Source organism: Pelobates fuscus, chromosome 13 (assembly GCF_036172605.1).
Source record: "Pelobates fuscus isolate aPelFus1 chromosome 13, aPelFus1.pri, whole genome shotgun sequence".
Taxonomy (NCBI): Eukaryota; Metazoa; Chordata; class Amphibia; order Anura; family Pelobatidae; genus Pelobates; species Pelobates fuscus.
Window position 1 is genome coordinate 104,772,357 of NC_086329.1, and position 288,358 is coordinate 105,060,714.

Genomic DNA, 288,358 nt, shown 5'->3' on the forward strand with positions numbered 1-288,358 from the left:
ACATTTTAAATGCCTGAATGCAGCGCTCACTTTTAGCGCTGCAAACAGAGCATCGGTTAGTTTGGGACAACTAATTCTGGTCCCCGCTGAAACTACCAATTCTGACCACCATCTAATAATATCTGGGTTCCCCTTTTACCAGCACCTTTAGATTTTTTTTGTCCAGAATTTAGACATCTTGTTTAAAAGCTGATGACATCACTTAGAGATCAGTCTTTTAAAATGTCAATTCTCATAATAACCATTAATTCATAGCATTTTGTCATAGTTTGGCCAATCAGCATGCAGATTGTACAGGTTATATGGTCAGGGGAGCAGAATAGTGGAACTATATTAACGGTACACAGAGCCTTCAAGCACTTTGACTTGTATATGTCCTCTTTTTCTTTTTTTACAAAAAGTGCAGATTTCAATAGAAATTTACACTTTTATAAATGTACCTTGTTATTCCCCCTGGCTGTGCTGTCACTCAGACAATTAGTCACACTACTTCCTCGTTTGTTTGGACAGTCACAGAAAGTATGGACGGGGTTTGAAAGGGAGAGCTTGCAAAAGCGGCAGGCAGGTGATCTGCAGCGATTACAATCTGTTTTTAGTTATACCAAGAATGAAAAATGCATAATTAAATGCATGCGTGTTTTCAGATGGGGTTCATATTTATTTGTGCAGTTGGCGTGTCCATTTAAGCCACATGTCTGTTCATTCATGACCTAGATATGCTCATTACTTCATTATTGTGAGCCCATTCTTACATAAGCACCCAAGTAAATAGATGAAGAAATACAATCTTTCTGATTTTCATAGCATTGGGTGTGTGCTGTTGTCTCTGGGTACTATGCGGTTAATGGGTTTCTGTTTATCAAGGAAGAAATCAAATTAACTAAGATCTGCTACCTCCTATCCAAAATAACTTAATAAGCGTTACATAAATAAAGGAAATAATATACAACTAAAAATATTTTAGATGAGAAAAATAATGTATGTTTCTTAAAAATGTCGCTGCCCTTAATACACTGTAGGAGGGGGACAGACCTTTAAACATGTCACTGTTCTTAGTACTATGTAACCCTTAAAGCGGCACTGTCATTAGATTGTCAAGGATAATAAAAAAAACTGTTAAACACTGCAGTCTTTATACCAGCTTCACACTATTAACGTGTCCCCCATGTGACACATTGCGACCATTGACGTCTATGGATACTTCCCTTATTTATTCTCTCCATAAGCACGATTTAAAAGAGAAGTTAGGAAATCGAGGAGTTCTAATGTCTTACGTTAATGCATGATATCATGGCCATGTGATTCCTTCCATACTTCTTCTTTTTATGAGTATATATGTTAAAGGGGCACTGTAGGCAGTACAACCATTTTATCACCTTGAATTAGTTAGAGTCCTCTTGCACTGTCGCTTTATTTATTGTTAAACCATTTTTGAGCAGCTTAACACTGAATGACTTTCCCAGGACACCAACAGCCGCCGTAATCCCTGCACCGCAATGTGATCACTGCCATGCGCAGTACTGGTAATGGTGCTTAAAGGCAATATATCTTTAAATGTCCGTTTGGGGCCAGGGCTTGACTGCGCCAGTTACTAGGTTTCTAATCAGGGCCCGCGCTATGGGCAGCCTACTGCTCATTATTCATTCTGCATTCTACACATATAGTCATCTCCAATGGAAAGAAATACTAAATGTGGTGCATTCGTCAGAACGTTTTATTGCTTTCTGTGGTAGCTGGGCCACTTTTTTTTTTTGTAAATAATTTTGTTGTGGAGTTAATCATACATCAGAAGGTTGATCAATAGGACTTATTTTTTTAAGTTTTAAGTAAGAACATCTTGCACAGGCAATAGCAAACCGTAAAGAATATGCATTTAGCAGAATTGTGCTAGCCGTGAGACATATGCCGAAAGTAAGCAAAACATAAATAGTGCTCATTGAGAACACGTTAGAGGAATAAACGCTCTAAGCTGTGCTTCAGGTTTAAGTGACCTGGCCCCAGTGCCAGCAATATGAAGAATCTTATATTTAGGTGGGGGGAGAAATAGCATAAACTGGACAGTAGGCTAATTTAAAGGCGACCAACAGATCAACTGGTGTGACAACCTACGAGGTGACAACTTCAGAAGCAGAGTGGGAGCCCATTTGTCACCTTAGATACGGATATCTCTGAAACCTGGGTGAGGGAAGGGTTTGTGTATTATTATTATTATTACATATAGACCAGTTCTTTGGCAGAGGTAAACGGGTATTATAGATACTTCTGCTTGCATCAGACGGTTTCACTATGAAACATGAAAATCTCAAGTCTTGCCTGAAGAGCAAGCAATCTTTTCTCTCCCTTCCCACTTTCCTTCTACTCATGCAAATACTGAGATCAAGGAGAAGCTCGGAGTCAGTGACATAATCCTGAAAAGTGGCGTTTGACACGTTTAATGTACGAAAAATCAACTTTTTCCAGTAAATGGAGCCTTGTAGATCAAAGGTCACGTTTGTTAGATATCATGTTAATCCCAGTGTGTACCTGAGCAGGCCATCCCAGCAGGTTTTTAAACTACACCAAAAAGCCTTTAATTCATGTTTAAACATGCCCTCTGTGCTGTCCTGACTCATACGTGCCGAGAGGCAGGAATTTATTGGTAATGGCTCAGCTGAGGGGGGCGAGCCTGGAATGCAGAGCTGGCTGAACAATTTGTTCTCAGTGATTCCTTCCTCTGGCTGATTCAATGTTATATAAACCGTCTCTCATTTGGCCCCAGTCCAGAATTATGTAACCAGTATATCCCTCCTCCCTATGGACACAATTGATTTCCGCCCCATTAAAACCTCTGTTGGAGAGTAGCTTCCTTTGAAGCCAGAGGGGAGGCCTAAACTCTGGCCACGCATCAGATTTGGACTACATTACCCATATTTCTATTGACACACCGCTTCCTTTAAAATGGCTGAAATATCTTTTCTCACAAGTTGTTCCTCTACTGTATTTCTCATAATTCTCTGCTAGCTGACCCATTCCAGAGGATTATATAAAATGTAAATTAAGATTCTCTGAAGTGCCACCAGTTCCTTAGAACTAGTGCAGCTCCTGAAGTTACAGTACCATCATCCCCAGTCTTTAAAGTTAGATCCGAGTTTTTCTAGCAGTAAGTACTAACAGCACTTAGTACCCAAATATTAACCTTCCAATCGAGTACCCCAATATCTTTCTACCAATGAGCATCCTGACATCCTGCCACCCATGGCACAGCTGTCCCCCTCCCGCATGGAGTCTTTTTCTTTTTTTTTTCATTTCTTTTTTTTTTGACGTGCAAGTTCAAACACAAAAGCAGGCAGTGTCACAACAACAGCTGCTTGCACCGTAAATGAAAATACAATATAACAGTGGTGTGACAAACTGTAGTAGGCGGTAGCACAATTTTTAAATTTATCTTAATGAATACAAGAGCTAGAAGGAAATATATAGCAGGTTATGGTATAATAGGTAGTGTAACTTTGCCTGTGCCGCTTTTGGTGGCCGGTAAACCTATAAGGTTTTGTTAACAACTGTCCCTGTCCACCTTTGCTTGGGAGTAGGGTTTGGGACAAGCTCTAGGGACGTGTGTGCTATAGCGGCTAGAAGCAATATTGGTTTGTGGCATGGTCTTATGGCTCCTGGACCCCGGAGTCAGTGGGGGGTGGGGGAGGGAGAGTATACATTCCGCAAGGTAGATGTGTGGAGTGTGTGACCTTAGCGTCACGGACTTAGTGACATCACAAGTATTGTGGCATGGTAACGTTACTACGTCTGATTATCACGATAAGACAGTAATTAGACAAACAGTAAATAAACCAAGGAAAACAAGGAAAAAAAAGAAACAATACGTAGATGCGGTAGCCATGCCCATCACTGCCCCACATGTATCAGCGTCAGGTTGGTGGATTCGGCTGCGGTATCTCACTATCCGACGGCTGCTCTGTCGATTCAAGTGTCCTGGGGCTGCGCTGGCCCCCTTCCCTTTGATATTGCCTGTCTTGCAGGGGTAAAAGCTGGGATGTTAGCTACATCCCACTTGTGTGGGGGTCTTGTCTCGGCTCCTGCTTTCTGTCGGATGCCCAGTTCCTGCAGAAACTGTGGAGCCTCCTCCGTTGATGTCAATCTGTGGTTGTGCCCATCACGCGTGGCGATGAGAAGCCGTGGGTAGCCCCATTTTTTTTTTTTATGTTTTTATTAATTTTCAAATAAGCGTATACAAATAGAATAAGCATAAACAGGTAAGATTCAGTGTACATCGAAGTAACATGTCTGCAGAAGTTATACAAAGGGGAAGCGACAAGCAGTACAATTACATTCATAGACTTTCACGGTTACATAGAAACTGATGGTAATTCCTTAATACAGATGGGCTACAAGTAATATACTAATTTAACTGTCAGAGGTTGTACGTTGCCTAAGTCCGAGTGGAGATCATCGGGCCGGTAGGGTATTTAATATAAGCGGTCGGGGAAAGGTTGGACATAGTCTGGAACGAATCTGGATGATGAATCTTAGATCTTTATAAAAACTCTGTATAGTTATAGTCACATTTGCCTTACTCTCTAATCTATCCTTGGGAATCACCTTTGTTCAGAAAGTCATTCCATGGGCGCCATATGAGTTGGAACGTCTGGTATTTCTTGGATATAGCATATGTGAGTTCTTCCATATGTTTTATCCCTTCCACTTCACCGAACCATTCCCTAAGTGTGGGAGGCTGCGGGTTTTTCCATTTAGCCGGAATCAACAGATTTGCCGCTGTGAGAAGGTGTGTTAGGAGGGGCAGTCCCTCCTTCTTAATGTCAGGGGGCGAAAGGAGGAGGATAAGAAATTCCGGTGAAAGCGGTATTAGAGTTCCTGTAATTATTTTGATTAGCTTTATTATACAAATCCAAAAGGTTCGTATGTAGGGGCAATCCCACCAGATATGTGAGGTAGTGGCATTCGGTCAAAGGCATCGCCAGCATGTATGTTGAGCCGAGTTGTATATTGTGTGTAGTTTAAAGGGTGTGTAGTGCCACCGAGCTAGTCTTTTATAGTTACTCTCCTGTATGAGCGTGCATGCGGAAGATTTGTGTGTTCTCATGTAAACCTGTTTCCACTGACTTGGTGTGAGTTTTATCTGGAGTTCCTGGTCCCATTTGCCAACATAGGAGGGAGGTGTGTGCGATTTAAGTTTGATGAGTAGTTTGTACATTGTTGAGAGAATTTTACCCTTGAGGGGGTGTTGCGAACATAAGGTTTCAAAATCAGTGGGGTCTCTTACCCCTGTTGGAAGAAATTTCATGGAGTGGATGAAGTGTGACATTTGTGAATAGTATAGTTTCTGTGGCCACGTAGGGTCGTTGGGTTCTGTGAATGTGCGAATAGGTGCGATGGATACATCCTGCACCACCTCTCTAAGTTGGACCCCTGGGATTGGGCGAGTTTTACCAAGTGTAATGCTCACTTATTAACAATATGGAACACAACTGCAGATAACTGATTATGTGAATTAAAAGGTAACAATTGAAATAAAGGTTTACTTAGTACTTGTACCGTATCTTTAATTCTTTGGCAGAAGATAAACAGCAGCAGAATTTGCAGTTAGTTTAGGTTAAGGCCATATTTAGTCCATAGCAGAGAGGAGCTTCCAAAGTAGAATTAGTCAATAGGCAGCAGAATAATTAGTTAGGTTGAAGCAATAGAGTGTAAGCAGAAATGCAGAGCAGTTATAATCCTGGTTAGGACGATGAGTACTACTTAGCTTTGTAGGGGTGGTAGTCCAGGTTCTGTGAAGGTTGTTCCCAGAGTGAATAAGGTAATTGCAGACAAGAGAGAATTCCAAAGGCAAGTCCGTGGTCGAGGAGAGGAGAAGGAGGGTCAACGTTAATACAGTCCGGGTCCGGTACACAGTGAAGGTAAATAGAATTGCTTGGAGATTGGAAGTTCGCGGGAGGCTTTCATTAATCCAGCGCTTTGGCGTTGGCGCGGTCTCCCTATGTATCTTGGGAACGACCGCGTCAGAGGAGGGGGTGTGGCCGCGCTCCGTCTACCCGGAAGTCTTAAGGTAGCGGATGCCGGCAGGTAGGGTCTGACACCAAGTAAGCTCCCCGCCAGTCCAGGTTCGAAGAGGGGGTTGTGTGTTATGGGATAATGTGGTGAAGGGTGCGGTGAAAGTAAGCTTTGTTCGCGTAGGGTGTGCCAAATCCTAAAAGTCGTCCATATCGTGGGGTGGTGTTTAGACGTGAGCCAGTGCACCCCTGTCTTAAGCCATGGCGCGGTGTGTAGTGGCACCCTGAGGAAGGATCCCTCTATCGTCTTCCCTTGGTAGGATGATGAAGTGTTGGTCCACTCGTATATTCTGGCCAGGTGTACGGCTTTGCGGTATGTGTCGAAGCCCACCCTCCCTCTTCGCGTGTTGTCGTTTGAAGGGAACATGCTATTCGGGGGCGAGTGTGGGCCCAGATGAATGTAGTGATGGTCTTGCGAACTGCGTTTAGGAAAGTGGTCGGGATAGCTATGGGCAAGGTTTGGAGGGGGTAGAGCAAGCGAGGGAGCACATTCATTTTAATGATATTTACCCTACAGAACCAGCTGAATCCCGGTTTATGCCATTTTAGCAAGTCGGAGGAGATAGCTTTTAGGAGTGGGGGAAAATAGAGCTCATAGAGGCGATTTAGCCTTTTTGGTAGGTGTACCCCCAGGTATGTAATGGAATTCGACGCCCAGCTGAAGGCAAAGGATCCCTTAATTTGCTTCTCTAAGTCGAGGGTGACATTAAGTGGTAGGATCTCACACTTAGTTAGGTTAGCTTTGAAGTTTGAGACTCTGCTATAGAGTTCCATTTCTTTAAGTAGCTGTGGGAGGAATGAACTCTGGTCAGTGACCGTGAATAAAAGGTTGTCCGCGAATGCAGATACCTTATATTCTCCTCTCTCCGTTTTGAATCCCTTTATCTGGGGATTGTCTCTGATCCCCTGTATGAAGGGTTCTAGGGTCAGAACAAAGATGAGGGGTGACAAGGGGCATCCCTGTCGAGTTCCATTTCGTATTTGGACCGGTTCGGAGAGTTGTCCGTTAATTCTGAGTTTAGCTGTATGGAATGAGTAAATAGCTTCCAGCCACTCCAACCACTTCTCCCCAAATCCCAGGTTACTCAGGGTTGCTAGCATAAGTGACCAATCCACCCTATCAAACGCCTTCTCCGCGTCTATTGCTAGAAGGACGTTTGGAGAGTGTTTGCCCTTGGTGGTCGCCCAATGTATTAGGTTTATAAGTTTGGTGGTATTGTGTTTGGCTTCCCTGCCTGGGATAAAGCCCGCTTGGTCATCATGTATTAATCCCGGGAGGAGGGGTTTCAATCTATTAGCTAGGATTTTAGTAAAGATTTTTAAATCGATGTTTATTAATGAGATGGGCCTGTAGCAACCACAGATGGATGGGTCCTTCCCCTCCTTCGGTATTAAGGCTATGTTCGCCAGTAACTTACCCCCTTTCCCCCCCTGTGTGTAGTAGGCATGTTTTTTGAATTTAAGTTTCTTTTTCGCGTGCAGGGTTAATGTAGTGGTGAGTTCAGTTCGCAAGGTGAGTAGTGTCTTGTAGGTGTCTAAGGCGCGATCCCTGGAGTGCTGTTCCTCCATCTTTTTAATTTGGTCTGTTAGAGACAAAATTCTGCCCTCTCTTTCACGTTTCAATTTAGAGGCTAATTTCATTAACTCCCCTCTAACTACACATTTGTGTGCCTCCCAGAGCATGGACGGCGTCGTGTCCGGTTGATCATTCTCTCTAAAGTAGTGCGTTAAATGTTCCTGTATAAGGGCAATATGCTCTGGATGGGTCATGAGGAGGTCGTTCATTCTCCATTGGGGCCGTGTACTGGGCAGGTCAGGGATCGTTAGGTCCACTGAGAGAGGTGCATGGTCAGACCATGAGATCCGACCCTAAGAGGCGCTCCGTAGGAGATCTAGTCTACTATGTTGGAGGAACAGCATGTCTATTCTGGAGTAGCTCCCTGAGCGCGACGAGTAAAAGGAGTAATCTTTTTTGGTGGGATGTAGTGACCACCAGCTATCGAATAGCCTGGCGTCATGTAAGATATTACGGAACCTGGTTCGGGGTAGCCCCATTTATGATATATCCGCTGCTCTCAGTTGCGCCGTGGTGTCCTTCAGGGATGCACGCCATTGTAACGTCTGGCGGCTGAGGTCTTGATAAAAGTTCAAGGTAATGTCCTCAAATGCAAACGGGGTCGGGCCCCTGACGGCTCAGAGAAAGCTGTCCTTGTCTGAGCGGGATTTGAAGTTTAGTATAACATCTCTTGCTAAATCAGGTGTGTTTCTTGGATGTCCCGGAATGCGAAAAAGGCCGTCTAGGGTTATGCTTTTGGCCTGTTTAGGTGGTAGGGCGGCCTGAAGCAGTCTCTTAATGAGGTGCGGTAGTTCCTCCGCTGTTACGGAGTTTGGGATCCCCTTGAGGTTTCTTTGCCGTGCTATATCCTCCAGCTGCCCCATTCGGGTATTCAGCTGTGTACACATGGCTGTTAGTTTCAGCGTTTGCGTGGCAGTAGCTTCTTGCTGGGCTTTCAGGTCTTGGACCCCGTCCTCCGCCGTTTGTATGCGGCCCGTGAGCGTATTCAGCTCAGATTTGAGGCCCGCTAGTTTTGTCACGAAAAAGGCCTTCAGGACTGTCACCATACCGGACAAGTCGACTTTAGTGGCTAGTTGGTGTTCTGGTTGCCGCGGAGGTGCATTCTGCTGCCTCCGTTGGGGTATCTGGGTTGGTATGTCTCCCAGGTATTCGTCGTCTGATGCTGAGAGTGACTCCAGGCCCATGTCGTGGTATGCGCCCGCCATTTTGGGCCTGCAAGCTTGGGACAAGAGCTGCCCGATATCGTGGGTGTGACCCGTGGTTTGCCCTCGGGGTCTTTGGGAGTGCTTCCCCATTGCTCTCTGTGTCCACCGTGAGTGTTTCCCCGGTCTGTGGAGGCTTTTTGGGTGAGCCTTTAGGCGTTATTAGAGCAGCTATGTCGGAGCTCGGGAGCCATGCGTCTTGTCCGCTCAGCCGTTAGCTCCGCCCCCCCTCGGAGTCTTTTTCAAGCATTAAGCTATACCTGTACATAAAACATGCCAAACTCAAAGGCTAACACGGGCCAAATAAACGTAGGTTTAAGTTTATGTGGGCTGCACAAAAACATCAGTTATCCTAGAAACTTAGGTTTATTTTGAAAAGTACAGTATAAAAAAAAGTCACCTGACGCTGGATGTCCTCACGCTGTGCATAAGGACGTCCAGTGTCTGCTAAATCCCCATAGAAAAGCATTGATACAATGCTTTCCCATTGGGAATCCTAATGCAAGCGCATTCGTTCTCAGAGCCTGACCCAGTGCCAAGGGGCATCGACGCTGGAATCAGGTAAGTGACTGAAAGCGGGGATGGCACTAGAGGGAACTATAGAGCCAGGAGAAAGGCTTTACTTTCCTGGTACTGTAGTATACCTTTAAAATTGAAAACTAAAAAATATCACTCTAACATGAAGTAAAGCACTCGTATGACTTCAAAGTAAACAAAAGAGCAAATTTATTTGAGACATGCATTTGCATATAACCAATGTTTCAGTACAACTACCGTGACATATTAAAAGCTTAGTATTGGGACTGAAATGGTGAATGTATGCTGTTGGACAGCTGTAAAAAAAACAAACAAATTAAGTTATCTTGTTGATTTTGAAGTCCTATGAGTGTGTTCTTCACTTTGGCTGAGATCATCAAACTTGATGATCTCAGCCAATCCAATACTTTCCCATAAGCCTTTGTGCATGTGAGGCAAAAAGCTGCGCGGCAAATCAGCATCTCCATTGGGAGGATTCAGCGCCTCCATGCAGACACAATCTAATACACTGCATCTCATCGAATACACTGTTCCATCTAATACACTCCCCCTGCCCCCCACATCTAATACACTGCCCTCCAAATCTAAAACACTGACCGCATATCCAATACACTAACCACAAATCTAATACACTGCCCCGTCCCCCACTCTTATACACTGCCCTCACATCTAATACACTGCCCCTCCAAACTAATACACTGCACCCCAAACTAATATATTGCCCCACAATATAATACACAGTCTCCCACATTCTAATCCACAGCCTCCCACTGCTCCCCTCCACTCTAATGTCTTTTCCCCCCAATCTAATACACCAACCCCCCTCCATTCTATTATACAGTCTCCACAATCAAAAACACTGCCCCCCAAATCTAATACACAGGCACCCGCGGGCCGGACCTCCCGTACTACACTAACTACCACCATCCTTCCCCTCTAATACACTGCCCCTTTCCCCCAATCTAATACACTGCCCTCACTCCCACCAATGTAATTTAAAACACTTCCCTCCCTCCCCCAATTTAATACACTGCCCCTCTCCCTCCCCCCAATTAAATATATTGCCCTCCCTCCACTCTTATGTACTGCCCCTTAATCTAATACATTGCCCCCACTCTTACCACTCTAATTGAATACACTGCCCTCCCCCCCAATTTAATACACTGCCCCCTCCCTCCCCAAATGAATAAACTTCCCCCATCCTCCCCCAGTTTAATACACTGCACACCCATCCCCAATTCCACACAGTACACAGGAAGGTCCCCCAAGTCTCTCTTCCCCTACCTTAAGAGGAGTCGCCCATTCTCCAGTTCATGCCCTGCTCTTCTCAAGCAGGCCAGATGCTCCCCATTGTACAGAACACTGGTGAGACCAAACTTGGAGTATTGTACGCAGTACTGGAGACCATATCTTCAGAAGGATATTGATACCTTAGAGAGAGTTCAGAGAAGGGCTACTAAACTGGCTCATGGATTGCAGGATAAAACTTACCAGGAAAGGTTAAAGGATCTTAACATGTATAGCTTGGAGGAAAGACGAGACAGGGGGGATATGATAGAAACATTTAAATACATAAAGGGAATCAACACAGTAAAGGAGGAGACTATATTTAAAAGAAGAAAAAAAACACCACAACAAGAGGACATAGTCTTAAATTAGAGGGGCAAAGGTTTAAAAATAATATCAGGAAGTATTACTTTACTGAGAGGGTAGTGGATGCATGGAATAGCCTTCCAGCTGAAGTGGTAGAGGTTAACACAGTAAAGGAGTTTAAGCATGCATGGGATAGGCATAAGGCTATCCTAACTATAAGATAAGGCCAGAGACTAATGAAAGTATTTAGAAAATTGCGCAGACTAGATGGGCCGAATGGCTCTTATCTGCCGTCACATTCTATGTTTCTATGTTTTATACCTCTAGTCTAAACCAATGGTAGAAAACTCAATATAGAATTCAAACACTCCCAATGTCAACTTTTAGTGAATGTCTCCATCAGTCTGTAATAGTCCTTCCTTTGTCTCCATTTAAATATTTACTGTTCTGTGTGCATTATCTGTGCTGTGACAAATACATTCCTCACATGTTTTGGGTCTATTTACAATGAAATCCATAAGACAAGCTATTACCATGGAAACCTTTGCAATGTTTCTGCTGATTGAGTCATGTTTCGATCTTTACCCCAGAATTATTCTTAACACATAGAGCTTGTGCACTGTTAGAATCCTTCCATGAGTCAGAGAACTATAACTATTTCTGTTAAAGTAATTCCTAAACTTATCTCACCTCTCCTCCTCCTCCCTTTCATTGTGATCTTCGATCAGACAACACCATCTTTAAATGTGGTCTCCACCAATAAAATCAACTAACCCTGACCTTTGTATGGCTGCAGAGAATAACAGCAATTCAAGGCTACCAAAACTAGTCCGGCACGTATTTTTACTATCCCCTTTACTTATCTCTTATGTTTAACTAATATGTGTCTGTGAGGTCAGAAAGATCAAATTAAATGTAGAAATCCACACTTCTGTACTTACCTCAATCCTGAAACTGAATGCATCTATCTTGGCTCCTTGGCAGCCATTGTTATAATCTTTGCCCTGACAGTCAGCATAGTCAGAGGATGAGAAACCGAAACAATGTTTCTACTTCTTATAATTTGCATTGAGTGCCCTGACTGTGCCAGGACTGAACTGGGTTGTGGTGTCAGTTGCTAAATATTCAATAAATATTTAAAATAAAATGCATTGAATTGAAGAAAAAGATTAACACAAATTATAGGAGATTTTATTCAATGGTGTATTTTTCAGAAAAGGGATGGTTCCCCTTTAACGCAATTAGAGTTCTGTTCGAGTACATAAAATTTCTTAGTAATACGAATAATGGATTGCAGCCACTGGTACATCATGTTCTGTAAAGCCTGACCACAGTCTTTATCTGGAATCCTAGATCATAGAAGATGATTCTCATTCTTTTACAGTCTTGGTTTGAACACAGTTTGAAGGGAATTGCAAATACAGCTTGTCAGCGAACAACTTAGACACTTTGCCAGTGAGCTTAAATTCTATAATGACAACTCCCATGATGCGTTTCCAGACATTGAGAAGCTGTGCATTATTTAGATTGAAGTTCCATATTAGATTGTCATGTGTAGAGACTATACCGGGTCTAGAAGAAATGGGGTGCTGGGTTAATTATTAAAGGGAATTGTGGGGAATCCAAAGTAAATCTCAAACTAAAGGCAAAAGTAGCCGCACTGGAAAGATTCTCCTAGTCAGCTATGCTTCTAGTTTAGCTTGGATTAACATTCACTTGAATTCCTGACAATTCTCCCTTTAGTGAATAACCCTGAAAGTATAGAGCGCCGTGCCACACGGTTACAATGTATAGTGAATGAGTTATAGGGGAACTCAAAGTATAGAGAGAGAGAGCCTGTCTCACAAGCTTGCAATCTAGGGTACAGGGGAACACAGGGTATAGAGAGAGAGCCCGTCTCACAAGCTTGCAATCTAGGGGGCAGGGGAACACAGGGTATAGAGAGAGAGCCCGGCTCACAAACTTGCAATCTAGGGGCAGGGAAACACAAAGTAGAGAGAGAGAGCCCGTCTCACAAGCTTGCAATCTAGGGTACAGGGAAACACAGGGTATAGAGAGAGAGCCTGTCTCACAAGCTTGCAATCTAGGGTACAGGGGAACACAAGGTATAGAGACAGAGCCCGGCTCACAAACTTGCAATCTAGGGGCAGGGAAACACAAAGTATAGAGAGAGAGCCCGTCTCACAAGCTTGCAATCTAGGGTACAGGGGAACACAGGGTATAGAGAAAGAGCCCGTCTCACAAAGTATATAGAGAGAGAGCCTGTCTCACAAGCTTGCAATCTAGGATACAGGGGGACACAGGGTATAGAGAGAGAGCCCGTCTCACAAGCTTGCAATCTAGGGGGCAGGGGAACACAGGGTATAGAGAGAGAGCCTGTCTCACAAGCTTGCAATCTAGGGTACAGGGGAACACAAGGTATAGAGACAGAGCCCGGCTCAGAAACTTGCAATCTAGGGGCAGGGAAACACAAAGTATAGAGAGAGAGCCCGTCTCACAAGCTTGCAATCTAGGGTACAGGGGAACACAGGGTATAGAGAAAGAGCCCGTCTCACAAAGTATAGAGAGAGAGAGCCTGTCTCACAAGCTTGCAATCTAGGATACAGGGGGACAAAGGGTATAGAGAGAGAGCCCGTCTCACAAGCTTGCAATCTAGGGTACAGGGGAACATAGGGTATAGTGAGAGCCCGCCTCACAAGCTTGCAATCTAGGGTACAGGGGAACACAGGGTATAGAGAGAGAGCCTGTCTCACAAGCTTGCAATCTAGGATACAGGGGAACACAGGGTATAGAGAGAGGGCCCGTCTCACAAGCTTGCAATCTAGGGGGCAGGGAAACACAGGGTATAGAGAGAGAGCCCGGCTCACAAACTTGCAATCTAGGGGCAGGGAAACACAAAGTAGAGAGAGAGAGCCCGTCTCACAAGCTTGCAATCTAGGGTACAGGGAAACACAGGGTATAGAGAGAGAGCCTGTCTCACAAGCTTGCAATCTAGGGTACAGGGGAACACAGGGTATATATAGAGAGCCCGGCTCACAAACTTGCAATCTAGGGGCAGGGAAACACAGGGTATAGAGAAAGAGCCCGTCTCACAAAGTATAGAGAATCTAGGGGGCAGGGGAACACAGGGTATAGAGAGAGAGCCCGTCTCACAAGCTTGCAATCTAGGGGCAGGGAAACACAAAGTATATAGAGAGCCCGTCTCACAAGCTTGCAATCTAGGGTACAGGGGAACACAGGGTATAGAGAGAGAGCCCGTCTCACAAACTTCCAATCTAAGGGGCAGGGGAACACAGGGTATAGAGAGAGAGCCCATCTCACAAACTTGCAATCTAAGGGGCAGGGGAACACAGGGTATAGAGAGAGAGCCCGTCTCACAAACTTGCAATCTAGGGGCAGGGAAACACAAAGTATAGAGAGAGAGCCTGTCTCACAAGCTTGCAATCTAGGGGGCAGGGGAACACAGGGTATAGAGAGAGAGCCCGTCTCACAAACTTCCAATCTAAGGGGCAGGGGAACACAGGGTATAGAGAGAGAGCCCATCTCACAAACTTGCAATCTAGGGGCAGGGAAACACAAAGTATAGAGAGAGAGTCCGTCTCACAAGCTTGCAATCTAGGTACAGGGGAACACAGGGTATAGAGAAAGAGCCTGTCTCACAAACTTGCAATCTAGGGGCAGGGAAACACAAAGTATAGAGAGAGAGCCCGTCTCACAAGCTTCCAATCTAGGGTACAGGGGAACACGGGGTATAGTGAGAGCCCGCCTCACAAGCTTGCAATCTAGGGTACAGGTGTACACAGGGTATAGAGAGAGAGCCTGTCTCACAAGCTTGCAATCTAGGATACAGGGGAACACAGGGTATAGAGAGAGGGCCGTCTCACAAGCTTGCAATCTAGGGTACAGGGGAACACAAGGTATAGTGAGAGCCCGCCTCACAAGCTTGCAATCTAGGGTACAGGGGAACACAGGGTATAAAGAGAGAGCCTGCCTCACAAGCTTGCAATCTAGGGGGCAGGCGAACACAGGGTATAGAGCGAGAGCCCGTCTCACAAACTTGCAATCTAAGGGGCAGGGGAACACAGGGTATAGAGAGAGAGCCCATCTCACAAACTTGCAATCTAGGGGCAGGGAAACACAAAGTATAGAGAGAGAGTCCGTCTCACAAGCTTGCAATCTAGGGTACAGGGGAACACAGGGTATAGAGAGAGAGCCCGTCTCACAAGCTTGCAATCTAGGGGCAGGGAGAAAGAGCCGTCTCACAAAGTATAGAGAAAGAGCCTGTCTCACAAGCTTGCAATCTAGGATACAGGGGAACACAGGGTTTTGAGAGAGAGGCCGTCTCACAAGCTTGCAATCTAGGGGGCTGGGGAACACAGGGTATAGAGAGAGAGCCCGTCTCACAAGCTTGCAATCTAGGGGGCAGGGAAACACAAAGTATAGAGAGAGAGCCCGTCTCACAAGCTTGCAATCTAGGGTACAGGGGAACACAGGGTATAGAGAGAGAGACCATCTCACAAGCTTACAATCTAGGGTACAGGGGAACCCTGTATCTAGGGTACACAGGGCCCGTCTCACAAACTTGCAATCTAGGGGCAGGGAAACACAAAGTATAGAGAGAGAGCCCGTCTCACAAGCTTGCAATCTAGGGTACAGGGGAACACAGGGTATGGAGAGAGACTATTTATATTCCAATTATGCCCATGATGCCCATTCTGCCACTGTTGGCTGAGGCTAATAGGGAGGTTAGTAGTCCAGTCCATGCTGATGAGTAAAGCAATCACAATGTAATTTACAGGTGTAAATTTTCTACGTCTATTAGATTATTCAAAAACTATTTACGATTTTTATTGTATAGTCTGTATTTGCTCTATATTGGTGTTATGTATATAATGTCTCCAAATTTAGAATAAAGAAGGAATTACATCAAATAAACGTCTTGTTGCAGGGGTAGAAGTTACATTGGATGCTGGTATTGTAATATTTATAATAACTTACAGAATGATGACTCCAAAATACTTAGAAAAAGTAGGGCATAGGTAAAGCAGTGACAGAATGAATGGGGCAATATTCGGCAAGACGATTCCCAGCTGATCTGTGCCCTTTGTTCCACAGGAAGTGACAGTCCCGTCTGAGTCATGTCGTAGACTCGCAGTTTAGGGTTACATGGGAACAAAATCTCTGCTATATCAAACAATGCAGATTGTCCAGCACGTCGTACAGTGTGTCCTGAGAGTCACGCTGCGTCACTGCATGCACTGCATGTCACATGAAACCGAACGACCTTTATACACAAACTCCACGAACTACCTCATGCTGGAGTCATCAGACTCCGTCACACTGGTGCAGATAGTTATACAGACATTACAAACCCCTCTGTCTCTATGTGTGTGTCTATATGTATATCATACACCATTCAAGAACCAGCGCACTCGCTCATTCACTAAACAGCAATTTCAAGGCTCACAGAATGTGACTTGGTCAAAAATAATGGGGGTTTAGTTACAGTATATGATCATACATTGTATAAGCCTGTCACAGCGTCAATGTACCCCATTCTTGGCAGCTCCTATCTGTTGAATGAGTGCGCTGGTTCTTGTTTGTTGTATGAATTGGCCCCAGCAGCACCCTTATAATGTATGCATGTTCAGGTGAGTCTTGGTTGTATGTGCGCATATATATTTGTGTGTGTGTGTATATATATATATATATTTCTATCTGTGTGTGTGTGTGTTTGTATATATGTGTGTGTGTGTGTTTATGTATATATTAATTTTCAAACTGTCCACTAGCCACCGGCAAGAAGACATTCACCCTTGTGAGAGCGGCATGGACCCCCAAGGCTTGCATTGGCGAGTTACATTGTAAGCCGTGTACTTGTACTTGTGTGTGTATCTATGTAAAGTGTGCTTGTTGCGGACTTTTTTCATTTAAATGTATTCCATTAAAAATACACAAAATATACAGCCACGTCCCATGAAGTCAATGTTTAATTTCCTCCTGGAAGTTTTATTGTGTATTTGTACTTTGTGTGTTTGACCGGAAACCATAAAGCCTTATAACTTGGGAGGGGAACCTGAATGAGACACATTAGCAAGGATAGGATATTAAATCCTCACACCCAGTGTCTGCATTGGGCCACAGCAACATCATAAGACATTGCTGTGTCCCAATATAGATTTATATTCATAGAAATGTCACCCTGCTGTCAGTTGCTTTCTGAAATGGCACAAACAGGGCATGGTATGTAAATGACTTGTACTCCCTCTATAATTCCTTGTAAAAGAATGTTAGAAGCCACAATCGTGTACATTGCCAAAACCAGGGAAACCTTCCAGAAAAATGCCCCTTCTGTCTGTTAAACTCCGACACAAAGCTCTATGCAACAAAGAGAGATTACGAAAACAGCTGCCCTATTTACTTGATACTGCTGCAGCTAAATGGGTTTCCTCTACCTTTACCTGTTGCAGTGCGCAGGCGTTCTAAGTGTTCCCTAGAATGTTTCTCTAACCCTTCACCACTGGCTCCGTAAGCTGCCGATTAGTTCCCATGTTAAGTTACTTGCCCCCCTTATTTTTGAGTGTGCAAAGCAGTTTTTCTGTTTAATATATGCTCTTTTAAAAAAACTCAGCAAGCGGCCTAGACCTTCCTACCTAGCAATGGCAAATTGCTAACACAGAGCCAAGCTGTTGAAGGTTTTATACCTGTTAATTACTTACCCATATGTGCTCTATGTCTATTTTTAAACGCAGCACATTGCCATTAAGCCTATGGGCACTAACCGCTTCACATATTCCCTCCAGCTACTGATTGATACCTCCCTAGACCAGACGAGAGTGGGCTGAATAGCTTTTTTTTTTTTTTTTTTATTAAAATTGGGAAGCTCCCATCAATGTGTTAAGATTGTTACTATGTTATTCTCATGTTTTTATGTTGAACACATGTGGCAATGTTATTATCACGCTGAACCCGAAAAAATAAAGAATACAAAAAACTACTTTATGCAAAAATACAATGTACTTGTCTAAATACTATATTATCAGATACCGCCTCCCAAAAACAAGCTGGCTTTGTCCCTCGCAGACAAGCATCCAACAACATTATTATGATTATTAAACATAATGGAAAAAATGCGTAGTAGAAATGTACATGTTCAATTTTGACATGTGTTGTGTGTGATGGAGCTCCTGTACTCTGAGTATCTCAGCCCAATCGCTTCGTAGCCGTAGGGGAGGACTGGGGTCTCTCCGGAACTTCACTAGGGTAGGAGGCCGACACTCTACGCTATAGGTAATCCGAGTTGTGGCTGGGGAAGGACGACGATATTCTCGGCTCTTAGTGAGCCAAACTGCCAGTAGGGAGGGAAACCATCACTCTCTGCTCCTGGTAACACCAACTGCCGCTGAGGGGGGGGGGGGGGCAACTGTGGGGATGCGCTCTGCCGCTGTGAAGGGAGACTTCACTCTCTGCTACGAATAATACGACCTGTCCCTGGGGAGGGCGACTGGCTATTTCTGCCCCAGTAATTCACTATGCAAATTAGCAAATTAGCAAACCTTGCTATTCAGGTAGTGCATATAGCTGTTGCTACCAATAGACTGCACTATACATGCTTCATAGCTAAATCCACTTAGTTGTTAACAAGCATCAGCAAGACAGGAGAGCACACAAAACTATTGACAAACAAATGCATTACACACAGCCTGCACCTTTAATGGGTACAGGGTGACTTAGACATAGGAGTAGTCCAGGGTCCTACAGAAAGTGTCCGTATGAAACCCCAGATGATGACTACTGTCACATTGTGTATTAATATTGTTTTTGTATTTTTAATATTTTATTGTACCCTATTGTAACGTTGCAATGTTTGTAGACCCAGGACAGACTGGAAAATGAGACATCTCAATGTATCCTTCCTGGTAAAATATTTTATAAATAAATTAAAAAGACTCTATCCTGGCACTGGATACTGAGAAGGCCTTCAGTAGGTTAAATTGGGATAATATGCGTACCGCTTTCTGCTAATATGACATCCCACCTTCAAGTTCTGTATTCAGCCCTCTATGCCAGGGTCTTAAACTCCATTTGGTTTTTTTCCATTGTAGTTTTCCTGCCTTAATCTAAAACCGTGATGTTGATGTTCAGAGATATTAAATCCCACGATCTCCGCTGGTATTAAAGGTAATCCACAGTCAGCGCTGAAAAGTAAGGCAATATCCCAAATCCCCCAGTAACCGGACGAAACACAGTTCTGGGAGTCAACTGAGTCAACTGAGGTCTTTATTCACAGCTTCCAGTATTTATGCAAGTCCCCATGCAAGGGGTTTCCTTACTGACATAGCAGGGGTAATACAGTAAGGGACTACATGGGGGACTTAACATTTGGAGCAATTCTCCCATCAGGCACTGCTGCACGAGAGGGACACTCCCACTGAAATACACCGTTAAGTGGATTATCCCTCTGTGCAGCAGAACCGGCATTTTACATTTAAATTCACCATTTGTACAATATCCACGTTATTCTGACGAACGGACGTTCGGTAAATAGCTGAGGTCTGAGTGCACCTTTCGTGAGAGTACCGCTCAGATCCCAGCTAAAACAACCGAACGCCGCACGAAATACACTTTATTATTAAGGTCGTCTGAAAGTACCGAACACCGATGGGGAACCACAATAGGAGAAGACCGGAGCTCCCGAACGGCCTGGAAGTACAGCGGTGTTCGTGCCATCGAGTAGCCATTTTTAGTTCCAGGCACTCAACGGCAAAACACCGCTGGGGAGACAAAGGATCCAAGATGGCCGACCACCGCATAGTGCCACACGACTCTCAGTGTGTGGGCTTGGGTTCGGTAATTAGTTTGTTTCACGAACAGCCGGTAAAGTTGCTGTTCGTGAAACAACCATGTAAATGCTAGCGGCTTTTGGCTGCTAGCATACGAATGCTATAAGGATACAGGCAAATATACATTTCCATACAGAATGCAAAATACATTCAAACATAATATGGCAGCAGTGTTTAGGACAACCTTTAGAGTCACAGTTCTATAGTCTGAAGTGGCTAGGTTTGCCACAATAGATTATGCTCATCATGGCGTAACGTACCCTATGACGGAATAGTTTCTTATTGTCTTGTGACTGTATTTCCTGCGTGATGACATCAGAAAATTAAAATAACCAGGTCTAAAACAATTTCAGAAGCACGAGCCGTCCAGGCAAGAGTAGATTAGCAACAAATGTCATGTCATAGTTTTTAGCAAAAAAAGGTTATTTTCAGATGCACTTCTGCTTTTTAACTTATTAATACCATCAGTATTATTTATTGGGCTTAAAATGAAATAACCCACTGTCACCATGTTTGCCAAACGTCCTATTTTTAGTAGGACAGTCCCATTTTAGGTCCATCTTCTCCGTTTCCCATTAAAGAACTAGGTACTCCACGATGACACCCCAGCTTTATGGCCGTAGAGGTCATCAGTATCCCACACTACATCACTAGTACGTTGGCTGTGCACCCACATTCTCTGCAACAGACTTGCCGCTTTTTGGAAGATAAACAAAAAACGTATACAATAATAATTGTTCTAAAATAGTCTGTATGTTCTAATAATAATAATGAGATTACCGTATGTTTTCCTGGCAATATAAACCCTATTCCATGCAATCGTCACTACACTAGCTGAGACTAGTAAACACAGGATTACACGTTACTAACCCTCCTGTACTGGTTACGGCTAGAGCCAGATGTTGGGAGGGGTGAAAGGGATGGAAACAGTTTCCATGGTAACAGACAACTCCAAAACAATGCATCATAGTTAACACATACTTCACTCCCAAACCCAGAAACTTCTCATAATAAACATGATAAATGTCTGGAAGTAATGACATTATGTAATGAATACTCCTCTCATATACATGTTAACGCAGGTATCAACAGATCAATGGTACGTTAAAAAATGACAGCCTCGATGTGCCGTTTTATTAATTTTATTATTATAGTTATAATGTAAATGTAGCGCTTTACAATGGGTGGATGAACAGACATGTAATTGTAATCAGACAAGTTGGACACACAGGAACAGAGGGGTTGGGGGCCCTGCTCAATGAGCTTACATGATAGAGAGAGTGGGGTATAGTGACACAAAAGGTAAGGGAAGTATTAGGGAAGTAGATTGGTAGAATAGTATTCAATGAAGACTTAGTGTGGGGTTTTGTAGCTAGTAATAGTTTAATTGATACGCTTTTGTAAAAAAATGATTTTTTTTGAAGGAGTGGAGACTAGGTGAGCGTCTAACAGAGAAGGGAAGGGAGTTCCACAGGAACGGTGCAGCATTAGAGATGTTTTGAAGGCGAGCATCAGAGGTGGGATTACGAACAGAGGATAGGCGCAGGTCTTCGGCAGAGCGTAGGGGCCTAGACGGGACATACTTGTGTATTAGGGAGGATAGTTAGGTGGGAGTAGCACTATATAGAGATTTGAAAGCAAGAACCAGAATTTTATACTGAGCCCTATATCTTACGGGAAGCCATTGCAGGGACTGACAGAAGGGTGAGGCGTGGGAGGTGTGGGCAGACAGGAGGATGAGCCTCACCGCCGCATTAATTATAGACTGTAACGGGGCAAGTTGGGAACACATAAGACCACTAAGTAGTGGATTGCAGTAGTCAAGGCGAGAGAGGACAGTGGCATGGACCGGCACCTTAGCTGCATCTGGCATTAAGAAGGGGCGGATGCGCTAAATGTTTTTAAGATGGAAGCGGCAGGATTTGGCGATTGACTGGACATGAGGGGTCAAGGAGAGGTCGGAGTCAAAGAGAACACCTAGGCAGCGAGACAGCATGGTGGAGCTGATGGTAGCACCATTAACGTAGAGGGAGATAGAAACACTTGAAGGAGGAAAGACCAGAAGTTCTGTTTTGGACAAGTTGAGCTTAAGGAAGTGGGCAGCCACAGTGAGCAATATCTCGCAGACCGAGAATAAGCTGTTTATGATCAACAGGATGAGAAGAAGCTGTTGATGATCAACAGTATCAAAAGCAGCGGAAAGGTCAAGGAGAATTCGGATAGAGCAGTGACCATGTGATTTGGCAGCGAGTAGATCGTTTGATACTTTGGTCAGAGCCGTTTTACAGTTGTTTGTTGCCATGGTGACGGGAGTACCAATGCGGTAATCATTAGTATAATGAACGTTCTAACGATATTAGCAGACTTCAGCTAACATTAAACATGGCCAATCACCTTCCACTTGTACTTTTTCTGACTGTCAAAGGTTTGTGAGAGTTGCAGTCCTAAAGGAAGACAGATTTGGTATTTCATTTGTGTTGGGGTTATGATGTCCACGAAAGTGAAAACATCCAAACTGAAACATACCTGACTTGGAGAATTTTTACAATTCCAATAATGTGAATTCACTTTGAATTCCTTACCATGTGCACTTGGTGATTAACCCTGTGTGTGTCTAATTATTAGGGTTAACCTCACTCATTGCTCATAACGTGCTTCCGTTCCGAATGCCCTGTTGTACAGCGCTACAGAACATTTCAGCACCATATACATAACAGAATAATAGTTAGAACTTCTGGCTCTTCAGCTCCTGCAGATAATGAATCCTATGAGCCTCAGCCATTTACCTTTTACATTTCCAAATATTAAAATGCCAAAAGGATTTCATGATGAAAACCGTAATCTCACTGTTCGCATTTATTATGCAAAGACTGTATATAATCGAAACATTTAACTGCTTTTTACATATAGACCGGTAAAATGAAACATGAACTGCAACTCTCATCATCCTCAGGTCTAACCCGGTCTACATACTATTGATACCAGAGTAATAGGGAAGGCGAGTCCTAATTCTATTTTTTACAGCAGGGTTAAAGATGACTTCACTGATGTTGCTCCAGAGAACTGTTTGCTTCTTTTAAACTTATATTTCATTGTACTGAGCAGCTCTCTGTACACAGAGGGTATAAAATATGCAGTTTTCGAACAAATTAATACTGTTTTGTTTTTGCATGTTGTTTTCAATCTGTGCGGAGGTGTCATCATTTAAAAATGGAGACCCAGAGCAGCATTGTGTGTTTTCCGAGGCCTTCCCTTGATCCCAGCCAGATCCCATATTTTTAACATGACATCATTGGTTTAACAGGGTCTGTGTTTTCCACACAGCCCACCCTATACAGGCAGAAGAGAGAAACTTCAAAAAGGCTCAGATATTACAGCTGCGCCATCTTCTGGTTATTTAATGTTACTACACGTTGACACCTTTTATAAGTTCACGTACACATCACCAACTACACAGTGAATCAGGCTTTCAGTGGCTGTCCAAACACAGACTGTATTGCGGCTCAGTGAGAAGAATTTGTAAGTCGGGTGCTTTATATGTTTGAAGTGTTCATAAAGTTTCACCCACATCAGTTGGCGTATGTAGTGCCTGTCACTCCAACTGAAACCCCACCTATTACAGGCCTCCCATCCATCCCAGTATTGTCAGGATAGTCCTGATGTAAGGGCCCTGTCCCGCTGTCCTGGGTTCCCAAAAGCGCGACACCAGGGAATTGTCCCCAAAAGCGTAGTGAAGGCACATCATATAAAAGCTGCAACGTGCACTGAAATAGTGCTCCCTGTATGGTCTGCCCTCGGTGCAATATGCATCACTGCGCTGCCCCTTTGATGCCCGAGATCTCAGTGTTGGGGGCTATTATAACAGACACCATTCTTTCTTATCCCATTTTTGTGTAGCTCCAATTATTTTTGGGAGAGAGAGACGATACCCCTTTTGCCAAGTAGTGTTCCTTAATTGTTTCTATAGGAGAGCTACTGGATCAGTGAGATCTGGAATGGCCCTTAATATATCTATCCTGCGACTTTAATACGGGTGACTTAATAAAGCACTCCTTTCATTTTAGACAAGTTTCTGTGAGAACCACATGGGGGCCTCAAATACAAGATGGACAGGTTCATCTATTGATGTGTGCCAGGGTTAGTGTATTTAGAAAGTTTCCAGATACATCTCTCTGCATTCTAGCAGAAATCTAGCATTGAATTGACCTTTTTATTTGTGTGTACTGTGAGCGCTGTGCCCAGTGCACAATAAACGCTTTGTTCTTGGTTATTGCTGCATTGTGTCTATTACTTTGCTCTTTGCATTCCAAGCGTTCCTTTAGAAGAAAAAAAACACAACCTCGCCTTGGACTCTGCAAGCAAAACACGTCTGTTATGCAGATTAACTACAAAAAAACAGACAGGAATTTCTGTATTGGCCTTGGGTATAAATGGCTTGTTTATTAGCTGCGTGTTCTGGCTGTGAGTTTACAGAATTCAGAGGATTTTCAAACGGCATGAAATACGTTAAAAGGGCTTTGAGCAACCAGTTTAAGTTGTATAAAGATAAGATGAACTTTAAACAAAGTGTCTCTCAAATCCATGATTTCTGCCAACATATCACCTCTCCGTGTTTTTTTTTTTTTTTTAAATTCTTTATTTTTGCGTGCAGTTCTTAACAGAGCATCTTGCGTGGCCACAACAGCCAGGGCAAGTACCTTGAATACAAAGGCATAAAGCATGATAAAATAAGCACCATTTTTTAAGGTTTAACAAGCTGTGTCAAGTGTACTATTGTACAATGTTGTGTGGAGGCAGTCTGTCTAGGTGCTAGGAGCGGGTTGTATTGGTGCGTTGATCTCTAGACAAGAGACTGATAATGAGTGCATTAATGCTTGGGTGTTTCATGAGGGTGGGATGGGCAGTTGGGGGTTGCGTGCCTGAGAGTTGCAAGTTATGATTTATTCCCCTGATCTGCCGGTACTCGTGTGCGTGGGTTTGATAAAATATAAATGGTTTCGAGATATCTCAAGTTATGTGAGCGTTTGCATAGTGTGCAAGATCTGGGCCTATGAGCCCGGTTCGTGTTTTGTGTGGTCTAGGGTATGCAAGCGGGTTTGAAGCCCCTGACCAGGGAGGCTACGGGGGGGGGGGGGGGAGTATTATTTTCCATTGCTTAGTGCGGTTCTGGTGTCTGCAGTCTTGCCGGCGTGTTCGTGTTCTAAGCCTGTGCCTAGTGGAGCTTAGGTAGGTGAGTATGTGATGGACATGCAGTGAAACAAACAAACGTGAAAACTTTTAGTGGTAGTGTGGTTTCAAATGTCCTATCTGAGCTCTTCATTCGGGGGTATCAGTCTCTCGTTGGTTCGCTGCTCTGGGGACGAACGGTTGTATGGAGGCCGGGTCCCATCTTGCCACTGTTGTTCCTTCAGTAGCGGGTGTATCCACGGGTGTTAGTCCCAGGGTTTCCAGGAGGGTTTCCGCCTCTAACATGGACGGTATCGTGTGTATCTTTCCGTCTTGTGACACCGATAGAGAGCCATTCCATCCCCAGCAGTAGGTCAGTCCTGCGGTTTGTAGCAGTGTCGTGACCGGTTTGAATGATTTGCGGAGCATGAGCGTGGATCTTGTCAGGTCTTGGAAGAAGGCAAGGTTTGAGTTTTCGAAGGTAAGTGGCGTTTTGCTCTTTAGCGCTGCCAGTATTTGGAGTTTGTCAGGTAGGGAGGTGCAGCGGAGGATAACGTCTCGCCCCGTGGTAGATCGTAGGTGGTGGGGATTCGGGAGGCGGTATACACTGTCAATGGCTATTTTCTTGGCCGTTGCGTGTGGCAGGATCGTGGCCAGCAATCTCCTAACGTAATGAGGCAGTTCCTCTGCCGTTATCGTTGCAGGAATGCCCCTTATCTTAATATGAGTGCGTCTTTGACGGTCCTCCAGGGTGGCAAGCTTAAGAGAGGTAGATTGTTGCTGATTTTGCAGTGTTTTTATGGAGTCTGCCATCTCCGTGAGCTGGGTCCGTACCTCTGTTAAGGTGGCTTCATTAGTTCGGACTCTTTCCGACACTGCTCTCACTTCTTTTTTGAGGATGGCCGAATCGGCCGCCAGCATTCTGTGGATTTCAGCCAGCATTAATTTTAGGTCCTTCTTGGTAGTCGGTGCGGAGTCGTCAGATGATTCCGGAGGTTCAGCCGGAGGTGTTGGTGAGTGTCGCGGCCTGTGTTGTGGCGCCGGGCTCCGGTCCTTGTCGGGGTTTTCATTTGCGACAGAGGGCCTAGGCTGCGACTGCTTCTGGAGCATAGCTCCAATGTCTCTGCCCTCCGCCGGAGTGTGTGACTTTTGGGAGCGCCGGCCCGTGCCCGACATGTTGGTCAGTGAGGCAGACCGGGTTGAGGTGTGGGGTGTTTAAGCGCTGATTGTTCCGATGCCGCCCAGGATGCTCTCGAGGCCTAACAGCGTGGGGTAGGCCGCGGTTCTGTGCTTCCGTCGTGCCGACTTTTGTGGCTGAAAAAAAGGCATCTATCGATGCTCCTCAGCTTCCTGATTCCAATGGTGGTATTGTGGGGTTATCCATTGATTGAAGGAATCACTTTTGAATTTATTTCTCCTCTGTCGGGATTTCGTTTCCCAAGTATCCATAATGCTATGAATTGCCATTTAATGGCACTGATGCAGTGTTCCAGAGGAATATATTATTTAGAAGCCATTATTTTGCGCACACTGACACTATTGTATCCTTCTTGTAATATAAGTTAATAAAGTTTCGGTGTATCATTGTTTATGTAAGGAGACATGGTTGTTCAGTGTCAAAAAAGCTAGTGTGCGTTTTCCTTGTACATTTTACCCCCTCTTTTTCTTCCCCAAATAAGCTCACAGGTATTTTTTGTAAGAACTGCGTTTTTTGTTACATTTATACCAGATTTTGGGAGCACCCCTTAGAGGGGAGTTATCAGATTTTTGTAATTCTTTATTTTTGATGTGCACAAAAAAATGACAAACAGCCTTGCTACACCACAACAGCGGTGACAGGGTATATATCACATCATTATTACAGCATTGCAGGTTGTGACGATTATTAGTCAGGCACATTTTAATTTTAGTAGATCTAACACGTAGAGGCCTCTATCTATCATATAAGGCTGCTGTGTTTTACTGTTAAATTCATGCTCTATTATCTGTCCTGTCATTTATGTGGCTACGCAGGTTCTAAATATGTCTGAGTTAAACGTACTGACATTGTGCAAGTATAGCTTGGTTAAAGACATGCTTAATAAGGACGTTTCTACAGCTATGTCAATGAGTCGTCTACGTTGAGGATATATTTGTGTGCGAGACAAGAGATCTAGCAATGTAGTGGCTTGTATCATTGTGTTGGTTGCTTGTGAGCTCTCCGTAAGTCCAGGAAGTCTTTTGTTTGTAGCATAGATGCTTTATGGATGCTGTGTAGCTGGGTGACATCTTAATGTGTCTATGTGTTGTGTGTCAACCCATTGTGTGAGCGCTATCGCGCTGGGTGCTCTGGTGAGTGGAAGAGTGCGGGCAGTAATTGTATATTTCCCTTTCCTTTCCTTTTGGGGGGTTATTTTACTGTTTAGATGAGTACTGCATATCAAGTTGCGGACGAGCTAAGCGTCCTATTGTTATGGCCTTCGGTTGTCAGGTCCCCTGGTTGTCGCTGAGAGGTGCGGTGTGTGAGATTGATGTTGTGTGCCATATAAAACAATGTAAACGATAGTAACAATTAAACTATTATAACAAAGCCCGTCGTAGCCCAATGCAAAAGTCCACATGTATAATATGACATTTCAGCCGGTAGAGTCTCCTTTAGATGGAACTAAGCCGGACCCTCGTATTAGCTTGTTTATTTGCTTGTTTATTTCTAGCCCAAGTAACCCCTTGGCCAGAGATACGAGGGAGGGGGGGGGGACAACGTTGTGGACGGTTATCCCGTCCGATGGTGAGTAGCGAGCATGGACATGGGAGTTATCAGATTATAGTTTTTTTCCGTGTTTTTGTATCTGAATTAGTTCTGCAGATATGTATCTTTACTCTATATAGGTTAATGGTGACTTATTGAATTATTTTGCATTGTGTATAAAACAAACATAGATGATAAACATATGAAGAACAAGGATCGACCTCAGTGCCTATCTTATATGAAAGAAATAGTTGTGTGTTATGGGTACCAATGTGCATTTAATCAATAATTGTAAATATCCCAGGCTCTGCAAAACATTAGTTTTTGGTACTTCGTAAAAGGACTTCCACGATTATAGTGATAAAAAAGTTATAAACAATACACTTAACGCGTTTCTCCTTGGATAGGCTTTATCAAAAATGTTTTACGAAAAACATTTTTGATAAAGCCTATCCAAGGAGAAACGCGTTAAGTGTATTGTTTATAACTTTTTTATCACTATTTTACTATATATTGTATTTCTTTTATTATATTTTTATAAAATTAAAGTACTTTTTTAATTGGACCATACTTTGCTGTTGTTGGATTGTTTGGAGCTATATCCCTGGTGGGGATCATACCACCCAAGCGCTTTGGATTGAGCAAACCGGAACTTGCTCATTAGCATGTGAGTAGGCTTAAACTATTTATTTATTTCTGCTTACACTCCTTTTTTACGGTGTACACTATTGTGGTTCTGTTTGTTTATCCCCACATATATACGGAGGGAAGAACTTGGTTTTACACCTGTATCCTTGAGTGGGGATCATACCACTTCAAGCGCTATCAGAGGAGCCAGGTTTTACGGCTCCATTACACGTGAGTGCACATTTTATAGTTTTTACCTACCCTTGCTTCATAGCTCTACATACTTCACCATATACGATTTTTATTTGTTTGTTTTTTATGAGGATACCCCCTACCACATCTACAACTTGAAGAATTGCCTCTGCACTTGATCCATAGGCGGGGATTATTCCGCCCAGGCGCATACACTGGAGCTGTATTGAAGCTCCAGGAAAGTGTGAGTGCACATCTTTTATTTTATCTATCACCACTACAGTTTTAAATACTACACTATTATTTCTTCTCTGGTTCTCTTCACATATACGTTGTCAAGGATTACTGAAGCGCTGCACCTACCCCCTTGTTTTTATTAGAATGGGAAGAGCTTGCAAAAGCTGCAGACAAGAGATTTGCAGCTTATAGAAGCTGGACTTTAGATAAGATGGACCCAATCAGTTAGCAGCATAATGGCACCATAACACAGAATTGTGCAGTTGGCTGGCAGAAAATATGCCACAAAAGGAGGCTGATCAAACCAGATTAACCCAATCCGTGATCTCACCAGATCTATTTCACTGACCGCAATGGGCGTAGTCAGCTGCCTAAACTGCAAAGTTGTATTAGACAGGACCTACGAATGTGACCCAACCAATCCTAGAACATTTTATATGGGGATCATTGCTGTACTCAGAGGACATAGCTTAATCCATAATTTATTTAGAATGAAAATACAATGTTGTGTGGTGTGTGTGCAAATGTAAAAAAACACAAGCAACTAACTATAATCAGAAATACTGGCAGGTGAGAGTAGAAAGTCTCTCCTTTCACTATTTCACTATTTGACCTGTGACTGCTAAGAAGTTCTTGGCATTGCACCCATACCTCCTTGTACGTTTCCATTTATCCTTACTCCTGGCATTTTATTCAGTGAGCACTATTGTTGTTTCTTATAATTTTTATGGTCCACCTACTACAAAGACTTCATTCTCCCGTATCCTTGCAAGTGGGGATTGTACCACTGTATGCCATTCATACTGGAGCAAGTTACAGCTCCATAGAACGTGAGTAGGACTGTATCATTTTCCTTTTTTTTTTCTTTTTTTCTGTGAGAACATATTACCCTATTATTCCTTTCTGTTGTTTCATACGGACTCCACAGCTGAACCCACCCTGCTAAGCCCATTAAAGAATTACCCAGACACTTGGTAGAGAAATACTTCTGATAAGTGCATATCTACATCTCTTGGACTTGTTTTACCATTTTGGACTTTTAACTATATATTTGCTTATCTATTATATAATACATGCTGTATATATTACTGTACATAAGAAAATGTTGGCGCTTCCCCTAGCTCGCTCTTTTTTTTTTTTTTCATTAGTAGAAAAAGAGGGATCCCTACTCTTGGGGCTAGCTGCCAGCCTCTCTTCACTCCCTCTAGTTAGATATCTACAGTGCTGATCCATCCCTCCCAAGTCATAGAAACTTGTCTACTTACTGCAAAAGGTTACTTGGGTATAATGAACTTTCCTCCTTGTAACAGAACGCTTCGTATCTATGGGATATAAATGGCTTTTAATATCACAGAGTAGATCTATATTGCTGATAAGTTCACATATTAAAATTTGAATTGAACAGCTGATAGTCTGAAGGCTGTGTTCCGGTGTAGTCACATAGATAAGGAAAGTGTGTGACAAAGTACAGTAATTTCCCCTGTCACAATACCTGTGGTCTGCGTCCCTTCCTGACCCTCACCATGCCCTCTACCATTTTAGATGTCAACTGATCATGTCTTGTACTGATATATTGAACCCTGTACCAGAGTCATTCTGTAAACACTTACTGCCTTGTCATAGCTCCCTGTGTGCTAGTACCTTCTTCTGATGGGAATTGCTTTATTATAAAAGCTGGTGTCTCCACTCTGGTGCTGTGTTTTGGTGTCCAGTGGCCTCAAAATCCCATTATCCTGTTTGACCCTAATTTGATTCTAGTGAATACTGATTTCTGTCTCCTTGATTGACCTAGTCCTGCGTTATTGAATACCAGACTTATCCTGACCTCAGCTTCCCTTGTAATTTAAGTTAGCCAGAGGTTCTGTTCCTATCTCCCTGTCAGGATTATAATTGATCCAGCACGCAGAATAGTATCACACCTAGGACTAAGGATAACGTTTAACCGGACCTTAGAATAGCTGGACTTAACGTACCGGAGAATAGTCGAAATACTTGCCGAGGTCAGGGACCCAGAACGTGACACAACGATGAGGAAAGCCAGAAGTCAAGAATACCAGAAATCAGGGAAGTCAAAACGAATCCAAAGTCAATTACCAGAAAAACGCAAATAGGAACACACTCTCAGATAACCAGCTATAAACCACGACAGGGCACTGACCAAAAGGTAATTTGGGTTTAAATAACCCTGTTGAGGCTGTAATTGGTTGTCTCCGGCCTCTGACCCCAAATTGTGCGTGCGCGTCTATGACGTGATGTTGCACGCATGTTGACGCCATCTTTGATGTGGGTGAAGGTGAGTTTCCTATTAAAACCGGAACCACAGCGGCCGGCGTCTCTAGGAACCTCATACTCACTGGGGAATGGAACGGAAGGAAGGCGGGCAGCGGTTTGCTGCGACCAAGGTAAGTATACAATATCCCTGTCGGCATGGCCGCTTTGTTTATGTGAGGCCACGGCAGAAGAACAGGGAGCCTTGACACTCCCCTGTCCTTCCTATCAAGCAAGGTAGCCTGCAGCACCATCAAATATCTCTGCGGAAGCTGCTTGTACTTGATGCTGATCACTTTTCACAAGCCATTTGTGGATGGCTAAGTCCGCTACAATCTGATGGTAGTACCTTGACCGTTTATGAAAACACTATCCATATCTGATATGAGCAAGTGCCTGGGCGAGGGCAGCCTTATGGTGTAGGTATTCTGTTCTATAACGTGAGTTAGAAACACTACCTGTTTATGTACATGTCCATGGCTTGGTGAGGCTCATTGAAGTGGTCTGGGTGCTTTGTCCCTTTTGCATTTAGTCCTGCAATGTAAAACATAGCATTTTCTCAGGAACATTGCAGCTGTAAGTCTACCTCCAGTGGCCGTCTCCCAGGCATCCACTAGAGAACTTCCTTAATTGAAACTGACCTTTGGTCCTGTTTCTGACACTGGATTTGCATGTCCTGTCTGGTCATTCTACTATTGGGAAAATAACCCATGATGGCAGGACATGGTGTCCAAATCGGGACTGGCTTGATGGGAGATGGGAAATATAGCCCCCATAGCATTAAGCCATGTTCATACAGCTCAGCCTTTGAGTGGAAAGTTTGTCTCTGAAATTCACTGTGTTGTACTTTCTAAACTTTTCTAGCAGATTTCATAGAATATAAAGGGAAGTCCTTGCCTTAAGACACAATTTAATGATTTGAGCCCAACTTCCTGGAATTGGCTAAAAATAATTTCACGGTCAGCTGAGACATTCTGATCATCTTCAGTTTTTACTTTTTATATTCTTTATTTTTGCTGTGCTCGGAATATACAGACAATCTTGCAGTGCCACAACAGCAGATGCAGGCATAGCCACATACATAGTAGGACAGTGGCATGACAAGCTGTAGAATATTGCATATTCTGTATATTCCTATTCAAATACATATTAAGGTGTGGCTGTATAATGGGTTAAACAGAACAGATGGTGTTTCCTATTCTGTACCATGAGGTCTCTGGAATTTGCTGTATAAGAGATTTGGGGTGGTCTTTATATGGGGAATTTCCTTATATGGCTATTCTAAACTACAGGTTATGACGTAATTTGGGCTATAAAGGGCAGAGGACAAAGGACCACGTTTTCTTGCCTTTCCTGCTACGATCCGATGTCCTGAATTGCTGATACAAAGACGACTCTGTAACCATTAAGACATACCATCTGTTAAGTATATTATGATTTGCTATTGAAGTAGAATAAATACTTATTTTTTATAAAGAACGTCAGATTGCGTATTAATACTTTTCAATAATATAGACATATATTATTGTGGCGAGCATTTGGCCCAAGACTATATATACATATATATATATAAAAGACTTATTCAACTAAATAAACACACAGGAAGATATTACACAAGCAATAATCCTGCAAATTTTTTAGTAATAATAATAAAGCCGGTCGTGAACCGGCCCAGATGCAAGAGGTAAATTCAATGAAATAAGCAATGCTATGGTTACTTGCTAACGGAGAATGGATTAAGTAGAAAGAAATATTGCAAAACGTGGTTAAACAAAAAGCCTGCAAGTCTTAACGTTTAGCAGTGTAATGACTGGCTAATCCTTTAACCTTTGAGGTTAACATGTTAAGTGAACATATCTAGACCTTGCTTGTAATAGCAGTTGTCATTGTAGTGATATCTAGACATAGAAATGATTATGAATTATCAAAGATCTAACACGATTTGAGGAACTGCTGCAGTGCTTAAAGCTAGTTGCAGAGATAACCTGTCTATTTGCATTTAGCCTGTGCTTCTCCTGGGCCAGTTTATGAAGGGCAGTGCCTCTTCTCCTCCAGCCATCAGCAACCTGTGCAAGAACGTGCTGGCCTGTGGTACCATGAGTAAAAACAGTCTCTTGTTCCAGACTTGCTCGCTCTGTTCGGTCCGGGTTGCGTTGGGAGACGGTGCCTGGTGTCCAGGGCTCCTTGTTCTCCTCTTGGGTGGCTTGCGAGCCTGTGGGGTCTTCTTACTCTGGAGTGCTCCTCAGGTGTGTGGGTTGGCAATGTGGACGTATTTCCACATGGCCCTTTCTTCCCGAGGAGTAGTGTGTCGGGGTGGCTGCAGGTGGTAGTGATGTGACATGTGAGGTATGCTTAAGCTGTCTGCTACTTAAGCGATGCTAAAACTCCTGGCATATTCTGTCAAATTTTGATTCAAAGGCTTCCTTCCAGCTCTGGGTGTGCAGGCTTGTGAAGCTCAGCATACACTTCGATACGTAGGCCATTTTGGGCTCGCCTCGTGATGGCCAGATACTCTGGTGTACAGGGTCTGCTGCTGCATGTAGGTGCTTGTCCCAGTGGGGCCCGGGATAAACCCCATTGGCCCGAGGGGGGGGGGGGGGGGGGAGGACGGGTGTAACGGGGCTGCTTAATATTCACATGGAACTGTGCAGCTTTAGCCAGAGGATCGGCCGCTTCCCCCAACAGCTCAGAAGTAATCTCAGGGTCCTGATTGCTTTACTAATGAATCCTATAGCTAGGAAGTGAAGACATGGCTTTGAGTTAAAATATTTGATAAATGGAGGAGAGAAGGCAAAGTGTTAGTGAAGATTTCATGTAATTAGTGTATATATAAAAAGTGTATATATAAAAATATAGTTTGTTTACCTTTTGAATTGTGTTTGGTTTACTATTGCGGTAAAATTATTTAGAGGGGAGGAATTGTGATGGTGACTATTCCAATGGGTAGGAGAGTATTCTGGAATACATTCCATAATATCAATGTAGGGGGCTTGTGGGGTGCCAGACAGGTCACGATTGTGAGATATTTGGGGGTATGTTAAGGCAGAGAGGGTACAGGAACAATCAGAAAGCTACCCCTATCTGACAGGGTTTAGTGAAACAGGATCTACTCTATTCTACCACAATCTAAGATCATTGAGGTGAGATGGGCCTGTATATTCCATACAGTTCAGGTTCCTTGCCAAACGTGATGCTCAAGGAGAGATGTAAGCCTCCAGTGTTCATACTGTAACTGTTAATACTGTTTTGAATTTGGGTTTTTGTGGTTGGCAGTTGTAGAGTATTCTCAGACTCTGAAGAAGGTGAGTGGGTCTAAAAGGTCAGAGATTTAACAGCATGGTTGATTCTGGTTATAGGCTGGAATGTGTCTTTACCAAGTAAGAACAAATGTCTGTGAGCATGACTGTCAAGTGTGAAAGAAAAATATATTAACCAGTGTGATTTGCCTGCAAACTCTTAGTAGGTGTTTGAGTCTTCGACTGGGTTTGGAACCACTACACGAAGGTGTGTTTACATTTTGGCTTCTTATTAGAATCCAAATTCTGTCAACTGCGTCTCATTACAGGCCCCAGCTATGTGTCTGTGATGCTCGGCCTGGAGCTCGCTATCTATGTGACGTCACACAGCGTTACCTCCACCCAGCTTTTTTATCGTTTGGGAAACTGGTGCCACATGTCCTAGCAAGCCGGTTGTTTTCTCTTGTATCTGAAGAGTCATTATTTAACTTTCATTTAAGGCTTATCGCTTATCGAGTAGATACCATCTCCTTGGTTTGTTTGCCATAGGAATGTGGATAATCTATTTGAAGCTCTGTCTCTCTCTCCCATTATTACTGAAAGGAATTTGTTGTAGATTGCAAAACAATAAAACGGTTCTGATTGCATTCAGATCTTTCACATTTGTTAAAGATGAAAATACATTTACTTGTTTGTGCTGTACGTCACAAGGAATTTTATCTCCATTTATGAGAAGTTTTGTTTATAGAGCAATGAATACTGCATGAATCACTGAAACCAGCAATGTATTATAAAACAAACGCAATATCTCGGAGCAGGCAGTGGGACCTGCCGCCATCTTTAGGGTTCTAGAGTGTCAATTTAAGCTAAAGTTGTATTGCGGTTTAGAGCATGCCTTTAATGGATTACCAGCCTGTACGGCCGGCACAGTGCATGCTGGGTCTATGGTGGAATCAGACGCTACCAGCTGGATGTTACAGGATACACATATACAGACTGTATTCTGCATATACCGGTGTTTTTTTTTTTTAATCAGTTCTGGTGACTGGAGATCATGTCCTTCATATCTTCATTTCCCCATTATTCGCTGAGAGGAACCTGGCACGGTCTGCTGCCATTTCTTGGTCCAGTGAGCTGTGAGTCCTGCTCAGCTCTGTTGGAAATGGTAGTTCTTTAAAGGGATACTGTAGTGCCAAGAAAACAAAGCTGTTATCCTAGCACTAGCAGCAGTGCAGAAGGGGTTAAAAACCCAGCATGTACAATGCTTTCCTATCTGGATTCTGGTGACGCTGGATTTCATTTATAGCGAGAGGACGTCCAGCATCGGTTAGACGACAGTCCTTAAGTCTCTCTAGTGACAGCCACTAGAGGTGGAGTTACCCCACAAAGCTAATTATTGCAGGTTATAATAAAATTTAAAAAAAAATGTAATAATTAGCTTTGCAGGGTTAAATGATTTGGAAATATGCACCCAGATCACATCAATGAGCTGAAATGGTTTGGGTGCCTACAGTGTCCCTTTAAACAAGCTGTATTGGTGTGTGTTTATTTTGGGCACCAGGCATCTGTGTTTTATGTGACTGGGCACTGGTATCTTATGTATATCCATTGGTACCTTCTGGTCACTAGACAGGCAAACGCAATGTGTTCTGATCCGCAGTGTCTTTTTTTTTTTTTCTTCATGTTTCTGTAGCGTTGTTCTGAACAGGAAACATTTATATATATATTTGAACTGCCTCTCTGTATGGTTTTATATAAACTCTTTTAATTTAATACCATTTGATGACTATTCCACTAACAAATATGTCTGGAGGTCAGTGGTTTTCCCGCTGTGTGTCACTGCCACACTGACTTCATCGCTAGAATAGCTTAACCCCTTAAGGGCCGGTGACGGTTCAGGACCGTCATCTTCATTTTTGCGTTGCTGACCGCTGACGGTCCTGAACCGGCGATCGGCGTTGCTCCCGGTGTGGGGAGACTGCCTGCAGCTCAGGCAGTCTACCCATGGCAGATTAAGACCCCTGGGACCATGTGATCGCTCAACAGATCAATCACATGGTCACAATAGGTGTCCAAGTATCTGCCTGCAGGGGGACTGCCTGTGCTGACAGGCAGTCTCCCTGCTAGTGTAAAATCAAAAGAATAAATAAAGGTTTATGTTGATAATAAAAAGTAAAGTGTTGTAATAAAGAGGGCCCACCAAGAAGTAATAAAAGTAAGATAGGATGAAAAAGAAAGTGTTGTAAAAGAGGAGAGGGTGGGAGGGTCATTCAGATGCTGACCTTGAACGGTGTGGAGTCAGGTAAGGGTTATAGTTTATATAGGGGAGTGAATTAAATTAAGCACCTCCCACAAATACAGGCCAAACGGCCTTAATACTTGTGTAAGGTGCAATTAGCCGTATATGGAGTGAAGTTCAAGTGAGAACGTTATATAGAATAAAAGAGCAAAGTCGGTTGTGGTGAGCCGATACCGACGATACGGTAGGCCTGTAATAAAGAGGGCAAAGATTTAATACAGTCAACAATTATATACAATTATCCAGACATTTCTTTAAAAGCATTTCTCAATTCTTGTGTAGGTTTTGGTATGTAGGTTGTGTAGGCGGATGACTTCCACCGCCCCAATGACTTAATGATATGCACCGGTATATTTGCGCTGGACGCTGTGGAGGCCGCCCCTATGCGGAAGGAGTGACCTGGGTAGAGTGAAGGGTTAAAACCTAGCATGGTTAACAGAGATCTGATGTATTGCATGAAAGTCGTAGTGGTGAGTACAGAGCCTTTTAGTGAAAATAGACGTAGTAATGGTGTTGCTGGGGTAAGTGAAAGGTAGGAATCCAGAGCTGTTACTGGACACCATTTGTTGTGTGTAGGGAAATAAGTGATCTCCACTGGAGGTGCGTGTTGGCTTGTTTTTGACTGAGGTAGGGACAGTATGTAGTGATCCATGTGTTTGCGTTGGTTTGTACGTAGAAGACATCTGTCTTTTTGCGTGGTGGTGATAGTGGTGAATTCCCTTGGCCTGAGGAACCCGTAGAATGCTATGTACATGGCAGCTTTGATGACTGTGTTGGTGGTACAGTGAAAAGGTTTGGAGTCTAATAGGTCGGATAATGACTGGAAGAGAGTGTTTTATCTATAGGTAATCTCTGTGGAGGACGTGGAGGAACAGATTTCTGAATACCTCTAAGAATATTCTTTACTTGATAAGATGACATAAAACTATGTGTATTGGGTTGTAGAGTTAGCATATGTTGTTGAATGCCTGGCAGATATAGTTTGATTGTGTTGTAAGATAAGTGTAATTTAAGGTGGCAAAAAGAAGCGAAGGCTATAATAGATGTCATGACAAAAGGTTGGGTTATGTTGTGGTCAGTTAGGAATCTTGAAAAAAGTGTAAAGGCTCTGTTGTATGTTTTGTGAGTGTTGGATGATAGCGCTAATTTGGACAGATCCCTGCTATGACGCATGATTAGTTCTAGTCCATGGTTAGCTGCTGGAACGGAGGGGTGGCTGTGGCTGCTAGTGCTGCTGACGGGAGTGCCTGGTGAAAAGCCTGAAAGTTGAAACGAGACAGACTATCAGCTGCTATGTTAGTAATGCCTGGTACATGAAAGCAGACCAAGTAAAAATTGTGACATGCTGCTAACCATGTGAGTTTCCTGAGAAATCTCATGATTGTAAAGGATGATGAACGGCCTTTGTTAATGATGTGACATGTTGCTTGGTTGTCTGTGTGGCAACGGACTGACAAGCCTGACCATAAATGTCCCCATGCCACGGCAGCTGCTACAATGGGATAAATCTCAAAAAGAGCTGAGGTTGTGAAAAAGCATTCTAAGTCATGGACTTCTTCAGGCCACTTACCCCAAAGCCATTTGTTCCCAAAGATTGCTGCGAAACCTGTGGTAGATGCCGCGTCTGACCATATGGTTGGAGACGTGTCAGTCAACTCTGGTAGGAACAGGCTTTTACCATTCCATGTGGTCAAGAATTCTTTCCACATATATAGGTCTGCCGTGGCGTGCGCATCCAAGGACAGTCTGTAGTTGTCGTGTTTGAAATGTGGAAAAAGACAGAGAAGTCTGGATATGAAAGCACGCCCTTGAGGAATGATGTGCATGGCAAAGTTCAAGGAACCTATGAGGGATTGAAGTTCCTTATGGTTGCAATTACCCAACAATATGTAATGGTTGATGCTGTTAAGTATGTTTGTGATTTTCTCTTGTGGTAAACTAGCTTGCATGGAGGCAGAATCTAGTTATATACCTAGAAATGTAATGATTGTATTTGGGCCTTCGGTTTTCTTGTTGGATACTGGGACCCTCAGGTGGTCAAACAGACTAATGGTTGCTTTGAGACTCCTGGGGGGGAAGGAGTTGTCTTCAATCAGTAAGAAATCATCCAGATAATGGATGACTATGGGGCATCTAGAAACGTTGAGTAACCACCAGCAAAGTGTTTCAGCAAAAGTGTCGAAGATTTTGGGGCTACTTTTTGAACCAAAGGTTAAGCGGGAGAAAAAGTAATAGTTATCTGCCTATTTGATGCCATGTAAGTGCCATAGCGTGGGGTGGATAGGTAATAGTTTAAAGGCATTGGTAATGTCTGTCTTACTTAGCCATGCTCCGATCCCTGCTTGCATAATGGCTGTAATGGCATGGTCTATAGTAGCATATTGTAGGGAAAACTCTTCGGAGGGAATAAGAGAGTTCAGACTGGGTGTAGATGAGGTATGAGGGGCTGACAGATCTATGATGAGTCTCTGCTTGAGGGAAGATTTCCCTGTGACTATACCTATGGGATTTGTTCCCCATGACGTAAAAGGTGGGGTTTTTAAAAGGCCCGAACAAGAACCCCTCTGCCAGCTCTTGGGCTAAGAGTGTATCTACAGCTGTTGGGTTTTGCTGTGCTGATTGTAAATTTGGGCATTCCAGTTGGCCTGTCGGCATATGTATAATGCCTGTATGGAACCCTTCTGAGAAACCATATATGAGAAAATTTACCATATGTCTGGACGGGTGATTGGTTAGTAGTGCAGAGAAGACATTAATGTTAACAGACGTTAGGTATGGTTTGGGGTACATTTTATTTGGACACATGGTTTTTGCATGTGCCCTGAAACAATGTGAACAAATATGCAATAACCTGCATGCACTAAAACTACGTGCACACATTGAAATTATTGCACACCTGTGATTTACCAAAGAAAATGATAGGACAACCCAGTGTGTCTCTGGTTCTCTCAGTTCTACCCGCGTAGCTGGTGCTAGGTGACTGATTACGGTCGTCTGCCGTGTGAGAACAAAAATTGGTAGTGTGAGTGGTAGAAGAGCAGGTGTTTTGAGACCTGCAAAGTGTCTACAGAATAGCTCTGTATCTAGTCTGCTCCAGTTGATACGGGTACCATACTGTGAGAGAGCTCCAGACACCTTAGTGGAAAAAGACCTATGGTAGTCGTAAAAAGCAGACCCACCATATTTGTTCCCCAGGTCCACCAGCTTGTGCATATAGCGGTCAAACTCTTCCCTTCTATTAGGGTACACTTCACAAATTACATCTCTAAATATACCAAAGGCCGACACAAATTCTGGAATGGTCAGTTTCTGGTTTAACCTTGCATCTTTGGATCTGACCACCACAGATACTTCATCATACATATAAGTCTTATTCTCTACCACATCCTGGGAGGCAAAAACTAGGGATGCTAGGTTGACATCTTTGCCTTCCAGGATATCCCTCTTAATGTGGGCTGGGATAGTGTGTGCAGGGTCAACGTCCTGATAATCTGCCGAGATGATAATACCCGTGGCTTGGTTGGTGCTTGTTGAGCAGAATCCGGAAGACCAGCCTTGCTGAGGGCTGTGGTGACCGCCTCGAGGTTAGCCAGTCTGTCATTGACCTTGCCCATAGTGTTCATGAGTGAGGCCAGCATAGCCTGGATATCACCTGAGTTGGTGTTGCTGGGGCCTTCCCCTGCTTCCATGTTGTCGATTGTAGTGCTCAGGAGTTTGAATAGCTCCGCTTTCCTTGCTGTGGCAGGGTAGGGGATTTGTCGCCTCCTTAACTCGGTGGTGATGCGTGGAATTGTCCAGGATCTAATTGATGCCAGACTGGCAATATCTCCCCTACGAGAGGGTGTCTCGACCCTAGTTGGGGTACCATGAAGAGATAGCTCTTCATCACCTTCATGGGACATACTTGAATAAAATAAATTTTATGAAATTATTATTTGAAACCCAGTAGTTTAGTACTGGCTTACTAGCTATTCCGTGAGGCGAAATCATTATGCTTAATGTTTTGGTGACAGGTGAGGCCCTGCTAGTTGCCAAGCGGCTTGAGAGGCTCTATCTATGGTTGGCGAGAGGGGATTTTTGTGGCCACTGAACGTTGTGGCAGGAAGTCGGCCTCTCGGTGACTGTAAGCAGAAAATAGGAAAGGGAGTGACAGGTGAGGCCCTGATACGTGCGAGGCGGTTAGCTCACGTGTGGCCCGAGGGGTGTTTGCCTCCGAGTTTGAAGCAGGGTGTTGGCCTCGCGGGACCACTAATCCTAAGCATAGATGCAGAGAAAGGAGGAGTTACCTATTTGGCCCCTATGACCCTGATTGCCAGTACTTGTCTGCTCTGTGGGAGATTTATATGGATATACTGTAAGCAGGTGTACGTACCTGGTAGTATAGGTTATTGAAAACCTGGTAATCCATATAGGTAACAGTAGTACCTGTAATTAAATAGATGAAACCATATGAAATAACTATACAATTGTCACAATTATATTAACTTTAATTATTTTGTATTGACCTGTATAGGTCAGGAGATGGTGTTTGTAAGATCTCCTTAATTCCGTATGTCACCTTGTAGTCGGTAGGTAGATGTAGTGTTGAATTTTAAAACACCTTGGGAAATATGAGGTATCTGTGAGAATAAGTATGGTGTTTCAGGCAAGTAATGTGATATTCCTATAATGGCAATATCCTTGCTGACCTGAAGGTGGCAGTGTGAAGTATTTAACCCTGTGTATACCCATATGTGTACCAGTAACATTTTTTAACCCCTTCATGTGTGGAGTTCTTAAATATAAAACTAAGCAAAACCCTTTTTTTTTTCTTCCCCAAGTATATGTACCCATGAATGAAAATTCCATGTTTAACCCTGTCTGTTCGTGCGTTTAACCGCACGAACTGGACGCCATATGTATAGCAAGGTTTGTCCTGCTTATGGCTGAAACGGCTGACAGGCAGATAGTTACATTAGGTGAATTTTTTGTTCGTGCAAATGTAAACCGCACGAACCGGAATGACCGGGAAACCAGTAGTATTAGGTGAATAGCGTGTTTGTGCGTTTGACCGCACAAACGTAGAAATGTGTGCGAAAATGCCCAATTGAAATAGCAGCACTGCATGTTAGTACCGAAACGTGTAATACATAAAGCAGAAGAAGCCGTGTACGCGAACGGCTGAAAAACAGCAGAACTAGCCGAACGAGGACAGTAAAGTGAGGACCTGAACCGTAATTGTTGCCTGGCGTAACGGTTAGGTCTACTTACTGTTTGACAGTCACTAGGACGCGATAGTAAAGGCAGAAGCTGATCCAACGGAAATCTGCAGCTGGATTCCTGAAACCAGCTCGGCTATGGAAACCTCGTGGGAAACAAAAGTACTCCAAAATGGCGTCTGGATGAACCGGAAGTACATTCAGACGCTGACCTTGAACGGTGTGGAGTCAGGTAAGGGTTGTAGTTTATATAGGGGAGTGAATTAAATTAAGCACCTCCCACAAATACAGGCCAAACGGCCTTAATACATATATATATATATTATTATAAAATACAAATAGTACATTAAATAAATGTAAAAATAATAATACAAATAAAAAAATATATATGAAATGTTATTCTAACTGTATTTTGATATTAATATATATTTATATCAAAATACACTTAGAATGAAATTGTATATACCGTATTTATCGGCGTATAACACGCACTTTTTCCCCCTGAAAATAGGGGAAAAATCGTGGGTGCGTGTTATACGCCGATATCCCATAATTACTTACCTGTCCTGAAGCGTGGGCCGGCTTCACAGCTTGCACCGCGGTACAGGAACTTTAATTTCATGTTCCGGTTTCCGGCGGGACTGAAAGGAAGTGTGCACAATAGTGTGCACACTTCCTTTCAGTCCCGCCGGAAACCGGAACATGAAATTAAAGTTCCTGTACCGCGGTGCAAGCTGTGAAGCCGGCCCACGCTTCAGGACAGGTAAGTAATTATGGGAGGGGAAGTACACTATGGGAGGGGAGGGGGGGGGGGGGAAGTACACTATGGGGGGGGGGGGTACACTATGGGGGGGGGGGGAAGTACACTATGGGGGGGGGAAGTACACTATGGGAGGGGAGGGGGGGGAAGTACACTATGGGAGGGGGGGGGAAGTACACTATGGGAGGGGGGGGAAAGTACACTATGGGAGGGGAGGGGGGGGAAGTACACTATGGGAGGGGAGGGGAGGGGGGGAAGTACACTATGGGAGGGGAGGGGGGAAGTACACTATGGGAGGGGAGGGGAGGGGGGGAAGTACACTATGGGAGGGGAGGGGAGAAGTACACTATGGGGGGGAGGGGAGAAGTACACTATGGGAGGGGAGGGGAGAAGTACACGAGGGGAGGGGAGGGGGGGAGAATACTATGGGAGGGGGGAGAATACTATGGGAGGGGGGAGAATACTATGGGAGGGGAGGGGGGAGAATACTATGGGAGGGGAGGGGGGAGAATACTATGGGAGGGGAGGGGGGGAGAATACTATGGGAGGGGAGGGGGGGAGAATACTATGGGAGGGGAGGGGGGGAGAATACTATGGGAGGGGAGGGGGGGAGAATACTATGGGAGGGGAGGGGGGGAGAATACTATGGGAGGGGGGGAAATTACCTGGAATTTCTTTCTAAAAATGAGGTGCGTGTTATACGCCGATAAATACGGTATATCTATGTATATATAAATAAATAAAAATACGAAATATACATATGTCCATATACAAAATTACATAATTATATAAATATACATGTAGACTTCAAATATATAAGTATATTTGAATTCTACGTTCGGATTTATGTAATATTATTACATAATTAAGTAATTTTATTGATTGCAATTTGAGGGACCTGCCTGACAACCGAGGCCGAAAAGTCCAGAGAATTTAATTTGCTAGCACTGTGTTTAACCCTGTAACTTTCTATGACACCCTAAAACCTGTACATGGGGGGTACTGTTTTACTCGGGAGACTTCGCTGAACACAAAAATTAGTCTTTCAAAACAGTAAAACATATCACAGCGATGATATGGTCAGTGAAAGTGAATTTTTTTGCATTTTTCACACACAAACAGCACTGTGACTGATATTATTGTTGTGATAGGAGACTTTACTGAACACAAATAATAGTGTTTCAGAACAGTAACACCTGAGTATAACAGTACCTCACATGTAGAGGTTTTATAGTGCTTTTGAAAGTTACAGGGTCAAATATAAGGCTTAATTTTTTTTATTGAAATTTGTCAGATTGGTTAGGTTGCCTTTGAGAGCGTATGTTATCCCAGGAATGAGAATTACCCCCATGATGACATATCATTTGCAAAAGAAGACAACCCAATGTATTGCAAATGGGGTATGTTCAGCCTTTTTAGTAGCCACAAACACTGGCCAAAGTTAGCGTTTTTTGCATTTTTAACACACAAACAAATATAAATGCTAACTTTGGCCAGTGTTTGTGACTAAGTGGCTACTAAAAAAGACTGGACATACCCCATATTAAATACCCTGGGTTGTCTACTTTAAAAAAATATGTACATGTGGGGTGTGATTTGGGGATTTATGACAGATAACGGTGTTACATTGTCAATATTGATAAATGTAAAAAATATATATATATTGAAAGAGCAATTTCCTACTTGTACTTATGGCCCTATAACTTGCAAAAATAAAAAAAAGCATGTAAACACTGGGTGTTTTTAAACTCAGGACAACATTTTGAATCTATTTAGCAGTTTTTTTCATTAGCTTTTGTAGATAATTAAAAGATTTTTCAAGTAAAAGTCCCCCCCCAAATTTTTTTTTTAATTTTTCACCATATTTTTTTTTTTTAAAGTAAATTATATGACATGATACAAATAATGGTATGTAAAGAAAGCCCTTCTTGTCCTGAATAAAACAATATATCATTTGTATGGGAACCGTAAATGAGAGCGCGGAAAATTACAGCTAAACACCACAAAAGTGTTAAAACTGCTCTGGTCCTTAACGTACAACATCGCAAAAACAGGCCGGTCCTTAAGGGGTTAAATACGGTCAGTGTTATCTTTCACCAACACCTAGGTCTGTTTTTGTTTACGTGAACTTTTTAGTTTACTGTGAGTCTATTGTGGGGATAAACAAGGGGCTTTATCAACATTCAGTTGTAATCACAGGTTTAATTCTTGAATTTTGACAAAACAATGCAATATAACATTGTGGGGTTAAAACCATCACTAGTGGCGGTCTTCCAGATAGCCACTAGAAACGTTCCTCCTCTCGAATGAAGTTTTACAAAGTGAAATGGCATTGGATATCTTCAAATTTCCCCCAATAAAGCATTGATTTTGTATTTTCCTATGGGGAAGCGTTAATGTGACATGGTATGTACCACGTATGACCATTAGGTCCCACAATCTCTGTGATATCACGGGAGGGAGCCTCAGCACTGTGTGAAATCAAAGGTCTTCAGTTTACACTAATCTCAATGCAGTTGTTATGGGGGCTTGATGCCCTATGCACTGTCTTACCCTAAAGTTGTGTCTCCTCTCTCCTTCTAGCGAATGTTAAACCGACACTGCCCGGCCTGTCACTAGTCGCCCATTGTGAGTAACAGTAATGTTTCCAGGCTGTACTCGCCACCCCATCCCAGCAATAGAACATATACAGTCAGAAAAATACATAAATAAAACATTAGCAAATACCAAGAACTGGGCAGCCAAAAACAACCAAACAAGTATTTCAAAAAAAAGTTTTAATAAGATTTTTTACAATCTCTTTTTAAAGAAAGAAGAAAAAAAAAAAAAAGAAATAAAATTTGCATTCTTAATAAATTAAAATTTACAACGAACCCAACAAGATATAACAGTGGAGATATATCGATTAAACAGTCCTGATGGTTTGATGGTTTTTTACTTTACATTTCTTTTCCTTTGGCTACTTTAAAATACTGTTGTTTTAGGCCAGAACAGAAGTGCATTCTGAGGGTTACTAAAAATAAATTCCTATGTTGCAAAACATCTGATTACATCCATTATCGGCTATTCAGCTAGTGTAAATTCTGCATTGCAAAGGATTATGGGTCCGAACATATTCACGCTAGATGACTCCAGGTCCTGTATCTGGACTGGCTTTAGGTAGTTCATTGAGGCAATACGGTGAATAGCTCTGATTTGGGCAGACAGATTAACTCACAGTAAAAAAGGTTCACTTTCTTGGAGTCGAAGATCTAATGTAATCGTAACGCCTCACTCAACAAGTTACATGCAGCATTTTAAATGTAGCTTAGCCGTATTACAATTATAGACCGCACAATTAGAAGACTGACGCCGGACACGTTGGCTTTTATCATACTTTGCACAATTTCTACCAGCTTTCTATAAGCCAAAGTGTGATGATATCTTAAAGGAACACTCCAAGCACCAGAACCACTACAGTTCGCCTTGAAAGTAGTCACACTGTTTAGAATGGTTTGACTTTTTACCTGAGGTCCATCCCCACTACTTACAACAGAGAGTCAGGAGCTCTGTGTCTGAGGTAAGCCCATTAAATCAGGAGAACAAACGGAAACTCCTACGCTGTAGTGGAGACGGGGATCAGCACCTGGCAGACCCAAGGTAGACAGTTAAACTGTTCGAAAACTACTGGCACCATAACAACTACAGAATGATGCTGTATGTAGTGGCTGTGGTGATTGGAGTGAATGGAATGGGTCACTTCAGGAATACATGTTTCCTGGAGACAGTTCCTTCAGGTTTCAATACAGAGCTGTCTTTGGAAGACATGGGCTTTGTGATTATAAACATGAACTTTAATTGATATTCCTGTTTTTGGGTAACAATACTTTTTGTGGACGTTGGATTGCACAGAGTATGATTGTGCCGTTCGTGTTGCCGACATGCACAGCGTGAAAAAAGCAAATTATATGTTGACATATAGCTAACAAGCAGTAAATGGAGCAATGTGCCCCAAGAAATCCACCAGCACCTCCAGGGTGTCAGTTACGAAAGCAATTAGAAAACAATAGAAAATGAACATTACTCACACGAGGGGGTATTCATGTAACTAAACAAGCAGTGCACCTACCCCCAAATAATTCCATATGTGAACGAGAGCCGTGGGCTCCAGGTAAAATTATTCATTTAATGCCTCATGTAAAACCTCTCAGGTATAGCGCGATCCCAAATAAAAATATATATATTTTCTTTAAAACTATATAGTTATATTATTTTTACATGAAATGTTGTAGTTTGCATTAGGCTTTACAGACAGTATAAATGTAATTTTATATTATAATTGCCCTATACCTATATCTCCCCTCCCCTAATGAATATTAAAGAAATTTGACTGTAAATTAAAAAATACATTTCAAAGTTGCGAATGTTCCAACTAGTCTATTTTATTGAGTTGGGTTTCAGTTCAGGGCGATTACCTGTTAGTGAATACACGGGATTATTGCCGTCATCATGATGTTAAACAGAGGATCCACTAGGGGGCACTGTTGGATATATATTGAAATAGCTGTATGCTGTTGTAAATACATAAATATATAACCCCTTCTATAGTAATAGACCAGAAAATGACCTTACTAGCGCACTCAGAGTAAAGTAAAACACAATTTAATATAATTTTATATTATATTATATTAAATTGTGTTTTACTTTACTCTGAGTGCGCTAGTAAGGTCATTTTCTGGTCTATTACTATAGAAGGGGTTATATATTTATGTATTTGTATTGTATTCTATAGGTAGTTAGGTACCCTATTTAGTTAACCCCTCGCACATTCATTTAATCAGCGCTCCACTTATTATATATTTTTCTGTATGCTGTTGTAGTTAGGCGAAGGGAGTGATGAATTAAAGTATCTGTATGTTGTGGATTCGAAATGAACATTTAATATATGTAGTATGTATATTTACATCTTGGCTGCCTCTATTCTCATGGGGATTGCAGGATGATGTAGATATCCCAAGTTCATATAGGACTCGTAATATTTAAGGGATTAAAAGGAATGAATATAGATATTTGGGAAAAATTGGTCAGACAGTATAGGAAAAACATCACAAATCTGATTTCTGCCCAAGACCTCAGTCTAAGCAGCAATTCTAGGGCAACATGCAAAATGGGCAGTAATCACCATGGAAACAGCAGGAGTGTTTGTCGAATTCCTTCACTTTTAGCGATTGCTCCAGAATCTCTCTGTATACATAATTTCCATTGTGATGGGAAGAAGTAAAACACTTCTAATGATCACAAATTGGGGGACTAAAGCCTACACTGCTGCACTGAACACACAAACCCTACACACAAAATCTCAGGTTTAAAATAGATGAATTTTGTTTCACACATTTTTAAAGGAACACTTTGGGACCGGAACACAAACATGTATTCCTAACCTATAATGTTAAAAACACCATCTAGCCCCCATACTCCCCTAAATATAGTAAATCTTACCTTCATTCCAGTCTGCTAGTGCTGGCTCTATCCTTGATCTACCTACTTGGCTGATGATCTCAGCCAATCACAATACGTTCCTACAGGAAATCATTGGATTGGCTGATATTGTCAATTCTGATGCTCTCAGCCAAGGGGTGGGTCAGGGGTGGAGCCAAATACCACCCTGACCAATCAGCATCCCCTTCTAGAGATGCATTGAATCAACGCATCTCTAGGAGGAAAGTTCAGTGTCTCAATGCAGAGGGTGGAGACACTGAATGGCAGCACTACCCCAGGAAGCACCTCTAGTGAGGAGTGGCCATTGGAGGTGTCCCTAGGCTTTAACCCCTTAAGGACACATGACGTGTGTGACACGTCATGATTCCATTTTATTCCAGAAGTTTGGTCCTTAAGGGGTTAATGTAAGAACTGCCTTTTCTCTGAAATAGACTACACTCACAAGAACAATTCAATTAAGCTGTAGTTGTTCTGTTGGCTATAGGGTCCCTTAATAAAAACAAGCAATTTGTTGAACGTTCCTCATGGTCTGTGTTCCTCTGCTCATTAATTTTTGTAACTTAATTTTCTCTTCCTACTAATCTCATCTTTGTGCACTTTCATTTCCTAGAGAGGCACCTGCTTAGTCCTGCACCTTCCACAGTTACTGGCCAATGTCGATAATGTCTATCCACATGAGCAGGCCATAACACAACAAATACAGTACTTTACAAACACAAATGTACTTCGTATCTGGCTGAGCATAAAATCACATTACTGACCTTTTATTGTAAATGGCTCATAAATCAGCTGTAACTAAGTCAACGGTTACTCCAACCAGATTTTCATTTTTATTTTTTTTTTAAAAAGACCAATCAGGCACTTGTCATCCCCGCCATTTAAAAAAAAAAAATGTATCTTCTAAATAACCCACTTAAAACTTACCTTGAATCAAACACTGGTCCAGGTTCTCCCCAATCCTTTCCCCACTGTCATCAAGCTGAGATACCGGTTCCCTCTCAGAGGTCAAATCTATGAGAAGCATTGTTGGATCTTGGGTGCGTGAGAATACAGTGCTTCTATATTAGAAGCAGTGAACACGAAATCGCACATGCTCGCAGTGAGCTGAGCAGAGTGGCAGCACATCTCGCCGCTCTAGGCCACCACTACCCGATCCAAGTGCTGTGAGTGAAAGGAGGACTGCTTAGGGTGGACAAGAGCAGGCTGGAAAAAGAAGCAGATTAGGACCATTGCCAGATCCTAGTTCATGCTAACGCCAGATCTATTTTTTGCACAAAACTCACATTAGTCACGTCATTGTAACTAGACTTTAGCACGCACTCAAAAGATTTCTCTGAAACTGCTATGCTTTCAGAAGGCAGGGTTAACCATTGAGCTGAAGTGGTCTGGGTGCCTATAGTGGTCCCTTAAGGATCCCACGATATCTTCCATAGAAACCACCTATTCCCTGCAGACGTCACTGGTGTATCTTAGACTCTGTCCTGAGTCAAAGAAAGTCAGGCAGATGAGTAATATAGAGAAAGTAATTGTTTACTTTCTCTGTATATCTCTGGACTATTTTGGAATTTCAGTGAAATTCCAACACAGTCAAAAATCTGAATTTCCTAATGGTTATATCTTTATGAAATACCAATTTTTCAGGGGGTCTTATATTGTCACACGGATTAACAGCACCCAGACACATGGTTAGAACAGAATGCTGGCTATAAAATGTCACTATGGTCACAGATCCAGTCTTATCTGAAGTAACAAAGCAATAGAGCGGTGAATTGCATGTGAAGCCAGGGAGAATTCAGGGTGCGGTAAATAGAGGGTGCACCCTCTAATCGCAGAACATCACCAGGTTAGCCAAATCTTCTGCATACGTCCACCGGAATGGCAAAGACTATTTCCGGTAGTACTAAGTTGGCTATAATCTGTTATTTTACAGTAGCCAATAATTTCTGACACTGCATAGAAAACACAATTCCTATAATAAAATTGCGATGCTTAAGAGATCCGTATATACGTTACGCTCTGTTGCATATGATTCACAGTCACCTGTTCTGGTTATAGCACCATAGACAATTTGGGAAAGTGACATTTCCCCTCTGCCAGCCAGGCCAATGTTAAAAGCAAATATACATTTATGTGTCAACGCCTCTGTTCCGCTGGCAGGGATCACAAGGGTTTTGCTTGCTGGTAGCCGGGCCAGCTCCATAGAGGTTCAATAAATACTGTCTCTTCTGTGTATAGAAAATATAGAATCTGGTAAGGAGGAGACATGCGACATCCATGACAATCCGTGTGGCTATCGGCTGTCAGGGGTTGGTGACCGTATCAGTGAGTGAGTGCAGGAGGAACAGCAGGCTTGTTTATAATAGGCATAGACGCAGAGTCGCGCTTGCACCACCACTGCGCAGTTGTGAAATCGGTCCCGGCAGTTTTCATCTGCATAAAAGATACAATAGAGTAGGGAGAACTGTTAACAACCGCACACAGGAAAATAAAAACTAGAAGCCGTTAAATACAGAATTAGTTTGTTTATAAACATATAACGCAGACACAGGCCATGCCCTCTGTTTCCTGGGTACGTGCTGCCTACAGAGAGGACACAATATGTTGGATTCTTGTTTTTGCAGTAGCTTGTCTGGTACTGGTAAGACATGTTTTTTGCACCCTTCAATACAGACCAAAATTAGTACATTTGAGCTCCATTTGTACTGGCTGCTGATTGGACTACTTTGACTCAGTTTCTCTCCTACGCCTGACACTGGGCAGAGCTACCACCATCAAGCAGTCCAGCATTAACATGTACATTTAAAAACTATTCATATTGTGGTCTGACAGCCACTATAACTACTAATTGTCAGACAGGCAAGTCAAACAGTTTGAGTACTAACCGTGGAAGGGAACCAGGGCACTTTTGGCTCCATAATCAGTACAGTGTTCTGTTAGATTTATGGTAATTAATTATAGTGTTTGTTTTATTTTTTTTTAAACGAGCACTCTAAGTACCAAAACCACAACATCTTGCTTTTGGTGTGTATAGCTGCCGTTGTGTGTGAGATAGATCTACTACAGACATTTCCACCTTAATACCTTTTGATGATGATGCTGGATGATGTGAATTCTCTCACAGAAAAGCACTGGGTTTATGGCTTCTCTGTGCCATCTAATGGAGTGGTAGGGCACAGTTTTCCACGTTTACGCAATGCTTCTATATGAGAAGCGCTGGATTGGATCAGAGACAATATCTATCTCACGGTAAGTGAATGGGGCTGCACTGAGGCAGTAATCAAACGTAAAAAAAGAGAAACACTTTTACACATTAGCAAAGTATCCTTTACATAAAATGTGCACACCGTCAGTGATTGCAGGACTTAATAAGCAGGCCATTCCATGCTGGATTAAATGGAAAGATTTGGCAGGCGGGTACAGGGAAGGGGATGCAGCATCATGACGTTTACTCACTAAACAGCAAATTGTAGCACATGTAAAACTGCCGGACTTAAGAGGCGATTTAGAAACGTTATCCAACTCTGCAATGGCACAGCTGGGCTATTATAGCCTGAATATTGCAGATTGGTTTCCAGTAACTACAGGTTAGTGTTTAGGGAATACAGTCTATGCTACGAGCACTAGAGCTATGGTTATTGGGATATAGACTTGGTTAGAATGTTGCACACTGCCAGTACGTCCATGCTTGATCTTAGTTATTAACCTCTTACTGACGGAGAAGCCTGCAATGTAATGGGGGCTCAGGGCGGTTTCCTCTCTCTTCTCACCTAGTACAGCGGAGCAGGGCTGCGTGTTGCACACTTTGCGCTCTTCTGGTTTGCTGTCCAGGTCACACAGGTGACTGTAGGTCCTGTCAGAGGCAAGACAACGCACTTCCCGTGTCTGAACGCCGCCGAGACATGACTGCGAGCACTGAGGGAGACAGAGATTCAAAATCAATGACGCACGCAATGAACAGCTGTCAAGGCGTCTCTGGAATTGAAACCATTGAAAATCACCCAGAATTTGGAAAGCTCCATTTTCTTTAAATGTGTATTAAATATTACAATCCCTTTCAATCCTGGTACCACCAAGGCATTCATTATATTAGAGAAACATTGTTTCTATTTCTAGATACGCGAGAGGTGTTAATGACACTGACAAACATTTAGCAGGTCGGGGAGTATTATAAAGCATTTAGAACAGGTTGTGCTCACTCACAGCGCTCCAGGGGCTGGTGAACCAGCGAGAGCCACAAGATCCAGCATTGCAGGACTGAAGCGAGGCAGGTTTGTCCAGGTGGGAGCACTCAGACTGGTCCGTAATGTTAAACTCTGTGCCCAGCTTGCTCACACAGATCACGTCACGCCGCTGGGACCCTTCATCACAATCAGCAGAACACTGGAAGAAACACATCGTGGTGCAGTCCATATTACACACCCATTATGTAACACATTTATACATTGCATGTGCACTATCTATGGGCTTATACAGCATATAAAATGGTCATCTGCACTTACAGACAGAATTTAGTTACTTGCACTACCTTAGTAAGAAGCCGAATACAAACCATAGCATATCACCACCCTACCATGTTACAGAATATCGGCTTGCTTTATATATCTTGTGTTCTTCCTTTGATGTTCCAGAGTCAAATGATCACAGTAGTCAATTAAAAGCAGGATAAAACTAGTCTTAAAATACATTAACTTTCACCTTCAATACAATTTAAATTCTTCAATAGAATAGATTAAAAAGAGCTGCTGAAACGTTAAAACAATTTTCAATAATTGTCAAGAATAAATATAAATAAAGGTCAGTGCTGTGTGTTTACGAAGGAGCCAGGCTTACCTGTGACCAGGGTCCTGTATACCAACGTACTGTCCGCTCACATGGTCCGCTGTTACACACTTTCATATCAGAGGGTTTGGACCCAGTGCACCCCTCCTGGGACTCGTCAGTGGGGGAACTTGAGAGGCAGAAGACCGAGCGCCGCTGGATCCCTGGGCCGCACTCTGAGGAACACTGTATTGAACAGAGCCAGCGTAAGTACATATGCAGAGCGAGGCTTGGTGCCTAAACAGGGTTCTCCTGGGATCAGTGGCCTTCTCACATTAAACATGGCAGAAAAACATAGATCGCGAGTGGCACCTCCAGTTAGTTTAAATTGATTACATTTCTATCATCTGAGAATTGCGACCCCAGAATAAACAAAAAGCATATTATGTAACAGGGTCAAAGAAGGACATTAAAAACCCTGTATGCGCTGCTGAAAAAATTTAATTCTGAAAAGAAAATAACTTGACGGCTCTTTGGAATACTTTTTTTGTAATATAAAGAGGGAGATTTTTTCCTCACATTACTAGGTGGTGTTTGGCTGATACACAGAAATATACACAAGTATTCAAAGTGAATTTCAAAAGTTAGGCCAAAGTAGATGCGATGAAAGCATATCTAACTGAGAAATGTTCCAGGTTGACCTTAAATTTGAATTGTGACTTGTTGGCAGAGCAGAAGTAGACAGTCCATCATGTCTTCCCCTTGCCCACAGCAAAAGTGATTACTGTGAGACTTCACTGCCAATAGAGCGCTATGGAAATGCCTGTAGGGCCCTTACCTGGTTCCCCTGACACTGTGAAATTCATGGAACCAGTAACATCAGGAGGGAATTAGGAAATGCTGCTCAGAATAGAAGATCCTTTCATCAATCTACCATAAGAGGTTTGTTGGGAGACTTACCGTAGGGCTCCACTCATTGTGGAACCAGCTGCGGACACATGGACCCATGTCACAGGCCTCATTGGTTCTAGGTCGCAGGCGATTATTACATTCTCCCTCACTCACCATATCGCCATGGTTACTGATGCACCGAACATGACGGGTCTTTTGGCCGATGCCACACATGACTGAGCACTATGAATCAATGAGGAACAAAGAATTAAAGAGTCATGCCATGAGATAAAGCATTGTCATGGAAACATCAGTCTATATCAACCATCACTGTGGACTAATTAATTACAATCTCATTGACAGCCACAGAAGAGCAGAGCAGTCATTACCATTCACGCTCCTTTTCAGGACCAACATAAACCTGCTTCATGAAATCAGACAAATAATAAAGTAAATAAACATTAAACCCGCTTCATGAAATCAGACCAATAAAGTAAATAAACATTAAACCCGCTTCATGAAATCAGACCAATAAAGTAAATAAACATTAAACCAGCTTCATGAAATCAGACCAATAAAGTAAATAAACACATGGCTTGTGACACAGCTTTATCTTAGTCTCTAAGCAGTCTGTGAGTACACAAAAATGTCACCAACTCGCACAGCTTGAAGGAAACAGACACAGGCTTTCAAAACCCCTACATACAGAGCGTGGGTCCAATGTGACACATTGATCTGTAGATTACTAAACCCATACATACAGAGCGTGGGTCCAATGTGACACGTTGATCTGTAGATTACTAAACCCATACATACAGAGCGTGAGTCCAATGTGACACATTGATCTGTAGATTACTAAACCCATACATACAGAGCGTGAGTCCAATGTGACACATTGATCTGTAGATTACTAAACCCATACATACAGAGCGTGAGTCCAATGTGACACATTGATCTGTAGATTACTAAACCCATACATACAGAGCGTGAGTCCAATGTGACACATTGATCTGTAGATTACTAAACCCATACATACAGAGCGTGAGTCCAATGTGACACATTGATCTGTAGATTACTAAACCCATACATACAGAGCGTGAGTCCAATGTGACACATTGATCTGTAGATTACTAAACCCATACAAACAGAGCGTGGGTCCAATGTGACACATTGATCTGTAGATTACTAAACCCACCATATAGGGAGTTAACCCCTCATGATACCTGTAAAACGAGAAGCCCGGACGTTTTAGGATCAGAGTTGTATATTACTTTTTTGGCCAGTAAGTGGCCTTATTAGTAAACCTCCCAACTGTAACAGTCACATACCGTGGTCCAGTTGCTCTGGATTTCCCAGTGGCTGCAGATTCGGAGTTGGCAGGTCTGGGTGACGTTGGGTTTCACCAGATTGCTACATCTCTGTGGCTGAACCATGGTGGTTCGATTAGCATACATCTGCCGACACAGAACCTGACGGTGCTGTATCCCACTGCCGCATGTCCGAGAGCAGACCGACCAGTTTCCGACATCCCAACTGCAGCCAGAGAAAGAGAAAAGTTGACATTATTAGGTAAACGGCCATTCCTACAATTAGCTAATTGTGAGACTCAAAAAAAGAGAATTAGAGAGAATAAAATAATCCACTGATAGTACCAGTCATTTCATACTACACAACCATAAGGATTTCTCAAATTGTTTATTGTTTTTAAATCTATAGCGCACTAGTTAATATAAAGCCATACTTTGTTATTTTTTGGTGACTGGTATATTGTGCCACTAGAGGGAGCAGCTGGAACACAGTGCACACAATTACTGCTGTTTCCTATGTGATCTCAATTAGCTCTAAACATCAGTAATCCAATGTCGCCTAGTGACATCACTTCACATAATACTCAGCACACCTGTAGATCTGACAGTTATTGCCAGCTGTGATCAATGTAGACACAGCTAGGGAATACAATTTAACCTCCACTGCTGGCAGCATGAACCATCTGAATGCCAAGTCTGTCCAGGTATATCTGGTGCCCAAGCCTTCCAACTGTAACGTGCACTCACAGCGGAGTATGGACGCAGCAGGATCTGTAAGTCATGGACGAGTACAGCCTCCACGAGGTTTTTCTGCATAGTGTATGGGTATTTGGGAAACCGTACACACAGTGCAGTTTCCTATGCATTAGACGTGGCTCTATTGGCACATATTGTCTTTTATGATAAAACATTGGTGCTTACAACGCAGGGCACGGCTGTGTGTTACAGGCTTCCTCCTGAGAGAAAGGCTTGGTTGATGGATCACATTCTTCGTCGCCAACTTCTTCTAATGAGTTCCGGGACACGCACTGGAAAATGGGATACCAGAAACCTGGAGAAAAGGTGGGAAAAGTCACAATTAGACGGGGCACTAGGTTGAAAAACTTACATTGGTTTCAACAAGAGAAATCAATTAAATTAATCAGGAAACAGGACATTTATAAAACGCAGTTTTTTTGTGTCCCCCCTCCCACCAATTCAAAGTTTGTTGAGTTTTGAGATTCAAAATTAAACATGTTGACATGGTAGAGGTGGGCTTACGCAGATTTCGGAGTGGTGGAGAACAACACAAAAAAAAATCACTATCTGCTAAAAAAAAAAAAAAAAAAATATCTAACTCCAATGGACAATTTAGTGTTGCAATGTTCTGAAATGAAATTCCTTTTGTGTATTTCAGTTGATTTTAAATTCGGCACAGTTAGGCATACAGTACACATTTTTAATTCTTATTAAAGTTTAAATTAAAAATGAAAGTGCTACTTGTGTATAGCATTACTCTACCTACAATAGAGTTGTTCCCAAATCTCAGTGATAGCAATATCTTTAACATTTCTAAATAATGACTTGAGGTGGACTAAAAACTATGCTGCAAAACTTAACATAGCAGATATGGAAGACACTTTCCAGTCAGTATTCAGAGCATTACTTTGCTTGACAAAGAAATCTTACATTTAAATGCATCCCATATCTATTTTAAATATATAGGACATTTGGTGCTGATGGGATTTATCCGACATTCTCAGGGGAGAATGTCTAGCATTAAAATATTGCATGTTTATTGGCCGGTGGGTCAGGTTCTGTACCGATGCATTGTATTAATTTGACCATACAAAGGTTTCCCTGGATCCAAGACAGTGACCGTCCCTGTTATCTGATAGAAAAATGAAGTCACATCATTTTCTTTGTTCATGTGAACACTGCTAGCAGCTATACTGTGTCTGTCTGCAGTATTACTGCAAATACATCGGGCTCATAAGATCTGACAAAATGGGAGATAATATCAGCACAGACAGGGATGGACTTTTATGAGGAGGCTCATGTTCCATGGGAAACACTATTCCCATTAAGTCCCAATCATTTTATAGGTTGGCTTTTACACTGGATAAGAGCCATTCCTTCATACAGTTTAATAAATCAAATATTGAATTAAAGGGACAGCTCAAGCAAGTAAAACGACATGAATCGTCACCCCAATCAGCGTAACAACATAACATTAATAAATGTACACAGCTTGGTTAAACTATGAACAGGACTGAGAATAGACTGATAACACCGATATGTGGGGGCAAAACTACATATGGTAGAAAGCCCTGCTGGACAAGAATGAGACAGGGGCCTTGATGGCAACCTTTTATCTCCAATAATCTCAGTAGTTTCAGATTATATTAAAATGGCACTGTCCATTCGTGGGTCTGACTTTAGATACTTTTTTTTCCTCCCTCTCTTTCCCTTGTCTTGATTATTTTAAAACATTCACCTTAGCTGTTCAGTGACTAAAATCTCACCTTTTCCACATGTAACGGAGCATGGTGTGTTTCCAACGCGTTTCCAGAAAAACTCTGGTTGCTCTGGCCAGTAATGCACTGGAGGTGGCTGCAGTGGTGGGATACGAATGTTACGTTGTAGGGTACCCGCTGGTCTTGGTGGTGGTGGCCTTGGTTGTGGAGGAGAGACTGGAATTCGTTCTTCTACAGCATGACTTCTGGAGATCGGGAGTGGAAGAGGATCACTTGATGACATTGACCTTAGAGCTCCTAAAGGAAAAAAAAAAGTGTTAATACACTGCTTTAATGTTCTCATTGTAAAACACAGCCCTTTTAGGGAACATTACTAAAAAACAGAGGAATGAATAGAAAAAGATATTCTTGCAGGGTGAAATCTCCTGGAATCCCCAGCTGTCCATCTCCTCTATGCTGCTTGGGCTAATGAGGGAGCATTCTCTTGAGCAGCAATGAATGGCTGTGATTTGCTGTGATGGTCAGCTGACTGATTTCATCCTATCACAGCTCCCATTGCTGGTATGAATCGGTATGGCTAGATAGAACTGTGAAATATGTGCCTTAGTGCACACCCAGTGGGGTCTGCACTGTTAATGGCTCATTCGGTGTTAAACTGCTTGAAAATAGAAACATAATGTGAGGGCAGATCCATTCGGCCCATCTAGTCTGGCCAGTTTTCTAAATATTTTCATTAGTCCCTGGCCTCATCTTATAGCCTTATGCCTATCCCACGCATGCTTAAACTCCTTTACTGTGTTAACCTCTAACACTTCAGCTGGAAGCTATTCCATGCATACACTACCCTCTCAGTAAAGTAATACTTCCTGATATTATTTTTAAACCTTTGCCCCTCTAATTTAAGTCTATGTTCTCTTATGGTAGTTTTTCTTCTTTTAAATATAGTCTCCTCCTTTACGGTGTTGATTCCCTTTATATTTATATATTAAAATGTTTCTATTAAATGGTTTAACACTGAATGGATGGACAGTTCCAGGACACTACAGACGCTATAATCACTTCAATTAGATTAAATGGTTATATCGCTTTCAGAGAGCTTTTAAATGTTGTGGGTAACTGCATTGCCCAATGTTGCCTTAGCCACTTACCCAGAAATGTGGAATGAGCACGTAAGTACTGCATTGAAGGGGATACTCTACTTAATTTAGGTACATTAATAATAATAAAAAAAAAAAACTAAAAAACAAACATTTTGAAATGTGAGAAAAAAAAAACCCCAAAACATCAAAAGCACAATAACCCATAGATACATTTTAGCTAGCTATCCGGTTCCTTTTTAAGGGTTACAGAATGACACACACATTCTAAAATATAAGCTCACCATATTCCTGCTGGGGGAGGTTGGGGACCTGGCCAGCATGTTCAGAGCTGGGAGGGGAGGATATAAAGAACTGGAAGGAGATCCCGGGGTTGTCCTGTTGAAAGATCATCTGTAGAGTTGAATAGAAGAAACAAGGGGTGAGCACCGCACTGAGACTTGTACCTTCCAATATCACAATGACATAGACCGGCACTGCCCTCTCCAAGATCCTAGAAAGGTTCCGTTAGAAAGGCAAGCTTACGATTTAGCAAAGGTTTTCTCCAAGCCCTGAAGAAGATTGAAACATTATCCTTCTTTTAGACCTAATAAAATGATCACAAATACACAGAGGAGGAGAGTTAAGTTCTCCATCTGAAGGAGTTACTTGCAAACCATGTAAAGGTTGTAAATGTGGTCTGTTCTCTCACCAATCTTCATTATACACGTGAATCCATGACACAAATCTACCCATAAATATTGGGGAACCGATAGAGATGTGGCAAGTAATTAGTATCATCAACTTTTCTTAATTAGATATATATTACATTCAAGTGAGAGTGTGTAAATGTAAAGTATAAATCTACTGATCAGTTGAAAGAATCACCAATAGTGAACATAGCCCTAATTCCTCTAGAGAAGAAAACTAAGAAAAAAACAGCTGCAGTAAGACAGATAAATCAAAACCATTGCAAACTCAACTAACTAAACCTTTAAACTTGGACAAGAATATATAATATATATAATGATAAATGATATACTAGAAGCCTATAACTGCCCCATCAGGTTTCTGGTGAAATTTACTTTGACGTCCTGCAAAAAGAATCCCTGGAAGGTGACCTGGGGGCCGGATCGAAACAGTCCAGCTGGATTCAGGACAGGTGTGACCTGGGCTCCTGGAGGCCCATAATTCCCTTGTCTCCAAAATCAACTGAGTGTATGTATATATATATATCACTGTATAATCATTTTTGGGGGGATTTTGTAAATAAGTACAAATGGAAGGATGGCTACTGACCCATGACACATTACACACCCAACTGGGCCGATAACCTTTTACAAGGTTTGTTTCCAATAGGGAACAATGAACATGTGAGGGAGAGGTTAATTTGTACGTAGGAAAGTCACAATTTCCATAAGAGCAGTTATTTCATGAGTCAGAGGAAGTGAATCCGTGAGATCACAAAATACAAGAGAAGAGCTGCTGAATTCGTACCAACTAGGACACAGGGCAGAGTATCAGCAGTGACCTTGGATTCCTGGCACACGCCAGCTAATTGCAAGAAACTATTTAAACGAGATCACCATGTGTTGTGCAAAATACTTCTTATTTCCATTCGTTATTTAGATTTGGATGCTTCTGTAAACTTTTTAGGACACTATGCAAGAATTAAAAGGAAGCAGAGATTGTACAACATCAGATTTTGTTATCCCTGGACGAGTTTTTCCTTTATAAATTAAATGTCACTAGGAACCTGCCAATAAATCAGTTATTTCATAACTTGGAGCTGTGAACTCCAAATACTCATCTGCCTATAAAAATATTCATGGACGTGCACATGAAATCTGGGTCAGAGACGGCACAAGTCTCTGCTAGGAAAACATGACTTCACTAGTCTCCCTTGGGGAGAACGGAGGAGGCACAAGTCTCTGCTGGGGAAAATGAGACCACATAATGTCTACTGGGAAAGAAGGCAAGATAACATAACTCCACCAAATTACCTTTACAGTTTGCATTATTATTACATATACAGTGGAGGAAAGAGAGTGGGTGACAAAATAAATAAATGATTGTGTCCACAAACAAATTGATAATTACCCAATTAAAAAGTCTACATATTTATTATAACATGTCCTGATGGAAGATATACTCACGTAGACATCCAGTGCTTCAGAGGTAGGTCCTGCTGCAGTGAACGTTTCTCCTTCCTGGTCCTCCCGCCCTGGCTGAGTGTAAATAAACGCGGTGTCTCCAGCCTCGTATCTTCCAGGGGGGTCTATAGCCCAGTTTCCATTTATAATAGATTTCCCATTGCGGCTTCTTAATGCTAACAATGGAGATGAGAATATGTGGAGATTTTAGGTGTTATTTTCTTCTTCCTGACCATATGAATACATAGATCATCCCTCCTGAACTAACCCCCACGCCCTTTCCTCTCCCCTTAAATGCACAGTGTGTCCCCAAGCATTGTCTGAAATTGAACAAGTCCAATTTACCTCAAACAGACATGGTTTTTGTGCGTCTTTCCTTGGCCTGCACCAAACTTGTCCCCTGTTCTCATTGTCCACACTGACCTGCAGTCCCATCAACCCTTTCCAATTCTCTCCCATCCAACTGACCTTGTCCTCCATTCCCTCCCTCTCACTGAAAGCTCTATATCCTTCAGACTATTCCTAGCACATCCTTCACTAAATCTTCAAAAATACATTCAAATGAGATCATTTTATTCCAGTATTCTGATAAATCTCCAGCAGAAGACAATTATATTGTTCTAATTTTTCTCTCTCACTCGAAGCTGTGACAGAGTGCAGATCAATGCAGTTCGGATATACTCACCCAGATAATTGGGGCTCCACGTCAGCTCCCTCACACTGATCTGGGTTGCTCCTTTCGGGATCTCCAGAATTTTGTGATACCCAATGGGAACATTGGTGTCTTTAAAAGTTCCAGTGATAAACTTACAAGTCGAGCTATCCCCACCGCATACTCCACAGGTGTCCAGCGTGCTGTTGGAGCCCAGGATCCCATCACAGCCAGGGCTCTGAAGAGGAATAAAGAAATGGCAGCTATTTATAAGGGTTAAAAATAAACTTAAAATATGTTATAATTCTAAACATGCGAAATACTTACAGACAGAACACCCACAATTAATTTATCAGGTTTTTACAATAAAGTGAGGATCCCCAGTGTCTCCAAATATTCCCCCAAGAAAGCCAGCAAGGAAAACCATTTATAGAGCAATATCCCATACATCCCAAGTGTCCCTATTTAGGAGAATACGTTATTTTGAAATCCCTTTCTCGCCCTTTTGTATCCTAATGTTTCTCCATGTTGTTGGTGTGTCTGAGTGCATCACAGGGCTCCACCGCAATAACAATAATAATACTTCCAGTGATGTGTTTTTTCAAACTACATTAAATGGGTCTAGAAATCAATCTGTATAAATAAGATACATTGTTCTTGTTGTAAAATTACATTTTAATTGTATAAATTAGTAAGTTACGTAAAATTTCTTAAAACAGCCCTGCTCCCACTCAGACCCCTAAAATCAAAGTGTCCCTCTCTGTCCATTTCAAATATTGGGAAGTTTAATGTATTTTAATCTGACCCTTGATACAATAACATCTCTCTCCGGTGTCTCTTATTATCACAGACAATCAGTGAAGGCAGGTTCATAGGGGCAGGTGTGGCGGTAATAAATAAATCAATGTATTGGCATTGAATGGAGAAGTGGGTGTTAGAAAAAAAACGTTTGTCATTATATCTGCAGCTTCTATTCTCCCTTACTCATGCCTAGAGATGAAGCTGGTTTTGAACACGTCATGGCTTCTCTTGGGGCCAAGTGGATAGAGCCCAACAAGTCAGGAAGGTCGTGCCCTGCCATCTATAAACGTCACCAGCCACCACTGCCGAGGATACATTACTTCCAGGCTTCCTGAATTGTACCATATATTGCTCAGTTACCGGCATCAGATGTAAGGATTGAGTTCTACCTGAATACGTATTTTTTCAATGCCTGATTTATGGAGATGGAATGAATAACAGTATCACATTATATTAGTATATCAGTTTGTATGCATGGGATCCATTTGATTTGTTGGATTAAAAGTCTGGGTTTGGCAGAGTTGATCCATGTAATAACTTGGGAGCTATGTAGGATAAAAAGTCCTGTCTGTGTGTGTGTGCCAGCAGGGAGGGCTGCTTGTAGGCATATGAAGAAACAATGCTGATCTTACATGGTTTATTATTGGGCAGCAATATGCAATTTCAATCTGCAGTTGCTAAGGCCAGTAAGGTTTTGTCATGTATAAATTGGGGCATTAATTCTCAGGATAAGAATATCATTTTGCCTCTTTTATAAATCACTGGTAAGACCACATCTTGAATATGCTGTGCAATTTTAGGCACCTGTACTAAAGAAAGACATCATGGCACTAGAAAAAGTACAGAGGCAAGCTACAAAATTAATAAAATGAATGGAACATTTTAGTTATAAAGAAATGTTACATTTAAATCTCTTTACTATACAGGGATATCATTTCTAATTAGTGGGGTAATAGCTGCTTGATCCAAGGAGACATCTGACTGCTATTTTGGGGTCAAGAAGGAATTTTTTCCTAGTTTGTTGCAAAATTGGAAGCGCTTCAGACTGGGGTTTTTTGCCTTCTTTTGGATCAACAGCAACAACATATGTGAGGAAGGCTGAACTTGATGGACGCAAGTCTCTTTTTGTCTATGTAACTATGGATCACCCAACACAATGCTTCAAATAAAGAAATCTATCAGCTCTTAGATCAAGCAGTTACAGGAGTGTAGATATTCTCCTACAAACACTTTCTACTGTGAGCAATGGCTGTGCATGTATAATGACACCGTGGTATGACCTAATAGTGGGAATTATTATTACTTTATCGTTATTATTGTATGTTGAGCTGATGGTTTTCTGGCTTTCTTGCCTAATTCATTCCTACATTTATTATCTGTTCATAATGTTATTCACTTATCTAATTGATATAACAGAAAACCGGTACCTTGCAATGTGTAAATCAGTTTACCCAGAGAACCTTCAATGTCCCACTCACAGCAGCATACAACACTGCTGTATTACAGTTTACACATTCACTTAGTAGAATATCGGTTTATATGATTTATTTTGTTTAAACAATTTTTTTTAGAAGTTCAAGTTTTGCAGGAGGTACTGTTTGAGACCAGCACCACAATTACCCCCCAAATCTCCAACAAAGCCATGTGAGCTGCCATATAAGAGTATGAACATATAACCTCTTTATATATATTTATAACATGAGGATGTAATCAGGATAAGTCATGTGTGCAGCATCCAACAGATATTGCATAAATGCAATATAAAAATAAAGTGTTCCATCTCTCTGGTTATAGATATTTGCAGAGAATTGTAGGACATCTAGACTTCAAACTATACATTATATTGGACTTATGAGCACCTTGACCTGGACTTCCCCTCACTCTGCAAGTTGTGTGTACAATACCGTATTGCAAATGCTATTAAAATGTTCTTAGACTGTGTGCAGGAATTTGAACTCAAAGGTTGATTAGATACATGCTGAAAAGGCCAGATGACTAATAATATGTGATACGCAGAGGCTGACGAGTTCTGTTAAATACTCTCGATTTATTATTTCAGTAATCCAGTAATTAAGTCCATATATTGGAGGCTTCGTATTTACTTATTATTAAATACTGGTAGTTGCTGAATGCAGCAGATTTTCATTATCACTCGCTAATCTTCCCAAAACCATGACATCTTCAATTTTTCATAAAAACCTGTTCTCATACAAAGCTGGAGAGCTCTGGCCAGGAGCGCAGCCTGTATGCGTTGTGCTCCATATGGAGACCTGCCCTGGGTATACTTTGCATGCCAGACCGAGCTCCTGGAATCACTACAGGACATTGTTTGGAGCACAGCAGACTCACTGGCTCCTGGCTTGGGCCATATAAAACATATTGTGGGTGTGAGCCAGTGGGTCTGGGGACTAGCACTCTGCCTGTTATGTACTGAAACGGTCTCAAGTTTACTATTAAAAACCCGAGACCATTACAGTGGTTTTAGTAAAAACTGCAATAAAAACATTTACCACACAAAGAGGATTAAACGTGAAACACATTAATGGGAACATCTAGAAGTCTCAAACTGTAAAGAAAGTAATAAGGTGAATTTCAAAACCTTTCAGCTGGGTAGAAGAGCAAGAAGAGAATTAAACTCCCGATGCTTCTAACACACGTGACAGAGAGACTGACAATATCAAACCATTGTCCTCACTGAAGAACCACGATCTACACACGCACACATAAAGGAAACATACTTCACTTGAAATATTTGCAGGTGTATTTACTAAACTAAGAATTGTTGGTATTTCAAAGTGAATTTCAAATTTAAGGCCAACGTAGCCAAACTGAAGAAATTCTTCCAGCTAGCTATGCTTCCAGTTCGGCTACCATGAATTTAAATTTGAAATTTAATTTGAATTTAGAACAATTCTCCCTTTCGTAACTGACCCTGAAAGACTTCACACCCAGCTAGGAGAGGCTGTAACCTCTAAAGTGCCTCTCCAGTATCAGCAGTGCGGGCAACCCTGGCATCAGCTCTGCAAACTCGAATGTAGTAATAACACAGAATGAACATAGCAGACTGTTTATTTCAAACCATACATGTCAAAATCTCCGTCCTAATACAAAAGCAGTAAGTGGGAGACCACAAAAACATATTGCCGAGAACATTATGCGAGGGATGGAGGGATGGTATGAGCAACGTGCATGTTTCGGGTTTCTGTTTTTTTTTTTATTACATAACAGAACTTTTTGCGGTGGTCGGGGGGTTTCTCTGTTTGGTGACAATGAGGAACAAAGAATAGTGGACATTGCGATGCACAGGGCTGCTGAAAGCAGATGTCCCTTGAAGTGTAAGGGTTAACAGGCCCATTCCTTGGATGCTATTGTCTTTCGGCATGGTGTAGTTGTTGCTGGAGCAGGCGACGTGGTCCTGGCCGCACTTCACAGGAGCACTGGCCGGGGTTACAAATCGCATGTGGTCTTAATAGCTGCTGGAGACTGTGTGCGCTGCCTTATGTCTCCTACTGACAGGTCTGAGACTGTTACCTATAGCGTCTCCTGGCCTCTCACCATTAATTACACTCACACAGCTACAAAACAGGTTGCCAAAGACCCTGCGCTGGTTTATAATCCTGAAGGCAGTAATTAATTTCATATTTAAACTGAGCATTTCTCTGTCTATAAACACACACTCTTCAAAGCCGGTACTTCAATTAACTTCATTTTTATTAAATTTGTTTATTTTATAGGATTTGTATTGTGGGTTTATCTAAAGGTTATTCTGAGCCCCAGGCAGCACAGACAGATCCTGACGTATTTGTGTTTTATTACTGCTAAAAGAGGAATTCAAAATGTCCGTCTCGATCTCACGGTGTTACAGATCAGATGGGTTCTCTGCACAGTCATTTCATATGGCTTCAGCTAGAAGGGTGAGATAGGGCAATAATCCTTGATATGTAGACCTCAAATTGTCCCTTTTCTGAAATAGGATTTTGTAACCTATATTAATTAGGGCTTTATTAATTGTGAGAAAAGTGAATTGGGCTGTGAATTCTCCAGAGATTAAATTTTACAAGGGAACAACAAAATAACTGACAGGGCAATCACCTTGGATACCTCAATTCCCACTGAAATCAGGTGAATACGGTGGAAGAGGCCTGCTGGACCAGCAGACCTGTTTACAATGACATACATTTTCCATCACACAGGGGGCGGGGCTTGACCACCATACTGGGCAGACGCATGGCTGCCCAGCTCCTCACATAACTGCACATTATCACCTATCATTTACATCCAGCAGCAGCATCTCTGTACCTGGCAACAAGACACGTATTGCCGGAGAGTTGAACCTTGCAGCCGCAGCCTAGTGGGACATAACTGGGAGGGGCACCTGACCTTGATGAGGCTCCATTAGACGGGTGTCTGGCGGGCCATGTATCCCCTCCTTTGGACCGGCAGGGGTTATCCCGATCTCCACCGCAACAGTTTTGGACACATACCATGACCTTCTCCTGTACGCTGCTCACACCCGTACGCCCAATTCACACTTGCTGGACTTCTTGCGGGCGGCTCCCTTCCTATGGAATAGCCTGCCTAATACCATCAGACTCTCCCCTATTCTTCAATCGTTTAAGAAGTGCCTCAAAACCCATCTCTTTAGGAAAGCTTATGGCCTCCCAGAGTAACCTCTACCTCACATACCTGTCCCCAGTGCCGGACTGGGAATGAAAAGCAGCCCTGGAAAAGTTTGTTATTTAGACTGAAATTCTGAATGCATGTTATTGCACAGCAGTAAAAAAAAAAAAGTAATAAGAGTGTGCTCTTCACTTTGGCTTACAACTGGATGATTTCAGTCAATGCCAATTCAATTCCCATAGGAAAGCATTGGTGGGCTATTGCACATGTGTGGCCACACCAATAAGCATCTCCTCAATGCATCTCTATGGGGAGCGATCAGCGCCTCCATGCAGAGTGTGCAGCACCGGAGTAGGAACCAGCTCTAGTGGCCATCTGAGTGACTGTCACTAGAGATGTGCCTAGGCAGCAATGTAGACACTGCCTTTTTCTAAAAAGGTAGCATTTACAGTGCTCAGCCTACAGGGGCAGGCTATAGACACTAGAACCACTACATTAAACTGTAATAGTTCTGGTGACTATAGTGTCCCTTTAATACAACGTCCCTCTGTGTGTCTCTTGTTAGTCTTCCTCAGCTTCTCTGTGTGTGTCTCCTGTTCCCCTTTCCCAACCCCCCCTGTCTCTTTCTCCCCACACACCTTTGTGTGTCTTTTTACTCCCCAGCCCCTCCATGTGTCTTATTCCACCCTCTCCAGTCTTCCATGTGTCCCATTAACCCCCAGCCCCCCCCCCCAGCCCTCCATGTGTCCCACTAGCCATGCCATGTGTCCCTATAGGACCCCCCAAGCCCTCCATGAGTCCCTATACCCCCTCCCAGCCCTGTATGTGTCTCTGTAGCACCCCCCATGTGTCCCATTATTCCCGCCCAGCCCTCAGCCCCCATGTATCCCTATACCCTCCTCCCAGCCCTCCATGTGGTCTTATATCCCCTCCCCAGCTCTCCCTGTGTCCCATCAGTCCCCCCTCCCAGCTCTCCCTGTGTCCCATCAGTCCCCCTCCCAGCTCTCCCTGTGTCCCATCAGTCCCCCTCCCCAGCTCTCCCTGTGTCCCATCAGTCCCCCCTCCCAACTCTCCCTGTGTCCCATCAGTCCCCCCTCCCAGCTCTCCCTGTGTCCCATCAGTCCCCCCTCCCAGCTCTCCCTGTGTCCCATCAGTCCCCCCTCCCAGCTCTCCCTGTGTCCCATCAGTCCCCCCTCCCAGCTCTCCCTGTGTCCCATTAGTTCCCCACTCCCAGCTCTCCCTGTGTCCCATCAGTCCCCACTCCCAGCTCTCCCTGTGTCCCATCAGTCCCCCCTCCCAGCTCTCCCTGTGTCCCATCAGTCCCCCCTCCCAGCTCTCCCTGTGTCCCATTAGTTCCCCCCCTCCCAGCTCTCCCTGTGTCCCATTAGTTCCCCCCCTCCCAGCTCTCCCTGTGTCCCATTAGTTCCCCCCCTCCCAGCTCTCCCTGTGTCCCATTAGTTCCCCCCTCCCAGCTCTCCCTGTGTCCCATTAGTTCCCCCCCTCCCAGCTCTCCCTGTGTCCCATTAGTTCCCCCCCTCCCAGCTCTCCCTGTGTCCCATTAGTTCCCCCCCTCCCAGCTCTCCCTGTGTCCCATTAGTTCCCCCCTTCCCAGCTCTCCCTGTGTCCCATTAGTACCCCCCTCCCAGCTCTCCCTGTGTCCCATTAGTTCCCCCCCTCCCAGCTCTCCCTGTGTCCCATTAGTTCCCCCCTCCCAGCTCTCCCTGTGTCCCATTAGTTCCCCCCTCCCAGCTCTCCCTGTGTCCCATTAGTTCCCCCCCCTCCCAGCTCTCCCTGTGTCCCATTAGTTCCCCCCCCTCCCAGCTCTCCCTGTGTCCCATTAGTTCCCCCCCCTCCCAGCTCTCCCTGTGTCCCATTAGTTTCCCCCTCCCAGCTCTCCCTGTGTCCCATCAGCCCCCCTCCCAGCTCTCCCTGTGTCCCATCAGCCCCCCTCCCAGCTCTCCATGTCCAATTAGTCCCCCCTCCCAGCTTCCCTGTGTCCCATTAGTCCCCCCTCCCAGCTCTCCCTGTGTCCCATTAGTCCCCCCCTTCCCCCGCGTGGAGGATCTCCTGCTTACTGTACCCGGTCTGACAGGAAGCAGTTCTGTGCGCTCTGTGAGCCCTTCCTGTCAGACCGGGTAGGAGAACAGAAGCTCCTCTACTGCGGTCTGCCTGCTCGGCCACGCAACATTCTGAGACCGGCAGGAGGGGAGCGCATCCCCTCCTGACGGTCCCCCTGTAATTGTGCCGTGCAGCCCCCGGGACAGTGCGCAGTAGGCGGCCGCGCACCGGCCAGCTAGTATGCCGGCCCACGGGGAAATTTCCCGTTATCCCAGTTGGCCAGTCCAGCCCTGCTTGTCCCATGCTCTCTCCTAATGGGCAGCACTCTATTCTCTCCTCCAGCTCTGCTTCACTCCACCTTGTTTGATTGCTACCTCCTGTCCTGTTTTATACCCCACCTACTATAGACTGTAAGCTCTTTTGAGCAGGGCCCCCTTCAATTTATTGTTCCTGTAAGTCTTTGTAATTGCCTCATTTATTGTTAAGTCTCCCCCTTTGATAATATTGTAAAGCGCTACGGAATATGCTGACGCTATATAAATACCAGTAATAATAATAATACCTGCGGTCTGACATGACACCACAAAGCAGCGCCTTTGATCTCAAGATGGTGATCTAAAGCATTCTCCAGGGAAAGCAAGAGATTACCTCTTAAGCTGCAAGGCCTTTGGCTCCAAATTTTACCACAAGTGTGCACAATTCTGGCAACAAATTAGGGCAAGAGCACTGCAACCTGCCTCTGCTGACAGGCATCTGCCTTCTGATGACACCGGGGCCTGTACCTCTCTTTCTGGTCCGGGAACCCCATAGCCTGAGCGCCGACCATACACGCAGGGTACTCCACCCCACGTCCGCTGCTACAAACACCGAGGTCAGTGGACTTTGCGCTGTAGTTCCTGTGAAGGTTTGGAGCAGAGGGCCTGGAAACACTTTAGGGAGAGACCTGCCGCAATACTTGTGACCGTGCGCCTGCAGGCCTTCCACAGCACAGGCATCTGCTGACTCTCTACATCAGAGGCATGCACTGATAGTATGCCAATATAAACGTGGTATATATCATGTTGCTTGGTGTTACAACGACTTAATGCTGGTTATATATCTTGTTAGTAAGCATGTGAAAAAAGCATTTTGAATTTCCTTTCTAAAAATGTGCAGTACTCTACTATGTTAAGCTTGTTTTTTCCCCCAATATCTTGCCTATGCTGTTGAGGCATTGCAAGAAGATTTGTATTTCTCATGCACAACCATAAATAAAGAAGGTCAAAATCGTCCATCACACAAAATGAGTGTTTAAAATACACAAGATGGGGGGGCGGGGCCGGACCGCCATGCTGACCGGTCGCATGGCGGATGGGCTCCCGAGAAACCCGATCTCTGAGCCACCATAGGCGACCATCCAAACTAGCAAACTGCAGGGGACTACTCACACAGCAGTGGGAAGGGTAGCGGACCCCGAGATCGGGAGTTTCGGATCCCCCCACGGGAAGCACGGGACTTCGGAGGCCGCGGCCTACTCTAGGGGGAGCGGGGTGGACGGCCGCTGCCCTGTCTCCCTCCTATACTGCCCCACGCTGGATAGTAGAATGCCTGCCGGCTCCTGTTCCCCCCCCTCTGGGCCGGGGGGGTCATCCCGGTCCACGCTGGGGCGCACTCAAGCCGACCTGCAAGCAGACTTCAGGGCGCTGGACACACGAGGCCCAAACCCAAGATGGCGGCGGCTCAGAGCACCTGCATAACGGCTCCTGCGATATGGAGCCACAACAGCCGTCTGAACACAGATACAGTGACCGCACCAGACCCAGGACAGAGGGAAAGCTGCAGCCTCTCAGCAAGGCACTTGAGTGGGAGCAACACACAGCACACAGGAGACCTATACTGGCAAGCCACATGTTTACCCCCACATCCATGAGAGCGAAATCACTAGTCCAGTACGCCACACAAGCCACTCACCCGACCAGGGTATCAGGGGAAGGCACAGCTGGTGTACCCTCTCAAGCCACAGCCGCAAAGCAGGGAGCCGCAAAGCTACACACGCTGCAAACGCAGCCCCCATCCTGAGGGACAAAACGGGACTGAGCTCCAGCTGCCAAGTTTCTCACAGAGCCATAGCCTCAAGACAGGGGGCTCGAGCAAGCAGCCTCACGAATTCGGTCACTGATCCGACCCAGAACTGGGTGACCTGTGTGCCAGACCCATATCCGGTAAGACTCCCACTACAGCTCCCACATCACCCTTACCCACCTCTGTGGACACCTTCTCAGAACACCCAGTGGCCCCCTTACAGAGTGGGAATTGGCTAAAGAGGACTGCCTGACCAATACCGACCCACACCTAGCTGGGCTTACAAACGGTGGACTCTCGTTGCACGTTTACCTGCACTCCGGACAGCCCTGTGTTTATGACCTCCATGGTACCCGGCCTTGCTGTGACCCGCAGCAACTGGGAACAGCGACCAGTACAGAAAGCACCTTCTGCTTGTTTTATATCTCTGCTTGTTTTATATCTCTGCTTGTTTTATATCTCTCTTGTTCCCCACCTCTCATTCAAATGATAAATGCATCACCTGTGTTGCCTTATGAAGAAATGCCATTATTAATGTACAGGACTGCAATGCTTTGTTAGAATTGTCCCAGGTCAGACCAGCACCACTGCGTAATTACTCAGGGAGAGTCAGTCCACTTAGCGTATGCATTATGCATAGTATATGCAAGTGGCATGGCATAGTATGACACTAATAATACATTTTCGATCCTGTAAGCTTGCGCGCACATGCATCCACTAAGTAACATGTATAGCCTGCCAGCTCTGTGTATTTAGTCAGCTTTCTAGCAGCATGCTTGCCAACATCTTGTAACTCATCTGTTGATCTTGGTAATACTCAAACCACTTAATGCACGGATGCGAATCTTAACAGGTCTCAGGGACCCACTGTTTGCTAATGTCTGTTAATCCTGAAACATAACTCTACCTACTGATATCTTGTCTCAAGCGTTGAATACTCCCTTAAGCTACAGCTCATACAGCTGACCTCTCATAATAATATAAAAAATGTGCAAACTTGCCTCTGTACCCCAATGTTATTTTTGTCATTTAAACGTGTGTGGAATGCCGTCGGGGTACCACATATGCACTGTTATACCTTCATGCACAACAAAATAAAGAATTTAAAATACACAAGATGTAGAAAGTTACAGTCTATGGCACAAGCCATACAAAAATAGAAACACAAAGTCATTTTAGGGTCCTAATGCTTGAGGGATCCTAATCAAGCAGTTTTATGTTGCTGGGGCTGTAGATCATCCTAAATCAGTCCTTATGAACCTTTTCCACCCCAGGCTCACGATTTATAGATTGCCTCACACTATGGCCACCAGAGACTGATCCAAGAAGAGAGCGTGGAGACCTGTGTAGGAAAAAGCTTAACTCTAACTGTTGAAGAAATGGTAACCAATTTATTTTCATTTAAAGCAAAGCAGATGTTTTATACAACCTTTTTACTAGTTTGAAATGTTACTGCTAAAATTAACGGGTTAATGCTCAATACTGTCGTGGACTGAAGCTCCCTTCATGCTCAGTAGGAAAAACCTGGCTGAGGGTGATGGAAGTTGCACTCCACAGCATTTCCAAAGTTTATGAATATAAGTACAACATGCTCTAAAAGTGTGGGATAAGAGATGTACTCCCTGCTGTAATAATATGGGCCATAAAACTTAAAACAAACCAACAAAATCCACACTGGAATGAAGGCATGTGCGATTTTAAAAGTAGGCGATTTAATTGGATTGACCGGTTTTGTTAATCCAAAAAAAGATACGTGAAAACCTCATGCCTCAATATTTGTTGTGACATGTTATTAAACATCCATAGTGCCTTCGTTTGGCTGAGGTAAGAGTTAATGACGGTTTATGACAGTAGTTTTGCTTTGACAGCGCTGACAGATACATGCAGAGTCTTGGGAAGGCCTCCCTGCCTTTAAGCGTTATAATTGGAGTGCGGTGTTAGCGGTTGGTAGCAATGCTTGCAGCCCTGGGGGTTCACCTTTTATAAGCTCCCTGCAATGTAGACAAACACTCCAGAGGGAGCGCGGTTCCTGTTGTGGTTACAAGGCAGGCTCTGTGAAGGGGAGAATTACAGAATTCAGTGCTCCTGTTGTGGCCTGTAAATTGAAACCTTGAATTTCACATAAAAATCTAAAGGTACTAATGACGCTTTTATAGGAAATTAACAGCCCGTCGGTCTTGGCCAATAAGAGCGTTTTCAGCAGAGGTAATAAATTATACCTAGAAGTCACGCAGTGCTGCACGCCATTGCTAAAGGGACACAGAGATTTGTTTACAAGGATAAACATCTGCCACCTCAGGAGCCTGCAACGCATCTCACAGCATGATGGAACCCCCTGTACGCGAGGGGAGATTGAAACCTCTTGAACGCAAGGGGGCTGATTTCAGAACCTTCAGACATTACAACAGAAGTTTCATAAACGGACATAACAAAATAACAAGGAAATTACATTAAATAAATAGTTGTAGGAGATGTTGCTGCCCCTGTTCCAAGCAAGAAGGAACTTTGTAGAAATAGTAGTGGATTGATGGAAAAATCCCCAGGTGGCTGAGGGGGGAGGGGGAGAGAGAAAAGGACGACCCATAAGTTATAGAGGAGTATGAAGAGTTCCCAACACGCTGTGGGGGACATCTTTAGTAAGTGCAGACTGAAAGCTTTTCATTTCTAGATAATGCCAAAATGTTACAGGAATAAAAGGTTGAGGAGGACCCTGCTCAAGCGAACTTACAGTCCAGAGGCACCAGATTCTTCACTACACAGCAGTCATTATAAGAGGACAAAACCGGTTTTATTTCATTGCACCGATTACCCCGTTTTATTCCATTGCACCGATTTTGCACGGATTTCTCTGTCTTTGTTGATATACACAGTATTTACTATAGTTCTCCATATACCTGCATGCATGTTTGCCAGTTGTACACAGCCACGTGTTTAATTGATTTAGAAATATGGCAGGCTGTAAAGTGCTATTTATTCCTGGTGGTCTAATAGGTCAGGGTTGGCTACTAACAGTTCCTTTTCCCTGTAATGTAACAGTTAGAGGAAGAAATCCTGCCAATAAAACATTTGCACAAAGCTGTATGCCAGATGTCAAAGTCTAACTGACCACAGCTGTATCAAGCATGGGTTTTAGTGAAGCAAGGGATGCTGGGAAGAGGGCTATATCACACAGAAAGGTCACGGGCTGGTAGACAAAATCAGCCAATCACAGACCTCGCAGAAGATGACCAATTGATTATTTGGGAGGGCACCTGAGGAATCTGTCCATCCGGGACAGAGAGAGGACAACGTGTGAGTTTTAAATATAGGAAAAATAACACTACATGGAAGGAGGGCAACATTAATTCCAACAGAATTGGCTTTAATTCACTACAGTACCGAATTTTGTGAATTTTTGCAAATGTGCGTTCTGATCACAACACAATTTGTTCCCATCACATATTAAAGGGACACAACTCCCATCACCCTTATCCCTGCAAGTGTAATTATTGCAGGGTTAAATCCTCCTCTAGTGGCTGTCTACCAGACAGTCACTAGAGGGACTTCCAGCTTCTTAGACTTTGTGTTGTCTAAACAAAGCTAAACATCCTCACGCTATGCATGAGGACCTCCAGCAACGCTGGAATCCCCACTGGAAAGCATTGAACACGTGGGCAGAGCCTGACCTTGGCGCTGGAGTCCGGTAAGTGTTTGAAGGATTTTAACCCTTTCAGTGATGTGGGTTTGTTTTCCTGGCACTAAAGAATCCCTTTAAAATGCAGTCCATGGGTAACACAGGCAGATCTTTTTAATAGTATTGGTAATTGTAGCCCTCCACAACACCACTGCTTGCCGTTCATTAAACTGTTCTAACTTGTCCTATTAGATAAAGACTCCAAATCTTTTTGCAGATATTCTTCAGGAAACCTTAATTAAATCCCAGTATCTACAGTTGGTCTTCACTCCTTCCACTAGAAGGCTGCTCCAAGATCTGCTAAATTTTCTATATCATGGTCAGGCTTTACCGCTTCCACTGAGACACTATTTAACCTATCTTCTACCCTTTCTATATCAGTCAGCCTTTACTGCTTCCACTGAGAGTCTATTCCACCTATCTACTACCCTTTCTATATCATGGTCAGGCTTTACTGCTTCCACTGAGACACTATTTAACCTATCTTCTACCCTTTCTATATCAGTCAGCCTTTACTGCTCCCACAAAGAGACTATTCCACCTATCAACTAAATATATTTACCAATCAAAACAAAAAGCTTTCAGACATTTTAATTATATGAGCACGTTCTGATCATTTCAAGTTTCTGTCCTCACTTGGCCCTCCAACTATAGTCAAAGGGCCGACAGGTAATTGTTAACCAAAAGAGCTGCTTGCCAAGGCTGGATCCCATCAGGTGTAGGATATTAGCCCCCGCACGTTCCCTGGTCTCCGCTCTGTGTCTAGCTCTATATGAAGACATTGCCATATAGAATCATGCATTGTGGGTTTGTTGCAGCAGTTTCCATGGAATTTGGACATTTTATTCACTAAGAAAAAAAAATCCTAATTTTCCAGCAGGTAGAGCGATCAGCCATCCACGTAGCGCCTCTAAAAATAAACTAGTTCCAATCGCCAGCTAGCGAGCAGCTGCTGGTTTTAACATGTGCCCATCTCCACAGAGAATGATTTCCATTTTTATTATTATTATTTTTCATACGTCCCATTTCCCACATCTGTCCTTAACTCTTCAAAGCCGCTGCAACATCTGTTACATCGATGGACTCTCAGAATGAGAGGAAAGCTAAGGGATTTTACATACGTCTTTCTAATAAAGTGGGGCAGCTGCACTAAGGTGTGATAAGAGCAATTACAAGAATTTAGGGTCACCGTGGAGGAACATGCTGGGGAACCCAATACGTATTTATTAGAAGGAATTTTACCATACCCTCTCCGACATACCAGTCTATACTCCTCTTTTACTCTTTCCTAGTATGAGAGCCCTCCATACTTCCCCCTCCTAATTTGATTTCCACGATATCAGCTCTTTTCTCTCCGCTTTCCATAATGCTGTTATTTCTCAATCCTTTTCCAGAATACTGGCCTCTTTCTCTGACTCCCCAGTATATCAGTTCTTCCTCTCTACCCTTCCAATGTATACTTTGTTTCCTGCACAGTGGAATGCTGGGAGATTACCATTGAGCTCTGGGTATAGGATTCTGATTGGCTGCTTGTTGCACTTTATCTTAACTGGCAGTTTCAATATGGCCACCTCTATTCCACAGGTTAATTCCAGCTATATTTACTATCAGTTAGATACAGGAATACACTTTTTGCTATTTCTGCATGGCTTCATTGAGCCTCTCTGCATAAATACACAGAGATAGTCACCGTGATCAAAGCATATTATCTCAGAAACACACAAAATATAAATTACTACATTTAGGTTGAATAGCCAAGCTGGAGATTTATACATTTTTTTGCAAATCAGCTATTTTTGTCCTAAATTGTGCCATTTATTTCTGTGTTTGTAAATAGATCGTGCAGTCTCAATGTGTACGTAGAATGCAGCCTAATTTTAACCCCATGGAGATCGTACTCTGTGAGGCTGTTTTATGTACATGGGGTTTTAAACCAATTTAGCTCACTGTGTCCTGAGTGGGATTATAGGAATTAGGCATTGCACAGTACAGGATTACTGCTAGCAAGTCTCTGGAATGAAAATCCACTTTACATGTGATTTGGATGAAAAGAGAAAAAAAGAGCAACAATGTTTCAAGGAAAGCAAACTATGATTTTATTTACTTATTTTTTAAATAATACTGTTAATGTGGTGATTGCTGAACGATGGCAATAAAGCCCTCTTTAGTTCCTAGCATTCGCCTTCCCTCTCTGTGACCCCAGGCTAGAATCCAAGGTAATATAATTCGCAGCACTGTGAGTTGGACATGGCGACACGCCATCTGGGCTGAGAGTAAACCATACAGAAAAAATGTTCCTTTCCTGCTCTGCAGCTGTGGCTGAGACCTACTGGAAGGCTAGGTCAGTGTTTATTATAGGAGAGACTCTCCATATGCCACCACAACACCGGCTGTAATGGTGGAGATTTCCACTGCGGTGCGAGTAAGTTATCACAGACATGTCAATAGCCAGTCTGATTTCATTGACGTGTGACGCCGAGAGAACCACCAACAGGAGTAGCTGACAAATTGCTCTCACATATTTTCAAGGGTTGATTGATCAGAAGTATCCTTACAGCTGGCAAAGCATCATGGGGGCTGCAGCTCTACAACACCTGGTGACAAATTTTCACCTTCCTAAGAGCAGGAGCCCCACTTCCTGGTCCTGTGTGTTTAGCACTAAGCTGCCATGTCACCGTGCTGACCAAGAATGGATGTGGTTAGCGCAAAGCTGATAAAAGTGTGTGTCTATAGTATTGGAGTTCATGACTCCACACCAGGCTAAGCCGCCAGCCGATGTCAATGTAAGTAAAGAGTTGGGTACATTTGGCGTATAGGTGAGACATACTAAGCACCAGACAGCAAACAGAGAATGTATTTTACAGGATGAAATGTCTCATGTTAAATATACAAGGGTACCCAATGAAGAGTAACTTGGGGCAAAGATCTAAAAATCTGCAGTCTCCACAGAAACCATTGGAATGTTCCTGCAGATTTCTCGACTTTTATCACTTTGCTTCCTAATTGTTCTGCTTACACGATCCACTGTGAAGGTTCTTTAATAGAACATTTTGTGAGTTTTTCTCCTCTACCTTTCTGGTTTTGTATTATTGATGAATACTATAGCCGTTGGCTTCAGCCTAAAATGTCCTTTTAACATAAAGGGACACTATAGGCACCCAGATCATTTTATCTCATTGAAGTGGTCTGGGTGCAGTGTCCCTGTCCCCATTAGTCCTGCAATGTAAAATAATGCCGTATCAGAGTAATCGCAATGTCTACATTAACTAAGACTATCTTTCGTGGCTGTTCTTCAGAGAACCACTAAAAGCGCTTCTGCAGTTTCAGAGTTTGAGCAATTTACTGAATCCTAAACGCTGACAAGCCATGTGTACTGCAGCAGCTTGTTATTTTAAGGTTACAATCTATCCCATCTTAGATGGAAGCTAGTGGTTTGGGTGTGACCAACGTCATCTACTCACCAAGCACTGGCCACCGACACAGATATCAGAAGAGCCAGCTTCGCACGACGTTCCATCCTGGACCTTCTCTGTGTGACGCACATAGAAACGATAGCCAACCGGGCGACAGTTCAGAGCGCATCTCTGGTTACCATTGACTGCAAAACAAGCAAAAACAGAATGAAAATTCACACACTCAAAACGCAAATCAATGAGCATTAGATTAAATAATCACTCCATATCACCACAGCAACAACTTGCATCTCATCAAACCAATACATAACACAGCTGACAGATGTTGGGTAAAGTGAGAGGCTGTTAACCTGCCAAAACAACTGTTTAACATGCGGTTCACCCAAAACCCACAAAAGTCAACCAAGAAAAATGGATTCAAGTTGTACGTATCCTTTATTTATACTAAACTAGCCATTAATAATTTATAATGATGGTTACTGGTATGTGCCAAGATGGACAAGACCTTCGTTTGGATGGAAAGGACGGGAACTGAAAAATATAAATAAATTACATTTTCCTGTACTCCCCCCCCCCCCCCCCCCCCAAACTCCCCTCTTATCACATAAGTGTGCAGGCCACTGACCTAATATTTGGCAGATAACGGTTCCTGCTGTGTACACACATTAAGTGAGTGGCCGTGACATCCACAGCCTGGACAGATTAGAAGCATGTGTTTTGTTTCATATTATATTTAAAGCAGGATTTCCTAACGTTGGGGGAGAAAACCAAAAACTCCTCTTAAAAGCTTGTTCACATCTGCACGTCTGGGAATATATTCCTTGACCCCGATCTACATTAGAAGTTGTTTTTTAATCAATACAGAGATTGCTTCATTTTCTGGCAGACTGGGCAGCATTGTGGAGGATATTTATATTATTTAAAAGGGTAAACTTGAACCATAGCAGGGACCTGTATATGAAATGTATCTTCTGTTTAGTTAGGAAAAAACATTTATAACTTTGATTGGTTAACAAGCCATACAGCCTGCTGAAATGGTATAAGTGCTTGTGGTCTTTGTCCTATCCGACCTAAATAGGGACACTTGGGAGGTATGTGTCAGTCCAGTTTACTTATTACATATGGACCATTGGGGGAACTCTACAGGGAAGTCAGAACTAGCCTGAGATTCACTTTTAAAAATTTATAGGCCTAAATTTGGAGTTAATTCACATGAATGTGGGGTTTTCTGAAATCAGATGGTTGATTTCAGCTGAGTTAGAGACAGGTCTAAATAACTCTGCCGTTAGTAATGATCATTGATTGTAGTTCCTGGTGTTTATTGTACAAATGCAGCAAACCATCCTTTCTGGCAGATTAATGAAATATTGGTGACCAATAAATCCACACAATGCCTTTTCTCTCTCTCTCAGCAATTCTCTGCTAGTATTTTCTAGGAATTATTATGTTAATAAATATTTAAGGATTTGTGAAGATGAGAGCTTTTCCTTCGCTATGCGAGACCTCCCTAGTTTCTGCAGCTGATCTCCACCAGGGGCAGTTTTAGGAGTGAAGATTGAAAGCAGACATGTCTCCGTTCCCTGCATCAAGAGCAGAGGATCGGACGCAGCTGGAAGACATCTGGCTGCCATGGTTAACAACGAGCGCCAGATTGCAATCCCAACAAGGTCATACTGTGTTTTACAGTATTTCGATCTGGCCTAACAACGGCCTGACTTCAGTGTGAGGATAAGGAACAGCTGATAGAGAACGAAAACACAAAAACTCTGCTTGAGAGCACGTTTCATAGCACTCAGCAGGGTGGAGACGATAAGAGTGTTCGATCCATAACACCTCAGCCATGATTAGCATTAGTTTCTATCCTATCAGCATTGCAAGAGACTCATCCAGGCCGTCTATCCACAATTTGTGGCTCGTATTTCTGAACGTGGCCAAGATACTTAATAGCAGTCATACAGAGTTCACTTCAACATAATGTATCTATAAAAATATAATGTGGCAAATAACTGTGCCATCTTGTTTTATCACGAAATGTCAGGACACATCATATTTTCTTACTTCACTTGGTCGGCCATATTGCTCCATAAACACCGATTAGAACAATGTGATGGGTCACGAAGAATGAATTTAAGAATGCAAAGAATATTAAATTAACAGAACATTTTAATAAGTAAAATAAAAGCAATAAGAATAATTAGATTCCTTAACACCTATATCTAATGAGAATAATATAATTTTTAAAAACAAAAACCTCTTGGTTCCAATGTAATATCGAATACACACACACACTGAGAGAGAGCCATTAGTGTGTAATGGCCACAATTAGGAAAAGATAACAAGAGCCAAGAGCCAAGTCCACCCATATCACCAAACATTCCTAGCTTGGCTGCTACGGATCACGCAGAATGCAAGACGCAGTCCAAGCCCGCCACAATGCGCCAAGCTGAGCTTTTTATGGGACAATTATAATATCATTTAAATCCAGCAAACTACACCCAATCCCCGAGGTATCACTATTCATATAATATAGTATATGGTGTATATCCAGTTATTACAATGCTCACATATAGCAGCAGAGCGATGGGATTACAAAGACAGCAGCCATATTGCAACGCTGGATGTGATCCTGCCTTTTAAAGTACTCTAATTGGTTTTGTTCTATAAAATCAGAAGTTTGATTAGGAAATATTTTGTTTAATGAGCTAGGAGCACTGATGTTATGTCAAAAAACTCAAAAGAACTTATAATTGTATTCCCTAATATGGGAAGTAATGACACGCAGTGCCCGAGTATGTATCATTAATCAGATCTGAACATCTACCAGCAGGGCCGCCATCAGGGGGTGACAACCATGACGGTTGTCACGGGCCCAGCGGCCCTGGGGGGCCCGGACTGCTCTGGCAGTCCCGGGCCCCACTTTCCGTCTCTGCACACATAGATAGCGAATATCGCGATCTATGTGTGCAGCCGCGGGCCCCCGCTCCCTGTTACCGCAGAGGGGGCCCAGCACACAGCTTCTCCTCCTCTTCTCCTCTCTGCTAATAACTCTCGCGAGACCCGGTTGCCATGGCAACGCTCCGCGGGTCTCGCAAGAGTTATTGGAGGAGAGAAGAGGAGAAGCTGTGTGCTGCCTGGGCCCCCTCTTCGGTAACAGGGAACCCAGGGGGCCCCACCATGCCACCGGACCACCAGGGATGGAATCTCCCCCCTCCCTAGACACAGGTAAGCAGGGAGGGGGGAGAAACAATTAAATTTAATTTAATTTAAAAAAATATATGTTAAAATGCCCCCCCTCCCCCTCACCCCAGATGGCACATTTACACACACACACACTACTTACACTGACACAACACACACACACACACACACTGCATACACTAACACACACACTGCATACACTAACACAACATACACACTGCATACACTAACACAACACACACAGTGCATACACTAATACAACACACACTGCATTCACTAATACAATACACACACTGCATTCACTAATACAACATGCACTCTGCATACACTAACACACACACTGCATTCACTAATACAACATGCACTCTGCATACACTACACACTAACACACTCTCTGCATTCACTACACGAACACACTCTCTGCATTCACTACACGAACACACTCTCTGCATTCACTACACGAACACACTTTCTGCATTCACTACACGAACACACTTTCTGCATTCACTACACGAACACACTTTCTGCATTCACTACACGAACACACTTTCTGCATTCACTACACGAACACACTTTCTGCATTCACTACACGAACACACTTTCTGCATTCACTACACGAACACACTTTCTGCATTCACTACACGAACACACTTTCTGCATTCACTACACGAACACACTTTCTGCATTCACTACACGAACACACTTTCTGCATTCACTACACGAACACACTTTCTGCATTCACTACACTAACACACTCTGCATTCACTACACATTAACACACTCTGCATTTATTACACACTAACACACACTTTGCATTCACTAAACTATGCACACACTCTGCATTCACTACACATTAACACACTCTCTGCATTCACTACACATTAACACACTCTCTGCATTCACTACACATTAACACACTCTCTGCATTCACTACACATTAACACACTCTCTGCATTCACTACACATTAACACACTCTGCATTCACTACACATTAACACACTCTCTGCATTCACTACACATTAACACACTCTCTGCATTCACTACACATTAACACACTCTCTGCATTCACTACACATTAACACACTCTCTGCATTCACTACACATTAACACACTCTGCATTCACTACACATTAACACACTCTCTGCATTCACTACACATTAACACACTCTCTGCATTCACTACACATTAACACACTCTGCATTCACTACACTAACACACTCTCTGCATTCACTACACTAACACACTCTCTGCATTCACTACACTAACACACTCTCTGCATTCACTACACTAACACACTCTCTGCATTCACTACACATTAACACACACTCTGCATTTATTACACACTAACACACACTTTGCATCAACTGTACACACAGCATCCACTACACAAACATCCTGTATTCACAGTACACACACTACATCCACCACAAATTGAAACACTCTGCATTCACTATACACAGACACTGCATCCACTAAACACATTTCATCTAGTACATACAAACACTACATCCACTACACAAACACACACTACATCCACTACTCAAACACACTCTGCGTTCACTATACACACTGCATCCGCTACACAAACACACACTCTGCATTCACTACACAAACAGTATCTAATACACACAAACACTAAATCCATTACACACATTCTAATTCACTTCCACTATACACACCACATTCAGTCCCGCATCATTGTCAGCGGACTAGGTAGTGCGTGGGCGGGCCCGGGCGGGGGGGGGGCTAGACCTTGTGCTTTGTCAGGGGCCCCAAAATTTCTGATGGCAGCCCTGTCTACCAGGTAAAGTCACCTCAGCAGGCCAGGACAGCTAGCCCTTGCTTTGCACATGTTTGTTCCCTTCAAGCTGTAGCTATACAATTAAGTATGACTGTTTGGAGAACTCCAGCAATTTAACAGAAGAAGTGTAACTAGCTGCAGTTCAGAGGAAAACAAATAATGCATTACATTTCTCCCCTCCCCACCCTCCCAAAGTCTGCAAAGTGAATTTCACATTTTAGGCCAATGGGGGAGGAGGGTATCTGTACATCAGCTATGTTTTTAGTTTGACTATTATTGCTGGGGGGAAAAATGTACGTCTTTTACGTTGCGACACTTCAGTGAATAACCCTGTAAACACGTACACACCGGACACCGTTACAACCCATGCAATCCATCCTTTATTCTGGGCACAGATACACAGGACACTGTTACAATCCATCCTTTATTCTGGGCACACAGACACTGGACACCGTTTCAACCCATGCAATCCATCCTTTATTCTGGGCACAGAGACACCGGGCACCATTACAACCCGTGCAATCCATCCTTTATTCTGGGCACAGAGACACTGGACACCGTTTCAACCCATGCAATCCATCCTTTATTCTGGGCACAGAGACACCGGGCACCATTACAACCCGTGCAATCCATCCTTTATTCTGGGCACAGAGACACCGGGCACCATTAAAACCCGTGCAATCCATCCTTTATTCTGGGCACAGAGACACTGGACACCATTACAACCCATGCAATCCATCCTTTATTCTGGGCACAGAGACACCGGGCACCATTACAACCCGTGCAATCCATCCTTTATTCTGGGCACAGAGACACTGGACACCATTACAACCCATGCAATTCATCCTTTATTCTGGGCACAGACACGTCACTCCCATTAGAGTGACTATATTGGTGACATAGAATAATAAATTAATCTAAAGCATAGTATGTAATTTTACTAAGCCAAAAATGCACAGTACATAGCCTTGCTTGTATCCATTATAAATACACAGAGATAAAAAAAAAATAATAATAGCAAAGCTGCTTTGAACAGAGCGAGATAAATGGTATAATGTGGGACTTGCGCCCTCTCGCTAGCCGTGGCGATAAGGCATAATAAGGGTCACCTTTGAAGCCATATGGACCCACTTTTTGCTATCACCAGAGACAGGCAGATCCTGGGTCAGATTACAGGCCCATGTGGCACCCCCAGCAGAGACCCCACTACTCCTAATATAAGGGGCTTGTTTCCTGCTGCTATCATATATCAAACTTATTACACAACATACTATACAGCAGGCTGTGCATGGCTTTTGTAATGAGACAGCAGAAAATCCCCCACAAACGGATATGGTTATTAATTTAGCCCAAAATGTGCAGCTTCCAGACAGTGATTTTTGTACGGACCTTTATTTAAAACAGAAACATTAAATGTGAAAGCAATGCATTTATAAACCAGATTATGATGTCGATCTGACAGTGCCTCCATTCCCATTCTGTACAGCAGGAGTTTTAGTACATACAACGTGGAGGCTTGAAGTGTCGAGGGAGGTTCCACTGACTGACACAGCTGTAGCAGCGATATTTACCGTGTATTCCATACGCCCAATACATTAAGTATTGCTTCCTTCGGATGTCCCAGAGCAGGGATTATACAGCTGATACCATCATATCAGAGCACTGAGAGGGTCAAGATTAAGTATTTTTTTTGTCTATTTAATTACCTACGTTTTGTGGTATCCAAACTGAAAGCAAAGCTGAATTAGAGAATTTTTCCAGCTCAGCTATTTTGACCTTAGACTTGGAATTCACTTTAAATTCTCAGTTTAGTAAATAGCTCTGTGTGAGTTTTATACAGAATATTTTTGGATATATAGATAGTTTGTTTTATTTCACTTTGACTGATTCTCAGGTATAGATCAATGAATTCTGAAAGTGCCCTACTGTATGTATAGCTACCGGTTTACATCTGTGGATAGCGGATTGAGGTCCACATCCGCATATCTCTTTGTATTTTCTCTCGTTACATGGTCGAGGGGTCATTCGACGCGTTGCGGCCATATTTGATATTTGCTCCTATATAGAAATGCATGATCCTTTTCCTTGTATTTCCAAGACTTCCCAAGTGCTTGAAATCCTCCTAATGGCACCTCTTATCACTTCACTGCGTAATTTTTATTAATCGCCCTTAAATTGTATTAATGTCCCATAAATTTTATTAATGTCCCATAAATTTTATTAATGTCCCATAAATTTTATTAATGTCTCTTAAATTCTCAGTTTTAAGCAGCCCTGTCTCACCTCCCCATAATTACTTTTTGACTGTAAGCTCTTGGCAAAAAGTCATCATTTTGTACTGGAATGTCTACATTTTAACAGCTCTTCCCCAACACCCAATTGTACAGCGCAACTTAATGTGCTGGTGCCATATAAATACCAACTATAAACTATTGAATAAACATTGTATGTGCGGGGGCGGAGCCTGACCGGGGAGCCGACTAGACGCAAAATCTATGAGCTCCCGAGCCCGGTCCTGATTTACAGCGGAAAACGGGGGGAAAATCCCAGACCCTGAACCCCAACTTACCTTACTCGACGACACCAAAGATGGGGAGCAGAATGATACCCCACACACCCGGAAAGAACGCTGGATCGGTAGATCGGAGGCTTGGGGCCTACACGACGCGGTGCAGAGGAGAGGCGGCCGCTCTCCCTACTCTTCAAAGCGTGCGGCACCTGAAGTATCGGGCCTCTCCTCCCCCCCCAGGACCGGTGGGGGTTAACCCGGTCCAATCACCCGCAATCTATGAACCCACACAGAAAACTGGCGACCTGGAAACCCACTTGCAGGAGGCTCTAGACGGGGACGAAGCCAAGATGGCCGTCTATCGTAGGCCCACGAGGCGGAGCACACGTGCCCGACAAGCAACGGACCCTTTACTGGCACTCGATCGGCTCTGCGCGAGCCTCCGGGCAATGCTGCACGATCGCGGAATGGCTCACAGATTGGCTGCCAAGCTGGTGGCCACATGGCTCCGTCCGAAAACCCGTCGCCTCCACTACAGGTACCCTCCGCAGGCACCCAGAAAGGCCGCCACGATCCGCAGCGACAAGCGACCCCACAGACCTGAACAGACGTCTGGCTGTCTGGGCAAACGCACGGACCCACATATGCACGAGAGAAGCCACGCCAAATACGGCCCCCACACTAGTCACTCACCTGATCCGGGAACCAGGAACCCATACCATCCCCTTAACGAGAAAACGCAGGACAGTCCCGAGACCTCAGCAGCATATCAGGGACCGACAGCGACGCCACCAGCGACGAAATCCACCTACAGACACCCGGGGAGTGGGCACCGAAAGGGCAGGGGCACCTCAGCGCCAGCACGGACACCACCACCCCACCACACGAGCAGGCCACTCCCGAAGAGGATAAAGACAGATGCAGCTACAGACCAAGCTTCAAGGTTTGGGGCCTTGCTGGGGACTATGGGACCCTCACTCATTCTCTGCCGAGATGGTGTGGGTTAAACTGGACTCGAACTGCATAGCGTTGCAGGTGGCAGGATAACTCAGCTTGCATAACCGAGCATTTTCTTGTCGTTTTGAGAGACCCCTGCAGTCTCTAATCTCAGTTAACCCTATGCAGCTCCTGCTAAATAAATCTGTTACAGCCTAGTTATCATTAGTTCAGTCACATGCCGAGGAAGTTTTATGTAATCTAATATGCTCATTTACTTTAGCAATGACTTAACGGCATGTTATATTTAACAATCACTTAGTTAGCAAACTACTGTACCTTCAGCCTAAATTTTTATTTTGTAACCCAAGCCTCAGTCCACAACATGGGTGTAAAGCTTGTCATTCCTACATATTGTTATTAAGTTTACCACAAGTTCTGCAAATCACATTATAAGCATTAATGTACCTTTTTTGAGTAGTGATGTGTCAGGCACTGTAAGTTCTCTACTTTTCTGCCTATTTTGATTTAAATTGTTAGCCTCCTGTCTACTCATGTGAAACCAACTGTTTGACCTTTAATATTTTAACATGTTCCCAACCGGATCTTCTGATCCATAGCCTGCATTTTATTTAACTGATCGATACTTATGACATTTAACCAAATGTTCCACCGCTGTTACTTTAACCTGTGAGCTTCTTATCTACGCATGTAAAACCAACTGTAGGACCTCTAATATGTTAGCATGTCACCTACCGGATCTTATGATCCTTAGCCTGTATTCTCTAACTAAGGTTTTAACGACAAAAATGTAAAAAAAAAAAATTGAGGCACCGCAATTCAGGAAATGTCATTTAACCTTGCTGTACTGACCCTATACTGTAATTCATTTGAACGTTTCCTCCAATTTCTCTTATGTATCCCATCTTATTTGCCTCTAATAAAAGAAAGATTGACAAAAAAAAAAAAAAAAACATTGTATGTGCCACAACCTAAAGACTTATTTACTAAACAATGAGTTGTGAGGAGCAGATAAGCAGATGGCAATATTTAAACACAGGCCAATGTATTATTGCGGTTAACGAGCATGTCAAGTACAGAAAAGCTTTAAGTACTTGATGCGTCTCAACTAGAATGTAACCAACAAACAGACTGCGCTAGTAAGGGTGATCCCATTAAAACATCCACAGGCCATATAATAAATCGCAGTAAATCTCACAAAAATTCCACTACTTCTGGAGGTGGTCAAACGGGATGTGAGGTCTCAGTGAGCTTCACCTGGGTGAGCGAGAACATTGTGTCGCTGCTTACGCTGATGATATGCTTTTCTTCCTGGAAAACCCAACAGTGTCACTCCCCAACCTTTTACGCATCTTACATTCATATGGTGCGATCTCCAACCTCTCAATCTGGACATGGAATATCACACTACCCCGAGACCTGGAAGTTCATCTACAAAGAGAGCTCCAATTCGCATGGTGGGACGTGGAACTTAAATACCTAGGCATCTACTTACGCAAATACCTCACACATCTTTACTGACTAAACTTCCTCCAAATCATCGCTTCAATACAAACAGACATGAAAAAACGGACCGACCTATATATCACCTGGTTTGGCCGCACTAATGCAGTAAAACTGAACGTCCTCACAGACACCTGTTGGCACTCTTGCAAAGAGAAAGTAACTTATATCCATATGTGGTGATCCTGCCCCTCTGTACAGGCCTATTGGTCCCAAATAACATGACATCTCTAAAATAATTCAGAGACAGTTGCAATTAGACCCCTTGGGCCTGTCTCCTTTCCAGAACAACGGAGGGCCTCACCCGGCCCGGCCAGCAATGACTTAATATGATCTACCTAGCAGCCTGCAGGGCCTTAGATAAAAAATGGTCATGCCCGGAGGTGCCCTCTCTCTCACTGGTAACTGCCAAAATAAAGGATAATTACCTTAGGGACAAGCTCACTTCCATGGTCCGAAACACGGCTAAAAAGTTTGGGAGCAGTACGTAGAAGAGGAGGGAGGCTGATTTCGGAGGAGGACTAGAGAAAGGGGTCATAGGAAAATGTGGAAAGAGTGTGCCTCCCCAGAGCTGTGGGTTGTTAGCTTGTTATCTTATCTTGTTTTTTTAGTTGTCTTTTGTTTTTTGATTTTTACTTACTTTGTGTAACTAAAGTTTAAACTGAAGTAAAATGACGATAGATTGTGGCATGTCGACAGTCAAGCTCTTACTGTGTCGGTGGGGCATACAAGATGCAGGACCAAACAGAGTACACCTACCACTCACTGAGAGAGCGGTCAATAAACAGAATATCTTCAAACCCACTGATGCCACTAGACAGAGCTGATGCTCCATCCGCATTTCCCAATGTTTGACCACCTCGCCATCTCCACTGACCCCTATCCTCCACCCCTCTTCCCCTGCATTCCCTTCGATCACAACTCAACCTAGCCTTTCCCTCCCCAAGAATGCACAGTGTAACCAAACCAGGCAGATCTCGAGCACTGTGGTTCTTATGTTCTTCACACATCCCAACTGCGAGTGGCAGAATACCCATTTCATGTGCCTTCCTTTGTAACAATTATAAAAATGCCAAAATAAAGATGGTAAAAAACAATCTCAAATTCCTTGCAGCAGATACAGTCATTTAATTTCCTGTTCCTCTCTAATCTTGCAAAATAAATAAAACAAAGCATTTTCCTTTCCATGAAAAAAAAAACAAAACAAAAAAAAAAAAAAACAGAAAAGTACAACAGATACAAATTTAAAAGAAAATAAGATGGCTGAAAACAAACATTCACTGAGAGGCTAGGAGAACACGGACTGTGACTACAGTAAACATCCACCTAAACCCGCCTGTGCATTGCTTGTAGCCGTCTAAAGAAAGTGGGACATACTGTATAATATATTCAGTGTGGATGCGCTCTGCCACCTATTCTGGAAGGTTACTTCTGGTATCTACTACACATTCTGTGATTAGACTTTGTATATCATCTGTTACATTTGTATATGGATCTTCTTCTATACCAAATTAACTTGGATATATTGCGATACCTGGCAGGATAGCTTGGGAGGTTAATGTGCCAACTGCAGTAATGCTAAACCTAAGGGTTAAATATTCTATTCGATGTACTACTAATTCCATTTTTTTACTTTTTAGAGGATGATAAAATTAGTGCTTTAGAGCCGAATAATCAACACCTTTATCCAAATCTCAATGTATTCTTACTGGTAAAACATGGATTATTGTTTGAATACTTTGATAGCTCTACTGTTGGATACATATCCGTCAGTTATACCTCACCGACAAATCACACTGACGGTGGGAATGTATCGTTAACATAGGATAGATAAGATACCGAATTATATACTAAAATAGTATATGTAAGTCAATTTGGAAATGTGTTCATGTGTAGACATAGATTTATCGCTTCCATCTCATCTACAGGTTGAACATATAAGATTAGAGGAGAACCCCCTGGGTCAGGAGACAAAAATGGGTTATAAGAATGATGTGACATTGATTGGACCCCAGGTAAGTCTTTTACTGCGCCAGCATTGCTGGAAATTCAGTAGCGTCCCCCCAACATGACATGATTACTGTATGATTTTTTTAAGTGACAGGGAAATGGCAAGGTGTGGCAGATTGAAGTTCTGCATTTATCCACATTTTGCACACAAAAAAAAATGATTGTCCACAAGACAAAGTAGTTCCTACTTTGTTTTAGGACATATTGCATCTTCATGAAAAAGTCACGACAGACTGACACTTTAAGGTACTTTGCAAAATATCATTGGTAATCGGATTACACTTGAGGGACAAATTATTAAGTTAAAGAATGCTTAGTGACCCAAGTTCCATTAAAGGCGTTTTGGTCCCCTAAGCCAAAGAAAGAAAGAAAAACCTAGAGTCCAACATTACCCGAAATACACATACATATAAAATACACATACATAGAGGGACTACTTTGTCTCTGTACTTCTCAGACGTCTGACTCACTTAGACACAAGGCGGAGTCGAACAGTCAATCCCTGCAGACGTCAGGGAATTTGCTCTGTCTATGGAAGATCCTGCGGTCTAGCGGGATCCTCCATAGACCTCAATGCTGTACTCTTACACATGCGCAAGAGAACAGCAGTGACATCAGTGCCGAATAGGACACTGCCGAATCAAGATGGTGGCGACCGCAAGGGACAGGTTCCAGTAAGTAAACTAAACTTTACCTGCCCCCACCCCGGACCACCATCAGCAGTGTCACTGTCAGGGGACTTAGCTAATTCAGCAAAGTCCCCAAACAGTGACAGTGCGGCTTTAAGTGTAACGTCTCTGATATTTAATTTACCAAACTGGAAGCATAGCGGATTTAGAAGATTGTTTTTTAATTTCTGCTATTTAGGTCTCAAAGAAAAGTTTGTGATATTTTACACTTTAGGTGAATAAACTTGTCACAATCATTTAGGGAATAAGCCCAGGCACCGGCCGTGTAAGGCAGCTGATTAATATGAAAATAAAGTTGAATCATTTTTTGCTTCATTGTTTTTTGTTGCAAACCGCTTACTGCTCAGGCTTGGATTTCTGAAGCCCTGATGGATTCAAGGTCCCAGAGGAGATATCTGTGCAGGTTCTGTAATAAGAACAACCGTACCCCGTCCCCAGAACGTGACCCAGCCTGTGAATACAAAGAGGTCTTTCCTTGTTTGCTTACTCTCTTCAGAAAGTTCTTGTGCCGTCTGTTTGTTTATACATGAACTGCTGGAACATTTGCATCACATATAAAGCAAGGAGCAATGTATTGAGAACAAAAGCTCTTTCTCTACCCCCCCAGTCCTGACCCTTTGTTCACCCGGCTACATTAGCGGGCAAACTCCCCAAGCTACCCCGAACACAGCTCCATCCGTGGCACCTGCCAGCCTTTCCATTCCTCTGGGCAGGATGTAAACGGCTTAATGGTAAAAAGGGCACATTTGTAGCAGTTTACAGATTCTTACTATATTCTCCTCCAGCCGTCTTCGCATAAGACTGTGCAATAACATTCCACCAGTGTTAGTTTAGCCTGGGGAGTAGCAATGCTACGTAGATGGAGTTCTAGACATGTTTATGGAGCAGAAGCAGTAGGTCTAGGGCACGTAGCTTGCCAGTTTTATGTGATATTTAGAGTTATCGATTCCTGGGTTATTCTAGTTATTAAGACTTTAAGGATTCAGATCGGAAACCATCTGCCAGCCCAGAGAGGTCACAGAGGAGAGTAAATCTATTGAGTCTATTCTAGTGTAAAACAGTGACCAAATGCTGTGTTACATTATTAAAATATTAAAACGAAAGTCAATACAATTATTTCAATCAAATGTACACCTCTTCTCTGGTAACTGCTAAAAACAGCCAAATCCATACCTAAAGTTTGTTAATTTGGCTATTCACAAACATCCGAAATGCAACTAAATATCTTTCATTCGTTCCATCTTGTGACTACATTCCTATTACTCTCAGCAATCGAGTACTTTGCTAGAGCATCCAGGGGTTACAGTGCGGATCAGGACAGGTCATTCTCCAAACCACAAATCCATAAAACCTGACACTTGAGATGTTCTACCAGACAACAGTGGTGATAAAACATGAGAGAGATCCTTCTCTGATCTACAATGATACATCATAAGCCGAGTCAGGACAGAGTGAAACCACAGCACATGCTAGTTACTGGCAGATGTCACCAATTGCTGGCTTTCATCATTAATAAAATGAGGAATTAACACACCAGGTTTATTTACTAGTGAGAATTATTGGAAAGTGCATTGCAAATTTTTGCTATTTTCCAGTTTTGCTATTTTGGCCTTAAAATATGAAATGCCCTTTGAATTCTCACTTTAGTGGATAGCACTGTGTGTGCCAAATCAGTGACTTTATATAGAATCCATATATATTAACGAAGGCTTGACACCTCTCATCTATTCCCCTGCTTAGCACTTGTCACAAAGGAGAATTTACTCTGTTTAGAACTCGGAACCCATAAACCCCAGGATACCGGATTAGCTGGCTGAGAGCTTTGGAACCTTCAGTCCATATACTGGGGTGGGCACGGATACAAGTGCATTTATTTATAACTCTGCTAGGCTATTATTAAACAACTCCCATAACTCCGGACCATACCACCGAAGCTCACATCAGAACACTTACCGTGCACGTATAGAGCACTGCAATGCCATACTGCCAGAGCCCCGCAATGCCATACTGCCAGAGCCCCTTGTCACTAGAGGCATGGGATACTTAATGTATAGCTACATACAGCTTGCTAAATCCTGACCACTTTACATTGGAAGCTATAAGAGTGCTGCTCTTCCCATTTACAGCACTGCAGAATAGGTTGGTGCTTTAACTAATAAGGAATCTTTCCACACCACGTAAAGCACTATCCATTTACTGGAGCACATGGATTCCGGCTGAAAAATCTCTGTGACGGCTTTAACAGGCCATTTCCAGTTGGAAAATGCAGAATACAGAAAGAAAATCTCAGGACAGATGTCCATACCTCCCAAGTGTAACTAAGATGGACATACCCTATTTTGTTATTTTCTACCATAATATGCCTTTTGTCTAGGAGCTCCATATTGTTGGTGCGATGTCCCTACAATAAATCAAGGCCGTATTAACATAGGGCTAAAGGAGCAGAAGCTGCAGGCCCATGCAATAGTCCTATTGATAATTTAACTACTCTTCACTTGCTCTTTCCTTGTGCAGATGGAATAAAGTATGGAAACTGAAGGAAGATGTAGGGAAACAAAAACTTGTGTGCACTGGCTGATAATTACATTTGTTAAGGTAAAGCTGACTCCGCACACTGTGTAAATGTTCTTGCTAATTCAATCTCTCTAACACTGTAACATGCCCCCTTTATTCTACACGCACTACATACACCTTTTCTCTGCCTCAGACTGAATACCAGGAGCCTTCTACCTCCTAGTAAGAAGGTAAGGAGGGGAGTGGACAGTCCCCAGAAAGCATAGAGCAAACGCAACATTACCATCTGCATCAAGCTTAGGGTGCTGTCTGCATTTTATCCCCTTAGATGGCCAGCCAACATGACTGGGGAGCAGCCTGCCATGCATTCACATCAGGCTAACCTTCCAATTCTTCAGAAAGACCCACCCCTTTCTGAGCATGTCCGTCCCTTTGGGCAGTGGCGAGTACATGGTTCACGTCAGTGGCCCACCCTTTTACCCTGCTTCACCGGATGGTGCTGTTAGGGGGCACGGATTTGCTTGAGAGATGAAAGCGAGAGATTAGCATAGAGTATGTTTTCTTATAGCTACATCCTGTGAGTTTCCTTCCAGAACCACCTCCACTAGATACATAACACTTGGGAAGTATGTTTAAGGTTTTTTTGGCGATAAGATTCTGTAATTTGGCCCATCAGAATCAGCACCAGGCCCAATTGGCTTTTAATCAGGCCCATCAGAAAATGTGTTTGTGTCTGTGTAAATAAGATACATTGTGCTTGTTCTAAATTCCATTTTGTTACTTAAGTTTGTATGAGCAAGTCACCTTAAAATTTCCAAGAACAGTCCAGCCCCTGGCCACACCCCTAACTTGTCCATTTGAAATGTAGTCAGGTATGGAGGTCACAAATCTGAGAGGTCAGGGATTACCGCCATGTGCCAGCACAACATAAATAAATGTCTCTCGCATCCTCTGGCACAAGTTGTACATATTGGCTATGGCTCATCGGCACAATCTATTGAAGCAAAACAATGGATAGGCGAGATGGTCCCCTGTACACAGGTCTTCAATCTGGACCCTTTTGCTACCATCTGCATCACTCTTCATCTCCTCAAAGAAAGTACCATCTGAACAATAAAGGAGCCATGATGGTCACTTTAATTTCTCTGAAATCTCCCAGAAATTTAATATTTATAAGTCCCCAGTTGCCTAGTGAGAGATTGAGAAACCACACCGACATCTTTGAGACCGGGACAGACCCACCATTCCTTCCTACAGCAGGTTCTGGTGATAAGAGGGGATACGCATTCTTGGACATACCCATCTGCACTGCCGATTCTTCGAAATAACATTTGCCTCCTGTGTACAGTTAATCTGCTGACATTGATTCCTTGTTTTTTGTTTTTATAAAAAGTATAGAGAGAGACACACACAAATAAAACAAACATTTCTAGAATTTTTTTTTCAAAGTTACCCTTTAACGTGCCTCAAGATTCCTCACCAGAACGTCTTTGTTAAAAGGCTCTGGTCTAGATCGTCACACACGCTGTCTGCTGGTGCCATTCAGCAAATACTTTTCTCAAACAAAGGCCTGAGTGTGTACGTGCATGTGTGTGTAAAGAGCATGTCAAATCGAGAGTCAGAATTCCTGCCATGAGTAAAGCAAGGATGGACAGGAAACCCTTATTTCACAACATACTCATACTGTGCATGTAGGCTTCATTCTCCCATCATTAGTCTCCTCTAATAAACATGACTATTAACCTTATTGGTGTCCCATGACATCACCATCCTGCGCGTTGGACTTTGCCTATTGTTTAGAGCTGGCCAGGGTGTAGAACCCAGTGTGTCACCAACACAGAATTAGGAAAAAGCCTTTAAAAGGGCATAAAATAATTGAATGATTCCCTTGCATTTTTTTGGGCACTATATTATAGAAAAATCCTGGCACGACCGTACAGGGATTCCCAAACATGATTACCCTGCCAGATGGAAGATATGGACTGTAAGACCCGAGGGGTGGTGATGAAAGGGGATTAGTGCTTCAAGAATGGTGGGGAATATAAACATCACATAGTATAACCCACAATCAGTTAAAGAACCTCACAAAGAAAGGGGGCACCGAAGACCTCAATCGAACCTTCTAGACAGCAGAGAACATAATGAGACATATAAGGAATGGACCCAGGTACTATGTAAATCAAAACGCCCATTCACCGCGTCCCTTAATGTCCCTTCAACAGCTGAAATCTATTAATTACTGGTGAATTTTGAAGCCAAGTGTTTGCCCTTTTTTAAATTTGGTTGTTAGTAAATATCAGGATATCAGGCACTGAATCAACTCCTTTATATTGAACAATATCCTAGTTTAGAGCAACTATGAAACCCAATATAGCTGCACAAGTGAGCAAACTCATCAACCTCTATCTCAGCTTACATGAAAAGATACAAATAAAATCCCAAAGGCCTTGATCATCATCCTTCCCCCTCCCCTCCAGCTCTGTAAAAACTCCAAAATACACAAAATGGTATTCACAGGAAAATGTCAGCGAAAACAGCTGGGAAATGGAATTAGCACAGCAGCCTGGCATGAAATTGGATCTTCTCCACAGACGTCTTATGCTTTATTTTATCTTAATTGTCGTATGGATGCCAGCCTTAACGATCTCTGCATTAAGTCTGTCGAATCACAAAATGAAAGCAGTCCTTCACGCAATGAGCACTGTGTGCTCTCTGACATAACCACCTGCCTGGTACAGGCCAAGGAAAGCAAAAATTATATATAGACAGCCACGTAGTAGCCATGTGTGCACAACATACAGATGAAAGAGGATTTAAATCGCACCTTTTTTACCCTACGACCCTAAATACTTCTCATCAATTAATCCTTTCACCATGTAATCTTAATGAGATATTCATCCAGTGAAAATGTATTTTTGGACAGAGCACATGACAGTGATAATGGGTTAATAATAAAACGCAATCCATAGGGGCCCCATAAAACCTATTTTGGTCACAAAATACTGCTTCAGCAAATAACTTCTTAAATTTGCCCTTTCTATTATTATGGCACTAAAATCCTTCAGAAGCAAAACCTATATAAGAGATCTCCTGCCCACCAAGGAACCAAGTACCACTTAGGCAACATCAAAGGTGACCTCGTTAATCACCCGACAGACTGGGACAGAAGCCTCCACAGCAGCCGCTACCTGATGGAAAAGTGCAGGTGGAACTTAACTCTTGCAAGGCCTCCTGTCATATGGGCTAGCCTGGGCTTTTTCTGCATGCAGAACTTTTCTCCAGTGTTTATTATTCACATGTTTCTAGCCACTGCGAGCCATTCAACATATTATATTGCATCATTTTTGGTTGTCCCCCTCAAGTATCTCAAGATAAGATGCCTCCCCCACCCCACCCCTATGGGATAATTTTATACCGCATTAGTTCAACGTCTACAAGCTTTTACCATAGGGAAACGTAGCCCAGCTGACCCTGGTCTGAAGACCATATATCTTTACCACTCAGCACCTCCAGCCTTACTGCCTGTAGCCAAACTATTGGTACCATCGGCTATATTGCTATAACGCCAGGCACGAGTGGCCTACGAAAAAGCCTTGGCACCTACAGTCTTAAACGAAAAACTCTCAGCTCGTGGCCCATTGCCCAAATGTGTTATATGACCTATTTTACATACTACACTGAATTGCTATACTGATTTACATATGCTTATCTCATGTAATGTTTTCTACTGAGGCTATGACCGGATACAAAAATAAAGATTTTAAAATAAATACAAAATCCCAAACATGCCTTGGGGAAAATTGAATGGGTGCCATGTTATTATCGTATCCAATGAGATAAGCTTAGCTCTTCCAGAATAAGTTCTCATCACTGCTGTCTCCTACTTGTCCTGACAGTGGCTGCCCTTCCCCAAAATTCAATTTCCCAAAATGTAAATGTCACGAGCCAACGCCTCTCCTTGTCAGCTCTAATCAAGCTTTACAAGAAACTGTTACAGAATACCAATGTGATTCATCTGCTGATATTAGATACAGGGTATCTTTAGCAATCACTCCAGCAGGCAGGGTCACAGCCCTCCGAGTAAATAAACCATTAATGGACACAGATAGGTCATCATTTACCTCTGGTTCAAATGTTTTAATAAAGATATTCAAAGATACAGTATACAGAAGTCACCATTTGTGCCCTCCCCTGGCTTGGGTGCTGAAGAGGAAGCAGGATTCACACAACATTCAATGTAGCACTCCAATATCCCCAAATAGTTCATAATGCAGGGATTACTCTAGTATGTGAAAATGAAAATATCTGAGTATACGCATATTGTTCATCTTCCTTAAGGAATGTTTTGGCACACACTGGCATACAGTATTAATGGATGGTGTTCTCTGTGTTTATATATGAAAGACTGATGACTGCTACATACAAAGCATTAATGGAGATACCTTTTTGCCTTCCTGCCATGGTAAACCCCTCTTTCACATTTTGGGCTCTCTTCCCTTTTCCTTTCTTTTTTTTATTTTTAGCTCCTTGCAGTCACCCACTCCAGTTTCCTACCAACATTCAGGGAGTATAATAACTAAACCTAGCACTGTATGGCATTGTCCACGCCAATTCAAAGCTTCAGGCCAAAAGGGCCTTAGCTGGAAACAGCAGTTCGAAATATTTTTACAATTCAGCTATTTTAATCTAAAAATTGCAGTTCCCTTGTCAAACTTCCACAATTCATTATATAGGAAATAAAGGCCTCAGCCTAGTCAATTTCCTACTATACTGCCTCCTGGCCCCATTATTGTTCTCTCTGTCTTTCCCCAATAATATAGCCACCCCTTAACCCTCTGAAGGTTTTTTCACAACTCAAAGTAACCATACAGCCAAAGGTGGAGGTTAATACATACAATGCATGGACACCATGGCAGAGCAGTCACCTTGGCTGTGCCCCCTAACTCGGGCACCTCACTACCAGCTGGGCTTGTGCCAGGTCTCCATTGTACTAGCCCTACGTCTCACAGTTACCCTCTCCGACATGCAATATACCCAGCACTCCCCATGTCGAAGCTCAGACTTACACAGATGTTTCATGAAAGTTCTGCATAATAATGCAGGAAAAATTTTCACAGTTACAGCGATCCATCTGGGGCCAATCTTCCAGCACTGTCAGTTTGATTATACATTTACAGTTTGCAGATTTTCTCCCACACACCCGAGAATCAGGATCACTAAATACCCTTTGAAACAAACACTTTCCCTGTAAATGGATTTATTAATCCATTGAGCTTAGATCTATAAACATCAGCTGGCCTGCACCGGTGCTGAAATGATCTATCTGCAAAGCACTCTCCTTTAAAATAAACCTGAACACTTTGCCAACTTTCCAATATATTCTGTCTTAACCGGTCTTTCTAATAAAATAATAATGGATTCTCCTTTACGCTTTTTGTGCTGCACAGAGAAACTGCGTCCTTTTAGTTTGAAACCGCGGTAGAAGTTGGTGAAACCATAGAAAGCTGCTCACCAGCTGCCAAAATGTTAATACATTAAAACCGCAGATCCCGGCCATCAATTAGCTGGAGGGGTGTTGTTTTAATGGCTGCTAATATTTATGTTTTATGATTTCACAAAAAAGAAGAATACTATGCAGGCCGGACACGTCAAACAAACAAACCAAAAACTTCCTTCACTTTAAAAGCAGTTGATACATTGGGGTCTGGCATGAAAAGAGATGTATTAATTCAGAAAATAAAGCTGGCGGCTGAGACAGAGCAGCGCAGGAACAAGAAGACCTTGTTTGACTCTGGACAGTGGTAGATTTAGGGTAAAGAGAGTAAAAGTTACATTAAAATTAGGGTAGTAGATAACTGTAATAGCCTTCCAATAGAAGTAGCACAGTAAGAGAATTTCCAGCGTAGAGTTGACCCTTAAAAAAAATAAAAAATAAAAACTTGTGAATTAAGTTTCTGCAATCTGCTATACCCAGACCAGAAAGTGATTCCGCCAATCAAGGTGCTCCTTAATTTGCTGCTATGTTCAGCTTGACCCGTGAATCTATGCACAGCAGTGCTCTCAACCAGTGAGCGTGGCTCTGAACCCAGGTCAGTTTTTAAACAGTTTAACCACTTACTGTGGGAGGCTGCCTCTGGCACCATAACAACTACAACAGATGGCACTTGGAGTGCTGTTTGAAATACTAGAACTAGAAACTAAACTCAGTATATGGTTACATTATGGGCAGCTTCATCCAGATCCATCTGGGACAAAACCTGAAAATTATTTGATCCCAGACCTAGAAGAAACATGCAGAATTCAGCAACTCGGTAAGAGCTCACAGGGTGAGGCCAGTGGAGAGGTCGGAACAAGCAGCGACTTACTCATCATGGCGGACACCATGTGTCTCCACAGTCCCAGCGAAGACCAACTTGATGTCTTAACCAAGCTGGACCGGATCTTTAAAACGTTTGCCGTAAGTTGGAACAGAAGTTGCACCGGCCTGGCCCAATACAATCAAGTGATTACGCACCCTGCATGCTGTCCCTACATCTCCAGCAGGAGTCCCCCCCAGCCCACACAGTGGAGAAAGCCACAAAATGACAAAGGGGCAAGCAGTGTCCCTCACTTAAGTAAAAGGCAGCACAGAAGAGGGAGCCATTGCGGGTCGAAAAAGGATCTACTGGAGTGTAGGGGGTACTGCAGGAATCCCCGATCCTACCATACAACTTGACCCACCTGTTTCCAACTGGGCTCAGAGGCCTGAAGTGTTCATCCCTATTGCAGGACTGTGTTCGACCCAAAGACGGCACCAGTACAATCAGCCTCCCGGAGCTCCTGGTCATCTACCTATCCTTTCTCACATATTTTGCTGCTTACACTTGTATACCTTATTATACTGTTTTTCCCTTTTATCTGATGTGTTTTGCCTTGCATATCATTTTCCACTCCCATCATTCTACCAACCTAGTCAATGATACAAAAACCGTGCTGATAATTAGACATGCTCGGAAAAATAACTGCTTCTCTCCATAGATGGTTCACACATTTAGAGTTCTTCCCACAGTCACTGATCTGAAACATGCCTTCCAAATATTACATCCAATTTGCAATAGGCATCAAAATAATATAAATTTAATGTGAAGGACAATGTAAAAAGGAAAGTTCGGTCCCGCTCTTGCAGTCTGTTACTTTCGGTGTTGGCGTGCACTGAAACTCTCTCCAGCATCCTCCATATGAAATGGTTATCCAGTCGATTTCCTAGCAACCAAACTAGTTTCGGCTCTCAAAGCAGACTCTCTCAATGGCTGGCTAGTATTCCAAAGGCCTTGCTTATCTAGGAACACATACAATCGCTCTCTCAATATGGAGATGCTCCTGTGATCCCTTACTGATCAGACCAAGACAGGGAGGCTGCGGGGCCACTCATATAACCCAATACCCAGACCATGAAGTGACTCAGCCAATCATGATGCTCCTTCAAAGCTGTATTCCAGGGCACTACCAATCCCTCTGCCTCCTCCCCCCCCCCCCCCCCCCTGGTAAATAAAGGGTTTTAAAAAAAAAACCAAAACGTTATTTACTTAACTGATCACAGCACCAATGTCCCTCGGCGCTGAGTCAAAGCTCTGTGCCTCGACAAGTGGGGTGTAATGTGTATGCACGACAAATGCCACACGCGCATTATACCTCCCCATAGGAGAGCATTGAATCAATACTTTCCTATGGGGAAATCTGACGCTGAAGGTTCTCATGCAGAGCGTGAGGACGTCCAGCATCAGATAACGAACCAAAAGTCCATTACGATTCCAGAAGCCCCCTAGAGGCTGTCTGGTAGACAGCCACTGTGGGCAGACTTAGAGCTGCAATGTAAACATTGTATATCTCTGGAACTGCAATGTTTTACATTACAGTACTAAGTGCAAAAGGGTTACAGCACCCAGACTACTTCAATGAGCTGAAGTGGTCTGGGTGCCTACAGTGTCTCTTTAAATAACTAAAAACTAAACTCAGTCTATGGTTGCATTACGAGCAGACTAAAGTGATTAACTGGTTTCCATCTAGGTTCACGAGGTTCTAGAGGTCTATAAGCTCCTATAAAACACAACCCTGCAGAGAGTAAGATACAAATTCATTGCGTACACTGTAGTAATGTAAAATATTTAAAGGTAACTGACAGATAAAGACAGGCCAGATAGGCCATCAGCACAGCCACAGGCTGACAGGAAGCTATGGACGTGTTCTGTATAAGGCAATCACAGCCAAAGGGAACGTTTGTTAGAACACACACACACGTTCGCAAAGGATCCACAAGCTGTAATCTAGCGGTCTCTATTTATTCCTATGTTAGATAATTGGCACATCTGGGAGGGATGTCATGCCCAATGCCTTGCTTCCAATTTAAGGGCATTTCATGAGCATTATGAAAGAAATCCGTAAAAAAGAATTAATGGGCAGCCAGGGATTAGAGTCATTGTCCTGGTTGGAGAGGTGGAGCCTGGGTGTAATCCCGATGTTTGCTCCACAACTAATGCATTGTTTTATTTATAATAAAAGTTAAATACACACTGCTAACTCTATTTAGACCACAGATCACATATTCAATTCCTAACTCACAGATATTAATATAGACCTGGTGTCCTCGTTGCTGCTATATCTGCTAAGACTTTCCCCTGGATGTTGGAACATTGCTGCAGGGCTTGCTCCCAGTCACCCATATAGCTGGACAATGATGTTGTGTGGTTGGGCTTTACCCACAGCTGACGTCCCAATTCATCCCCAATGTGTTGGATGGGACCAGGGTATGGGGTTGGTGCAGGCCTCACACTTGCTTTGTGCTCCGGTACATTGTCATGATGAAGCATGAAAGGATCCTTAACTGCTGCTACAGTTAAAGCAAAGACAGATGCACAGACAGGTCCCTTTCCCCTAATAACCTCCCAATCCAGATTCGCGCTCAAACTGTCAGGTAGTGACAATTCAATCAACCCAAAGGAAGTGTTTATGTTGCTCCGCAGACCATGGCAGTCTGTGTGGTGGACAGGGCACAAGTGCAAATCCGAGAATAATTACCGTAAGTGACTGATAAATCGATGATTACTTTTACAGAAGAGTACAAACCTGACAATTATTATACAAAATAAAAACCATTTGGGAATGTTATCACAGATGTTTCACTGAGCGTTAATACCATGTAAGTGATGTTATTTGTACTCAATCTACCAAGTCCTTGTCCAGTGATCGCTACGGTCTCCTTCTGTTTATGGTATCACATATACAGATCATGTGCGTGCTAAGCTGGAGGCTGTCACAGAGGAGTCAGGAGTTAAAAATTAAACTCACGAGGTGCATAGTTTCCAGATCAATCTAAAGACAGATTGTTACGCCTGACTCCCCCACCCTCAAAACAGTTTATTTTTGTGTTTTAAAAAATAAATACATTTTAAAAATGTAAAGATTTATATTTAAGAGAACAACTTTTGATGGTTGTTCGATACATATCCCTATATCCATAAAAACTCCATATATATTTTGTGTAATCAGCATGCTGGGTTGTATTCATGTACTCAGCAAAACCTGCAAAAGCCAGGTATCTGATACCAAGACAGCAGCAGATCCTTTAATTCCTGCACGTTGTGAGGTGGGGCCTCCATGAATCAGATGTGTTATTCCAGCACATCCTACAGATGCTCAGTTAGATTGAGATCTGGAGAGTTCGGAGGCCAAGCCCACACCTTGAACTATTTGTCGTGCTCCTCAAACAAATCCTGAGAGATAGTTACAGTGTGGCTGAAAGTGTTAACGGCCATCAGGGAACGCCAATGCTATTAAGTGGTGTACATGGTCCTAACAATCTCTAGGTATGTAACAAGTGTCAAAGTAACATTACATAAATGCCAGGACCCAAGGTTTCCCGTCAGAACAATGCCCAGAGCATAACGCCTTCTTCCCATAGTGCATCCTGTTGCCATCTCTTCCCCAGGTAAAACAACGCAAACCTGGCCATCAACCGGAGCTAAAAGAAAATCTGATTCACCAGACCAGGCAACCTTCTTCCATTACTCCATGGTCCAGTTCTGACACTCAGCAAAGGTGCTTTCAAGGATGGACAGGTATCATCACGAGCACTCTGACCAGTCTACGGCAATGCAGCCCCATACACAGCAAACTGCAATACACTGTGTGTTCTGACACCTTTCTACCATGGCCAGCATGGCCTTACAACACTTTTGATAGGTACTAACCACTGCTTACTTGGAACACCCCACAAGACTTGCTGTTTTGGAGACGCTCTGACCCAGTAGTCTAGCCATCACTATTTAGCCTTACCAAAGTCACTCAGATCTTTTCACTTGCCCATATTTCCTACTTTCAAAACATAAGCTCCAAGAACTGACTGTTCACTTGCTGCCTCATATATCCCACCCCTTGATATATGGTGGGATATAGGAGGCACCTTCACCCGTTAATGATTTTAATGTTGCAGACGATTAGTGTTTCATATAGCAAGGGGAAGTATATGTGGTCAACCAAGTATCCTACATAAACCAACAGTAGCATCAAATCACCCCAAATTATGCCTTTTTATGGTAATCGGTTAAAAAGTGGGAGCATTGGAAATAAAGACTGATAACTGAATGAATTGGTGTGACGGAGGGCTAACTTTACTTTGCCCTAGGAATGCTAATCTTCCTAACAAGCAGTCAGCTCCGGACCTCTCCGGGGCTCACTGTGCCTACTGTGGGTGAGAACACAGCTGCTGCACCACGGCTGGAGCCAGTTTATTTCACTAGAAACCCAGGAAAAATGTCAGCCTCTTTCTCACCCCACCCACCCACACTCTGGAACAAGTGGGAGCCATCAGCAGGTGAAATTATTTAAAAAATATAACTTAAAAACACACACACCCTGTGACAATTAGTTTTGCACTGGCCAGAGGCCTCAGTAAGGCCAACACAAGAACGTTGTGTTTATATAGTTTTTCCAATGTGTGTTTTCGCTTCAGTCTGTATGCCAGGAAAAGCTATGGGGATCTGGATGTTTACATCCAAGCTGAGATTGCTATTTGAGTGTGCTTCGCCAAAAATGACATCAGAGGATTTGACCAAGCAAAAATGGCAAGGCTTTGAAGAAGGCAATATAGCAGCTGCTTCTTACTGCTGGCCAGATGGCAGACACTGCTTCCATAGAAAATATAATATCCTGCTATTCACTAAGCACTCAACCAAGAATCCCATGCCCTGATCTACACGGCCCAGAATCCTGTGCATGCGCTCATCTACACGGCCCAGAATCCTGTGCATGCACTCATCTACACGGCCCAGAATCCTGTGCATGCGCTCATCTACACGGCCCAGAATCCTGTGCATGCGCTCATCTACACGGCCCAGAATCCTGTGCATGCACTCATCTACACGGCCCAGAATCCTGTGCATGCGCTCATCTACACGGCCCAGAATCCTGTGCATGCGCTCATCTACACGGCCCAGAATCCTGTGCATGCGCTCATCTACACGACCCAGAATCCTGTGCATGCGCTCATCTACACGACCCAGAATCCTGTGCATGCGCTCATCTACACGACCCAGAATCCTGTGCATGCGCTCATCTACATGACCCAGAATCCTGTGCATGTGCTCATCTACACGACCCAAAATCCTGTGCTTGTGCTCTAACTACCCAGAATCCTGTACATGCGCTATTACACTACCCAGAATCCCAGGTGAGTGTTCTACACAAGCAACTTTACCTACAGAGTATACCAGGTATATACCTATACACAGATCAGATAAAACGAGATAAAATGGCCACTAGTTTCCATCACAGGCCTCCGCAGAGAAACACAGCTGGAAAGTAAACAGCAGCATATGTTCCTTTCAAAGAGCAATTAATACAAGCTGGATAGGTCTGATTAACACAGGTTTAAACAGGGAAGAAATAACAGCAAGCACCATACATTCCACTCAAACGTCTACTAATTTCAAGAGTCCGAGAGAGCGGACAGAAGTAGGACTTCTTTTAAATTATACGTTATATAAAAAGATAAACAGAGGGCAAGAGACAGACAAAGAAAGAGCGAGAGAGACAGAAGTGGGACAGACATACATGGAGAGTCAAATACATAGACAGACACACAACTATATAGACCGAAAAAGAGAATCGGCTCAAACTAACAGGAAATATCAACTTTACTAGAATCCTCATCATGAGGTCATGAATGGACTTTAAAAAAATTAAATAAAAAATGATTTGTTTGTGGGAAAAACTTATTTTGGCAAATCTTGTGCGTTAATCATGCCATACTAATGACTTCCTTAGAATAAATATCTCCTATAATTCAGATGCTATGGATTTGTTTAATATCCCAGAGTAGTTTCACAAGGTTAATTTAATGACAACAATCAGCAGAAAAATGTATATATCTGACAGATTAACCATTTCTACCAAACCGACTTCATGCCCAGTCCAAACATCTAAAATCTGTCTCTGCCGTCAGTGACTGTCACATTCCGCAGAGCGATACAGGGGGATGATAGACCCCTGCTGTTACTAATATTTACAATGCATTGGACTTTCTCAAGGGAAACTAGATCCCCAGTGAGCTTTGGTAGTGTTGGCAAGAAAAATAGGGATTCCTAAACAGGGATTTAAAAAGGTAATACAGTGATAATATTACAGAACCATAATACTCGATCTAGACTGCTCTGCACAGTTAGAATTTATTTAGTTTAGAAATAATCGGTTGCCAGAAAAGTAGATCTAAAATGATACTCAGGGGTTTATCTGCTAAACACAAAACCGCACAGAATTAAAAATGAAAATTTAGGCTTAAATAGCAGATATTCAAAAATGCGCCAACTCAACCACATCGATTGCTTTGTAAAACTTTGCAATTCAGTTTTAAGTTAACTCAGGGCTTTACAAATGTGTTTGGAATCTAGAAGCCAGCTAAAAAAAAGTTAGGAACCAGTTATTTTCAACGAGAAAATGCAATTCTTAAATGGACACTATAGTCACCAGAACCACTACAGCGTGATGTAGTTGTTCTGGTGTCTAACTGCTATTAGAGTTTAATAAGTCAAACCAGCTGAGTGGGCTACCAGTGTACTCACAATGCTGGCTGGTAAGCCTATCACTGGCCATTCACCTGGACAATAGCCAACATTAGTTAGCATGATCACTCCTTCAAGACACTGTCTAGCAATGGTGAAGACAATGTAGTCCAGGCATTCAGGGTATTTTTCAAACAGCAATTTTATTGGAGAAACACAGCAATGTTTCGATCCACACTCAGATCATTGTCAATGATGATGATCGAAACGTTGCTGTGTTTGCCGTCTTTCTCCAATGAAACTGCTGTTTGAAAAAAAAAAAACCTGAGTGCCTGGACTACATTGTATTCACTATATGGAATGGGGGTTTGTCAGCCCTAGTACAGTGCACCAATGTCTACAAATGATGAGAGTGTGGATCCCTCCTTTGTTTGCAATCACTGTCTAGCAATGGGACATCTACAACAAAGAGATTAAAAGGGATATTCTACATCAACACCTGTGGCTGAAATGCCTCTGCCACGTGTTACTAGAGGGACCTGCTGGCTAGCCCCCTGCCCAAAGAATGTGGGTCCTGCAAAAAGCCTGTTAAAAAACGTTGTTTGTGCCATTTTCCTAAGCTGTTCGGGAACCGAACAGGAGCACGAACCATGGACCACCCGGAAACTTGTTAAGCCCTATCATCACCTCTTAACGATTCTAACCGCAGTGATCTAATTGTTCATCTGGGTGGCCGCAGTTCGTATGAACGACCATGAGCCAGCCATCTGGTTCCCACGAACGCAGGCAGCGGTGTTTGGTCATGGAGTTCATGGACTTCCATCAAATCGCCTTTGTTTGGATTTTACACCACCTAGAAGGGCACTGTTCGGTGGAATTGTTTGTCTGGATGAGGGGAACAAGCTCCATGATATGACTATTGACTACGTTCGGTAGTTTGTTAGTTTTTAAACTACCGAACTTGACCGGTTTTGGGCATAGGACCATATGCACAGTTGGCCAAATTATGACTTCCCTAGAAATCCCAAACCCTGAACCGATCTGGGTGATTTTTGGATATGTTGCTCCCCCAGATCAGGGCTATCAGGGGATGTAACATTTGTGGGGTTTTCATGTGTTTTGGGGTGTCTGAAAAATATATGTGTTTCTGTACCAGGAGATAATGAAGTTGGGTACAGTTTCTGACTCAATTATCTCTCAGGCACAGAGGAGGAGTTTGTAACGTGTATAAATTATGTGACTGTGCTCCCATTAAATAGACTACTACTTTCCAGCATTAAGCCTTGGCTCATGTGTGGGGGTAATTGCTATACTGCGCTTTGGATGATTATACTCTTTTGGAGGAGAGGTCTTCTCACTGGGAGCTGGATCCAGGTGTTGGTCCAGGGTGCCAAGCTGCGGCGGCTAAGAGGGGGCTACGGTGGTTATGGTGTCTGGTGCGGTGCTTATAGTACTCGGTGATACTAGGAAGCGCGATTGGCAGAGGTACCCAGTCGGGGTGCAAGGCGGTCCGCCACAACACCCTTACTAACCAACTAAATCAGAATGATCGGTCAACCTTACAGGTAGAGATTTTGTAGGGAAAATGGGTATGGGAATGATTATTCCCCTCCGAATATCCTTTGAGTCAAATTCCAAATTTTGATTATTTTCTCAGGAAATGGGTGTGATCCCTGTGTCAATCCTGGTCTTCCCATTTGTATGGGAGAGCACTGCACCCCCAGTACTATCCTGGTACTGCCAACATTGCCATGCCCCTAGAAGGCACAGTACTGCTAATGCTGACAAGCTATCTGGAGAAATTTAATATTGCTAATATGGACATTTATCTTCTGCATTAGCAACCTGGGGGGCAGGGGCCAAACTCAAAAGTGATGAGTTACCCCAGACCCTCAGATAGCAAAAACACACGGTTTGGTGAACAGGTACCAAACAATGGGGAGACTGAAATGTCTAAAAAACAAACCCAGCTACCAATCCTTTTAATACACCATCTCACAGTTAATAAGAAGGCTCCTGTGTTAAACTCAATGGATGTATCTAAGCTAGACACAGGGTTAAATATATGAAACTTTTGGATGTAGGGCTATGTTTGTACAGAGCAGAGAGACTCCAGTTTGTAAAAGAGATTTGTAATTCTGTCACTGTCTCCTCCAGGCTGACCCACTGCCGTGGTATGCAGCCTACAGTTACTTGCTGAAAACATAGGTGATCTCAGCTAGGAAAGGCATCAATCTGCTCTGTCACACAGGGGATTAGACCTCAGATTAAACAGGGGCTCTGGTATGCAGTGTGGTACTCAAGGTGCAAGGCTGGGGGAGAGTACACAAAGAGCTACACTATCACTAGTGAGACGCGAGGTCATCCACTACGCAGGTACTGTGGAATATGTACCGACCTGTTCTTTAAATGGACAACTAGAGGACAAACAGCCAACCAATTCGCTTTTTCCAAGGAGGCTAGTTAAAATAAACTAGTTAATTATTTAAACGTATGGTGTATTGGAAGTTCTAACAATGAAGTGTTTGATCAGACTGATAAGAGCTCTGAATGGAACACAAAACACACCATTCATTGCCGATGGCACAAAGTCTCAAATTGTAATCTTATCTTGTGATCACAGGCTCACACTAACCTGGAAACTGCTCCATCCTTCACTCCAACCAAAATGAAAGATATACGGGCATGGTAGGTGTTGTAGTTTAAAAATGTGATGTGTGGGCAGGCTGGAATGCTTTGTATTATCGGACACATTGGTACGCTCTCTACCCACAGTAAAATCCTGATTTATATTTCAAATCAGATAAAAAGAACAGGCAGTATGCATGCAAACAGTCCCTGGTACACATTTAGAAACTACAATTACATTTGCACTTTGCTCAAAATGATAAAAATCACTGGCAAAGACAACATACACAAATTAAATAAAGAACTGGCGTGGATTCATGATCTAGTAGAAACCCAGATAAGCCTCAAAATGGAACTATATCATGTCCACATGTCCTTATAAAGAGCAAGATCATTTTATGGCATACCCATGATGTGGTTTGTTGTGTTGTACAATAAATGCCGAAGCTTTTAAATTAACTTGTCCATGAGGAGAATAGCCACTAATGTGTCATTACCTAAAGTACTGATGGCTGGAGTTTGTCATACCAGATGGCTAGCTGAGCATCCATTAGAAACAAATGCTGCAGCAGCCAGATTGCCAAGCAATACCTACCACTGTTACAGAGTACCCTGAAACATTTTAGCGGCTGGTAACGCAAGGAGCAGGGGCTCCAAAAAAGGATGGAATGCGGGCACAGCGGTCACCTACGGCCAATGTAAAAAAAATAAAAGGACTTTAAAGGCTTGCCCAGCTAAGAATTAATAATAAAATGAATATTAAAATTCTGTTATATTAACAGAAGCAGATATGTTCATCACATTCCTCCACAGTATTACAGGAACGCTGAGCTAGTCCAGATGCACCCGACACAGAGAGAGCCGTCATCGCTGATACCAGGTAAAGGTCACGCGATGCCACATCAAAGCAGCCTGCCAGATTATAGCCCAGCCGCTGGGAATGTCTGGACCCCATTCCTTTATACTAAAATGTCATGTAATGTTACAAATAGTATCCAGAAATTCCTTCTGTTCTACGCAATCGTGCTTACCTGCCTCTGATTTAAAGGGCAAGTCTAATTTTTGGTTACAAGAGGCATAAAAGGAAAAAGAAAATATGCAACATCTGTATGTATGTTTACATAAATATAACCAATCTTTAAAACTGATTTGCAGAGGATATAGGTCATACATCAGGGTGTTTGCCAAAAGGTACTTACTTCTGCTGTTAGACTACAAATCATGGTTCTACAGCTGGAATCTCTAAAATGAGGTTATAGTTGCTTGAGTGCAGCCAATGGGAGGCCGAATCTGTGCATTGCTCATCTTTAATTGGCTGCACAGACTTCTTATTTAGAATACCCACAAGCTGCTAATGCATAGGTAAAGCAGACAGAGCGAGGCACCGAGGACACACAGACTGGTGTTAGGAGGGTAAAAAGGGGAATAGACAAAAACGTGGGGTTTAATCACTCAACAACAATTGACAAGAGAAATGCCAAAACATGCACTTTTGAAAATAGCTGGACTGGAGAATTTTTTCCAACCCTGTTATTCTTTTCTAGATTGTGCAATTTGACAAGAATTCAGATTTCAGTAAATAAACCCCATGCAAAACACCATGAGAGAATAGGAGACCAGCCATTCTATATGTGCTGCTGGTAAACAATAAAAGCCCAGACAAGAAGTAGTTACAAACACTCCCATGGCTGTTCAGTTCCAACTACATTTGCTTCAACTCTAATTTTGCAAAACCGCTCTGCATTGCAATGGGACGGAATAGTATAGCAGGTAAGGGTCTGTGTGTGATGGGGAACCCTCCGCTTCCCACAAAGTTATTAAAAAATATGCGACAGTAATAATAGCTGCAATAACATTTACACAATTAATGCACAAACCGTGACAATGATATCATTTGTCGATTACTGCACAGACCACCGGCCATGAGAAGAGGGATTTAATCAAAAGGCAACATCTGCCTAACTCGGCAAAACAAACAAGGAGGACAGCCGGACAGAGAGAGATTCCAGAGCCGGCTCTCGGGAGGGGCCACAGGCTGCGATTCCACTCATTCCCGCCGAGTAAGGGATTCTAGGCTCCTCTTACTGAGAGCACTGACCAAACTGGCAAGGAGTGCGTGAGCGGAGCTTTGATCTCTAGGGAAAGGGTCGTAACAGAGCAGTAACCAGGGGCCTTGCCAAGCAGTCCTGGAGGAGATTATACACACACACTGCATCTATGCCTGAGATGGGTTAGGATAGATGGCTGCACCAAAGACACCTGCTCATGCACAGAGATGTCCTTTTGGAATGGCCTTTAGCTGGTAAATGGGTGTAGATTTCAGAGAACAATCCTCACATTTGCATTATTACATGTCCCCAATTGCTCCAGGATTACACATTTGCCTGAGAATTTATGTAAAAATACAATTACAAGTAAATGTGAATTTGAGATTAGAAGAAAAAGGGTTTTCTGATGTTCTGACAGTTTTGTTTCACGTAACATCTGGGGAAGAATTATCAAAAATCTTCCAAAAAGTATTTTTATTAAGGATCCTTAATGCAACATTTCGACATGTACCTATATCTTTATCAAGCTTGATACAGACATGGGAACAGGTCAAAACGTTTCAGTGTTTAAATCTAACACAGTGAGTGCCTGGGATTTTTCCCACTAAGTGTATATTGTGTGACAAACATCAACAGAAACAAAATAAAATATTCAGGGACACATCGAACTCATTGAATACTCATTGAATATATATATATATATATACACACACACACACAATGAGTTTATAAACAATTGTTTTTAGATGAAATGCTGTTTTAAGTATAAGAATGCTGAGAGTAATGTGACCCCAGAGACACACGCAGGTGGGACGATCTGTGGATCCAGTTTTCCGATACAGAGAAATGACGTGATACATTTAGTCTGGGAGTTAGTGGCAGGCCTTATCTGCAATGGCAATGACTAACACCACCTGCTGGGTACTTTATAATCTTACTAGGGGGAGTAACAGGGGAAATGAGCAATGGAGAGCCATGAACCACGACAGGATACAGTACAATGCATGTAATGAGCCAGGCATGGAATCTATCCACCCAGAACAGTAGGATGCACTGCCAGCACTGCGTCCCTTCCCATGCCTTCATTACCCCAATGAGAGCACTGCGTCCCTTCCCATGCCTTCATTACCCCAATCAGAGCACTGCGTCCCTTCCCATGCCTTCATTACCCCAATCAGAGCACTGCGTCCCTTCCCATGCCTTCATTACTCCAATCAGAGCACTGCGTCCCTTCATTACCCCCAATCAGAGCACTGCGTCCCTTCCCGTGCCTTCATTACTCCAATCAGAGCACTGCGTCCCTTCATTACTCCAATCAGAGCACTGCGTCCCTTCCCATGCCTTCATTACTCCAATCAGAGCACTGCGTCCCTTCCCATGCCTTCATTACTCCAATCAGAGCACTGCGTCCCTTCCCATGCCTTCATTACTCCAATCAGAGCACTGCGTCCCTTCCCATGCCTTCATTACTCCAATCAGAGCACTGCGTCCCTTCCCATGCCTTTATTACCCCAATCAGAGCACTGCGTCCCTTCCCATGCCTTCATTACTCCAATCAGAGCACTGCGTCCCTTCCCATGCCTTCATTACCCCAATCAGAGCACTGCGTCCCTTCCCATGCCTTCATTACTCCAATCAGAGCACTGCGTCCCTTCCCATGCCTTCATTACCCCAATCAGAGCACTGCGTCCCTTCCCATGCCTTCATTACTCCAATCAGAGATGCTTGGAGCACACTGCATTAAACTGAAGGTTGTTCAGGTCTCTAAATGCATGTACTCCCCCACAGGTCGATTTGCTTAATACAGACAGGCTGTTTTCATTATAGGGAGTGCACCAAAACATGTCTCACAGTGCCCTCAGGAGAGGAATTAATCACCAGGCTGCCAACTTATTAATTAGGGATAGTGCAATCGAGAAGCCTTGCAGGGGTCACACACAGTGCTGGCAGGATTCCCTTAATACCACAGACAGGCTTGTGGCTCTATTGTAATCTGCAAACCCTCTACAGAGACAGAACAGGAGGTTCTCTCCCCCACTACTCAATGACTGCTCCATCCCCTAACAGACCCACTGCCCTATACTCCCAACTGCTACTCCCATTACAGCTATCCCCTAACAGACCCACTGCCCTATACTTCCAACTGCTACTCCCATTACAGCTATCCCCTAACAGACCCACTGCCCTATACTTCAAACTGCTACTCCCATTACAGCTATCCCCTAATAGACCCACTGCCCTATACTTCCAACTGCTACTCCCATTACAGCTATCCCCTAACAGACCCACTGCCCTATACTTCCAACTGCTACTCCCATTACAAAGGTCTATCCACTAACAGGCACATTGCCCTATACTTCCAACTGCTACTCCCATTGCAACTATCCACCAACAGACACATTGCCCTATACTACCAACTACTACTCTCATCGCAACTATCCATCAACTAACAGACCTATTGTCTCTATTCCCCTCAATGCCTATGTACTTCTCTCTGACTCCCATTATGCTCACAGTCCAGTGGCACACTATTTGGCTCCTTTAGAGATAATTTCCTCAGCTCTGGTGGCATTTGCCAGCATTGTGCATTACAGAATAATATAATTTCATAGAAATAAAAGTGACGTAAGATCTCTTGGTAAGTTATCTGTATGATGTTAGACAATGTGTTGTGTGGAGTCTTTGCACAGCATTATAAAGATACCTGTAAATGTTCTTACCTTCGGTGAATGCCTCCCATTGGTAAAGTCTACCCATAAACTCCTGATTGTTAAAGGTGGCGCACTGTAAAGTCCTGGAATCTGGCTGGTTTGCTGGGCATGGCTGCAGACACAGAAAGGGAACACAAAGTTATGAAGCTATCCTCCACAGAGATAGCACTAAAAAAACAACCCTACTAGTCCTGGGGGCACACAAACTAAACCACTAGACTGCAAGAGAAACTAGGCCGGGGATGCAGGGTGGTCTTGGAAACTAGGCCGGGGATGCAGGGTGGTCTTGGAAACTAGGCCGGGGATGCAGGGTGGTCTTGGAAACTAGGCCGGGGATGCAGGGTGGTCTTGGAAACTAGGCCGGGGATGCAGGGGGGTCTTGGAAACTAGGCCGGGGATGCAGGGGGGTCTTGGAAACTAGGCCGGGGATGCAGGGCGGTCTGAAAAACTAGGTCCAGGCTGCAGGGGGTCCAAGAAATTTGTGCAGTACTTAAAATAAATGACTTGTGGGTAGATGGTCTAGAAAAATTTCTAATGCAGATCACTGCACAGAGAACAAAAACAAAAATATTTTATAAATCTTAAAAACTGAATGTGTGCTTAAGTATACAGTAATTAGATGGGATGCAAAGGAGAACAAATGCTTATCTTATCGTTGCAGGAAAGCAGAACAAGTGCACAAGATAAGTCCATTGCTATATGTCACTCTCAGCCATCAATCAATGTCAGTTATTTTAAAGTTGGTTAAGGATTTCTCACTGTTCGAGCTTGCCAATACTCTCCTGTTAAGATGGTCTAAAAAAAAAGACTGTTTCCAAAGTCTGTGTGCAAATTGTAATCTTACAGGAAATCTTCGCTCAGATTTCTAGGGCAGCAAGCCTGCCCTACCTTAGACCTTTTCCTAACTTGTCTTCATTCCTATAAAATACTCAGCTAGAACTCTGAATGAATCATTGATGAAAGGCTTCGCCTGGTGGGTGAGCTATCCTGTTTCCTCTCAGAGGATGACTCGGGCTGCTTCAGACAAGCCATGAATGTGAAAGCAGGACTTTTTGGAAACTTCAGGAAGATGTTAACAGGAGGTAGACGCTCCCCCATTAAATCATGGCAACGAATAAAAGAAACACAGGGGAATGCAAACATGCCAAACGTAAATTATAATTAAACTTGTTTAAACAATGCAGTAAGCTGAGCTGTCAAAATGCAGAGGGAGAGTGCTCAAACTGTTTTATTTTTAACCGTCACTCATGCAGATAGCACAAATGTTTAAAACAAAAACCTGTCTTTCAAATACTAACAGGTGATTATGGGATAAGATACATTGAAGTTAAGTTGGGCTGTCTATATGTTTTTAGTTGCCTCTTTAACCCTTAGAGAACAAAATAAGATGCCACAGGCATTAAGCATTGTGGCATATATGTATGGTGGCAATAAAGGGTTACGCTGACCTTCCTGTACAGTTAGGATAAGTTAAATAAACTCCATAAACCCCAGTGAACTTGTTGGGCAGGTAGCTGGGCAGTTTTGGTGACACAGCTGTTGCTGGGGACAAGAGCTGGTTGAGCATTGGTTGCAGGCAGTGAGCGAAGCGCGAGAACCAGGTAAACATAAAAAGTGACAGCCAGGGCCGGTGCAATAATTTTTAGGTACACAGGCGGAGATGCATTTTGCCAGCCCATCACCCCCCTTCATGTATACAGAGGAGCTACTTACAAACTCAAAGATTATTGCATTGGTGCTTCTTGAGTCTCAGTCATGCCACACAATACTGTGAGCTGTATTGCTTTGGACTGGGTTTTACTCATTTACCTTGATCCTGGGCATTAAAATTCACAGTATTGTGCATGAGATAATCACAAAGATCCACATAAAAAAAAACAAAAAAAACGCCTTTTTTGAGTGTATTACAAATCAGTAATGTGCATAGTAGATTACAGAGCTCCACACCTAGAAAATGAATATGCATTTTGTATAACACTCATAGAGCTCCACTATAATAAACCTCACAATAATGTGATGTAGTGTGTGGTGGCTGTGTGTGATATGTTTCATGTGCATGTGTTGGCTGTGTGTAGTGGGCGTTTAATTCATATAATAAAAATAAGTTTTACCTCTACTCCTGTTTACTCTTTTTTGTATGGAGGGAGCTAAATTCCCTGGTGGCCCGGTGGTAAAACACATGTCCTGTACTTATGACTGGTGCACTGCAGACCCCGCCTTCTAGTCTGGTGCTTTTTATGAGTTCAGGCTAGGAATCATGGTGTGACTGCATTGACTATAACTGGGCACCAAAACCGTGACACCGCAATTATAGTCTGCGCCAGACGCAGGTGCATACCATGCACTCCACCTACGTGTCACCAGGAATTAAATTTTTTTTTTTTTTTAATATATTGTTGATCTTGTAATATATTGGGGGGAAAATAAGTTAAACAAAGGGAACAAAATGCTAGAGAGAGGGCAGTACAATGACAAGGGAGAGAGTAACAGGGAATTATGGGGCAAAGTGATACAGGGCTAGAGGTGTAGAGTGACAAAGTTATAGCGAGGTTGGGGATTTGGGGGGCAGAGTGACACAGGGCTAGGCGGACAAGGGATTAGGGAGACAGAGTGACAAAGGGCTTGAGGGACAGAGTGGCACAGGACTAGGCCGCAGGGAGGGGGACAGTTAGCACAGGGCTGTGAGGACAGAGGATTAGGGGGACAGAGTGAAAAGGGGTTGGTGACAAAGTGATACATGTCTAGGGAAACCGTGTATTAGGAGGACAGAGTGACACAGGGTTTATTGGGCAGGAGATTAATGGGACAGTGACACAGGGCTACAGGAAAAGTGACCCATGGCTAAGGGGCAGGGGGACATAGTGTCCTATGGCTAGGGGAACAGTGACCCATGGCTAGGGGGATAGTGACACAGAGCTGAGGGGCAGGGGGACATAGTGACCCATGGCTAGGGGGACAGTGACACAGGGCAAAGGGGCAGGGGGACATAGTGACCCATGGCTAGGGGGACAGTGACACAGGGCTAAGGGGCAGGGGGACATAGTGACCCAGGGCTAAGGGGCAGGGGGACATAGTGACCCAGGGCTAAGGGGCAGGGGGACATAGTGACCCAGGGCTAAGGGGCAGGGGGACATAGTGACAGAGGGCTAGGGAGCAGTGGATTAGTGGGACATAGTGACACAGGCCTAGGGGGCCATAGTGACACAGGCCTAGGGGGCAGGTTTACAGAGTAACACAGGGCTGGGGGAGGGGGACAGAGTGACCCAGGGCTAGGGGGCAGGGGGACATAGTGGCAGGGCTAGAGGGAAGGGGGGCATAGTGACCCAGGGCTAGAGGGGTTGGGGACACAGGGCTAGGGGGCAGGGAGACAGTGACCCAGAGCTAGGGGGACAGTGACACAGGGCTAAGGAGCAGGGGGACATAGTGACACAGGGCTAGGGGGGCAGTGAGACAGGCCTAGGGGGCAGGGGCACAGAGTGACACAGGGCTTAGGGTACAGAGTGACACAGGGCTAGGAGGGCAGGGGATTAGTGGGGCAGTGACAAAGGCCTAGGGGCAAGGGGACATAGTGACACAGGGCTAGCGGGACAGGGGATTAGTGGGACAGACTGAAACAGGGCTAAGGGAAAAAATTACAGGGATTTTTGCACCCTCCGCCTGTGCCGCCTTATGGACTCGTCAGCCCTGGTGACAGTGCTAGCACAATCCCTGTCAGCGGTTTCCAAAAGTCAGGAGAGGCGCAGGCTTAATCCCACCCTCCCTCCCCTATCTGCTAAATTTCTTTATAATTAATGTCGTGTTAGAAAGCATTGGAGCAAAGTCATCTTCGGGTTAAAATTTTGAGGAAGGATATGTGTTAAATGGTTGTATATAAAAGGCGGTCAGGTTAGCTATGACTGACTGGCAATTAAGTGGTGGTGAAAGTTAAAATTAAAAGTTTATGTAAATATGTTACCGTTATCAAGTAATGGTGGTATGCCCCTTTTACGCTTTAAATAAAAACTACGGCCTAGCCAATTGAAATATAAATAAACTGTGTCTGTGTTTATTGTGTGGTCTACGTTATTTATGCAAAATATTACCTACCGTACATAAATATACTGTCTATGTAAATGGGAACAGTCCCTCAGTCCGTGCCAATGGGCGCAGTCCCTCAGTGCGTGCCAATCGGTAGAGGCTCCCATTTTATAATAAGTATTATAGTTATAGTTATAAGTGGCAATTACAACTGTAAAATATAGCCACAATCTGTTGAAAAGGAAGCTCATGGCCAGTTTAGTTTTAACAAAATGTTAATAGTTTGAGAATGTATTTATATATTACATGGATCTGTTTACTATATTCTGACAGATATTTATGTATCTGAATTAAAGTAAGACTTTGGATTTTAAATGTGTTGATTTTACTGGTCCAAGTCTTTAGGACTGGCCATGCATCATTATTCTACATCCTCTCCTGTGCATAGTTATATTTTTAATAATACAATGTAGTGGTAGCCCACTATATGAAACCACAGCCTGCGTTAGGGCTTATCAACATATGTAATACTAGTTACAAAAAAAATACTTTTGTTGGAGTTTATAGGAGAGCTATCTTTTTGGGAGAGTTGTGTATTTATGTTTCCATAAAGCACTGGTTTTGGTTAAAGTAAGATGAAACAAAGAGCTATAACATGGGGAAAAGATGAAACGAAGAGCTAGAACATGGGGAGAGAAGATGAAACAAAGAGATATAACATGGGGAGAGAAGATGAAACGAAGAGATAGAACATGGGGAAAAGATGAAACAAAGAGATAGAACATGGGGAAAAGATGAAATGAAGAGATAGAACATGGGGAAAAGATGAAATGAAGAGATAGAACATGGGGAAAAGATGAAATGAAGAGATAGAACATGGGGAAAAGATGAAATGAAGAGATAGAACATGGGGAAAAGATGAAACAGAGATAGAACATGGGGAAAAGATGAAACAGAGATATAACATGGGGAAAAGATGAAACAGAGATATAACATGGGGAAAAGATGAAACAGAGATATAACATGGGGAAAAGATGAAACAAAGAGATAGAACATGGGGAAAAGATGAAACAAAGAGATAGAACATGGGGAAAAGATGAAACAAAGAGATATAACATGGGGAAAAGATGAAACAGAGATATAACATGGGGAAAAGATGAAACAGAGATATAACATGGGGAAAAGATGAAACAGAGATATAACATGGGGAAAAGATGAAACAAAGAGATAGAACATGGGGAAAAGATGAAACAAAGAGATAGAACATGGGGAAAAGATGAAACAAAGAGATATAACATGGGGAAAAGATGAAACGAAGAGATAGAACATGGGGAAAAGATGAAACGAAGAGATATAACACGGGGAAAAGATGAAACGAAGAGATATAACACGGGGAAAAGATGAAACAAAGAGATATAACATGGGGAAAAGATGAAACAAAGAGATATAACATGGGGAAAAGATGAAACAAAGAGATATAACACGGGGAAAAGATGAAACAAAGAGATATAACACGGGGAAAAGATGAAACAAAGAGATATAACATGGGGAAAAGATGAAACAAAGAGATAGAACACGGGGAAAAGATGAAACAAAGAGATATAACACGGGGAAAAGATGAAACAAAGAGATATAACACGGGGAAAAGATGAAACGAAGAGATATAACACGGGGAAAAGATGAAACGAAGAGATATAACACGGGGAAAAGATGAAACGAAGACATATAACACGGGGAAAAGATGAAACAGAGATATAACATGGGGAAAAGATGAAACAGATATAACATGGGGAAAAGATGAAACAGATAACATGGGGAAAAGATGAAACAGAGATATAACATGGGGAAAAGATGAAACAGAGATATAACATGGGGAAAAGATGAAACAGAGATATAACATGGGGAAAAGATGAAACAGAGATATAACATGGGGAAAAGATGAAACGAAGAGATATAACATGGGGAAAAGATGAAACGAAGAGATATAACATGGGGAAAAGATGAAACGAAGAGATATAACATGGGGAGAGAAGATGAAAGAAGAGATATAACATGGTGAGAAGATTAAGTGAAGAGATATAACATGGTGAGAAGATGATGAAATGGGGAAATATAACATGGGGAAAAGATGAAATGGGGATATATAACAGGGAAAAGATGAAATGTAGAGAAATAACATGGGGAGAAGATAAAATAAAGCAAAATAACATAGTGAGAAGATGATATGAAGAGATATAACATGGGGAGATGGTGGGAGATAAATTGGAGAGAGAAACATGTATTTTTGAGTATGTAACTACACATCTGTGTGAATGCGTAAGGAGATTGGATAACAAGTTGCACTGCATCATGGAAACATTTTTAGGTCACTAGTTCACGATGCCCAGCTGTTTTATAATTACGGTAAGCAGAATGTTATGTAAATATTAACACCTACCTCTTGGCTACAGGGCTTGTACTGCTTCTGCTCCCCCACGCAGTGGAACTCCTCACTTCCTGGGTTATACAGGTTATACTGGGAAACGTCAGAGTTTTGATGTAGGCCTGGCCTTGATTCCGGTTCTCTTTCACTATGCACGGCTGGATTACTTCCAAGTGCCAACCATGGATCTGTTTGCAGAGGTCTCAGGACCGGTGGATTATCTCTGAAAAGGCTTTGGAATATTCTGCTGCTGTCTGCACTTTGCCTGTAAGGACTTTGCCTTTGACTCCGGGATCTGGGTAGGTTTGGTGACTGGGGGAGAGGTTGGTGGCTGTGCTGAGCCTCTTCTCCCTGCATCATATCAGTCCTTGTGGCATCAGAAACCTTTGATGGTCTTGTTTCCCAATTATGCAATGGTTTAACGTGATCTTTAAGAACCAATCTCTGAAATCCTTGGTCAATGTTACGCTCAACTAGAGTTTTCTTATCACTATGGAAACTGCTGTCAGAGAATTTCACAGGTATGTCTACTCTTTGACCGACAAGTCTCTTCTGGGCTGGTTTCACAGTACTGAATGATTTGGACATCCTTCTTGCTTCTTCTTTCTTTTCCATGTGGGATTGGTCTTCAAAACTCATGTAACTTCTGGGTGTTGAAATGGTCTTCAACCTAGCCTTCCTCGCTACATGAGCATCTTCATGATTTGCAGACCCCCTAGACTTTTCCGAATGCTTAAAAGCTAAAGTGTGAGTTGAAGGTATCCTCTGGCCTTCAAGGCCAGAAAAGGACTCCTCAACTGGAATGGAAGTTCGAGTACTAGAAGCATTAATCTTTGTATTTTTTCTAAAAACATTATATGGCTGGTCATCATCGTCGGCTTCATGTGATGTTGGGGTTGGGTGACTACTTTTGTGACCATGATTCGATGAATCTCTCACGTGGATGGGAGAAAAAACATGGAATCTATGGTTTACGCCTGTCTTTTTAACATTTAGCCCTTGGTCCTGGCCTTCTGCAATAAATTCTACATTAATGTCCACGTGAGATTCGTGCTCTAATAAATCTCTATTAAACTGTCTGTGGTGAATTCCAGCAATATCTTTTATCATGGTGGAATTCCAAAGAGTTTGAGGCCAAGAAGGATGTTCAGTCAAAGAAGACTGCTTCTGCTTTTTGTGAGATGAGCGTTTTGATTTTGAGGGACTTGACAGCCATTCTAATGCCTGATCTGGAGACTCCACACTAGTAGCCTCCAAGTCTTCAGTCGATGAATCCAGAGTTGAGTGGAGATCCTTCCCTTTTTCTCTCTTAGGTGCAGCAGTTGCTCCTTCAACAAGTGGTTTATGATGTCTCTTAAAACGCTGAGGATCCTCTTTATCTCTGTGCAGGGGCAATGCAAAGGGTACTCTGCCGTAACCATATTTGCCTGGTTTGATTGAATTTCGAACACGAGATCGTCTGTAGGCAAAAAAAAAAAGGGGGGGGGGGGTTAAGGGGGACAAATGAAAATGTTTTTAAAGGCAAAAAGCTTTAACACAGACATAACTACAGTTTGAAGAATAAGTTAAACTATGCTTAAAATTAAACACTTGTTTTAACTCAGTGAAGAAAAAAAAATCCCTTCTTTTTCCATCAGCAAATCCTGGCACATACTGTACAACAACAAATGGAACAGATTCCTTGAAACAGCTGCCCATAGAAGGCATTAAAAAGCAAAACGGTAATTTAAACACTTAATTGGTTTAAACAGACTATCCTCGGAATAGTGAATGAGAAAAAGCTTGGTATCTAAATGCTTGATTATTTTGGCTATGTAGCTCAAATTGCATCTGCTGCCCCCAATTTAAAAAAGATAAAAAAAATAAAATTGGTCCCAAAAATCAAATATAAAATGTGCCAAATTGTACTGCCTGACAATATTGAAATTGGGCAATAAAAAAAAGTGTATTCCATTAAAGATATATAATGGTGTATTTTTATTCTTTTTTTATTCTTAGATCATTTTAAAACTTTTTTTTCTTTTTTTAGCTGCGGTGAAAGGTTATCATAGATTATTTAAATATAGCTTAAATGTTTTTTGTAAAATTCTAAAATAATGATAATATGGTATACGTATGCATTCAGACATGTAAAAACGTAGATTGGTACTAAAGGACCCTACAATTTGGCGATTGGCCACGGAAAACTTGTCAAGCAGTATGCACACTATGGAAAAATGAGTCGCAGACAAGCTGAATACAGAAACTATTTCCACATTTCTAGAACTGCATATTTCAATTGATCAAATGCCAACATCCCAGAATATTGCAGTATGCAATGATACCTTTTTTATTGGACTGACATATTTCAAAGACAAGCTTTTGAGAGTTTCCTCTCTTCCTCAGGTCTGAAGCAATACTAATACAGCTAATTCAATTGATTAATAAATACCATTTCCATCTGCCATGATATCTAAATAAAGTATCTTCATGGGTCAACAGATCGCACTCTCCGTTTCCTTTATCATGATGACTAACAAAACCAGGAAAGGAAGGGACTTTTCTGTGCAGTACACAGAACCCATGAAGTGGACAGACATGTGCAGACCTATCTCTTACGCGAGAGTGGTATGAGCTACACACCCGCTGCAAAATCTGGTGGCACATTTCCAGGAATGCAAAGAATACCATACAGATTAATTACAGAACAAAACATAAATTTATATATACAACCTCATACCACCATGGATGGAACGAAATACAGGTGTTTAATATACCATTACCTAATGAAACATATCATGGAATTTCACCAATTATCCCATTTTCCGTCAGTTCTCACTTGATATCAAAAATATACGAATTACTTCTAAACTTATAAAAAAGGACATTATCTATGCAATATGCTAATGGACAACAAAGTGGAAAATTAGGAGGTATACAATTGTTCGAGTCAAACACAGATGTAGTTAATAAAAACAGTTTGTTGATTTGGTTTTTAAATATAACATATCTTGAATAGGCTTATATTTATAAAACATTGGTACCTTGTTGAGAAGCGCGGTTCTTTTGTTGGAGATAGGACAGGTGAGGCTCGGCCAAGGTTTTGATCTTCGTAACTGTCAGGTTTGAGAAGTGGAATTGAATCTGGGAAGAAGGGCCACGACTGTGAAGGGTCATCATGCCTAGAATGGTTCTTCCGTGCAGATGTTAAAGGATCACGGTGGATATTTCTGTGATTAGGAATTGGTTCAGATACAAGCAATCCCTCCTGTAAATGGGGAGCATCATGCTCTGCTGGCTGCCATCCTGGTTCTGGTTGTCGTAATGCGGACCTTGCACGGTTGGATGTGCCTCTTTGATAGGTGGAATGGTCACGTCTTTGGTATGTTGGTTGTAACCCACTGGGAAAAGTCTCTTGGCGAGTGTGACGGTTGAAAGGATTATATCTAGAATAGGAAGGGTTTCTTGGTACAAATTGATCTGTATAAGGTGCTGCAATTTCTCCATCGTTATGGAGGGGGTATGAGGGCCTTGCTCCACCAAATGGGTAAGGATTAGGTCTTTCATTATGAAAAGGGGGCTGTGGTTGAGTTTGAATGATATGAGGACCTAGTTCTGCTCCTGGAACCCAAGGAACTTGCTGATAGGGAGCCAAACAGCTCCGGCTTCTTTCTAAAACTCCTAATCCACAAGTCTGTGAGCATGAGGACCATGGGCCCCAAGAACTCCATGTGCCTGTGATTTTATTCTCCACTGCTCCATCTTCCAAGGTCTGCCGAAGAGTCCTTTTATGTATCTACAAAATAAAGCAATAAATAATTCTATAGCAGCACATGGCAGGTGAGCGGGTTCATACATACATCCAGAAACATTGAATACAGAGAGCATATTTACATAGCCTGCTGTGCCAGGTAGATCACGATTTATTAAAAAGGGTTTATTCACTAAACTCCAAATTGCAGAATCTGAGAAAATTGACAATTGGAGGCTTAAAAAGCTGCTCAAGAAACATTCTTCAATTCATATAGGCAAAGCATGGCTGTTTATCCTGAATTTTGATATTCATATTTGAAAGCACTACAATTCAGAGTTTGGCGAACAGACCTTTTTAACGGAATTGTTGGGAACTGGCAAGGCAAAGGCAAGCAATGTTACATGTACCACAATTCAAAATGTGTTAAATAAGTTGTGTCAAGCGAACTCGCAAGAACAGCAGCCTGTCACACAGGTCTCTCCCTCCCAATGAGAGATAGCTATAGGCTTGCAGTCAGTGAGTTGAAGGATGGCAGCCTATATAGGAATAGCCGGTCAGGTGAAATAAGGCTGCTATTAGCTCATTCAGTTTAATGAATCACTGATTAATCAGTACTGAATGAGGAGCACAACCACTTCATTATACAGGTACAAGAGTAACAGGTATCACCAAATATCCAATCCGTAAATCTCAGTATCAATGTAATCATACATATACAGTCAATATGAAGATTATAACCTAATCAGAAAATAAAAAAAATAAGCATTCCTGGATATGCAGGCTAAATCCAGATACAAAAGAGAATGGATACCTATATATAAATGTTCACCAAATAATACATACCAGAACCAATAGAACCTAGCAGGGTGAAAAAGTCACAGATTAGCCCCCAACGTTTCGGCGTTTCCACCTTTATCAAGGGAGCATATTGTGAAGAGGCTAAGAACCCCTTTACATACCAACACATAATTAGTTTTATTGTGATGGAGCTCTGTATAACTCATAACTCATACATACTGCATATTACGGAGTTTTATCAATGTGGAGTTATGTTACGATAATAGTAATACAGAGATTGTGCACAGTATGCATGGATCTATACGGACACCACAAATAGATATTTAACACTCCTTAGCATAGGATTTACTCGGATGGCCAAGAGTTTAGTCTCATTCTAAGAAGAATAGATAAATAAGAGCGGGCAGGACAGACTCTTTCATGTTGCGTGTCCTATCTAGGCTGGGATCAGTCCTGCTATAAAGGGCTTGTACTTGACAAAGGTTTGTAGCGGAAGGCCAGGCGAAGCTGCCAGGACAGAAATAGTTCCACATTCCCCTCCTATAACAATGGCATGTGCTGTCATCGGATTTCTAACAAGGGCACATGGGGGATCCCAGAATCTAAACTCTTCATTGCTCTTTAACGTTCCTTATCGAGCTGGGCTGGAGAGACATACCACTGGGGGGAATCGTTTACAGCATTCAATACCTTCAGAGCTTTCCCAGTGATTTTACAAAACTCTATACCTTAATAGCAATAAATAATCTGACACGGTTTGCTTAGGATTACAACTTTACAGTCAAATCTGATCAAGATTGTATTATTAATTTATGGTTTCTAAAGGAATTGCCCCAACACAATGAGGTTTGTTCACAAAAACGGCCAAAATAGTGACCTGTAAATTATAAAATTTCGGCCAAAATATCAAAACGACGACCATAGAGGATAGGAGAAATTTTCGCAAACACGGCTATTTTGGCTCAATTATTCCCTTTATCAGATCTCGACTTTCCCTGATTCAGGAATCTAACGCTGTAAATTAGGTGCTTGCTAAGTGGAAGGTCTGACATTTAATCTCTGGCTGCTTACTACCCTCCACATTTAGGTCAAGACCTATATATCTAGATCTATATATCCTTATCAGTAAGATAAGTGAATAAAGCCACAAGTCTCGAATCCCTTCTCTTTCTCTGCATGATAATACAGCTATACAGGAATAAAACTCCCCTATAACTTTAAATCTAAGACTTTAGCCAATGCAATTTTGCAAAGCAGTAATTATTAACCTAGACGTTAATAAATTAAACATTTTTAGAAAAATAGAAGAGAAGTCCAGGCACTCTCAGGATACAAAAAGGCACATTTATTGAACCCACTGCAACGTTTCGACCTACACAGTCTTTGTCTGGACTTCTCTTCTATTTTTACTCATCAAATATTTGGTTCCTGGTACTGGTACTGGTCTGGTGCACCCAGATACATTTCAAATGGGTTTGAGTGCAGTTCCACATTCTTGCTATATTATAGTTCCCCTTTAAGGATCAGAGGAATATATTGAATATAAAGATATCACAGTCCTGAAAATCTGTTCATTTACCCCCAAAAGCTATCCATTAACCCAGAGACTCAGCCAATGGTAAACAGGAAACCATATTGGGGAGGTTACCTATATAGACATAGAATTTCTGGATGTCACTTTTAAAAGGGCTTTCAGAGGCCTGCAGAAACATAAAAGGGACACTGCAGACCCCTAATACACTTTAGCTGGCTGAAAAGCTTTGTGTGTGAATAGGGTTTCCTTTTTTATTTTGCAAAAAATGCAGATCTAAATAGAAATTGACACTTTAATAAATTAACCTTGTTACACCCCCAACCCCTTGGCTGTCAGTCAGTTATCCGATCCGGTTACTTCCTGGTTTGCTTAGCTCAGTGGAGATAAACCCAAGAGGCAGCAATTGCCCAGAGCACCTGCCTGCAAAGACTTCTCATTGAGCTGCATTGGGAAGTCTGTGATTGGACAGCCACAGAAAGAGTGGGTGAGATTTGGAGGTGGGAGGCTTGTAAAGGCTGCAAAAACAGCAGCATTTTTAGATATACCCACAATGAAAATGCATGTATGTTTTCACTGGGGTTATATCTACTATACTGTGATTTTTATTTATTTTGTATTTGGGGAGTCGAGTGTCCCTTTACAAGGCATCTGAAAAGCCTTGAGATATGTTAAGTTAGATCGACAGATATACTCGGGAATTGTTCTAATTATGTTCTTTTGCCAACACAGCTCAGCCTAGCTCCAATTTTTCCTAAAATACAGACTGTTTATACGGGACTCATTTGCTACTAATTTGTATGTCTCGTTCGTCCTTCTTAAAACCGTGATAAAAGTGTTGTATTGAAGGTTTGTTAACCTTCCTATGACCATTCTCAGGTGATAACGTATGGACTCTTGGTAAGAATCGGGTAGTAAACAACTGACACAAGACATCTTAGAAAGGTTTTCGATCCAACGTCAATGAGAAACAAATTCCAGACAGGACTCTTTTCACAGTTTAAAACGACATTTTACGACAAGGTCTTTTCATGAGATTTCACAACTCTATCTTAAGGCTGGCCAAAAATTCTACATCTGGGGCCAGCATGCAGAAGGAAACCATAGATCAGCCCACATTTAGCACAGATTCTAAGAATTCCCAGTAGTTGTGAAAATCAAATATACATTATTTAAAGGTCAGAAGTTTATCCATAAGTAAAATTAATCTACTTTATCTGGATTCCATTGTAGAATCTGAGGAAAGATTTTCTTAAGATATATTAAATGAATGCTGCTGGAATTACACGATTATGGCCTATGCTGAGGCACTAGATCAGTCTCCGGATATTTAAACTCACATTGAAATGTGATGGATCAAAATTTAGAGAACAAATCAACTAATACTTGGACAGGGAGTGTAACACTTTAAACACCTGTTTGTGTAACTGAGCAAAAGATTTATTTTTAATGGAGAAACGTCGAGAGAGCTAGGGAAGTCATGAGATCGATGAAGAAAAATAGACAAAAAATGTGCTCCTTGAAATGTCATAACAAAACATTTGCAAACAGACAAATATATTGTTTTTCACCAAAAGTCATGTGAATTAATAAAGAATATGTTGGTACTTTATAAATATAACAGCGTATAGGCTGTGCGAGAATCACAGGAAATATAGAGCTAAGCGATCTAAAGTCTAGTCAATCGTTCCTGGAATAAGATATAGCAAAATGTCCTGAAGAGGCACAGGAGACAGAATTGCAATGTCTTGGGGGTATGTACACACCGACCTTCCTCACTAATACACTCTGCATTCACACACACACACACACACACACACACACACATACACACTGACCCTTCTACACAAATATAGGCTTCATTCACACACAGACACACACACACACACACTGACTCTTCTTCACAAATACAGGTTTCATTCACACACAGACACACACACACACACACTGACCCTTCTACACAAATACAGGCTGCATTCACACACACACACACACACTGACCCTTCTACACAAATACAGGCTTGATTCACACACACATACACACACTGACCCTTCTACACGAATACATGCTTCATTCACACACACACACACACACACACACACTGACCCTTCTACACAAATGCAGGCTTCATACACACTGACCCTTCTTCACAAATACAGGCTGCATTCACACACACCCTTCTACACAAATGCAGGCTGCTTTCACACCCACACACACACACACACACCCTTCTACACAAATGCAGGCTGCTTTCACACACACTGACCCTTTTACACAAAAACACTTAGCATACATATATACACACTGACCCTTCTACACAAAAAACACTCTGCATTCTCACACACTGACCCCCCGCACCCCTCCCACACACACACACAAACACACACACAAATAGACAGCTGAATTCACACACTAAAACTGCATTTTCATCACTGCATTCACACTGATCCCAATGCCTTCTCTTCGTTAAAATATTTGTTGCTTCTATTAATTAAGCAGATGTGTTTGTAGAGTTTCTTAGCACCCAGATCATGGATGCACATATGTCACATTGGATTCTGAAGGATATGAGGAATAGTCTGGTCCAATATTTGTAGAGCAAATGACTGACTTTCCATGAATCTACACCTCCTCTATTACTCAGCCACTGAATGGCTTTTGAGACCAGGAGATGTGCATTATCTCATCCCTAGAGCCCCCAGTATGCAAAGTCTTTGCACAGCTTGACAGGTTAACTTTAGGATAGACCCACTGGGTACTTTGATGTAGAATTACAGAAATGAATCAGGGAGAATAATGTGAAACATGTCCCTCGTTGGGTCCATGAGCCTATAACATAAATCAATCCACTCAGCTAATGGTTATCAGACACAGGCACTACTGCCGTCACATTGCAACCACTTCTAAGGCTTAAAATACTCGTTTTTAAACACTTTAAAACCCGCGAAGTGCCTCAACAATTAATTCCATTACAAGCACTTTGAACAACCAGTTCAAACAATCTGAATGCCCTTTTGGTCAGATCTTACAGTATTTGAGTTTATTATCCCAGCAGGTAACCGTGCAGGCAAGGAGTTTGTTTCGGGTTATTCTGATTTCTATAAAGGACATGAAAAGATTTCTCATATCCTCAGTCACATGTAGTGATACGCTCTGCAACTCAACATTCGTAAACAGCCCCTATGGTTGCAAATCGTAATCACTTACAGTGAAGAAGCCCTTATAATGTTACAACAGACACGCAGTAAGCAGGATATCGAGGTATTAAATAACACACGTGTGGATTCCAAACATCGATACATAAATTATACGTGTACACAAAACTACATTGTGCTGGCACAGACGATTTATATACCGAGTTAGCTAAAATAACCTGAATATATAGACATTGCAGAGCGTCGTCACATACGTTAAGGTGTACATCAGGGGTGCCCAAATGGTAGACGCCCAGATGTTTTAAAGCTACAGATCCCATGATCCTTTGTCATTCTAAACCCATCATGGGAGTTTTAGTTTTACAACATCTGGAAATCAATCTTTTGGGCTCCCCTGGTGTACATCATTAAAATACATAAAAACACACACTTATCCAGTGGCGGATCCAGAACCTGATCTCAGGAGGGGCACTTGAAGATAATTCAAAGAAATAATCCAGGCACAATAACCACTACAGCTCAGTGTAGTAGTTATGGCGCCAGTAGTGCCAGGATCCCATCCCAGAGTAAGTAGTCAAACCGTTTAAGAACAGTTTGACAACTTACCTGGGGTCTGCTGGGATATTGGGCATAGGAGCAGTGGTATGTGTTAGGGGTGAAGTGTGTGTGAGTGGTGCAGTGAGAGTGCGTGAGGGTGGCAGTGTATGTCAGGGTTGCAGTGTGTGTATGTCAGGGTTGCAGTGTGTGTATGTCAGGGTTGCAGTGTGTGTATGTCAGGGTTGCAGTGTGTGTATGTCAGGGTTGCAGTGTGTATATGTCAGGGTTGCAGTGTGTATATGTCAGGGTTGCAGTGTGTATATGTCAGGGTTGCAGTGTGTGTGTGGGGCAGTGTGTGTGAGCGGTGCAGTGTGTATGTGAGGGTGGCAGTGTGTGTGTATGGGGGCCGTGTGTGTAGTGTGTGTATGGGGGCAGTGTGTGTAGTGTGTGTATGGGGGCAGTGTGTGTAGTGTGTGTATGGGGGCAGTGTTTGAGGGGCAGTGTGCGTAGTGTGTGTATGGGGGCAGTGTTTGAGGGGCAGTGTGCGTAGTGTGTGTATGGGGGCAGTGTTTGTGGGGCAGTGTGTGTAGTGTGTGTATGGGGCAGTGTTTCTGGGGCAGTGTGTGTATGGGGGATAAGGAGGGTAGGGAGGCTTTTTTTTTTTTAATTAAAATTAAGATATTCATGTCCCCCCTTCCCTTTTTACCTTTACTGGGAGGAGGGGGGGGGGGGGGCATTTCTTAGCCCTTGGTGGTCCGGTGGGGATTCCCTGGTGGTCCCAGTGGTGGTGAGATGAACTCTAGCCCAGCTACAGGGCTAGAGTTCACTCTCGCGAGATTTGGAGCGTTGCCGTGGTAACCGCAGCAACGCTCCAAATCTCGCGAGAGGAGGACCCGGAGGAGCTACAGGCTGAGCTCCCGGGTCCTCTCTCCCTCCCCGGCCGGCTGCCAGCACCGTGCCTGTGGACCAGAGAGGCAGAACTCTGATCTCCCCTCTGGTCCGCAGGCACATTGCAGGGCTGTCACTTGGGCAATGCCAGCCCTGCCATTAACCGGCAGGGGAGAATCTCGGGGGGAGGGGGACGTCGCCCCCCCCCCCCTCCCCCCCACCTGGATCCGCCACTGCACTTATCAGATATAGCTGCAAGAGTGTGTGAGGTGTCAAATCTTGTTTGTGCTGGCACAGTGTTTTTTTTTTTATAAGCTGTATGATCTTAGGGGTCTTTGGGAATTCATTACTTCCTGATCATGTACACATTAAAGGGACACTACAGTCCCCATAACAACTACAGCTTATAGCTTTTGTTCTTGTGAGTATAATCATTCCCTTCAGGCTTTTTTGCAGTAAACTGTTTTTTCAGAGAAATGCTTACATTACAGTCTAGGGATACCTACTAGCCACACCTTAAAATGGCTGCTAGAGGTGCTTCCTGAGGCAGTGCTGCACAGTGTTACTGACATTCAGTGTCTCCACCCTCTGCATGCAGACACTAAACTTTACTCAGAAAGATGCGTTGATTCAATATATATCTGAGGAGATGCTGATGGGGCAGGGCTGTGTTGGGCTTGTGCTGGCTCTGCCCCTGATCTGCCTCATTGACAAGCTCAGCCAATCCATTGCTTTCCTGTGGGAAGCACTGTGATTGGCTTTGATCAACACTTCTGATGTCAGCCAAGCAGGCAGATCAGGGCAGAGCCAGCAGCAGCAGAATGGAATAAAAGGTAATATTTTACGATATTTAGGGGGTAACTAGGACATACTAGGAAACAAGAGAAATCTCAATGTATCCATCCTGGTAAAATATTTTATAAATAAATAAATGGGTGGGAGGGAGGGGGCTAGATGGTGTTTTTAGCACTATAGTGCCAGGAATTCCTGTTTGTCTTCCTGACCCTATAATGTTCCTTTAATACTACATAAATACAGATCACTAGATGTTCTAAATCCCAATCTTGTACTTTGCATTGGATTGTTTTAGCACTTTATAAACACTAACAGGCAATATGCGAAATATAAACAAGGCTATATGCCACTACACTATGGAAACATTCACTCACTGATGTACAAGATCTTTTCTCCTAGATTATCCACAGATGGGATCAAAATCCCAATCAGTCCCAATTCACAAAACTCCCTAACAGTGAAAACAAAATGCTGAGCAAGTATGTTGCCCCATTGGAGGCAGGTTAATCAATGTCGTACTGGATAGCATGGGCCAAATAAATGGGTCCTGGCAAGGTATCTCGCATTAGGTGTGATATGGTTTAACCAGGCCCTGAGCTGACATAGAAATGTCATTGTAATGAGAAAGGAGAAAGCATGCCCAGAATGCAAAAGGTATTGATGGGGAGGTCAGCACACAGCAAGAAAATGACCTAATGCGGTCAGCTGTCCGGAGATTGTATACTGTGCTGAGCACACAGGGGCCAGATTAAATGCTCAGATCCGGAGCCCTCCATGAACCCAGCAGGAAGCGGGATGGGATGAACAGCAGTCATTATTCCCCAGCTCCATTCTCCTTGCATCAAGACCCAAACTTTCTCCATTGTCTAAACACAGAAAGCATTCAATTAAAGTGAAAGTACTTTCTCCTATATAGCCAAGAGGTCAATACAATCAGCTTCCCCTGTACAGATGGAAATTAGCTGATGGGGGAGAAAGGGTGCAACAATTTGAGGATTAAGAAGCCACAGTCTAAATGTCCAAATACAACAACACATGATTATGTAGGTTTGTATAGAACTGGGATATGTAAATGAAACACCAGAAGATGCTTAGTCAATGCAATGTTTCATATATTGTGGATCAGACAAATGCTTATGAGAAACACAACGAAGTTGATTATTTATATTGCAAGCTCTTGAACACGGTGCACAGGTTCCATCAGTATTAGCATATTACATGTATTTTTCTACATTTGATCTATCCCTGCTTTGGGTCTGTTCCATTAGACAGCCGGCATTCTATCCCTGCTTTGGGTCTGTTCCATTAGACTGCCGGTATTCTATCCCTGCTTTGGGTCTGTTCCATTGGACTGCCGGTATTCTATCCCTGCTTTGGGTCTGTTCCATTAGACTGCCGGCATTCTATCCCTGCTTTGGGTCTGTTCCATTGGACTGCCGGCATTCTATCCCTGCTTTGGGTCTGTTCCATTAGACTGCCGGCATTCTATCCCTGCTTTGGGTCGGTTCCATTGGACTGCCGGTATTCTATCCCTGCTTTGGGTCTGTTCCATTAGACTGCCGGCATTCTATCCCTGCTTTGGGTCTGTTCCATTGGACTGCCGGTATTCTATCCCTGCTTTGGGTCTGTTCCATTAGACTGCCTGCATTCTATCCCTGCTTTGGGTCTGTTCCATTAGACTGCCGGCATTCTATCCCTGCTTTGGGTCTGTTCCATTGGACTGCCGGTATTCTATCCCTGCTTTGGGTCTGTTCCATTAGACTGCCGGCATTCTATCCCTGCTTTGGGTCTGTTCCATTGGACTGCCGGCATTCTATCCCTGCTTTGTGTCTTTTCCATTGGACTGCCGGCATTCTATCCCTGCTTTGTGTCTTTTCCATTGGACTGCCGGTATTCTATCCCTGCTTTGTGTCTTTTCCATTGGACTGCCGGTATTCTATCCCTGCTTTGTGTCTTTTCCATTGGACTGCCTGTATTCTTGTATTTATGAAAAAAAGACAATAATAACATTGACCACAATAGCTAATCAGAAATTTTGCACAGGTAGACCAAGTATATCACAGCTCTTCCTGGATATTAAAAGATGCCTTTCGCTTATACCAACATTAGCTGCTATCCAGAAAACGTCACACAGTATAAAAAGATAGTGTATTAAGGGGAAAATGCATCTAGGGTTCAGGACGCACATATCTAAAAACAACCCCATTATTCAGATATTATATAAAATACTGAATTGCTGTCAAAGTGCTGCCACTGTGGAATAGCGAGGCTTAATGTGAAACATGCGAATCGCGGAGACAGGAAATGTATCTGTATCTTCTCATTCAGTCCTCACCTCTTATCTTATCTGGACTCTCAGAATATATTGCTCAGTGAATACCTGCTACCAGGATGACCATAGAAAAACACGGATTCATTTCAGATAGAGTGCTGTGTCTAGGAAAATGAGATCTATCTGGGGGATTTATTCTGTCACTTGTACCATAGCACCCCGTTACATCTAGACAATATGTAATTAATAAGGTATTAGGACCACCATTGCCTTCACTTTCACTGCAATACAAATGTAGGAAATCATCCTTTACTTATACAGCGGTTAGCACAACTCATTCTCAGAGTTGGGTTTTATTTAATTCATTCATCAGGCTGAACTTGATGCAACAATATGGTACACAGAGCGGGTAGTGATTGGGTGGCAGGCTCTGTTGTCAAGGTGGCAAACAGTGAATTGAGACATTTCCATCGTTCGTTACGTTAAGGCAGTTCAGGCTAATCTTGGTACTGCCACCATTTGATGCTCGTCCAGTTAAGAGACCACCAAGCATTATGGTAAATACAATTCACTAACCTCTACAATGCATGCAGGATACTCGTGTGGAACACTGATCTGTGGTTTGTGTATGTATGATTTCATCAAAACACAGGTAGCATAAATGAACAAAACTGACATTTATTAAGTCTCGTATAATGGAATTCTTCTATTATTTTTCTAAATGGTTCCATTTTACATCCCAGACAAGAGCGGACACTCACCTGGTCACTGCCCCTGCAGAGCTGAGCAGCCATTAGATTGAGGAACAGGAGCAGACAGCCAAAAAGGAACATTCTGGGGAAAGAAAAAAAAATAACCTTTATCGTTACAACAAACATGATTTCATGAGAAAAATCAATTAAGGTAGCTAGACTACAAATCACATCATCCTTTTCCCATTTAGAGCCTTGGTATTGCATAGCGATTAAGACAATTGGGGGGGGGACGTTCCGTCCGATTGCACCTAAACCTCTATAACTCTTGTGGATTTGCAATCTCCGCATGGAAAAGGTCAACATTAATGAAGCCCACTGATTTTTATGAGTTCCATTAGAAGGATATATCAGATATATCAGAATATCAGCACCTGTTCGGTAACTTAGTACATTACAATAAAATCAATGCATACAGAATGACAAAACTGAATGACGTAACTGGTCTGGGGAAAAAAAAAAACACACCAAGAAAAACAGAGGAACGAAGAATTTTAACCACAAATTACTCCCTGAGAGTTAAAAAGATACAAAGTGTCCCTAACCTTCTAAGGCTGCCTCTGCTTTTAAAATCATGTTAATAGCACACTCGGACGTCTGGCAAGATCCGCTAAACTTTCCATATTCCTAAAATAGATCAAATAATCAGCACTTCCAACTACAAGATAAAAAGAAGACTTCATTTGGAATAAACAGAGCTTAGTCACAAATTCTGATCTGCCCTGAGAGTGGAGTTGCCAGGTAGTTAATACAATGTGCTGCCTTGTCTGTCATAGGGTTCCTGATTTATGCTATCCACCACTGCTCGGAATTGGTTTTATTCTGCCGTTGAGTTCTAGGTTGTGCTTCAGGTTTTTATCCACTGTTTGGAATAAGTATTTATTTCCCCCCTGAGAACTTTAAGCCCTTTATTTCTCTAAAGAGGTTTTTCATTTATGGACCAGTCACATACTATGACAATAACATACTCATGTCCATGCAGACACCATGCCAACAAGACTGTAGCTCTATGAGGTTTTACTGGAGAAATACTGCGTTCAATGCCAGAAGTAGGATTTCTGAGGACTGGACTTGTTATGACAACACAGTCTGATATTGGTTCTTTACTGGCTAAAATTCCAAGCAATGCACCAATGTTTCTGCCCTCAGCTTCTGGTGATAGGAGCTGGAGTCTCATCAACTGACGTTCCAGCTCAATGTTATCCTGGTTGTCTAGCAGGTAGCTGGAAGTGGTCTCTCACCACGGTTTGGAATGGGAGATCGTCCTCAGATTTTATCCTGTCATTTTGTCCAATTCTTGTAGAACTACTTGGACAAAGATCTTATTCTGCTCCAAGATTCTTATAAAACCAATAAAATTGTTCATATTACACGAGGAGGATTAAATACAAAAATAGTGTCAAACAATTCTATTAAATTGTTTGGGAAAAGAAAAAAACAAAACAACGTATAAAGAATGGTCAAGATATACAGTAGAGAGGAACAAAACGTGCTACAATTTGTTACTAGACAGTGTGAGCTTGCCAAGAACAAATTTTCCAATTGAATAAAGATTTCATGGTATGATTACATGAGAATGATATCAGGTAAGTGGAAGAAAGATTCCTGCACAAAGCTTAAATAACCTGCTGGGTTACAAGAGGTCCACATTGCTCATGTTAGAGCAGAGTCCTCGGTAACCTCGCGTTCCTGTCAAAATAAATCCTAATTTGCTACTAAATCTCCTTTTTAAAATGGTAAAGCACTGCAGGATAAGTTGGAACTATACGAACTATAATAATAATGTATGGTGATCCTGAGTGACAGAGAGCACGTCTTATCGTGGATTACATTTAAAGGTCATACAGAAAGGAGTACATAATGTATAGTGGAGGTAAAAGCGGTCAATGCATACTAAACACACACACACACACAGATTTCTACAACCAGAACAGAACAAAATGGCTGGCAGTCAGGAAGCAGGTTCCGCAACCTAGGCACACGGAATATAGTCTTGATGCCTCAGACAATGAGTTATTCCCTAAAAACCAAATTTTAGCAAACTAAACTAGGCAAGCTGTGACTCAGCAATTTTCGAGAATATTTCCAAACCATCAATTTTGTGTCACCTTATGCCATTCGTATTTAATTTCCTACAAATTAAATGAATAACCCCAACAGGTCCATTGGGAAAAGCATTTTGTGTATTATTTGGTTCTATATTTCATGGCATCCGTTGTGCATTACACCGATTGCGTAGACATGGATTGCATAGTATTACAATGCAGAGTGACTGAGATAGAATAGATGTAGTGGCCGGGGAGAGCTTTGAACTCCCGACAGCCTGCCCCAACGGCTGCTATAGCATATATACCACGCCATTCGGTGCACTCAATGCAGCTTTTCAGGAGAGACTGGGTTTACTCAGATGTGTTAATGCATTTAAGCCATTCTGTAAATAGCCTTTTGAAAGGGTTTCTTTTTTTGCTTTAAACCAATCCGAAGTAAGAAGACTGTGGTTATAGAACGTGAGGATAAAGGGGCACAAAAAGAGAGAATGCACCGTGAGAGAATCCGCTTTTGAGTTTTTATCACATTTTATATTGGGGTGAGCCCACCACAAAGAATGCCAAGCAGAGCCCACTGGCAAACAACGTTTAAAGTATGGCCAATCTGACAGTAATCATACAGTCAGCATCCCAACACTTGTTCCCGCACTGGAGGAGATCGCCCTCCAAGTCTCCTCACATCGGAGATGGACCTACTTACTGTATCCCGATCAATGAATCAAAGAATCCAGTTGGCAAAATGAACATTTAAATTCAAACGGCAATTGGTGGACAACCCCTGCATGAAAGTAAAGACCAAATGAATATAGCAAAACCTGAATATAAAACACCAAGGTGGAGTAATAAGAAGAGTGTAGGTGGTGAAGTGGTAAATGGTGTAATCCCAGACATGTCAGAAGTCAAAATTAGGTTATATAGAAAAGACCCTGATTAGCATAGCTTTTTATTTGATAAATACAGAATGCAGAAAAAAAAATACTAGAACACAGGGACGGTAGATCAATATTGTTTTCCCTCAGGGGAAAAAAGGGAAGTCAAAGTCAGTCTGAAACTACAGAGGATTTATACGATTTCCACATAAACTGCGGAGGATTCTGTAAATATGATCAGTATTACCATTCTGAGACAGGGGTGTTACCAACGAGGTACACAGTGAAGGTGAAAGTTGTACAGGCTTCCTAAACACACAGTAAGGTAGGTGGATCTGTGTTAGTGACCATCTGTCAGAAGAAAGAAAAAGGTCACCAAACGAATGTCACTATACCGACTTGGCCAGTGAATTGGGTACACCATTCAATAAAAGATAGATTGGCCTAGACTTTGGTAATAGATATTTTACAACTTTTGGTGCTATAGAATAAGTGACTGGCTCAAACTGTAAACATATTTGAGATGTAAATGGCGAACATATTTTAAAATTGGCCTGCTAACCTTCAAAGCCTTAAACAATCAAGGCCCACAGTCAGTGGTGTATCCTGGTTTTGTGCTTCCCTAGGCAGGACAAAACTCAGGCATAAACTTTTTTTTTTTTTCCATCAGGCATTCAGTCCGCTCACCTGACCTCAGAAACTCCTAACTTTTATATCTATACGTTTGTATATTTGTAAAGTGCTTTGAGTCCCACAGGGAGAAAAGTGCTACAAAAACCACAAATTATGTTCTCTTCTTCAAAGGACGGGGTAAATCAGAAAGTTATTAAGGTAATATTTTTACATCTTGATTAAATAGAGGGAAAAATAAGGCATTCAATTGATCCTATAAGATAATCCGTCTGTGTTTGGACCAAAATAGTTTCAGTGAAATAGGAAGAGAGCTCGATCTGCTTTATTTTTTAGATGGAGGAAGCTTCTGTTTCATATTGATTATAATTCAATCAAAGCCTGAAACCCTTGGTTTCTTAAGAAAGGTAATTGTTACATGTTGGGACTCAACCGGATAGGCCAACTAAATGTTACCTATGGGTTTTGCAATTTTTGATTGAATTGATTTTATGTTATAATATACATTGCATACCAGACTGTCCTGCAAAGCCAGACTATATTATGCAAATTAAAATAGCCCCACGTCACAGACGTATCTATGGCACTTTGAAAGAAATAGCTGAGCAGCCATGGGCTTGTACATCATCTGTCAGCTGAAATGAGAGCATCAGAAGGTGATAGCTTTTTATAATTACCCCAGTATACATTTCCATAGTGTTAAATAAGGTGGGCGAGTGAGAAATGGACACTGTCTGTGGATGCACGTTGTGGCCCTGCCGCTTTCTTTTCATTCCCTCTCTAATGGATTTAACGTTTTATACAGAGATTTCTATAAAAAAAACCTAGAATAGTGTAAAGATATACAAATCTAATACCATTAGTTTAAAAATAATATCAGGGAGGGGCGGAGCCTAACCAGCGAGCTGGACGGTCGTGCTTTGCTTGAGCTCCTGCTACACGTACCCTAAATCTGAGCATTACCAGAGCTGCAAAGCCCCAAACCATCCGTGAACAGGCTCACGGCATTAGGCAACCCTGCTGGAACCAAAAGATGCCGCACTTGACACCCGGGTTGACCGGGCACCGCTACGGCGAGCTGAGGCCTACCACGGGAAGCGGAGAGGAAAGACGGCCGCTTTCCCTCCGATCACAACCAGCTACATGCGAAGGTGACACGCTCCCCCCCCCCCCCCCCCTATGGACCGGTGGGGGATATCCCGGTCCCCGCCGGACGGAGAACCCCTTGCCCTACGCCCCCGGACCAAGCCCGCGAATCCTATAAGCAAGGCAGGCTTTGGGGCCTCCAAGATGGCGGACAAGCGCGACCTAACACAACGAACTGAGCAACTATTACCTAATCTGGACACAGACAAAACCGAGAAAGACCCTATTGACCGGCTTTTTGATGAGTTCTGGGATAAGTTAACGGCACTCTTACAGCCAACTGAGCCATGCAACAAAGAACATCCGAGACGCACGGTACAGATAGAGGGGAGGCCTGGGAAACCCCCGCGATTCGCCTCGGCACCCTTACCTCCACCACCCCGAATCTGGGGCCACACCGCACCGAGAGCATCGGAGGTAAAACACCAAAGGGGGCATCCGCACCAGCAGGGGGTGGCAAGTCACAAAAGCCAGAAACCAGGTGTAGACACACACCGCATCACCCCAACGGGGAAAACCCCGGGTCGTACCAGAACCCAGCCCCGTAAGGCAAGGACGCCCACTTCTACACAGCTCCAAAGCAGGAAGATGCCAGCAGCATACCGCAGACACAGGCAGCCCCCAGGAGCACTGGACCCGAGCTCCCTCAGGAGGCACCGGACCTTGAACGCACTGACTCACAACGCAACATGGAGCAAGGGGGACAGCAAACCCGACCCACATCCACAGCCTCCGCAGGAATACACCCGGTTGCAGCCGTCGGCGCACGGGGGTCACACGACCACATCAAGCCGAGGCATTGGCTGATAGCACCACATCCCCCCGAGTGTGGTACACTGAACATACTCCGGGACTTGCACCACCCTAGAACTTGTCAGGTTACAGCCCAACTCCAACGCTAATTTTGAGTCTCGTTATTTTTTCTGTTGTTCACCTCTCCAAGAACTCTTGCCTAGCATGGTCATAGCTCAGCTTGTTGAGATTTTTATATAGCCTCACCTAGCCAATCTTTCATCCTTGTTACACACTCCACACCTAGCCTATATACTCCTGAAAGTCACACTGATGAGGAAGCCACTGGTCAGTGTACAACTGATGTGGGATTATTAAAAATCTTTATTGTACTTGTATTGAATTATTGTACTAACTCCATTTTAACTTTATACTGTGATGATCCTCCATTTTGTCCTCCTAACCTGACTTCTTCAATCCTCCATTTTGTCCTCCTAACCTGACTTCTTCAATCCTCCATTTTGTCCTCATGACTTAACTTGTTCATTTTAAAACTACCTTACGTGACTGAACTTCTCAACCCAATTAGTATAGTAGACAAAGACTGTGTTTCCTGCAAGGACAAGCACCAGGAGGTGCTGGCTACTCCTTAAACCTTGCTGGCTACTCCTTAGAACTTATAAGATAGTATAGTTTGAAGGCCACGAGAACACAGTAGTAATGAAATGTTCTATTCATAAGAGACCTTGCACCTGGACATGAAGCCTGATATCATTGACCGTGTAAAATGACGCTCAGGACCCCCTTATCCCCACCCGTGTCCAGAATAATCCCACCTCTGGTGGGTGGGCACGAGACTAACCTCTTAATTCTTTGAACCAATAGGTAAGACACTAACCCCGACACTTAACAATTAATCCAATTGATGATGTTTATTTGCTGATATTCTAATAATCAATGATGACGCAAAATGCCTCTTAAAAGGGCCTGCGCGCCCGCTTTTTCTTCACTTGCCAATAAACTTTCTCGAAGTTATTTTAACCTGAACCTTGTGTGTCAGACTTAATTACTTCAGCGTATATACGCAATTAAATTTTATTGATTTGGACAGGAACAGATAGACATTTAAACATTTTGGTTTACTTTCAAAAAGTACCATAACAACTTGGCGCCCAACGTGGGGCATCGGGCTATGTCCGGCCGGTGAGCCGTCCTAAGGAAGACAAGGGTGGACGGAGGAATCCGGGGGGAAGGAAAGGAGATTGATCACCTCCAGGTACACGGTAGAGACTTCTGCAGAGCCACCGGTATGTTCCGGCCCCTTTGATTGACCCGTCCACGTGTCTGTGACTGCTTCCCGGGAGGACATCAAAGACAGGTAATATCTTGCCCGGTGTCTCTTTACTCACTTATTTACCTGCATTTTAGTCTATCTGTTGCCTGGGTGTGTTTGAATTGTTTGCCTGTTTCCCCTTTTTGGGATAAAGGGGGGTGGACCTGCGGATGCGTTCCTGGGGGTCTTCTGTGTGACTGTATCTGTTTGTATTTTACCCCTTTTGGGATAAAGGGGGGTGGACCTGCGGATACGTTCCTGGGGGTCTTCTGTTGCCTGTTTTACTCCTTTTAGGAACCACGGTGCTGTGGTTGTAAGGAAAAAGGGGGGTTGACCCGCGGATGCGTTCCTGGGGGTCTTCTTTGCCTGTTTACCTCTTTTAGGAGCCTCGTGGCTGTGGCTGTAAGGAAAAAGAGGATTGTTGGAACTGTGGATTTTGTGTAGACTCATAATTTCCTGTGATCCTTCTTGTGTCACTTTGAGAGCCTAGCTAGCTTCTTGGTGCACGTGGTAACCCGCAGCTTCAAGTGTGGAGGCTAAGGGAATTCCAATTTTCTTTTGGTAACCACAACCCCGAGCGCTGGGGCTGGTGGAATTCCAGTTTTCTGTTTATTTGTGGTAGGGGACTTAGTCTTGTGGTAGGGGACTCTGTTTCCTGGGGGGATTCAAGTAGGCATTGCTTGTTTTCCGCATCACGGGGTAGTGAGACTTATAAAGTGGGTTTTATAGGGGCACTACGGGAGTGAGGATAGAGGTGGCCACATTCTTGTGGACTACTGTGTAGAGGGAGGCTGACGGAATTCGGACCGGTGTCAGTTGTTTTCCGTGGCCGCTGGTAGTGAGACTTATGAAAGTCGTTCTCCGAGCGGGGACACTACGAGGTTGAGGGAGGTGACTTTGGAGTAAGCACACGAGTAAAGGAAAGGGATTATTGTTGATTTCATTTGAACTGTGATGCATGCACTGTATTTCAATTGTATTGTTGTCTTGTTTGTCTAATTAGGAGTCTCATGAACTCCTGTGTCTGTCTCTAAGGATTTTCCTTGCCTTTCATCTTTTCGGTACTTCCTATATTATTATACTATCCACTCCCATTCCTCTTAAAAGAGAAGTGATTGGTCACACACTTCTCACCTCGCTCCAATCCGTGTCTACCACCCCGGGTAGGCGGATTCAGTGACTAGTCTACGTTTTGGGAAGACGCACCTGAGAAAGTCCCACGGTTCTCGGGTGGCAGTCGAGCATTGTAGACGTTCTTGTTCAGTTTTCCCTCTCTCTCTCTATATCTAGGACGCTGGTATAGGGGTAAAGGGATTATGGGGCAGGATTTAAGCAAGCCCAGTAAGGGCTGGTTAGCATGTGATTTGGTAGAAAACAGAGAGGGTGAGGAGATGGTTAAAGGTGTTGAAAAGATTGCAAAAGTATGTAAAATTACTGTACCAACGGGTGGAAGATTGCAACCAGAAAGTTGGCGCAAGTTACTGGCAGAAATGAAAGGCAAGCTTACAGATAATGGTTTATTAAAGACTGCTGAAGCATGGTACAGAGTAGCAAAGGCTATTCAACTAGAAGGTTGGGTTGAGGAAGAAATAAATCACAAAGGTGTGAAATTGTTTGTGTATCATAATAATTGTGTTACTGGGGTTTACCCTCAGCCAGCGCCCCAAAACGGCGCCCAGGGGATATCTATCCCCAAGGTTCAGTCAGCCGTAGGTGATAGCCAACTGACTATGTTCCCCACTCCCAATCCTCCTAACACCCATCCCTTCACCTCCCCTGTCTGCCCGGTCCTGAATTCTGATGGATCTTTCTTTTCCCCTTCCCCGTCTCTAACATTCCCATCATCCTCATCCATCCCTACACTACCTGCTATACCTCTCTCTAACATTTCATCTACCATTCCTTCCCTACACTCTCTCTCCGTTACTGATCCCCCTCCCCTCTTCATCCGCCCAGCTAACCACCTCTTCCACCCTCGCCCCGGCTCCTCCCTCTACACCCACCCCTACCAATCCCTCTCCGTCCCCTCCCATCTCCACCCCAGTCCAATACCCCACCTCCTTCCCCTCCCCAGCCTGGCCCTACCCCTTCCCGTATCCCATGGCCCTGCCCTATCCCGGATATCCACTACCCCTTCCCCAAGCCACTCCCCAGGTTCCGGTCATGCCCAGTCCGGCACAATCTGCTCCGGATGTGCCCACATCCAACATGGCCGCCACTTCTTCCCTTAACCCTAATACAGTACCTTTTCCGGCCACCAATATGGCGGCCCCCAGTACAGCCCTGATGCCGGTAATTCCCGGTGACTACCTATCCCCCGGTTATGACTCGCTAGCCACCCCCGCATCTGGGACCCCCGCTCATCCTCCGGTCCTGTCACCTTACTCGGGCCCTGCACGAAAGAAAGCTCAGATCATAGAATTAGATGAGAGAGAAGAGGATAGTTTATCCCAGGACTCATCGGAGGCTGCAGGAGCCGCTGCAGGAGCCTCAACTCATCGTTCTATCGATGATCCCTTTGGACACAAGGGTCGGGGAGAACGGACCCCTCCTAAATATGTTGCCTTTAACCCCACTCAAGCTAGCGCATTAATGAAATCGCTCCCTGACCCAGAAAAACAGCCTATGCCTTTTTACCGAGGGATAGTTCAAATTCAAAAGACCTATTCCGCCGCATGGCGTGATTTGCTGAGCATTTGTGCTATTAAAGCCGGGGATGCATACTGGCCGAGCATGGCCCGTCACCTCAGTACAGATCTGCTTTCCAGTGATGTTGATTACCCCTCCGGGGTAACCTTTTGCACCCAATTAAGAGAATGGGCTAAAGACAAACTTGCAGATCAGGCTGCTGGCCTTACTGATGTTATTCAAGATAAAGGAGAATCAGTGGAAAGGTTCCATGCAAGACTGTATCAAATGTTTACAGATTTAGGGTTTGATCTTACTGACAAAATTCATTCACAAATGCTGTCAGGTGCGTTTGTCCAAGGCGTTAAAGACTCTATACGCAAGGGAATCATTGCTGCACGCCCTGAATATAAGGTTGTTCCCCTGGATACCCTGCTTTTAGTTGCTAGAGGTTTGGAATCTGTTCAGACCCCAAGAAGACCCACTTCAGCTCCTCTCATGGTATCCCGCTCCACTCCAGTCCCAAGAGGTACCAGACCGGAGGAGGGGGGACATTGCTTTAATTGTGGAGCAAAAGGGCACTTTAGAAGTGACTGTCCAGAGCCAAAGAGGGAGCAGAGGGAATCCAGAAAACCACCCAAGCCTGCCCCAGCTCCCAAAGCCACCAAACAGGTTCCAATAGTTGAGGAACCCGATGACTAGGAGATTGGCAAGCCTGTGTCCGTAACCCCTGTCATGGCAGTGTCTACAGGGGATAAGGGGGGGCCACTTGCCACAGTGACTTTACCCATTGAAGGCCACCCTACCACATTCCTTGTTGACACAGGTGCAGCCCGTAGTGTTCTGCGAGAACAAGACCTGCCAGACCCATCTTTTCTGTCAAAATATCGATGTCTCTTGTGTTGGAGTGGATGGCCAGCCGAGACATAGCCCTCTAACAACTCCACTACGAGTTGGTTCTAGCCTGCTCGCTCGCTTTGTAGTATCCTCCACATGCCCAATTAACCTGTTAGGTGCTGATGTTCTCTCACGCCTGCAAGCATCCATCACCTTTACCCCGGATGGGCAGGTAGAAATGTTTACACCTCTATCTGTATCAGACACTTCAGCCCTGTGCTCCTTGCCTCTGATGCTGCATTTAGAAAAGCCCTGTGAGGAAGCAGCAGAATTAAGGTCTAATTTCCCAGAGGAATTAAAAACACAGGTGCCTGCCAAGTTATGGTCCTCAGGCCCAGAGGACATAGGTCACCTAAATGTTCCCCCTGTGGTGGTAAAGCTCATTCCAGGAGCTAAGTTACCAAGAAAACCACAATATCCCTTAAAACCAGCACAGTCTGCTGCCATTTCTATCCACATCAAGGCACTCTTAGAGAAGGGTGCCCTGGTAAAATGTAAATCTGAATGCAACACCCCGTTATTCCCTGTGAAAAAGAAAACTCCAAAGGGTGAGCCAGAGAAGTACAGGATGGTTCAGGATCTCCGTGCTGTCAATGAAGCTACCGTCCTGGACACCCCTCTTGTACCAAATCCCCATACTCTGCTCTCTGGAGTCCCACCGTCTGCTAAATTCTTCACAGTCATTGACCTGGCCAATGCCTTTTTCAGTGTCCCACTGGACCCATCCTGTCAATACCTGTTTGCTTTCACTCATGAGATGCAACAGTATACCTGGACTGTCATGCCCCAAGGAGCACAAAATTCTCCAAGTCAATTTGCAAAGGCCATGGGTACCATCCTTGACCCATGGCAAGCTGAGCACCCAGAAGTTGTCTTGCTTCAGTATGTGGATGATCTACTGCTCTGTGGAGATGATATACCCACTACTGAAAGGTGTTCAATTAGTCTTCTCTCCTATTTGGCAGAACAGGGATGCAAAGCTTCGCTCACCAAGCTGCAATTCTGCCAATCTTCAGTGATTTTCCTTGGACATTGCCTATCTCAAGGTACCAGACATCTTACCCGGGACCGGGTAAGAGCTGTTCTAGACATTCCACCTCCAAGGACTTCAAAGTCTCTTCATGCCTTCCTAGGCCTCATTTCCTACTGCAGAGCATGGATCCCAGAAGCCTCTCTGCTTATGCAACCTCTTTATGATGCCCTTAAGTCTGACCCATTCTGTCTGACCAGTGAAGCTCTGGACAATTTCAATGCTCTAAAACGTGCCATTGCTTCTGCCCCTGCCTTGGGCCTACCTGACTACTCCAAACCTTTCAAATTATTTGTCTCTGAAAGACAAGGCCATGCAACAGGAGTTCTCACCCAATCTAATGACTTAAGAGGCCGCCAGAGGCCTATTGGATATTTCTCATGTCAACTGGACATTGTGGCCAGAGGGACTCCCTCCTGTCTCAGGGCTGTTTTTGCTGCAAGAGAACTCATAGAAAGAACCTCAGACCTGGTCCTTGGCCACCCTCTGGTTGTTTTGGCCCCTCATGACATTTCTGCTATCATCAACCAAGTCCAGCTCAAGCACGTGTCTCCAGCCAGACACCTGCGCCTACAGTGTCATCTTCTTTTGCCTGACAACATTTCCATCCAAAGATGTCAAGTGCTTAATCCATCCACTCTTCTTCCACTCCCTGAGGGGGGTATCTATTATGGATTTATCACGGATGAAACCTACATTTACCTGCTCTGTGGATGTATCAAGAAAGTCATGCATCCACATTTGTCATTTTATGAAGATGAGACACCTCTTTGTGAAGGCCCGGATTACGCCTTCTGTACCATGTGGTACAAGCCGAACATTACTCCTGAACCTTGCTATGAAGATGAGCTTTACCACTGGACCGATGTAAAGCTCACTGCACAAGACTTCTATTGTGACTCTGAAGGCAATAGCATGGTCTTGGTCCAGCTACCTCAACAACTTAACTACCTTTACCGTCATTGGGATACCGCTATCCCACATATTCCTGTTACCAAGTTGAAGACAAGGTCATGGAATGATCTTGGGCCCATGGCAAAACTATGGGCCACCATGAATGAAGAACAGCTACAGGAAAATGGTATTGCCAAATACCCAACAACTGACCTTCTAGAAGCATGGCCACGCCATTTCCTGGAAAAGGAATTTCAAGATCTGGTCATAAAGAATGATTATGACCCAGAAACACCTCATGACTGTTTCGAACAGATGAAAATGGAAACAGTGGACTTACCAACTGTGCATGAGAATCCATTACCAGATCCGGATTTTACCCTGTTTGTGGACGGCTCAAGATATGCTGATGAAGAAGGAAAATATCGTACAGGATATGCCGTAACCACAACAAATGAAGTTATCAAATCATCATCCTTACCGCCAACAATGTCTGCGCAAGAAGCTGAATTACAGGCTCTGACTTCAGCATGCAAAATTTCCGAAGGAAAACGTGCCAACATCTATACAGATTCAAGATATGCTCTGGGAGTGGCACATGACTTCGGCCTAATTTGGAAGACAAGAGGATTTCTTACCACCGCCGGTACACCAGTCAAGCATAGTACTGCAATTAAGGAGCTAATGGATGCCCTCCTACTCCCTAAAGAGGTGGCCGTTTTGAAAGTCAAGGCCCATGGGAAATTGGATACAGATGAAGCAAAGGGCAACCATTTAGCTGATCAGGCTGCTAAGCTAGCGGCCAGGGATCTGCAGGAAGTGGACGAAGAAGTGTCCGGACAAGAAGAAGAAGAAGTTCCTATTTTTGCTCTGCAAACTCTTCCTACTGATTTACGAATTTTGCGAGAACAGCAAGCTGCAGTCACTCCTGAAGAAATCCAGAAATGGAAAAAGAAAGGAGCTGTCCAGAAGGACGGAATATATTACAACAACTTCAAATTTTGTCTTCCCAGAAATTTGTATCCAGCAGTTGTCCAATGGGCACATGGGCCTGCACACCTGTCAAAAGAACTGATGGCCGCCCTCATACAGAAGTATTATGAAGCACCTGGAATTACAACATTGATCAGCAGCTTCTGTAAGGCCTGTGTCATTTGTGCAAAATGCAATCCAGGAAGACCAGTCAAGGTGCCTGCAAAACACCTGGCAAAGCCCATGTACCCCTTCCAGCGAATTCAAATTGACCACATCCAAATGCCCAAGAGTGGGCCCCATGAATATGCACTAGTCATAGTGGACATGTTCTCAGGATGGCCAGAGGCCTACCCAGTGACCAATATCACTGCAAAAACAACCGCAAAACGCCTACTTACCGAGATAGTATGTAGGTTCGGACTTCCAGAAGTCATTGAAAGTGACCAAGGTCCAGCCTTTACAGCAACAGTGACTAAAGAAATTTGGACTGCTCTAGGGGTGACTCTAGCCTTCCACACCCCTTACCACCCACAAAGTAGTGGTAAAGTGGAGCGCATGAATGGCACTCTAAAAACCAGAATGTTAAAAATGTCACAAGAAACAAAGATGCCCTGGCCAGAAAGCCTGCCAATCGCTTTATTTAGTGTTAGGCACACACCTAGAGGGAAGCATTCACTGTCCCCATATGAAGTTCTATTTGGGACAGCACCCAGACTAGGTTGTTATTATCCGCAGCAGTTGCAGCTCCAATCAGATGTTTTAGTAGACTATGTAACTTAACTTGCAAGTGCTTTAAACAAAATACATGCCCAAGTTTTCTCTTCAATTCCAGATCCCGAATTGGATACAGGTTCCCATAACCTGCTTCCCGGAGATTGGGTCCTGGTCAAGAAGTTTGTGCGGAAAAATACCCTGGAACCAAGATTTGACGGTCCATTCCAAGTTCTTCTGATTACCACAACCTCCGTCAAACTGGCCGGTAGGCCAAATTGGATCCACACTTCCCACTGCAAGAAATCTCCTGCCCAAGAGGAAGCGAATACCGCACAAACATGTATCTCTGGTATACCTTCTCCCTAATTAGCCTTATAAAGGCCCAGCAAGTAGCCATTACCAAAGATATTAGTGGGTACACCTTCTGGTATAATTCATCGTGCACCCAGGTGGCTACTTATACCTTTGATTACTGTGATATTGTAGAATGCCCATTTCCCACACCACAAATCCAGAGCATCTATAGAGATATCCATCATTCGAAAGACCCATATGTCTGTGTAGTTGACAAGCAATGGGGGCACAATTGTGACCATTGGGGGGCGGCGGGATGGAATGCCGGGCCTGCCTGGGGTTACAAACCAAAAAGTGCCGTAGCTAAAGTAGATGATCATGGTAGATCTCTTCTCCAGAGAATGACTTTGAGAAAGCCTGGGGGGAGTACACCAATGAAATTAATCCTTAACATTGAGCATCCAAGCCCAACAGATGCAGACCAGTATGTGATGGGAATGTATTGGAAAAAGGGTTCCTACCAAAAATTAGGGCATTTCTACCTCAAAGATATGTGCAACTCTTCTGAGTGGCAAGGGGCCACCCATATGGTCCCTAACCCATTAAAACCTCATATCCAGACCTTTCAAGACATGATGGCCATTGCTAACCCCACCTTTGAAGATACCATGGCCGCTGAAACAGGTTTTAATGATGTAAATCTATGGTTAGAATGGATGAAATATAATGCTAATAAGCATAATAGAACTGCATGTTATGTGTGTGGCGGTGCCCGGCCTCACCTGGGTACTGTGCCTTTAATCCTGCCAGTAGATATAGAAGAATGTGTTTTAAGCCTTTTTGCCTATCACCATAATTTTAACAGGTCCATATGTATTGCATGGACAAAAGAGTATCCTCTCCTAACCCAGGATGTCAAACCCCCAGATGGTATTACCGTGTATAAAGGTAACTACACTTGTTATGCTAATTATGATGGAATGGGTAAATTCTTGGGTAACTTCTCTAAAGGGTATTGCGCTACCTACAGAATTGTCTCTATGGACTTGTTGCAGTTTCACACCAGGTCATTAGGGGATATTTACTGGTTGTGTGGGGATTTACAGCTAAGATCCAGAATGGACAAGCAGTGGTGGGGGGAGTGTACTCTAGCTAAAGCTATTATGCCTATACATATCATCTCTGACACACACCTCGTCACCCATGGGTCCAAACACACTAAGGTTAAACGTGACGCCCCAGTGAAAGGAAGTTTTGATCCTCATGTGTATATTGATGCCATTGGAGTGCCTAGGGGGGTGCCCAATGAGTTTAAAGCAAGGGATGAAGTTGCCGCAGGATTTGAATCAATTTTTACCATAGTTACCGCAAACAAGAATTTAAATTGGATAAATTACATTTATTATAATCAACAGCGTTTTGTTAATTATACCAGAGACGCCCTCCAGGGGTTGGCCGAACAGCTGCAGGCCACATCCCAAATGGCTTTCCAGAATAGAATGGCCCTAGATATGATCTTAGCCGAAAAAGGAGGGGTTTGTAAAATTTTGCCCGACACCATGACATGTTGTACCTACATCCCAGAAAACACAGGCCCTAATGGTAAAGTTACATTAGCCATAGAAAAATTAAATGACCTGTCTGAAGAGTTAAAAAGGAATTCTGGGATAAAAGATCCCTGGGAAAGATGGTTTGGTTGGATGACAGGATGGCAAAAGGCTTTAATGCAGATTGGTATGGCTATACTAATTTTCCTTTTTATTTTTGCTCTTCTCTTTTGTTGTATCCTCCCATGTGTGAGAAAATCCCTCATGAAGACTGTTGACCAAGCGGCACCCACTTTTACCCATCTCGGAGTTGATGACCAAGACTTCCAAGACGTCAACTCACCCTGTCTGCCGCTGCAAACAATCCCTTTTGTTGATAAAGTGCAGGAATTCTAGGAAGGGACTAGCTTAGGGACAGCATCTGTCAGTGAATGGTAAAGGCCCCGTGCGGAGAAGTGGTGGGTTAGCTGCCATGGGACACCCATGGGTGTGAAGTGTTCGAGAGCCATACTGACGGATGAGTTAGCCTATTAGGGTCAGCTCTAGGGACAGACTTGCACTTTGCATTAAAACCTAGCTAGCGGCCACGGGGTTTCTGTGCCTTTGGGTTAACACGTCTTCTGATACTAACATAATAAAGTTTTTATCTCTTAGAATCTAACATTTCATAGGGGGGACTGATGTGGGATTATTAAAAATCTTTATTGTACTTGTATTGAATTATTGTACTAACTCCATTTTAACTTTATACTGTAATGATCCTCCATTTTGTCCTCCTAACCTGACTTCTTCAATCCTCCATTTTGTCCTCCTAACCTGACTTCTTCAATCCTCCATTTTGTCCTCATGACTTAACTTGTTCATTTTAAAACTACCTTACGTGACTGAACTTCTCAACCCAATTAGTATAGTAGACAAAGACTGTGTTTCCTGCAAGGACAAGCACCAGGAGGTGCTGGCTACTCCTTAAACCTTGCTGGCTACTCCTTAGAACTTATAAGATAGTATAGTTTGAAGGCCACGAGAACACAGTAGTAATGAAATGTTCTATTCATAAGAGACCTTGCACCTGGACATGAAGCCTGATATCATTGACCGTGTAAAATGACGCTCAGGACCCCCTTATCCCCACCCGTGTCCAGAATAATCCCACCTCTGGTGGGTGGGCACGAGACTAACCTCTTAATTCTTTGAACCAATAGGTAAGACACTAACCCCGACACTTAACAATTAATCCAATTGATGATGTTTATTTGCTGATATTCTAATAATCAATGATGACGCAAAATGCCTCTTAAAAGGGCCTGCGCGCCCGCTTTTTCTTCACTTGCCAATAAACTTTCTCGAAGTTATTTTAACCTGAACCTTGTGTGTCAGACTTAATTACTTCAGCGTATATACGCAATTCAATTTTATTGATTTGGACAGGAACAGATAGACATTTAAACATTTTGGTTTACTTTCAAAAAGTACCATAACACAACCATGTGTAGTATTTTCCATCTTATAGAGTTGCACTGTTTAATTACGCAATTAATGTCCTGAATAGCGGTCAGACCTGACCAGACGGCAACCACCTCTCCTCCTAATGTGATCATGGCCAATCATAAGCATTGTCTAATTTGCTGTGACAGTGTACAGCCTTATATGTCATGGGGTGTCTAGTCTACAGCTGTTGGCCATCGGGTGTTCTCACTTGTTTTGTTTGCTCTTACTTTAACAATATAGTGGTCTAAGCTAGTTAAAATCATACGAAATGTACGAATTCCCACTCTCTCACAGCATAGGCAACAAGCGTGATTTCACACTAAGAACTTAATTGTTAGAATGCTCTTGTATGTACGTTCTCTGCACGAGCCATGTTTTTCCTCTTTTGTCACTCTCCTACCTATTTCTGCAATTTCTGCATGGCATGTGCATTATGCTAACATCTTGAAAACTAAACGTCAACCTAAACTATCGTAATACTATACTAACTATAAAAATGTGCCTGTGTAACATATGCCGTTACTTGTACTACCTATGTTTACCTGTTTTACTGGATGTCGCTGTTGTGGCGCATATCGGCTACCTGTTTATTCTGTGCACACCCAAAATAAAGAATTAAAAAAAAATAAAAAAAATAAAAAATAATATCAGAATTACTAATAATAATAAAGCAGCACTTCCCGTTACACGATTTGAGACTTTCCTGCTGGATAAAACAAGAATGTCGCAATTTAAAGATAAATCACTTCTCAGACAACGTAAGTCTGCCTTTAATTTGTTCTTTTTATTTGATCTACTGCTACAAAAGCAGAGCCATACGTGCGCATCATATGTTTTCCATTATACAGAGGTTTGATAGAGAGATAGATTATAAATCAAATGGGCTCCCGACAGATATACTCACATGTAGAAAGTATGCAGTATGTTTGCAGATCTAGTTTTCCATATAGAACTTTCTTATAAGTAGGGTGATCACACCGCCCCTTTAAAATAATGTGTCATGATACACAGACGTATCTTAAAAAGGGAACGGTCATTCTCTGGAAAGTACGCCATTGCATAACACATTGAAGATGCCCTATAACTTGTGTCGACCTGTAAGCCATGTGATGCTCCATTTGTTTTTAAATAAATATTGAAGCCTTCGTAACCGACACACAATCAAGTTCAGTCCTGGAACAAACAGGGCACATACTGTATCGCATGAGGAGAAAGAAAATCATTGGTTTTCTCTTTCTCCTCTTCTCTTTGTACAGACCGCCAGGTACAAAGTGCAGAGCTCTTGACAATGCCAGATAGGGAACCGAGAGTTCTCATCCTATCAGTATCTCACCATTGAGAAAAGAGAGTGAGGAAGATACATAGCTTGTCTCAATGGAGAGCTACTGACAGGCTCAGATCACAAGCTGTCAGTCTCAGCCAATCAGCTGTGCAGGGTTTGAAGCTTTCTGATTGAAGCCTTGAACCTGGAGAGCAAGTTGAGGAGCAGAGCGATTGGGATCTTGAAGACTTTAGGTAAATCAGCACTCAGGACCTCCTTGCACCATAACAACTTAATTCTGATGAAGATGTTTTGGTGCCCGGAGAGATCTTCCCCTACCCAAGGGATTGTGGTGGGCCAATAACATGTTGCTTACATCTAAGCCAACACATTCGAGATACAGTCTTAAAGGAGGTGATGTTTGTAGCCTAAGTTCCACAAGTCAGTTAACACATCTCAACTCACTATTGGGTAACCAACTACCAGAGTCCGTACAAATCACCCGCTGAACAGCCCAGAAACCGCTCTAGATTTAACTATTTGCCAGTTGTGGACCTCAGAGATTCTCCATTTACTGGTCTTGGGAAAATCTGTATATGTGTTACACACAGAGACCTCTAAAATGTCTCTTCACAACTTGGGAGTTTTGTGAATTAACCACATATGCTCGATCTCAGATAAGGCTTAACTAGCATGCACAAGGGTCAGGAAAGTGGAACTGGAAGAAGAAATTGAACATGCGTTACTAAATTGGGTTTTCCTGGAAATGACTTATTGCCTTTCTGAACGCAGGCACATTAGTCAGAGATGAGAGATTATACAAACTGCATACTTAAATTCAAATAAGAGGAAAAAACACGTAAGGACAATATTTTATCACTACGGTGATACTGAGTCACACAATAACACTGTGCTTTAATATTAGACATGTCTGCATTACGCACAGGAACGGTAAAAAATAAATAAAATTAAAAAATCGGGGAAAAAAATAAAGGGCATAATTTACCAGTGCACTCACAGAAAAATAAAATAACTGGATAATAAGATGGAAAACAGAGGGATTACAATATAATTTGGAGAGAATGTCTAATATAGGACAGCAGTTCGCTCATTTAGTTAAATGGCCCCTAAAGGTACATGAACAGGGCCATGCAGATATTTTCTGATCATCAAATCCATCTCTCTCCAGTCACTCATTATGATTGAAGTATTCAGCTAAACTGCTCCAAGTTCATTTCTAAGATAATAATTGTCAGATGAAATAAATCCTTGACTAAGGTTTTTACTAAAGCAATAAACTCAATGTAATGACAATTTGAGGATTCGTGTAAAAGGTCAAAAATGGGGGGGGGGGGGGGGGGGGAGGCGAACAGCCATACTAGCAAGACGCACATTACTGCAGCTCCGAGCAAAACGCCACCAAAAAGGAAAAAATTCTCAATAAAAAAACAGAAACCTCCAAAGCCAGAGACTCCCCACCTGTCATGTGACGTAAAAATAAGAAAAGCAAGCCAGATCGACCTCCATCCACGGCCGATATCGGCAATTTACTGTGGAGGCCGCACTCCACACAGAGGCCTGTCATGGCGCCGCTATCGGATGCCCCATCACGCACCACCAGTGAGGAATCCTTATCCGGTGAGGTGCCCTATGAAGCCCAGCTCCCTAACAAAGTACAGCACTCACCGCAAAAACAACCGGTTAAGCCTCCAGTCACAGAGGACTCTCTGGCTGAACTCCGCCGCAACATTGCAGCCGACATCGGGCAGTTCCGGGAGGAGGTAAATGGGTTCTCAGCCTGTCTCCACAATGCAGAGCGCACCTCAGCTGCGCACAAGACCCAAATTGCCACCCTGGAGCCTAGCCAAACTCCAACACTCACAAGCACGCTCCGATGAACACATGGCAGCTCTTGAAGATAAACGGAGATGGAAGATTATTAAGGTCCGCGGCCTACCTGACACTATGGAGGTGGCTGAATTCCCACACCTCTTCCGCAGATTGCTCACCAAGCTCTTCTCTGCTAAACAAGCAAAGGCTATGACACTGGACGGATGGCACCGTATAGCGGGACCCGCTACGGGAACACAACGACCAAACAGAGATACAATCCTCCGGTTCCAGCAGGGGCAAGATCGCACAGCCTTCATGGCGACAGTCCGCCACATGACACCACTACGATTCGAGGAGCTCACCTTCTATCCGGATCTATCTAAGGCCACCATGGACTGGCGGAGATCCCTGCGTCCACTAACACAGACACTGGTGGCAAGCAAAATACCATACAAATGGGGTACACCTCGCTGCCTAATCATTACCCAGGAAACGGGACCAGTGAGAGTCCGGAAAGCCTCTGAAATACTGAACATCCTGCTCCAATTGGGAGTAACCGCAACAGCTGCTGAGACCACAACCCAGTCGACATCTACATCCTGGGACCCAGAGAGGATCACACCATTCATACCAGCGGCCCAAAGGGAAAGTCCTGCAACAAAGTCGGTGTGCTGAAGGCGCCGAAGACCTCCCAGCGGCCTGTATAAACAACTTATTGTTTTGTGCGAGTGACTGAGCCTTAACCATACCTACCAGGCACTCCTCACAATTACAAGAACCTCCCCCAACACCCCCACTGTTCCACAATAGAATATCACATGTACTACTACCTCGGCAGTGGGATAATTAGCACCCGAAACATACATATAGAGGTCCACCCTCCAGACCAGAGTACATTTCCCTGGGGGCCCAAGCTACAGGCTACACTAGACTCTTCCAAGCAACTTTCTCTAACATACACCCTTAACATCAAGGGGCATAGGAAGAAACACTTTACCTTTACCATATACATTCCCATACTAACTACATTAAGACGTAATATATAAAAAGGTACAACCCTACAGCCACACTGTTACCTATTTTGTTCATTAACTTGTTTTTTATTGCTGGTGTCGCACAATATGCTGTAATGTTATAACTGCACGTCAAAAATAAAGAATATAAAAAAAATAAAAGATCAAAAATCTTTCTGAAGGTAAATTCTACTGGATAATGCCTGCAGCTTTTTTTCCTCTAAACACCAGCAAGGTTTAACACCAGCAGTAGATCAACCATCAAAAATCCAAATAGGAGATATGCCAATGCTTTGTCTTCAAAAAGGCAATGAGGACATTAGAGGAGCCACTGGAGAGCTGGCTGGGCACCATGGGAAATGCATCTCACAAACATCTGAGGACACAAGGTTTTTGCAAGAGAGATGCTTAAATGACTTGTCCAGAAATAATACACAGTTTGGTTTATACACTAAGCAGTGACTGGTGGTCCTCCCACCCACACAGGTTCCCCCTAAATATATAGCATGTTCCACCAGCGGTTTGAGATTCTCACTCTATTACCTCTTCTTTCCCCATGTATTTTACCAGTAGCTGCTACTCTCTGCTAACTCTTTTAGCCATCACCTCCAAATTTCCCCTGCTACCTTTTGTCTCAAATCCCCATTGTATCCTTTAGATTGTAAGCTCACAGGCTATCTAGCTAAGCACTTTGTATAAAGAGCTCCAATGGCTAAATATCAGCTTACAGGCAGGGCTTTCTCTACCTCTCGTATTTGTCTGTGTATATTGTACGTTCTCCACTAATTGTACAGCACTGCGGAATCTGTTGGCGCTTTATAAATACTAGTAATAAATAAATAAAAAAATATAGAAAAATAAAAATCAGCCTTAAATAAATGGCCACACTGAGTCTAGTGCCAAGTTTACAAATCCACTGCTACGGCCTTAGTTTTACAATTCAAATTCCAAATGGGCATTAAGTGAATAGACCCAGGATGGATCTTGGAAGAGATCGGCGAGAAAAAGGTGACCTAACATTTTTATTGTAGGCTCCATACTGCATGTAAATTTGTGAGATGCTTTAAATAAATATTTAAACCCTTTGAGAGTCAGTGCTTTTGGAAATAAATTGCAATATACTGGTCAGCAGTCTTCGGACCAGAAGGTTGAGAGGAACAAATACAGGGCTATACTAAGGTTTCACAGTGAGCCCTGAAGCTATTAACCTCCCGACAAATTGCACTTGGAATGTGTTGGCTGCTGCTACATGTGTCGTTGTAGAGAGCGGTGAAGGAGGTTTTGAAGAGGCTGGTATTCTGTGGATGTCTAACACAGCAGGAGGTCATCAAAACAAAATAGGACAGCATCTTATTGTACGTTTGGTTTTGGGGTTTTAGAAAAGATGCCCTTAAAGTTTTTTTTTATTTATGAACATTTCTTGTAGACTCCTCTATGCGTCCGGTTTTATTTCCAGATAAAAAAAACACACACACAAACAGGCTCATGACATTCAGTAAACACAGCTGGCTTTGTGTAAAAATCACTACTGTTTGGAAACTAGCAGTTTTCAATGAAATACTAAAAAAAATAAAGTTGTTTTGGAATACAGATGAGTGATGAAAGTTGTTTAACACAAGCTATTGCTGTCCTTCATCAAGTCAATCCAAGGGCAAGTCAAACGAGTACATTCATTTAAGTTCCATCCTCTTGTCAAGCATGTGTAAGGAGTTCTTCCAGCATTCAAGCTAAATATCGTCAATAGGTTAAATTCCAAACATTTTCCTTTTAATGCAAATTACACAGACCTTGTCCCATCCCCCGAAGAGACATCCGCAGTATCTTAACTCTTCTAAGTTACAAAACGATCAAGGCATCCGGATTAATATATCCTTCAAATTTGTGAAAGGAAAATTGAGAATGGAGCACCAGCGGTTTGAGATTCTGCTGCCCACTGGGATTAGACCACAAGTTTTGGTGCATTAAAGAGGAGAGTTTTCGGATTGAGTTTGAGAACCCTAAACAACCACTTAAGTCACCAAGGCCAATTCATTGCAATGGCCAGAGTGAGGCTCCATCACTGAAGTGAACGATGCCATGGGACCTGGGGGGGTGAGGAAAGATATAACTAGGGACAGTGACATGAAAGTATTAGAAGATAAAGTTTGAATTCATAATGCTTTAGTATTCCTTTGAATATTTAAAAAGGCACCATCATTTAAAAAGCATTACAGAAATGTGTGTATGTTCAGGGAGTGGAGCATGCATGTAATAGGGGAGTGTGAGGCATCTGTGTTATGGGTTAGTGTAAGAAATCATGCTCGTGTTGGGTGGATATGTCACGACTGCACGCCATTGGTCACTGTAAGTAATGGGTGCGTGTGAGGTGGCCATGTAATGAGAGCGCATGGCGCATGCAGCCATCATGAAATCGGTGCACATGGTAGTTGCATATAATGAGCACAAGTGAATCAGCACTTATTGGTGCGTGGGATATTTCATGAAATAGACGTGTGGTTTATGCAGTTTGCAAGAAGTGTGTTTCTAGAAGTATGTGTTGCATTTTTATAAAATGTTCACAAATACTATGCATTTCTGTGCGCATGCAAAAACGCTAGTGTGACGATCTAACAAAATGACTTGCATAGTCTGAATTGAAATATAAATCTTCTTAACAGATCGGGTTTGAATATGAATGTAATTATCTCACCTGCTTCTCCAGAGTAGGACTCCTGATGAAGAGAGCCTTTTGCTTGCAAACTGGGGATTTCTTGAATGTGCTGCTGACTGACACGTACTATTCTTAATTTGGCTCTGTAAAACACAGAGGAAAAAGGGAAGTTCAAAGTTCAGCTTCTGAGAAACCTACAGCTCTGTTTACCAAACACACGTTTACTATAAAGACGTCTTCTGATGTTAGGACACCCTTCCGCCCACTGATCAAGAAGATTAATCACTGCCGAAAGGCGTAATCTCACCTCAAGGGAACAAACAACACTTTAAATCCTAAGATTTATTTTGTTACCAATAGATACAAATACAGGTTGAAGCTTTAGTGGAACTAGGCTTTGTCAGAATAGAAAATATATTTATACTATTCTATGACTTTAGATATCCCACTAAGCCAGAGGAACTCCAATCTCAATGTTTCACGGCATCCTCCAAGTACTGGTCTATGCGGTTACAGGTGGGAAAGCTTGTGTATACAACGTCTGCATGGCCCATATCCAATAGTGACTCTGAACAGTCTAGTAACACGGGAAACGGCTCGTCTTGACAATGGCCAAGTTTGCCAACTACCTCACGCCCACAGTGCACCTTGGGGGGCATCCAAAATGGGAAGAAATATTAGAAATATGAAAATATATTTTGCTCTACAGGTCAGCTAAAACTTTGATTTGAATAATGTATAGCAAATAATGTTTAACTGATCAGCCTTTTTTTATCAAGGTCTAATATATGGAAACTTTCAAATACGTATTCTTTTCCATTTAAATATTTCACCAATAATGTATTTAATGACTTCGGGAGTTTGCACTAGAATTTCTTGGCCTGCCTGGAAGCCAGGGAAACTGAAGAAGGTAAGGTTGCAACCTTTGCTAAGAAAATATACCATAATTGTTCTACGTGACCCCATAGTTCAGTGTCTAGCAGTTACTAGCTGGAAATCTAATGTAACAGTCACATGTAAGGGCTGACCACCAGCAGAAAATACCTGAATTAAGAATTTCTCTCCTGTTCACTTTCCCAAAGTCCTGCTGAATGATCCGTCACTCAATAGTTTTCACATTTCTAAGCGGTGGATTCCAATTATCTTCCAAAACTAACATTTTATACATTGCTAAAAGCATTTCAGACTCAGAACAAAGCGTGAAATACTTCCTTAAGTGACCTGTGTGCATGTTTCATTACTACACCAAAGCCAAAGGTGTGGAAAAGAGAAATCTGTTTTAAGTGGGTCTCATCGTGGGATTACGTAATATTCATGGACATTTCAAAGCAGAGCATTGCGTGGTGTATTTGCAACAACTTAGATTCTGAATATAATCAGTTTTTGGGGAGCAATGTGTACACGTCCACAATGCCTGCCCCAATTCAAAGCAAGAACCAGATGAGAGTGGATGTGTTTTGGAAGAGGGACAATATATTCATTTCCTACTAAATAACTTCAGACAAGCTGTGTAAACTCTCAGTCGCTAAGCAAATACCCAGAAAGGAATGGATTTGGCCATTTTTCACAAAAAAGCCTTTGTGAGACGTGGTCAGTGCCCAGAGCTGAGAGTGCTCACTAATAGCCTGCAAATATTGAGCAGGAATCCAATCGCCGCCTCGGAGACTAATTTAGATTTAAACTTCCTACAATGAGCTCTCTATTAGCAACTGGAGCAGCAAACGTGCACATGGACTATTCAGCCTGTGGTCTGTGTTTGATCCAGGCTCATCAGTTTCCAATAGACTTCCATAGCAAATACTCTAAAGGTAAATAAAAGCATGGACAGAGAGGTCTGTTTAGCAAAGGACGATGAAGTGTTGATATATCACATGAATTGTTTTTCCATCTGATTTACTAAGGGCACAAGCAAACAATCTGCCTATGAGGAGGTGTTAAGTAGACTGACACAGTTCCCATCTAGGTTGCCAATTTATTAGCAAATTGGTCTATATCGTTAAGAAATACTAGCAATATAGCAAGCTAACAGGATCAAGAGATGTGCTGTCACACTACATAAAGGGCACTCGTTCTCCAAGCCTCAGCCTACCTGTAAATCCCCAAAACAGATTTAAAGGGTCCTGTCTAAAAATGATGCGTCTGCACCACATTCAGCCTTTAACAAGTTTGTGTTATTGAGGAAGGCCCGGCTTTTCTATCCCACACCTTTCAAGATTACAAGAAGAAGTAGAGACGTGCAGCTGAGGTTAGTTTGTTGGGAAAACTGAGAAATAAATATAAAGACTCCTCTTCAATCCACTCTATAAGAGATGGCGTGCTTGGGAATGTAGAAAGCGAGGGTTGGCAAGGAACTATTGACTCTGGATGCACAGATTAAATAGTATTATACTAATCTCATAGAAAACAGGAAGGAAAAATGATTGCACAAGTTCCAGGAAAATCACATACAATTTGTGGAATGTTTTTAGCAAAAACTGTCATCCCAGTCCTCGCAGAGTCAGGACACACATTGCATTGAAGGAGAACAGTTCCAGCATGGAGGTAAATACAGTGATGTGGATTCTACATATTATGTGATAGGCCTCACAAACAGATATTAAAATATAGTTATTAATAAACTTAACATTATTATTAATCATCCTTTGAAGCGACCGTTCCCCTTTAACTATAAACCCCCTGAGCTTGATAAACATTCCAAACAAATATAAATCGAATTTGTAAATCTGGTCTATATTTTACAACGATGTATCCAACTCATATTGGCTACAGCTCACCGTTTAATGACTAAACCCCAAAATAAAAACACCCCACACTGAGCAGGCATGTAGATGGCCATCAGTGAAGCATTGGTATAATCTCTACATGAACCTGAACCGGATTATTTATTGAACTTCAGAAAGGAAGAAATGAATTATCCATGCATTGTTCTTGTAGAATAGGAACAGACAGTAAGCTTTTACCACGTTTTAAGTATTAATCACCCACGCCACCTGGCAGATCACACCAATAACAGCAAGGCCGTGCACCATTTGGAAGGAATCTGGGCTCTCGTTCTCTCCGTGCAGAAGGGCGAGTAAACTTTGCAACAATGTAAAATGACATAATCTATCATCAGACTGAGAGACCTCAGGAAGCCAGGCTATCAATTAATACTGGCGTGAAAGAGAGTTAAGAAAGACAATAGCTCCACAAACTCTAGAGATAAGAAAAAGAGAGGGATACACACAGCTCCGCTTCACTTTGCTCTGTTTACACAGGCTGACCACAGCTCTGTATGCTGGACCTAGATAGCTTCTAAGTCTCAGTGAAAGGTAACACAGGGATATCCAATAGGCAGGCCTCCAACTGTCACTGATCCGCAATATAGGATGTCCTCATGAGTAGCAAAGGATCATGGAATTTAGAGTACTACAAGAGCCAGGGAGCGATCTAAAAGCTATCACGGCACAACAGTGACAAAACACAAAACAGAACTTCAGAATTTATAACTGTAGACCATGGGGTTAATTCATTGAAATGAGGGATACTGGGAAAGAAAGTTGCACGTTTTAGGAAAAAGTAAACAACGAGATGAGAAAATTAAAAGTAAAACTCACTGATCTTCCAGCTCAGTTATTTTGGATTTTTTTCCCCCCATTTTCTTTATTTCTCAGTTCAACAAATAACTGACAAAATCGTTCAGGTAGGTACGGGAATACGTAGAAATTAAAAGGGCCAAATGGTTTGTTGCGTAACGTATTGTGGGTTTTAATCGGGAACTATGAGTAAGATTTTGGCTCATCAGTGATCTATGTGATACACTGCATCAGTGTCTGTTTACGAGGATCAGAGACCACAGAGTGCCAAAACATTGCAGAGCTCTTCCACCTGGTTCTAGCACTTTCCAAAATCCCTCTTACATTAGAACACTTTCTTTAGGGCCCTGGCCGATCTAAAGCATCAGTCAGCCAGTCCAAGACACTGAATTTAACCCCCCCTTACACCCATAGCGCCTCTAACACCCAGCACAGCAGAAAGCCCATCACATTATTCCAAGCACAGCAGAAGCCCACACCTCACTTCAACCATGGCACGGATACCCACAACACAACCATGGCACGGATACCCCACAACACAACAACCATGACAGGGAAGCCCCACGGCTCACTACAACCGTGGCACAGACACCCCACAGCACTACAACCATGGCACAGACACCCCACAGCACTACAACCGTGGCACAGACACCCCACAGCACTACAACCGTGGCACAGACACCCCACAGCACTACAACCGTGGCACAGACACCCCACAGCACTACAACCGTGGCACAGACACCCCACAGCACTACAACCGTGGCACGGACGCCCCACAGCACTACAACCGTGGCACGGACGCCCCACAGCACTACAACCGTGGCACGGACGCCCCATGGCTCACTACAACCATGGCACGGATACCCTCACCACACTACAAGCATGGCACAGAAGCCCCTATCACACAGCATGTTCCACTTCATTAAAAGCACTGCACAGATGTCCCCCACCTCACTACAGGTACAGACGTCCCCCACCACACTACAAGCACGGCAAGGAGTACCCCATCTTATCCCAAACAGAATAGAGCACCCATTTTAGTCTAATCAAAGCACAGAGTAGCCACCTGGGCAGAATTGTAATCTTCTGAACTTACATATACAGCCCTAAAAAAAAAAAAAAACATCCGCCATGACAATAAGTAAAATCCAGTCAACTAATGGAGCACACAGATTTATAGAGCACAGCTACAATTAGATCTATTCAAATTAACCAGGCATATTTCATACAGCATTACCAGAGCATTATGGGACACCGCATTACCAGAGCATTCCCACAGCACGACGAGACACCACATTATGGGATAAAGCATTACCAAAGCAGGATTGTATTCTCACTACTGAGAATTTTGGAAAACTTACAAAGGAAATTAGAAGTTCACGGCTAAAGTAATCGCATTGCACTTCACTGGCTAGCGCTCCACATTTCCCTGTTTAGTGGATTAACAGTGACCTAAAACAAGTGAGCATAAATGCATTCAGATAACATTGATGAAAACAGAACTATAATTTATTTTTTTCAAGAACAAACCGCAACACAGGATTTAATCTTCTCAAATACCTTGACAGCAAGTCCGCGTCGTTCAGGCTGCATACACCACATGCCAACATGTAGGAGGGGACAGCAGATAGACCTGGACCACGGCAGAGCTAAGAAAGGGTGGAAGTTCAGAGAAAGAGAGAATTCTACTTAACCATCTGATTGCAACATTAAACCCGATGCAGGGTCTCACTTTCCTTTGGTATTCAGTGGAGGGATCTATTGTTTGAACCTCAACAGAGACGGGTGCAAATGACATGCCCTAATTAAACTCAAAGTCAAAACCATAACAGGATAGGTCTCTATCAAGCACAGGCATCAAGAGTCTACGTGGAAATTCCTGTTTCCTACAATCTAGAACCACCAGCCATAAAAGGATCCGTCTGCGCTGAGTGATCTGAAGGCTAAGCTCACAATATGGATGGATGTCGTGTTAATGAATACTTTATAGATACTTGTTTAACTTAGAACTTTGTAAAGTGCATTTTAAATGCCTTTTCCTACGCATCCTGATTATGATTAAATCCTTATTAATTGCTTAATGACAAGTGTTCCCAAATCTATTGACAGGTGAAAAAACACGCAACCACCACGGACACCAAGAGCAAAAAGCTGTAGGTCAGAGGGATCAGCCCTTCACTATATTAACTGAAGGAGGTTATCGTGTCATATGAAAAGGAAGAATCCGCCAATAACAGGGATCTTTTATAAATTTATTATATTTTTAAAAAGCTCCAACATTCCATGAGACCAATTAACAAGTTATATACAATGTTTACAGACAAGAGGAGAAAAAGGCTCTCCTCAAATATTTTACCTGTAGAATTTCACAGCACAAGGTGCTGCAGCAACTAAAGAAAGTTAATACAAAACAAAGCTCCAGGGCCTGACGGTATCCATCCACGTGTACTTAAGGAACTAAGCGTAAAGAACACACAAGCAACGTACCTTATTGGAAGTGAATTAGGGATAACAACACACGAAAGGACTTGGGAATTGTTATAGACAACAAACTATGCAACAATGTGCAATGTCAATCAGCAGTGGCCAAGGCCAGTAAGGTATTGTCATGCATGAAAAAGGGCATTCATTCTCGGGACGAGAATATCATTTTGCCTCTTTATAAATCACTGGTAAGACCACATATTGAATATGCTGTGCAATTTTGGGCACCTTTTCTAAAGAAGGATATTATGGCACTAGAAAAAGTGCAGAGACGGGCTACAAAATTAATAAAAGGAATGGAACATATCAGCTATTAAGAAAGGTTAACACATTTAAACCTATTTAGTTTAGAAAAACGTCACCTGAGAGGGGATATGATAACATTATACAAATATATTCGGGGCCAATACAAACCATTGTGTGGAAATCTATTCACAAACCGGACTTTACATAGGACACGAGATCATGCGTTTAGACTGGAAGAAAGAAGATTTTGTCTAAGGCAAAGGAAAGGGTTTTTTTTACTGTAAGAACAAGAAGGATGTGGAATTCTCTATAATCTTTCAATGTAGGGTAATAACTACTTGATCCAAGGATAAATCTGACTGCCATTCTGGGGTCAAGAAGGAATTTTTCTCCTAGCTTGTTGCAAAATTGTGCTTCAAACTGGTTTTTTTTTTTGCCTTCTTTTGGATCAATAGCAAAAAACAAATGTGAGGAAGGCTGAACTTGATGGACGCAAGTCTCTTTTCAGCTATGTAACTATGTAACTCTTTGCTCCTGAATAGAGGGTACACTTGGCATCTAAATACGGCTAGCTACCTGTGGGTTTTGGAGCAAAGCTCTTAAAACAGAGCAGTCAGCAGGAATATTCCACAGGTTCCCATGGCGACTGCTCCACTCTACAATGTTACCCTAGAATGGCTATATGAACCAGTAGTTTTCTGTTTATTTTTTTGCCAAGGACCCAAATCCTATCCATGTCCTTGGCCTAGTGATCTATGCTACATAATACATTTACAGAGTCAGATGGGTTTCCACTGCACTGAGTAAGATAGCGCTGGTACAGTAACCTATATAGTGTGAGCAGTGTTATGTGATCTAATAAATGCAATAACCTTATTCCAATAAAACAGAATGAGATTCAATATTGGATCCAGAACCAAGGATTAAGATACACAGCAGGGAGAATAAACATGCACTGCTCTGCACATTTCATGACTTCAGTCCCTAGAACGTTCTGCATGTATAGAATTACTGGGTCACTAACACAAACTGCTTTTCTGCTTACACTCCACCTTGTGCTAATATACAATGACCCATCTACCTATGGTTACAAGTGGATTTTTCAGATATCCTTAAAATAAGGGCAGGATACAGTTTAATATAAGAGACGTTTTGCCAGGTGAATATTTACCAAAAACATGTTAAACTAAATAAATATCGCTTTGCAGTAACTCCGTCACTTCCCTGCAGAGTTAATAAGGGGTAGCCTGTATTTGGATGCATAGAATTTTTGTTTTAGCTATAAAGAAGAGTTATACTGTACAATAGCGCTGACTTAATTTGTCCCATATGGTCTATATGTAACCCCTCCCTTGCTTGCTCTCACTCCCAGTGACGCAGTGTAAACTCAGGCAGATGGAATGCATTCTCAGTGGATGTCAAACGTCAGGAGTTTGTCCCCCAGTAGCGTTAAAACAATGACAACCCCCCCAGCCTTTAAAATTCCTGTAACCCTTACAGTGCAAGAAATGGACAAAAATCAAAAGTGTTATTAAGATATGATTGACTATTCCCAAAAGCTTGGAATCTGCTATGCATGTTGTGCGGAAGCTGAAATTGATTTGCAAGGTTTTGTTTTGACAAACAAGCATTCATTTTTTACATAGACTAAGCGGCTATTCCATTTTATACCTCTGTCCTACATTAAATTAAATCATTTCCAGAGTGTGCCCAAGCCAATCACGAGGAACGTCTCACATGGGACCTCCATTTATTCCCGGGTACAGCAAACAGAAAGCAACTTTTGGTAACCCAGGAAAATAGGCAGTCTCCCTACAAAAGATAAAACTGTCTTAGGTAGCTTAAAAAAGATTAAAAGAGTCATAAAAAATAAAAAAATAAAAAACACACACAAAAACTTAAATTAAACTAAAGTCACCATGCTGAGGAGTTCTTAAAGGAACATTCCAGACATATAAAAGCACCTCCGCTTGCTGTGCCCATCACTCAAAGAGCCAAGGAGGTTTTCTTCGGGTACCGTTACATCTACAGAACCAACATATAAAACAGGCCTGCCGTGTTAACAGCTGTATTACAGCTCATTGAGTACAGGAAAGCCCAAATTACATGCTTAAAAAAGAGGGGAGGGCCTGCAAAGGCTGCAGAAATCAGGTCTGCAACATTTGTAATCCATTTTTAGATATATACCCCCCCCTCTCAATTTAATCTGAGCATTCCTTTAAATAGCAAAAAAGTACAGTCCACGACTAGGTATTCTCATTTAGAAAACAACAGGTAGTGTATGAAAAGGGGTGTTATAAAATGGCAGGCGACTGCAAAGGATGAACAGAGTGATGTAGGTTGGAAATCACATAGAATTCTGAGAGAGGTGTGAAAGCACAAGCTTCCAGCGAGCATGCGTCTGGACAGATTATTTTCCTAAAACTGGCCTTAGGATACGTAGATAACGCACCCCACTTAATTATAGTAGGCAAATCAAAATCAATGTAAAATAAATTTAAGTGGCTCTTTAGAACAGCATGGGAGCAACTGACAGGTTAACTAAGGACGACGTAATATCACTATATTTGATGCAAGATCAGAAGGTCAGGCGGGTCACGTATTGTGAGCACTCCTGGCACCTCACTGTGTACACAGTAGTAAAATCTCAGAGCGTGGAAATGTTCCTTGAGTTACAGGGACCAGATCCAAAATCAGTATACATCCAACAATGTGATTCATTCTGCTAAATGAGAAAGAAAACACAACCTGCGTAACCGTTTTATTAGCGATATTACGGAGGGCAGGTTAGGTCAGCGGATTACTGAACTGAGTCAATCGAGGACAGAAACATTGATGCAGGATGTAACCGATTTAATGGCATTAGTATCTGGGTGTCAATAAAGTGTTTCTAGGCTCCATGCCCACACATCTTGGAGGGTATTTGTTGGGCTCTGGCAATTTCCCAGCTTGATTTACCCGGCCTATTGCACAGACAAACCTGTCTCCATTGAAGATATAGTATCTCTCCAGCCTGCAATCTCTGGCATTGCTCTTTTAGGAGCAATACAAAACATTAAATTTGCAGAAATGCAGCCAGGGTCCTTTAAGAATACTTCATTTGGGCTTTTTGGCACAGTTTATAAGTTTATATGGCCCCAACAATGAAGCCATGTTTAAGACCGATATGTCAAAACTCCATATTTATAATGTTACGTTTGTTTCTTTGTTGAATATTTTCTTTATTCGGTATGATTAAATAGGGGCCACCAATATCTCTAATAGACCAGTGATCATGTCAGAAAATAGTATGGTGAAACTGCATGTATAGCATAGCAAGTAAGAATATTACCCAACACCCTCACACAGCTTACAATCTGTTCTAATAAAGATTAAAACACAGAGATAGAGATATATAAAAATAGTATGCCCCACACTCCAGCTCCCTAGTCTTGTCAGTACCTCTGTGGAAAACTCCAGCCACAGATATAACATTTCCAAGATGAGCACATTCATAGGATTTACAATTCAAATTCATGAAAACAATAGTGAACGTTTTAGTCCTGCCTGGACTTTTTTCAAGACAGACAGACAGACAGACAGACAGACAGAGACATGAATTCTGTGGATAACAAAATATCTCTGTACAAGGTGCCAGATCCATGAGGTTATAACTGTACAGGAATATGGGATTTGCAGGATGCATGCACGTTGCCATTACATCTATAGCCAAAAATGTGTATTTGCAAGTTGTGATGTCTGTTCACATGGGTTAATGTGACTGTGTGGCAATGATGCCAATAATAGATACACAAACCTTGTGCTTTTTGTATATCACCATAAGTTTATTTCAAAGCCAAAAAGCTGTAATAAGTGATTTGTATCCAAAAGGATAAAATAATAAAATTTAAAGAAACACCATTAAAATGATGGCAGGGAGCGTACTTGTGACATCATATTATGGAATTCACTGGCAGCCTAATGCCTCCTGCATCTTGCCAAAGGATATAACTCACGGCAAAGAACTATGGCGCTTTAGGCAAGTTGTTAAGTTGGGGTTATGTAAGCTCAACAATGACATCAGAAAAGTCTGTAGCGCAACACAAATGCAATTGGCGAGGGTGGCAAGATGTAGTTAAAGGGGAAAAAAAAGGTCTTGTGCGAACTACATTAAAATATGAATGGGGAACGGAACAAGAAAATAAATTAAATAATATGACAAGAATTGATTGTAAACTGCTAGAAATTATTAGGTTTCTAATGCAAGTTAGGCTTGTCAACAAAGTCTTACAACAGGGGTGTATTAGATGGCAAACTGGGAATGTCTTGTTAAAATGGGATTCTAAGTGTGGCTAAGGGGGACCACAAAGGAAACTGATAAAGGTGGAAACAACTAAGCCCCCCTCAAGCAGATCTACTGATCTCCCTGCCAGCTCAAAGCAGGGTCCCCGATCACAGCCAGAGCAGAGGTCTGATATGAGGTATATGACAGTTACTCTGTAAGTTAAAGCCAAGGCTGAGCATAGGGATTTACTCCATACCACAGATCTAATTAATAAGGAAATGGTGCAAAAAATCTTAGGAGGAAAGTCCTAAGTTTTTGTGCCCCTTATTTCAGGGGTCAAGCACCAGGTTTCCATGACAACGATTTTAAATATTATATATACACACACACACACACACACACGTCATTAAATGGTTACTCCAAACACCATGACCACTTCAGTGCAGTGTTTCTACTTACACATTCAGAGGTATTTGCACTTGTGTGCCAGGGGCTAATTACACCCCTGGCACACGTAACTTTGGCAGCCCGTAACTATTCTGGACTGTCAAGTGTAAATTCTGTGCAAATTTGCTGGCTGTTGCAATAATCTTCTCCCTTGCATGCAGGTCACCTCTCCCTTTCTGTCCTCTGTGTGGTCCCTCCCCCCATGAAATAAATAGAATGTTTGTTTGTTTTAAAAAGAGCTGGAGTAACCCTTTAAACTTTATCCCAGCACCCTGGAACAGACCCCTCACTGATGACGGATGACTTTTGTCCAATCAATACTTCTGAGAAAAACAAAAAAATTAAGAGGATGCACTATAATCCATCAATCCAATATTTCTTGGTCACTATATATGTGGAAACTGCAAAATGTAGAGTGTGTCGTTTCTCAGAAACGGTTCGGTTTTCTTCTACAAGGCGGCAGGGGTACCATCAATGCCGCACTATAAACCCCTTAGGATTAAGTGAATTTGGTGCATAGACTGTCCCTTTAAGATAAAGCCAAGACTAATAGTTTCTTGGATAGGTTAGCAGTAAACGGATTACTTCAGAACCTGGCTCTATCCCCAATTATTGTTTGATCAGTCAAGGAACCAAGAACGGATGATCTGACAAAAAACAGGCGGACTAAGACAGCTCCATGCAGCAAAGCCTCAATTTATAATGACATATATATTCATTATAAACCGTTAATCAGACACATAGCAAATCAGCTCTCTCGCCTCCGTATAAACAGCTTCATGCCTGAGCATCAACAAGTCATACCTGCTGTAAACTCCATCCTTAGACTCTCGAAGGGACTGCAACCATAAAAGTAAAACAAACAATCTTTATTTTATGATTCCTTGACTTAACGGGGAGGAGCTCCCAAGAGCTTTTCAGTTCAGCATGTCTTTAGTTCAATAACAAGGATACTACAATTATAATTTTAAATCTTCATTCCAAACTATACAAGACAAACACTTTAAATATATAAGCAGCACAGTCATTCACGAGTTGCTTGTGACTGGCAAAGGGTTATGGGTCCTGTAATGGACCGAGCTCTCTAAAGCTGAGTAATACTACAGAGACTAGATACAGCTGTAAGCGGTCTCGGCTGTTCTCCACCCACCGTGAAATAAATACACCCTAGCTCACTTGCTGCTAATATTGTACAGGGATTTCCCCTGACCTTTGTTGCGACTCTGGGAGGTCAGCCATTTTTGGCACAGTTTCCATGGTGGACGGTGTCCAAGTTCATAAGTTGGTGAGTTTACATTGAGGAGCTATGTTAGTAAATAGTTGGAAGTTTCGTTCCCCATCAGACAGGAAAAGGCTGCTGGTATAATAAAGGCCTGAGCTCTATGTAAACACAAATCTAAAGACACACGCATATATGTCACTTTTAGGAGATAATAAAACAGCGTACTCTAGGAGATCAGACACTTTGTAATGTGTACATTCTAATGTACAGCATTCTCTGAGCTCAGCAATAAGGAGAAGGTTCCATGGCAATTTATAAACATAAGTAAATATGGCTACCATTCACTGGTCCTTTTACACGTTCTAGGTGAAGCAGTACATTTTCAACGAGGGCTTATTATTGGTTTGTTTTATAAAAAAGGTGTGCAACGTTTTGGAATTCGACATTGCAACAACTAAAAAGATTCATGAAAACAAAGAACTAGCATCTAAACTGCAAAATTTATACTAACATTATTCAACTGGAAACCTCTCTTTTTTTAGTTAGGAGATTTTTGTAAATTTGTTTTGTTCATACACCTAATCGGCTGGTAAATAAAATGGATAGCGTCCGATCCTCATATTTGCAAGTGTCTTAAGACTTTCATGATCACCACAGTGTAATTTACAATTACTATTAACACGAAGTAGGATTTTGTTTTGTACTAGACAGTACAGAAAGGTAAAAAGATCGCAAGCGTGAGGCACACAGTCAGTATATGCCTCCCCAAACATAGCAGAAATCCTCTGCATTAAAGAAAAGCTAGAACATGGATCACTGGCCATTGTAGAACAAAGGTTAGCAGGTCAGTGGAATGCAAGTCCCAACCATCACAAAGGTTAAAGGTTACTGAAATATACTGGCAACAGAGACATGTCCCAACATTTCCATCAGATAAGAAGATTAATGCATATTAAGTAGGGTATGTACGGCACCTGCCATTAGCAAAACAGGGCTTAGCCGCTCTAAAAATAAAGAAAATAAAAATGTTTTTTTTTCTTCCTGTTACTGCATGTTACATCCTGCTTGCTAAGCTGTGCCACTGGCAGGGTATTAAAAGGAGTCTGTTGGCGGCTGGAGTGACTTTGCTGGTGTTGTACAAGCAGGGAAGCCCAGGTTATGGTTGTTCCAGCCTACACAGGGCAATCTACTAAGGTTTGAAAGTTCCTTGGACACCAGATCCCCAATTACACTGGGGTGACGGGTATAAAGGAGTTTGGAGCAGTTGCATGTACATAGAGCAGTGAATTCTCACTTCTCCTGCAGAGAGACACATGAAGACGACTGAATGCAGCCATTGCAATATCTGCTTGGAGGAATTCCTGATACCTGAGGTTGGAGGAAGTAAATAACTCACTTGCTGTCATTTATCTAATCCCGAGGCTATGTCTCTGCGGTGACAAATTGACCCACCCCAGACAGCATTCCAAGTCACAGTTTAAATGCTCCAACCCGATCTATTGATATAAAAGAGCTTTATCTATAGCAAGCATGGCTTTAATCACATGTCCATCTCTGCTGGGGAGATATTCCACAAATTCACTCTAAAATCGCAGAGAGTGATGAGGAATCACACTCCTAATCTCTAGTATGTTAACGTGCAGATAAAGTTACTATTAACTAGGGACAGCACAGACAGAGACACAAGACGTGTTTTTTTTTTTTTTTTTGAAGGTTTGCACTCTGTGCTATAAGACACTGCGCAGGAGATTGCAACTGGATAAAGGAGCAAATTGCCAAAACCAGGTACCATTGACCAGATATATCCAACACCATTCCTCCTGGAAACTAGTGTGGCCATAGAGCAGTCACCCATATTCAAGCAGGACACGTAACCGCGATTCCCTAGTAAAATATTGTGTTTTGCAATAATCCTCAGCCACTGCGATCCATTGGGATTCTGGACACAGAGGGGGGGGGGGGGGGGGGGGTCGGTTTAATTCTGCAGAATATAGCAAGAATTGAATGGTTCAAGAACCATTAGATAAATAAAAAGTCAGACACCTCCAGACTGTGTACCTGATCATTCAAGAACATGGAAAAAGGCAAAGCTTCCTCCATAAAGTTTTTTTTTTTCCAATTCCCAAAGCCATCGCTGCCTTCTTGTTAGGGATTGCGAGACTTGTTGGGTTATTCACGAAAGTGAGAATGAAAAGTGAATTATAAGGCCAGAGTAGCGGAACTGAAAGCACAGCTCACAGATCATTTTTACAGCTCTGCTATTGTTGACTTGAATTTAAAATTCAATTTGAATTCTCACTTTGGTAAATAACCCTGCAATTCGCGAGAACAACACTGATGCACCTCCTGGCAGATGAAGCTCTGGGAGTTTAAGAAGTATGATGGCAGCTCCCGTAGGAAACCACGTCAGACAATTATACTTTGCTGCATAATAAGCAAACGCCCCCAATTTTGATAGAGCCACAACATTACCAAATCAGCTATGTTTTCAACTTTGGCAGTTTGAACCAATATATGCAACACGCTGGTCACTTTCCATAAAATTCCCAGTTTTATGAATAATCCTGGTATCCACAATATGGGAAGACAATTTCCACACTAAAGGCAAACTTATCAGCAATACTTCCGGACTCTAAAAGTCCATCCAAATATAGATTTAAAATAGACAACATGAATACCTCCTACGTTTATTTCCACAGCGACACAAGTGGAAAATTCAATATATTGATAGCACATGTGTTTGTATAACCCCATGGGCTGGTCTGGAAGAATAAAATTTCTCTGCTCGATAAATCAAAAGTGCTTAACACTTGGCAAGGGGACTGCCAAAGAATTTCCGCAGGTGCAACGAGCAAGTGTGCGGAATTTGAATTTCGATAAACACTAAAACTCATTAATCACCTGGGATAGGCAACCTCTGGCAAATCAGGACCTTCTGAGCTAGGAGGCTCACAATGCAGAGAAGGGCCAGGAGGCAGAGGACTGCAATTCCCCCAGTCAACACCATGAGACTTGTAGTTCACAACAGCTGAAAGTTATCTCCCATTACAACAATATTTCATCAGGGTTTTCTTGGTCATCAAGGATTACTCCGAGCACCATAACCACTTTAGTAATTTGAAATGGTCATGGTGCCTGGAGTCTGTATGTGCAGTGTTTCAGTATATATGGAGTGCGACAGGTGTAACTCCACCTCAGGCAGAGTCATTAGCCAATGTGCCATTCATTGGCTGAGAGTGGTTAGCTGATGGTTATTGAACCGACACGACAGAAACTTGGAGCCCAGACTGTTCCTACCCTATTTGCCCCATTAGTGGGGGAACCGGGCCAGGATACTCCTGGCATCACACACTACAATGGGTTGTAGTTTTGATACTTGGACTAACCCTTTAAATCTATAGAGCTGACAAATAGTCCATTGGAATTTACATTTGTGGGTGAGGTTCTCATCATATACAGGATCGGTTTGTTTTTCTCAGTTATGCCCTTTACAGAGTCAGGGCTATTAAAAATGTGTGAATTGTTAAGAATTCAAGTTGAATTTCATATTGCAGGCATAAATCCCGCATAGGAAAAGAAAATCTCCAAGTCAGGTTTCCAGTTCGGACACGTAAGTCTTAAGTTACAAATTCACTTGGATTTCCATTAAAGTCACATTTTAGCTGGCACAATATAAGCACATTGTAATAATGTGTCACAAACTGCAGTAGCCATTAAATCAAACAGAGCTGCATTTCAATATAAAATATTTTATTGTGCAGGCTCCATAACGCTCAGAATCTTGACCCACCGCTAAATTCTTACATTCATAATGTAAGACTAAACAAAACGTCCCCATAACACAATGTGGCCCACAGGCCTCTGACTGCGAGGATACAATGATCGAAGTGAAGTAAGACATACCAGCATACCAGTACAGGGCTGTGGACAGCTCCTAATGAAGCGAGCTGTCTGTCACTGCTAGTCAATGACATTCAGCGAGTGTGGCTACCGGTCACTGAAGCTGTGGCCAGTTTATATGGTTCTGTGATCCGCAAATATGTTATCAATAACCCGCTACAATAAGGTTATAAAATGTAGTTTATACATTGTGTTCGTAAAAACAACACACCAGCAAAGCTATAGAGTAACTTATCCTTGAGACTCTGCTTTGGGCTGTGCACACACTTCCACAACGTCTCCACGAAGGGTACCTCGGAGGACTTAATTCTACCCAATAACTCTGGCCAATGTACATAGATATAGGCTTAAACTGTAACAGAACATTTATTTAGCATTGTGTTTTGGCCAAGACTGACATGGTTATTAACTAAAGTGACATTTCAGATCTAAGGTCAGAATAGCAAATTGGACAAATTCTCCAAGCCAGCTATGCTTCCTGTTCAGCTACTTTGACCGGGTTCCTTACTGAAGTGAGAATTCAATGTGGAATCATTATTCACAGAGAGTGGACCAAATCATGCCACTCAGCTGTGTTGGCCTAAACAATAGCAAATTGCAGTGAATAAAAGGTATACATGTATAGACTTTCATCTTGTTAGATGTGCAAGACTTGAAGTCTAATCACCAGGGACATTTACCTGGGCTTGTTATACAGAGCATGTGATTGGGTCTGAAACAAAATATCACAACACCTGCACATTTACTTTGTGGACTTGCTTTGCACAGCACTACATATTATGTTGGAGACATACATTCTAGATTCCTGAGTAACACACACAGGCCAGGTACCCATTCACCCAGAACACAGCTCCAGGGACTGTCCAGTTAACCCCAGCATACCAGCGGCTTGTACAATAAATGGTTAACTCTTTGTTGCTCTCAAGGAATTTGCCCAATGTGTTATTAAAGGGCCAGGCACGTTTTATAACTGTATAGCTCTCTACTGACCACCAAGAAGCTGTGTGAGTTAACAAGGGAGGGAATTGCAAAATAGAGCTGGAGCTGTACCTGGGTTGGACAATTTATTCCAAAATGGCTTAAATTACCTTAAAATTCAAATTCATTTGACAATTGCCTCAATTTCAGTTCAGTTTCCAATTCCCTCGATAATTTACCCCAATTCCGAGTTTGGTGACTAAATTCCCAAACTATTTCCAAGTGAATAACTCAATACAAAGCAGAGGCCACGTGAGTCTCCTTGTAACCTGTGAGATAGCGACTGTCATCCTACAACTCAGGAAGAGTTCACTCTGCAGAACATGTGCTTCTCTGAGTTAGCACTCATTCTGGAGACTCTCCAGGTATACAGCACCCCATACTACACCTGGAGGCCAAGGAAGGCACCCTCTGATTTACAACTCCTATCACAGTCAACCAGTTATATAGAGCTAAATATAATAAATACAGATCCCAATCAACCTACAGTTGCTCAGGCTGCTGTGAACTGCAACTCTCATCACAAACAAACAGTCTGTGGCTAGGCTGGCTTTTTCGCCTTCCTAAAACCTGCAGCACTGTATGGATATATACACTATGGGTAAGATAATTCCTGGAGTGCACACAAACAGGATTAAGTAAACCAAAGAAAAATGAAGAAGTGACTTACCTTAAATTGTAACAAAGTATTATTTTCTCAATTCAAGAAGGTGAAGAAATCATAAAAGGATTAGACTCCGAACAGAGGTGTTTTTAACTCCTTTCCAGTGAAGTGATGGGCAGAGGGGTATCCAGTGATTGTCCTGCCTGACATCAGGCTCCCAGGGCTAAGGTCCTGCTGTGGAGTCCTGAGATTGGAGGAGGAAGTCCCTGCAGTCCTTAATCCCTAAACTCCACTCCAGCCCCCTCTGCACCTCTAGCCTCAAAGAAATCTCTTCAATCAGCCCAGCAGCAGCAAGCACAGTCCCTCCCTCCCACTGCCCCTTCCCGAGCTGATCACTTGCACTCCTCTTTGGAATGCAAAGCCCAATTCTGCTGTGTGCTAGACTCGTCCAAGGTTTTACCCCTATACTGGGCTCCTGTAGCAGAGATGGTAAGTGCTCCACCCCTCTGTACAACTAAACTCTCCTCAAAATACACACACCCCCTGCCTGAGCATCACACACCCCCTGCCTCACAGCCTGTGTGTAGGACCTGTCAAAAAGTCTGCCTTTTTACCACCAGGGAAACATAATGCCACCTTCTCAGCCCACCTATTACATAGCATTCAATCTACCAGCATTGCTGTGCTAGTGTGAGGTTAGAGGTATGTTTTAACATGTGCCTTTAAAGGTAATTAACAATATGTAGATGGAACCTACATGAACTGGTTTATAGGACTGTACATTGTCAGTATCAGTAATACAAAATCTATAGAGCTGGGTAAACACTGCCCCTTTAAATCATCTTATTATAGGACTGTACATTGTCAGTATCAGTAATACTAAATCTATAGATCTGGGTAAACACTGCCCCTTTAAATCATCTTATTATAGGACTGTACATTGTCAGTATCAGTAATACAAAATCTATAGAGCTGGGTAAACACTGCCCCTTTAAATCATCTTATTATAGGACTGTACATTGTCAGTATCAGTAATACTAAATCTATAGAGCTGGGTAAACACTGCCCCTTTAAATCATCTTATTATAGGACTGTACATTGTCAGTATCAGTAATACAAAATCTATAGAGCTGGGTAAACACTGCCCCTTTAAATCATCTTATTATAGGACTGTACATTGTCAGTATCAGTAATACTAAATCTATAGAGCTGGGTAAACACTGCCCCTTTAAATCATCTTATTATAGGACTGTACATGATCAGTATCAGTAATACTAAATCTATAGATCTGGGTAAACACTGCCCCTTTAAATCATCTTATTATAGGACTGTACATTGTCAGTATCAGTAATACTAAATCTATAGAGCTGGGTAAACACTGCCCCTTTAAATCATCTTATTATAGGACTGTACATTATCGGTGATCCTAAATCTATGGAGCAGGGTATGCCCCTTTACATCATATTATTATAGGGCAGGGTATCTGGCTGGTGAGCGATGGATGCATTGAGGCCCTGTGATATACTATCAATAGGTCCCAATGACAAATCCACTAGTACCCACAGCCTATCACTGCCAGCCGGATCTGGGCACATTTGTAAAAGGTCCATATTAAATCTCCTGCAGCAGAGGGTTCACATCACAGTTTTTATCAAACCACGTCAAATTGTTTAACAAAAACTAGAGGGACCAAGAGACTATTCGTAACATAACCACTACAATATGCCATAAATGCAATACACCTTAATAATACAAAAAGCTGTATTAATAAACAGTAATATCATAATTAACGGATAATATAATATGTAAAAACACGCAGTGTTCTAATAAATCAATAAGCTATAATAATATAAAAAGCTGTAATAATACTGTAACGGATCACCCGTACTCCGACCGAGTACCTTCCGTTGACGGACACTTCCTAGCTTGCGCCGAGGACCACAACCACCGCACCGGACACCACAACCACCGCAGACTCCACAACCGCCGTAGCTTAACTGGAGTCTCGCCGTCATCCTTCCACCCTGGTTCAACCTCTGTCCTCCAGGACTGTGTGGGGAAGACTTCTCCTCCAGGAGAGCGTATCAGGAACAGCTCTTAAAAGAGCTAAGTGATGGGAGCTCAGGGGAGTATACAAAGTAAAGCAATCCCCAGTGTGATTATAGCAGTTCCTCTCCAATCACGAGACAAGACTACGTGTTGAGGGTCAAACAGGAACAGAATGCACTGAGGCTTTATTGCTTCTTTTAAACACTTTTTCCCACAAGGTTACCACCCACGTGGACCTTGTTGGATACTGAAAACACAAACTCAACAACCAATAGTTCACAGTCACACAAATAACACTCCAATTCATTACAGTAAATTCCTCCCCTCTGCTTGGGAGATAATTGAGTTAATTACTGTATCAACTCAATTATCTCCAAGCGAAAAATATACCCTTTACATATTTTTCATAACTTCCAAATTATACATGCAATTCCATGCAGTTAGATTTTCTGAACCAACATTATTAGGAAACCAACATATCCAAAAATCATGCAAATTGGTCAGTGGTTCGGGAGATAGCTGCAAGTCACATTTGACCGACCGCAAGCATGGCTTTCCTGCCCAAAACAGTTCCACAGATTTGGGCTGTTCACCATAGTCAAATACTGTTCAAATTCACGAACAGAGGCCGTTTGTGCAAATAGGCAATGTTAATGTTGCGTTCGTATAGGCTGTCGAAGTTCCAGAGAAGGTAAAAGTTCAGCGGTGTTCGTGCCGTTGCGTATCCGATTTTAGTTCCATGAACTCGACGGCAGAACACAGCTGACAGCAGCTAAACAGCTAAATTAAAATGTCCGCTGACACGTGTTCGTATGCACGAACGGCAGTCCCTTCGACTACTTCGGCACTTCGGCTGCATCCGAAGTGCCACTTCAAAAGTGCCGAACTGTAACAGTACAAATTAAAGGGCCAGAAACAGTCTCCAAAATATAATAGCCATAAATAGAGTTTTTAAATGGCAATACCTCCCAGGGGCCATAGTCACAAGGCAAAAGGCTAGCCATTAGTCCTCTCCAAGAACAAGTGGCGAAGGGTACTTAGTCACAAAAACAACAAGTTGGGATGTTGTAAGTTGTAGTCAATCAACGATGTGAAATACAACAAGGTTTAATAATACATCAAACTATAGCAATACAATAAGTTGTAATAGCTCATAAAGACTGTGTTGGAATTTCACAGAGTATTCAAAAGGTATAAGACGAAGGAGGAAGGACTACTTTGTTTTATTTTAAATTCTCGCATTGGTAAAACTTGACAAAAACTGAATAAGGCATTGTCTGGCTCATCGCAAGGTAATATCTATGGAGGCTAATGCGATCTAGCGGGTTTCTCTATAGGCATCAGTGTTGTACTCTCATGCATGCTCGCAAGTAAAGCCCTATAGACTGTAAGCTCGTTTGAGCAGGGTCCTTTTCAACCTATCATTCCTGTAAGTTTTCTTTTAATTGTCCTATTTATAGTTAAATCCCCGCTCTCATAATATTGTAAAGCGCTACGGAATCTGTTGCCGCTATATAAATAGCAATAATATTAATAATGTGGGCTCCTGTCAAATGCAGCATCAAGAACTTTAGATCAAAGGTGGTGGCACTTGCACAGGACAGCATCAGATTTAACTCACCTCCACTGCATCCTTGGGCCACTGCACACCAGGCGGTCACCATCAAAATATGCGAAGACCCTAGAAATAGACAGAGCCACTGTAAAAAGGCACATCAAAGGTTAATTTAATTTATACACGTCATCTGCCAGGCACCAGGAAACTATTTAATATTATTTTAATTTATTCATTTTTTGTTATGTCATTTTTTTTTAACATTACAGCCAAACTGACATGGTAAATGTAAAGAAAAAACTGAACTAAGGATTTTTCTGTGAGAAAATGTTCTCCTGAAATGTTTAAATGTCTCAGTTTAGTGAATGAAACCCCTTAGTGCTGTATGCAATCCCATCTAATATAGACGTAGAATTTGGAAGAGGACGATAATTACTTGTCATGCTGAGAATAAGTCTGGACTTTTCCATCCTCAGTACCTATTTAATACCCTTGAGCCTGACCCCATTACAGAGTAAGACCCCTGGATTGCAAAACATTTACTGTCTCCCTGTCTGTCTGTCTGTATATTGCCTCTAGGGTCTGAAAAGAAACAAAAACAAGAATTGTTCCAGCCAGGTCCCATTTGTTGACCCTGATCCTTTTATGAAACACGCCGTGGGATCCCCCTCCCCTTACCAGTGCAGGTTGTGAATGAAGTTACTGTGCCAGTACAGAGTGCTGTGTACCTTTATGGAGGAGATGTGAACTTCTGAGACACTGAAAGGAAACACACTATAGGCAAAGACCACATTACACAGAGGCTTTATGAAGCAGCAAAGGAAATTAACCATTGCACTCCTAACCAGACCCATTCTCTCCCACAATGCATTCCACTACCCAGCTCCCCTGACATTTTAATGGTTCTAGAATTAATTTGCTGAATTATACCCGTACAAAACTGGTTACGACAAACAAAATCTTGGCAAAAGTTTAGAATTCCTCATATTATTTAGTCTACAGATAAACAAAGGATTCAGAATTACTCCAAAAGAATCAAACACATGATCACCCTTTTTCCCTCTTTATTACTGCAGACCAGCGTAAGCTGTAATAGTGTTAAAGAAACACTCCAGGTTCCAGGCACCATAAGCATTGCAGTTCACTGTAGTGGGTATGGTGCCAGGAATACACTGGCACTGCCCCCATTGTAAGGCCAACAGGCACTGCTTCACACATCCCCTACCAACACTGGAGAGTACGAAGTTACTAAGTGGGAATTTCTGTTACCTCTCCTGCACTGGTAGTGGAGGGACAGGGAGTGGTGACTAGTAACCTTTGGTAAGAAACCAAACACTTCAAAAATGGTTTGACAACTTATAATGGGAGGTGCATTCCTGGAACCATAACCACTAGAGTAACCTGTAGTGGTTTTAGTGCTTGGAGTATTCATTTACTCACCAAGCTGTATATATTGACCATTTGATTACGGAGATAGATTTTTTCTTTCCACCTATCAAAAAATACACTTATTTTTATTAAAGCGGCACTGCCACGTCTGCTTTAAAGTGTTTTCAATGAAGCCCCAAAAAGTGTCGCCGTTTTCCTTTGTATATTCCAACCACCATTGTACAGTGCCAATATTCGTACAAATGCTGCCTAGCATTTTACGGAAGAAAAAAAGTGTATATGTGTGTATATATATATATATATATATATATATATACATACATACATACACACAATAGATGAAATAGAAATATGACAAAAAAAGTTCTATCCAAAAACAGAATGCACTACATATAACAAATGAAATATGCTGAAAGTAATAAACTGAAACAGATTACTTAGAGACACTTTAATTAATCCCTTTTAGAATTTAGGATATTCTAGTTCTGCCATAGCAAACCGTACAAGATCAGAGATTTGCTAATGCAGTGTGGAAAATGTTATTTTAATCCTTAAAATGTTTCTACATTTTCTGTATATTTTTTTTAAAGGGGGTAAATGTACCCTATAGCCCATATTTAAAGGAGAAAAAGGACACCTAATTAATAAATGACTAGTCCTTAATCAGGTGCCTTTCACTTAATTATACTGTAGTTCTGATTCCATAGAGGGACAATCTATTGTGGAATTTTAAGTGACATTACGTCTGACACAAGGATCTGGTCTACATTTAATTTAAACATCACAGGATTCCTCTTACAGGTATTTACCATTACACTGACTGCTCGGTTACGCTTACTGCTGGTCAAGCCTGTCCACCTGTGGCCCCAGAGGCTAAATATGGCCTCTATAGGACTCTGATTTATTACTAGGACCACCATAGCTGTTATCATATCTCCAAGGAGACAAAATAAGTATAATTGTCATTATTCTTTATATAGCAACACCAACATTCTCCCAAGTCATACTCTCTCTCATCTGTCAATCATGGCTGCCCCTGACTGCTTTGTGGGGAAAGCAATGCTTCTCATAGACAAATACTGGATTCCATGCTGTGCTATGAGAAGCATTGCTGGCATATAGCAGTAATTGTCACACGTGTGCCCTGCCTCCCAACGCTGGAGTGTTCCTTAAACTAACAGATATTTTCATAAGGACACCATCACCATCGCTTCTTTGAATTTATACCATTGAAAGAAACATTGAAAATCGCCTGTAACTCGTGTTAACCTTTTTTATTTTTATTTTTTTTAATTCTTTATTTTTCTTATGCATATGATCAGAGGCGGCTCTCTAATTAGGCGGTTTAGGCGGCCGCCTAAGGCCTCGCGCTGGCGGGGGCCTCGCGGCCGCCTAAACCGCCTGTTGGCAGAGTGTGTCAGGTCCTCGGTCAGTGACCGAGGACCTGACACCAGGAGGGGGCCCGGCGGCTTGCCCGGTATGCCGCCGGGTGCGAGGCCCCTCCTGGCTGCCCGGCCACCATCGCAGACACTGGTCTGCAGCTCCGCAGTGTGCAGAGCTGCAGACCATGTGACTCGCGAGAATTGGCCAATCAGAGCGTTGCCGCGGGTTACCACGGCAACGCTCTGAAATCTCGCGAGACTACTCGGTCTGCAGCTCTGCGGAGCTGCAGACCGAGAGCAGTGGCCACCGGACCACCAGGGAGCCCACTGGACCACCAGGGAAATCAAGGTAGGCTCTCCCTCCCCATCACCCCCCAACACACTCAGCCTCACCCCCCCAGTCACCATCACCACACTCAGCCTTACCCCCAGCCTCACCATCCCCCCACCACCACCCTCAGCCTCACCACCCCCCACCACCATCACCCCCACCACCCTCAGCCTCACCACCCCTAGCCCCCACCACCCTCACCCACCACCCTCAGCATCACCCCCCTCAGTCTCACCCCCACCACCCTCAGCCTCACCACCCCTAGCCCCCACCACCCTCACCATCACCCCCACCACCCCTAGCCCCCACCACCCTCACCACTACCCCCACCACCCACAGCCTCACCCCCACCACCCTCAGCCTCACCACCCCTAGCCCCCACCACCCTCACCATCACCCCCCACCACCCCTAGCCCCCACCACCCTCACCACTACCCCCACCACCCTCAGCATCACCCCCCTCAGTCTCACCCCCAGCCCCCCTCAGCCTCACCCCCCACCACCCTCAGCCTCACCTCCCACCACCCTCAGCCTCACTACCCCTAGCCACCACCACCCTCAGCCTCACCCCCCACCACCCTCACCACCACCCCCCTCACCATCACCCCCCACCACCCCTAGCCCCCACCACCCTCAGCATCACCCCACTCAGCCTCACCCCCACCACCCTCAGCATCACCCCCCTCACCATCACCCCCCAACACCCTCAGCCTCACTACCCCTAGCCCCCACCACCCTCCGCCTCACCCCCCCACCACCCTCACCATCACCCCCACCACCCTCAGCCTCACCACCCCTAGCCCCCACCACCCTCACCACCACCCTCCGTCTCACCCCCAGCCCCCCTCAGTCTCACCCTCAGCCCCCCTCAGCCTCACCACCCTCACCCCCCTCACCCCCTCACCATCACCCCACCACCCTCAGCATCACCCATCACCCCCCACCACCCTCAGCATCACCCCCCACCACCCTCAGCATCACCTCCCCCCACCACCCCCACCACCCTCAGCCTCACCACCCCCCACCACCCTCAGCCTCACCACCCCCCACCACCCTCAGCCTCACCACCCCCCACCACCCCCACCACCCTCAGCCTCACCACCCCCACCACCCCCACCACCCTCAGCCTCACCACCCCTCACCACCCCCCACCACCCTCAGCCTCACCACCCTCCACCACCCCCCACCACCCTCACATCACCCCCACCACCCTCACCATCACCCCCACCACCCTCAGCATCACCCCCCACCACCCTCAGCATCACCCCCCACCACCCTCAGCATCACCCCCCACCACCCTCAGCATCACCCCCCACCACCCTCACCATCACCCCCACCACCCTCAGCATCACCCCCACCACCCTCACCATCACCCTCACCATCACCCCCACCACCCTCACCATCACCCCCACCACCCTCAGCATCACCCCCCACCACCCTCAGCATCACCCCCCACCACCCTCAGCATCACCCCCACCACCCTCAGCATCACACCCCCCACCACCCTCAGCATCACACCCCTCACCACCCTCAGCATCACACCCCTCACCACCCTCAGCATCACACCCCTCACCACCCTCAGCATCACACCCCACCACCCTCAGCATCACCCCCCACCACCCTCAGCATCACACCCCTCACCACCCTCAGCATCACACCCCTCACCACCCTCAGCATCACACCCCTCACCACCCTCAGCATCACACCCCTCACCACCCTCAGCATCACACCCCTCACCACCCTCAGCATCACACCCCTCACCACCCTCAGCATCACCACCCCCACCACCCTCAGCATCACCACCCCCACCACCCTCAGCATCACCACCCTCAGCATCACCACCCCACCACCCTCAGCATCACCCCCCACCACCACCCTCAGCATCACCCCCCCCACCACCCTCAGCATCACCCCCCCACCACCCTCAGCATCACCCCCCACCACCACCCTCAGCATCACCCCCCACCACCACCCTCAGCATCACCCCCCACCACCACCCTCAGCATCACCCCCCACCACCACCCTCAGCATCACCCCCCTCTCACTCTCACATTATCCCCCCTCTCACTCTCACATTACCCCCCCTCTCACTCTCACATTACCATTACCCTCCCTCCATCAACCCCCCGCTCCCTCTCACCATCAACCCCCTCTCCCTCTCACCATCACCCCCCTCTCCCTCTCACCATCACCCCCCTCTCCCTCTCACCATCACCCCCCTCTCCCTCTCACCATCACCCCCCCTCTCCCTCTCACCATCACCCCCCCTCTCCCTCTCACCATCACCCCCCCTCTCCCTCTCACCATCACCCCCTCTCTCCCTCTCGCCATCACCCCCCCTCTCCCTCTCGCCATCACCCCCCTCTCCCTCTCGCCATCACCCCCCTCTCCCTCTCCCTCTCGCCATCATCCCTCTCGCCATCACCCCCCCTCTCCCTCTCGCCATCACCCCCCCCCCGCCATCACCCCCCCCTCTCACCATCACCCCCCCCTCTCACCATCAACCCCCCTCTCACCATCACCCCCCTCTCACCATCACCCGCCTCTCCCCCCCCCCATACACACAACACACTTCAAGCAGCTACCCCATACACATAGGGTCTCAGACAAAAACGCAAACATGTTCAGAGACATACATTCACACACACAAGGATACTCTTTGTCAGACACACTCTCATGCACATACACAGGTAGACAGTGCATCAATGTGTATATGTGACACTTTTTTTTGTTAGTGGGGCCTCATGTTTGCGTTTCGCCTAAGGCCTCATAAAGTCTAGAGCCGCCTCTGCATATGATGACAACAAACGTGTAGAGCCACAACAGCGTCTACAAGCATTTTTCAAGACATTTCAAGGGTGTGGAAATTTTATCGGCACATTTTTTGTATAATCATGAAAATAGGCTAATAAACATTGCTTATATAATAACCTTTTTTATTTTAAAATGGAGGCGCCCACTTGCAAGCTAAAGAATTGCAGATTTCTACATTTTATTTTATTTTCACAACTCACAAATACATATTTTTTTATTTTTTTTTTTTTTTTTTTTTTAATTCTTTATTTTTGTTGTGCTTTGGGTAACATAACAAATAAGCTCTTGGTGCCCCAATAGCAGTCCTCGAGCACATTTTCAGGCAAAACAATAGGGACAATAGGATTGTCAGCACACATTTTGTAAACGAGATATTAGTAATGATTAGGACATGGTATTGGCAAATACAGGTCGCAATAAACAGTGGTGTGGGTACAAGAAGTTAAGACACATGACTGAACTAGGCTATAGGCATGTACACTTCTTCGGTATTGTGTCGGTCTTATGAGGCCTAAGAATCTAAGACAGTATCATACATCTGCATGAACATAGTAAAAGGTGATATGTCTAGGGTTTCAGTAGGTTGGTTAAACGGATATAACAATCTAAGTATACCAAATAAAAAGTACTGTTAGACTCTGAAGGTATGATGCTAATCAGTAGCTTAAATCTAAGAGAGTCCTATCAATGCAATGCATAACGATAAGCATATCTGTGCGTCAATATCATAAAACTGAAACAAGGTAAAGTTAGAGAGTACTGTGAGTCCGCAAACCAGTCTCTTTCAACCCATGCCGGTTCTTGGCATGCCGGACTTCGGTGTCAGCCCGTGGGTGATTGCTGTCAGGTACGGTGTGGTGGCTCCTGGGCATCTCCGCTTATTAGGTCTGTGCTGGTAGCTGCCTGTACCGACCTGGGAGACTGGGGACTTCACGTTCGCAGCGTGGGCTGGTATGTTGACTCTATCGCTGTAGGCCTTGCGCTTGCCGGTCGTCCGTGGTCTCACTGATGTGGGTCGCACGCCCGGTTGCTGTTTCGTCTGCTTGGAGCCGCGTCGTTTCGGAGGCGGGAGTCCCCTTCTGCCCCGGGGTTGCATGAGGGCTGGTGCTTGTAGGCCACGAGCCTGGAGACCATTGTGGGCCAGGTTCAACCCTTTCGGGAAGGTGCGAGGAGTCATGGCAGGTCGCTTGGTGCTTCGCTTAGCTGTTCCCCGCTTGTGTGGCCGGCACCTCAGGGGCTTGCCCCTTGTTGCTCTCAGCCCGGGAGGGCTTAAAACGTGGGGATCGGACTCTTGGGTTGTGGTGTTGCCCTGAAGCGGACCCTCACTCACCCGACCGTCGTCGGCTCCGATCGTGGCAGAGGTGATTCTGCGTGGCACTTCAGTCCCTAGGCGTGCCTCTAGCTTGGCCCAGAAGCGTACGAAAATAAGTGTAATGGAGTCACTTGCTTGTTCCCAGGTGTGCATCGCTTCTGGTTGTGTTTGTAGCTTGTCTGATGCGGATGGCTGATAATGTGCCGCCATCTTGGGTGTTCCCTGCACCGCGTGTCTTTTAGAGGTGTTTGTGCCTGTTGCTTGGCGCTGGGTTCGGGACACTCCGTCCGGCGGGGACCGGGATATCCCCCACCGGTCCATAGGGGGGGGGGTGCACGATTTGCACTCTCTTGTTGCGGTCCGCATCGGGTTGGAAGGCGGCCGTCCTACCCCCGTGCGGCCGCTAGGCCTCATTCCATTGCCGCGGTTCCCGGTCAGGATTGGTGCCGAGTCTGGTATCGGCGTGTTCCAGAGTGCCTCCTCTAGCCGATAGGCTGATTTGTGGAGGTGTCTTAGCGGTTTTCCTCGGGTTATCCGTCGCGTTTGGGCCATCACGGCAGGAGCTCTGGTACAGTGCGTCTAGTCTGTTTGCCCGCTTGGCTCCGCCCCCACAAATACATATTTTTTAACAAAGAGGATAAGTAAACATTATTTACAAAATTCTATAAAAAGTCCGTTCGTTACCGAGTACTGCTCCCAGTGGCGAGTAGGGGGGAGGAGGAATATCACAGGGGTTACTGATGACAAGCACCTCATGCTGGGTGGTCCAGTGATTTGACCTAAATTAAAGCTTGGGTATATATTCTCCACCCACCCACCCACATGTAAAAGGGCGCTAGACGAAAATACTAAGTGTTTCGACAAGTGGTAGGAAGAAGATGAAATGTGTTAGTAAGAAATTCAGCTTTTTACACTTTCAGTATCAAAATGTTTAATCTGCCATTGCCTCGTCCGTGTTTTAAAATCCTAATAACACCGCTCTAGAAATAGTCAACTGTATCATGCCAGCCTATGTTTTATAAACTGTGATAATGTGGGGGATTTATATCACAGCTACAGAGGAACTAGACACGCTGCATTAACTCATCCAATCACACTGCCCCAAAGCTTTGAGAGGCTGGTGAGATAGCTCAGTGGGTTAATGAATCATCAGTAGACTCTGTTCAACATTCCACGTGTTACAGCTCTGATCTAGTGATACATAGTGATACACATCATTCCACGTGTTACAGCTCTGATCTAGTGATACATAGTGCTACATATCATTCCACGTGTTACAGCTCTGATATAGTGATACATAGTGCTACATATCATTCCACGTGTTACAGCTCTGATCTAGTGATACATAGTGCTACATATCATTCCACGTGTTACAGCTCTGATCTAGTGATACACATCTTTCCACGTGTTGCAGCTCTGATCTAGTGATACACATCATTCCGCGTGTTACAGCTCTGATCTAGTGATACATAGTGATACACATCATTCCACGTGTTACAGCTCTGATCTAGTGATACATAGTGATACACATCATTCCACGTGTTACAGCTCTGATCTAGTGATACATAGTGATAGACATCATTCCATGTGTTACAGCTCTGATCTAGTGATACATAGTGATACACATCATTCCACGTGTTACAGCTCTGATCTAGTGATACATAGTGATACACATCATTCCACGTGTTACAGCTCTGATCTAGTGATACATAGTGCTACATATTATTCCACGTGTTACAGCTCTGATCTAGTGATACATAGTGCTACATATCATTCCACGTGTTACAGCTCTGATCTAGTGATACATAGTGCTACATATCATTCCACGTGTTACAGCTCTGATCTAGTGATACATAGTGCTACATATCATTCCACGTGTTACAGCTCTGATATAGTGATACATAGTGATACACATCGTTCCACGTGTTACAGTTCTGATATAGTGATACATATCATTCCACGTGTTACAGCTCTGATCTAGTGATACATAGTGCTACATATCATTCCACGTGTTACAGCTCTGATCTAGTGATACATAGTGATACACATCATTCCACGTGTTACAGCTCTGATCTAGTGATACATAGTGATACACATCATTCCACGTGTTACAGCTCTGATATAGTGATACATAGTGATACACATCATTCCACGTGTTACAGCTCTGATCTAGTGATACATAGTGATACACATAATTCCACGTGTTACAGCTCTGATCTAGTGATACACATCATTCCACGTGTTACAGCTCTGATCTAGTGATACATAGTGATACACATCATTCCACGTGTTACAGCTCTGATCTAGTGATACATAGTGATACACATCATTCCACGTGTTACAGCTCTGATCTAGTGATACATAGTGATACACATCATTCCACGTGTTACAGCTCTGATATAGTGATACATAGTGATACACATCATTCCACATGTTACAGCTCTGATATAGTGATACATAGTGATACACATCATTCCACGTGTTACAGCTCTGATCTAGTGATACATAGTGATACACATCATTCCACGTGTTACAGCTCTGATCTAGTGATACATAGTGATACACATCATTCCACGTGTTACAGCTCTGATCTAGTGATACATAGTGATACACATCATTCCACGTGTTACAGCTCTGATCTAGTGATACATAGTGATACACATCATTCCACGTGTTACAGCTCTGATCTAGTGATACACTTAATTCCACGTGTTACAGCTCTGATCTAGTGATACACATCATTCCACGTGTTGCAGCTCTGATCTAGTGATACACATCATTCCACGTGTTACTGCTCTGATCTAGTGATACATAGTGATACACATCATTCCACGTGTTACAGCTCTGATCTAGTGATACATAGTGATAGACATCATTCCATGTGTTACAGCTCTGATCTAGTGATACATAGTGCTACATATCATTCCACGTGTTACAGCTCTGATCTAGTGATACATAGTGCTACATATCATTCCACGTGTTACAGCTCTGATCTAGTGATACATAGTGCTACATATCATTCCACGTGTTACAGCTCTGATCTAGTGATACACAGTGCTACATATCATTCCACGTGTTACAGCTCTGATCTAGTGATACACATCATTCCACGTGTTACAGCTCTGATCTAGTGATACATAGTGATACACATCGTTCCACGTGTTACAGCTCTGATCTAGTGATACATAGTGATACCCATCATTCCACGTGTTACAGCTCTGATCTAGTGATACATAGTGATACACATCATTCCACGTGTTACAGCTCTGATATAGTGATACATAGTGATACACATAATTCCACGTGTTACAGCTCTGATATAGTGATACATAGTGATACACATCATTCCACATGTTACAGCTCTGATCTAGTGATACATAGTGATACACATCATTCCACGTGTTACAGCTCTGATCTAGTGATACATAGTGATACACATCATTCCACGTGTTACAGCTCTGATCTAGTGATACACATCATTCCACGTGTTACAGCTCTGATCTAGTGATACATAGTGATAGACATCATTCCACGTGTTACAGCTCTGATCTAGTGATACATAGTGATACACATCATTCCACGTGTTACAGCTCTGATATAGTGATACATAGTGATACACATCGTTCCACGTGTTACAGCTCTGATCTAGTGATATATAGTGATACACTTAATTCCACGTGTTACAGCTCTGATCTAGTGATACATAGTGATACACATCATTCCACGTGTTACAGCTCTGATCTAGTGATACATAGTGCTACATATCATTCCACGTGTTACAGCTCTGATATAGTGATACATAGTGATACACATCATTCCACATGTTACAGCTCTGATATAGTGATACATAGTGATACACATCATTCCACGTGTTACAGCTCTGATCTAGTGATACATAGTGATACACATCATTCCACGTGTTACAGCTCTGATCTAGTGATACATAGTGATACACATCATTCCACGTGTTACAGCTCTGATCTAGTGATACATAGTGATACACATCATTCCACGTGTTACAGCTCTGATCTAGTGATACATAGTGATACACATCATTCCACGTGTTACAGCTCTGATCTAGTGATACACTTAATTCCACGTGTTACAGCTCTGATCTAGTGATACACATCATTCCACGTGTTGCAGCTCTGATCTAGTGATACACATCATTCCACGTGTTACTGCTCTGATCTAGTGATACATAGTGATACACATCATTCCACGTGTTACAGCTCTGATCTAGTGATACATAGTGATAGACATCATTCCATGTGTTACAGCTCTGATCTAGTGATACATAGTGCTACATATCATTCCACGTGTTACAGCTCTGATCTAGTGATACATAGTGCTACATATCATTCCACGTGTTACAGCTCTGATCTAGTGATACATAGTGCTACATATCATTCCACGTGTTACAGCTCTGATCTAGTGATACACAGTGCTACATATCATTCCACGTGTTACAGCTCTGATCTAGTGATACACATCATTCCACGTGTTACAGCTCTGATCTAGTGATACATAGTGATACACATCGTTCCACGTGTTACAGCTCTGATCTAGTGATACATAGTGATACCCATCATTCCACGTGTTACAGCTCTGATCTAGTGATACATAGTGATACACATCATTCCACGTGTTACAGCTCTGATATAGTGATACATAGTGATACACATAATTCCACGTGTTACAGCTCTGATATAGTGATACATAGTGATACACATCATTCCACATGTTACAGCTCTGATCTAGTGATACATAGTGATACACATCATTCCACGTGTTACAGCTCTGATCTAGTGATACATAGTGATACACATCATTCCACGTGTTACAGCTCTGATCTAGTGATACACATCATTCCACGTGTTACAGCTCTGATCTAGTGATACATAGTGATAGACATCATTCCACGTGTTACAGCTCTGATCTAGTGATACATAGTGATACACATCATTCCACGTGTTACAGCTCTGATATAGTGATACATAGTGATACACATCGTTCCACGTGTTACAGCTCTGATCTAGTGATATATAGTGATACACTTAATTCCACGTGTTACAGCTCTGATCTAGTGATACATAGTGATACACATCATTCCACGTGTTACAGCTCTGATCTAGTGATACATAGTGCTACATATCATTCCACGTGTTACAGCTCTGATCTAGTGATACATAGTGATACACATCATTCCGCGTGTTACAGCTCTGATCTAGTGATACATAGTGATACATAGTGATACACATCATTCCACGTGTTACAGCTCTGATATAGTGATACATAGTGATACATAGTGATACACATCATTCCGCGTGTTACAGCTCTGATCTAGTGATAACTAGTGATACATAGTGATGCATATCATTCCACGTGTTACAGCTCTGATCTAGTTATACATAGTGATACACATCATTCCACGTGTTACAGCTCTGATCTAGTGGTACATAGTGATACACATCATTCCACGTGTTACAGCTCTGATCTAGTGATACATAGTGATACATAGTGATACACATCTTCCACGTGTTACAGCTCTGATCTAGTGATACATATCATTCCACGTGTTACAGCTCTGATCTAGTGATACATAGTGATACACATCATTCCACGTGTTACAGCTCTGATCTAGTGATACATAGTGATACACATCATTCCACGTGTTACAGCTCTGATCTAGTGATACATAGTGATACACATCATTCCACGTGTTACAGCTCTGATCTAGTGATACATAGTGATACACATCATTCCACGTGTTACAGCTCTGATCTAGTGATACATAGTGATACACATCTTCCACGTGTTACAGCTCTGATCTAGTGATACATAGTGATACACATCATTCCACGTGTTACAGCTCTGATCTAGTGATACATAGTGATACACATCATTTCACGTTGCAGATCTGATCTAGTGATACATAGTGATACACATCATTCCGTGTGTTTCAGTTCTGATCTAATGATACATAGTGATACCCATCATTCCACATGTTTTTTATGGCCCCAATAAAAATGATAGTCATCTAAGGCGTACAATAAGATGGGTATGACAATAAAGACAATTATACACTACAAATGACATTTCGCTTGTGCTAAAATATAAAGTAGGATGTATGTATTATTATATATACTTGTTTAATGATATATATATATATATATATATATATATATATATATATTAATTCTTAATTTTTTGCAGTGCAGAGATTTATAAGCTCAAAGTGACATATCAGCAAGATTAAAATAAACAAGAGAGTTGTTGAGGACAATGCCTTACATGTCAATAATATGCATTTTTGGGTTTTTATTTTAAACCAAGAGAATTCTATCAAGTGTACGTCAGATTATATGTAAGATGAGCTAATAAAACAAGTTTGCTAGACTAGCTGACAACACTGAGGTAAGGTCCACCAAGTGAGTTTACTGTAAGACTTAACAGTGCTTAGTTGTTAAACTGGTGGGAACTAAAAATAAAATAACTAAAACATGGATATACATGGCTAGGATAACATGAATGGATTCCCACTGGATGATTGAATCTGGATTCAATAAAAATGTCACAAGTACAGTATATTTAAAAAGCCAGTGCCCCTAACCCCCAGTTTAGAACACTAAATGTATATAATACTATACTGTCTTTTAACAAGGTGCAGCAGCTATGGAAAAATTGAAGGGTTAACGGTTTACACAATTTCCACTACTTTCAATAACAGCAGTCACGTGGTGAGTTTGAAGGGTGTTTGAATTTGCAAATCAGATGAAGAAGAAAAGTTCAGACTGGCATGGTCAGCTTGCTACTTTTAGATTCTGTATCTAAGTAAAGCATATTAAACATTGCTAAGGATGGCGATTCTCCCCAAGGACACCTTATATGGATGAAACAGGGAAGATTCCCAGCTCACTGTAACAAACACAATCTCCATCTTTATTCAACAAAAAAAAAACGATAAAAATAAAGTTGGCATTTCAATTGTCAGCTACCAGTCATATTATGTGCACAGCAATCATGTTAGTATAAAAAGCCTTAAAGTTATTAAAAGTAAACTATTAAACATGTTAGTACAGCATCTTCTTCATTTTTTTGTTTTGGACCTGTTTGTGCATCGGGGAAAGTTTGGGGATTTTTCGAGTGTCCAGCTAACTAGTTAGGAATTTGAAATTCTCAGCAAATCACTTGCAGTACCAACTCCTATCCATCTCTCTACAGTACTTGCTGAGACGTCATTATTGGTTTAAGAAAACTTATAGAGAACCTGTGATTTCTCTGAAAGACCGTTGCTCATTCCCTTACCCTGGTAAGTGACAGGCTACACTCATGTGCATGGCATGTTTTGGCCGTGCCAGTGCAGCCAGGCAAACAATGTAATTCCATTGTGCTTTCTTTTTTTTTTTTAAAGCTAATATTTAGATAGTTATTGAGTTGTGCCAAAACCTCTCATGTGACAGTTCTTATTGGAAACTGTTTGCAGACATACTCTATTGCAAACAATAGTTTTTTAAGATTATTTGTTTCTGGTTTTTCCCTTATTTTTTCTTTAATACTATACTATTGGTGGAAAATTGTTTTATTTTTTTCTACCTCCCCCACTTGTTCCTTTGAAGGGGCTTGGTATTACAAACCTGACAAATTCCGATTTCATATAGTAACTCATACATTTCTGGGTTCTTCTTTTAGCTTTCTCAGTCGTATTTTCACTATATTGAAAAAAGGAAAGCAAGAGGGACCTACAGAAGTATTTATTTCACTAATACACCTCCCATGTTAAAGGACCACTATAGGCACCCAGACCACATCAGCTTAATGAAGTGGTCTGGGTGCCAGATCCAGCTAGGTTTAACCCTTTTTTCTATAAACATAGCAGTTTCAGAGAAACTGCTATGTTTACAATAGGGTTAATCCAGCCTCTAGTGGCTGTCTCATTGACATCCGCTAGAGGCACTTCCGCGCTTCTCACTGTGATTTTCACAGTGAGAAGACAACAGCGTCCATAGGAAAGCATTGTGAATGCTTAGTGAAGACCGTTGCTCCCTTGAGGCGGTCGAATAACTCTGTGATCAACGGAATGGGGTAGGCATTCTTAATAGTAATGCGATTGAGACCCCTATAGTCGATACAGGGTCTCAACTCACCACTCTTTTTCACAAAGAAAAAGCCGGCCCCGGCAGGAGAAGATGACTTCCGAATCAATCCCTTTGACACCACATCGGAAACATACTCCTCCATGGCTCGATTCTCTGCTACAGACAGCGGGTAAATCCAGCCATAGGGAGGAATGGCACCAGGTTGGAGTTCGATACCACAGTTATATGGACGGTGTGATGGCAGAACGCTGGCTTGACCCTTGTCAAATACATCTTGGAATTCTTGGTACTCAGCGGGTAAGGAAGAGCTAGAAAATGTGCCCAAAACTTTGACCGGTTTCCGTAGTCAAGAAAATGTGCATTTTTGGGACCAAGATAATATCTCAGATTTGCGCCAATCAACTGTTGGGTTATGCTTCTGTAGCCAAGGGTATCCCAAAACAACCTGGTCATATGGAGAGGAAATGACCTGGAATTGGATAGTCTCATGATGTAGAGCCCCTACAGCCAGAGATATGGGCACAGTCTCCTGGGTCACGTGGGTTGGCTGTATTGGTCTGCCATTGATGGCTTAGAAAGCTAGTGGAGAGTTGCGAGGCTGTAAAGGTATAGAGTGCTCCGATGCAAATGCACAATCTATAAACAAGCCTGCGGCTCCAGAATCAAGCAATGCCCGGGTTTTAATGGATGAATCAGGCCAGGAGAGGATAATAGGCACCAAGGGTTTGTCCTCATATATCTCTGGGTCTGCAGAAAGACCACCCAAGATCTGCCCCTGACAGTATCTTGGGTGCGGGCCCTTTACCGGACGAATCGGGCAATACTTTAACATGTGACCGTGGTGTCCGCATTATAGCCACAGGCCCTCCCTCCTCCTAAAGGCTCTCTCCTCGACAGAGAGGCGTGAGAAGCCTAACCGCCTCGGCTCCACACCGACAGGGGGCTCAGGACCAGGAGGCATGGGAGGTGAGGGAGGTTTGGGTGGGCAAGGAAAGCTTGGTGCCAAATATACAGGAGGCCTCTGCAGGTGCTCCCTGGATGAGGATCTCTCTCGGAGTCTGATGTCAATGAGGGTGACAAATGATATCAGTTCCTCGAGATCTTTAGGTAATTCTCTGGCTGCAATCTCATTTTTAATAACATCGGAGAGCCCCTGTGCAAAGGCAGCCACCCTCTGCTGCCATGGTACGAAATCCACTGGCATACTCGACAATAGTTCTTGTGCCCTGAGCATTAGACATGAGTTGTTTGGCAGTAGGGGTGGAGCGAGCTGGAATATCAAAAACCCTTTTAAAGGATGTAACAAATTCAGGGTAATTGTAAATGATGGGCCCCTCTGCCTCCCAGAGAGGTTTTTCCCAAGCTAGGGCTTTTTCAGACAGCAAAGAAATCATGAACTGGACTTTGTCTCTGTCTGTAGGAAATGTCTGGGGCAGCATTTCAAGGTATCCTTTAACCTGATTTACAAATTCTTCGCACTGAGCTGGGTTACCCCCCAAATACTGAGGGAGCGGGACAGACCCAGTCATTCCTCTAGCCGCAACAGGTTTAGAGGCTACAACAGAAAGTGAGGCAGAGGCGACCGCACTCGCAGGCTGGCCGGGTGCTGGATCCAGATGAGCATACTGGTCCAAATGGTGGTTCTGCTGGTCCCACTGGGTAAATAGGTTGGGTATAGGTGTATTGCCTGTACCATCTGTATTCATGGCCCTTGCGTAATGCTGGGAACCAGGAACCAGACAGAGACAGAACTAGATGCAAAAACAGCTTTATTAATAAATAACAAAGAAATAACCAAAAGCAAAGTCCAGGAGGCAAGCAGGGGTCAGTCACCAGAGCCGGTAGTCAGACGAGCCAGGATCAGGAGAACAGAGAGCAGCAGAGTCAGGAACATGGCCAGAGTCAGGAACCAGGAACAAACAGAAAACACAGGGAGACTTCTGGGGAACAGGAAACCACGCACGGGCAAAAAGGTACTGGGATTAGCTGCTTAACCCCTTAAGGACCGGACTGTTTTTGCGATGTTGTACATTTGCGACCAGGCATCTTTTTACACTTTTGTGGTGTTTGTGTTTAGCTGTAATTTTCCGCTCTCTCATTTACTGTTCCCATACAAATTATATATTGGTTTTTTTCAGGACAAAAGGGGCTTTCTTTACATACCATTATTTATATAATCTCATGTAATTTAATTTTTTAAAAATGAAAAAATATGATGAAAAATTGAAAAAAATACATGTTTTTTGACTTTTATGTGAAAAATCTTTTACTCATCTACAAAAGCGAATTAAAAAAACTGCTAAAGGGGGGGCGGGGCCGGACCGCCAAGCTGGACGGTCGCAAGTCGGACCAGCTCCTGACACACGATACAGAACAATCGTTAAAAACTCGTATTAACACCCTAAACCGGACCGACTGCGAAGATACCCAGAGCCGAGGGGCTGCTGGACCTGGGGAGAGGCTGGCTCACTGAGCTTCAGTCCCCCAGGGGAGAAAAAACGGTTGCCCCAACCCGGGCCTTCTTCAGCGGTGAGTGAGGCAGACGGCCGCTGCCTCACTATCCTGCACCACAGAACCAGACTAACGGTACAGACCGGCGCGGGTCCGGCTCCGTCCCCCCCCCTATGGACCGGGGGGGTGATCCCGGTCCTCACCCTGGTCGTGACTCCGCAGTCAAGGCAGAGAAGCTCGACCGCTGCCTCCAAAATGTCGGTCGCCATGCATGCAGACAGCAAGCGGAAGTCCTCTTACCTTCTCTCGATCCCCTCAAAACGGCTCCTACCTCCCGATCCCGCCACACAGGGAAGCGGCAAACATAACCCTCGCAGTCACTCAAGCCAGCACCTAGAGGCATGGGAGACCCGAACAGGCGGGAGACCACAGCTGCACCAGAGGGACGGAACTTTAAACAGCAATCATCCCAGCGTGACACCTTTGCCGGAGGACCGACCATGCACCCACTCAGCCTGCAACAGGAACACCCGGAAAGCGGCGGACCCACGCGGATAAAACCCAGCTCTCACACATGGCAGACACCAGCTTGCGGACGAGTGCACCACACCAGGGCTGCAGCTTGAAAGTACCCAGCGAACTATGCGGACAAAACATGATCTGATGCCTGCTCTGAAGGACACTTGCCTCCTACTACTTGAACACAGCAGAGCAGGTATCGGACAAAAGCGGGACTACCCCTGTATTACCTTTTTATATTTACTCACTTGGGCTACAAAGCATGTCTTCATTAACCCTTATGCATATTCTCTGGCTGATACATCTTGAGTTCACCTGCTTAATGTTTTAATAGCATGTTACCTTACTATAGTCACTCACTCAGTGTCAGGCTACAAAGCATGTCCCCATCAACCCTGATGTAAACTTATTCACTGACACGTCTTGATTTAACTGGTGAAAAAAAAAAAAAAGGAATATCTACCATATATGCAGAAGTACTCCATGTTAAGCATTGATTATTTTGTTTTATTGTCGTTTATCATACTTTATTTTCATTAATCATCCTTTTACATTTTTACTGATTAGACAAGCATGATACCAAAACATGAAAAAATGTGCAAATTCCTATGCCACTGTCTATTTACTGTTCATTTTGAAATGCGCTGTTGTGGCGTCTGTTATATCCTGTAACCACCTGCACAACCAAAATAAAGAATTTAAAAAAAAAAAAAAAAACTGCTAAATAGATTCAAAATTTTGTCCTGAGTTTAAAAATACCCAGTGTTTACATGCTTTTTACTATTTTTTTGCATGTTATAGGGCTATAAGTACAAGTAGGATATTGTGGTTTCAAAACATAAATTTTTAAAATGTATCAATAGTGACATTGTAACACTATTATCTGTCATAAATCGCTGAATAACACCCCACATGTACATATATTTTTTTTTTAATTCTTTATTTTATTTGTGCATGGTTTGACAATGAGCATGCAGAGCCACGACAGCTGCTGCAAGCAGTTTCAGAACATCACAAAACGTGGCAGATTAAACAGCACAGTTTTCTATTTTCATCTTGAAATGAACGAGCTATAAGACCGTAGTGGATTATGATAAACACGCTAGGCTATGTGCGTACATATTAAAGTCGTTGTCGCTTGGTGTAACAGTGTGGTGTGTTACGATGCTTGACGTGTAAGGTAAGCTGTTTAAAGCTAGGACCACATTGCAAGTGGACGGACATTCTCGCTATGTTGTTGTATGACATGCTGCAGTGTGGTTGCGGTGTGCTGGTTGTGCGTTGCCTGTAGGGTAGCAATGATTATACGGGTGTGTGCATATGAGTGTCATACGGTTATTACACAAGATAATATACAATACATGTCACAGAAGAAATCAAAGCAGGTCGCTGTAGTAGATCTGTCACCCTGATGTATCATGGAGATTTCCCAGGTTTCTGCCGTGATACAGGGCTGACTTTCCGAGTCCAGACAAACCGGAGGAGTGAAATGGTTAACCGATACCTGCTCTGCTAGTACTCAGTATCAGGTTGCAAGTGTCCGTCAGAGCAGGTATCCTGGCATAGTCCATCCGCGTTGTCCTTTGAGTTCCTTGCCGTGTTCCCTTGCTGTGGGACTTGCCAATGTCGGTTGTCTGGAGGCTGGAGTCAGGTCTAGACGGGAGCTCGGCCTTTGGTCCCATGTGTTTGCTGTTTTCGGGGTGTTGCATGTTGAGTGGCAGTATGGTGCAAGGTGGTTCTTCGTGCAGGCGTAGTTCGCTCGGTGGCTGGTTCTGACATCCCATGTGGAAGTTGTCGTGGGACGATGTTTCTTCCCCCCAGTGCATTCGCCTTACTACGCTCTTTGGGGTCTCTTGTGCCACTCAGCTTCGGCATGTGTGGCTGCTGGAGTAGGGTTGTTCGCCCCTTTTTTGTTACAGGGCCAGGGTGTTGGGGTCCCGTTGTCTCCCATGAGCGTGGAGATGGTGCAGGTCTCCTTCCCACCACCCGCGCACATGGCGCCCGCCATCTTGGTAGCCGTTCTCGGGCCTCCAGCTCCCTCAGCGCTATCCTGAGAGGGGCCACCGGGTGAGGACCGGGATAACCCCCGCCGGTCCAAGGGGGGAAGAGGGGGTCCGGAACCACCTGCAGGTGCGCCTCGAGCTGGGAACCGTGGTGCAGGATAGTGGGGCAGCGGCCGTCTGCCCCACTCACCGCTGGAGAAGGCCCTGTTCGTGGCGACGAGAGTATCTCCTCCCGGGGACTGTAGCTCTCTGAGCCAGCCTCTCCCGGTGTCCAGCAGTCCCTGTGTTCTGGGCACCATCGCTGGCGGTCTGATTGTGTATAATAAGGCATTATTGTAAAGCATTAATGTCGGTGGTTTGCAGGAGCTGCTCTTGTGTGCGACCGTCCAGCTCGGCGGTCCGGCCCCGCCCCCACATATTTTTTTTTAAAGTAGACAACCCAGGGTATTCAATATGGGGTATGTCCAGACCTTTTTAGTAGCCACTTAGTCGCAAACACTGGCCAAAGTTAGCGTTCATATTTGTTTGTGTGTGAAAAAAGTAAAAAACTAAATTGAACGCTAATTTTGGCCAGTGTTTGTGACTAAGTGGTTACTAAAAAAGACTGGACATACCCCATTTGCAATACCTTGGGTTGTCTTCTTTTGCAAATGGTATGCCATCATGGGGGTAATTCTCATTCCTGGGCTACCATACGCTCTCAAAGGCAACGTAACCAACCTGGCCATTTTCAATGTAAAAATATTTGACCCGGGGGGGCGGAGCCGAGCAAGCGAGCTGACTGGTCGCACTTCACAGGGGCTCCAGCAACATAGGCCCAAATCCAGTAATGAAACAAGACCCAGTGACCCGATCGGCGAATAACCAGGCCCACTGGACTGACACAACGAGTGTGCATCCAGCGACACCTGCATCGACACCCGGCATGCCTGGGAAATACTGTGGCCGGATTGGGCCTACCGGAGGAGGGGATGGGGAAGGACGGCCGCCTTTCCGCCCGACTCTAAGGCCTTCAAGCATGCAGAAGCCGCTTCCCCCCCCCCTATGGACCGGTGGGGGACATCCCGGTCCCCACCAGCAAGGAAGCCCCGCACGCCGCACCAAACGGCTGTTCCCGCAAGCTCCACAGGCAACGTGGCGGCGAGGGCCTCCAAAATGGCGGCACCGAAAGACTCGGAAACTCGAGACCCAAGACAACCAGATCTCACCCCAGGTACCTGCGACCATGCCAGAGACCCCATCGACGCATTATTTGACCGCTTCTGGGCTAAGTGGGCGAAACGACTGCAAGCAATGACAGCCTACCCCACGCCGCCCTTGCAGACAAGAGTCTATGGCGGGAGGGGACTGGGGCCTCCACCTCGGGGAACAAAGGAGACACACACTGGGACTCTCAAAGATAAAGGCTCTCCCGGGCTGGGAGCAACCAGGGGCATGCCCCGCAAGCGCCGACCACACAAGAGGAAATATGCTAAACGCAGACCAACACGAATCAACACGACTCACCTCCTTATCCCAACAGGGACGACCGTGGGCCACACCGGACCCCAGGTCATCGGTAAGAGGGCGCAATCCTGGGGTGGAGGAGTCCACTCATCACCGCAACGCCATGTGATCCCCGGCAAGCACCTGGATGGGGGGCGCCTGATAACAGGGTCAGAGGGCCTACTACGACGACGAGTACACATAAGCAGAGCGTTGGCCCTACAAGAAGGAGGGAACACCACTGCCGCTCCAAACTGCCCTACTGCCCGAAACCCACACACACTGAAGAGAAGTGCCCAGTCCAGACAAGGCATCGGCTGACTCTGCAGGGCACGAATGTTAACGCAAGGCAAGGGACCCAATGCCAACAGTCTCCAATATGCCTCCAGTGAACACTTACAACCAATTTAATTTACTTTACTTTATCAGATGACTTTTTGATTTCTCTTCACCACTTTATGTTATCATATTAGTTTACAAGAGGGATCACTGGGGGGTCTCACTCACTCATGGGTCACGTTGTTCAATATGTTAAATCTTTGTTTCTAATGACATTCTTTCTGTAACCAGACAGTGCAGCGATATTGGAACATGCTTACCATATTGTATTATAAGTAAAGTACCATACATGTCTACTTAACTCCGGTCAAATGCAGATAGCATAACGAATAGCCAGTACGTACTGATATAAGCAACTTGCCTAGGTTAATTATTTACTGCGAGTCATGCCATATTTGTTCCTCCTGACTACTAAATTTAACACTGGGCATTGCTACCAATGCCATACTGATGTCTTTCTATGTATACCGTTCAGTTTAAACTTAGGTTAAGCCACTAAAACAGGGCACTCTAGCTAGCCAAGCGACGTTTAACGATTATTCACTATTAGTATGTACTCTCCGTAGGCTTGCAGATATTAATCTACTGCGTAGAAAACAAAAGCGTTGTTTTTATATGTTATGATTCTCATTCTCTCTAAGCTATGTACATCATTAATGTCTTATCCTGTTTATATAACTACAAAAAAGTGCAATGTCAATAATGCCATGTAACAATGCGTGTTTGCAAACTTGAATGCACCAGCTATTGTGGCAGTGTAAATTCACATGTTAATCTTATGCACGAACAAAAATAAAGAATTTAAAAAAAAAAAAAAAATATTTGACCCATATATTTGACCCTGTAACTTTCAAAAACGCTATAAAACCTGTACATGGGGGGTACTGTTATACTCAGGAGACTTTGCTGCACACAAATATTAGTGTTTCAAAACTGGAAAATGTATCACAACAATTATATCATCAGTAAAATTGCTGTTTGTGTGTGAAAAATGCAAAAAAAAGTCACTTTCACTGACAATATCATCGCTGTGATATGTTTTACTGTTTTGAATCACTAATATTTGTGTTCAGCAAAGTCTAAAAAAAAAAGTACAGGTTTTAGGGTGTCGTAGAATGTTACAGGGTAAAATACAGTGATAGCAAATTAAATTCTCTGGACTTTTGGCCTGGGTTGGCAGGCAGGTCCCTTAAATTGCAATCAATAAAATAACTTAATTATGTAAAAATATTACATAAATACGCACGTAGAATTTAAATATATATGCATATTTATATATTTGAAGTCTACGTGTATATTTATATACCGTATATACTCGAGTATAAGCCGAGTTTTTCAGCACATTTTTTGTGCTGAAAAGCCCCAACTCGGCTTATACTCGAGTCATAGTCTGTATTATGGCAATTTGCATTGCCATAATACAGACAGGTGGGAGAGGGGGGCTGGCAGAGCTGTACTTACCTTTCCTGCAGCTCCTGTCAGCTCTCTCCTCCTCCGCGCCGTCCGTTCAGCACCTCGGTCAGCTCCCAGTGTAAGTCTCGCGAGAGCCGCGGCTCTCGCGAGACTTACACTGGGAGCTGACAGAGGGAGCTGCACAGACCGCGCGGAGGAGGAGTGAGCTGACAGGAGCTGCAGGAAAGGTAAGTACAGCTCTGCCAACCCCTCTCTCCCCCCACTGAACTACCAATGACACTGGACCACCAGGGAAGGAGCCCCCCTCCCTGCCATGTATCAAGCAGGGAGGGGGGACGAAATTTTTTTTTTAAATATAATAAAAAATAATAATAATAATTAAATAATAAATAATACAAAAAAATAATAATATAAAAAAAAATAAAAAAATAATTAAATAATAAATAATAATATAAAAAAAATAATAATATAAAAAAATTAAAAAAAATAATAATTAATAATATATGAAATGCCCACCCCCACCAACACATACACAAACACACACTGCACTCACACACACTGCATCACACACACTCACACTTCATTCATATACACACACTGCACTCACACACACTGCATCACACACACTCACACTTCATTCATATACACACACTGCACTCACACACACACTGCACTCATACACACACACACTGCATTCATTATATACACACACTGGAAATAAATATTCAATTAATATATACGCACACACACTGCACTCATACACGCACTGCACTCATACACGCACTGCACTCATACACGCACACTGCATTCATTATATACACACACTGTAAATAAATATTCAATTAATATAATTTTTTTAAGATCTAATTTTATTTAGAAATTTACCAGTAGCTGCTGCATTTCCCACCCTAGTCTTATACTCGAGTCAATACGTTTTCCCAGTTTTTTGGGGTAAAATTAGGGGCCTCGGCTTATATTCGGGTCGGCTTATACTCGAGTATATACGGTAATTATTTATGTAATTTTGTATATGGACATATGAATAGTTCGTATTCTTTTTATTTATTTATATATACATAGATACATATACAATTTCACTCTAAGTGTATTTTGATATAAATATATATATATTAAAATCAAAATACAGTTAGAATAAAATTTCGTATAGATATATATTTTTTTTTTTAAATTTTATTATTATCATGCTGTGATATGTTTTACTGTTTTGAATCACTAATATTTGTGTTCAGCAAAGTCTCCCGAGTAAAACAGTACCCCCCATGTACAGGTTTTAGGGTGTCGTAGAATGTTACAGGGTAAAATACAGTGATAGCAAATTAAATTCTCTGGACTTTTGGCCTGGGTTGGCAGGCAGGTCCCTTAAATTGCAATCAATAAAATAACTTAATTATGTAAAAATATTACATAAATACGCACGTAGAATTTAAATATATATGCATATTTATATATTTGAAGTCTACGTGTATATTTATATAATTATTTATGTAATTTTGTATATGGACATATGAATAGTTCGTATTCTTTTTATTTATTTATATATACATAGATACATATACAATTTCACTCTAAGTGTATTTTGATATAAATATATATATATATTAATATCAAAATACAGTTAGAATAAAATTTCGTATAGATATATCTTTTTTTTAAAAAATTGTATTATTATTTTTACAGGTTTAATTTAATTTAAATTACTTATTATTTGTATTTTATAATAATATATATACAATATATATAGTTATTATATATATATAATTGTGTAATTTAATTATAAGTGTATTTTTATATTAATATATGTAGATATTAATATAAAAATACACTTAGTATGACATTATATATATATATATGATATATAGACATATATTATATAGGTATAATATATGTCTATATATCATTTATATATATATACACATATATAATTATTATTTTTTTATTAACTTTAACTTTATTTTTTTTTATGATTTTACACTAGCAGGGAGACTGCCTGTCAGCACAGACAGTCCCCCTGCAGGCAGACACATGGACACCTATTGTGACCATGTGGTCGCCCTGTTGAGTGATCACATGGCCCCAGGGGTCCTAATCTGCCATGGGGAGACTGTCTGGGCTGCAGGCAGTCTCCCCACAACGGGAGCACCGCCGATCGCCGCCGGGGGAACAACGGCGATCGGGTAAGTAAATCTTAAAGTTAGGACGGTTCAGGACCGTCAGCGGTCGGCTATGGAAAAATGCCGATGACGGTCCTGAACCGTCCTCCGTCCTTAAGGGGTTAAATAGGCTGCACTGATTAGCAGCAGGGTTGATTACTATTCTCAGGTGAGTAACCGTGGCAACATACTGAAGGAGCTGATCGTTAATTACAGCTGAAAACTCAGACACTGAAAAAGGAAGGGTTGCTGTTTAAAACAGCATAGAAACCCTGACAGTTATCCACAGAAAGTTCACAGGGTAAAACGTTTTATGTGCTATATCATTTCAGACACACGTTTCCAGATTCTAATTTCATCCTGCCTGTGTTGAGATAAAAATGCCATTGATTTGCTCCAACCAGGCAAAGTTTGTGAACACAGAATGAAGGGAATGTGTGCAGGACCTTTAGAATATTGCAGCCCACTTCACCAACCAGGAAGAATCCAATCAGCGGGAATACTGCTACCAGCCAAGAAGACAACCACCAAGCCGAAATAAAAAACACCCACCCAGAAAATAAACAGCAGTCAGGAAGGCAACCACCAACCAAGAAAATACCCGTCAGCCAGGAGGACAACCACCAACCAAGAAAAACACCATCAGCCAGGAGAGACTACATGGCCAGGCGGACCAAGGTGGTATGATACCGAGAGTGGTTGTTGGACCAGCCAAGGTGTACACCTCGACTGTGAACTTTGGGTGCAGCAACAGTGGTCTGAGCCACTAAAGGATGGAAGGGAACCTACCCACCCAACCTCTCTTCCTCCCCCCCCCCTTTATTTCCTTCTTCCTTTCCCCCTCCTTTTTCCATCCACTCCCTCCTGCAACCTTCTTTTCCACCCCTTACTGTTGCCACTTACTATCTCCAGACCAGAAGGTTTTGTGTGGTGGCGGGGGACTGGGGAATGTGCAGGAGAGATACGTAAGGGGACGTCTAGGACGGTCACCTCAGGGGCAAGAGCCCACAATAGGGGTATGAGGTGTGGAGAGAATGCACAATATGGCAGGTTTTAATCCCACATTTTGTACAGCATATCATTCCCCCATCTTTATGTTGTTGTACTATGGTTTTGTGAACCCCACATTAACCAGTTTTGCATCTTGTCTCTCACGTGCCAGATGCAGCGATTGTAAATTTTGTACAGTGTTTTCTCACATAAATGTGACCCGATGTTAGATAAATGTCTCAAGTTAGGTGGGTTCATAGATCAAGAGTCTACTTTACACGGTCCTGTATTCTTGTAATTTAAATGGACTCTCCAGGCAGAGTCTTTTACTCACCTGGTTCCAGCGCTGGGAGCCTCGTGAAGCCGCGCCCCCTATTTCGTCAAAATGACGAAATAGGCGGGCGCGAGCAGGGAGCAATCAGACGCTTCCATTTGGAAGCGTCATTGCTCCCTTGTGCGCATGCGCGGCTTCGCCACACATGCGCACATACTTCAGAAGGCCGCATTCATGCCGCCCTCTGAAGTCCTGAGCGCACTACCACGCATGCGCGCTGTGTTCGCGCCTGCGACCTGAGCTGACAGCTCAGCTCGCGGTCTTTGCCCGCGCCCTCTCCTCTCTGACAGGCTGGAGAGAGAAGGCGCGCACAAAGTGCTTTCTCTCTCCTGCACACGTCAGACGTATCTTAATACGTCTGACGTGTACAGGGCCTTTTTAGGGCCCTACATGATAGGAAGTCCCTCTGGTGGCCGTCTGAGTGACGGCCACTGGAGGTATTCCTATCAATCAATGTAAACACTGTATTTTCTCTGAAAATACAGTGTTTACATTAGATTGCCTGCAGGGAGCTATAGATCTCACCTGAACAACTACATTAAGCTGTAGTTGTTCAGGTGACTATAGTGCCCCTTTAATCTGTATTACTAGATTTTTGAGGGACAATGCTTTTCTGCAATATGTGTATTGAAGATTTTTCACACACTGTCTATTTTCTCTACCTTCCTAGATATTTTAACATGTCTATCACAAAACTTTAAATAAAGAAGGTAAATAATAATAATAAATAACGGTCAGCCAATAGGACAACTACCAACCAAGAATATAACCATCAGCCAGGAGCACAACCACCAACCAAGAAAAGAACCAGCAGCCAGGAGGACAACCACCAACTAAGAAAAGAACCATCAGCAAGGAGGACAACCACCAACCAAGAAAAGAACCAGCAGCCAGGAGCACAACCACCAACCAAGAAAAGAACCAGCAGCCAGGAGGACAACTACCAACTAAGAAAAGAACCATCAGCAAGGAGGACAACCACCAACCAAGAAAAGAACCAGCAGCCAGGAGGACAACCAGCAGCCAGGAGGACAACCACCAACCAAGAAAAGAACCATCAGCAAGGAGGACAACCACCAACCAAGAAAAGAACCATCAGCAAGGAGGACAACCACCAAACAAGAAAAAAGCCATCAGCCATGAGTACAACCACCGCGAATTGTATATGTGGAACTGCACTCACTCCCACAAATCTGAGCCAGGGTGCTTGCTGAGCCGGAATCAAACGCCAGATTTCCAAAACTTAGTAAAATAATAGGGGTCCAGGCACTCCTTGGTTCAAGACAGGCACTTTATTGAGAACCACAATAGCAACGTTTTGACCCCAAAAGGTCTTTGTCAAGCTTGACAAAGACCTTTTGGGGTCGAAAAGTTGCTGTTGTGGTTCTCAATAAAGTGCCTGGACCCCTATTATTTTACTAATGAGTACAACCACCAACCAAGAACCAAGACGATAACCAGCAGCCAGGAGGACAAACACCAAACAAGAAAAAAACCATCAGCCATGAGTACAACCACCAACCAAGAACCAAGACAATAACCAGCAGCCAGGAGGACAAACACCAAACTGGAGAATAATCAGCAGTCAAGAAGACCACTAATATTTTGACCAATTCTGCCCCATTCTATTGTGGCTCCTTGAAGAACGGACACTCCCTATCTCCTTACAAGGAGACATGTAAGATCTTATGTACGGTGAGTTGGTACCTGGGTAAATTAGGATCACTGATTTGCATGAAGGACGGGTGGGGGAAACTTCTCAAAATATAAAATAGTCACTGGATTCATAATACTGTCTGTGGGAATTTCCCTGCAATAGATTTTTGAAAGAAGAAAAAAAAGGAATGTATGATTAAAATAAATAAAAAAAATATATATATATACACTGCATACATATCAAGAATAATGATAGCCGCTAAGGTAAAATGGCTGCAAGAGCGCATTTAGTAATTACATTTCCATGCAAATTTGGCATTCCGACACTTTGTAAGTCTTTAGCAATGACAAGGCCTCTTGTGAGAACCCAGCGTCCAGCTTTAATTACCTGAATGTGTGAGTGATTACTGAGCAGGTCTGCGAATGTGGCTTTATAAAACTATTCAGAATATGTGTTGCTCTTGCCAAGCACAGTATTATTATATGTCTAGGCCACATACCCGCGCTGCATGGCTGACAGATTGCTGCAGTTACGCTGAAATCTTGTGTATTTTACATATGTATAACGAATGTATGACATTTCTTGAAAATGTCTAAAAGGCCTGCATATGGTTTCTCTATTCCATTTCTCTCCTGCATTCTACCTATATGCTCTAATGGTCTTTACAGTAAATCAAAGTGTGTCTGAGGAAGTTTGGCTGATAATTGGACTGCAGCACAATGCACAATATTTGATTAGTATAATTTGAGTCCAGGATTCTGAGAAGTTAACTTTCATGGCTGCATTTTACAGTAACTGGCACTTATGATCCTCATAACTTGCTGGTTGTAGTCATTGTTTTTTCATTATTTAAAGATTGATCCAAATAATTACCCATTGTTGATATGAACAAGATCCCTGAGGATGTGAAGGTAATGCGTGGTGCTCCGATTGGTGCTTATTCCTGTGCATGGGAGGCTGGTTGTAACTGTGTACGAAGTATCACACTAATATGCACAGTGGAAGTTGTTAAAACCTTCAGGTATCATTTCTAACAGAAAACAGATTGCTCAAGGCATTTATAACACTAATGAGCAGGCTTTAATAATACCCAAGCCACTCAACACAAACACCTGGAGCATATACCCATATGGGCATACCTGCACCAATCACATGAAAATGTTAAATAATGAAATTGTCTACCGAGAGAGAGAGGAATGATCTGGTAAGGTAGTTAAAGCATGCCCTAGCAATATATTCCTGGTATCAGTGAAGCAAACCTCACAGGTACACATTATGAGATCTTACCTAATCACTTCATATCCGGAAGGAATTCAGCTTAGAGCACAATAGAAGCATTAGCGCTAATGCTGGCCCAATGGAAGTTATGCTGGCCCAATGGAAGCATTAGAGCTTACGGCTTATTTTCCAATTGCTAATAATCATCATGACTTGCAGTTGCAGGAAGAGGTAAATCCAAGGTTCATGTAGCCTTCCTGTCATTAACTCTGTATGACATCCTGAAAAAATGAGCACCATTATATTAAAGTAATATAGGTTTGTATTGACTGTTCCTTTACGTTGACATTCAGACATTCTCTTCTGTACTTTATTATTTTATTCTATACAATGTATATTATCAGTCAGAGTTATACAAGAGCACAGAATTTGATGAATTCACTCTCTTTAGCTCTTTGGAGTCATGGGATATAAAGACACACATTCTGCCACTGAGATCGATAGCCAGAAAGGGAGAGGAAAAAGATGTCACCTGAGGCACCGATCTCTGTGCGGATTTCTTCTCCATTATGAACAATATGGATTTTTATAGAGTACCAGCATATGCTGCGGCGCTGAAAAATGGGTTAAAGCACGCATAAATTGTAATAAAAGTACAGTTGTGTCCTTGAGTTAGAGTATGATAAATGACACATACGCACATTAAAAACAACCTCTTCTAAAAGTGACAATTTGCCATTTCTAAGTGTCCAGCCCTATGTAGGGCTGCAGAATTGGTTGAAGATGTAAAAATCAAGTAATGCATATTTTAAACCATTTCACTTACATTAACGATAGGGTTTGCAAAGCTTTGCCTTGCTTCCCCTTTGGTTTCAAATTGACTTAAAAAGTATTGCCAGGAATAGTTGAGGGCTGGCCAGCAACACTTTGGAGAATTTTACACAGAATGGAGTGTGATTGTGCGCTGTATCTGCCATTTAGAGGACGACGACCTTTAATGTAGGGTTCAGCGTGGAAACATCTGTGGTGTGGATTTCAATGTTTGAGTTATTCTTATTGTAATACAGGCACAGAGAGAAGCTTAGCACTTGCTCAGATTCACGACCAGACATCAGTACACGTTCTCCAACCGTCTGAAACATGCTCTCTCAGATCTCCTATCCCGAAGAAATACTTAGCGGACCCCTGCTGGTGTGAGAGGGGTTAAATAAATAATCAGTTCTTTCCTGACATGGAGAGGCTACATAAAGCTTTATTTAAATAGACACATGCTATTTCAATGGGAGGGAGATAAGAAACATTTACATATTTATTATATGTTTTAAGTCAGATTTTAAGTTCCACTACAAATAAAATATGACTTATTACAAAGGAATGCTTAATACTGCTTCATTTAATTCCATATAGAGTTAACCCCTTCACTAACATGCTTTCTTTTAATTAAAAAAAAACCATACATCGCAACATTTCACATGTTCAAGAATGACACTTTCAGTTTAGGGGTTGCCTCGGGGTGTGGCCAGGGGCAGAGCTGTTCATAGAAGTTTAAAGGACCACTATAGTGCCAGGAAAACATACTCATTTTCCTGTCACTATAGTGCCCTGAGGGTGCCCCCATCCTCAGGGTCCCACTCCCGTGGTGCTGAAGTGGGAGGAAGGGGTTAATCCCTTACCTTTTTTCCAGCGCCGGGCTCCCTCCGCGCTGGGACTCTCCTCCCTCTTCTGACGTCTCTGGCTGAATGCGCATGCGCGGCAAGAGCCGCGCGCGCATTCAGCCAGTCCATAGGAAAGCATTGCTGGCGTCTTCTCACTGTGAAAATCACAGTGAGAAGCGCGGAAGCCCTCTAGCGGCTGTCAATGAGACGGCCACTAGAGGCTGGATTAACTCATAGGTAAACATGGCAGTTTGGTAAACATAGCAGTTTCTCTGAAACTGCTATGTTTACTGAAAAAAGGGTTAAACCTAGCTGGACCTGGCACCCAGACCACTTCATTAAGCTGAAGTGGTCTGGGTGCCTATAGTAGTCCTTTAAGATGACTTACTAAAAACTATTTATGCAGCTAAAATGTAATTTAGAACAAGATAAATTTTTCTTATTTCCACAAACAGATTTCTAAACACATTTATTGTAGTTTAATGACACGTTTACTGGGAGTATTATTGCTGGGGAGCTCTGTTATACACTCAGACACATTACTGGGAGTATTATTGCTGTGGAGCTCTGTTATACACTCAGTCACATTACTGGGAGTATTATTGCTGTGGGGCTCTGTTATACACTCAGACACATTACTGGGAGTATTATTGCTGTGGAGCTCTGTTATACACTCAGACACATTACTGGGAGTATTATTGCTGTGGAGCTCTGTTATACACTCAGACACATTACTGGGAGTATTATTGCTGTGGGGCTCTGTTATACACTCAGACACATTACTGGGAGTATTATCGCTGTGGAGCTCTGTTATACACTCAGACACATTACTGGGAGTATTATTACTGTGGAGCTCTGTTATACACTCAGACACATTACTGGGAGTATTATTGCTGTGGGGCTCTGTTATACACTCAGTCACATTACTGGGAGTATTATTGCTGTGGGGCTCTGTTATACACTCAGTCACATTACTGGGAGTATTATTGCTGTGGGGCTCTGTTATACACTCAGTCACATTACTGGGAGTATTATTACTGTGGAGCTCTGTTATACACTCAGTCACATTACTGGGAGTATTATTGCTGTGGGGCTCTGTTATACACTCAGACACATTACTGGGAGTATTATTACTGTGGAGCTCTGTTATACAATCAGACACATTACTGGGAGTATTATTGCTGTGGAGCTCTGTTATACACTCAGACACATTACTATGAGTATTATTGCTGTGGAGCTCTGTTATACACTCAGACACATTACTGGGAGTATTATTGCTGTGGGGCTCTGTTATACACTCAGACACATTACTGGGAGTATTATTGCTGTGGAGCTCTGTTACACACTCAGACACATTACTGGGAGTATTATTGCTGTGGAGCTCTGTTATACACTCAGACACATTACTGGGAGTATTATTGCTGTGGGGCTCTGTTATACACTCAGACACATTACTGGGAGTATTATCGCTGTGGAGCTCTGTTATACACTCAGACACATTACTGGGAGTATTATTACTGTGGAGCTCTGTTATACACTCAGACACATTACTGGGAGTATTATTGCTGTGGGGCTCTGTTATACACTCAGACACATTACTGGGAGTATTATTGCTGTGGAGCTCTGTTATACACTCAGACACATTACTGGGAGTATTATTGCTGTGGGGCTCTGTTATACACTCAGACACATTACTGGGAGTATTATCGCTGTGGAGCTCTGTTATACACTCAGACACATTACTGGGAGTATTATTACTGTGGAGCTCTGTTATACACTCAGACACATTACTGGGAGTATTATTGCTGTGGGGCTCTGTTATACACTCAGTCACATTACTGGGAGTATTATTGCTGTGGGGCTCTGTTATACACTCAGTCACATTACTGGGAGTATTATCGCTGTGGAGCTCTGTTATACACTCAGACACATTACTGGGAGTATTATTGCTGTGGAGCTCTGTTATACACTCAGACACATTACTGGGAGTATTATTGCTGTGGGGCTCTGTTATACACTCAGACACATTACTGGGAGTATTATCGCTGTGGAGCTCTGTTATACACTCAGACACATTACTGGGAGTATTATTACTGTGGAGCTCTGTTATACACTCAGACACATTACTGGGAGTATTATTGCTGTGGGGCTCTGTTATACACTCAGTCACATTACTGGGAGTATTATTGCTGTGGGGCTCTGTTATACACTCAGTCACATTACTGGGAGTATTATTGCTGTGGGGCTCTGTTATACACTCAGTCACATTACTGGGAGTATTATTACTGTGGAGCTCTGTTATACACTCAGTCACATTACTGGGAGTATTATTGCTGTGGGGCTCTGTTATACACTCAGACACATTACTGGGAGTATTATTACTGTGGAGCTCTGTTATACAATCAGACACATTACTGGGAGTATTATTGCTGTGGAGCTCTGTTATACACTCAGACACATTACTATGAGTATTATTGCTGTGGAGCTCTGTTATACACTCAGACACATTACTGGGAGTATTATTGCTGTGGGGCTCTGTTATACACTCAGACACATTACTGGGAGTATTATTGCTGTGGAGCTCTGTTACACACTCAGACACATTACTGGGAGTATTATTGCTGTGGAGCTCTGCTATACACTCAGACACATTACTGGGAGTATTATTGCTGTGGGGCTCTGTTATGCACTCAGATACATTACTGGGAGTATTATTGCTGTGGAGCTCTGTTATACACAGACACATTACTGGGAGTATTATTGCTGTGGAGCTCTGTTATACACTCAGTCACATTACTGGGAGTATTATTGCTGTGGGGCTCTGTTATACACTCAGTCACATTACTGGGAGTATTATTGCTGTGGGGCTCTGTTATACACTCAGTCACATTACTGGGAGTATTATTACTGTGGAGCTCTGTTATACACTCAGTCACATTACTGGGACTATTATTGCTGTGGAGCTCTGTTATACACTCAGACACATTACTATGAGTATTATTGCTGTGGAGCTCTGTTATACACTCAGACACATTACTGGGAGTATTATTGCTGTGGGGCTCTGTTATACACTCAGACACATTACTGGGAGTATTATTGCTGTGGAGCTCTGTTACACACTCAGACACATTACTGGGAGTATTATTGCTGTGGGGCTCTGTTATACACTCAGACACATTACTGGGAGTATTATTGCTGTGGAGCTCTGTTACACACTCAGACACATTACTGGGAGTATTATTGCTGTGGAGCTCTGCTATACACTCAGACACATTACTGGGAGTATTATTGCTGTGGGGCTCTGTTATGCACTCAGATACATTACTGGGAGTATTATTGCTGTGGAGCTCTGTTATACACAGACACATTACTGGGAGTATTATTGCTGTGGAGCTCTGTTATACACTCAGTCACATTACTGGGAGTATTATTGCTGTGGGGCTCTGTTATACACTCAGTCACATTACTGGGAGTATTATTGCTGTGGGGCTCTGTTATACACTCAGTCACATTACTGGGAGTATTATTACTGTGGAGCTCTGTTATACACTCAGTCACATTACTGGGAGTATTATTGCTGTGGGGCTCTGTTATACACTCAGACACATTACTGGGAGTATTATTACTGTGGGGCTCTGTTATACACTCAGTCACATTACTGGGAGTATTATTGCTGTGGGGCTCTGTTATACACTCAGTCACATTACTGGGAGTATTATTGCTGTGGGGCTCTGTTATACACTCAGTCACATTACTGGGAGTATTATTACTGTGGAGCTCTGTTATACACTCAGACACATTACTGGGAGTATTATTGCTGTGGGGCTCTGTTATACACTCAGACACATTACTGGGAGTATTATTGCTGTGGGGCTCTGTTATACACTCAGACACATTACTGGGAGTATTATTGCTGTGGAGCTCTGTTATACACTCAGACACATTACTGGGAGTATTATTACTGTGGGGCTCTGTTATACACTCAGTCACATTACTGGGAGTATTATTGCTGTGGGGCTCTGTTATACACTCAGTCACATTACTGGGAGTATTAATGCTGTGGGGCTCTGTTATACACTCAGTCACATTACTGGGAGTATTATTACTGTGGAGCTCTGTTATACACTCAGACACATTACTGGGAGTATTATTGCTGTGGGGCTCTGTTATACACTCAGACACATTACTGGGAGTATTATTGCTGTGGGGCTCTGTTATACACTCAGACACATTACTGGGAGTATTATTACTGTGGAGCTCTGTTATACACTCAGACACATTACTGGGAGTATTATTGCTGTGGAGCTCTGTTATACACACAGACACATTACTGGGAGTATTATTGCTGTGGAGCTCTGTTATACACTCAGACACATTACTGGGAGTATTATTGCTGTGGGGCTCTGTTATACACTCAGACACATTACTGGGAGTATTATTACTGTGGAGCTCTGTTATACACTCAGTCACATTACTGGGAGTATTATTGCTGTGGGGCTCTGTTATACACTCAGACACATTACTGGGAGTATTATTACTGTGGAGCTCTGTTATACAATCAGACACATTACTGGGAGTATTATTGCTGTGGAGCTCTGTTATACACTCAGACACATTACTATGAGTATTATTGCTGTGGAGCTCTGTTATACACTCAGACACATTACTGGGAGTATTATTGCTGTGGGGCTCTGTTATACACTCAGACACATTACTGGGAGTATTATTGCTGTGGAGCTCTGCTATACACTCAGACACATTACTGGGAGTATTATTGCTGTGGGGCTCTGTTATGCACTCAGATACATTACTGGGAGTATTATTGCTGTGGAGCTCTGTTATACACAGACACATTACTGGGAGTATTATTGCTGTGGAGCTCTGTTATACACTCAGTCACATTACTGGGAGTATTATTGCTGTGGGGCTCTGTTATACACTCAGTCACATTACTGGGAGTATTATTGCTGTGGGGCTCTGTTATACACTCAGTCACATTACTGGGAGTATTATTACTGTGGAGCTCTGTTATACACTCAGTCACATTACTGGGACTATTATTGCTGTGGAGCTCTGTTATACACTCAGACACATTACTATGAGTATTATTGCTGTGGAGCTCTGTTATACACTCAGACACATTACTGGGAGTATTATTGCTGTGGGGCTCTGTTATACACTCAGACACATTACTGGGAGTATTATTGCTGTGGAGCTCTGTTACACACTCAGACACATTACTGGGAGTATTATTGCTGTGGGGCTCTGTTATACACTCAGACACATTACTGGGAGTATTATTGCTGTGGAGCTCTGTTACACACTCAGACACATTACTGGGAGTATTATTGCTGTGGAGCTCTGCTATACACTCAGACACATTACTGGGAGTATTATTGCTGTGGGGCTCTGTTATGCACTCAGATACATTACTGGGAGTATTATTGCTGTGGAGCTCTGTTATACACAGACACATTACTGGGAGTATTATTGCTGTGGAGCTCTGTTATACACTCAGTCACATTACTGGGAGTATTATTGCTGTGGGGCTCTGTTATACACTCAGTCACATTACTGGGAGTATTATTGCTGTGGGGCTCTGTTACACACTCAGACACATTACTGGGAGTATTATTGCTGTGGTGCTCTGTTATACACTCAGTCACATTACTGGGAGTATTATTGCTGTGGGGCTCTGTTATACACTCAGTCACATTACTGGGAGTATTATTACTGTGGAGCTCTGTTATACACTCAGTCACATTACTGGGAGTATTATTGCTGTGGGGCTCTGTTATACACTCAGTCACATTACTGGGAGTATTATTACTGTGGAGCTCTGTTATACACTCAGACACATTACTGGGAGTATTATTGCTGTGGGGCTCTGTTATACACTCAGACACATTACTGGGAGTATTATTGCTGTGGGGCTCTGTTATACACTCAGACACATTACTGGGAGTATTATTGCTGTGGAGCTCTGTTATACACTCAGACACATTACTGGGAGTATTATTACTGTGGGGCTCTGTTATACACTCAGTCACATTACTGGGAGTATTATTGCTGTGGGGCTCTGTTATACACTCAGTCACATTACTGGGAGTATTATTGCTGTGGAGCTCTGTTATACACTCAGTCACATTACTGGGAGTATTATTGCTGTGGGGCTCTGTTATACACTCAGACACATTACTGGGAGTATTATTGCTGTGGAGCTCTGTTATACACTCAGACACATTACTGGGAGTATTATTGCTGTGGAGCTCTGTTATACACTCAGACACATTACTGGGAGTATTATTGCTGTGGGGCTCTGTTATACACTCAGACACATTACTGGGAGTATTATCGCTGTGGAGCTCTGTTATACACTCAGACACATTACTGGGAGTATTATTACTGTGGAGCTCTGTTATACACTCAGACACATTACTGGGAGTATTATTGCTGTGGGGCTCTGTTATACACTCAGTCACATTACTGGGAGTATTATTGCTGTGGGGCTCTGTTATACACTCAGTCACATTACTGGGAGTATTATTGCTGTGGGGCTCTGTTATACACTCAGTCACATTACTGGGAGTATTATTACTGTGGAGCTCTGTTATACACTCAGTCACATTACTGGGAGTATTATTGCTGTGGGGCTCTGTTATACACTCAGACACATTACTGGGAGTATTATTACTGTGGAGCTCTGTTATACAATCAGACACATTACTGGGAGTATTATTGCTGTGGAGCTCTGTTATACACTCAGACACATTACTATGAGTATTATTGCTGTGGAGCTCTGTTATACACTCAGACACATTACTGGGAGTATTATTGCTGTGGGGCTCTGTTATACACTCAGACACATTACTGGGAGTATTATTGCTGTGGAGCTCTGTTACACACTCAGACACATTACTGGGAGTATTATTGCTGTGGAGCTCTGTTATACACTCAGACACATTACTGGGAGTATTATTGCTGTGGGGCTCTGTTATACACTCAGACACATTACTGGGAGTATTATCGCTGTGGAGCTCTGTTATACACTCAGACACATTACTGGGAGTATTATTACTGTGGAGCTCTGTTATACACTCAGACACATTACTGGGAGTATTATTGCTGTGGGGCTCTGTTATACACTCAGACACATTACTGGGAGTATTATTGCTGTGGAGCTCTGTTATACACTCAGACACATTACTGGGAGTATTATTGCTGTGGGGCTCTGTTATACACTCAGACACATTACTGGGAGTATTATCGCTGTGGAGCTCTGTTATACACTCAGACACATTACTGGGAGTATTATTACTGTGGAGCTCTGTTATACACTCAGACACATTACTGGGAGTATTATTGCTGTGGGGCTCTGTTATACACTCAGTCACATTACTGGGAGTATTATTGCTGTGGGGCTCTGTTATACACTCAGTCACATTACTGGGAGTATTATCGCTGTGGAGCTCTGTTATACACTCAGACACATTACTGGGAGTATTATTGCTGTGGAGCTCTGTTATACACTCAGACACATTACTGGGAGTATTATTGCTGTGGGGCTCTGTTATACACTCAGACACATTACTGGGAGTATTATCGCTGTGGAGCTCTGTTATACACTCAGACACATTACTGGGAGTATTATTACTGTGGAGCTCTGTTATACACTCAGACACATTACTGGGAGTATTATTGCTGTGGGGCTCTGTTATACACTCAGTCACATTACTGGGAGTATTATTGCTGTGGGGCTCTGTTATACACTCAGTCACATTACTGGGAGTATTATTGCTGTGGGGCTCTGTTATACACTCAGTCACATTACTGGGAGTATTATTACTGTGGAGCTCTGTTATACACTCAGTCACATTACTGGGAGTATTATTGCTGTGGGGCTCTGTTATACACTCAGACACATTACTGGGAGTATTATTACTGTGGAGCTCTGTTATACAATCAGACACATTACTGGGAGTATTATTGCTGTGGAGCTCTGTTATACACTCAGACACATTACTATGAGTATTATTGCTGTGGAGCTCTGTTATACACTCAGACACATTACTGGGAGTATTATTGCTGTGGGGCTCTGTTATACACTCAGACACATTACTGGGAGTATTATTGCTGTGGAGCTCTGTTACACACTCAGACACATTACTGGGAGTATTATTGCTGTGGAGCTCTGCTATACACTCAGACACATTACTGGGAGTATTATTGCTGTGGGGCTCTGTTATACACAGACACATTACTGGGAGTATTATTGCTGTGGAGCTCTGTTATACACTCAGTCACATTACTGGGAGTATTATTGCTGTGGGGCTCTGTTATACACTCAGTCACATTACTGGGAGTATTATTGCTGTGGGGCTCTGTTATACACTCAGTCACATTACTGGGAGTATTATTACTGTGGAGCTCTGTTATACACTCAGTCACATTACTGGGACTATTATTGCTGTGGAGCTCTGTTATACACTCAGACACATTACTATGAGTATTATTGCTGTGGAGCTCTGTTATACACTCAGACACATTACTGGGAGTATTATTGCTGTGGGGCTCTGTTATACACTCAGACACATTACTGGGAGTATTATTGCTGTGGAGCTCTGTTACACACTCAGACACATTACTGGGAGTATTATTGCTGTGGGGCTCTGTTATACACTCAGACACATTACTGGGAGTATTATTGCTGTGGAGCTCTGTTACACACTCAGACACATTACTGGGAGTATTATTGCTGTGGAGCTCTGCTATACACTCAGACACATTACTGGGAGTATTATTGCTGTGGGGCTCTGTTATGCACTCAGATACATTACTGGGAGTATTATTGCTGTGGAGCTCTGTTATACACAGACACATTACTGGGAGTATTATTGCTGTGGAGCTCTGTTATACACTCAGTCACATTACTGGGAGTATTATTGCTGTGGGGCTCTGTTATACACTCAGTCACATTACTGGGAGTATTATTGCTGTGGGGCTCTGTTACACACTCAGACACATTACTGGGAGTATTATTGCTGTGGTGCTCTGTTATACACTCAGTCACATTACTGGGAGTATTATTGCTGTGGGGCTCTGTTATACACTCAGTCACATTACTGGGAGTATTATTACTGTGGAGCTCTGTTATACACTCAGTCACATTACTGGGAGTATTATTGCTGTGGGGCTCTGTTATACACTCAGTCACATTACTGGGAGTATTATTACTGTGGAGCTCTGTTATACACTCAGACACATTACTGGGAGTATTATTGCTGTGGGGCTCTGTTATACACTCAGACACATTACTGGGAGTATTATTGCTGTGGGGCTCTGTTATACACTCAGACACATTACTGGGAGTATTATTGCTGTGGAGCTCTGTTATACACTCAGACACATTACTGGGAGTATTATTACTGTGGGGCTCTGTTATACACTCAGTCACATTACTGGGAGTATTATTGCTGTGGGGCTCTGTTATACACTCAGTCACATTACTGGGAGTATTATTGCCGTGGGGCTCTGTTATACACTCAGACACATTACTGGTAGTATTATTGCTGTGGAGCTCTGTTATACACTCAGACATTACTGGGAGTATTATTGCTGTGGAGCTCTGTTATACACTCAGACACATTACTGGGAGTATTATTGCTGTGGAGCTCTGTTATACACTCAGACACATTACTGGGAGTATTATTACTGTGGAGCTCTGTTATACACTCAGACACATTACTGGGAGTATTATTGCTGTGGGGCTCTGTTATACGCTCAGACACATTACTGGGAGTATTATTGCTGTGGAGCTCTGTTATACACTCAGACACATTACTGGGAGTATTATTGCTGTGGGGCTCTGTTATACACTCAGACACATTACTGGGAGTATTATTACTGTGGAGCTCTGTTATACACTCAGTCACATTACTGGGAGTATTATTGCTGTGGGGCTCTGTTATACACTCAGACACATTACTGGGAGTATTATTACTGTGGAGCTCTGTTATACACTCAGACACATTACTGGGAGTATTATTGCTGTGGAGCTCTGTTATACACACAGACACATTACTGGGAGTATTATTGCTGTGGAGCTCTGTTATACACTCAGACACATTACTGGGAGTATTATTGCTGTGGGGCTCTGTTATACACTCAGACACATTACTGGGAGTATTATTACTGTGGAGCTCTGTTATACACTCAGTCACATTACTGGGAGTATTATTGCTGTGGGGCTCTGTTATACACTCAGACACATTACTGGGAGTATTATTACTGTGGAGCTCTGTTATACAATCAGACACATTACTGGGAGTATTATTGCTGTGGAGCTCTGTTATACACTCAGACACATTACTATGAGTATTATTGCTGTGGAGCTCTGTTATACACTCAGACACATTACTGGGAGTATTATTGCTGTGGGGCTCTGTTATACACTCAGACACATTACTGGGAGTATTATTGCTGTGGAGCTCTGTTACACACTCAGACACATTACTGGGAGTATTATTGCTGTGGAGCTCTGCTATACACTCAGACACATTACTGGGAGTATTATTGCTGTGGGGCTCTGTTATGCACTCAGATACATTACTGGGAGTATTATTGCTGTGGAGCTCTGTTATACACAGACACATTACTGGGAGTATTATTGCTGTGGAGCTCTGTTATACACTCAGTCACATTACTGGGAGTATTATTGCTGTGGGGCTCTGTTATACACTCAGTCACATTACTGGGAGTATTATTGCTGTGGGGCTCTGTTATACACTCAGTCACGTTACTGGGAGTATTATTACTGTGGAGCTCTGTTATACACTCAGTCACATTACTGGGACTATTATTGCTGTGGAGCTCTGTTATACACTCAGACACATTACTATGAGTATTATTGCTGTGGAGCTCTGTTATACACTCAGACACATTACTGGGAGTATTATTGCTGTGGGGCTCTGTTATACACTCAGACACATTACTGGGAGTATTATTGCTGTGGAGCTCTGTTACACACTCAGACACATTACTGGGAGTATTATTGCTGTGGGGCTCTGTTATACACTCAGACACATTACTGGGAGTATTATTGCTGTGGAGCTCTGTTACACACTCAGACACATTACTGGGAGTATTATTGCTGTGGAGCTCTGCTATACACTCAGACACATTACTGGGAGTATTATTGCTGTGGGGCTCTGTTATGCACTCAGATACATTACTGGGAGTATTATTGCTGTGGAGCTCTGTTATACACAGACACATTACTGGGAGTATTATTGCTGTGGAGCTCTGTTATACACTCAGTCACATTACTGGGAGTATTATTGCTGTGGTGCTCTGTTATACACTCAGTCACATTACTGGGAGTATTATTGCTGTGGGGCTCTGTTATACACTCAGTCACATTACTGGGAGTATTATTACTGTGGAGCTCTGTTATACACTCAGTCACATTACTGGGAGTATTATTGCTGTGGGGCTCTGTTATACACTCAGACACATTACTGGGAGTATTATTACTGTGGGGCTCTGTTATACACTCAGTCACATTACTGGGAGTATTATTGCTGTGGGGCTCTGTTATACACTCAGTCACATTACTGGGAGTATTATTGCTGTGGGGCTCTGTTATACACTCAGTCACATTACTGGGAGTATTATTACTGTGGAGCTCTGTTATACACTCAGACACATTACTGGGAGTATTATTGCTGTGGGGCTCTGTTATACACTCAGACACATTACTGGGAGTATTATTGCTGTGGGGCTCTGTTATACACTCAGACACATTACTGGGAGTATTATTGCTGTGGAGCTCTGTTATACACTCAGACACATTACTGGGAGTATTATTACTGTGGGGCTCTGTTATACACTCAGTCACATTACTGGGAGTATTATTGCTGTGGGGCTCTGTTATACACTCAGTCACATTACTGGGAGTATTATTGCTGTGGGGCTCTGTTATACACTCAGTCACATTACTGGGAGTATTATTACTGTGGAGCTCTGTTATACACTCAGACACATTACTGGGAGTATTATTGCTGTGGGGCTCTGTTATACACTCAGACACATTACTGGGAGTATTATTGCTGTGGGGCTCTGTTATACACTCAGACACATTACTGGGAGTATTATTACTGTGGAGCTCTGTTATACACTCAGACACATTACTGGGAGTATTATTGCTGTGGAGCTCTGTTATACACACAGACACATTACTGGGAGTATTATTGCTGTGGAGCTCTGTTATACACTCAGACACATTACTGGGAGTATTATTGCTGTGGGGCTCTGTTATACACTCAGACACATTACTGGGAGTATTATTACTGTGGAGCTCTGTTATACACTCAGACACATTACTGGGAGTATTATTGCTGTGGAGCTCTGTTATACACTCAGACACATTACTGGGAGTATTATTGCTGTGGGGCTCTGTTATACACTCAGACACATTACTGGGAGTATTATTACTGTGGGGCTCTGTTATACACTCAGACACATTACTGGGAGTATTATTGCTGTCGAGCTCTGTTATACACTCAGACACATTACTGGGAGTATTATTGCTGTGGAGCTCTGTTATACACTCAGACACATTACTGGGAGTATTATTGCGGTGGAGCTCTGTTATACACTCAGACACATTACTTGGAGTATTATTACTGTGGGGCTCTGTTATACACTCAGACACATTACTGGGAGTATTATTGCTGTGGAGCTCTGTTATACACTCAGACACATTACTGGGAGTATTATTACTGTGGAGCTCTGTTATACACTCAGACACATTACTGGGAGTATTATTACTGTGGGGCTCTGTTATACACTCAGACACATTACTGGGAGTATTATTGCTGTGGGGCTCTGTTATACACTCAGACACATTACTGGGAGTATTATTGCCGTGGGGCTCTGTTATACACTCAGACACATTACTGGGAGTATTATTGCTGTGGAGCTCTGTTATACACTCAGACATTACTGGGAGTATTATTGCTGTGGAGCTCTGTTATACACTCAGACACATTACTGGGAGTATTATTGCTGTGGAGCTCTGTTATACACTCAGACACATTACTGGGAGTATTATTACTGTGGAGCTCTGTTATACACTCAGACACATTACTGGGAGTATTATTGCCGTGGGGCTCTGTTATACGCTCAGACACATTACTGGGAGTATTATTGCCGTGGGGCTCTGTTATACACTCAGACATTACTGGGAGTATTATTGCTGTGGAGCTCTGTTATACACTCAGACACATTACTGGGAGTATTATTACTGTGGAGCTCTGTTATACACTCAGACACACTACTGGGAGTATTATTACTGTGGAGCTCTGTTATACACTCAGACACATTACTGGGAGTATTATTACTGTGGAGCTCTGTTATACACTCAGACACATTACTGGGAGTATTATTGCTGTGGAGCTCTGTTATACACTCAGACACATTACTGGGAGTATTATTGCTGTGGGGCTCTGTTATACACTCAGACACATTACTGGGAGTATTATTGCTGTGGAGCTCTGTTATACACTCAGACACATTACTGGGAGTATTATTGCTGTGGGGCTCTGTTATACACTCAGTCACATTACTGGGAGTATTATTGCTGTGGAGCTCTGTTATACACTCAGACACATTACTGGGAGTATTATTGCTGTGGGGCTCTGTTATACACTCAGACACATTACTGGGAGTATTATTGCTGTGGAGCTCTGTTATACACTCAGACACATTACTGGGAGTATTATTGCTGTGGGGCTCTGTTATACACTCAGACACATTACTGGGAGTATTATTGCTGTGGGGCTCTGTTATACACTCAGACACATTACTGGGAGTATTATTACTGTGGGGCTCTGTTATACACTCAGACACATTACTGGGAGTATTATTGCTGTGGAGCTCTGTTATACACTCAGACACATTACTGGGAGTATTATTGCTGTGGAGCTCTGTTATACACTCAGACACATTACTGGGAGTATTATTGCTGTGGAGCTCTGTTATACACTCAGACACATTACTGGGAGTATTATTGCGGTGGAGCTCTGTTATACACTCAGACACATTACTTGGAGTATTATTGCTGTGGGGCTCTGTTATACACTCAGACACATTACTGGGAGTATTATTACTGTGGGGCTCTGTTATACACTCAGACACATTACTGGGAGTATTATTACTGTGGGGCTCTGTTATACACTCAGACACATTACTGGGAGTATTATTGCTGTGGGGCTCTGTTATACACTCAGACACATTACTGGGAGTATTATTGCCGTGGGGCTCTGTTATACACTCAGACACATTACTGGGAGTATTATTGCTGTGGAGCTCTGTTATACACTCAGACATTACTGGAAGTATTATTGCTGTGGAGCTCTGTTATACACTCAGACACATTACTGGGAGTATTATTGCTGTGGAGCTCTGTTATACACTCAGACACATTACTGGGAGTATTATTACTGTGGAGCTCTGTTATACACTCAGACACATTACTGGGAGTATTATTGCTGTGGGGTTCTGTTATACGCTCAGACACATTACTGGGAGTATTATTGCCGTGGGGCTCTGTTATACACTCAGACATTACTGGGAGTATTATTGCTGTGGAGCTCTGTTATACACTCAGACACATTACTGGGAGTATTATTACTGTGGAGCTCTGTTATACACTCAGACACACTACTGGGAGTATTATTACTGTGGAGCTCTGTTATACACTCAGACACATTACTGGGAGTATTATTACTGTGGAGCTCTGTTATACACTCAGACACATTACTGGGAGTATTATTGCTGTGGAGCTCTGTTATACACTCAGACACATTACTGGGAGTATTATTGCTGTGGGGCTCTGTTATACACTCAGACACATTACTGGGAGTATTATTGCTGTGGAGCTCTGTTATACACTCAGACACATTACTGGGAGTATTATTGCTGTGGGGCTCTGTTATACACTCAGTCACATTACTGGGAGTATTATTGCTGTGGAGCTCTGTTATACACTCAGACACATTACTGGGAGTATTATTGCTGTGGGGCTCTGTTATACACTCAGACACATTACTGGGAGTATTATTGCTGTGGAGCTCTGTTATACACTCAGACACATTACTGGGAGTATTATTGCTGTGGGGCTCTGTTATACACTCAGACACATTACTGGGAGTATTATTGCTGTGGGGCTATGTTATACACTCAGACACATTACTGGGAGTATTATTACTGTGGGGCTCTGTTATACACTCAGACACATTACTGGGAGTATTATTGCTGTGGAGCTCTGTTATACACTCAGACACATTACTGGGAGTATTATTGCTGTGGAGCTCTGTTATACACTCAGACACATTACTGGGAGTATTATTGCTGTGGAGCTCTGTTATACACTCAGACACATTACTGGGAGTATTATTGCGGTGGAGCTCTGTTATACACGCAGACACATTAATGGGAGTATTATTACTGTTGAGCTCTGTTATACACTCAGATACATTACTGGGAGTATTATTGCTGTGGAGCTCTGTTATACACTCAGACACATTACTGGGAGTATTATTTCTGTGGGGCTCTGTTATACACTCAGACACATTACTGGGAGTATTATTGCGGTGGAGCTCTGTTATACACTCAGACACATTACTGGGAGTATTATCGCTGTGGAGCTCTGTTATACACTCAGACACATTACTGGGAGTATTAGTGCTGTGGAGCTCTGTTATACACTCAGACACATTACTGGGAGTATTATTGCTGTGGAGCTCTGTTATACACTCAGACACATTACTGGGAGTATTATTGCTATGGAGCTCTGTTATACACTCAGACACATTACTGGGAGTATTATTGCTGTGGAGCTCTGTTATACACTCAGACACATTACTGGGAGTATTATTGCTGTGGAGCTCTGTTATACACTCAGACACATTACTGGGAGTATTATTGCTATGGAGCTCTGTTATACACTCAGACACATTACTGGGAGTATTATTGCTGTGGAGCTCTGTTATACACTCAGACACATTGCTGGGGGTATTTTTGCTGTGGAGCTCTGTTATACACTCAGACACATTACTGGGAGTATTATTGCTGTGGAGCTCTGTTATACACTCAGACACATTACTTGGAGTATTATTGCTGTGGAGCTCTGTTATACACTCAGACACATTACTGGGAGTATTATTGCTGTGGAGCTCTGTTATACACTCAGACACATTACTGGGAGTATTGTTGCTGTGGAGAGCTGTTATACACTCAGACACATTACTGGGAGTATTATTACTGTGGAGCTCTGTTATACACTCAGACACATTACTGGGAGTATTGCTGTGGAGCTATGTTATACACTCAGACACACCAACAATACTAAGCTGATATAAAAGAGGGCAAAGGGATTTGGACCATACGTAGGGACTGTCCTTCCTAAATAGGGACACTTAGAAGGCATGAAAAAAAGCTTAACATTTTGACATTTCTTTGAAATGTGGGTTGAGTAGGTAGTAGATTAACGTAGGGTAAAAGGGGATATTTTTTGGATGTTTCTTTAACAAACCCATATAGATCACATTTTCCCCTTAATAAAATAGTGTAGCCCAATCAGCAAATGATTTTGGAGCTACTATAAAACAAACATGCATAATACAGGGCTGCATTAAAACCAGCGAGCCATGAAATATGCATTTATCAAATGTGTTGCTTAATAAAATAATGCTTTTTCAGCAGTATGGTATAAAGTTTGTTGACAAGCGTCTATGCAATTAACATGGAATTTACATGGACAAAGTCTGGAAACCTGTGCCCAAATCATGGAGAATACATTAGGAGGACATATGTGCTGATCTCTGTCTATTTGGAGCAAGATGGGGACATGCAAGTGAAATTACTGGGGTTAAGCATGGACAGATCTTATTTTGTACTAGTACCCCCAACCTAACAAAGCTCTTATAACAGAATATTTGTTAATTACATTTCTTATTTTCACGCTATGTTCTAAGTTTGAAACTTTAAATCAATAAATGTGATAGAGTTAACCTTTCCACTCAGTATTGGATGAAATGTATTCCAATAACTTCATGAATGAGGCCTTGTGTGCAATCGATCTGTGTATGCATGCCCACTCCTTGACACCCCCCCACATTGTAAGTAGTCAAACCATTTTAGAAACGCTTTACTGCTAACCTGGCGTTCTAAAATAGTTTGACTACTTAGAATGAAGGAGCGCTAGTGCAATCATTGCACCATAACCACAACAGCTAGTTGTAGTAGTTATGGTGTTTGGAGTGTTCCTTCAACAGCATTAGGATTGTATTTCCATGTACTGTTTCACAGCCTAGATTAGGGGTCAGCAACGTGTGCCATGCACGGTACTCAAGGCTGCTAGAGCCAAACAGTCTCTGGCCTATTAAGAATCCCAGGGGGACTTCAGTTATCTGCTAGTGCAAACCGAGCAGTGATTGCAGATGGTGAGGGACAATCCTCAATTTATGCATTGCAGGACTTCACGGATCACTTCCTCCCAGCACTTGTGAATGGAAATCCGCACTGGAGTAGAGCTGCCAGCAGCAGCTATCGCAGCTCTTGCACTTGACCTGTATCTGGCCACCATGGTCCCCAATAGACCCTAGGGAAGCCACCCACATTGCTAGATGTACACAAACACACAGCCCCCACAAACACAACACCACTGACCACTCACATGCAATACCTCATGCAGCCCCAAAAATACACACCACCAAACACACAATGTGATATATCCATCCACACACATAATTCCACAAGCAGCCCCCATACACAGCCCACATTCATAGGTATCATACACAGTGCCACACACTACTCATGAACATATACAACATAACAGTGAAAATACCTGCAAATATAACGTTAGAAGCAACTGCAGCACCCATAAATAACACAAGCAGAATATGGCAACATATACGTCAATTAAAAAAATATATAAGAATGGCATAGGGACTTCAAGATCTTGTTTTGACACAATACTGCTAAAAGGTTGCCTACCCCTGCCCTAGATTATAGGAACTGAGTGATACTCCCGGTTAAACCGTTGGTGAGGAAGTGAAGGAGCCAGCCGGTTTGGCTGCTGTATTTAAAGTGGAAATAAAGTTTTTACTATTTATCTCAGCTATCCATTGCATTTACTGAGGAGCTGCATTTTAACTACACTGAACAACAGCGACAAGCACAGGTAGCCTGAGCAGTCTGTTACCTGCCATAAACATATTATTTAGAGTTTGTAAGGGTGTCTGCAATATTTGTTTGTTTTTTTTATATATGTTTTACATGTTGAAAAGCTCTTTAAACAAAAGTCCAGTAAGTAAAATACCAAAAATTCCTGTGCACATTTATTTTAGGTATTTGTTGTTTTGCACACGGTGTCTAATGCACTTTTGCATTTTGGACATGTATGGACTTTATATGTGGAGTGTTGTAAATTATTGCACTTAGAAGTTGAAGTGTATTTGCACAATAGTATTGCACAAGTACTGTATTTTGCACCAATACGTATTAATAAGTATTTTTGAGGTTGATTGCAATGCACAGAAATGTCTCTGTTTTTAAAGGCACATCACACTTTATATTTGTGATTTTGTTTATGGAGTGATGGAGCTATACACTTGTAAAGTGCTGCTGATTCAATTAATGTTCCCTGGATAGTTTTTATAGGGCCATATTGTGCTTGTTTATCTTGGGTTTTGCTATTTACCATATCCTGTAGCTCACTGAATATATAAACAAATAAAATAAATGATGACAAATAAGATGAGCAGATACAAACAGTCGAGATGGCCTTGCATGCAGTGGGTTTGATTAATGATGAACATTATGAAATAAAGCAGTACAAACTGTTTTTATGTAGCAACAGACTGACAATTTATGTACAGAGTAAACACTGCCAAACATCTGTAAAGCAAAGTAGCCGGAATATATGTAATTATGTCATTACATCGCACAGGATAATCCAAGGTCAAAGGTTTTCCTCGTGGCATATCGTAGTTACATGTAATTTAACTTTAACATGACCACAAATGCTGAGGTTTTACTGTGATGGTTATTACCATGTCTTCACGGTGTCCTGGGATAGGATGTAGTTGAAAATATAGACTTTTCACTACTAAACTTAAAAAAGAATAAAATAAAAAATGTCCATCTTTGATATAAGAAAAAGTAAAAATAAAAAGCCGCACCTATTCTGAGATTAACATGGCATGTATTTCTAAAGCTTATATGGGAGTTTGCAAGGTTTTATAGAACCACTCAAAACGCCATAAGCACTTAAGCGTGATTTTATAGTGTGCTGTAGTGGTTAACAGACCACTATTGTGTAGGAATACAAATGTTTATTTCTAACAATATAGGTCTAAATAGTTGTTTAGACCCCCGGCCCCAATTTACCTCTGGCTATTTACAACAGCACCCTCCGCTGGCCCCATCCATGCCCCCCGCTCCTTTGCCAGAGATCATCAAATTTGATGATCTCAGCCAATCCAATGCTTTCCAGTAGGAAAGCTTTGGGATGCTAAAATGCCACTCTGCACGGCAAAATGCCGCTCTGCGCCAGTCAGCATCTCCTCATAGAGATGCAATGACCCAATGAATCTCCATGGGGAAAGTTCAGCACCTTCATGCGAGTGTGGAGGGATTGAACGTAAGTGCTGCACCCAGGAAGTACCTCTAGTGGCCGTCTGAGTGACTGCCACTGGATGTGTCTCTAGGCAGCAATGTAAACACTGCCTTTTCTCAGGCTATAGCCACCAGAACAACTACATTAAGCTGTAGTTATTTTGGTGACTAAAGTGTCCCCTTAAGGTGCTTCCAAGTGTTCCTTTAAGGAATTCAAATATTAGGCCACAAAAGCAGAGTTGGAAAAATTCTTCAAGTCACATGTGTTTAGCTATTGTGACTTAAAATATTAAATCCACTTTGAAAACTTTAATGCACTCATGACACTGACCCTATTAAAAACTGAACTGAGAGCCAATGCCAACAGTAACCATCTAATGGCACCAAGATGTCGCTCACTGGATCACATGCTAATATAGTGCTTAGTCAAGTAGCAAAGATTCCCCCTTTTTTCGCAAAATTTCCCGATATAGCTTGTTTGGTCTCCTGTTTGTCGGAGCCAGGATGCTTTGACTGGCAGGAAGGTGCTAATATTAACTTTCAGGATAAAAACTTGCTGTTTGTTTTCATTTATTTTGGAGACTCCGTTCCTGCCTTGATAAGTCTAAGCTAAAACCATTCCCCCTTTCATGACACTGAGGTTATCTTTGGGGTTGTGGGAGAGTAGTAACCTCGTATCCTGCTCTGGATGCTGCCTCTCCCCTTTAAACATCCCGTGCCTTTTCACAATTCGCAACAAACGGAACAAACAGAGTCATGTGTTTAACAAACATACTGTTTATGTAAATGGTGGCAGACACCTGTAGTAATGTGTAAATGGAAGGCTAAAGTTCTCAATTAAAAAGAGCCTCTGCCTTACGACTCTGAAGATCGACAAAGAGCATCACACAAAGAACTTTTACAGACCTCAAGGGATCCACATACCTCCATATAAACACACCAAGACAACCACGTACGACTTAAAAACTTCTATATACAGAAAATACTCGATCACCATTTAATACATTCCAGCCTCAGCTCATCAGGTGATATCGTTAAGTGGATTGATTATATGACCAATAATCTTCAGGGTATTACTTTGTTCTCCCTTACTCTATTATCGTTTTAAATGGATAAGGCATGCATTTATTGTTAAAATATCTGCACATGAGGAAATTGATATTGACTGCATTGTGTACTATTTTACGCTTTATTATGTTATCTAAAAACCTCTTGAGTATTTAAAAAAAAAACAATAAAGTGGCTCTGCCATGCAAACTACAAAATGGGACAGAGACCCATTCTGAAACAGTAACAGTTTAAGCTACTCATTGGTTCGCATGAGTTGCCCTGGCTGTGATTGAAATGAAGGTGTAAGGAGTTGGCCAGTGTTCTAAGAGACTCGGACGTTTGAGAGAAATGCATGCATTAAGAGGAGAATTGTCAAAATCTGTGGAATCTCTTTTCTTTTTTTTTTAGCAGCCTAAACTATTTGTATGCTCGTAAGTGGGCAGTATAGGCACCATAACCACATAACCCAAAACTAAGGTTCCCTCCGGCACCAATAGCCAACGATCTCCAGCTGCATTCATAATACTGAATCTATAATTACACATTACCATTATTAATTACTTCCAACCTGGTATCAATGCTTCCAGTGCGCTCAGATAATCCTTGCTGTCCAGAGTAGTATATATGTATAAATACATTTGTATAAATAAAATGAGACCACACAACAAACACAGACAATATTTATTTACTTTTCAATAGGCCTTGGTGTTTATTCAAAGCTTAAGGGGCTTACAATACTTTCATAACCATATAACATGAACTTTAACCTTTCAAAACGTTTAACTTTACCCCATCTCTCTCTTTTTTTCACTGCAACATCTGTAGCTTACTCCCTAAACTGGATGCACTGCAAGCCTGGTGTTCCCATTACAAACCCAAAATCATTGTGCTCTCAGAATCATGGTTAACAACTAAAATACCAGACACCGCCATTGCAATACAGGGGTATTCATGTTTTAGAAATGACAGAGCAAAGAGAGGAGGAGGCAATGTTATTTATGTTGACAATTCAATAAAGTTTACCCCCTTACAAAACTTTAGCCCTTCTGCCACCATTGATTTCCTTTCTGGCACAATTGAGATCCCGTGCAGTAAATCAATCATTGTTGCAGGAATCTACCGCCCACCTAGCTCCCCTGTGCATTCCCTTTCTGACATAGCCCATCTCCTTAGTGAAACCATAGCTCAAAACCCAAAAAGTGAACTGTTGGTCTTTGGAGATTTTAATATTGATTGGCTGAATCCTAAAAATAATAGTTCTTGCACGCTGTTTAAGACTTTGCAGCTAACTCAATTAATCTCCTCCCCAACTCGCATAAAAATTTAAAGCCATAACCATACCCTGCTAGATTGGATTCTCTCCACTTCTCCCGATAGAATCCAGGAGGTGTTCTCCCAAACAGTTTTTAGTGATCACTGCTTAGTGTACTGCGTGCACAAAATAAATGACATCAAGAACCTCCCATGGCACAGATTAAACATTATCCCAGATCTAGAATGTGCTGTTCAATTCTGTTCAATTCTTTCAGTCTGAACTGAAGTTTAGAATTTGCATGCCCCGCTGCGTAAGGTGAGGGTAAAAGGAGCACATATGAACTGGATCACAGCTGACCTCATCCAAATGTACCAGTTTCGGGATTCATTGTGATCAAAGTTCAAGCGTACTGGCTCTATGAATAATCACTGTGCATATAGACAATGGCGAAATATATGCACAAAACAAACAAAATTGGCCAAGGCCCAATATTTCTGTGAAAATCTGAATAATAACCTACAAACCCTAGAAACTTTTGGAAAGTCATAAATAAATTACAAACTCCCCCAATCCACCCCCTTTGATGTAGCAAATGCCTTTAACAATTATTTTGTCGGATGCTCCACTGCCCTGATTGCCAAGCTAGTAAATGACACGCATCCTGAAACCACAAATGTGAATCAGGCCCCACTAAATTTGCAAAGGCCCCATATAGACAAGTTCATTTTTAGACCTGTACCTATTAGTATGATAAAAAAAAAAAAACATAATTAATCTAAAAATGAAAAACCAGTCCGGACCTGATCAAATCCCAGCAATGCTGTTGAAGCTCAGTGCGCCGGCAATTGCTAAACCCGTCACAACCCTAATTAACGAATCCTTGGTGTCTGGATACTTACCCAAACTTTTGAAGACTGCAAGAGTAGTGCTTATCCATAAAAGTGGTGACACTAATTTGGTTTCTAACTATCGCCCAATATCATTGCTCCCGGTATTGTCAAAAATCTTAGAAAAATGTGTCCATACGCAACTATGTGAGTATTACCAACAATCTAACTATCTGACCCCTGATCAATCGGGCTTTCGCCAGAATCACTCCACTACAACTGCCCTCTTAAAAGTTTGCAATGATATCCAAACTGGCATGGAACAAGGAGACCTAACTGGAGCTATTTTCCTTGATTTTGCAAAGGCCTTTGACACAGTAGACCACGACATTCTACTGCACAAACTCAAAAACTCAGGTATTGGTGATTGTCCGCTAACCTGGTTTCGATCATATGTATCGGATCGCTCACAATATGTGTCCATTTGTGACAGCGACTCCCTCCCTAACCCAGTCACGTGTGGTGTTCCCCAAGGTTCCATTCTCGGACCCCTACTATTTACATTATTTATAAATAATCTGCCTAATGTCTGCCAATCCTCAAATGTACACATGTACGCAGACGACACAGTAATCTATGCGAGCAAATCCGATCTGCCGCAGCTTGAGGCTGTGCTCCAAGACCAGTTTACAGAGGTAGAAAAGTGGATCGCAAAAAACAAACTCTTCCTAAACACTGACAAAACTGTCACAATGATCTTTGGAACAGCACCTAAATTACACAAATTACAAAATTCCCATCTATCCATCAAAACAAATTCAAATGGCACACTGACCACAGTCCACTCTTTCAAATACTTGGGTATGATGTTAGACCCCAATCCATCTTTTGGCCTCCACATAGAAAAACTTGCATCTAAACTTTATCCAAAACTAGGTGCCCTGTATAGAAACAATTCCTGCCTAAGCCTTACAGTAAAGGAAAAGATTGTACAGCAAATGCTGATGCCAATCATTGATTATGGGGATGTAGTATATGCATCTGCACCGCAATCCCACATTAATAAACTCAACACATTGTATAACTCGTTCTGCCGATTTGTGCTACAATGTTACAGGACCCACCATTGTGACATGCTAAAAGAACTAAACTGGCTGTCTCTGGAATCCATCATCTTTCCAGCCTTGTGTTTAAGAGCTTTTCTGGGAAACTCCCACCTTACCTGAGCAGAATGCTCACCTCGGCTGTTCCCACCTCTTATAACCTTCGATCCTGTACCAGCACTTTATTTAGTCTACCTCAATACAAAAAGAAAGCAGCCCGATCCTCCTTCTCCTACAGAGCGCCGCAATTATGGAACGACCTCCCGCACACTTTCAAATCTTCCCCAAGCCTAAAGTCCTTTAAGAGATCCCTCTCTGCACCGGTCATGGTTGATTATATATTTCCTACCTGTTCTATGTTACATTTTGTATATATTGTGTATTAATATTGGTTTTGTATTTTATTGCACCCTATTGTATCAATGCAATGATTTGTGGACCCAGGACATACTTGAAAACGAGTGAAATCTCAATGTATCTTTCCTGGTAAAATATTTTATAAATAAATATTGATGATTATCAGTCTTAGATGCTCTGACCGCCTTTTATTTAAAATCATTCACCGCCATATCCTTCCTTAGAACCTGGCCCTGAGGATGAGTTTTGCCCCATTGCTTCGTACCACCACGACAATACAATTAAACAATCAAATAAATTAATTAAATTAAAGGGAGGAAGGGCATCCGCGCTGTTCCTGTTTCAGTCCACTCTGAGAGGATTAAACGTGTGCTGCTGCTTTTTATACTGTCCTAGTTTCCTGCTCTTTTACGGCTTGTGACCTTCAACCAATCCCAGGCCAGCTCCAGACCCCAGCATCAGCAGTGTCACCAATTCAGCCCAAATACCTGTCGAACTGACCAATTGCCACAACATATAAAAACTTCCCTACATTCCAATCCCAGAGAAGACAGATTAACTCCTTCCTTGCCACCATACATATATAGCAAAGTGCTTAGTGCGGCTGGCTTCCATACAACCTGGCGGCCAATATTAGGCTCAGATTGCTTCCAATGCTCTCAGATAACCCTTGCTGTCCACACTAGTATATACCGGGAAAAGTGACCCAGAGGAAGTAGCAAAGTCCAACACATCGAGTCCAATAATGCTGGGATCGGGAATGCCATAAAACCATCCTTTATAATGTATAGTTAATGAGATTTCATAACATGCAAGGCAAATACAGCAAATGCCACTATTTATTTATTTTTTTATTATTATAATATGTAGGAAGGAATAAATGTTGGCATTTAGACAGACAGGAAGACAGATCAGCCAGATGCACTAACTGATTCATATGTATTGTCACAATCTATATCACCATTTACAATTAAGAATGATTTCATCGTGAGGCGGATTTCCTGAATAGCACTCTCCTATCAAACACAACTACAAAAAAAAAATTGAAAAAGGACAAAAATACATTCAAAAATCAAAACAAAAAAAATATTGTTATTTTACACTGCACAAATATATATATATTGTGTATTTTATTTTATGTATTTATTTTAAATATATATATATATATATATATATATATATATATATATATATTGTATTTTATTTTATTTATTTATTTTAAATCAAATTCCCATTGTCTGAATGATAATTTCACTCCCAGCACACAATATATTGTCAGAAGTGTGGAGGCATTTACTTGTACAGTGAACAGACATAATTTAACACTATGTGCAATTGCCTGGGTCGGGTGCCCGAGTACAGGTAATTTATTGAAAGTGCGCACATGTCCTGTTTTCTTGATTAACCAAAGTCATGTATCAATAAATCGGCAAATAAAAAAAGAGGACGGGTCAAGAAAATTATGACGTACTGAGGTGTTTTTTGGGGGGGAAACTGAAAAGGACAGAGTAGGGAAGTGTAACGAAAATATACCCCAACTCGCAGGATTCAACTCAACAAAAGACAACACAGAGGAGAGATACGTCTACCGGACCTTAGAATGGCCGGACTCGATGTATATGAGAGGAGACAGAGTCAGGAACGATCCGAGGTCAAGGGCACAAAGAGACAGCGTAAACTAGGACTAGCTGGGGTCTGGTACACAGAAAACAGTAAGCCGGCAAACAGAACAGATAAGGAACAAGAGAAAACGTAGTCAGAAACAAAGCCAAGGTCAATACGAAGGAACACAACTGAACACAACAAGCGCTAAAGGGAACTGCAACAGAAACCACGATAGGGCAAGGACTAAGGGAAAAAGGTGAGTGAGTATAAGTACCTTAGTAATTAATGTGATTGGCTCCTGTCATATCCACGCCCCCAAAAGGTAAGTGTTTGGGGAGTGTGGCATGACAGGGGCCAATGGGAGCCCTTTGCCAATTTAGGCTCCCACTGTTCCTTTAAAAGCGCGCACGAGACCCGCGGCGCGCTCTTAGATTCAGGCGGGACACGTGACTGCTTCTTGCGGTCACTGCCCGCCTTCCTGTTGCAGCCGTCAGATGAGCCACGCGCGGCTCGTGCAGCAGCAAGACCGCGCGCGGCTCGAAGAGAGGACCCCGGCCGGCCCCTGGAAAGGGTAAGTAACGCTACAGGAAGTCCATTTATGTCCCACAATATTATACAGCCATGGGTAAAGTACACCATATTTGATTTCTATGGTTTTACATATAACGATCATCTGTTCCTTAGTAGGTCTTAAAATTTGGTAACTACAACCTCAGATGAACAACACATGATATTACACAGTGTCATAATTTAACAAAAATTAAGCCAACATGGAGAATCTGTGCGTGGAAAAAACTAAGTACATTTTATTATTCATTAGCTTGAAGAACCACCTTCAGCAGCAATAACTTGAAGTAATCATTTTCTGCATGACTTTATCAGTCTCTTACATCATTGTGGACAAATTCTCACCCACTCTTCTTTACAATGTTGCTTCAGTTCATTGGGGTTTGCTGGTTGTGGTCTGGACGTTGACTTGGCCATTGCAACACCTTGATTATTTTCTTTTTCAGCCATTCCATTTTAGATTTGCAGGTGTGCTTGGGATCATTGTCCTGTTGCATGACTCAAGTTCGGCCAAGCTTTAGCTATCAGACAGCTGGCCTCACATTTGACTCTAGAATATTTTTGTATACAGAGGAGTTTGTGGTTGATTTATTGACTGCAAAGCTCCTCGGTCCTGTGGCTGCAAAACAAGCCCAAATCATCATCCTCCACCACATGGACAGTTGACAGTTGGTATGAGATGGTTAGTGCTGATATTCAGCGTTTGGTTTTCGCAAAAGGTGGTGCTGTGCATTGTGGCCAAACATCTTCACTTTGGTGTCATCTGTCCAAAAGACATTGTTCCAGAAGCCTTGTGTTTCATTCAGATGCAACTTTGCAAACCTAAGCCGTGCTACCATGTTCTTTTTAGAGATAAGAGGCTTTTCCTGGCAACCCTTTCAAAACATACTTATTAATTATTTTTCTAATTGTACTGTCATAAATGTTAATATTTAACATGCTAACTTAGGCCTGTAAAATCTGAGATGTAACTATTGTGTTTTTTGCAATTCCAATGAGCATTTCATGGTCTGACCTTGGAGAGAATTTGCTGGGATGTCCACTCCTGGGAAGATTGTCAATGGTCTCGAATATTTTCCACTTTCACATAATCTTGCTCACTGTAGAATGATGGTCTTTAAATCCTTTAAAAATGGACTTACAATGCTTACCAGTTTGATGGGCACAAACAATGGCTTCTCTAAGATCATTGCTGATGTCTTTCCTCCTTGGCATTGCGTTAACAAATACCTGAATGCTCCAGACCAGCAGATTGCTAAAACGTTGGCTTTTATAGAGATGGTCACAATGGCTGATGATCAATTTAATCAAGGACATTTGATTAGCAGCACCTGCCTGCTTCTTAGTCTCTTAATTCCTAATGAAGCATTAAGTGTGTACTTAGTTTTCCACACATGCCTTCTCCATTTTTGGTTTCATTTTTGTTAAATAAATCATGAAATTGTGTAACACGTCATGGTTGTATTTACCACATTTTAAGTTCTGCTGAGGAACAGATAATGCCCTGATATATAAAATCATGGCATTCACAGAGGGTGTACTTTCTTTTTCCCATGACTGTAAATGAGTTTACTAGTACTTTACCACCGAGAGAAATTAGGCAACACTAAACACATAAATGTGTTTATTTTATTTTTTTAATGGTGTGGTGTTCTCATAGCAACGCTGAAAACTGCAAATCTAGTGTTTTCTTTCTTTCTTTGTTCTCTTTTTGGCTTTGTATTGTGGAAACATTGAGGGTACAGGATGTTAACCCACAGACATTTTCTAGTGCTGTGTGGCTCTACAGTCCTGCTCATTAAGGAGGATGGCGCAATAATAATAATATCGTGCCAAGCACTTCTTCTTTGCTCATTAGTGGTGACGCCCTAGCACTGTGCGGTTCCGCTTTCTGCTTATTATAGGAGTATTGTGCAAGGACACTCTTGCGCTGAATGGTTCTGCTTTCTTCCTTATTATTAAGTATTGGATGGGGCAATTCTTTCCCAATAATAAATCTTGCGGTGATTGAGCCAGTCATTTAACAGATGTTCTAAAAAAAAACCTTAAATTTAAAATCTGGTAGGATGTACATCTTTCGCAAGCTGTATAGTGCTTCCAGTCAGTATACTATGGAAGTTGTACGAATACTCCTTGTATTATAATTGTAGCTATAAGCAGGGACGTATTAGCCGCAAAGCAAACAAGGCATTTGCCTTGGGCGGCATTTTCCAGGGGGTGGCAAAAAGAGCTGCCCCCAAATGCCAAGGGCAAATGTCTCGTTAGCCTGGCGGCTAACTGACAATCCAGTCGGGTCGGCGGGCGGTGCTGGCGAGGGAGCACTGATTAGTGAGCTCTCTGCTCAGCTCCCTCGCGTGCCAAAGTGATACCGGTAGCCTGAATATGATGTCATATTCCGGCTCCTGGCATCACTCTGTGGCGCGCGAGGGAGCTGAGCAGAGATATATATAGATATTTCACGAAAACATAAGCGTGATCATCACACTATTATGAGATTTGTGGCTGATTCAGAGCACAGACTGGTTTGTGCAGATAAAGGCACATTGAGGAAGATTTCTGCCAGATCCATGCATCGGATCAAGAGAGCAGCTGCTAAAATACCATTACATAGCAGCAAACAGATATTTGAAGCTGCTGGTGCCTCTGGAGTCCCACGGACATCAAGGTGTAGAGTCCTCCAGAGTCTTGCAACTGTGCATAAACCTTCTATTCGGCCACCACTAACCAATGCTCACAAGCAAAAACGGCTGCATTGGGCAGAAAAATACATGAAGACTAATTTTCAAACAGTTCTGTTCACTGATGAGTGCCGTGCAACGCTGGATGGTCCAGATGGATGGCGTAGTGGATGGTTGGTTCCAACAAGGCTGCGACGTCAGCATGGCGGTGGTGGAGTCATGTTTTGGTCCGGAATCATTGGGAAGAGAGCTGGTCGGCCCCTTTAGGGTCCCCGAAGGTGTAAAGATGACCTCTGCAAAGTATGTAGAGTTTCTGACTGACCACTTTCTTCCCTGGTACAGAAGGAAGAACTATGCTTTTCGTAATAAAATCATCTTCATGCATCACAATGCACAATCTCATGCTGCAAAGAATACCCTCTGCATCAATGGCTGATATGGGGATAAAAGGAGAGAAAGTCATGGTGTGGCCTCCATCCTCCCCTGACCTCAATCCTATTGAGAACCTTGGGAGCATCCTCAAGCAAAAGATCTATGAGGGTGGGAGGCAGTTTACATCCAAACAGCAGCTCTGGGAGGCTATTCTGACATCTTGCAAACAAATTCAAGCAGAAACTGTCCAAAAACTCACAAGTTCAATGGATGCAAGACTTGTGAAGCTGCTATCAAATAAGGGGCCCTGTGTTAAAATGTTATAAGTTTGATTGAAATAGCTTTTTATTTCAGTAAATATGCTGCAAACACAACAAATGACAATTTTAATTTATTTACAACCTATAAAGTGTTTTGAAACTTACTGTGCATAATAATTTGGAACAGTGCATTGTAAGGTTTTTATGTTTAAAAAAATACTGTTATCATTAGGAGGCTTGTTCAATAAAATTTGAATTGTACTCTTAATAGTTGATGACATGAGAATTATGCTGACTGTTATTTACATCAATTATTTAGGTAAATTAGAAAAATATAATTTGTATAATAAATGTGGAACAGGGTGTAGTTAGTATTCAGATTAACTACAGCAGAAGAGGCTAGTTGCGGTTTTAAACGACCGCCATATTTTAAAGCCTCATGGTCATCAGAGAAACTTTGGTTTCGAGTATGCAGCCCAGAGTGCGCCAGTTCCATGAGGACCCAGTTACTGGCTAAACTGCGTTCTTTCCATTGGAAAATAGCTGGGAATTCACTTGGGTGAGATACTAGTTTAGTCCATTTAACATTACATCATGTGCTGGATTTTAGAACATGAACGGCAAAGGCTTTGAACTCAAGTGTTGTGCTGATTTTTACATTTTGAAATTCTATATTGCGATACTTGAAGGATTAAAATAATATGATATATCAACATTGATAGTTTTACATTCTGGATTTGAGTGTTCAGTTTTATATAACATTCCTCTTCCAAGAGCTTAATAAGAGGATTATTGACTTACTGATTTTTTTTTTTATTGAGTTTTATATTGAATATATGGATGGAAAGTTTTGCTGTATGAAATTCCCTGGCATATCTCTGGTGGCTACACTTTAATCATTTGGCTGCAGGTCAGTGCATTTCCCCTTTTATCTCTTCAATGAGATTTATTTAATTATGCTTACTTTTGCCTTTTGATTATTTTATTTTATTTTGACTATTGCCTTTACTTGTTGTAAGCTGGAAATGTTACTTTCTTTAATAGCTGCTCACTTAAATGGACTTCCCAGGCCACTCATCTACAAATAGGTCACATTCAATAGGTTTCTGAGTAAGTCACTGGTAATTTTGGTATTGATTGATATTCTATTAAAAAAAATTGTCAATAATAAAAAGAGTCTACATTCCTCCTATCCTAATATGGATTCTCAGTTCTGCTCATAGATCCTCCTACAAGAAGAAGAATGAGAAGACCCCTTTATGTGAAGCCTGTGACGATAAGGGTATTCCAGGGAAGAGACTCTGCATGTTCTGTTTGAAAGCAGCAGCGGGTCCTAAAGAACCTGATCCTGATGTACTATCCTATATTTGTCAAGCAGTAATTGAAGGTTTAAATCAGGCAGAAAAAGCCAAGGAAAGACGCAGACCTTTCAGTCCTGAGTGGAACACAGATTTCATTTTAGATGAAGAAATGCTCACAGTCCAGGATATGGATGAATTCTCGTCTTCAGATGAAGATACTATGCATGACGACTGGGGAGGAAGGTGTAAGAATAGAGGCTATGATTAAGGTGGTTCCTGACATCCTAGATTTAAAGCAGGGGTGGGGAACCTTTGGCCCTCTAGATGTTTTGGACTACATCTCCCATAATGCTCTTGCAGCCATAATGTTAGCAAAGCATCAAGGGAGATGAAGTCCAGAACATCTGGAGGGCCGAAGGTTCCCCACCCCTGATTTAAAGGATAAGACGGAAGAACAACCAGCCCCAAGCAAGCATTTAGCATACTTAAGAAAATGGAACCCTACTTTTCCTGCACATGAAACAATTGAGGATTTGATTAAGGAGGAAGACTGAGAAGAAAGCCTCCATTCCAGGCCGGCTTATAAAGCTTTATCCATTTAAGTCAAGTAATTGTGCTCCGTGGGACTAAGCTCCCAATGTTGATGCGGCTATCATTTGTTTGGCTAAAAAGACCACCTTAGCAATTGACATTGCTATTAATGTAATTACTGAGCGATCCTATGGACAGAAGGATGGACTCTAATTTATGTAAAGCCTACATTTCCTCTGGTTCTGGGCTTTGTCCAGCTGTGCCCTTGACATCTGTCTCTAGGGCCCTGAAGCAGTGGCTGGAAAACCTTGAAGAGCATATTTCACATGGGTTCAGCAGATCTAGAATTTCGAATAATATAAAGACGCCGGTACGCCAGTCTAATACTTGGTAGTGGGAGTAAGACTTTTGGACTTCTCAGAGTTCTAGTGTCATGTTCCTGAGCAGGTCAGAGAGGAGAAGATTGCAAGGGTTATTGGTTGAAACTTTATATGTCTTTTTAGACATAATTTATTTGTAATAAAGAATTAAGGCAATATGCCACAAACAGGATATCTTTGAGAGTAAATGAATAAAGTCTTTCATAAACAAGTAGGTTTAACGTTATTTCCAAGTAGATTAGTATAATGTAATACAGGTTGCTTAAAGGATTTTACAGAGTTGCAGAAGTTGAAGATAAGAGTTTCAGGAGGATTCTGGCGACGGGACACATGGAGTCTCAATAGAGGATCAGGATGGTTTCAGGAGCCAGGATGTTTTCAGGAGCCAGGATCAGAAGTTCTATGTCGGAACACTGACTTTAATGTAAAGGCCATGTGAAGAGTTAATGTGTGGCCTTTTTTAGCAGACTTGGAAAATCATATGAGGCAGGTGAGAGCAACTGAGGATTGACTAGTGGCTAGGGAGGCCACTAGAGGCGAGAAACAGGTATTCCAGCAATAAAATAAAACAATACCTTGGTTGCTACACTTGGTGGTCACGTGTCCCGCATGCGCACTTCCGGGTTCAGGTACACGGAGGTGTATCACATTGATTGGTAAGTCACTTTATTTGTTCATCTATATATTGTATATACACTGAACAAATTGATTTTGAGAAAGGCCCTATTGAGGTCAAAACATATATCAATCATAGTCTGTCAATAGCATTTAGATAGTTGACCCTGCCATTTGTGTACCTTTGCTTTCTGAAATGGAGTCAGTTACTGTACTCTAAAGTTTATATAATGTTAAAAACGCTATGTTGATGGGGGACTTTTAATTAAGTAATGGGGGTGGTCCAGATTACTGTCACTTCCAGTCTCACCAGTGACATTGATTGGGGGGATATATAATAAAATAAACAGGGGAGATATCCTTACATCCCACACTGCTCCCACTTTTGGTCATTATAATATTCAAAAACCTGCCGCTTACGGGTGGAGGCTATAATTAATAACTATTACATCTAATAACTGTAAAAATAAAAAAATTATACTTATCCAACGGAAGTCTTCTTTCTTCTAATTTTGCTGCTCTACCACTTCAAAAAAGGCTAAATAAAAAAACACAGATTAAACTAATTAAGAAAAGAAAACCATTTAGCAAACAAGCAGAAACGCTGCACACACAGACTCCTGTCACTATGACCCCTTCTAAAAGCAGAAGTGGTGATGGTAGTTGGAGTAACTCTTTAAGGATTTTCTTTTAATTAGAGAATTATTCCTCCTATTTTTAGGATTTACTTTGCTTCGCTAGTGTTTATCAGCTGACCCAGTTTATTATTTCCAGCCGATAGGTCTTATTAAAACGGACTACTGGTTTCTCAAAATATGTAGTTTTACGATATTATGTCTGTGTGTTGTAATGATTTCAAAGTATGGTTCTTTTATACACTGTTGATATACTGTTGGTTATTTTTTGAACTACTTAATAATGTAAAGACTGTAACTATATAAAAAAAAAAAAAAAAAAAAACGGAGCCAAAAGAATATATATATATATATATATATATATATATATATATATACACATTCTTTATTTTGTTGTGCATTTGTTAGACACGGTACATTTTATGCTAGCAACGCCACAGCAAATGCCAGAGTTTTCATAAGCATAGATAAACAATCATATGGCATGGATAGACTGTGCACATTTTTTATATTATATAAGAGTACACAACAGTGTTGTGCAAATCTTAACGTGCATATAAAATATTAATCAGGCTTATCTACAGGTTATGCTATATAACAGTGTAAGAAAAAGAAAGTACCCCCTTGCGGGGATAGGGTAAGTGTGTCCAGATCGTATCTCAATAGGGGGTAACCCTTGTATTATATACAGTAGGACAGTAAAGGTAGTGTATGCCTAAGACCCAAGGTCTAGGTAACACAAGTGAGATACAGATCTCAGAAGCCTGCTAAAATTAATAATCTTTAATTAGGTATACTTAACCATGAACAAATAAAACAACATAAATGTGGATACTTAAAGTAAAAAATCACCCAAAACGGTGCAAGAGGAGATTGAAAGGGTGGCCATATGTATATTTCTGTACTATTTTAAGTTGCAGTACCCTCTAGTGTAACTTTGTGATGGCCACATGATCCACCTGTGACCTCTAAGCAAGTATGTAACATTACCTGTTGCAATACCTTGAAGTGTTATATTGTTAAGAGCTCATTGTATCTATACCTCCATACGAATATACACTTCTGTGGTTCTATGCTGCACTCCACAGTTGGAGTATCATACTAGCGGTTACTTCCCTTCCCAGTTTTAAGGGTTTGGTTCTGTAACGATTCAGCCGGGTAGTTAAGTGTACATTGGTACCTCCCATTTATATTCCCCAGTAATGAGTATACATCTAGAGCACTTTTGCCTAAGTTGATACCTCATCCATTACTCCCTGAGCCCCTTTCAATAGAACAGTGTAGCAGACGCTTAATGGGTGTTAAGGTAAATGCTTGTTCCCGAGTAGACCATCATTTCACTTAGCTTAGTTATTAGGTAGCTTGATAACAAGATTATGTGAGAACTTATGTGAGAACTTCTGATAAAATAGATTAATCTGTAAGCTTTAATACCCCCCCGCGGCCCCCATGCACGCAAGATGACAGTCAGTGTCCGTGTACCGCGTGACCCCTCTCAGTGAGGTATCGAGGAGGGATGACAGCCTGATATTCTCCGTAGTGATTTCATGCCAGGTAAGTGTCCAAGTGGTAGAACCCCTGTAGTGGACTTGTGTCTTTTCCAGTTAACCGTCGCATGCAGGATGCGGATCGTAGTAGATGTGGTAATCCCTGCTTTTTATCTCCGCCGACGCAGGCAGTCAGTTCCGTTTTTTTCACCCATTACGATACGGTTTGGGAGGTATGGCAGATGAGGCCAGCACGTTGGTACAGTGTTCCTTGCTGAGGGTTGTAGGTTGAAGTGTGCTAGTGCAGTGTTTTGTGTTAGCAGACCACTGCTCTTAAGTTGGCATGCTGTGTCTTTGCTGCCCTGCCAGTTTTGGCTCGTCCTAGGACCGAGCTTCGTGCTCTTTGTGTGGTTGTAGCAGGTAACCACCAATTCATGTTTAGTTCGCGCTGGTATATCGCTGGTGCAGAGTCAAGTGAGTGGGGGAGCTTCCCTCTAGTATAAGTGGCTCTGCACACGGTCTCCGCCATCTTGTGTGTGGCCTCCGTGCTCTAGTTGAACACTGCTGCGAAATGGAATGCTGGTGGTCTCGCACTCACAGGGGGCCAAAGGGTGGGGACCGTGATCGCCCCCACCGGCCCAGAGGGGGGGGGGGAACAGGGCCACATCCACCTCTGGTCGACAGCTAGTAGGCAGGATAGCAGGGCAGTGGCCGGCCGTCTGTCCCGCTCACCGCCCGGGCGCTCTCGATCTTGGGTGACGGTGAGTACCCCTCCGAGGGACTAAAACTTTGCAGCAAGCCTCTCCTCGGAACCAGGGTGTCTTCTTGTGCTCGGTCACAGCTGCCAGTCGTCAAGTAAGTGCTGGTTTTAGGGGGTTTTAGGGCTAAAACTCGTAGAGACTGCAGGAGCTGTTCTGGTGTGCGACTGTTCGGCTCGGCCCTGCCCCCAAAAGAATATATATTTATATAGAGATTACAATATAATATAAGGAGCCAACATTGAAAAACGGCTCACATGAGTTATTTATTAAAGTTAGAATTGATGGTGAATTTTAATTTTACGGCAACAGTACGAACTGAAAGCAAAGCGCACTAAGAGAAGTTTTTAATTTCTGCAATTTTAACCTTACGTTTGAAATTGACTTTTAACTCACCCATATTTCTCACATTAGTGAATAACTCTGTTATTACTCACACACACACACACTGGTATATAATATACGATCAACGTTTCAGTCCTGCATAGAGGACTTTCATCAGGTTTCCTTGATCCTGATGAAAGTCCTCTATGCAGGACTGAAACGTTGATCGTTTTTTAAAGATGTTCTAATAAATTTGGGACTTTTAACAAGCGAGTGCTCCTGCCTATTTTGGATGGATACATAATACTAGCCATGGCATGCTAGCACCCGATTTTTAAGGGATACTTTAAGCGTGAGTGCAGGAATACTTTGGATTTTTTATATATATATATTTTTGCCATTTAGGTCTCCAGGGTGAATTTATATTTCGGCATACAGGCAATGGCCATTTTGTGGTGAACCGATCTAGTTTTTTTTTGGCTCCTAGTCTAATTCTTTATAGTGTTTATAACCATTTTTTTGTAACAAAATATCTATTTCGTACACAATAACTAAATCCCTTCTCGACCCATCTGCTTTCTCTCCCTAACTACAAAGAAAACCCCAATAGCGGAGCCTAAATCATTCTAAAATATCAATAAAACAATTAATTTTACATTCTATTGATGCCAATACCATAGTGTTGTAACTATACAGAAATATCCTGAGGAAAAGTGCTCAATATCTACAAACGTTACCTCACAAATACACATACATATACATATATACACACACACATATACATATATCACTTCCAATACCCTTCAACAAGTACAGCTTAAACTGGGTGCAGGAGGTAACCTTCCCAAACTACACAGCTCTGCCATTAATACTCAGCTTTGTCATTAATACTCAGCTCTGCCATTAATACCCAGCTCTGCCATTAATACCCAGCTCTGCCATTAATACCCAGCTCTGCCATTAATACCCAGCTCTTCCATTAATACTCAGCTCTGCCATTAACTACACAGCTCTGAGGAGAAATACTCAGCTCTGCCATTAATACCCAGCTCTGCCATTAATAACCAGCTCTTCCATTAATACTCAGCTCTGCCATTAACTACACAGCTCTGAGGAGAAATACTCAGCTCTGCCATTAATACCCAGCTCTGCCATTAACTACACAGCTCTGAGGAGAAATACTCAGCTCTGCCATTAATACCCAGCTCTGCCATTAATACTCAGCTCTGCCATTAATACCCAGCTCTGCCATTAACTACACAGCTCTGAGGAGAAATACTCAGCTCTGCCATTAATACCCAGCTCTGCCATTAATACTCAGCTTTGTCATTAATACCCAGCTCTTCCATTAATACTCAGCTCTGCCATTAACTACACAGCTCTGAGGGGAAATACTCAGCTCTGCCATTAATACTCAGCTCTGCCATTAACTACACAGCTCTGAGGGGAAATACTCAGCTCTGCCATTAATACCCAGCTCTGCCATTAATACCCAGCTCTGCCATTAATACTCAGCTCTGCCATTAATACCCAGCTCTGCCATTAATACCCAGCTCTGCCATTAATACTCAGCTCTGCCATTAATACCCAGCTCTGCCATTAATACCCAGCTCTGCCATTAATACTCAGCTCTGCCATTAATACTCAGCTCTGCCATTAATACCCAGCTCTGCCATTAACTACACAGCTCTGAGGAGAAATACTCAGCTCTGCCATTAATACCCAGCTCTGCCATTAATACTCAGCTTTGTCATTAATACCCAGCTCTGCCATTAATACTCAGCTTTGTCATTAATACCCAGCTCTTCCATTAATACTCAGCTCTGCCATTAACTACACAGCTCTGAGGAGAAATACTCAGCTCTGCCATTAACTACACAGCTCTGAGGAGAAATACTCAGCTCTGCCATTAATATCCAGCTCTGCCATTAATACCCAGCTCTGCCATTAATACCCAGCTCTGCCATTAATACTCAGCTCTGCCATTAATACCCAGCTCTGCCATTAACTACACAGCTCTGAGGAGAAATACTCAGCTCTGCCATTAATATCCAGCTCTGCCATTAATACCCAGCTCTGCCATTAATACCCAGCTCTGCCATTAATACCCAGCTCTTCCATTAATACTCAGCTCTGCCATTAACTACACAGCTCTGAGGAGAAATACTCAGTTCTGCCATTAATACCCAGCTCTGCCATTAATAACCAGCTCTTCCATTAATACTCAGCTCTGCCATTAACTACACAGCTCTGAGGAGAAATACTCAGCTCTGCCATTAATACCCAGCTCTGCCATTAACTACACAGCTCTGAGGAGAAATACTCAGCTCTGCCATTAATACCCAGCTCTGCCATTAATACTCAGCTCTGCCATTAATACTCAGCTCTGCCATTAACTACACAGCTCTGAGGAGAAATACTCAGCTCTGCCATTAATACCCAGCTCTGCCATTAATACTCAGCTTTGTCATTAATACCCAGCTCTTCCATTAATACTCAGCTCTGCCATTAACTACACAGCTCTGAGGGGAAATACTCAGCTCTGCCATTAATACTCAGCTCTGCCATTAACTACACAGCTCTGAGGGGAAATACTCAGCTCTGCCATTAATACCCAGCTCTGCCATTAATACCCAGCTCTGCCATTAATACTCAGCTCTGCCATTAATACCCAGCTCTGCCATTAATACCCAGCTCTGCCATTAACTACACAGCTCTGAGGAGAAATACTCAGCTCTGCCATTAATACCCAGCTCTGCCATTAATACTCAGCTTTGTCATTAATACCCAGCTCTGCCATTAATACTCAGCTTTGTCATTAATACCCAGCTCTTCCATTAATACTCAGCTCTGCCATTAACTACACAGCTCTGAGGAGAAATACTCAGCTCTGCCATTAACTACACAGCTCTGAGGAGAAATACTCAGCTCTGCCATTAATATCCAGCTCTGCCATTAATACCCAGCTCTGCCATTAATACCCAGCTCTGCCATTAATACTCAGCTCTGCCATTAATACCCAGCTCTGCCATTAATACCCAGCTCTGCCATTAATACCCAGCTCTGCCATTAACTACACAGCTCTGAGGAGAAATACTCAGCTCTGCCATTAATATCCAGCTCTGCCATTAATACTCAGCTCTGCCATTAATACTCAGCTCTGCCATTAATACCCAGCTCTGCCATTAACTACACAGCTCTGAGGGGAAATACTCAGCTCTGCCATTAATACCCAGCTCTGCCATTAATACTCAGCTTTGTCATTAATACCCAGCTCTTCCATTAATACTCAGCTCTGCCATTAACTACACAGCTCTGAGGAGAAATACTCAGCTCTGCCATTAATACCCAGCTCTGCCATTAACTACACAGCTCTGAGGAGAAATACTCAGCTCTGCCATTAATATCCAGCTCTGCCATTAATATCCAGCTCTGCCATTAATACCCAGCTCTGCCATTAATACCCAGCTCTGCCATTAATACTCAGCTCTGCCATTAATATCCAGCTCTGCCATTAATACCCAGCTCTGCCATTAATATCCAGCTCTGCCATTAATACCCAGCTCTGCCATTAATACTCAGCTCTGCCATTAATACTCAGCTCTGCCATTAATACCCAGCTCTGCCATTAATACCCAGCTCTGCCATTAATACCCAGCTCTGCCATTAATACCCAGCTCTGCCATTAACTACACAGCTCTGAGGAGAAATACTCAGCTCTGCCATTAATACTCAGCTCTGCCATTAATACCCAGCTCTGCCATTAATACTCAGCTTTGTCATTAATACCCAGCTCTTCCATTAATACTCAGCTCTGCCATTAACTACACAGCTCTGAGGAGAAATACTCAGCTCTGCCATTAATACCCAGCTCTGCCATTAATACCCAGCTCTGCCATTAATACCCAGCTCTGCCATTAATACTCAGCTCTGTCATTAATACTCAGCTCTGCCATTAATACTCAGCTCTGCCATTAATACCCAGCTCTGCCATTAATACCCAGCTCTGCCATTAACTACACAGCTCTGAGGAGAAATACTCAGCTCTGCCATTAATACCCAGCTCTGCCATTAATACTCAGCTCTGCCATTAACTATTCAGCTCTGAGGAGAAATACTCAACTCTGACATTAATACTCAGCCATTAATACCCAGCTCTGCCATTAATACTCACCTCTGAGGAGAAATACACAGCTTTAACCTTTTAAATAAAATAAGCCAAACTCGATAAAACCAGCTATTGGTCTACCAGCCCCGTTGCGTTAAGGGAAATGTAGTTCTGCAGCAGACGAACGAACAGACAGTGAAGGGAACCTGGACTTAACCTCCCAGAAACCTCTGTGTGAACCTCGTGATGCCCAGCAGCCAATCACAATGCGCGGTACACCCTCACGGTTCCTGCAGTGTCTGTGGGGAGGGGGAGCAACAGAGCCTGTCATAAAAAACGGCGGAGCTGAGCCCTGGCTGTGGAGAGCCATATACTGCTGCCAGGAAACCTGGAGAGCCATGACAGGGGCCATATACTGCCAGGAAACCTGGAGAGCCATGACAGGGGCCATATACCGCCAGGAAACCTGGAGAGCCATGACAGGGGCCATATACTGCCAGGAAACCTGGAGAGCCATGACAGGGGCCATATACTGCCAGGAAACCTGGAGAGCCATGACAGGGGCCATATACCGCCAGGAAACCTGGAGAGCCACGACAGGGGCCATATACCGCCAGGAAACCTGGAGAGCCACGACAGGGGCCATATACAGCCAGGAAACCTGGAGAGCCACGACAGGGGCCATATACCGCCAGGAAACCTGGAGAGCCATGACAGGGGCCATATACTGCCGGGAAACCTGGAGAGCCATGACAGGGGCCATATACTGCCAGGAAACCTGGAGAGCCATGACAGGGGCCATATACTGCCAGGAAACCTGGAGAGCCATGACAGGGGCCATATACAGCCAGGAAACCTGGAGAGCCACGACAGGGAGCCATATACCGCCAGGAAACCTGGAGAGCCACGACAGGGGCCATATACTGCCAGGAAACCTGGAGAGCCACGACAGGGGCCATATACAGCCAGGAAACCTGGAGAGCCACGACAGGGGCCATATACAGCCAGGAAACCTGGAGAGCCATGACAGGGGCCATATACAGCCAGGAAACCTGGAGAGCCATGACAGGGAGCCATATACTGCCAGGAAACCTGGAGAGCCATGACAGGGGCCATATACTGCCAGGAAACCTGGAGAGCCATGACAGGGGCCATATACAGCCAGGAAACCTGGAGAGCCATGACAGGGGCCATATACAGCCAGGAAACCTGGAGAGCCACGACAGGGAGCCATATACCGCCAGGAAACCTGGAGAGCCACGACAGGGGCCATATACTGCCAGGAAACCTGGAGAGCCATGACAGGGGCCATATACTGCCAGGAAACCTGGAGAGCCATGACAGGGAGCCATATACTGCCAGGAAACCTGGAGAGCCATGACAGGAGCCATATACTGCCAGGAAACCTGGAGAGCCACGACAGGGGCCATATACAGCCAGGAAACCTGGAGAGCCACGACAGGGAGCCATATACCGCCAGGAAACCTGCAGAGCCACGACAGGGGCCATATACCGCCAGGAAACCTGGAGAGCCACGACAGGGGCCATATACAGCCAGGAAACCTGGAGAGCCACGACAGGGGCCATATACAGCCAGGAAACCTGGAGAGCCACGACAGGGGCCATATACCGCCAGGAAACCTGGAGAGCCACGACAGGGGCCATATACCGCCAGGAAACCTGGAGAGCCACGACAGGGGCCATATACCGCCAGGAAACCTGGAGAGCCATGACAGGGGCCTTATACTGCCAGGAAACCTGGAGAGCCATGACAGGGGCCATATACTGCCAGGAAACCTGGAGAGCCATGACAGGGGCCATATACTGCCAGGAAACCTGGAGAGCCACGACAGGGGCCATATACTGCCAGGAAACCTGGAGAGCCATGACAGGGAGCCATATACTGCCAGGAAACCTGGAGAGCCATGACAGGGAGCCATATACTGCCAGGAAACCTGGAGAGCCATGACAGGGGCCATATACTGCCAGGAAACCTGGAGAGCCATGACAGGGAGCCATATACTGCCAGGAAACCTGGAGAGCCATGACAGGGAGCCATATACTGCCAGGAAACCTGGAGAGCCATGACAGGGGCCATATACTGCCAGGAAACCTGGAGAGCCACGACAGGGGCCATATACCGCCAGGAAACCTGGAGAGCCATGACAGGGGCCTTATACTGCCAGGAAACCTGGAGAGCCACGACAGGGGCCATATACTGCCAGGAAACCTGGAGAGCCACGACAGGGGCCATATACTGCCAGGAAACCTGGAGAGCCACGACAGGGGCCATATACTGCCAGGAAACCTGGAGAGCCACGACAGGGGCCATATACCGCCAGGAAACCTGGAGAGCCACGACAGGGGCCATATACCGCCAGGAAACCTGGAGAGCCACGACAGGGGCCATATACTGCCAGGAAACCTGGAGAGCCACGACAGGGGCCATAACCTGGAGAGCCACGACAGGGGCCATATACTGCCAGGAAACCTGGAGAGCCACGACAGGGGCCATATACTGCCAGGAAACCTGGAGAGCCACGACAGGGGCCATATACTGCCAGGAAACCTGGAGAGCCACGACAGGGGCCATATACTGCCAGGAAACCTGGAGAGCCACGACAGGGGCCATATACCGCCAGGAAACCTGGAGAGCCACGACAGGGGCCATATACCGCCAGGAAACCTGGAGAGCCACGACAGGGGCCATATACCGCCAGGAAACCTGGAGAGCCACGACAGGGGCCATATACCGCCCGGAAACCTGGAGAGCCACGACAGGGGCCATATACTGCCAGGAAACCTGGAGAGCCACGACAGGGGCCATATACTGCCAGGAAACCTGGAGAGCCATGACAGGGGCCATATACTGCCAGGAAACCTGGAGAGCCACGACAGGGGCCATATACCGCCAGGAAACCTGGAGAGCCACGACAGGGGCCATATACCGCCAGGAAACCTGGAGAGCCATGACAGGGGCCATATACTGCCAGGAAACCTGGAGAGCCACGACAGGGGCCATATACTGCCAGGAAACCTGGAGAGCCACGACAGGGGCCATAACCTGGAGAGCCACGACAGGGGCCATAACCTGGAGAGCCACGACAGGGGCCATATACTGCCAGGAAACCTGGAGAGCCACGACAGGGGCCATATACTGCCAGGAAACCTGGAGAGCCACGACAGGGGCCATATACTGCCAGGAAACCTGGAGAGCCACGACAGGGGCCATATACCGCCAGGAAACCTGGAGAGCCACGACAGGGGCCATATACCGCCAGGAAACCTGGAGAGCCACGACAGGGGCCATATACCGCCAGGAAACCTGGAGAGCCACGACAGGGAGCCATATACCGCCAGGAAACCTGGAGAGCCACGACAGGGAGCCATATACTGCCAGGAAACCTGGAGAGCCACGACGGGGGCCATATACCGCCAGGAAACCTGGAGAGCCACGACGGGGGCCATATACCGCCAGGAAACCTGGAGAGCCACGACGGGGGCCATATACCGCCAGGAAACCTGGAGAGCCACGACGGGGGCCATATACCGCCAGGAAACCTGGAGAGCCACGCCGGGGGCCATATACCGCCAGGAAACCTGGAGAGCCACGCCGGGGGCCATATACCGCCAGGAAACCTGGAGAGCCACGCCGGGGGCCATATACCGCCAGGAAACCTGGAGAGCCACGCCGGGGGCCATATACCGCCAGGAAACCTGGAGAGCCACGACGGGGGCCATATACCGCCAGGAAACCTGGAGAGCCACGACGGGGGCCATATACCGCCAGGAAACCTGGAGAGCCACGACGGGGGCCATATACCGCCAGGAAACGGCAAGTGTGGCTATAGAGTAGAATCAGCCAGTGCAATGTAATAACTTGGTGAGTTTCAAACTCCCATCAGGCGAAGGCTTGCAGAGTTGGGGATTTTCTGGTTTGCCTCAGCCAGTCCTGGTAAACTAGTAATGCCCATCCCATATATAAAATATTTATCTGTAATTTTCATTAAATGAGGGTTGTGATGGTGTGTGGTAGGTAGTTTGTTTGAGACAACTCTTTGATGAATTGATGTCCTGTCTGCAGGATTTGTTTTAAAGGGATTTTCCAGTGCCAAGAAAAACTGTTTTCCTTGCACTGTAGAATCTCGTAGTGCCCCCATCCCTTCCGTCCCCCTTCCCATGTCGCTGAAGGGGTTAAAACCCCTACAGACACTTACCTGAATCCAGCGCTGCTGGGTCAGGCTCTATCCACGCTCCTCCTCCTATGGGGATTCCAGTGACATAGAAACATAAAATGTGACGGCAGATAAGAACCATTCGGCCCATCTAGTCTGCCCAGTTTTCTAAATACTTTCATTAGTCTCTGGCCTTATCTTATAGTTAGGATAGCATTATGCCTATCCCACGCATGCTTAAACTCCTTTACTGTGTTAACCTCTACCACTTCAGATGGAAGGCTATTCCATGCATCCACTACCCTCTTAGTAAAGTAATACTTCCTGGTATTTTTAAACCATTGCCCCTCTAATTTAAGACTATGTCCTCTTGTTGTGGTAGTTTTTCTTTTAAATATAGTCTCCTCCTTTACTGTGTTGATTCCTTTTATGCAAGTACGTAGGTCCCACCGAGATGTGAACTCGGATCGCTGGATTCAGAGTCCAGAGTGCTAACCATTACACTGGACGCTGGAGGTCCTCAAGCAAAGTCATCTAAGAACCCGGAAGTCCCTCTAGTAGCTCTCTGGTAGACAGCCACTAGAGGAGCACTTAACCCTGCAAGGTAATTATCACAGTTTATAAAAACTGCAATGGAGTTGCAGGGTTAAGGGTGATAGAAGTTGGTGTGGTCTGGGTGCCTACAGTGTCTCTTTAAATACACAGGGCAGCATTTTTCCTTTAATGTCCAGCAGCAGGAGGAATGGTATGTGTCCAGGAAACCATGGTGTGGCCTTCGCAAGCCAGTAGACTGAAGAGAGAACGCCTGTTTAATAAGATTATAGCGCACATATAATGCTGCATATATGGTGGGTATACCTTTATAAATAATGTATGAGAGTCCATCTGTGTATTGAAGCTTTATTTTCTCTTATATTTTAGCACACACAAATTTGCCTTGGGTAGAGAGGCATGAACTGAAAAAACGTGATACTCAAATATTGAACTGAATACTCAAAGAATGGCGGATAGAGTGTATGCATCTCCTTCCCACGTTCCCCCAGATATTGGAACAGCGTGGTTTATATGAAAAAATGTCAAGTAAGTGTATTATATACAGATTTTGGGGGGATTAAACTAACTGTATGTAGTGCAGCCCCAGATTAATTTTTACAGAAAGCAAGCTGTAAATAAAACTTCTATATTCTGTTTTAATAGACATTGACATTCTGCAGAATTTTACAAGGATTCAGTGTATATTCTGGACACTTTCCAGCATGTCAATAATAGTTATTTAAAGGGACACTATAGTCACCAAAACAACTCTAGCTTAATGAAGAAGTTTTGGTGTATAGAACATGCTCTTGCTGCTCAATTATCTGCCATTCAGGAGTTAAATGCCTTTGTTTATGAAGCCCTAGGCCACACTTCTCTGTGACTTACATAGCCTTCATTACACTTTCTGTAAAGAGTCATATAATGTTTGCACTTAATTAATTGCAAATTCTGTTTAATTTAGAATATCTTACCTCCTGCTCTGTTAATAGCCTTATAGAGCCTGCAAGTGTTTCCTGTATGTAATTGAGGTTCAATTTAGAGAGCAGAAGATAACTGCAGGTCGTGTCTGTCACATGCAGGGAGGTGTGACTAGGGCAGCATAAACAAAGGGATTTATCTCCTAAATGGCAGAGGATTGAGCAGTGAGACTTCAGAGACTGAAGTTGAATTGGTGACAATAAAGTCCCTTTAATCTGTATATTATCGAGAGGTGTCAAAGGCCTGTGCAGTGTATGGGGGATAGTCGTTAGGAAAAAGATGCATCTATGCAAGGATGGGGTTATGCACCAGCTTCTTGCTTTACACTAAATATAAGATTTGTTTGGTGTAATGTCTTACTGTCCCTTTAACTACATTTTATGGAGGGTTAAAGCAAAAAAAAAAACTTCTGTTTTGACAAGCCATCTGTCATAAATGGGGTAAAGCTGCAATAATTTAGATTTTAAAAAGGCATGCTGGACAGAAGCACTCCTCCCAACAGTGGTTGTGCAAGTTCATTGGCGGGCATTTTTGCCCAGTGCAAGAGTTTCCACTGCTACCGATGTCTGGATGGCTTGTAAGGCTGCACTGTCATGTCTGCAGGGCTTCCATACCCTCGTCCCCAGTGACACAGATAACATCTTCCTCAATGGCTTTCATACCCTGTCAATGTTGGGAGGCATGTATAAATAAACATTAAAGTCAAAACAAATCACTGTAGTTTTAGGTCTCCCTTGTTTTTTACATGCTGAATGTAGCAGCCATTACTGGGGGCTTTGAGAATTGGTACGTGAGTGGCAATTAAATCTCTGCCAATGGGCAAATCCATCAAACATTGCCATCAAACCTATCACACGTTTGACGCCTGGCATTAATTGAAAGAGCTTTAAAAAGGAGCTCCAGTTCGCTGAGATGGAGATGGTTAATTGTGCGTACTGCGCGGCCTGCATTTCTGATTCTTTTCCCTTTTCTGAGTGTTTATCCTATACTTAACTATCAAGATAAATACACATCTGGTAAGTGGTTTTAATGAGTTAACCAAGCATGACCTCATGAAATAGTTATTATAGCAGTAAATCCTGACTGGAGAGAGAGTCATAAATCAGAGGAAGAGCTTGTGGAATCCAAGCATCTTCTTGATGTTAACATGTAATATTCATTCACATGCTTTCGCTGTTAAGCTACTTTGTGCACAGTGGATCATTTTAAACTGTTTCTCTGCTGGAGACACCTGTGCTTCTGTGAAATTACCCAGAACAGCTGGTTCAGTGGTGTAACTGTCTGTTGTGAGATTTGTGCCTCAATTCATAGGGTGTCGATGCCAATCATTAGGAGCATATTGGGTAGAAGCTGGCTGTGCAGATACGTTCACAAAATATGTCAAAATGCTCAATTTTTATGTGAAAGTAACACAGGGGCCCTAATAGTGCCCCGTCCTCCAATTTGGGATCTCAAAATAGGTTACTAGTTGCACCGAGTGACTGAAGTAGACCTGGGTAGTATGCACCCCTCACAATGATGGACTGCCTCAGATTAAGTGACATTTTATTGGACATAACACTTAATCCTCAGGCTGCAGCTCCATAGCCATGGAATACTCACATTTAAAACAAATATTCATATATTATAGGGGGCAGAGTATGAGCAATTAGGGATACAAGGAAGCAAACATTGTGTGGACTGACAAAAAATCGTTAAAGGAACACTTTAGTGTTAGGAATACAAATATGTATTCCGAATACTAACATGTTCCTCAGCTCATGGCCCCCCAACATTAAAAGGTTAAATATCCCTTTACTCACTTACCTAATTCCAGCGTTGATGTCCCTCGGCACTAGTTCAGACTCCACCTTTTCCAACTTCCGCCGACGGGGGGGAGTGAATGCGCAACGAGGGCTTTGCGCACATGATGCCTTCCTTATAGGAGTGACTCCATGCTTTCTTATGGGATTTTCCTTCACCCTGGATGTCCTCATGCAGAGCGTGACTACGTCCAGCGTCGTTTCACAGAATCAAACTACTTGAAGCTCCTCTAGTGGCTATCTGGTAAATGTAAAATTTTAGTTTCTTTTAACCCCTTAAGACCGGAGGGCGTACTATTACGTCCTTTTAAATGCGACACTAAACGCCGCAGGACGTAATAGTACGCCCTCCGGTTTTTAGTAACTTACCCGGTCACAGGCGATCCCACGCCGGCTATCGCGGTTGGGGGGACTCCCAGGGAGCCCCCCGCGGCACGTCCGCCCTTCAGGAGCCCTCCCGGCCACGTGAGAGTGAGGTCCTTGCGAGGACCTCACAATCACATGGCCGGGATAGCTGGCTGCTGCAATGCCAGCAAGGGGGCTGCCTGTAATGACAGTTAGTCCCCCTGCTGGCTGAAATCAAATAAAAAAAAAAAAAGTTAAAACAGTGTAAAAATAAATAAATTATATACTTAGATCATATATATATATATTACCGTATATATATATATGATCTAAGTATATATATATATATATACACACATACACATACACTGTCTAGGTGTATTTTAATATTAATATATATAATTATATATATTTAATATCAAATTACACGTAGACTGATACTGATTAAATATATATATAATTATTGTTATATATATATATTTATAAATAATATAAAATAAATATGTAAATACGTAAAAAAATAAAATAAAAAAATAATTACAAATAAAATATTAAAAAATATATAGATGTGTTTTATTTTGTTCTAACTATTGTGATATTAATATATATATATATTTATATCAAAATACACTTATAACGAAATAATATATATATCTATATGCATAAATATATACGTATATATCACTATATATATATATATATATATATATATATATACCTATATATAAATAAAAATATAAAAAAATTATATATATATATATATATATATATATATATACACATGTATATATACATATATTAATTCTACACATATATTTATGTAATAATTTTACATAATTAGGTATCCTAATTAATTACAATTAGCGGGATCTGCCTGACAACCCATGCCGAAAGTAAAGGGAATTTAATTTGGTAGCACTATATTTAACCCTATAACTTTCCAAGACACCATAAAACCTGTACATGGGGGGTACTGTTTTACTCGGGAGACTTCGCTGAACACAAATATTAGTGTTTCAAAACAGTAAAATGTATTACAACGATGATATCGCCAGTAAAAGTGATGTTTTTTGCATTTTTCACGCACAAACAGCACTTACACGGACGATATTATTGCTGCAATACTTTTTTTTGTGTTCAGCGAAGTCTCCCGAGTACAACAGTACCCCTCATGTACAGGTTTTATGGTGTTTTCAAAAATTACAGCGTCAAATATAAGGCTTGTGTTTCATTTTTTTCACTTTAAAATTCGCCAGATTGCTGACGTTGCCTTTATGACCCTATGGTAGCCCAAGAATAAAAATTACCCCTATGATGGCATACTATTTGCAATAGTAGACAACCCAAGGTATTGCAAATGGGGTATGTCCAGTCTTTTTTAGTAGCCACTTAGTCACAAACACTGGCCAAAATTGGCGTTTTTTGCATTTTTCACACACACACAAATACTAACGCTAACATTGGCTAGTGTTTGTGACCAAATGGCTACTAAAAAAGACTGGACATACCCCATTTGCAATACCTTGGGTCGTCTACTATTGCAAATGGTATGCCATTATGGGTGTAAATTTATTTCCTGGGCTACTTTACAGTCTCAAGGCAACGTAACCAATCTGGCGAATTTTAATTTCAAATGTAACACGCTATATTTGACCCTGTAACTTCCCAAAACACCATAAAACCTGTACATAGGGGGTACTGTTTTACACGTGAGACTTTGCTGAATACAAATATGTGTATTTTATTGCAGTAAAAGCAAACAGTATTATGACATTGACAGTTAAAATGTCATGTAGAACTAAAAAAATTTAAAAAAATCTTATTTTCTCCCATTTTTTTTCATATTAAATTATGTTTCATAGCTAAATATTTGATATTAAATGAAAGCCCTGTTTCCCCTGAATAAAATGATATATAATAAGTGTGGGTGCATTTAATATGAAAGAGGTGAATTACGGTTGGACAGACATATAGTGCAAATGCCAGGTTTTGTTTACATTTTGTTTCGTTCACAACTTGTACATTTGGCTGCGGTGTTAAGGGGTTAAACTGCAATGTTTTACATTACAGGACTAAGAAGTACAGAGACATTGTACCCAGACCACTTTAACCCCTTAAGGACACATGACATGTGTGACATGTCATGATTCCCTTTTATTCCAGAAGTTTGGTCCTTAAGGGGTTAATGGGGTGATGACATCTTGTTGCCTACATGTCCCTTTGATGTAAAGCGCACTTTATGCACTGTGTAAAATGCTGTTACTGCTTCTATCTAGCCCAGTGGTTCCCAACCCAGACCTCACTTACCCCCTAACAGTCCAGGATTTAGGGATTACCCAGTTGTGTCAAAGGTGTTTTTAGAAAGGAAAAAAATAAACACTTTAGACACAACATGGTATTCAGCCGAAGAGGGAGGAGAGTCCCCAGCACCGAGGGAGCCCGGTGCTGGAAAAAGGTGAGTGTTTAATCCCCTTCCTCCAACTTCAGCCCGGCGGGAGTGAGACCCTGAGGGTGAGGGAACCCTTAAGGGCACTATAGTGCCAGGAAAACGAGTTTGTTTTCCTGGCACTATAGTGGTCCTTTAAGACACTGAGTTAGTAGATTGGCTGCATACTGGGTTCGACTAATGAGATGATATGGTGGTACCTTTGACCGTGAGTTGAAGAATCACCCTGTGGACCATATCCATGTATACTCAGCTTCGTATTGCACAGGATACAATAATTTCCAATTAGATTACAATATCAATGATGAGAAATTTAACCTGTAATATGCAATCCTATTTTTTTTTTTTTTTTAACTGGTAAATTTGCAATTTATTTATTTTATACCAGCCAAGGTTTTTCACTGTTGTAAACCTGTGCCACCGGTAAACTTGGACACATTGAGGGAAATAGGTGCCAAAAAGATTGTGGTGTGACCAGAGACAATAAAACCCCTCACAGTGCAAATAGAAAGTTACTGCTGTGCATCACTTGATATGCAGGTTATGCACGGCAGTGCTTTTTTTTTTTCTATTTAAGGGAAATCTGTAGTTGTGTCTAGTTTTGGCAGAGGGTGTATGTCCTCTGTTTATAAAGTGATGGAATTTATCTTAACATACACCAGTGATTGTTCAAGCTTCTTTACTGATTATAGAAAGAAAACATATTTGCATTACCTTTCTTGTTTGTATTTGCTCATACTTCAGGGTGAAGGGCCAGGCAATTAAGAATAATTGGCTGACACCAAAGATGACCCCTGACATTCGGGAGACAGTGGTGTCTGGACACTGAACTCTTCTTTTACCATCTACATTGTTTCAGGCCCAGATTGAGTAACCGTTTCATGATTTAAGGCCCCATTTGGCAGCACATGTTTTAAATGTTTTATTCTATTGTTTGTAATGATATATATTTCTAGAGGTGGAATAGTATTATTCAAAGGTTTTTTTTTTTTTCCTCACATGTTCACGTCAGGCTTGCTTTCTTCTCATTTTAATGCATGAACATTTTTGGGTAATTAAGCACGTGTTTGGTTATCCATTGGTAGCATCAGCATTATATATCAGTTTATGGATCTAATTCTCCTAAAAAGAGATGAACATCATTACCTGGTTAATCGTGGAATTTTATTTGTAAGAAGCCATTCGTTCTGGAGCATGATGGGATGTTTACTTACTAGCAAATTGTCTGGAAAATGTGTTCTTTATAGAGCTTGATATAGTTCATTACGCAAATCCCTGCAATCCTTGACAAATGACAGTAAGGAAAACCAGCACAATCATCAGTTTATTGGACTAGATCAGGAGTCCGTAACCCCTGACATGCATGATACATGCCCAGACAACAATTCTCCATACATAGAGAAAAAACTACTGCAATGCGTATAGCTAGAGAAGCAGGAGGGATCATAATAACTGTTAGCATCTCTGTTTTAATTTTTTTTTTAAATTATATATATATATATATATATATATATATATATATATATAAAATCAAGGCCGACCTTAGGGGTGTGCGGCCGTAGGGGGCGCCTTGCGGCCGACACAGCTCACACATGGCCGGCCAGGATTATAAAACAAAAAAACCTTCCCCCCCATATTGCGGCGAGGATGGGGCTTCTCCGAGGCGGAGCTAAACTTACGGTGGGGGCGGAGCTAAAAGTGTCGGGTAACTGCTGCAGGGGAAGCAGGAAGGAGTTCCTGCTTTGTGGTGTGTGGCTTTCTGTCAGTGTGTTTGACTGTGTGTGTGTGTGTGTGTGTGTCTGTGACTGTGTGATGCAATCTTCCAGGGCTTCTGGCAAAAGCTAAAGGAATGTCAGAACCCCAGAGGCTCAGCCACAAGCAGACACTAGTAACACCATTGTGCCCTGGAGGAGTGGGAAGCCTCAGCGCAAATCCAGACCGCAACAGCTCACTTATCCTGTCACTTACCCTCTAGGGTCGAGAGCCTCAAGAGGTTTCACATCCATGCACCGATCACAACAGCTGAAGATCAGCTGTCCTCCACGGTACTCACCTTCTGTACTCTCTGGCTGCCCCGTACGGGGAAGAGACATAGTACATGTGTGTACCTGGATCTGTGGGTCCTCATTCAGGCCGGGGGCTGGAGGGGAGCTCACCTATGGCACTGTGCTGCGGACTCGGATATGCACTGTCTTTACCGCTCACAGGAATAGGCCTATGTGGGAAAGGAGGCAGTTGAGCACATATATCTTAGACAGCAAAATGTTTTCGTTTGCATTGCTTACTTATTTCCTAGATTTTTTCATTCCTACCGTTCATCATATTTTGTTTAATGCAGCACTCTAGAGCAACTCGATGGCTCAGTGAGAAGCAAATAGGCTAGTTCAGCTTATAAATACTTAATGCCTATTATTGTTATACACTCGGCATGTCTACCATTATACTTATATGTTGTATTCTCCTAGCTCTTGGACATGTTTACTTAGCGGTATTTAATTTCATATTATAAAATTGTGCTATGAAAGCGATTGCCATACAAGTCAAAATTTTATCTTTGTCTACCCATTCTGAGAGAGCCTGTCAGTGTTTGTGTGTGTGTGTGTGAGCGAGCCTGTCAGAGTGTGTGTGAGCGAGCCTGTCAGAGTGTGCGTGAGCGAGCCTGTCAGAGTGTGCGTGAGCGAGCCTGTCAGAGTGTGCGTGAGCGAGCCTGTCAGAGTGTGCGTGAGCGAGCCTGTCAGAGTGTGCGTGAGCGAGCCTGTCAGAGTGTGCGTGAGCCTGTATGTGTGTGTGAGCCTGTATGTGTGTGTGTGTCTGAGCGAGAGCCTGTCAAGAGAGTGTGTGTGAGCGCCTGTCAGTTTGTGTGTGCGAGTTTGTCAGTGTGTGCGGGCAAGCCTGTTGTCAGAGTGTGCGTGCAAGCCTGTTGTCAGAGTGTGTGCGTGCAAGCCTGTTGTCAGAGTGTGTGCGTGCAAGCCTGTTGTCAGAGTGTGTGCGTGCAAGCCTGTTGTCAGAGTGTGTGCGTGCAAGCCTGTTGTCAGAGTGTGTGCGTGCAAGCCTGTTGTCAGAGTGTGTGCGTGCAAGCCTGTTGTCAGAGTGTGTGCGTGCAAGCCTGTTGTCAGAGTGTGTGCGTGCAAGCCTGTTGTCAGAGTGTGTGCGTGCAAGCCTGTTGTCAGAGTGTGTGCGTGCAAGCCTGTTGTCAGAGTGTGTGCGTGCAAGCCTGTTGTCAGAGTGTGTGCGTGCAAGCCTGTTGTCAGAGTGCGTGTAAGCCTGTTGTCAGAGTGCGTGTAAGCCTGTTGTAAGAGTGCGTGTAAGCCTGTTGTAAGAGTGCGTGTAAGCCTGTTGTAAGAGTGTGTGTAAGCCTGTTGTAAGACCGTGTGTGTGTGAGAGCCTGTCAAGAGTGTGAGAGCCTGTCAAGAGTGTGAGAGCCTGTCAAGAGTGTGAGAGCCTGTCAAGAGTGTGAGTCCCTGGCAGTGTGTGTGTGAGAGAGCCTGTATGTGTGTGTGTGTGTGTGTCTGTGTGAGCGAGCCTGTCTGTGTGTGTGAGCCTGTCAGATTGTGTGTGCGCTGTCAGAGTGAGAGCCTGTCAGTGTGTGTGTGTGAGCCTGTCAGTGTGTGTGTGTGAGCCTGTCAGTGTGTGTGTGAGCGAGCGAGCGAGCCTGTGTGTGTGTGTGTGTGTGTGAGCGAGCCTGTCTGTGTGTGTGTGTGTGTGTGTGTGTGTGAGAGCCTGTATGTGTGTGTGTGTGTGTGTGTGTGTGTGTGTGTGAGAGCCTGTATGTGTGTGTGTGAGCCTGTCAGATTGTGTGTGAGCCTGTCAGTGTGTGTGTGTGAGCGAGCGAGCCTGTCTGTGTGTGTGTGAGCGAGCCTGTCTGTGTGTGTGTGTATGAGCGAGCCTGTCTGTGTGTGTGTGTGTGTGTGTGTGTGAGCGAGCCTGTCTGTGTGTGTGTGTGTGTGTGAGCGAGCCTGTCTGTGTGTGTGTCTGTGTGTGTGTGTGAGCGAGCCTGTCTGTGTGTGTGTGTGTGTGTGTGTGAGCGAGCCTGTCTGTGTGTGTGTGTGTGTGTGTGAGCGAGCCTGTCTGTGTGTGTGTGTGTGAGCGAGCCTGTCTGTGTGTGTGTGTGTGTGTGTGTGTGAGCGAGCGAGCCAGCCTGTCAGTGTGTGTGTGAGCGAGCCTGTCAGAGAGTGTGATTTGTCAAGCCCTGCTCTATATGACTTTCATTCAATGTCCACTTATACTCCTGCTCTGCTGTTGTGGCTTTGCGAGATGTTGTTGTATTGTCAAGCACAGCAAAAATAAAGAATATTAAAAAAAAGTTATTTAATTTGCCCACAATTTGCAAATGTTGTACTTGCTGAGAGACAGACTTCTGGCTGCAAAATCCTTCTGAATTTGGATTGAGGAACAAGTAAGGAGCGTGCTGGAGACAGGCCAAGTGCTGTAAACCTATCAAACTTTTAGAGACCTTGCACCCAGCAGGACACACTTTGAAGTGTTTAAAGAGAATTTAATTGTCCCATTCTCTTCACAATACAGTTCACAATTAGTTACTTTAAGCTGATGAGCACTGAATCGGTTGGAGACACTTCAACACAATTCAGCTGAGAGGATGGTTTTTTAAAAAAAAATAAAAAATTCTGACCAGCCTACGCAGCAATAAGCGCCCACCAATATGAGTTATTTGACAAATATATATTTTGTTTTAGTGCGTGCCGCAAATATTTCCTCTGCATGCTTAACCTTTCTTTCCCACCTTCCTGTTTTGAAGTCCGTCTCTTTGTTCTTCAACTCTTTGTACTTTATTTGAAGTTAGGACAGAGCAGCAGGAAACTGTTCCCACTAAAGGTGACGCTTTTCGTGCCATTCTGCTCACAGAAAGAAATGTCTGGCGTGCGTAGCTGATGCCAGTTTTATGTTTTAATGGAACTGGACTTTAATATTTCAAATGTCATTTTTAAAGGAAAAGTATATTTCTTGATTTGTTCTTTATTTCATTAGTTATAATAATGGACACCTGCGAAAGCTTTTCCTAGGTGGTGTGTTGTTTTTGGCTAAATGAATGAATTGTACTTTAAAAAAGTAGTAGGGAGAATTTACCTATATCAACATCCAGCAGAATTTAGTAACTTTACATATTCACAAATATATCCACTGGTATTACTGGTTACAGGGCAGGATCCATTCATATAATCTCTTTAAGAGACCTTAAAGTGTACCACTTGTGGTACACACAGCTTATGCTCTTTTTTTTTTAAATTAAATTTTACATTTTCTGTACTGTTATCTGTCATAAAACAACATAGACTGGTCACGAGAGAACAATACAGTGAAGCTTAGTCTGCACATTTTATATATAACTCGTAAGCTGGAAAAACACAGTGCTAGTAACACATCTCTAAGCGATTGCCAGAGTAGAATGCTAGGTGAAAGCCCTGGATGCAGAAACTGAGATAGATTAGGGGTCAGTGCCCATGAGTACTAACAAGCCAACGTTGACAGGAGAGTAAGATCCCTAGGAGGCCCCCTGAAATGCTAGGAAGATGAGCCAGGTATGGAGAGTAGTAAAGGAAACAAGAAGTAACAGAATGTTAACCAAATGAGGAGTAATATAATTGATTCATATCAAGTGAGCTGAAACCAATGCCGTTACCTGTCAGGTGAGAACACGGAGTGTAAGACCTAGGCTCAAACACGGTCAATTCAGCCAATGCCCTGCAGGGGCCAAGCAAGTTCCTGTCCTGGAAACCTCCGGGTCAGGCCCAACAGTCCACCTGCCAAAATGCAGAGGGATCCCAGCAACCCAGACTGTGTGATGTGAATACTCCGCCTTGGCCTAGAGCTACGTGCAGCTTTTCTCAGGCTTTGTTGACGCGGTCTGCGCTGCCTTACGAGGGCCCATATAGGGATCTGAGTGATTCGTCAGTCCTGGGGGCCTCGGGGTGTGTTTGTGGAGCATGTTGGGCAGTCTGGAGGTACCTGCATTGTAGCTTTATGCCCAGAACTGGTCATGTGTGCCTGGGAACATTCGGCCTCCGCCATTTTAACTGCGCTGCCCATGGAGGAGCCCCCTGGGTAGGGACCGGGATCACCTTCCCCGGTCCAAAGAGGGTGTTTGTGGGGCGGGAGATTGTCCGCCGGTCCCACTCAGCAGAAAAACCACCGTCAATGTAATATTTTTCTCATTTACCTAGATAATTGATGTAAATAACAGTCAGCATAATGCTCATGTTATCAACCATTAAGAGTACAATTCAAAATTTATTGAACCAACCTCCTGATAACAGTATTTTTTTTTTAAACATAAAAAACGTACAATGCACTGTTCCAAACTATTACGCACAGTAAGTTTCAAAACACTTTATAGGCTGTAAAGAACTGAAAATTGTCATTTGTTGTGTTTGCAGCATATATACTGAAATCAAAAGCTATTTCAATCACACTTATAACAACATTTTAACTTTTTTAAACATTTTAACAGGTCATGTTACATTTTAACATAGGACCCCTTATTTGATAGCAGCTTCACAAGTCTTGCATCCATTGAACTTGTGAGTTTTTGGACAGTTTCTGCTTGAATTTGTTTGAAAGATGTCAGAATAGCCTCCCAGAGCTGCTGTTTGGATGTAAACTGCCTCCCACCCTCATAGATCGTTTGCTTGAGGATGCTCCAAAGGTTCTCAGTAGGATTGAGGTCAGGGGAGACTGGAGGCCACACCATGACTTTCTCTCCTTTTATCCCCATAGCAGCCAATGATGCAGAGGTATTATTTACAGCATGAGGTGGTGCATTGTCATGCATGAAGATAATTTTATTACGGAAAGCATAGTTCTTCGTATTGTACCAGGGAAGAAAGTGGTAAGTCAGAAACTGCAGAGGTCATCTTTACACCTTCGGGGACCCTAAAGGGGCTGACCAGCTCTCTTCCCATGATTCCATCCCAAAACATGACTCCACCACCACCTTGCTGATGTCTCAGCCTTGTTGGAACAGGGTGGCCGTCCACCAACCATCCACTACTCCATCCATCTGGAGCATCCAGGGTTGCACGGCACTCATCAGTGAACAGGACTGTTTGAAAATGAGTCTTCATGTATTTTTCTGCCCAATGCAGCCGTTTCTGCTTGTGAGCATTGGTTAGTGGTGGCCGAATAGAAGGTTTATGCACAGCAAGACTCTGGAGGACTCTACACCTTGATGTCCGTGGGACTCCAGAGGCACCAGCAGCTTCAAATATCTGTTTGCTGCTATGTGTAATGGTATTTTAGCAGCTGCTCTCTTGATCCGATGCATGGATCTGGCAGAAATCTTCCTCAATGTGCCTTTATCTGCACGAACCCGTCTGTGCTCGCAATCAGCCACAAATCTCTTAATAGTGCACGAACACGCTTAAAGGGACACTCCAGGCACCCAGACCACTTCAGCTCATTGGAGTGGTCTGGGTGCCAACTCCCACTACCCTTAACCCTGCAAGTGTAATTATTGCAGTTTTTTTAAAACTGCAATATTTACCTTGCAGGGTTAAGTCCTCCCCTAGTGGCTGTCTATTAGACAGCCACTAGAGGACACTTCCTGCTTCATAGCACAGGTTTTCTGTGCTAGAGCGTCGCTGGACGTCCTCACGCTGTGTGAGGACCTCCAGCGTCGCTCTATTCCCCATAGGGAAGCATTGAAATTCATTTTCAATGCTTTCCTATGGGGTGCGCTAATGCGCATGCGCGGCATTGCCGCGCATGCGCATTAGGTCTCCTCGGCCGGCGGGCGAGATCAGTCTCGCCCACCGGCCGACGTAACCAGAAGGAGGAGCGGCGGGGGAGGAGGAAGCAGCGACGTGGGACCTGTCGCTGCCCCTGGTAAGTGACTGAAGGGGTTTTCACCCCTTCAGTAACCGGGGATTGGTGGGTGGGAGGGAGAGGGACCCTCCAGTGCCAGAAAAACGGATCGTTTTTCTGGCACTGGAGTTTCCCTTTAAGTTTTTGTGAAATATCTAATGTTTTCATACCTCGTCCAATGCATTGAACTATGTCACTCTTTTCGGCAGCAGAGAGATACTTTTTCTTCCCCATATTGCATGAAAATGGTGCTCTGCTTAATAATGTGGAACACCCTCCTATAGTAGTTTTCCTTAAATTGGGCTTACCTGGCAATCTAATTATCACAGGTGTCCGAGATTGTTTTCAGTGATTAAAAGTGCCCCGAGACACAATGCCATCCATGAGTTAAACTGAGAAACAAAATATTTAATCTTTGTGACACTTAAATAGAATTTGCATAATAATTTGGAACAGGATGTAGTAGTGACTGCTGGAGGCCACCCTAAGCTGGTCAAACCATGCAAGTTGTCGTGGGGTATCAAACTGCTCGAGACAGGTTGTGAAAGCAAAGATGGCTGGACTAAATGTATTCATGCTGGAGCAGCTCATAGAGAACACGCCCAGCCCCGAACATATTGAAAAAATAAGTCTTTCTCCCACCTGTCAATCAATTCTTCAGCATAGACTCTTGCAGCATAAAAGTATACTATTAAACCATGGCTTAACATTTATAGTCATATGCTACTAGACAGGCCTTAAGTTACTTACCACTTCAATTTCTACTCACCAGGGCTAGCCAATGGAGAGTAAAAAGTTCGATCCCTGACTAAACTTATTTGGATCAATATGGACATATTGTGTCTTTTCTTGTCATAATTTGAGCATTGTGGGCAGTTATAGGGTAGGGTATTGTCAGCCCTGTCCGCTAACAGTAACATATGGTGTCTATATATGCACAAATGGTTTTCTGATTACTATAGAGCATTTTAGAACCTTACCACCACAAATATTTCACGACCAACAAATTCCACAAACAAGAATTCTATTTTTGACTTGGGTAGAAGTTTCTACACTTCACTTGACCATTCTTAGTGTGTAGTCAAGAGACCCTTACACTCAATTTAATGGCTAAGTTGTGGCCTGTAGTAATAATCCATTGGTAAAATTAGCACTTCTCCGGACCCAGTTTTTATTCTATCCAAGTCACGCGTCTCTTGTATCCAGATAGCGTGTTTTGGTCCCGTGCCACACAGTGACCCATTGACGCTTGATAAGATTGACTTCAAGGAAGGCTTGTTATTGATAATGAAGCTTAATTTAGATTGTCGGGTGGCTGTTTCATTGTATTGTCCTGTCCCTATCTGTGCTGGCCTCTTGTCCAAGTGATGTGATGTCTGAGTGTTCTTTTGACGCCTCCACTCGTCCGATGATATCAGCCTAATTTTATTTTTTCCTCTTCCTAGTACAAACACTGAAAGAACACCAGTTGTTAAAATAAAACTGAACATACTTTCCTTGACCCTTTCTCTTCATTGCACTTAGACTCTTGGTATAACATTGAAGAACATTTTTTTAAAACTTTTTTGATACAGTTCAAAGTTACCCAGTTGCTTGCAAACTGACATAAATATTTTCACATTTGAAGTCATGTGTCTTTGATTGAAGAGACACTTTGAGCACTATACCCATAAAGCTTGCTGTAGTGGTGTGTAGGATGCTACAATTTCTTATTACCTATGTACTGGATTGTCACATTAAATTTCTATATTTGGGTTTTAATCAACATTGCCATTCTTTGTTTGTGTTTTTTGTATTTCTTTGTGGTTCATTACTAATCAGACTGTGTTCTGGCTAGTGCTTCCCAGTTAGATATTTTGTATTTTAGTCTTGTTTCTACCCTGACCTCACAGATTCTACAATGCATTTAATGTACATGTCTTCTTTATTAAGCTGTCATCTGAACGGACGTGTGAATGCTCCCTCATTGCTGTGACCTTCCTGCTCTGGAAGTCAAATGAAATCTCTTTGATATTTTGGAATAACTCTTTATCTCGGAGACACCTTCCTCTTGTGTGCTTAGAAAAGTTCTTGTGGACATCAGAGATTTGGTGTTTGTCTGCCAACAAAAAACATGGTAGTTGCTACCCTTTAGACATTTTGTTTACAGTTTCCTGGCAAGATCTAGGAGTTCACTGTCCTTCTATAAATTATTTTGCTACTAGGATAACAATTGTACATCTTTATCAAATGCACAATTTTTTTACAAGACACGGAGGCTGTAAATCTGTTTTTATTGAGAACGTAAGCAGGTAGATGAGGCGCGCAGGCCTCCATATACGAATAATAAAATATAAAGTATGTACATTTTCTGTTGATTCACAAAAATTATCATAAACATTAGTCTCGGTGTAATGGCAAACATATAATTAGCTTTGTCTCATATGTGAGTGCTGACAATTATGTGCTGACAATCATGAGTTAGCGGAAAGAGCAGAGTTACGTCCGAAGCAATTATTGAGTATATTACATTGTTTATGGGTGTAGGTCACTCTTAAGTATCAGGACAGGTTAAAATCTCTTTTCCCGCAATTTTGGGATTCGTATGATCGAGATATGTACCTCCTGGAGATGTGAAGACGTTTGTGTGTGGTGGGATAGCTAGTCCCTTTTGGAGTCCCTTTTGTAGGTCTTTTGTTGTGGTACGTGGTTTTTCTATTCCCTGGGGACCATCAGGTTCTCCTGTATGGTCACTGTGATGTGTGTCCCTCAGTGTGTAGCGTGAAGGGTGTCATGTGAGTGGTTTAATCCTGATGGTCTTATTGGGAATATTTTGTTTGTCATATGTTTGGATTGGGACTTGTTTGTCTGCTTTCGCCAGGGCGTTCACCTTGCAGTGAGCCACAGGGTGCTTGTGGAGTCTACTTTTCGGAGCAGATGGTATATAGCAAATGTGGTCCATGGCCTGTGTTTGAGTCCCTGCGTGGTTCGTTACTATAGTTGACGGAGAATTATGTTTATGCTCGTATTATGTTTATCTTTTTCTTTATTTCCTCAGCCGCAAAGAAAGAATTGTATATAATCAGTAGGAAAATAAAACCAATAATATTATAAGAAGCAATTAGAACATCCCACAGCACATAACCTTCCATGTGACTTTAAGCCACTCCTCTTTCTTTGCTGCTGCCTCCTCAGGTAAGTTGATCCTTACTAGTAAAATATGTTATAAATAAATAAGAGTCTTAACCTTACTCTGTCAAATGTATTGTAATGTCCTATATTTATCCCAGACAACAGTGTTGTTTTGCTTCTATTTTACTCTTGTTTCCTCAACCAGAGATTTTACCTTGTGTAAATAGTAAAATCTGGTAATTGTCAGATATATTTTCAGCATTCATGCAATGTACATTGTATGTTTGGGAATTTTGACCAACACCCTCTGGTTTTTCAGCCCTCAATGTCTCTTTATAGGCCCTATTTAAACCTTGCCCTTCAAAGAGCCCACAAATTGGGGAACTCAATAATGGCCTACTTGCGCAAAGAAGTATATATCAAAGTCACATTAATTTTACTCAAGTTTTTAAAATAATGTGTAGAATTTGAAGTTGGGTGCTCTGAATTCTGTATGTTGTACCAATTGATCCCATAAGTACCCATATACTATACACGTGTTCAACGTGGTAAGCAAACTCCCTCCTGTATCAAGTGCCTCTTTACATACCCCAAGACTTTGGATATTGCGTATATCTGGATTTCTTAAAGGGACACTATAGTCACCAAAACAACTTTAGCTTAAGGAAGCAGTATTGGTGTATAGATCATGCTTCTAAAGTTTCACTGCTCAATTCACTGCCATTTAGGAGTTAAATCACTTTTGTTTCTGACCATGCAGTCCTAGTCACGCTTCCCCTGACCGTAGTTAACTCAGCTGGGATGAAAAAAATTGTTTCATTTTCAATCAGATGTAACTTACTCCAGATGTTTTTTGTTGTTTTTTTTTTGTATCTCTTGTTCTGTAAATTGAACTTTAATCACACTCAAGAGGCTCATGCAAGCTATCAACAGAGCAGGAGATGAGAAATTCTAAATTAGACAGAAATTACAATAAAGGAAGCATAAAACATTAGATGACGTTTTACAGGAAGTGTTTAGGAAGACTGTGCAAGTCGCATCCAGGCAGTTGTAAATAAGGCTGCATAAACAGTAATTTAACTCCTAAATGGCAGAGAATTGAGCAGTGACACCACAGGGACATGATCTATACACCAAAGCTTTTTCATTAAGCTAAAGTTGTTTTGGTGACTATAGTGTCCCTTTAAATCCGAACGATGTTATCAGTGAGGTAACACACACAAACTCGGCTCAGTGTGTGTTGAGGAATGAGCTATGTTTCCACGGGACCCACACATGCGGTTAAGAGTGGTTGATGCGTGTTATCTTTGCTTTAGGTGCTCGCAATACACTCCGTTACATGGCTAGGGGAACAGTGCACAAACTGTTAACATCCAAACAACATTATAATAATTTGTGGATCATATTGTGCTTACATTTTTTTTTTTTTGCTTGGAATATCTCTCTCAAGCCTTCTTTACCCTCATATAACTTGTTATAAAAATCTCTTAATAAATCCCTAATGAACTACTTCCAGCGGTGATTTATTGCACACACATCCCGCCTTGTTGTGCTGCACATATATAAGTAACACGCCATATAAACATTTATTACAGCGGCAGCGTTTTACTTATTCCACAGCATATTAATTGGGATGGGGGGACACCGACTTTGATTTTTGGTGAATATTTATTTTAAGCAGCTGGTATTTTAAAGAAGCTAAAAGAAACATATAAGCCGGCCAGCTGCTGCTGCTATCATCTTATAAGTTCCTGCGTCTCACGCCCGTATCCTCTGTGATAATACAGCGGTATGTTATTAGTGTCATCTTGGCCGCATTAATTTATTTCCCAGCCTGTAATAACAAGGTAATGTCTCGACCACGGGAAATGCTTGATATGTTACAACATGGATTCAGCTTTTGTTCCTTTTGTAGAGGGAATTTCTCAAAGTGTAGATTTATTTTCTGTTCTATATCTGTGCATTTTTTTTAAATGAACGTGTCTTATTTTTTTGTAAGCAATATGGTACTGATATTTTTCTGATATTGAATAAAACTTCAGTGAATGCATCTGGGGCCAAATCCAGATGTTAGTTTGGGAACCTACTGATCATTTTGTAAAAAATGTGCTAAAACTATTGCTGCTATCTCTAAATTGGCAGAAAGACTCCAATAAAGGGTACTAGTTAGACAATAGTAACGGTTTATTAGAAATCAACATGTCTGATATTTTGATCCAGATTCTAATCCGAGGCTAATGAAGTAGCTTCCATAGATTTCCACTAAAGTAAATAGGCTGCCAAAAATAAATAGTGACACAGGAATACAAGAGTAAAATTAATTAAGGCTCTCTCTGGCACGGACTTTCACAGCACAGATATGGGGGAGAGAAAGGAAGAAACATGGAAAAGTAACCTCAGCTGATGGAAAGCATGTTCGAAATCAGAAAGAAGATGGACTAACAGTGATAAAACCAGAAGTGGGGGGGTGTACTAGATGAGGAAGGCTGCCAGAAGCCTCAGACCCACCAGCAAGCTGTGGTTGACAGCTCAGCAGGAATGGGACTGGTTAACACAGCTTATTAATGGGAATCAAGAAATTGGTGAAGGATCCAGGGTTCTGACTGGATACATTCCTGAACATATCAGCCCGGTAAAATCCATGCTGTAGGTTAGAGTAACTGAGCCAATCTGTATGCAGAGATTGGGCCTTTATCAATTTCATAGTCATTTCATGTTTAGTGTATGCTTATAAATTGTGATAATTAGAAATGTGTGTGGGTTGTTTTTTTTGTTTGTTTGTTTTTTACATTTAAAAAAAATATTTTTTTTTATTCATGATATATACATGTTTGCAAGTTTTATTTAGATAGTATTTAGAAATCCATTGCTCACTACTCTGTTCTAATTCGTATTAAATGGTCTGCTGCATATAATACTATCAACCATCAGTTGCTTCATCTCGCCCTTGATAATCTTATGATTCTGTTCTTTGAAGGCTCTTTCTGTCTCCCAGTGCTCTTTTGGTGTCTTATTTTCTGGTGTTTCCTCCCCTCCAAAACCTTTCTTCTGTCAGTGTTCCCCTAAGGTTCTGTTCTCGGTTTCCGTATATTCTTTGTAAACGAATAAGTTCAGTTTGGTTTCCAGTATCACTTTTATGCTGACAACGCTCTGATCTATGTGTTATCTCATCATCTCTTCAATTCTACTTTTACGTTTGCCTGTCTGCCATTTCTAGTTGGATGACTGCTGACTTCCTTAAATTCATTGTTTATAAGACAGAACTTATCATTTTCTTCCTTTAAACATTATTACCTTCCAGGTCAGTGTTACTACTATCACCTCGATGCAATAGGGGTCTCTACAGTTCCAACCTCCTCTTCACTCCTCATATCCAATCACCAAATCCTGCTGATTTCATCTAAAACAACCCACAACATAGCTTGATCCATCTCCACCTAATCCCAGGTGTAGCTTAACTTCTACCTAAGGATACTGTTGCCCTGATATGCACCTGTAATACATTGCCAATTATTAGCTCCACTTATTAGATAAGAACGCATCTAATACCTACTCATATGTTAGAACATGAAAGATTTTCCCTAGGTTTGTTTTCTGTGTGATGGACCTTCATGGACATGACAGTAATATTAAGCTCGGTCCACACTTTGCCTTCGTTTCCATCACAAAAATTGGGCAACTTTTGTGAATTTTTAGTAGGTCCTGCCCATTTCCAAGCTTGCAACTTCCAGAACAAGCCTTGACCTCGCCCATGAGAAGAAGAGAGCGAAGAGGGCATCTTTAGTCTGCCAGTGCTCCAAAGGTTCCATGCATGCTGATATCACACCCATTATTGGTTTACACGATTTAGATGATTTGCAAATCATCTCACCCCTTTAATGAGGCAAAAAAAAACACATGTTTAACCCTTGTTTTCTGCATTGTATATGAGAGAAAAGTTTGTTTTTCAAAGACATCTGGATGGCACCTGGAACCTCTGTCTCTGCTTTGACATCTCGCTGCAGTTGAACAAGTTTTCAGACAGCCACTATTAATCATAAAGTCCAGACTGAAATCAGAAACTATCCCTGCAGTGAGGAGTATGTATACAGAAAGCAGAAACTGTCAGCGAGCCTTGACCAGCATACTCACACAAATATTATTTCAGGCCGTTAAATGCTGGCATATCTGCCAAGGCAAGAGAGCGCAGTGCTTGCAATTTCTCTGCAGGAAAATCTTGCATAGTTTATTCACCTTCAGTGCTAGAATACGTTTTAAAAACACTGTACCCTATCATTTACAGTAAACAAAGATACACATCTATACTGTAATATGTACACAAACTGTCACTGCTAAGGGAACAAAACCTTGAATTCAACACTTTATTCATCACTTGTCAGGTTAGATGGGTTGTTGACAGCAGGTGTTTGTAGGTCAGCATTCAGTGAGTATATCTGTCACCCCAGCTTTGTATCAAAGCGCATACTGTACTATGAATATATAACATAATGTTGTCAGGGATCTGCCAGAAAGGAATGCCCAAACTTACAGGCTGTGTGAGGTTGTTGTCTTGAATACTTTGTATTCTGATTGGAGACAGCGAATACATGTTAAAAAAAAAAAAAAAATCATCTGAATTGTAATAAAATAATTATTTTTTTTATTTTGTGATATTTTTAAAATATTTTGTGATCCCGTTACTAAGTTTTCAACTGTTTTCAGACTATAACGGCTAGTATGCTTAGCGTAGATTTTTCGGGTTGTTCAAGTTCTCTTTCCTAATTCATCAAAATCTCTGCAAACCCCTGTATATCTTTAAAGTAGTATCATGGGAGCATGCACTCTGACTTCTCATAAACTGCCCCTAGGGAACAATTTCAGATCAGAGGAAATACAAAAGCTTCCAAGAAAAAAAAAATGCCTCATACCTTGTTCTTCGTTACCACTGGGATATTTTACCAGACATATTGTGAATACCCCATTCTAGATTTTCTTTTCTTTATTGTTTAAAAGGTTCAACCTTTAAGGCCAGTTTAGATTAGATTAGTAGCGCATAGTGACAGTCACAAATAACTGACAAACAATGACTGTTTAGTATGAGCCTGTGTGTGTGCATTTTTTTATTTTTTTAAGGAATACCAGCTTGTTTTGCAACAGCTGCTTTCAGTGCAGTTATCAAACAGATTCTCATTGTATCTAGCATTATGATTAATTACAGCCCCGAGTGTCACTATCAAGTTTGCTTTCAGACTTTCAAGTGTTTGAAACACATTCCTTAATCCACTAATCTCTGCTACAATTTGTAGACAAATATGGAACACGACGATGGTGAGAGGTTCAGGGATTAATAAATGGTCAGTCTCCTTCACAGTGACTGCATTATGTAACTGGGCCTGCCTTCTTTCCAACAATTAAAATGTTTACATTCATACTCTAAGAAATGAGCAATTACACCCTGCACGTAGTCTGGAGAGTCCAATCTAAATAACGAAGGCTGACTGCGCCGGTTATACATCCAGTGCTGTAATTCCTGAATCCAGTGTGATAAAGGGTTGCTCTAGCTCCTCGTCTGTATTGTCTGATGGCATTCTGAAAAAGCATTACTGAAGTCACAGATATTTGCAGTGTACTCACCCTCAGAGGGCCATAGATTGGAAGGGGTGACAAGTGGTTAACAAGAATTCTATTTCTGAAATAACACTTCCCACATAAGTATTACCATTACAGGGACATTCCAGGCACCCAGACCACTTCTGCCCATTGGAGTGGTCTCGGTGCCAACTCCCACTACCCTTAACCCTGCAAGTGTAATTATTGCAGTTTTTTTATAAACTGCAATAATTACCTTGCAGGGTTAACTCCACCTCTAGTGGTCCATAGCACAGAAAACCTGTTCTAGAGCGTCGCTGGACGTCCTCACGCTGTGTGAGGACCTCCAGCGTCGCTCAATTCCCCATAGGAAAGCATTGAAAAGCATTTTCAATGCTTTCTTATGGAGAGCTCTAATGCGCATGCGTGCAATTGCCGCGCATGCGCATTAGGTCTCCGCGGCCGGCGGGCAGGATCAGTCTCTCCCACCGGCCAACGTAATGAAGAGGAGGAGCGACATACATATAAACATAGACTGTGACAGAAGATAAGAACCATTCGGCCCATCTAGTCTGCCCAATTTTCTAAATACTTTCATTAGTCCCTGGCCTTGACTTCTAGTTAGGATAGCCTTATGCCTATCCCACACATGCTTAAATTCCTTTACTGTGTTAACCTCTACCACTTCAGCTGGACGGCTATTCCATGCATCCACTACCCTCTCAGTAAAGTAATACTTCCTGATTTTTTTTTTTTTATTCTTTATTTGTTGAGTTCGTAAATGGAGCGTTACAATTCTTGTGTGTATAATATCATCTTTACAATACCTTGACAGCAAATATCTGTATGCCATTACATTCGTTTATCACATCATACTGTGTTAGTGAGTATTACATTCATTTAAGTCACTAGCCATATTTACATTCCTTTCTTTCAGTGGTTGTGACTGGGTGTGCCACGGTTTGTTACGTTTCCGAGTGCTTACTTTGTGTATGGCTAGCCCGTATATTTTCAGATCTGATGAGATTCGTTTGCAGGAACTATCAAGCCTTATCTCATACAGTATTTGTGCATATTGCTGTGGCTATAGGTCCTCTCCTTCATGGTCAACACTCTTGACCTCATCTTCACCAATCTGTGTACCACCTCTGATCTCTGATCTCTCCACTGATCCATTTCCTTTGTCTGACCACCATCTGCTAACATTTAACATCTGCATACCTCATACCAAAATCTCTACACCTTCAACTCTCCAACCTCGCAGAAACCTCAACTCCCTCGATCTCCAGCACTTCTCCACCACACTCCAAACACTCCTTTTACCCATCTCAAATCTCAACTGCCCTAACTCTGCAACCTCACTCTACAACTCCACTCTCTCCTCTCAACTTGACATCATGGCACCTCCTACAGTTAAACGCAGCAAGCGCCCCCAACTACAACCCTGGCACACTAAGCTGACCCGTTACCTCCAAAAATGTTCCAGAACTGCTGAACGCTGCTGGAGAAAGTCTCACTCTGCATCTGACTTTGTCCACTATAAATTTATGCTGCGCTCCTACAGCATGGCTCTTTCCTCTGCAAAAGTAAACTACTTCAAAACCCTCATAAGCACACTGTCCCATCAACCCAAACACCTGTTTCACACTTTTGATGCTCTTCTTCGCCCTGTGACTACCCCTCCTTCCACCACCTTGTCCGCCACAAACTTTGCATCTCATTTCACTGAGAAGATCTCTACAATCAGGAAAGAGATCTCTAATCTCTCTCCTTCCCCTATCATTATATCACCCAACCCCACTCCCCCTGCCACCCTATGCACATTTGCACCTGCTACAGCACAAGAGGTTTCTGCACTGCTCCTGTCCTCCCGCCCCACCACCTGCTCTCTCGATCCTATTCCCTCGCATGTCATCCGCACTTTGTCTCCCTTTCTTGCTCTTCCTCTCGCTAGCATTTTCAATCTCTCCCTTTCCTCTGGCACATTTCCCTCACCCTTCAAACATGCAACCGTAACCCCGATTCTGAAAAAGCCCAACCTTGATCCCAACTCCCCATCCAACTACCGCCCTATCTCACTACTCCCATTTGCCTCCAAGATCCTCGAGAGAGTTGTGTACGCCAGATTGACAGACTTTCTCGAATCCAACTCTCTGCTTGACCCCCTTCAGTCTGGATTCCGCGCTGGTCACTCTGTCGAAACTGCTGTGACCAAAGTATCCAACGACTTAATTGCTGCTAAATCTCACGGCCAATACTCTATCCTAATCCTCCTTGATCTTTCTGCCGCATTTGACACTGTTGATCATCAACAGCTTCTTCACATTCTTCGTAACTTTGGTCTACGGGATACTGCTCTCTCCTGGTGCTCCTCCTACCTCTCCCAGCGCTCTTTCAGTGTTTATTTCTCTGGTTCTGCCTCTTCTCACCAACCCCTCTCTGTCGGCGTCCCCCAAGGATCTGTCCTCGGCCCCCTATTGTTCTCCATCTATACTGCCTCCCTTGGTAAACTCATCAGCTCCTTTGGTTTCCAATATCATTTATATGCAGATGATACGCAAATCTACCTGTCCTCCCCTGATCTCTCTCCGCCCACCTTGACTCGTGTTTCTGACTGCCTCTCTGCAATTTCCAACTGGATGGCTGCTCACTTCCTTAAACTCAACCTGTCCAAAACAGAACTTCTAGTTTTTCCTCCCTCAAGTGCTGCTACTCCTGTTGTCTCCATCCAAGTCAACGGCGCTACTATCACCTCTACCTCGCAGGCTCGCTGCCTAGGGGTTCTTTTCGATTCTGACCTCTCTTTTATTCCCCATGTCCAATCGATAGTCAAATCCTGTCGCTTCCAACTCAAGAACATAGCGCGCATCCGCCCATATCTAACGCCAGACGCGGCTAAGATATTGGTTCATGCTGTTGTTCTCTCTCGCCTCGACTACTGCAATCCCCTTCTGACCGGTCTTACATGTTCCCAGCTTGCACCGCTGCAATCTGTAATGAATGCGGCTGCAAGGCTTATTTTCCTGTCCGGTCGCACCTCCCACGCCTCCACGCTCTGTCAGTCCCTGCATTGGCTTCCAGTTAGATATAGGGCCCAATTAAAAATTCTGGCACTTGCTTACAAATCCCTACATAATGCTGCTCCAACATACCTATCCTCCCTCATACACAAGTATGTCCCGTCGAGACCCCTGCGCTCATCCCAAGACCTACGCCTATCCTCTGCCCGGATCCCCACCTCTGACGCTCGCCTTCAAGACTTCTCTAGGGCTGCACCTATTCTGTGGAACTCCCTTCCCTCCTCAATCAGACTTTCACCCAGCCTCCACTCCTTCAAAAAATCTTTGAAAACTCACTTCTTCGTTAAAGCGTATCAATTAAACTGTCAGCAGGCTTCTCATCCCCCACCCCATGACTCCTTTCCTGCAACTGTCAAAAATGACCTACCAAGCACTCAATAAACCCTTCTCTAACAAACTATTTAATTCCCCTACTTTAACCCGTTTGTGTCACTATACCCCACTCCCTCTAGCATGTAAGCTCATTGAGCAGGGCCCTCAACCCCCTCTGTTCCTGTACGTCCAGTGGTCTGATTATGTGTCTGTTAGTCCACCCATTGTACAGCGCTACGGAATTTGTTGGCGCTATATAAATAATAAAATAATAATAATAATAATAATAATGGTATTTTACCCTTTTTGGTACTCTCGGTTCAGAGAGTGTATATTACATTAGGCTCTCTTGCCACTCGCTCCACACCGAACTTCTTTTTGGGGTGGTTAAGGGGAGGATGGGGGAAAGGGCGGGGCGGGGTTGTGTGGGGGTGGGTGCACCCGGGGTTCCACCGGGTGCACCCACCGCACTCTTAAAGGGAATCTCCAGTGCCAGGAAAACAATCCGTTTTCCTGGCACTGGAGGGTCCCTCTCCCTCCCACCACCAATCCCCAGGTACTGAAGGGGTGAAAACCCCTTCAGTCACTTACCTGAGGCAGCGGCGATGTCCCTCGCCGCTGTCTCCTCCTCCGCGACGCTCCTCCTCTCCATTGCGTCGGCCGATGGGCGAGACTGATCCCGCCCACCGGCCGAGGAGACCTAATGCGTATGCGCATTAGCGCTCCCCATAGGAAAGCATTGAAAAATAATTTCAATGCTTTCCTATGGGGATTTGAGCGACGCTGGAGGTCCTCACACAGCGTGAGGACGTCCAGCGACGCTCTAGCACAGGTTTCCTGTGCTATAGAGCAGGAAGTGACCTCTAGTGGCTGTCTAGTAGACAGCCACTAGAGGTGGCGTTAACCCTGCAAGGTAATTATTGCAGTTTATAAAAAACTGCAATAATTACACTTGCAGGGTTAGGAGTAGTGGGAGTTGGCACCCAGACCACTCCAATGGGCAGAAGTGGTCTGGGTGCCTGGAGTGTCCCTTTAAGTTAATGTGTGTCGTCCATTCTTGCTGGTATGCCCTATGGTGTTCGTGCCATCTTATCTAGGTAGTCTTCCCATGGTTGCCATACTTTGGAAAAGGTGGCCATCGTGTTCCGCACCTGCGCTGTCAGTTTGTCCATGGTGTGGTTGTCTTTTATTTTGTGTATCACTTTGTGCATAGGGGGGGTGTCAGGACTGAGCCATTGTTGACAGGTATTGTGACGAGACCAATCTCGCCACATTGCATTGGAGGAGCCTGGTTGCCCGCCTGCTGCCTTTGGATTATGGACCGGCAGCTATTGGGTTAATTTTACTGTGCAGAAGACTTTATTTCTCCCTTTCTGCACAGCCGTTCGGTAGATTCTATCTACCGAACAAACAGCCTGTTTGCAACCTCCCCAGAGCCGTGGGAAGCCGGCCGGGGCTGTTAATTGGCCACCCAGAAGCTGGAGTGTGCTGCCAATTTACCTCCCTGAAGCTGCGGTTAACCTAAGTGTAACAGCGGTTAACTGGGGGGCCGCTGTTACACTTAGCGGCCGCTAGGTGGCGGTGTTCTGGAGCTCCCCGGGCAGCCAGCGCTGTTATGGGCAAATGCAAATATTACAAGTTTTAGAATGAAATGTTGTATTTCTTAAACTGTGTACTTTGTCTTTAAGAGATATTGCAAATTGACAAGGTGTTAGAAATGGAACATATTGTTTTTCATAGATGTTTCGTTAAGCAATAACCCCAGGTCATTACATGTTTGCGCCATTTTGCCCCAGACGAATTACAATAACAATAATGCATAAACAAGCTTCAAGGCTATACTACGACTCTTTCAGTACACAATATACTGTGGTAACCCCAAGTAATGGAACTTCCCCAAATCCGGGAATCTCCCACGACTGTGCACTTACGTCTTAGTATAAACAACAGATAAGCTATTCAGACTTTAAGATGCCATCTTGAACTAAGTCAGGAAAATTTCCATGACGTATGCACCCTTTAGTTATGGCCTTGTATCTTTGCGAAATTTAGGAGTGGTCCTAAATTGATTTAAAGTAGACAAGTTACTTTTTCATATATGAACTATGGTGACTCTAAAACAATGACAACTAAGGTATAAATAGGTGTACTTTGGTGGCCTGACCGCCTAAGGAGACGGACGTGTAAGCGATCAGCTCCTGGAGAGAGCCACATAATATAGCAATTAGACGAGCAAAAAACGAAAACCGACCTGCACATAGATTACCGGGTGTCACGGAGAGGAAGATGGCACAGCGTTCCACCAAAAAAGCGAAGCTGAAATAGACAGAATTACAAGTCACGGCCCTATCACCGCCGACACGCCGCGCGCAAGATGGCGCTGGTAGGCCCGCATCACCGGCCTCGAGTTCTGGAAGAAGCGATGAAACTGTCATATCGCTCACAACGGCACCGGCTACCGATTCTTCAATCAAGAAAATGCTTGCAGAATTACAAGCTTCTCTACAAGCCGACTTTGCTAAATTGGCTAAAGAGATCAGAATGGAAGTGAAGGCCCTTGGCGAACGTACAGAATGTCTGGAATCAAAAACAGAAGAGATAATAACTGCACATAACAACGTGGTCTCTGCCTGTGAAGCACTGGAGACGAAACTCACCTCTGTACTTACAAAACTAGCCGACCACGAGGATAGAGATCGACGGAACAATGTCCGAATCCGCGGCATTCCTGAGGAGATCGGCCCTGCAGACCTGGGGAAATATACGAAAGAACTCTTTCAGGAAATACTACCGGAGGTCCCGACATCTGAACTCCTGCTAGACAGGATTCATAGACTGCCTAAGCCTAAGCATCTCCCAGCATCTGTCCCACGAGATGTTATCACTAGGCTTCATTACTATACAACAAAGGAAAATCTCATGCAAACGGCAAAGCAATTGCAAACGCTGCCTGGGACTTACAGTAAACTTCAACTATTCACTGATCTGTCGGCGGCTACGCTAGCAGCACGGAGATCTTTCAGCCAAATCACTAAAGCATTGAGAGCAGCAGATATCTCATATAAGTGGGGTTTCCCCACGAAACTTATTATTCGACGAAACGGCATAGAACATCACCTACCTGCACCAGACGACGGGGACAAGCTTCTGGCCGATTGGGGCCTGCATGTGGAGGCGAACGACAATGACCATGCCTCCCACCGATACTTCACGAAGTCACCGATGAAACTGACCCAGAATTGGCAAACTGTCGCTACAGCTAAGTGACTCCATCACATACCCTTTCTGGGTCTCTTTTAACCTAATTATAGTCTGGGTATATGGGTAACCGGGTAATGCTGGTTTTTCAATCCCCACCCAATGCCTAACTGTTCCTGTTGTGGACGGGACTGTCATAATTGCAAGGAACAGGCAGACTGGCTTGCTGGGGGGGCTCTTATTCTTGGGCCCCACCATCAAGTCATAGGTCGCACAAATCTCATAAAGCGGATAAACACAAATGTATTTTATATGTCATATACGCAAATTCTATGTAACCCTCATATATCATTCCTTAAAGGTAAACTAGGGGCTCTCTCCCCCCCAAATGGGCTTTTTGACCTAGCCCACTAACCAAGACATGGTTTTGTCTCGATTTGGAGACACTTTTCTTGTATATATTTGGATGTTTATGTTTATTTTTTGTTTACCCCTGTTATCTCCCCTCCTTCGGGTACATTTGAAGGAACGTAATAAGAGTGCATATTCTAGCCTCAACACGGGTCTCAAAGAGAATGTCCACACTGACCTTTGCGAAATAACACTCACACAAACTAATTACAGCAGAAAACAGCATCACTCACGTAAATATCTGACAGGATATCAATATCTGGGTAGCCTTTCTCTTTATTTCCTAAGTCATAGTATCTTACAATTTGGTAACAGTCATCTAAGGAATTGTCTGTATAGTTTTGATGTCTCTTAACATTTTTTCCTTGAACACCAAAGGCTTGAACTCGCCTCATAAACGTAGGTTGGCACTCAGGGAAGCGAAGGAAAATAACGCCCATATAGCGTTTTATCAAGAAACCCACTTCCAAAGAAATAACCAACCCAAATTCTTCTCTAAACATTTCCCAATTGGTTACCACAGTACTTATAAATTAAAGAAGAGAGGAGTGACAATCTTGATAAACAAAGACTTATCCTTCCAATTAATAAAAAAAATAGGAGATAGAGAGGGGAGGTTTCTCATATTACAATGTGTAATTAATAATGCACGATTTACTCTAGTTAATATATATGGTCCCCACACAGATCAACGGAGTTTTCTAGAGAAGATTCTCACTTTGTCACTTGCACATAAGTTTGGCGATCTTATCATAGGTGGGGATACAAACTTACTCCTTGACCCAACCTTAGACTCCACCTCTACTGATAAAGTCAAAAAAGCTACAGCTACACAAAGAGTGCGATCTGCAAAAATTATAGGAGATACACTTTTAGAACATGGGTTCTTGGACATATGGAGGGCACTTAACCCATTAGATAGGGATTATACGTACCATTCCCTTAGCCATACAACATACTCACGTATAGATCGATTTTTAATTCCCAAATCACAAACGCTACAAATAACGAAAGTGGGTATAGGAGACATCAAGTGGTCGGATCATGCACCGATTTTGCTGACAACCAAGATACAATACCCGGTCACTGGCAAGTACAATTGGAGGCTTAACGATACTCTTTTGTCAGACCATACTTTAATCACACAACTCCAGGCAGAATTGGAAACCTATTTCTCTCTCAATAACACTGGGGAGGTGGGAATAGAAACCCTGTGGCAAGCACACAAGGCAGTCCTGAGAGGCCAACTTATCAAACACGCTAGTTATAATAAAAAACAGCGTCTGGCCACGTACACAAAAATTCTAACTGACTTAGCCACACTCACACACGCTGACAAGAGGTCCCCCTCTTACGACAACACTACGAAAATACTCCAACTCCAGGCCCGCCTGAAAGATATGGACCTAGCTAAGACTACATATCTCCTTACCAGAATGAAACATAGATTTTTCAAAGACGGGAATAGAGCTGGCCAAATTTTGGCATCCCAGCTCAAAGCACGGACGTCCTCGTCTAAGATTGCCTTTCTCCACTCAGACAAGGGACACAAAATTACTAATCCACAAGAAATAGTGGAAGAATTGGGCACATACTACAGCAAACTATACAACCTAGCTGATGATAGGGACCTCCACACACCCCAACAAACTGACATTGATGACTTTTTACGAGATGTTCAGTTACCGTCCCTCAACCCAATAGAAAGACAACAATTGATTGAACCATTCACAGTACCAGAAGTTTTACAAACCATAACACAATTACCAAAGCATAAATCACCTGGTCCAGACGGATTTACTAACATGTATTATTATACGTTTCGACATATATTAGCTCCTTATCTGACAGACTTATTTAATCACTGCTTCACTACAGGCAACATGCCCAGAGACATGCTGAAAGCCCATATTTCTACATTACCGAAACCTGGCAAACCCCCTACACACTGCCCTAATTTTCGGCCCATATCTCTCTTGAATTGCGATACCAAGCTATATGCCAAACTTATAGCGAATAGGCTAGCAAAGATAATACCCCGTATCGTGCATAACGATCAGTCAGGATTTGTTAAAGGCAGACAAGGATGTGACAATACTAGAAAGATATTAAATATACTATCTCATGTAGAAAAACACGGCTCAGAAGGTCTGTTTCTGGCCTTGGACGCGGAAAAGGCCTTTGACCGGCTTAACTGGGCCTATATGTCAACAGTCCTCTCCAAATACGGCTTTCCACCTGAACTAATAAAGGGTATCTTTACACTATATGGTAATCCGACTGCACAGGTCTCTAACTCAGGCTTTATTTCACATCCTTTTAAACTTACCAATGGAACACGGCAAGGATGCCCGTTATCTCCACTCTTATTCATACTCTCCTTAGAACCCCTTGCCTATAAAATACGTCAGGATCCTCTAATCACAGGTATACCAATCCACTCAAGTGAGTATCGACTAGCGATGTTCGCAGATGACATATTGGTATCCCTTAGCAAACCGGAGCAGTCACTGCCGAGACTCCTAAACATCCTGGACACTTATGGGCGGGTGTCTTACTACAGACTTAACAAAAATAAAACGCAGGCACTTGCAATCAACATTCCGTCACAAAGAGCTAAAACACTACGAACCTCTTATCAATTTGATTGGAGGCAACACTACATTACATACCTAGGAGTAAAACTAGCTCTCCACAAACAAAAAATGATAACTCTTAACTACGCTACCCTGCCGAATATATGTAATTCCATTTTCCAGAAATGGAGAGATGTGCGCTTGTCATGGTTAGGGAGATTGAATACGATCAAGATGGTAATATTACCGAAAATCTTATATGTCTTCAGGATGCTACACTTACAAGTCCCTCTACAGTTACTCAAAACCATACAATCCATACTAAACAAATTCGTATGGGGAGGCATGAAGCCGAGATTGCCGGTATCGCTCCTTTATCTGACCACATCTGAGGGAGGGCTGGGCCTTCCGACAGTGCTGGCTTACTACAAAGCAGCTATCCTTGAATCAGCCATCAGACTTCATGCTCCGATGAATACCTTTCAATGGGTGGACATGGAGCAAGCTATTTCACAACCACATAGCCTAACAAATATTTTATGGTCACCAAAAACTTATCGACCTCACACAAACAGGCTGTACCCTACCTCTGCACTGACCCTGAAAATATGGGATGCCACCAGATCTAGTTGGTCTAAAGAAGGCAACTTCTGTGCTCAGGCACCTTTGGAAACCTTGGAAATCATGTCCCCTTGGCTCTCCCTAAAGACATGGACGGCTCTGGGGGTTAAAAAGATCAGTGACCTCTGCCATAGATCGATGATCCTACCTTTCTCTGAAATACAACAGAAGTACAACCTACCCAATTCATTTATC

General features: G+C 42.9%; 1 protein-coding gene across 3 annotated transcripts; it reads right to left on the reverse strand.

Moving 5' to 3' along the window:
• Positions 1-48,402: 48,402 nt before the first annotated feature.
• ADAMTSL4 (ADAMTS like 4) lies at positions 48,403-179,826 on the reverse strand. 3 transcript variants are annotated; one of them, XM_063439934.1, is made up of 18 exons: positions 179,797-179,826; positions 158,446-158,549; positions 134,434-134,506; positions 122,986-123,737; positions 119,978-121,421; positions 113,533-113,635; positions 77,970-78,106; positions 61,329-61,533; positions 60,647-60,819; positions 58,796-58,904; positions 57,463-57,711; positions 55,880-56,009; positions 54,980-55,184; positions 53,721-53,894; positions 52,833-53,006; positions 52,203-52,382; positions 51,770-51,914; positions 48,403-50,432 (listed from the first exon to the last, which is right to left on the reverse strand). In XM_063439934.1, the coding sequence occupies exons 3-18, from the start codon at positions 134,503-134,505 to the stop codon at positions 50,293-50,295; spliced, it is 4,392 nt and encodes a 1,463-aa protein (XP_063296004.1). In that variant the 5' UTR covers position 134,506; positions 158,446-158,549; positions 179,797-179,826; the 3' UTR covers positions 48,403-50,292. The 3 variants fall into 3 exon arrangements, with proteins under 3 accessions (XP_063296004.1, XP_063296003.1, XP_063296005.1); XM_063439933.1 differs by lacking the exon at positions 179,797-179,826 and adding an exon at positions 176,193-176,494; XM_063439935.1 differs by lacking the exons at positions 158,446-158,549; positions 179,797-179,826 and adding an exon at positions 152,554-152,611.
• Positions 179,827-288,358: the final 108,532 nt, after the last annotated feature.

Coding starts and splice junctions, on each gene's coding strand:
- ADAMTSL4 (XM_063439934.1), bottom strand. CDS start 134,505: ATGTTCCTTTTTGGCTGTCTGCTCCTGTTCCTCAATCTAATGGCTGCT. Junction 123,738..134,433: donor TCTGCAGGGGCAGTGACCAG/GTGAGTGTCCGC, acceptor TTTATTTTGTAG/ATACATAAAAGGACTCTTCG. Junction 53,007..53,720: donor ACAATGAGTGGAGCCCTACG/GTAAGTCTCCCA, acceptor TGTTCAATACAG/TGTTCCTCAGAGTGCGGCCC.